Here is a 288,358-nt window from a genome sequence, read left to right as displayed (position 1 = left end):
CATGAATTTTTTTAATTCTTCTTTAATTTCCTGGTTGACCCATTCATTCTTTAGTAGGATGCTGTTTAGCCTCCATGTATTGGAGTTCTTTCCGACTTTCCTCTTGTGATTGAGTTCTAGTTTCAAAGCATTGTGGTCTGAAAATATGCAGGGAATAATCCCAATCTTTTGGTACCAGTTGAGACCTGATTTGTGACCTAGGATGTGATCAATTCTGGAGAATGTTCCATGGGCACTAGAGAAGAATGTGTATTCCATTGCTTTGGGATGGAATGTTCTGAATATGTCTGTGAAGTCCATTTGGTCCAGTGTGTCATTTAAAGTCTTTATTTCCTTGTTGATCTTTTGCTTAGATGATCTGTCCATTTCAGTCAGGGGGGTGTTAAAGTCCCTCACTATTATTGTATTGTTGTCAATGTGTTTCTTTGCTTTTGTTATTAATTGCCTTATATAATTGGCTGCTCCCATGTTCGGGGCATAGATATTTACAATTGTTAGATCTTCTTGTTGGATAGACACTTTAAGTAGGATACAGTGTCCTTCCTCATCTCTTATTACATTCTTTGGTTTAAAATCTAATTTGTCTGATATAAGGATTGCCACCCCAGCTTTCTTTTGGTGTCCATTAGCATGGTCAATGGTTTTCCACCCCCTCACTTTCAATCTGGGGGTGTCTTTGGGTCTAAAATGAGTCTCTTGCAGACAGCTATCGATGGGTCTTGTTTTTTAATCCAATCTGATAGCCTGTGTCTTTTGATTGGGGCATTGAGCCCATTTACATTCAGGGTAACTACTGAAAGGTATGAATTTAGTGCCATTGTATGGCCTGTAAGGTGACTATTACTGTATATTGTCTGTGTTCCTTTCTGATCTATGCTGCTTTTAGGCTCTCTCTTTGCTTAGAGGATCCCTTCCACTATTTCTTGGAGGGCTGGTTTCGTGTTTGCAAATTCCTTTAGTTTTTGTTTGTCCTGGAAGCTTTTTATCTCTCCTATTTTCAATGACAGCCTAGCTGGATATAGTACCCTTGGCTGCATATTTTTCTCATTTAGTGCTCTGAAGATATCTTGCCAGTCCTTTCTGGCCTGCCAGGTCTCTGTGGATAGGTCTGTTGCCAATCTAATATTTCTACCATTGTAGGTTACAGATCTCTTCTCCTGAGCTGCTTTCAGGATTTTCTCTTTGTCTCTGAGACTCATAAGTTTTACTATTAGATGTCGGAGTGTTGACCTATTTTTATTGATTTTGAGAGGGGTTCTCTGTGCCTCCTGGATTTCGATGCCTGTTTCCTTCCTCACATTAGGGAAGTTCTCTGCTATAATTTGCTTCAATATACCTTCTGCCCCCCTCTCTCTTTCTTCTTCTTCTGGGATCCCAATTATTCTAATGTTGTTTTGTCTTATCATATCACTTATCTCTCGAATTCTGCCCTCATGATCCTGTAGTTGTTTCTCTCTCTTTTTCTCAGCCTCTTTATTTTCCATCATTTGGTCTTCTATATCACTGATTCTCTCTTCTGCCTCATTTATCCTAGCAGTTAGTGCCCCATTTTTGTTTGCACCTCATCAATAGCCTTTTTGATTTCCACTTGGTTAGATTTTAGTTCTTTTATTTCTCCAGAAAGGGTTTCTCTAATAACTTCCACGCTTTTTTCAAGCCCAGCTAGTCTCTTTAAAGTCGTGATTCTGAACTCTAGGTCTGACATTGTACTAATGTCCGTATTGAGTAGGTCCCTGGCCGACGGTACTACCTCTTGTTCTTTTTGCTGAGGGGATTTTTTTTGTCTTGTCATTTTGTCCAGAGGAGAATAGATGAATGAGAGAACAAAATGCTAACAGGTTAACAACGTCCCCAGCAAATATACTGTATACAAATCAGAAAAGACCTGAAACCAGGGGAAAAGAAAGGGAAAGAAAGAAAAAAGAAAGAGAAGAAAAAAAGAAAAAAAAAGATAAAAACAAAAACAGAACAATATAAAAAAAGCAGAATATGATCAAATATGATCAGGCTAGTGCATAGATCAGTGCCACACACTAGATTTTGGGCGTATTTTGTTCTGTAAGAAAAAAGTGCCTCCTAAAATTTTAAAGGAAGAAAAACATATATGTACAAAATAAGGGTTGATACAATGAAGGGATGGAAGATGACTGTAAAGATGAAAATTATAAAAGATTTTATTAAAGGAATTGATAAGTTGTTTGAAAAAAGAATGAAGAAGATTTAAAAAAAAAAAAAGAAAAAAGGGAGAGAATGTGATCAGGCAGGAGACTAGAACAAAACCATATACTAGTGATTTAGGGTATATTTTTATCTGTTAGAAGAAACTGTATCTCAAAATTTTAAAGAGAGAACAACTTATATATATATGCCAAAAATAAGGGTAACTACTATGAAGGGATAAAATATGATTCTAAAAATGAAAAATAAAAAATGTTTTTTTTTAAAAAGGGATTGATAAGATGTTGGTTGAAAAAGGGAAAAAGAAAAATTAAAAAAAAAACAGTTAAAAAAATTAACTTTGATGAACTAATGAATCATGGTAAAAAAAAAAAGCCATGAATTCTATGTGCAGTATTCCCCTACCCCTGGAGTTCTCCCGTTCTCCTTGATCGGTAAACTTGGTCTTGGCTTGCTGGCTGTTTGTGCTGATCTTCTGGGGGAGGGGCCTGTTGCCGTGGTTCCCAAATGTCTTTGCCGGAGGCTGAATTGCCCCACCCTTGTCGGTCCGGGCTAAGCAAGCTGCTCGGGTTTGCTCTCAGGAGCTTTTGTTCCCTGCAAGCTCTCGGTACAACTTTGGAGGACCAGGGTGAAAATGGTGGCCTCCCAATCTCCACCCAGAGGAGCTGAGAACTCGGGGCCCCACTCCTCAGTGAGCCCCCAGAGAAAAGCAGTCCATCACTCCCGTCTCCCTGGTCTCCGGCTGCACTCCGTGCTCACCCGGCCTGTGACCGAGTGTTGCTATCTCTGGCACCCGACCCCGTATGGAGTCTCCAAACCCAGCAGATCCCTGTGGTGCACTCCTGCACCGCTCCTCCCGCGGGAGGAAGGGGAGTCTTCCCGGATCTGCCGCTTGTTGGGTCCCTGCTGGAGGAGCAGTGGCCCGACTGGGCCGCGGATCACAGTTTATGGCAACCCCGAGCTGAGAGCCTGCACCTTGGCTCCGTCTCTGCAGCCGGCTTCCCCGCTCCGACACCTGGGAGCTCTGCTGCACTCAGGCACCCCCAGTCTTTCTGTGACCCCAAGGGTCCTGAGACCACACTGTCCAGGGAGGATTCCACCCCCTGCTTAGCCACTGCAGCGACGTCCCTCAGCAGAGCGGACTTCTAAAAGTTCCGATTTTGTGCTCCGCGGCTCTATCACTTGCCAGAAGCAGCCGACGGAGGCCCCTCCCCCGCCGTCTATCCTCCCGACTATCGCCTCGGATTCACTTCTCCGCACGTCCTACCTTCCAGTAAGTGGTTGCTTCTCTGTTCAGAGAGCTGTTGCTACTCTCCTCTTCGGTCTCCTGTTGAGTTCGTAGGTGTTCAGAATGGTTTGGTCCCTACCCCGCTGAAGCCCTGCCACCAGGCGAAATCCAGGTCTCCCACGCCTCCGCCATCTTGCTTTGCCCCCTCCCTCCGAGATGTTCAAGTCCGGTCCTATTCTGAATGTTCCCTCTTCGGCTCCCATACTTTCTCACTTCCACCCCAACGTTCTCTCTTCTTGCACAGCCAAGCTTTTAAAAAAGCACAGTTTTCACTCACCAGCACCCACTTCCCCACCTCCCAGCTACTCCCAACCCAGCTCACCTGGCTTCTCAGCCCAAGGCGTCACAGAAAGCGCTCTTCCTGGGAGCACTTCTCAGTTTTCATTCACTTCAGGACTTCACAACGAATGGTGCTTCTCCCAAAACCATCTCTTCCCTCAGTTTCCAGAACCACACTCTCCTGGTTCACCTGTTACTTCAACTGACCACTGTCTTAAGTCTCCTTTCAGGCTCCCCTTCTCCCGCCAGGCTTTTTAAATATTGCCGGTCCCTACCGTCTCCTAATAATCTTTAAACTCACTTAAGCGTGCCCAGCGCCTCAATGACTGCTCTTAATATGGGTGACTCCCAAAACTAAATCCCCAGCCTACACCCCTTACCTGATGTATGAACTGAATTTCAGTTTTCTACATATCCCCAAAAGAACATCCCACAGTCTCTGCAAATTCTCTATGTTCGAAGTAGAATTCATGATCTTCTCCCCACTGTCATAGGATTCTAAGGCCAAAAGGAACCGCAGAGGCTGCCTGGTTCAACCTCTAACCCCACAGCTTCGAGAATCTACAAATACAAGCATTACTGCACAAGAGCTGCCTTGCGGTTCATTCAACTCAATGCCATCCCGGGAAGAGCCCTTCTGGAAAGTACTCCCCAAACTGGTCCCCTCCCAGATTCCCTGTCTTAGAATATGACACCAAATTCACCCAGTTGCAAAAGGCAAAAAAAAAAAAAAAAAAAATATGAGGTCCTGCTAGTTGTACCCTTCTCTCTTAATTCCACATTCAGGCACTCACCAAATCCTGTTAATTCCACCTCTCAAAGTTCTCTTAATATTCACCCTCTTCAGTTGTTTCATTTAAAAATATTTCTTGAACATCTATTATGTTCCAGGCACTATTCTAACTCTGGGAACACGGTGGTAAATAAGGAGGTCCATCTTGCCCTGACCATCTATCTTCATACTCAGGATCGGTCAGAGTTCAGTCAGAAAAGAGAACCGCTCAGAGTGAGGAGCCCTATTCTAGGGATTTGACTGAGTGCAATTTTGGGGAACTGGTTAAGGGGTTTATGTACAGCTGTCACTTCTTCATTTGGTGCTGGCCCGAAGTCAGCAGGGCAGGCGGCTGGTAAGGAAAGGTGGACAGGAAGTGGGGGAGAGCAAGGACAAACTGGAACCCACAAGGGTAGGCTGGAGCCCAAGAGGACCAGCTGAAACTCTCCTCATCTCCCAGCACCTCTAAGCTTTCATCCTTTAGCCAGAATCTAAACCACAGCTGGCCCAGAGGCGGAGGAGCTAAAAGAGGAGATCAATGAGAGTTGGACTAGATGCAGGCCCAGCTGCTGCCTGGAGCCAAGAATGTGAACCAGCAGATTCCCACCCATGCATGAGCTGCAACAGCGCCCAATCCTATGTCCACTTTTCATTTAAACATTGCTGCTGCTCGCCTCTTCCCCTTCCAAATCCCGTGAAATTTCTCTTGAAGCCAGTCCTAACCAACGGGGAAGGGAAGTTTAATTCCAGTTTAGCTCGTTTGACCCAGTACAAAGCCACTGCATCACCCTCGAGTGGCTCTACCCAACGCTCATGTGTCCCACTATAGCCCATCCTTCACAGTGTCCTCAGGAGATGGTTGTCGTACGCGACTCTGGCGATGATGCTGTTCTCAATTGCCGCAATTCCCCATCAAATTTCCCACTACCTCTCCATCAGCAGCAGCACAAAATCTAAACTCCTTTGTTAGGATTAGGTATGTTTGCAAGAGACAGAAAACTCAAAGTACTAGTTGGTTAAACAAAATAGAAATGTTTTTCTCTCTCTCAGGTAGAAATCTGCGTAGGTGGTCTGGAGCTGTAAGGTTACCCATGGCATCAATGACCCAGGCTTTGTATCTTTGTCCGCAGGGTTGACATTATTTGCTTTCCAGAATCTAGACGGAGAAAGGGACAAAGACAAAACAAACAAAAGGATGCTCTCATGCTCACTGTCTTTAAGGGCCTAAGGGCGGACTCCCTGGGCCTGCCTTGCGATCTTCTATTTATGGAACTTAGCCACCAGGCAGGCCACCCCTAGCTTCAAGGAAGTTTGGAAAACGTAGTCTTCAGTCTGAGCTGCTATGCGCCCAGCTAGCATGTCTATGGCTAACTGAAGAAGGGAGAAAACAAATACTGGAGGAAAATTGATAGTCTCTCCCACATGTGACATATGAGACCCCTCATCACCTGCCCCTCACTACTCCTCTAACCTCATTTCCTGCCCATCCACTTTCATATTTTAATAACAAAACTAGAATACTCGATGTTTCACCCAACACTTCACGAACTATCACAATTTCATGACTTTGCACATGCTGTTCCTTTGCCTGGACTCTCCTCATCCCCTCATCTGCTGGGCAAACACCTATCTATCCTCCAAGAAAAGCTCATTGGCTCTTTGTCTGAGGTGTTCCATTTCCTTTCACACCTCCTGCCCTTTGAACAAATATCCGTTAAATAATTATAGCATCATATGATAACTACTTGCTGCCATGTTTGCCTTCCTTATGTGAGTTCCTTAAGGGTGGGGACTGTCTTTTCAGCCTTGAATCTCAACATTTGGCCAGGCATCCAGTGCATAATGCATAGGAAATGTCTGCAGATCGAAGAATTGCAGAGTACAAAGGGATTGGCATTTTATTCTGTCCATATGCTGCATTTCTATTAATGCGTTCTAAAGTTGCTGGGGTAGCAGCCAGCCACAGGCTTCAAGGGTGGTGGAATTGCTACATCGTCTCTACTCTTTACTAAGGAGAGATCAAGGCAGAAGCTTCCTGACAGAGAATGAGCTTGCCTGAGGAGAAAAGTAATTGTTTCTTTATCTCTTAAACACAGTACTGAGGGCAAGCACAGATGATTCCCTAACTCTCCCTGTGCCTTCAGAGAAAAAGACAAAAACGTCACAAGTCTAGAGCCAACATGCTACAGGGTGCATAAGAAGGTTAGACGAAGGTCCCAGGGGACAAACTAATAGCCAAAATGCCAAACATCACACATTATTAGGACATAGTATTCTTCTTAATGCTACAGTCTGATGGGGGAGGTAGCCAGCTCCATCCCCACCAGGAAATACTTCCTGACCTCTCTAGGCACCTCCCCAAGAACAGGAAAGCCTTTGAGATGCAACTTTGTCCCCACCCTCACCCCACCATATTTGCTGTTCTTTTGGAAGGACATAAAGGCTCTTCTTTTGACACACAAATACTCAGAGCATTAGGGAAAACCCTTCCTGGCAATTATTAGTATTACAGCTGTCATTATGTTTTGCTGAAAAGCAAATATTAAAGATATATTCAATAAAAGATATTTTGAGAGAGAGCAGTTAACTGTACTATCTAGTTTGTTATTCAGGGGCTTGGAAGTAGCTGTTGTTATGTGAACAATTCTAAGCTTTGATTGCATTCTCTTATGGACCATTTAAAAGAAAAGCCCTAAGAGAATGTCTTCCAAATTATTTCCTATGACTACCGACAGCCCTTTGCAAAGTCCCATATGCTTCTGGTGTTGGAGTACACTGGAGTGCCCTTTTACTCAGCAAATCCCACTTCTAGGAAATTATCCCAAGGAAATAATCAGTGGTGTACCCAAAGATGTTTGTAAAAGGATATTTATCTCATCACTATTCAAGATAGTGAAAAAACTGGAAATATATGTCTCAAATTGTTATAGCAAGATGTTCATGAAGTTAAGTAAAAACATGAAGGTCATAAAAGAGAATATTTGGTGTGATCCAAATTTTGTTTTTAAATCAAATTATTATGTCATATATTACAAGATACTTGGGCTGGCCATGTTTTGGCCCAGACTCAGGACCATGGCAGATTTGCATAATGCCCCTCCTAATATATCCATTTGTGTTAAAGCTTAACAATTACTGAGAGTCTGACCACAATCTTTATGTACCCATAAATTAATAGAGGGAGTAAAGACTTCTGGAAGACCCCAAATCCTTCCCTTTGAGATTCAAAGTTTTTGTAAATTGTCTGATGGGTTAGAAATGAGAGGGTCTGAGTTTGAACTTTAAGGAAGAATAGTGAGAATCCTAAAAGGAACTTACCATATAGGTGGGAGGAATCAAGAGCAGCGGGCTGGTCTTGGCACCAAGGGCTAAGGATTAGGATAGTAGTATCTGTCTCAGAACTCCCCCCAACTCAGCTACCCTGGAGGTGGACTTGTATTAGAAGAGTTTTAACCCTTGGGGCCCAGGCATATTTCTGTGGGACACAAAAGGTAAGGCAGAGAGAGGACAAGTTGTCCCTCATCCAGGGAGATACCACTGCAGTCATCCGTCCCACTGGTGGGTGGATGACAGAGGTGGGCAGTGAGGACAGCATGAGTAGGGAGTCCAGTTAGCCAGACCCATACAGGTCCGCCAGGGTCTCCACAAAACTGGCAGTGACCACCCAGCCTGTCCCAGTGGTAGGGTTAAGAGCTACAGAAACAAGATGCCTTGGGGCATAAACAACCTTGCTTATAGCCTCCCCTCCCCCACCACCTGATTCTCATTTAATTGAGCCTATCATAGAAACTTTCCCTATGACAGTGCTATCTGGCTCCCTCTATTAGTAGGCAACACCAACATTTTTGGTCCTGCCAACTTCAGAGCAAGCTATTCTCAGTTGGTGGTGGACTCTCTGGAGAACCAGCCCCATGGCCAACAGTGTCCTCAAGGTGGCATCCAAGTTCCTATACTACCTGTAAGTAGCAGAAGGATCAGGACAATTTTTAGGAACAAATAAGCTCCCACAGTAATTCCAGAAATACCAGGCAAGAAAACGGCTGGGAAAAGCTGGGCTTTTGCTAATTTGGCCAATGGGATCTGGGAGTCATTATCACTTGAGGTATCAATGTAAGGATGACGGTAGGGAAAGGGGACAGGGCACTGTCCTGAATGATAATGGACCTTTGCCCAGTATATACTTACCCCACAGACTAATTATCTAAAACAAGAATTATGTGATGTTGGGAAAAATTGTATGTACTTTTAAGTGTGCAGGAAAAAGTATGGACTCTCAGAGGTGACTGGTAGACCCCAGTGAAAATGAAATTTAAGGAATATTACTGACTTTCAAAGGTTTACTTATAAGAGGTTCAAGGAAAAACAAGGATGAAAGTTAGCCCTATTAGAAAAAGAGGGGATTTAGTACTCTAGAGGGCTCAATTGCAACAAATGACCATAATTTTGAAATCATCCTGATGACCACCTAAGCCCTTCCTGTTGCAAGCATTGTGTGGATTGGGACTCCACGGCCAAGTCCAAATACCTACTTCAGGTGTGTAAAGTGGAATCTCCTCAAGAAGGGGTGGGGATTAAGGGGCTATGGTTACATGCCTGGATTGGGGATGGGATGGTTCACAAACAAAGTACAACCCCAGCCCACCTGAAGTACTTGCTCAGTACTATAGGTGAGAGGCTGGGGAGCTTCTGGATATTCCCATCCTTGTCTTAAGTGCAAATTCTGCCAAAAGACAGAAACCGCTTCTTTTCCTGAAGCTTTCACAACTGAGACACCTTGTTTAAATCTTGAAAACTTTTGATTTAAAGACTCTTCAATCCCCATACTGTGGAAGAAAAGACAGGAGGAAGATACAAATAAGGAGTAAGGTTATGTCCTTCCTGAGTGTAATAGAATCTGCATTCAGAGTAACAGCATAAAACAGAGATATAAGAAACTTGACCCTGAAAATAACACCATAAAAAGAGTGCTCTGCCTTAAGTTAACATCTGGTTAGAGCCAGCAATTAATGACATCATCTCAAGGGTGATCATACTTTATTATCTAAATAAGAATAACTTGAGCATGAAAGGAGACCCTATTAATGTTTACACCCAAATAATAGGCATAAAACCAGGGCTGTCTTAGAACAACCAGAATGTATGGTCATCTAATTGTTTCTAAGTCCTATCGTCCTTATGTTTCTATTGGGTTATTACAGAAAATCAAGGCAAAACTTGAGATAAATATGAACTACTGCATTCTGAATGCACCAGAATAGATCTGTGTACCAAAGCCACAAGACCAGAAAACTCTGGACAAAATGCTAGAAGCCAGGGGCACCTGGGTGGCTCAGATGGTTGGGCATCTGCCTTCGGCTCGGGTCATGATCCCAGGGTCCTGGGATGGAGTCCCACATCAGATTCCCTGCTCAGTGGGGAGCCTGCTTCTCCCTCTGCCTCTCTCTCTGTCTCTTATGAATAAATAAATAAAATCTTTAAAAAAATGCTAGGAAGCCAGTTGTTTTCAAAAATTGTTTGAAGAAGTAGGTATTATCAAATGCATAGGACTAACCAGGATAAAGAAAAGATAGTATTCTTCTGTCCCATAAGAGTCCAATTTAAAACGATGGCCCAAGGGATCTTGGAATAACTGTTATTTTCTAGAAATTGATGGTAAAATGATTAGTGACATAAATTATATGAAAGTTTATTTGTATGACCTAATTTTATTTAGCAAAACCTTGGAGGATCATGAACATAATCAGTCTCCATCTGGGAGACACAGGCTTACAGTTACACCTTGACAAAGACCAACCCTCCTGGGTCCTTAGTTTAAAAACATGTAAGACATATAGAATTGCAGCAGTGATAAAAATATCTCTGCCATCACTGTCAGCCTAGGTCCATCAATGATAGAAAAGGAAAAGCCTTCTTCAAGTTCAAGGGTCTGAGTCAAAGTGATCAGATCCGAACCATGGCAATATTGCAGAAAGGTGGGCAAAAGCAACAGCCCAAGGAATTTCTAGAAGCCTACTTACTGCCCTAGTCCTCCTGGAAGAAGCACTGTGGGGAAATATCTGTGAGCATGCATTCAAGTCTGTGGCCAACTTCTAAATCTGAGTACATCTTTTATTTTACACCCTCATACTACCTCTGAGGTTTAGGAGCTGTGTTTTGTCCAGATAATTCAAAGGAAAAGAAGTCCAAGGTTTCTGTCAACAAATCTTTCCAAGACTGAAACTCAATACGCTCATCACAGATTAACCTTCCTGCTGCCAAAGTGCAAGTACAGCTGAGAATCAGGAATATGTTGATGGAGTGCTTCTCTGGACGTGGAATGATAATAGTCCCCTACTTATTACCAGTGTCAAACTAGATAGTACTGCAAGATGGCAGAACACACTTCAGGTAAAAGGTGAAAATCTGTTTTCATAAACACAAAGGGAAAGTGGAGTCTGAAAACTGCTTCAGGACTCAGCTAAGAATGTATGATGCCACAGTCAGGGAAGGGATTCTCTCCACCTCCCATTAGACTAGATGGACTGTTGCCTCATGGACACGTGAAGGGCCTTAGCACAACAACGCTTGGGCATGAGAAGCAAGACGACCGCAGGAGACCATAGCACCGCAGCAGGGAAGTACCTGGCCAAGGCTTGCTGCTCACCTGCAGCCTAGGCAGCAGATCCAGACCCTTCCCAGACCCTCAGAAGCCAGATCCCAAGCAGAAGAAGAAAATGGCCTAAGGGATTCTATAGGCTAAATGTTGTCCTCCCCAAATTCATACATTGAAACCCAATCCCCAATATGATGGAATTTGAGGGTGGGGCCTTTGGGAGGTGATTGGGTCACTTTAAAGGGTAGATCCTCATGAATGGGATTGGTGCCCCTATAAAAGAGACCCCAGGGGCACCTGGGTGGCTCAGTCCATTGAGCATCTGACTCCTGATCTCAGCTCAGGTCTTGATCTCAGGGTTGTGAGTTCAAGCCCCACCTTGGGCTACACACTAGGTGTGGAGCCTACTTTAAAAAAAGAGAGAGGGAGAGACCCCAGAGAGCTCTCTTGTCCCTACTGCCATGTTAAAACACTACAAAAAGACAACTATCTATGAACCAGAAATTGGGTTCTCACCAAACACCAAGTTGGGCAGCTCCTTGATCTTGGACTTCCAAGCCTCCAGAACTTTGAGAAACAAAATTTCTGTTTATAAGCCATCCGGTCTGTGGTAAGTTGTTACAGCAGTTCAAACAGACTAAGACAGGGGACATGGCTGCTGAGCTTGCTGGGTTCCCAAACACCTATGACATGTCCCAAGGACTCCAAAAACAGATGTAACCTTCTTTCAAACAATGGAAATCCTGAAAGAGCAAGAGGGGTAAGTTTTAAAATGTTGTGCTGATGTGGCTTGCTAAATATAGGTTCCACAAATAAGACACTCTGTCTGTTTTCTTTCATTTTTCTTCAACTTGTGTGATTTTTATGAATGATGTTTTTAGTTACAGTTAGATTCAAAAGAATTCTGTTTTGATTATGGTGCTTGTTATTTTACCTCTTATTGCCAAAACAAAGACAGAATACAAAACACTATGTGCACTGTTATTACAACTGTCTAAAAATATGCAAGTATAAGGGCAAAGACCAAAAGGTAAGATACAGAGAAAGAAAAAATTGCTTTTTAAAACTTAGAGACATGATAATAAAACCAAAATTTGTTGTCAATACATATATTTCTAGTTATAATAATTCTTAGTTACTGATATTTCAGAACAAGTTTTACTCAAAAATCTCTTATCAAAACAGTTTAGAAATAAATAAGATCACTTTTGCCATAAAAATGTCAGGTTTGGCAATTAATTATATACTAATATTTCAGTGAGTCCTCCCCATTTTCTAAGTGTTGGATGCTAGCTTAAAATGTGTTAGGAAATAAGATATGCATCTGAGTGAAGAAGCAATGGTTCTTAAAGGAAAAGATGAGGCACCTGGCTGGCTCAGTCAGTAGAATGTGCAACTCTCGATTTCAAGGTTGTGAATTCAAGCCCCACATTGGGTGTAGAGATTACTTAAAAATGAAATCTTTTAGGGGCGCCTGAGTGGCTCAGTTGGTTAAGCATCCAACTCATGGTTTTGGCTTAGGTCGTGATCCCAGGGTGGTAGGCTCAAGCCCTGCATTGGCCTCCTCACTCAGCAGGGAGTCTGCTTGAGATTCTCTCTCTCTTCCTCTGCCCCTCCTGAGCTCACTCTCTCTCTTTCTCTAAAATAAACAAATCTTTTAAAAAATGAAATCTTTAAAAAAATTTTAATAAAGGAAAAAGAATCCTCTCTCTTAGAATGTTATCAGCTTAATATTGATAGTTAGAAAAGTTCTCTCTAGAAATTGGTCTTTAAAATGTGACTCCAAGTCCATTGATTATTAAGTGAAAGGGCAAAGCTATAACTCTGGTCCCCTATCTCCTTGCCCAGCATCATTCCAAACCCCTTCACTGCTTTGAAACATAGCTAAACTCCCTGTTCTCGTGCTATCAGAGCAGGAATATCCTTATTTCAAAAGATGTATACATTCCTCATTGGACCGTGCCAAACTTGAAAGCCAAATAGTACACAGGAAGTTCTTGTGCCTTCAACAATGAGAGGCTTCTAGAAACAAAACATATCCATTCAGCTCTAGTAGACTAACTCCGATGAGAATGGATGGACAATTTTGGATATTAGCATATTTAGATGTATAGGAATTCTCCAGAGATGGTGAAATGGCAAAAGACTTTTCTAGGAAATACATCTGTTTATAACATTAGGAATCCAGGGCACTGACCTCATGAGAAGCACCTTATACCTCTTCTCACTTTAGCAAATAGCAAGGCCCAAAGGTTGGGTCAACAAGTGGGACTCCAAGAAATTGTTTTACATCCATGCAAGGTCAAGGCCTGAAGACAGCAAGCAAGAGCTGGATGTTGCACTTGGAAGTGCAGTATGTAAGCCAGCATGAGTTCCAATTCCCTTGCCAAATAATACTACATGCTCCTTCCCTGATAGTCGGGGTTCCTCTGTATCTGTTTGAATATCCGATTCAGGAAATTCCCCAAAAAATCAAAAATTTAAGACAAAATAATAGATAAATGAACTGTATTTCATTGTGTTCAATGCACAAACACAAAACCTTAAAGAAATGAGAAATGCAAAATTGGAATCAAAGTTGTTTTCAGGGATAGTGAGTGTCAAGGCCCACCCTCCCTTCATTAGATAAGTGAGCAATGACCCAGAAAGGCAGCTGGAAGGATGGGGGAGGGAAAATATTTTTATGTTTATGTATAAATTAATCCTAAACCTCCTCTCTACCTGAATTCCCTCTCCTTTTACTTTCACCATCCACCAATATAAAAAGGGACAGTGGAAGGAAGTTAAGAAGTAATCTTTATTATACACCTATTAAGTGCCAGAAATTCTAATAACTGCTCCATTCATTCACTCAAAAATATTATAAAGCATGTTCTGAATGTGAAGCATGATACAAAGGACACAACCATGAATGAGACACAACCAATGGCCTCAAGAAGATTACAGTGGAAATTGGTTAGGAAGTAAATAGGCAATTACAACACAATTAACGGTTGCTCTTTTGGAGGTATATACAAACCATGGTGGAAGCATAGGGAAGGGAGTACCTGAACTCTAATAATAATTAAAAGCAAAATCAATTATAAAACACCTAGAAATAAATTTTAGAAGATAGGTACATAATGTTTAGTAGAAAATAAAAACATAAAATTTTGCTAAAAAATATAAAGGAAGACCCAAATAAGTGGAGATTCAAGCCATGCTCTTGGTTAGAGAGCTGTGATATCATAACAAGATCAATTACCCCCAAATTCATCTGTAAATTTAATGTAATTCCATCAAAATCCCAGTGGGATAAAAGAGGTTGTGTAGAGACACTAGTTTTCTACCCCAACACGTGTTTTTTAAGGTCTCTTTCTTAGTAATAAATCTTCCAAATTTAGGCTGAGCACCTGACCGTACAGAACAAAGAATAAATTTCCAGGCTTTGCGACCATTAGGTACAGCTATGGGGCCAAGTTTTGCCAGTAAGATATAAACATAAATGCCGTATTGCAGTTACTAGGAAACCCCTTCAAAGACAGTTAGCATGCCACTTTGCCTCTTCATCCTCACTTGCCTCTTCCCCCACATGTTATGGTAGGAACTTGAGCAGTCATTTTAGAACATGAGGTCAAAGCCAAATATTGAGGATAGTGAAACAACAGGATGGAAAATACTGATATCCTATTAATCATGTACCCACCATAGTGTCCCTGGACTAAGTTTTGTTTGATAGAGAAATACACTTTCATCTAGTTTAAACCACTGTTGGTTTTAAGTTTTCAGCTGAATCTGGTCCTAATCAGTAGCATGACCAAGAGTGAATGAACAAGAACAGCCAGAAAAACTTTGACAAAGATGAATGAAAGACTTGTCACCTCAGATGTAAAATATACTCCAAAGCTCTAGTAATTAGACAGGGTGACATTGGCACAGGAATAGACAAAAGCTCAATGGGACAGATTTTAGAGCCCAGAAATGGACTTGTGTGTGTGTGTGTGTGTGTGTGTGTGTGTGTGTGTGTGTGTATGACAAAGTAAACATCTCCAAACAGTGGGGGAGAAAAAATAATCCAATACAAAAATAATAAATAAATAATCACTAAATCCCCATCTCACATCATACAAAAGATTTATTCCTGATGGTTGAAAAAAAAATCCCTAAGTATAAAAATAAATGATTATAAGAAAATATAGAACATTTTAAATTGTGAGACAGAAAAGCGCTCTTTCAACAAAACATTAAACTCAGAAGTCATAAAAAATAAATAGATATCACAGGATAATTTTTTAAATTCTATATAGCAAAAGATGCTATAAACAAAGTCACTAGACAAATGACAGACTGGACATAAGGATTTGGCATATGTTTAATAGAGAGTTCATATCTACACTATATAAGAGTTTCTGTAAGGTAATAAGGAATGGTTCAGTAGAAAAGTGTACACAGTATTTAAAAAGGAAATTTATGCTAAATAATGGTGGCCAATAAATATTTGAAAAGATAATCCCTCTTACTAATGAGACAACTTTATAACTGAATGTGATATTTTTTGCCCTTCATGTCGGCAAATATTTTTTAAAGATTGACAGTAATCCGGAGAAATTAGTGCTTACACACTATTGGTAGTAGTGTGAATTGATAACCTTTTTTTGGTTTTTCCTTTTAAAATGTTCATATTTTACTCTTATGAATTTATGTGTCAGAAATACTCCCACAACTGCCCAAAAATATACACTTGAAACTCTTCTTTACACCACTATTTATAATTACAAAATTTGGAAGCCATGCGAATATTCATCAGCATGGAAATGATTAAATACACTTGAGTTCACCCACACCATGAGCCATGTGTTCTAATGTGGAAAGATGCCTGGGGAATATTACTTAATTTAAAAAAGCAAGCTACAGAAAAATATATACATAGCATAATTATTATAATATGTTTAGAAAATGTGTATAGAAATTATATGTATAGAAAATAATTGGAGGAATGTAGGCTAAAATGTTGACCATGGTTATTTCTGGGATTGGGTTTCTTGAGATTTACTTGGCTATTTTGCTAATGTTCGAATATTGCCTATGTACTGTATTTGTAATCAGAGAAAAAACAAATGTCGCAGCTTAGGAAACTCTTCATGATCTGGAAACTTTCTCCAATTATCTTCACTTCTCCCTACCCGTGAATTTATGCTCTAGGTCACACGGAATTATATACAACTTGTTTCTTACCTCCTTGCCTTAGTTGATGCAATAATTCCCACTCCCTGAGCAACAAAAGACTCAGACATGAAAACATACCCAGTTCTTATTCATCACTTCATACTCAGCTGAGCTGTCTCCATCTCTAGAAACCCTCCCTTTGACCTCCACTCTCCAGTCTGGCCGGCTTGGGTGCTCCTTGTCAAAGATATCACAGCACGTACTTCTTTCCTATAGTCAACATTGTATTGTAATTATCACTTAACATGTCAATCTCCCCCATTAGACTGGGAGATCTTGAAGGTAGGGATTTACTCAGTGCTCAGGGCTCTTAGGTTATAAATTCTATGAAGGCATGGGACATGGCACCATTATTCACTAACCCAGTATCTGATAGATAGTGGGCACATTGACGAATGAATAATGAATCATGAATGAATTAACCATCCACCTACCTGACTGTACCTTTGTAGTCATCTCTTCAGTTGGCCTGAGTCAATGCCCAGCCCCTATTCAAGAACTTGAGTTTCAGGAATTTATGTCATAGACTTAATTCAGCAGAGGTGAAAAAAATGGATGCACAGTTGTTCACAGCAATATTTTAAATAGAGAGGGAAAGTGCAGGTAACCAGACAACCGAAGTGTCTAACTTTAAACATGGGTCTTAACCAAGGAAACATTAACCAAGTATCTACTCTCTAGTAAAAGAAAAATGAGATTTAGTCCCTGCTATGGGTTGAATTATACTCTCTAAAAAGATATGTTGAAGTTCTAAACCCTAGTACCTCAGAATGTGACCTTATTTCGTATGAGGGTGGTTGCAGATGTAATTAGTTAAGATGAGATCATTGGGAGGATCCTTAATCCCGTATGATTGGTGTCCTCAGAAGAAGAGAGAGAGACACACACAGAGAAGGCCATGTAATCCCAAAGGCAGAGATTGGAGTGCAACAGATGTGAACCCAGAACACCAAGGACTGGCAGCCACCAGAAATGAGGAAGAAGCAAGGAAGGATTGCCCTACAGCTCTCAGAGGGAACATGGTTCTGCTGACACCTGGATTTCAGACTGCTAGCTCCAGAACTGCAAGACAATCCATTTCTGTTCTTTTCAAGCCACCCAGTTTGTAGTACCTTTTTATTGCAGCCCTAGGAAACTAATACAGTGTCTATCTTCAAAAACCATAATAAGAGACACACATACAAAGAAATATTTATACCATAGAATGATAAGACAAAAAAAATTATGTACAACATTCAAATGTAGTAACAAGTAGTGGTTAACTCTGCTAGGGATCTAGGTGGGGAGGGGGAATCTCATGGAAGGCTGCACAGACACAGTGATGTGGTTTTGGGATGTGAATGATGGCTACAGGAAAGCAAGGTGAGGATGGGGAATGGAGGATGTTCTTCCAGACATAGGGACCACCCTGTGCAAAGCCTATGAATTGTGAAATGGCATCGTGGGTCCAAGAATTGCAAGTAATTCATTACTGCTATAGTGCAAGTAGAATGACAAAAGAAAATACTGACCAAAGAAAACATTGCAAGAAGCAAGGACCAGATCATGCATCACCTTGTATACCTCGTCAAGGAAACTGAAATTTATCCATTCCATGATGGGAAGCACTAAAGTTTTGAAGGGAAAAACAGGGTGAGATTAGAAAGGTCACTCCATGGAGCAAAATGAAGGAATTGGGCAGAATATGGAAAGTCACAAGCCCAGCAGAAAGACAAATTGGTAGGGGACTTTTTTTCTATCCCTCATGATGCCTTCTCTTTCCCCTTACAGCTTCCACCTCTTACCCACTGACAGTCCTGAGTGACCATCATACAACAGGTTTTAATGTGGAAAGGAGATTACTCATTTTTCTCAGTGGCTCCAGGTCACAATGAAGACTAATTGGTGTACATGTAACAAAATAGAAAAATGTAAATTTTTACAAAATTACAAAATACAAATTTACAAAAATACAAATTTCTCTCATTATAAAGAGCTTTATAAATAGTGCGGCATTTTCCAAATATGTCTTCAGATCACTTCTATGAAGAGGTATAAGTTCCATGGCCAAATGTGTGGAAAATTTTGGTTTAAACAAAATCGTTTTCTCCCCTCCTGATCTTTGCAGAGCTCCTGTTACCCTAATTTATATGATGGCTCTCCAACAGGGGGCAATTCTGTAAAACATTTTCCTAATAATGCATTTGACCTCAGAACCTTTTTCTGCAAATTATCACTTTCCAAAATGGAACACATTTTGGGAAACATTGAGTTAGAATTTTCTAGTGAGGTGGCAGTCCCTGCTTGGCTACGTTTTTTTATGAGAGATCAGCCCTCTTAAGGATGATGTAAAAGGAGATTTCTCCACTGAGTGGAACGTTAGATTAAACTACTTCTGAAGTCACTTTCAACTCAACATGCCATTATTCTGTGGCTATTGATGATTTCCTCATGCCTGAAATCTGATTTGTTCTATCTTCAAGACTTCATTGTATTATTGATTTTTTTAAAAGGGGAGGAAATTTCACCCATTAATTAAATGGTAAACATAACTGGGCAATGAAGATTGGATTTTTTTCCCTGCATAAGGTCACTTACTCCCAGGATCAGACCACAAGAGCTTCCTTAGTGAAGAAACCCAATGCTTTCCGCCCCAGAGAGCCACCCAGCTCCAACACCATGCCCAATTGTGTGGCTTCCTTTCAGACATGCACCTCCAAGACTCTTAGTAACTTAAGCTATTCTTGATTTTTCCCAGGGAAAATGAGATTTAAATACTTGACTGCTTCAAAGGAATGTTGTCATGAATAATTTGAGGAAAGCTGAAAAGAAACAAAGAGAGCCACTGTCTAAGGGCATGCTGGCAGGAGATACCTGCTGCCACCAGAATAACCAGACAGGCTATGTGGAGTGGAACTGAGGATGACAGGCAGGAAGAAAGGAATGAAGAAATCAAGGAGGAAAAATAATTTCTTTGCTGACTGAAGAAGCTGCTGCTCTATCACAATCCCGGTCAGCCCAGGGGAGGTTTCAGACACTGACCCTTTTCCCACTTAACTCAGTTCTAAGTTACAAGTGCATCTGATTGGCAGAACCTTAAAGAAGCCTTAAAAATGTGATTTCTAGCTTTGTAGCCTCTGAGGTACAGGAGGACATTCTAGAAAGACATTAAGACGGACAGGGAGAAGGCCACAGAAACCCCAGCATGTGCCACACAATAGATAGATATAACAATACTCAGAGAAAGCAGGTATTTTTGAAAGAAAACAAAACACAAAATAGAGTCAGGTGAGATTCGATGATGAGTCATAATCTACTTCAGGAAGCTCCTGGTGATCCACTTACCCTCCCAGTCACTAATAGTCACATATAAGTTGAGTCTGAGTAAGGATGGAACATGTATAGCAAACATCCTTCCACTTTCCCTTTCTAATCCTGTGGCAGACATTAATAATCAATCAAATCACTTTTGTGGTAAATCTAGACTCAATGTCAGATTCCTTTTCAGAGGAATGCATCAGGCAACTGGTAACATCAATCAGGACAAACAGGCAACTTGGAAATTGTCATCCTTCACTCAGAGTCTTACCTTTAAAAATGGTCTGTCTGCTGATCTGTCAGCTATTGCCACAAAAATTATATGCAAAAATGAAACAAAACAAACAAATATAAAACAACTCCCCAAAATTCAGTGGTTTTATTATTGCTAATGCATCTGCCATGTTGGCTGACCTAGATTAGGCATGGCTCTACCTGTCCTTCATCCTCCCTGGACCAATGGGCTAGTCCAGGCATGCTCTTCTTGTGAGATGACCAGTGCACAAGAGGGGCTATAGAAACGCACAGCTCAGGTTTGGAACTGGCACACTGTCATTTCTATGCACAGGTCACTATCAAGAACAAGTCACAAAGTTGGGCCCAAAGTTAAGGGCAAGGAGATAGAGTTCAGTCTCTATAAGGCCCCAGCAAGGGTGCAGAAGCAAGGGGCAACAGGGAATTGGGTACAATAAAGCAATCTACCACAGGCCCTTGTCAAAGGTCATTGTCAGCTCACAAAAAAATTGAGTGTAATCTCTAAGTTTCATTGCCAACAACCTTGAGAAATTCTGCCTTACTTTGTAAGACATTAGATCTTGTCAACTAAGAAAATTGATCCACATCAGAGGCCCATGGCAACAGCACTGTCATCTAAAGGCATCAATTTTCCATCCGTTACTCAGTGCTATTTATGAAGAAGGTTAATACATTTAAATTTGTGATTTTGATAGTCTCAGAAAACAAATATAGCCCGATGGTAATAATAAGTCCTAGAGTATATAGGGTGCTATAAATTTTTGGTTTATTGATGCTGTGACTAAACAAATTGCTAACAAAATATGTTTTAACTATAATATTATGAAAACATGCCATTTAACTATGAATCTTCACAACATGAAAAACAACTATGTAATCTGGTGTTACATATTGCACTCATAATCACTTTTTTGGCACTAGGTAGAAGAAAACTATGAATACATTTACTGAATCCACCGATGCTATAAATGCCTTTGGATAATTTTTCTACCAAGAAAGCTACATTTCAGAACACTTTGTGTTCCTGATTCCTTTTAACACAGCTTAGTCTTAGTACTTGCATTAAAGATTTTCTTTCCTCTTTCTCCCTTCATGCTCAAATCTACAATCACCAATGATCATGCAAGGTGGGGAAAAGGGAAGGAAAAGATGTTGGTTTAAAAAACTAAGTGAGAGAATACTTTTAAGAGAAAATTATCTTTCCTTTATAACATCTTGATTGGCCTGTTGTTGTAGAAAGATATCCCTTAAGATTATGCAGGATGGTCCAGGAGTGAAGAAAAGAGAATTAAATTGTTCTATGCAAGAAGTAAGAAGTTTTTGTGGAAGTGGGGCGGGGGAAGGTGGTGTCTGAGAACATAGTAGAAACTGGGGGAAGAGATAAAAGAGTTTGAAGAGAGAAAGAGGTTCAAGGCAGGAGATGAGAGAACAGATGGTTATGCAGAAATCCGAAGTTGTGGGCATAGCTATTGATCTTAAAGAAAAGGGGTAGTTAATATTCTATTTTAAATTGCTTGCTGGGCTCTGCTGCAATATCACACAAACCTGACATCAACCTCCAAGTCACTGGTAAAAGTCTACAGTATATTTCATAGAAATCAGAAAAAAACTCTTCCCTTCAAGTTAACCAAAATCAGAGAGAAGGGAATATCCACAAAAGATGAAACAAAGAAGAAGCAGAATTTGGTGGAAGCAGAAAACGTGAGCAAGAGGTGACCAGATGAGGGGTGCTTGGGTGGCTCAGTCGTTAGGCTTCTGCCTTCAGCTCAGGTCATGATCCTGAGGTCCTGGGATCAAGCCCCTCATCGAGCCCCACATCGGGCTCCCTGCTCGGCAGGAAGCCTGCTTCTCCCTCTCCCACTCCCCCTGCTTGTGTTCCCTCTCTCACTGTGTCTTTCTCTGTCGAATAAATAAATAAATAATCTTAAAAAAAAAAAAAATAAGAGGTGACCAGATGAAATGAAAGCAGGGCTGCCAGATAGAATAAAGGACACCCACTTAAATTTTAATTTATGATAACAAACTTTTTTGCAATAAGTATATCTCAAATATTGCTGGGACATACTAATACTTAAAACAATTAGTATTATTATTTACTAAATCTAGCACCCCTGAATGCAAGCCTCTTCCAGTGAAAAATCCTTAGCCAGCTTGTGTTTCTCTTTCTAACTTGCGATGGGGTTTCAGATCAGTTTTATTTAAATTCATTAAACAAAATTCCCCACCTTCCAGCAGACAGGAGGACCTGAGGAATTCCAGACAAGTGAATAATACTAAACTTATCAATTTACCTTGTTACTAGCTATTAATCTGTATTAACCTAGTCATCTATTTCCTATGTCTTTTTGGTATGGTCATAGCACTTTGAAATGGGGACTACCCTCCCAGTGAATTTTGCCTCCTATGCTACAGAAAGAATAAAAAGTAAACACCAGAAGTAGGCTGCTTTTTCTGGCATTATAGACGATTAGATACTCTGAACAACCCTTGCAACTGAATCAACTGAAACACAGGGTAAAATGTTTCTTAAAATATTTTAAATGCATCACTGAGCTGTCACAAAGGAATCTTACAGAATCCAAAAATGAAATGAGAGCAGGAACTCTAGGTGGTAAGCAAATATGAAACTCTGCATGGAGAGTTTGTACTAAATCCTAGAGACACGTTTAATAAAACTGCAGAGTGCACGGCTGGTGGGGGGTGGTGGAGCGTGTAAATCCTAGCTACTACCCAAGGTAAGGCATCAAATGGAAGACCCTGCACAAAGCTGAGATCATACAGGCCAACACCCTCAGAAAAAGTAATAAAAAACAAACCCCTCCATGCTGAAAGTGATAGTCCACCTCTATCTTGACACTAGGTGGAAAAGGAAAAAATATTCTCCTTGAAATCTCATAACCATTGTGTTCTCACAGGTTCACAGTCTCAATTCACATCAACACTGTGGTCCAAACACCCAAGCAGAGAATTTAAAGTGGTCCCAGCGGACTTCTGAAAAAGAACAATGACAGCAGTGTGAAATTGTTGAATCTCCCCCCAAACTCATCCTGAAACCTAACCAAACAAAAAAGCCTGGCAAAAGCTCACCACCAGAAGAAGACGCATCCAAGTAGAAATCTGGGGGCAGGTGTGAGGGCCACCTGGTGAAGCTGAGAGGAGCCCTCCCAGGCTTCAAGTCTCGGTGCAAGTACTAACAGTGGGGATGGGAGAGGACCAACACTGCTACAGTGGTCTCAGCTATCTCAGATTCCTTTCAGAATCTCAGAAATACTCCGTTCTTCCTCCCCCACACCCCAGTGCCTTCCACTGGCACACCCGTGAGAAGCCAGCTGATATGGGAAGCTGTGTCAGCTTCCTACACTACAGAGCAAAGCAGGGAGGGATGAAGAATGGGGCCACGGGCCATCAGGCAAGCCACCCCTTTCCCTGCAGCTGTGGGGCAACACTTGTCAAAGAGTGACTGTGAGGGGCAGAGCCTCTGACGACTACATTGAACTCATCAGGTTTGAGGTCATTTGGTACTGCAGCACAGCCTTGGCAGGCACAGAAATTGGTATGAGAAGGGGAACTCTGCTAATAAGAAAAATACCCTCAATGGGTGGCCCTGGCTTTGTGCTCAGTTGGTCAGCAGGAGAGGCTAGAATGGCAAATCCATTTTATACATAAGGGAGCCTTTGGTGGAGCTGTCACTACAAGAACCTGGAAGGCAGCGCATGTATCTAGTGAATTTATAATCCTAGCAGGAAATTTCAGAGGAAAAAAATGGTAGCTCTATGTTTTGGTTACGATTGGCTGCATTCAATAAGATGCCACAGGGAAGAAAGGAGCTCGGAGATTTGGTTGGCTTTCAGAAAAGGATGAAAGAGAACAGAGTCCGCAAATTCAGGGATCTGTACAGTACAGGAGGCAACCGCCTCTCAACCCCAAGAGTAAAAGGTAACATTGAGCAAGTTTTGGCATAACAAAGGCCTATTAAAGCTCAGCTTTGGGTCAAACGTCTGGCCAAGTTATGGACATCTAAATTCAGAGATCAAATCCTTCAAAATGATAATGGTGGCAGGGAGTAGAGGTTGAATTAGCAGTGTGGTAATCAATAAACACTTTCATTGGAACATTGGCTCAGGGAAAAGGTATTGTGCCTATCTGGGATTTGGGGTTGTTTTTTTAAACACAGATACTAAGATCAGAAGATGGTGACCAATTTTTTGTAAATTTGAAAAACATGAAACATATCAATCCCTGGGGGAGGGGAAAGTCCTTACCAACAATAACTGAAGAAATAGAAAATCTGAATATTCCTATAACCATTATATAAACTTAATTAATATTTTAAAACCTCCCCCAAAAGAAAAGTAGGCCCTGAGAGCTTCAGAGACAAATTCTACCAAATATTCAAGTAAAAAATAACTCTAATCTTTCATAAACTCTTCTAGAAAACATAAAAAGAAATGTTACCCAGTTCATATTCTAAAGCTGCCATAATTCCATACCCAACCCAGACAAAGACAGCACAAGAAAGAAATCAATTACCCAGGTCGGGGTAAACTCATGAACAAAAATGTAAATATTCTAAGGAAAATATTATAACTCTGAATCCCAAAATGTGTAAAATGATCATGTAACATGACCAAGTTGGTTTTCCTTCTCAGGAATGAAAGGTTGTCTTAAAATTAAACATCAAGTAATCTAAATGATCATTCCAATAGATATAAGAAAAGCATTCAATAATATTCAATATCCACTCATGATTTTAAAAAGAAAAACTAAAGAAACTGGAAATTGAAAGTCTCTAACTTATCAAAGGATATCTAAAAATAACTGACAGCAAAGCATATTAGGACTCTCTCTGCCCCTCCCCACTGTTCGTGTGCTCTCTCTCTCTCTAAAATAAATAAAAGAAATAAATCTTTTAAGAAAAGTATAATTATAAAGGCAGGCATTAGAATAAAATATATTAAAAACTATAATTTTTAAAATAATAGCCTCCACATTGAAAATTTATCTAAATATAACATTCATATGTACATTTTGCTTGGTATCTCCCCCGCCCCTTCCCCCCCTTCTCGGGGACTCTGCTAAATGTAGTGCTTTCCAGCATTTTACTGTCATGCACTCTCTGGTACAAGACATGGATGGCTATTTAATACGGCATCTATTTAACATTGCACTAGAGATTTTAGCCTGGAAAGTAAGACAAGAAAAATATACCAAAAACGGATTTGAAGGGAATAAATACGTCAGTACTTGCATCTCCTATGATTGTCTACATAGAAATCCAAAACAGCAGCAAATTATTAGTAACAGAGTTTAACAGTTCCTTTTTACAAAGCCCATATGAAAATGCCAATTGCGTTGCTCTACACCCTTATCAATCAGTCAAGAAATCATAATTTTTTAAGATACTTTTTTTTTAAAAAAGATTCATTTAGCTAGGGAAAATAACAAAAGATGTAAAATGTTTTACTGAAAAAAAAATATAAAACTTTACTGCAAGACTGTGAGAGACCTAAACGAATGGAGAGATAGGCAAGATTCTTGGATAGAAAGATTTAATACCATAATGAAGTTAATTCTCACCAAAATGATCTTTAGAGTCACTTATATACTTTTCAGAGCCCCAAAATATTGTTCAGAGAAACATGCAAAAGGAAAACAACTAGGAAGAGGAAAGTTAACACAAATGTCAGGGTAGTTTCCTTTGGGTGGGGCTGAGAATTAAATTCAGAAGGGGTTCATAGGAGGCTTCTGAGATCTTAGTTTCTGTTCCTTAAACCGAGACACAGCTACACAGGTCTTTATTATTTTTCATTAAACTTTACATTTACATTTTGTACACTTTTGTGTATATGTTTCCAAATTGAGATTTTAAAAATAATATTAGTAAATAATTTGCCCAAATTGTCTACCAGCCTATAGTTCCCCAAAAATTCCTGGTAATGTTAACCTATTAGACTTGGTAAGTACCAAAAGGGTCAACACTTCTTGTTCTTCATCCTATTTTCCATTGTCTAGTATAGTACCTGGGATGGAAAAATAGCTCCATAAATATTTTTTTAATGAGTGAATAAACAAAGCCTCATTAATCCTCTATACTGGCATGCATCCATGCCAAAGCCAATTATTCTCATCCTTAGAACTATGCTTCGTATTCATGTATCTCTAAGCCCTGCTGGTGTTCCTATTATTTCCTGCCCACTGTCTACTGGATTTCCTCTCTGCTGAAATGCTTGACTCACTTCCTCATATATGTTTAATGAAGCTGTCAGCAAAACACTTTTTCATCAGACAGCCAGGCTTAAGTTTTACTTAAGCATGCTTTATTAGCATGCCTAATTCTACTTCCAGAAAACACAGTTAATTAAACTACCAAATCTGTGAGTGTGGCCTGTAATCACTTTTGGCATTTAGTAGCATTTACACACCAAGGGAAATTGGGGAACCCAACTCCTCTGCTGGGACTTGAGTAGCATGGCAAGAGCTGGGGTTTATCCATGAAGAAGGAGCTGAGGCAGTAGTTGGACCACTGTAGGAGCTTGGGCTCAGACACCAGCAGCAACAGTGACTGGAGCCCATTCACTGTAGCCTCTGGCAACAAACACCTGAGGCTCTGGGCTCTGGGCTCTGGGCTCAGTCCCCACGAAAAGCTACCATTGGATTGTATTTCTCCCTAGGAAGTTAGTGCATTTTTTAAAAAGAGAGTCATGGTACCCTCCATACTTCCCAGGGGCTCATGTTCATGAGTGGCTTTGGGATGGGGTGTCTTCTGATAACCTTGACAGAGTACATCAAGCAAGTTGGGGATTTCTAGGCCTTTTGGGGAGAAACTGGGAGTCTGGGGCAGATGTGGCAAAGTTGACACATATCCAGACTAGCCCACTCTCAGACAGCCACAGAGATCGGAGTCTATGAGGTTTCTCCTCCTACCATTCCTCCCCAAGCTTCCCTCCAGGTTCCAAGGCTACATATGTAAATTGAGTTTCCGTAGTAGGGCCCAAAACTCCCTAAGGAAGATATGCAGATTAATCTCTAAATATAGTTCTGGGCTAATTAGATACAGAAACATAACAAATTCAGAGTAGGAAAGTAAACTTCAGAGAATTCTAGTTCTTGGGTCTCAATTGCTTCCCAAGGTGGTTTACGCCAGAATCATGACGTTGAGGCCCCTTCTTGCCTCCAACAAAATGTCTTCCAAACAGCACCAGCAGTTTATGACCCTGGTGATGGAATTCAGGTGGTACCCCTTTGCCTGACAATCCACGCTGCTCTTGCCCCTAAAGATGTGTAGCTTTGACTATGGTCATGCAACCCCTCTTAGCCTCTCTTTTCTCATTTGTAAAATGGGGATCACAAGGCCCTCCTTGTAGGGTTGTTGAGAGGGTTAAGGATATGACATATATGAGATGAGTTGCACAGAGTAGGTACCCAATAAACAGGAGGTATCTCTATTAATATTATCCTTATTATTCCATTACCCTTTTACATTGCTTTCTGGCCTTGCAGAGATGATCTCTCCCTTCCTTCCCATAAGGAAGGAGGAGACTTAATGAGATATAATGAGACTTAAGCATTGACTTGACCCTGAAATCAGAATATTCTGGGTTCCAATTATGATTCTACCAATTAAGAGGGCTGTGACCTTAAGCAAATCTTCTTGAAATCCATTGGAATAATAATAGTCCCAGCCTCAAAAAATCCTTATCAGCTAATTCATGGAATCAGTTTGCTAGATTTTCTGAAAACAATAATAATTATTATTATTCCCTTAATTCCTCAACTCTAATTCCTAGTATCCCAATGCAGATATTTATACTAAGAAACAAATTATTAACAGATTGAACCCTAAGAATTAGGGTTATTTGTAAACCAAGAGAAAGTTCTTGTTAGTGGGAACACCAGAAAGATACTTTTGAACAGGAGGCTCTCCTGGCCTCATGGGTCCCTCTCTCCATACCCACATGCTTGAGAGCACAGCTTCAGAACTGCTTCTGATGTCCAGGAGGAGCCTGACACCTGCTCTGGACACTTAGAGACCAAAAAGACTGTTCCTGCTCATATTCTTAGACGAGTACAACAGGGGTTATTAAGCAATTATATCCTTGATATGATCCTCTCTTCAACTTTTTTTTTTGACAGTTGTTCCCTCTTCTCTTAATTTGGCAATTTAACATCTCTAATTAAAGATACTTCTGTACCCCAGAACCATTGTGAGTGTATCTTGCATATCTACCCTGGGGACACATAGGGTATTGCCAAGGCTCACTTTGTGCAGTGCCCCTGTGCCTTGTGGGAGAGATGTTGCAGGGGGTTTGGCGGTGTCTTTGAGGCTGTTTGAGGGCAGGCTGATCTGCCTGAGCAACAACATGGACTCCTTTTTTTTTTAAGAGTTTATTTATTTATTTATTTATTTGACACAGAGAGAGAGCACAAGTAGGCAGAGTGGCAGGCAGAGGGACAGGGAGAAGCAGGCTAAGCAGGGAGTCCAATGTGGGACTCCATCCCAGAACCCTGGGATCATGACCTGAGCAGGAGGCAGATGCTTAACTGACAGAGCCACCCATGCGCCCCAACAACAGTGATTCTTACAGCACTTTTCTTTCACAGTAAAATTCCTTAACATTTGTAATAAACTAATTTGGAGACCATCTATTTATTGACTATACACACACACACACACACACACACACACACACACACACACACAATGGATATCGCCTCCATGATGCTGGATTTAGTCACCACAACATGCCCAGCACCTAGCACCATACTGCCCACCAAGTATGTACTTAATAAATATCTACTGAATAAATGAGCAAACAAAGTTTCCAATGGAAGGAGGTTCTTTATGTCCCTCTTTCTTTATGTTTCCTCTTTCCTCTTTTAGGATTTTAAGGGCCAATAATTCAGAACTATTGAAAAAGAGGGAAAGAAAAGGAATCAGGCAGCTTTATTACTTACATAACTGGATTGAAGCATGTGGCCTAGATGTAAAACTACAATGACTTACCGCACCCACCCCTCATCCCCAGCTGAGCCATCAGAGGCCTCCCTGACTGGGTCAGGGTAAACGGTATATAGCAGAAAGCAGATCAAAATAAGTCTGTTCTATAAACAGGTGGCTCCAAAAGACACTGAAAAGTGGAGGGTGGCTGGCAGAGCCACAGGTATGAGTGCCTCCCAAAGGCAATCAATAATTGCCTCCTCCCACCACCCCCGCCCCCCACGCATGGGGAGAAATGACTGGAGTGATGGATTAAGAACAACGCCAGATGCATCATTCCAAATTGGAAAGACCTTCCTCCATCAGATCAGCAAGCTGTCAGCATGGGTCCAGTGAGCCCCAGACTGTGGTCATGATGCTGAGCCTACAAAGGGCCAGCGAACTCATTGTGACAGGTAATCAAGAGAGGATCGTCCAAAAGAAGATGGGACCTGGGCTGTCCCATCAGAAGACAAGGAGGATGAGGCTTTCATGCTGTGAGTCCTCAGTGCCATCAGAGACGGAAACACACACACACACACACACACACACACACACACACACACACAGCACTATCACTTTTCTTAGAACCCTGCCTAGCCAGCTTGGAAAGTGTCCCCAGGTTTCCATGTAAATAGCACTGGAGCAGTTGAGAGAATGGCCCCATCCTGAAGGTCAAATGACAGCTTAGGCTTATCTGGAAATGGGACTCTTATCAAACATCCCTGAGGGGTGGGGAGGGAGCAGGGCAGGTCCTACATACTGTCCAGAAGCTTTCCTCAGCCCCCGTTCCCTGTACCTCTCTCTCATTTCCTTCCCTCCCTTCTGGCACAAGGTCCCCCCCACAAAGTTCCCAGTACTCTCATTTTCTCTAGCTTCCCAGAGCCCACTCAGATCTGCTCTCCCTGAAGTGTCCCCCAAATCACAAAATTAGCTCTCCCTTTTTCCCATCATTATTCTCATCCCCAAAACTCAGTCTCCCTCAGGAAAGCTAAACTGGGTATTGAGATGAAGACCTCTCATTGAATTAACTCACACAAAAGCTCCCCCCTTTTTTTTTTTTTGTCCAAAACACAACTAAGTAGAATTTTGCCAAAGGTGTGTCCCTTTTTTGGCTCTGCACATAGTCACCTCTGAACGTAATTTCTGGAATGCTGTCGCAAGTAGCAATCTCATGGGAAACTAGCCTTGGCGGATGCTGAAACTAGCCTTGGGCTGAAGCTGATACAGAAGACCCCAGAAAAGAAGATGAAAGGAATCTGGGTCCTAGAGGACACAACTGAGCTGTTGATTATAACATGCCTGGAGCCTGCCCTTTTCTTCCTATAGATTTCTCCTTATGTAATATAGGAATTTCTTATTGTTTAAAGGTCAGGATTAGGAGAAAGTGAGTAAACCAAGCAAGTGCAAGATCAAATTCTGTTCTCATTTAAAATTTTGATATTTTGTTCATCATGGATTTTTTTCATTAAAGCTGATATTTTAAAACACTACATTAAAATGGTATAAATCTTGTATTACTGTTTTTTGGTGCCCCCCTCCCAAATGTGCACCCAAAGCAAGTCCCTCAGCTGCCCCCCTCAAGTCCTGACCGTGCTACTTTAAATTGTAATTTTTGTTACTTGCAGCCAAAATCACCTTCAAAGTGGAAAAAAAAATGAAGAGTTTGATAAAAAGCTGTCAGGGATATTGGTTATCCATATGGGATAAATGTTTGAGTGAGATGCTACCTTCAGACAGACCCCAGGAAAAGCCCATATGCCAGCACTGCATTGAGGGAGAGAGGAAGAGCAAATGCATGGAGGGGAGTTACTGAGCTGGCCACAGCTTTGCAACCAACACAGCTCATTGCTGGGTCTCACAGGATGCTCCAAAAAGGCCATATGAAACCACTGGATCTTGGAACACCATGGGAGGAGGACAGACAAGCAACCTAAGGCTGCCTTTCCTCTTCCCCTCTTCTCTTTCTTGACAGAAGTCCACCTGCTAGGGCTTTTACTCTCTTACACTTCCTGGTTATGCCCCCTCCAGGCAGCCACTGGAGAAATCTGAGCCTCCACAGACCCCTGGAAAATGGCCTCTGTCACATGGCCAGTGATCTAGCGCTTCCATATACCCTAGAATGCCCCAACTCCACGTCCCAGCTCAGTCCCGTCTTTCACAGGCATTTCTAGCTCCATTTAAGCCTTACAGGTTGCCAGGGCTAGAGGGACAAAAAGATGGAAATGTGTTATCCTGTATTAGAGTCTCTGGTATCTGTGTGCTTAATCTTTCATATTTTCAATTAAATCATGAGGAAATAATTATGCAAACCAAATTTCACCATCCATAGGGAAATGATTAGTTTATTATCCTTGAGAGGTTTGTACCAGGGCATCTAAATCTTTAGATAAGGAGCTAATTTAATTTTGGTCCCCCTTCTGCTAAGATTTCATACTCTGGGGTAATATATCAAAAAAAAGAGAGAGAGAGAGACAGAGAGACACAGAGAGAGAACATGTGAGATCTCTGGGTCAAGAAAATTAGCATGATTATTAATAAACAGAAAGTTGACCGTTTTTACCTCAAGAGTCTACAAAGTTCTTTCTCACATACATTTACTCTTAAAGAACACACATTTATTCTTAAAGGTAATACAAAGCAAAAATTCCAAAAACCAAACACCTAAGTTATACTTGAGGCCAACTGTTTTAGGAAAGGTCTTTATTTTTATATGTTTATATTACCAAATTTATAACACCTTGCATCATAGAGTTTTCAGGCTGAAAGAGACCAGTGCACAGAACTTCACTCATTTCAGAGGTGACATGAAAGCTCCACACAGAGCTTGGTGAAGCCCACTCAGCTGGTTAGTAGCCCAGCCGGGGCGAGAACCCGGGTTTTCTATTTTAATCCAGCATTCTCTCCGTTACAGTATACTGTCTCCATTCCCGACATCTAGTCATTTAAAAATTAATTTTAATTAACTTAGATTCTAGGGGCGCCTGGGTGGCTCAGTTGGTTAAGTGTCTGACTCCTGATCTCAGTTCCGGTCGTGGTCTCAGAGTGAGTTCGAGCCCCACATTGGGCTCCACACTGGGTGTGGAGCCTACTTAAAAAAAAAAAAAATAGATTCTAGCACTTCCCACGTTATATGGATTTTTTTTAAAGATGCTATTTATTTATTTGTCAGAGAGAGCACAAGCAGGGGGAGCGGCAGGCAGAGGGAGAAGCGGGTTTCCTGCTGAGCAGGAAGCCCGATTCAGGACTCCATCCCAGGACCCTGAGATCATGACCTGAGCCGAAGGCAGACGCTTAACTGACTGAGCCACCCAGGAGTCCCATGTTATATGGAAATTTTCATATTCTTTTTTTCATGTCTGTCTTTATAACAGACTGCGAGCTCTGAGAAGTACATATTATTTATTTTTTTATATATGCCTAATGCCTAGCAAAGGCTCTTTGATGTATTTAGCACACAACAAAAACTTGCTGAATTGATTGCTCAGTTCTCAGTGATACCATGAATACTTGCTGCTGGTGCTTCCCATCAACATCTAGTATGTTCTGGGTTGATTTTATGTCTTTACAATTGTCTACGTCTCACAACTTCTTTTTGTTCTCTTTATGTACTTCAAGAGGAAAAGGCAAAACCTGACCTCTTTTCTTATCCCCCAGGCTCCTCTTCTTTATTAAGCTGAAATCAAAAATATTAAACCACAAAAAGACTTTTGGTTCACACCCCTCCTCCTGTAGATAGCAATGAGGACAGATGTTCTTTCACTGGATTTGATTAATTCTTTCATAATGGAATAAAAATTAACTTCACAGAAACAGTACATACAGCCAGAGGTAATTCAATGCCTAATGAATGAAATATTACATAACCAAACAGCTTAAGTGGCTATTCTTGATTCAAAAGGCACAGCCTATTTTACAACATTTAATTTCCTTTCATTCTTTCCAATTTTGTCATTGTGTAGTAATTACTACTCTTTGAAAACCATGCCTTCCGCTCATCGCATTCCTGCCCTTGTAAACGAACCGTGCCCACCCACGCTAGACTTCGCTGGGCTTGATTTGAAAAGTCATGGCACAAAAAAGCAGGTCATCACTCCGTCTCCAGGATGCTCCTAGGCCCTCTCCTGCTTGCCCATCCCATGATTTCTCCCACTCAGTTTCCAGGTTCCTCCACACCCTGACATTTGAGGTTGGTGCCATGGCCTCATACTTTCTTAGTAATGTGGACGGATGATTCAGTTTGGACTTGCTGTCCCTCCAGGATGGAATTTCTCAGCTCTGCCTTCTTACTCCCCTCTGTGACAGCCAGCAAGCAGAACTCTGCCTCTGGCCACAGCACCCCTGGGCACACAAGCTCCAAAGAGCCCCCACCTGACAGGGGAGGGACACTGGCAGGCATCAACACTGCTCACATTCCTACTTCTGCTCATCATCTTCCCATATCTTAAATTCTCCCCCTCATCAGCTTCCCTAAAACCTTAGCCTAGAAAGCTCTGTAACCCCACACCCTGCCTCTCCCATCCTTCCCTCTCCTTGGAGAGCCTACCTCTCCCATGAGGACACCCCTGGCCCTCTGAAGGGTGGAGGGGGTGGATATGGGTGCTCCTCACTGATCTCTTCAACTTCGAGACCATTGTCCACATGCACCCTCTCATTAAAGGCCTGCTCCACCAAGGTCCTGCCTTTTGATCACTCATTCCCCTTGTCATCAACATTTTTTCCTACTTCCTGGTTACTCCCTCTCATTCATTGAAGACTTTAAGTAGCTAGATCACTAGAAATTGTTCTCACCCCACTCTGTTTCTCTGTCAGAGCTATAACTCAAAATCTCAATCTGGCCCAAGCTCTCTCCTCCCAGGTTATCTGCAATCATTCCCACTACCTCTGTTCTTCAGATCCTGTAGGACCTGTGGGCCATCAACCCATACCCTTCTCTATGCAACAGTCTCCCCTCCCGCTATGCTACTTTGATTCCCAAGTCCTAAGGGATCGCCACCTTCCCTTCCTCTCGGTGCTCTCATACCCTTGAGATACTCTGTTGAACCCTCGATGAATCGAGCTATCTGATGTTAAATACTGCTGGAGAAAATCTGGTGTGGTGTGGTAGGATTTGCTAGGCTGTCACGCACCTCTCTTCCTCTCCTTCCTCTGGCCACCTCCATGGAGTGGAAGCCAAGGGTCCGTTCTCAGTCTTCGCCTTACCTAACGTGACCTCCAACGCACCCCACATTCTGGCTTTCCTCCTACCTCACCACTGCTGCCTCCTCATCACTCTGACCTCTCACTGGAAGCTGCACCAGGCCTTGGTCTTCAGCCCGTATCTCCTCCCCCTTACCTACATGTACTGCTTAGATAACCATCCGATCTCTTGGCTTTAAATGCCATCTCCATGCTGAAGACTCCAAGATGTGTATGTCAAACCTGGATTCCAGAACTGCCCTCTTGAATTTTTGCCTAGGCTACCTCATAGGCATCTCAAATTTCATATGTCCCAAACCCAGTTCTCCACCTCCCCACCCGGCCCCACCTTTTCTGGGATTCATGCAGTCTCCCCATTTCAATAAAAGGCAGCTTCATCATTCTATCTCTCTTGGTTCAGAAACGTGACTCAACAATTTCTGTTAAACCTCTAACTCATCTGTCAGCTAATGCTGTCAGCTCTCCTTCCCAGTCTCCTCTCCATAGGAGGGCACTGGAGAGCATCACCCTCTTGATATGATATCCTTTCATCTCAACCATTCATAAGATCATTTATATGGAAACCAGTTTGCAGTGGTTCTCAGCCTTGGCTGTACATTGGAATCATCTGGGTTGTCAGCGCCTTTAAAAATTCTGGTGTCCACATCCCACCCCCAGAGATTCTTATTTAAATGGTCTGGAGTATGGCCTGAGACTTTTAAAAGCCACTCCTGGGAGAAGGCTGGGGGATGGGCTAAATGGGTGGTGTGTATTAAGGAGGGCACTTGTGATGAGCACTGGGAAAAAAACAACGTGTAAGGGAAAAAAACAATATTACACTATATGTTAAACTAGAATTTAAATAAAAATTTGGGGGAAAAAACATAAAAAATCAATAAATAAAATCCATTCCTGGCCCCCACCCACGTGGTTTTATTGTGCTGCTAAGTTTTCTAGCCACTGTGTTAGGGCTTTAAAAAGAGAGACCGGGTGAAAACCATTAGTATTAACCAGTGTTTATCAAGTAGATTTCAGAATCAGTATCACACACTAAAAATCATATCCCCAATTCAAAATAAACAATAATAAGAATTAAAACTAACCTGCTTCCCAGTACATCACTATGCTCTATTCTCGTGAACAAGCCTTATAATCTCAATCTTTACTTTCATTTTCTTTCTCATTTTTATAAGAATCTTTTTTATTCGTTTTAAATAGTGATCATTTGATGAGAAAATCTTACCACTGGCTAAAAAATTGGCCAGAATATCACCAGGTCTCAGCTCTGGATCCTCTGTGTCTTCTTTTCGAGGACAGACCTTTTTCTGCGAAATTTGAGGGAAATCAAGCTCATCACAGTTATAGGCCGGGTTGAAGGAGTTTAACAATTTAACAAGGCCAGTTTCATCACCTTGACTTTCTTTTTCAATTTTTGCTCACTTTTCTTGCAAAGTTATACAGGCCGTGGTACGCAGGCTTGACCCATCTGCAGTTTTTTTTAATGCTAAGTTAACAAGAGGAAAGAGATAATTGGGAAGTAAAGAAGAATTGCTTAAAAACACTCTAGGAGTGGTGTGGGGGAGGAAGGAGAAAGGAAGAAGCAAAGGAGGCCAGGGCCTGGCACCTTTTCTCAGTTCCCATTAGGCGGCGGGGTGGGGGGAGCAGGTAAACATCTGGTAGACTCTGTTGGGAGGGGGTACCCACATCACAACTGAATCTAACAGTTCTCTTCCCCACCCTAATTTCTATTTTCCTCTGATCGAAATTTGTAAATATTTCCACCTGTTTAATGGAATTCATGAATACTCCAGATTAACCCAAAAATACAGATTGAGTTGCCTGATTTTCTTATTAAATTCTTCTTCTGATGCTCATTGTTCCAGGGATACACCAGAGCGTGTTTATCTCAATCTGAAACCTAAATTGTGTTTCTTTCAAAACATGTCAACCAGAGTGTAAGGAAAAAAACAAACCAACATTGATTGAAACATTGAAAATTCAACACGAATCAATGAAAACAACTTCTTTAAAAAATAAAAAAAACCTAAAAGAGAATGGAGCAAACTCAATTTTGTGGTGCATTTTGCTTGTTTGTTTTATTTTATTTTTACACTTATTTTACTGCCCTTGCACTTCAAGCTGGAATTACGAGTACACTTCTCAAATTATTTTAAGCAAATGAAAAAAGATTCAACACCCTATGAAAACAAGTATCTCAAAATATCTCCTATGGTCACAACGTTCATATCTGAACATTTAACTATAATCTTACATAGGACCGGTAATACTTGTGTTTGTTTGTTTGTTTTTCCAATCGTTTGTGATTTGACTTGAAAAACATGGAATTTTTCAATTTTGTCTAAAAAAATAAGAACAAGCCTTTCTCTCCTGTGCTACAGATAAAGGACCTTCTTTGTCACCTTCTCTTCTGGAATCCCAACAGACCGACCCTACCTTCACTCCTCTAACCAAGGTAATGATGGTTTGTGCTGGAAATCTAAATCTGGCCCCAGACAGCCCAGTGATTTTCCAGGTGGACGCAAAGGGAGAAAGCGCGAAGACAGGCTGTGCCCCTCTCCCGCGCGCCTGCGGCCGGCAGAACTGGGAGAAGTCTGCCACCTAGTGGAGGATATAGGCCAAGGCTGGTTACTTGAAATCGTTTTGTGCCAGGGTTTTGTGGCTGTCAAGAACCGCTTCTATAAATGGAGTCCTGGAGCCATGCTGTACCCTTTCCTGGCTTCCTTCCCTGTCTCATCTTACTTCCCCATCCTGCCCAGGAACCCTTACCTCGTGGTCTGCTTTGGAGACCAAACCAAAACAGTCCACCACCAATAGATCCGGACACAGCAGCAAACACATTTTATTTCGAGATTATGGAGGAACATAGCAGAAGAAGCATCTAACAGATCGACAAGTAGTTACTTCTAGGGAACAGGACTAGAGTAGGAAGGGGTAGAACAGAGGACTGATGTTTTCAAATAGGTACCTGTCCATGTGCTATTTTATTTATTTTTTGACAGGAAGTAGGATTTATTGGTGGGCATGAATAGGGAGGGGACAGTGCCGAGGTTCTCATGAGTGCAGAGCCCTCCATTTGTCCAAGGGGCCACGATTAGGGATGTATTTGACCCCACAGCCATCTGGGATGAGCCACTTTTCAGCCACCATGTCTTCAAATTCGTCCACATTAAACTTAGTAAAGCCCCACTTCTTGGAGATATGGATCTTCTGGCGGCCAGGGAACTTGAACTTGGCCCTGCATAGGGCCTCAGTCACATGCTCCTTGTTCTGCAGCTTGGTACGGATGGACATGATGACTTGGCCAATGTGGACCCTGGCCACTGTGCCCTGGGGTGTTCCAAAGGCACCCCGCATACTTGTCTGCAGCCTAGATTGGAGATAGCATGAGGTCAGACCTCAGTGTCCACTGGAAAGGGCTATCTCCAAGGTCCCTTTGGGTAACCCATACAATCAACAGGCTGCACACACTTCCAAGGAGGCTACTGTTTGCAGCCATGGCACACTGGGCCCCCATGGAGAAAGAGCACAGTCGGCTTAATTGGCTGCAGACATGTGCTTTTATATAAATTTAAAACAAGCATTTAAAACATAAAGCAAACTAGAATACTGTGACAAATGGAATCAAAAGAAGAGAGCACAAACATATCTGCATAGCCTGGCCTGGGATCCAGCTTCCAATCCCTTAACTTTATTTGAACATGTCAATCATTTTTGAGTGGCAGCCATAAACTGGGATCAATTATTGCATGGGTATGAAGAGCTGAAAAATGCTCTCTGTGCAGAAAATTCACAAGTACAACTTTAATCATAATAATGGGGGATAAGTATACTTCACGCCTTGTGTTTTCACCGTGTAGGAAAAGACACACAGAATACACTGGTAATCACTGTGGCAATGGGATTTGTTAAGTAAAAACGCTCAGTACTTCATGAGGCACTACTTGATGAAGAGGTTTTATGTAGGGCGCCACTGTATAGTTTTCATTTATAGGAAGGAACGTTTTGTGTCTGGGGTTTGGCATATTGTTTGTAGCTGGGGCTAGGTAGTCTCTGGATAGTACACCATGTCCCTAATGGAACATGGCTCCAGGACTCCATTTATAGAAGCGGTTCTTGACAGCCTGAGCCACTCAGGCACCCCAGTTTATGCCTTTTAAATGGTGGTCACCAGGCTGCTGTGGGAAAAATTCCCATGACCAGCACCTTCAAAGCCCTGCTGTTGTAAGCCTGGTGTCATTATTTTACTGGTCCTGTGTTATTGTCACAACAGGCAAAAAAACAGCCTTCCTATTTCATTTTGCATTGGATAATAGAAACTAGAGTTTTGTAAGTCCTCTGTTTGAAGTCAGTAAAGCAAAGGGTAGACTATGGCAAGAAATCCTTGGAAAATACAACCTCTGGGCTGAGGCTCTTGGCCATTTGTCATGTGACTATCCATCCATCCAGGAAGGGATGAGCTTGATTGTATTAGCGTTCCCAAAGCCGGTGCTGTTTATTTCCAAAGAGATAATTTATACAGTTCAACAAACGAAGGCATGAAATAGGCTGCAAAAGTCATAAATCTATTTTCCCTCTCCCCTCTCTCTCTCTCTCTCTCGGAAATTATGCATGCTTGATACTTGCAATGCCTGTATTAGAGAACCATATTTATGGTCTTTGGTGCCCCAAATAGGCAAATCTATAATTGAGTAACATCATAAGCAATTATCAGTTATAAACAAGGATGTCAGTTCACTTCTTAGCCTAAGGGCCTGTCCACAGAGTTGTACCGAATCAACCTCTCATGCGTCTTCTGCCCAGGCCTCCTGACCCAGGGGAACTCCACTGTGGGGAATTCTGAAAAGGGGAGGGAATACCTCACCAGCAGTTACCACCTGATTGTACCATGAAAAAAAAAAAATAGGGGGCACCTGGGTGGCTCAGTTGGTTAAGCAACTGCCTTCGGCTCAGGTCATGATCCTGGAGTCCCGGGATCGAGTCTCGAATCGGGCTCCCTGCTCAGCGGGGAGCCTGCTTCTCCCTCTGACCCTCTTCCCTCTCGTGCTTTCTATCTCTCATTCTCTCTCTCTCTCTCTCTCAAATAAATAAAATCTTTAAAAAAAAAAAGCCCCACCCCTAGAGGAGAGACATTTGAGTCTTGTCCTGGCATCCTGGAGACTGAGAAACGGAGGAAGGCTCAGCTGATATGCTTCCTGCGGTAGCATTGCTCACACACTTCCCCCCCCGCTTGCCAGCCCCGCGCCACTCCAGCCAAACGCAGGGCCTGTACCTGCATCTCCTCTGCCTGAAATGCCCTCTCCAGACATTAGTATGGCCCATTCCTGTACGTCCTTTGGGTCTTTACTCAAATAGCACCTTCACAGCCAGGCCTTCTCCATCTCAAATTACAGCCTGAACCCCAGCACTGCCTTCTGCACTTACCCCCATTTACGATAGCACATATTTTACTCATTGTGTGTCTTCTCTGTCTCTTACCTCTAGGGAATCTCCATGAGGAAAGGTACTGTGTCTTTTGTTCAATGCTGTCCTCAGCCCCTAAAAGTGTCTGACACCAAGTAGGTGTTTAATAAATACCTTACTGAAATGAAAAATGAGCATATACATTCTTATGGAATAAATGGGTACTTCTGTTTTCACAGCAAACAGTGCTGCAGTGGCTGTGGCCAAGCAGCCGAGTATATGGCCAGGGGCCCACTGACAACCTGGGAACATGCACATTTGGTAAAAAAAAAAAATCAAAGTCAAAAAAACACAAAAAACAAAACTCACAAAGAACAAAAAACCATGTCCAACACCAGCCACAGGACTGTGAATGGGCATCTTCAATCACACTGGGGCCAGAAGGCAGCAGTGGGTCCAGGCTGGGGCAGCTTGGACTTCAGCTCAGCTCTGTCCTGCACGGGACAGAGAAAGCAGGTGGAACATGACAGGGCACACTCTCCCCGACAGCAGGCTAAATGAGCTCAATCCACTCCATGCTTCTCCCAACAAGGGCATACGGCAAAGCAGGGAGAGGAGGGTTGCTGCCTGCTCCTCTCCACAAATACCCACCCTCCTGTGGTGCACATCTCAACCACCACCACCAATTCCACGATAATAAAAGGGCTGGAAACATTCCTATCGGGGGAGAGGGAAACCACACCACACTTTTATACATACGCCCTGATGTACAGCTCAAAGAACAAAAGAGCACAGTATACGATCCCTGTTTGCCTGAAGATTATTCTCTTGGTGTGGATACAAGACTGAGAAATAAACCCAGCAGCATTTTGCTAACAAAGGGTCCCGGAGAGCATGATGATTGTTTCTTCCTGGCATCGGGTGGGCATTTGAGCTGGCATGCAGAAATTTCTTTGCAGTCTTACTTTCCTTATTTTTATTTTTTAAACCAGATTTTGTATTTAATTGTAATCTGCAGTGTAAAAAAAAAAAAAATGTCCAAACACTTACCAGTAAACTTACTCAGCTTTGCTTCCCACAGCTTCCAGACAAACCGATACTCCACCAAGTTGTGTCAAGAAATCCCTGGATTTGAATTCTCCCTGACACTGTGAACCCCTGGGGGTGTAAACCTAACTAGTAAATGTGGAATTTGGACATCAGGAGAAACATTATCTTATGCCAAAATGTATGACAGAGACAACTGCTGTCGCTGTTCAGGAGTCAGATGTGAAAATGATTATTCAAACTGCTGCCAGGGATAGAAACTGTACGATACAGTTGTTTTGGTTGGTTTTGTTTTTTTTTTTTTTTTTGTGGCCTATTTTTTTTCAAATGAGGAAACAAGTCATTTTTAAAACAAATATATAGCTTTTTTAATATAAATGTAAAGTACATATGCAGTATGACTGGAAATAAACATCTTCAACTCTGGGCTCTTTTCGAAAGACACAAGATGATTTTTTCAAAAATACATTCAAAAGATACAAGATGCATGGATAAGTCACATTCATACCTTATAATGTTAAAGAGCAAACAATTTAAATTCATAATGAACAGTGACTGCTTTTCAGTAGCTTGAAACTCTAGTCATTCATCCCATAATTCTTATGAGTAAGAAAAGAAAAAGCTAATCATGTACCTTAATATGGTCATTTCTGGATTACTCAAAAGTATAAACCACCCTGAAGAAAAAAATAGAGTCCCATGTTTATCACAGGTATTATAAAAATACCAAGACATTTATCAGGCATAACTAATGTATCAAAAACTATATTTTAGAATAATGTTTCACAAACACAAATTCAACATTTCTCTTTGGTTCAGAAAATATAAGAGGTAGGTTCAAATAAAGTAAGTGCCTATTACATCACTGGATTTTCACTAAAATGTTGGCAATTTGTAACAGAAATCACTAGAAATCAAACGTGAGTTTAGGAACTAAATTAAAAAGCTACAGAACAACAACTAATAAATATCTAAGTCCTAATCACACAAATCAAAACAAGATGGTTGACTACAAAAACGTTTTAGTAAAATGAAAAATATGTTAACAGTATTATAAATGTTCTGTATTGTAACATGTTCCTAAAACTTGGGGCAAGGGAGAATATGAACGTATATGTTTATGACTTAGGCCCTTCATTTAAACGTAGGTACCTACTACACAATATTAATACATACCACTATTAAAATGCACTAATCTCCTAGGTTTGTGCTGTCCAAATTGAGAACTGCAGGTTCAAACAAATTCAACAGTGTGGGGGAAATGAAAATGTCACTCACCCATGATCAACCTACTTCATGTAATTAAGAAATGTCAGATTACCAAGATTGCTCCCTAGAAGCTTTCCTGATTAAAACAGAATCTGATCCAAGTAGGAAACAAAGGACAAAGACAAGAGAAGAAGCTGATATAAGAGGGTTTTTTTCTCGGTGCTTTTCAAAGCAATGACAGAATAAATAGAAGCTTTCAAATAAGTTGCCTTGTGTTGATAATTTAACAGTAATATACTGACAATCGGTGTGCCATTCCAGGAGCCAAGTAACAGTGCAAGGAAAATGGAAAAAGGCCCACTGAAACAAATATTATTTCATCACTCCTCCTTATACAAAAATACAAATGGACTAGAGTATTTGCATGCCCTAGAATTCTGCCACTTAAGTTCATTCTCATTCAGCTTCAAGAAAGATAAGGGTAGAAGCCATATACTTATTTGGCTGCTGTAAGATATGTTTTCATGCAATGATTTTCCATTAATGGTTCTACAAGGAAATTTTAACAAGTCTATAAAGACATTCAAAATACATAAAACAACACAAGTTTCAAGTTTTTCTCATCATTTTGTTTTGTAGAAAAAGACATTTATGTATTAAGGAACTGGCGTAAACTTGAACCAACCAAAATAAAGATTAATGATTTCTAATTACCACACAAAACATATTTAATTCGAGCAATACATTTTTTCAGATTTAGGACTCAGGGCATAGATGCGTAGAAAGGTACTAATAAGAAAAGATAAAATACAATTTTTGCGGCCTTTTCAAAATTGTATGAGCTTATCAAAACTATGATTTTTGACATTTCTGTATATATAAAATTGAGCCCAAATGTTTGAAGTAATCATTGATATGCTCTTCCTTTTTTTGTGAGAAATATAGGACTTCTTTTGCCACAGGCTTGTAATTCTAGGAGAAAAAGTCATTCCAGAGATTGTTGAAAACTTCAATAATCATGCTAAAGCAAAAAATTCAACATGTCATTTCTGGGATACTCCTAAAGTTTGCTTCATATTTTCATAAACCACATAACTGATGCCCACAGCGGGGAGCACCTTCATGAAGTTTGGAGTGATGCCTCTGTAAAGTCCTGGGATTCCTTCTTTAGAAATTATTCGTCGAAAGAGGCTAACCATGTTCATCTGTTTATTTCCTTCTATCATGGCTAGAAAAAAAAAAGAAAAGAAAAGAAACCAAGCTAATTTTTTTTTTTTTCAGATTTTATTTATTTATTTGACAGAGAAACACAGAGAGGGAACACAAGCAGGGGGAGCAGGAGAGGGAGAAGCAGGCCTCCCACGGAGCAGGGAGCCCGATGCAGGACTCAAACCCAGGACCCCGGGATCATGACCTGAGCGGAAGGCAGACGCTTAACGACTGAGCCACCCAGGCACCCCAAAACCAGGCCAATTTAATATTCAAGAATGTTTTGTTATTACTACCATATACAATTACAATCCTGAATGACATTCAAGAATATAATGAAAGGATAATATTTATCCCAAGGGGCCCAAGAAAGTACCCTTTTATGTAATTCTCCCTGCATGGCACTTGATAGTTCCATAATTATAATAACAATGATAACAACAGTTATTTGTTGAGTGATTACTATGTGTTAGATACTGGGCTAATTACTTTATCCACCAATCCTGCGAGGTAAGTATTATACCCATTTTATAAATGAGGCATTGGAAGCTTAGAGAGATGGAGAAACCTGGCCTGGTACACTTAGCCTGTAAGGGGGAGACCTGAGAGCAGTCTTTCTGATTCCAAATTTCACACACTTTCTACCACCAGGCAATGCCACCGCCCCACCTCCTCATTAACTACGCACGGAAAAGAGAGTATAGTTCAATCCTGGGAATTAAGGGGAGCAGGGGGAACACTTTGGGGAACTTGGGAAAATGTAGGGTCCTGGGGCAGTGCAAATGACCTCAGGAGGCAAGAAAGGGGGAATGGGGAAGCCCGTGTTGCTGGCACAACAAAGACAGGGGCGGGAACATGCATGTGCTAGGGGACGCAGCTGACTGCCCACGTGGTCATTACACAGAGGGCCACCCAGCGGCGGGAGGCAGAGAAATAAAGTGGGGCCAGATTACTACAGGCTTTGAAATTCCCACTAAGAACTTGAGATTTTATTCTGAAGACACTGGAGAGTCACAAAGATTTCTGAACAAGCATAAAATGATCAGGCCTTGGCTTTAAAAACAACAGCTCTATGGGCCACGGGAGGACAGAAATGGAGTTGGCAGATGGGAAGGGACGGCTTGCCAGGTGATGCTGTCAATCAGACGGCCTGAGTTTGAAGTCTAGCTCCACTATTTGCCAAATGTAAAAATTTAAGGAAGTTACTTAATCTCTTTTTTGCCCCAGTTACTCATCTGTAAAATGCAGATGATATTAGTATCAATGCCAAAGATGGCTGTGATGGATAATGAGAGAATACTTTTGAAATACTTAGTTACTAACTTTGCATTTTTCTCTCCAGCCACATGATCATTCAGTGCCTCAAACAGTCCCCATTTCTCCTGCCTCAGTGCCTTCACATATATTTTTCCTCAGGCTAGAATGCTCTTTATTTTTCCAGCCCACCCATCTTTGTCCAGCTAACTCCCACCTGTCTTTCCAGGTTGAGCTTAAATAACAATGTTCTCAGGCTCCCAAAGTAAGGTTAGAGCTCCTTGCTCTGTGCTCCCCTAACAAAGGGGAGGTGGTGTAACAAGACTGTTTACTTGTTGACCGTTTGTCTTCTCCACTCAACAATGGCAGGGACCACATCTGACTTGTGGACCGCTCTAACCCTAGCATCTGGCAGAGTTTCCAGCACCTGACCATTGGGGCTCTGGAAGTATTCGTTAAGTAATGAGTGACGGCTTGGTTGGGGGTGGGGTGGTGGTCAGTACTTGGAAGAGAGACTGGAGATAGAGCTGTAGATACCCAAGGGGCACTATTTAAAGAAATGACAGTGGGTGAGTGAGACTGGCCAGCAAAAGAGCCAAAAAGAAAAGAAAGGCACAGGCTACATACTCTAAATAGCAATAAAAGCCAGCAAGTCTTAAGAAAAGAGACTAATCAATGAGCTGGGAGAAAAGCCAGGACACAGTGTAATCAAAGCCAAGGGAGGGGCACCTGGGTGGCTCAGTCTGGTAAGCGTCCGACTCTTGATTTCGGCTCTGGTCATGATCTCAGGGTCGTGAGGTCAAGCCCCACATCAGGCTCCCTGCTCAGTGCAGAGTCGGCTTGGGTTTTTCTCTCTCCCTCTGCCCCTCCTCCCACTGCTGCATGCTCTCTCTCGAAAATAAATAAATAAATCTTTTTTAAAAACAAAAAACCAAAAAAACCACAAAACCCACCTTGAGCCTGCATGCGTGTTCTCACCAAAGCCAAGGGGTAGCTGGCCAGCTGACCACAGGTGCTGGATAAGGCACCACATCCCAGCAACACCATGACTCCAGGGTTTACAGAGTCTTTGGCATAATTATCAAGCCAATGGGACTTCAGGAGCTGCCGGAGAAACAGAAAAGAAGAGAAACGGTGAACAACTACCTCGACAACTGCTTTCACTCAGCATGAACGTTTCCTTAGCCACTCTTGTCCTTACGAGAGACGGGCCACACTGCTGCAAGATCAAGTGGCCCATTCCCAGGAGCAGAAGGCACTGTAGGAGGCGGCAGCTCTGCAGAGAGCGGGCAGGTGGTGGGGAGCCCGTGGGGACTCAGAACACATGAGGTTTGCACTGGTTGCTCATTTTCTTCTAAACAAATGTTAAGATCAACAGCACTCCCAATGCAGTATCTCAAGAATATTTCCTACGGTGAGTTTAATAAAAACAATATAATTCTGCTAATTGCATCTAATTTTGTACTTTACACATATGTTATATTTCATTTAGTCCTTTCCCTGAGGTGGAGCTATTCTTCCAATTTTAGAAATGAGGAAAATGAGTCTCAGTGGATTTTTTTTTTTAACAAGGGTGCAGAATCAAGTGTACTGATCCCCAGGCTGTGCCTTTCCCCCTATTATCCTACATCCTTGTATTTCCATTAGAAGGCAATGACGGAAAATAATTGTATAAAATTGTATAAATGCATATGCTAATCTACTTTTTAAATATATAATATTTTCAGTATAAGAATCTATGCTAATATGTGGGGGAAATTATTGTTATTGGTTAGCGCAAGCATAGTAATATACTACCTAAAGCAATCTATGGATTCAATGCAGTTTCTACTCAAATCCCCATGGCAATTTTTAAAGAAAAAGAGAAAACCACCCTAAAATTCATATGGAATCTCAAGGGACCCCAGTGAGCCAAAATAATCTTAGGAAAGAAGAATAAACTTGGAGGCCTCATACTCCCTGATTTCCATAGATCCTACAAAGCAACAGTAATCAGACAGGGTGGTATTGCCATAAAGACAGATACACAGATCAATGGAACAAAAGAGAGTCCATAAATAAACTCGAATATATGGCCAAATGATCAACAAGGATGCCAAGACTACACACTGGAGAAAGAACAGTCTGCCACAAATGGTGTGGGGAAAATTGAACATCCACATGCAAAAGGATAAAGTCGGACCCTTACCTTACACCATATACAAAAATTAACTCAAAATAGATTAAAGACCTAAACAGAAGACCTAATACTTTACAACTTCTAGGAGAAAACATAGCATAAAAGTTTCAGGGCGGGCGCCTGGGTGGCTCAGTTGGTTAAGCCACTGCCTTCGGCTCAGGTCATGATCCTGGAGTCCCGGGATTGAGTCCCGCATCGGGCTCCCTGCTCGGCAGGGAGTCTGCTTCTCCCTCTGACCCTCTCCCCTCTCATGTGCTCTCTCTCTCTCATTCTTTCTCTCAAATAAATAAATAAAATCTTTAAAAAAAAAAGTTTCAGGGCACTGAATTCGGCAATGATTTCTTGGACATCAAAAGCACAGGCAACAAAAGCAAAAAGAGATAAAAGAACTTCACCAACTTAAAAACTATGCAGCAAAGGAAACAATCAGCAGGGTGAAAAGGCAATCTATGGAACAGGAGAATATATTTGCAAACCACACATCTGATAAGGGGTTAATACCCAAAATACATAAAGAACTCCGATAACAATTTAAAAAATTAAAAATGGGCAAAGGCAACAGATATATGAAAAGACGCTCATTAACAGAACATAATAAAAAAAAGATGCTCAACATCACTAATCATCAGGGAAATGCAAATCAAAACCATAATGATATATCACCTTACACCTGTTAGAATGACTAGAATCAAAGAGACAAGAAATAGGGGCTCCTGGGTGGCTCAGTTGGATAAGCATCTGACTCTTGATTTGGCTCAAGTCATGATCTCAGGGTTGTGAGATGGAGCCCCGCATCGGGCTCCATGCTTGGCGTGGAACAAGATTCTCTCTCTCCTTTTCCCTCTGCCCTTCTGCCTACCCCCATGGCTCACACGAGAAGAGGAGAGAAGAGAAAAAAGAAAAGGAAAGGAGAGGAAAGGAAAGGAAAGAGCAAGTGTTGGAGAATATGTGGCACAAAAATTCACAAAAATTCCCACATTGTGAATATAATTAACATCCCTGAGTTGTACCCTTAAATATGTGCACTGTTGGTGGGAATACAAATTGGTGCAGCCGCTGTGGAAAACAGTGCAGAGGTTTTTCAAAAAATCAAAAGTGGAACTACCATACAATCCAGCAATTCCACTACTGGGTATTTACCCAAAGAAAACGAAAACACTAATTTATAGCCCTATGTTTACTGCAGCATTATTTATAATAGCTAAGATATGGAAGCAACCTAAATGTCCATGGATAAATGAATGGATAAAGATATGGGGGGGATGTGCGCACGCGCGCGTGCACACACACACACACACACACACACACACACACACAGGAATATTACTCAGCCATAAAAAATAAGATCTTGCCATTTGCAACAACATGAATGGACCTAGAGAGTATTATGAGGGTATTAAGTGGAATAAGTCCGAAAGAGAAAGACACGCACCATATGATTTCATTTATATGTGGAATCTTTTAAACAAAACAATGAACAAACAAACCAAAAAAAAGTAGAAACAAACTCTTAAATACAGAGAACAAACTGATAGTTGTCAGAGGGGAGAAGGAGGGAGGGGAGAGGCAAAATGGGTGAAGGGGAGTACAGGCTTCCAGTTATGGAAGGAGTAAGTCATGGGCATGAAAGGCACAGCATAGGAAATACAGTCAATGGCATTGTAATTGAGTTGTATGGTGACAGATCACAGCTACACTTGTGGTGAGCAGAGCATAACATATTGAGTTGTTGAGTCACTATGTTGTGCCCCTAAAACTAACATAACATTGTGTGTCAACTATACTTCAACAAAAAAAATGGGCAAAAAATTTTGACATTTCTCCAAAAAAGATATATAAATGAACAAAAGCATATGAAAAGATGCTCAACCTCACATATTATCAGAGAAATGCAAATCAAAGGCATAATGAGACATTGCCTCACATCTATCAGGATGGTCACTATGAAAAAAAAAACAACACAGAAACAGAAGCTACCAAGTGTTAGCAAGGATGTAGAGAAATTAGAATTCTTGTGTACTGTTGGTAGGAATGAAATAGGGTACAGCTACCAAGGAAACCAGTTTGACAGGTCCTCAAAAATGGGCAAAAGAGGGGCATCTGGGTGGATCAGTCATTAAGCGTCGGCCTTCGGCTCAGGTCATGATCCCAGGGTCCTGGGATCGAGCCCCGCATCAGGCTCCCTGCTCGGCGGGAAGCCTGCTTCTCCCTCTCCCACTCCCCCTGCTTGGGTTCCCTCTCTTGCTGTCTCTCTCTCTGTCAAATAAATAAATAAAAATCTTAAAAAAAAAAAAAAAAGGGAAAGAAGCCAGACAAAAAAGGACAAATATTATATGATTCTACTTGAAAGAAATAACTGGAATGGACGAATTCATAGAGATAGAAAGTAGATTAGAGGTTACCAGGTGCTGAGGGTGGGGGGAGAGTGGAGAATTATTTCAAAACAGTAACAGAATTTATGTTTGGAATCATGAAAAAGTATTGGAAATAGATAGTGGGGATGGGTCACGACATTGTGAATATAATTAACATCCCTGAGTTGTACCCTTAAAAATGGCTAAAATGGCAAATATTGTGTTACATACATTTTACCACAATTTTTAAATTAAATTTTAAATTAAATTCCAAAGGCCATTGAATTGTAAACTTTAAATGAATGAAATGTATGGTGTGTAAATTGTATCCTAATAAAGCTGTTTAGAAAGAAAGGTATGGTCCTCTAAGAAAACTTGCATTCCACATTCCATATCTCCCCTCTGCTACAGGCTTACTCCTATCACAGCAAAACTCCCCACCCTGAGCCTTAGCAGTTGGCTTGTCTCTCTCCCCGACCAGAACTACAGTTTTTTCAAAGCAAAAACCAAGATTGTTTGTCAGATTCGTAAATTATTAAATGGTTTAAATGGCAGAGTTGATCCAAGATTTGTGGTCTAAGTTGTCTTTTCAGTGCCAGGGATGAATCTGTGTCATCCATATCAGTCTCTTGGCTTTATGATGGTAGATTTTAACAAATCAAAGAAAATGTGCCCTCTTTGATTATTTCCTATTCCCTCAAAAAAAATCCCTCGTACCATCGTCTAAGCTGAAAAATTATTACATTATAATTCTATAACAATTATCTTATATAACGTGAGTTTGTGCTCTTTATTTATTAAAATAATTCACAGGGAAATCTGATACAAAGATGACCACAGGCATATGGGGTCTCACATTCAAGGTACTGGAAAAAAAATGATCAAACAATGCACCCCTGAATCTACTTTTAATCACAAACTATTTCCTGGTATATATGTGCTTCTTTACATAAAATCAAATTCTAACAATAAGAACTATTTAACTACATTTTCAGATTCAAAATATTGCTACAGACTCACCTCATACACAGCAAGATCTATACCTGCATAAGGTATGATGCCTAATAAGTTGGGAACATAACCTTTGTAAAAAGCTCCCATGCCTTCATGTTTCAAAATCTTCTTGGCACAATCGAATATTCCAGAATATTGCCCAGTTTTGCCTACAGCCAGCCTGGTTTTCATAACCTAGTTATAAAAGAATGTAACAGATTATCATTTATATGAATTCTGTCATCATAGAATTCAAAGGAAGTAATTTTACAGACAACAAATACCTGGCACATATTGTCTCTCAAATGACTGCCCAATCTGTTGATGTGTTATCCCTCACATATAACGTCTACTGAAGGGCTAACACCAGAGCCAAGAAGACCTACTTATTGTAAAGAGGATCTGAATGAGGGCAGAGGAAATAGAAAATAATTCACAGATGCCTTAAAATTGACTTGTGACCAATTAGATACGGAAGGTGAGGGAAATGGTAGCGTAGAGGGTGACCCCAGTGTTTCTAGCTTGGAACACAGGAGGGGGACAGCAGGGAGGTGGGAAGGTTATGTTATTAACTGAGAGGGAGGATATACGAGGAAGACTGTGTATTCAGTTAGGATATTTTTTGAAGGGTGTGAGGAATATGAACAACCATATTAAGATACTTGTAAGGAAAGCTACATTAATATGCATACCACAAAGGTGAAGATTAAGGGTATATTTTGCTTAAATCTTACTAGTTGTTGAAAAACCCTTTGTCATATCAATAAAGATAGCCACATCTACAATATTATTTTTGCTCTAAAGCAAGAATTGACAAGCTTTTCCTGCAAAGGCAACATAGTAAGTATTTCAGTCTTTGCAGGCCTAAAACTTCAGGTCTGTTGCATATTTTTAAAATCCTTTTAACCAACTTTTCAAAATGTATAAAGCCATTCTTAGCTCAAGGGCTGTATGAAGTACTCCCCAGTCTCATGGTTTGCCAACCGTCTAATGGTAGGATGTCTAGTGAGCACTGCCATCATCACCTCATCAAATCTACTATTAAACTTATGGTACAGAAACTCTTTGGAGAAGAATGGGTGCTGTCATTCTTATCAACATTGTGGCAGCCAGCCTCTAAGAGGGCCCCCAACTATCCCTGCCGCCTGGTGTTCACACCGTTGTGTGGTCCCCTCCCACACTCTCCCGGGGGTGGTCTGTGTGACCAAGAGAAGACAGCAGAAATGACAAAAGACTGCAGCTTCCATCTTGAGTGCTGGCTAACAATTCTCTCTCTCTCTCATATTACCGACTTGGGAAAAATAGCTATCGTGTTGTGGGGGTACTCAAAATAGCCAATGGAGAGACCCCTGAGATAAGGAACTGACACCTCCAGCTGTAATAGCCAAGGAGGCTCAGCAACAAACACGTGAGAGAGCTTGCAAGCAGACCCGTCCCCAGTTGAACCTTGCAGTGACTGCAGCCCTGACCCACACCTTGACTCCAGGCTCAGAGGAACCCTGAGCCAGGGGCACCCCGCTAAGCTACTCCCAGATTCCTGACCCACAGAAACCGTGAGATAATAAATGCCTGTGTTAAACTGCTAGTTTGGGGATAACCTGTTGCCCAGCGATCGATAATGAAACGAACACCACCAACACAGTCAGACTTCGCAATGGTACTTACCTCCATGGGATAAATAATAGTCTGTGCAGTTGCTCCGGCCAGGGAACCAGAGATAAACCTCTCAAAGGTTCCTACTTTTTGTCCTTCCTCAGTAAGCAACTTCTTGTACTGTATAAATACATTTAAAAATGTAAATTAGTACCTGCTATAGACTGAGTCACGTCTCCCCCTCCCAACAAATTCTTAGGTTGAAGCTGTAACCCCCCACTGTGATGATATTTGGAGATGGGGCCTCTAGGAGATAATCAGAGTTAGATGAGGCCATGAGGGTGGGGCCCTCGAAAGGCTTAGTGTCCTTAAAAGAGACACCAGAGAGTTTTCTCTTCCCCGCTCCCTCCCTCTCTTTCTCTTTCCATACACACATGTACTAAAGAAAGGCCATATGAGCACACAGCAAGAGGGTAGCCGTGTGCAAGCTGGGAAGAGAGCCCTCCCCAGCAGCCAAATTGGTCAGCACCTTGGTCTTGGATGCCCCACCTCCAGGACTGTGAGAAAGTAATTTCTGTTGCTTAAACAACTAATAAGGTATTTTGTTATGGCAGTCCCAGCTAAATAAATACCAAAATACAAATCAACTCCTCGTAATCAATTAATTGACAATATGATGGTGTTTTTCCAAATGCATACGCTGCATTAACAATACCCAGAAGAAAAGCAAAGCTTAGATGCTAAAACATTCGGTTTACCGGACAGTGGTTGTTAAGTTCGATTTCCCCAGAACATAGATGTTCCACAGATGGGACCAGTCACTCCTATGCTAAAACACAATAATAGCATTCTTTCCCAGAAAATATAGGGTTGATAAAGTGTTCACAATTTTTATATGTTTTCCTCATAGATTTTCTTTCCTTTTTTTAAGATTTATTCATCTGACAGAGATGGAGAGATCGAGAGAGAGAGAGAGAGAGAGACAGAGCACAAGTCCGGAAGCGGCAGGCAGAGGGAGAAGCAGACTCCCCGCTGAGCAGGGACCTGATGTGGGGCTCAATCTCAGGACCCTGGGATCATGACCTAAGCCGAAGGCAGACGCTTAACTGACTGAGCCCCTCAGGTGCCCCTAGCTTTTCTTTAAGACGAGTTTATTTTCATCAGTATAATTAAGTGACACATATTAACAAAACAACTGAGAAAGACATTTCTGTGGGTAACACATATATGTGTTACATATATACACTACCACATCAACCCCAGAGTAAACGTTATTCCTATTACCATTCTCTTCCTACAACTTGGAAAAAAAGGCTCTGCCCAAACACAGACTGGTCGCAAACCAGATTCCTTGTTTTAGAGAGGTGAGGTGAGTCTACAGAGGTAATTAACCACTGACCCAGGAGGGAGAAGTGGATAAATCAAAAGAGAGAAGCGGGAGGCTAATGGGGCTCCCAAAGCCACCCTAAAATCCTTTTGTCTGTCCTTTTCTTTTCCATTTGTTACAACACCTATTTAAATGTTTCCATTCTCTCCCAGCTTCCAATACCACTTCCTCCCTTATTCTCAGGAAATGTCCTTTCTTGGGAACTCAAGGAAGAACAGAGGCCACCAAGCAAGAATATTCCTGCCCACCCTCCACAGAATGATCCACAGCCACATACATTTTCTTTCTTCCCAAGGTGACAGAAGAAGAGTTCCCATGCCACCAAAGCCAATCCTTCCCAGGGCCTTGGATGGCACCCATGTCTCCCCGGCCCTTCCATCCCCACACATACTTCCTGTGAACACTTGCTGCATTCACCAGCCTCTCCCTTCTATACTTTTAACATGCTTCCTTCAGCCAGCGGCACATTAAAATAAAACTTATCAAAACCCTCCCTCTGCCCACCATCTTTCTTATCTATCACTTTCCCTCATTTCTTCTCCTTCCCTTCACTCAACTCAAACTCCCCAAAAATGTGCCTACACTGTGCAATTTTCGTCAGCCCCTGGTTTACTTTCACTCATTTCAGAATGGTTTCTCATCTCTTCACTTCCCTGGAACCTCTATACCAAGCTCTCCTATCTCTGGATTGACAAATCCTTTTTTATCCTCTCACTTCTAGGCCATCAGTCTCTGCATTTCCTCCATCCCTCTGGCTATTCCTTCTCAATCCCCTCTACAAGGGGCTCCTTCTTCTTCTCTTGGGGCATATTCCCAGAATTCTTCCATTCTATAAGTCTTCCTCAGTGATCCATTCCAATGGCTTCAACTCAAAAACCACCTGTCCATCAGAGATCAAAAGTCCTACTGGACAGCTACCTATTCATGTTGCAGAGATGCCTCAAACTCAGCATGTCCAAAATGGAACCCGTCATTGTACCCCAAAATCTATTCCCCTTACTGTATTCTCCATGTACGTAGTTGCCCAAAGTAGGCCCCAGAGTATCATCCTTGATTCCTCTTTCTTTCTCGCTTCCATATCCACTCAGTCAGTGAGTCCTGTTGATTCTATTTCCAAAATATTTTTCAGTTCATTTCCTTCTTCTTCAGTTTCTCCAGCCACCACCTTATCCTGGTGCTCATCATTTCTTACCTGGCTGATAGGAATATCCTTAAATAGCATCCCTGCCTCCAGTCTGGCCTCACTCTCCTCTAATACATCCTCCATTTTTTTTCCATGTTGATCTTTCTTAAATGTAAATATACTCATTTCACTTCTCTATAGAAGATGCTTCAATAGGTCGCTCACCCTCTTCAGGATAAAATCAAGACTCCTATTATACTTGGCTTCTGCCTACCTGTCCAGCCTGCTTTTGTCATTCTCTTCCCAGAAACACACTCTGCTACACACTGGAGCCAAATGAACCACCTTCAATTTCCTTAGTGAGCAATGTTCCCCTGTGCCTGCATTTCTGTCCACACGCCACTGCTTCTGTTCGAAATACATATCTTTCCCTTCACCTTAGTGGACCTGAGATTCAGGCAGGCTTGGGCTCAAACTCCAGCTCAGGGACTTCTGTGTTTTCAGTCCTTCAGTAAGGACTCGCTGGCACTGGGCAAAGTCGGGGAATACAAACCTGAAAACCAGTATTGCCTAAGGAAGCTCACAGTTTTATTAAGGAGAGAGATAAGTACTGAGATAATCAGAATTTAATGTGAAAGTGCTATAACAGAGGGAGACAAAAAGAACTGTGACAATGAAGAAGGTTTCCTGGAGGAAGTAACTCCTGAGTCAAGTCTTGCAGGATGTTCGCTACTATCTGACATTCATTCAAAAAACACTTACTGAGCAATTATCACATGCCAGGCTCCAAGCGCTGGAGTCCATGGAGAAGCAGGCAAGCCCCTGCCTTCAAGGAGCTTTCACTCTAAATTCAATTCAACTTCATGGCAATGTCATATTACACACAGGAATTCAACTTAAAAGTTTTCCTTCCAGATGTCAGACTGGGATGCTTTCATAAAACTTAGGTTAGCATGCAGCTTCTACTCTGAATTCAAAATGAATAAGCAAAAATGCTCTATTTCCTTTAAGAGCTACTATGAAAAGAATACAGAAGTCTTTTTTAAAGTAAATAAAATGAACTTAAGAATTCTAAAGTTTGGTCATAAAGAATCTGAGTTCATGTAGTTCTAATCTCCTGGAAGAGAAATTCCTCCTGGAGTACACATGGAAAATTATTATAGAGTAAAACAAGAACCCAAAAAGCACTATATGTTCATTGCTATTGAATCAGTTTATTAACTCCTCTTTGTTAATAAATTCCAGAGGTGACAACAATTACCTGTTCATATGCCCAGAACTTAACAGCTGTCTCAGGAGCAATTTTAATGACATTTGTGCCATTTCCTCTCCAAAGGGAGCGGACACCTCCTTCTCTCACCATCTGTCGAAAGCCATTGTATATGTTCATTTTGCCTGATTTTGAACCATGGACCTAAAAATAAAAGCAAAAGGATACAAAACATTGGTGGCATGTTACTGTTACTATTTCTAAAGTAACTGTACAAACCACCCTCTTTATTTCAATACTATTTATTACTGCAAGAAGATGTATTTAAAAACAGAATATAGAAAGTTTGGATAATGTATAATGCTAGGAAGAATTACTACCAGCATTTTAGAGGCCTGACTCTAAATCTAAAACTAAGAAAAATCAGTATCCTCAGTGTGGGAAAGCAGAGAGGACACGATCTAAATTAAAATTATTATGAACAACATTCATAAGATAACATGAACCAAATTATATATTAGGCTATGGAACACCCCTTGGAATGCAAACAAGTTCAGTTTAAGAAAACTTTTAAAAATATACTGCAGGTAATATACTATCTCTCCCCCCACCAGAAGTAATACCAATATGAAATATAAATGGGTCTGAAAACAATTTTGTATTATGTGTATCAGAGCCACAGACACTGGAATGCACATAGCCTGGCACCAAAAATAAAAATTGTACCTTCTATGGCTTATCTCAAAGCCTCTCTAGGCAATAAATTCATGGCAACATGAATGCCTCACCCTGTGAATACCTGGTTTAGACTACAGATGTGATCACTGTTTAAAAAACACTAGACCTTATAACTGCCTCCATGTAAAAACAATTAAATCCAATAAGCCAAAAACGCATAAAGAAATCAGCTCTCTTCTGACTGTTTTGGCTCACACAAAATGAGTGACTACTGTAAAAAAATAGAAAAACAAGATGTGAGGGGCTGAAGACTAAAAGTCAGTCACGTGGGCAATGTGTGGTTGATCCGCAATAAAGACTCTGGAGGGGTGCCTGGGTGGCTCCGTCATTAAGCGTCTGCCTTCAGCTCAGGTCATGATCCCAGGGTCCTGGGATCGAGTCCTGCATCGGGCTCCCTGCTCAGTGGGGAGCCTGCATCTCCCTCTCCTTTCTGTTCATGCTCTATCTCTGTCGCTATCTCTGTCTCTCTCAAATAAATAAAATTTTCAAAAAAAAACAAAATAAGTATGTAGCTAAAACCTGAGAATTAAAAAAAAAAAAGACTCTGGACATCAAAGACGTGGGTGAACTTTCTTGGTCGGTTTGCAACACTGTGCATACACTGTCACACCTCAGTGTCAGGAAAGTAACACATCATGACTTCCCCCAAGAGAAGATAATAAAAGCTCTGCATTTGGCACCGTCCCGAACTTGTCCCAATACGCTTCTTTCTTTCGCCGATTTTAATCTGTAACTTTGCCTTGTCATAAAACACAACCAGGAGTACAAAAGCTTCTAGTGTGTTCTGTGAGCCCTACTGAATTACTGAACCTGAAGGTAGTTTTGAAAGACCCCACCCAGTCACCCCACGGGTCTTGCAAGAAATAAAGTCCAGAGATATTTGTTTTATTTTAAATAAACGTCACAATAAAATACAACAAAGAAAAAGAGGAATGCTTATACAAGCTCTCTCAAAGTCAATGTGCTATCATTCCTAAAGAAAAACACAAGCGCCAATTCCTTCTCCTTTTTCTTTAAAGCACTATTTTTACCCCTAAATATATTTTGAGATTTAGGCACATTCTGAATGGATGCTTGCTTAAAATATCGTCAGAAATCTCTTTATACGTAAATCTGAGGACAGGTATAAAAAGTGTTGACCATAGGTGTGACAACACAACTTCTAAAACTACTATATTCCAGTGGGGTGTTCCAGTGTATCCGGCATTTTTACATACTTTACATCATTTAATTCTTCCAACCAGCCTTGTTAGATATTCTTAATCCCACTGCAGGATGAAGGAAAATGAGACCTTGGGGGTTTCATGCAGTGTGAGAACCACAAGGTCTAGAGTCAAAGATACTTCCTTCCTCATCTAATTGTTGTAAAGGAAAAGTTATTTACTTCTCTGAGCCTCAGGTTCTCCACAGATAATGTGAGGATGAAATACTCACCTCACTGGGTTGCTAAATGGGTTACCATAATGAGCACCAAGTAAATATCAATTCCTTTCCTTTCTCTCTTTCTTTCCACTCTGAGCAGCCAAGACCACATCTTGCTAGTAAATAGCAAAGTCAGTCTATAAATCCAGGTCTTTTCTGCTAACCTCATCTTTAGAATGTTTTTAAAAATTATATCCTTGTTCCAAGATTCTAAACTTTGGAAATATCTCACTTTTGAGAAAATACATAAAACAGAAGGAAAATATTATCTCCTAAAATAACGGTTAGAGACCTTTTATTTATTATTAAAATATAATGTATTATTTGTTTCAGGCGTACAGGCCTGTGATTCATCAGTCTTATATAATACCCAATGCTCATTACAACACATACCCTCCCCAATGTCCATCACCCAACCACCTCATCCCTTCCACCCCCCTCCCCTCCAGCAACCCTCAATTTGTTTCCTGAGATTAAGAGTCTCCTAGGGTTTGTCTCCCTCTCTGGTTTTGTCTTGTTTCATTTTTCCCTCCCTTCCCCTATGATCTTCTGCCTTGTTTCTCAAATACCTCATATCAGTGAGATCATATGATACTTGTCTTTCTTTGATTGACTTATTTCACTTAGCATAATACCCTCTAGGTCCATCCACGTCATTGCAAATGGCAAGATTTCATTTTTTGATGGCTGCATAATATTCCATTGTATGTATATACCACATCTTCTTTATCCATACAGACTTTTTTTTTTTTTAATAAACATTTGAAAAGTCATGGAATGCCAGAGATTAAAAGTCCATCACACACATGGACCCATAATTTAAGGTTTGGTGAAATACTCATAGGGACTGAATTCAGAATTAGTAACAATAGAGATTTCATACCTATCTTTTAAATGTAGAAAGGAAGATTATGGAGAAATTTTAAAACTTCTTTCTCAAAGCGGCACATTTCTCATCGTTTTAGCATATGTGGGAGATGCTGAGACACAAGATCACAAGGCTCACCTGCATCATGACTTTCAGACGGTCCAAAGGGGCCGTGCTTGTCCGAGAGACAGCACCCGCGATACCTCCTGCCAAGAGCTGCCTCCACCACTGCCCAGACTTCTTCTCATCTTCTGTGAATTCGTCTGGAATAGTTAAACTATCTCCAATGTCAATACCCTGTTAAGATGGAAAAAAGATCGCCATGCTCCCTCCGTTAAAAATAGATAACTCCAGAAGGTTCGCTGTAGAGAATCATGTGTTATTTTACAGTGAAGATCACCTTTATTCCTTAGAAAGTATACTACACCAATCTGAGCATACAGATGATTTTAAATAGCCTCCTCACACTAAATGAAGTGCAGGATCAGTTCACAAGAAATGAAAGTTGACCGTAATTACAAAGTTACAAAACCAACAATTACAACTTTCTTTCTTAAATAGATTCAGAGTAACTTTTCTCCTCTTGGTCTAAGTCAGAATGAAAGGTCAGTGGTTTATCAGGTGGGAATCCTTCTTAGCTAGGGAAAGAAATTAGTTTGTCAATTCTTCAAAGATACTCCCTTTATCTCAAAATTCTATCCATGTTATTCTTTATACCATGATACATGCTTTACTTAGACCTGTAAATAAAAATTAAATTAAAGCTATATATGTGAACACCCCAAAACTCATCTCCTATGTAGACTGCCTATAAATATTTTTATAGACTTGTCATTTAAAACATGCAACAGGTTCTTCAGGCGCCTGGGTGGCTCAGTCATTAAGCGGCTGCCTTCGGCTCAGGTCGTGATCCCAGGGTCCTGGGATCGAGCCCCGCATCAGGGTCCGTGCCCCACGGGAAGCCTCCTTCTCCCTCTCCCACTCCCCCTGCTTGTGTTCCCTCTCTCGCTGTGTCTCTCTGTCAAATAAATAAATAAAATCTTTAAAAAAATAAATAAATAAAAAATAAAAAATAAATAAAACATGCAACAGGTTCTTTATAAAATTTAGCTAACAGGGAGGTACTGTTTAAAAATAATCCTTCCTCCAATCTATTTAATAAGCATTACCATAGATTACAAATATAACTTGAGATAAATGGAGTTCTAAAATGACAGTATTTTTACGAGTTTATTATCTAAATGATTCTGCTGTAAAGGATTTTATAGGTAGGAGTGTAGGGGTAAGAGGCTATATGCTATAGTAGTAACCTCCTCTTTCTTCACTTTAATATCAATAAAATGAATACACGATTGTTAACTACTATCTCCAAAGGTACAGCGAGAGTCTGATTATGTAAATATAAATTCACATAAGTGGAAAATGTATCTAGGCAACTGAACGTACAGTATATTATTCTATACTCATAGAAGAGGCATTCATCACCATAATTTTACAATGATCTATTTAAGTTTAGGCATTGTTACTAGGGGCAATGTGAACTCCAGGCTTCATTTATTATGTATAAAACTTATTGAAATCCATGAATAAGCATAGCAGACAAGCCCACTAGGAAAATTAAAATTCCCTCCAAGAATTCCCACTGGTTTCGGGAGCAGATTGCACAATAAACTGACCTTTAGTTATACCAATATATGTTAGCAGAATATTAATGAAATTTCATTAAAATTTGAAAGTTTTGAGAAATGCAGACAGGTGTGAACTGTTAAACAAAAGAGCCAAACGTGGTTTAACCTTCAATTATTGTTATTATAAGTACCTTATCCCAGAGATAAATCTATACAGGTGACAAAACAAGCAAAAGTTTCAGAAGTCATGTCTGGCCCATCATTCACGGCCAAGGAAATAGAATCTCAGCAATCATGAGGTTCTGAGATCATTTAAACAATGTATATCTATAAAAAGTAAAAACCTCTGACTTTCACACTTCTCTTGGCAAAATACTTAAATGCAATAAAAGCTGGGCCGCTCAACTTCATAAGATTTTTGGAAGGCAGTATCTCCTCCAAGTATTGAGAATGGCAAAAATGGGTACCACATTTACGATGTTTATGCAGCCTCAGGGTTTTTTTTTTTATGATATTCTGAATATATACCTAATAGAATAAGCAGAACTCTACAAGTTAGGGAGCTACTGGGAATTGGGCACCCTGGCCTGTAAGCATTACAGAGTGTTCTCATGTAATAAATAACTATGGCTTACAAATAAGTATAATCTAATACACACAGCATACTTACAGTAGAATGTTTCCAGAAACGGATAATTTCCTCAATGTCTGTAACAGGATTAAATAAGAAATAGTCCCTCCATTCGTTCCAGTCTACTGTCATTGTCCCATCAGCATCAATACTGAAAATAAAAAGAAGCTACTTAAAAAACAAAATAAAATTTATAAGTAAAACATTATTGGCCATTTTGCAGAATGCTAGTTTCTTCTCCAACTCAATATTCTTATGAAAAGATCCCAATTCACAGTAATAGGTGGAAATGGCAGCAAGCTTTTGATGTTCTATTAGTTTTAATCATTTAGGTGAAGAAGGACCCCAAAGTCACAGAGAGATCTCACTAAAGACTACTTTTGGCACTGTGTCAAACTCTAATCAATGAGCTATCAAACACTAAAGCTGGAAGATTAAATGCTGGTAGGTAGTAATGAATGGATTTATGACCCATTTTTTCTTGCATTGGCTCAGGAAGATATTTCTTAATGTTCTAACATTTGGATGTGATTTTGGAACATACTCAAAATATTCTATCAATTTCCTTCTCCAACCTCCTCAAAGCTAAGAAAATTAGCAGTAATTGTAAAAAAAAAAAAAAAAATCTAACTTGGTGACTGGGCCTTTTGAGTCTTAAGAAATCCTGGTACCTCATCTTCAACATTTAACATTAATATACTCTAGCCTTAGATATTTTTCATTAACTTTTTGCCTAATTTACAAGTTTCTTGGCAGTGTGCTATTTGACCAGTTTTTTCCCAAGATCAACTCTGAACTCTGCCAGGATTTTGATTGTTTTGTTCACTATCTATACCCAGGATCTAAAGTGGCTGGCGCAAAGAAGGTGTTCACTTATTTGTTGAATTAATGACTGTCCCTGAAAAAAAAGTCTGGGTGTCTCCTTCAAACCTTGTATTTATCAATAATTTGTATGAAAATGATACATTAAGATGGCATTCAAATCAAATGCAATTTTCAGGTATTGATATTATGTTTTCTGGTGCCAATTTTAATTTTGATCTGCATATTTGTGAAATTACACAAACATTAATTTGTCTTAGCACATGGGTACTAACATCTCACATGAGAGCCCTAGTTACAACATTATTCTAGGTTACAATATTTAGAGCTCTATTTTTATCACTGTTTTCTATTTTAATGCAATTGTTTATCATCTGACCCTACCCCTCAATCTCCCATATATGGATTCATGAGCATCTTCCACAGGGCAAGGATTTTTGTTGATTTTGATCACTGAGATGACCCAAGTTTTTAGAACAGTGCCTGGCAGGGAGAATATTTACTGAATGAATAAATGAATTCTAAATTCCATAGCGTAAAGCCACAGAACACTCACAAACTTCTTAAATAAAATAGTCTGTGGGTTTAAATTGTATTTCTCTTCAAATCACCAATGAGGTTTAACATCCCTTATCATATTCACTTGCTATTCATGTTTCCCCTTGTGTGAAATGCCTATTTGTGTCTTTTGCCCATTTTTTTAATGGGTTGGGTATCTTATTCTTTTCTATGTACAGTTCTTTACATAGCTGATTCTAGTACTTCAAGTTATAAATTAGCAAATACCTTCTCTTTGTCTTTTTACCTTGTTTACGCTATCTGTGAATAGATTCTCTTCATTTTAATACAGCTGAATGTGTCGATCTTTTGTTACTACCTTTCATGTCTTTTTTTTTTTCAAACATTTCCTTCCCTACACTGAGGTAAAGACATTTCCTTTTCTTCCCCTACAAGTATTATAGTTTAACTTTCACATTTAGGTTGATTTTTATGTATGGTGTGAGGTAGGTACCCAGTTTCATTGCTGTCTGCATGGATAACCAGAGGTACTAGCACCATGTACTGCAGAGTCTCTCCTTTTCTGCAAAGTGATCTGCAAAGCTACTTCTCTTGTGTGACAAACCCCAAATATGGATGGGTCTGTTTCTGGGATATTATGTTCCATTTGTCGACTTATCTATATATGTACCACTACCCCATCTTAATTATGGCTTAATAACAACTCTCGATAAATGATAGAGCAGGTCCCCTGCTTCCCATGGCTCTTCAAGAATGTCTAGGTTATTCTTGGGTTCTTTGATATTAATTTGAGACTCAGCTTAACAAGTTTCTCAAAAAAAAAAAAAACTACTTTTTTTTCAATGCCATTGAATCATTATCAATTTGGAGAAAAGGCACATCTTTTCTGTACTTTGTAATCTAACAAAATGTTTTAAGTTGCCCTTTTAAAGTACTGATTGTGGTATATTATGCTTTCTATATACAGCTAATGTTTTTTAAAAGATTTTATTTATTTACTTGACAGAGAGAGACCCAGCGAGGGAGGGAACACAAGCAGGGGGAGTGGGAGAGGGAGAATCAGGCTTCCCACAGAGCAGGGAGCCCGATGTGGGGCTCGATCCCAGGACCCTGGGATCATGACCTGAGCGAAAGGCAGACGCTTAATGATTGAGCCACCCAGGTACCCCTATATACAGCTAACTTCTTTTTCTATAGAGCTAACAGATCATTAATATTTTCTCTAAAATATTTACATCTAGGGGCACCTGAGTAGCTAAGTTGTTTGGGCATCAGACTCTTGGTTTCAGCTCAGGTCTCTCATGGTTATGAGATGGAGCTCAGCATCAGGCTCTGCACTCAAAGGACTCTCTCCCTATCCCTCCCCCCACTCACATACTCTCTCTCTCTCAAATAAATAAATCTGTAAAATGTATATATATATAAAAAGTAACATATATATATCTATGTCATAAATGATGTCGGCCTATAATTCCCTTCTCTCACTAGTTGTCCGCCTTTGCTGTTATGCTTAGCACGGCCTCACAGCGTGGATCGGATAGTGCACTTCTACACTCTCCATATATTTGTAGACCTGTTCTTTAACAGTTTGTAAGAACCATCTGGGGCTAAAGTTTTCTTCATGGGAAAATTTTTAATTACTGATGCGATGTGTTTGTTTAGGTACTATTGGCTATTTCTTCTTGATTTAGTTTTGGTAAATTATATCTGTCTGGAAATTCTTCTATTTCATGTTTTCAAATTTATTGGCATAAAATTATTTGTGACATTATCTTTGAAAAATTTCTGATGTGTCTTTGCAATCATTTATTATTTCCATTTATTATTATTTCCATCTCACTTTTTTTTAAGATTTATAAAATTTATTTATTTGACAGAGGGAGACACAGAGAGGGGGGGAACACAAGTAGGGGGAGTGGGAGAGGGAGAAGCAGGCTTCCCGCCGAGCAGGGAGCCCGATGCGGGGCTTGATCCCAGGACCCTGGGACCATGACCTGAGCCAAAGGCAGACTGAGCCACCCAGGCGTCCCCTCATTTCTCTTTTTTCTTCATCAGTCTCTCCAGAAGTTTGTCTTTTCCAATAACCGATGTTTGACTTTGTTGATCCTGTTACCGTATCTCTGCATTCTATTTCCACTGCGCTTCCTTAATTACCTCCTTCTTTCTACCTTCTTTGAAATTATTCTGATTTCTCCCTTTAAATTAGCACATTAATGCTCAGCCTTAATTCCTTTCTTTTCTTTTTAATTTACTTCTGTTTACTTCCCTTTCAGGTGTCAGACCAAGTAAAAAAGACGGAGGAATGGAGAGAGGAACACAGCTGGCCTGGGATGGGAGTGGCATGGAAGTGGGGGAGGGACCCTGTTCATATCACATCCACAAAGAACTCACTGGGTGTCCCCATGACCATGTGGAAGGACTGTCTGCTGGCGGTCAGGCTGGGGACATGTAGGCCAGGTCTCATCCTGGAGGGGCTCCTGGGGGCCCCATGGCCACAGGTGGTGGAGGCACCATCAGCATGGGGGGACCACAGAAAGAAGGCGCACCGTGGGGGCTGTAGCTCAGATGGATGCGGGGGCTGCAAAGGCTGCTGGTCATTGAGTGGTGGCTGCGGTGGCTATGCTTGCTGGGCACTGGCTCCCATGGCCCCGCAGGCTACTGCGGGTTGTGTGGTCCCACTCATTGCTGTTGCCACTCAACTTCAAGTCCCTGGCCTTCAGGTCCTTCCCCTTCTGCCAGTCACTGCCACTACAGATGGAGCCTCTGCTCCAGCCGCCTTCACTGTACTGACTGCAGCCACTGCCCCCGCCAGAGCTGTACGCCAGCTCTGGGAAGCCCAGGTGCAGGTTGTAGGGGTGTGGGGGCAGCAGGTAATGGTAAGGGAAAGCCTTGGACCAAGGGGTGGCCCCCAGTGTGGCAAAGGGGCCAGTATGTCCTGGTAGAGGTGCCATGGAAGCCATCGTGATCATGGAGGGACACGTTAGCCATGTTGCCACAAAGGTCTCTGAAGATATAGAAGCACTGCTCAGAGAAGGTGACCTTCTTGATAGTGGATGAAGCTGCTTCCAGAAGGCTGCTAGCATACTTACTGGCCTCCTGCCAATCAGTGAAGCCTTCCACATTGTGGTACAGCAAGTCCACCACATCCAAGCCAATGAAAACACTGGGGATGGTAACCTTGAGTCACATGCGGCCACCGACCTCCAGCGCAGATTCAGAGGAGGCCATGTCTTTGATGGTGGTGGCCACGTCAGTGTGGAAGGACAGGTATAAGTCATCCAGGCACTCTGTGTCATGGATGGAGCTGGTGATGGAAGAGCCAGTGGAGGTGATGGTGCTCAGGACAGGGCTCATGCCATAAGCTGCAGGGTGGGTGACCCAGGATTCAGGGTCAGTAGGCCAGAAGGGCTCACTCCTGGACAGTGTAAAACAGCCAGGTGGACTTGGGTCCCAGCCCCCTGGCTGCAGTCAGGGTGATGACCCCAGTCTGTGCACAGTCTCATGCAAAACCCATACCACACCATCATTACTCATGTTCTCACAGCTCACCTAGCTTGCCTGTAACAGTGCATCTTCTAGATCTACGCCTCCATAGCAGTCACGGCCCCAGCCTTCATGATAGAGACAATGCAGATGCCTCCATCACCATGCTCTTTGCCTTGGCCTACAGTGAGATGCACAGAAAGTTGTACTTTTCCATGAGAGTGACCATGATGATGTTGAGTGACACGGTGGAGTCCATGGTGCTGCTGAAGGACCAGGACCACTAAGGCTGTGAAACCTCCTGCTTCTGATGCCGCTTATCTTCTCATCAGGTGTAAGGGGCTGCTCTGCTCTGTGGAGCTGCTGAACCTGAGGATGCAGTCACCCTCATCCAAATTGAAGAAGCTGGTGGTCTCCAACTCGCTGCTCATAAAGGCCAAGCTGGCTCTCACCACCGTTCCACCTTTGCAGTTCCATTTCACCAGGTACCATGTCTCCTGCCCATCCAGGTGGTAGATGATCTTGGTCTCACTCATGGCTCTGGCCTAGCACCCTGTGCACCCCTTAATTCTTCTCTAATACAAGCTTCAAAGCCATAAAATTCCCCCTACATACCACTTTAGTTATATCTCAAAAGCTTTCATGTGTGATATTCTTTCAAGTCAAAGTATCCTTGAATGTCTACTATGATTTCCTCTTTGACCCAAAACTTATTGAGAAGTGTATATCATATCCAAAACCAACGTATTTTTAGAACTTACTTCCACTATTAACTTCTAAATTAATATATATGGTCAAAGAAAATGGTCTCTGTGATACCAATTATTTAAAATGTGTTAAGCCTGGCTTTATGGTCTACTATAAAATCAATTTTTATACATGCTATAAGTACATGAGAAAAAAATTTTTCTGGTTTTTTGGTACAAGGTTCCATTGTATGCCCATTAAGTCAAGCTTATTTATTTCTCTTCCATCTTGACTAAACTTTTTCCTCGGCTTGATCTAACAAGTATAGGAAGATATATGTTAAAATTTCTCACTACTATAAAAAATTTGTCAATTTATCCCTGGAATTCTATCAACCAGCTTAAAAATTTTATGTCTTTGGGGTGACTTTTAAGATTTTATTTATTTTTTTAAGATTATTTATTTATTTGTTTGAGAGAGAGAGAGAGAGACAGCAAGAGAGGGAACACAAGCAGGGAGAGCGGGAGAGGGAGAAGCAGACTCCCCGCTGAGCAGGGAGCCCGATGCGGGGCTTGATCCCAGGACCCCAGGATCATGAGCTGAGCTGTAGGCAGGCACTTAACAGACTGAGCCACCAAGGCATCTCTTTGTGGTGAATTTTAAATGTGGTGACACTTTATTTCCCATGAATGTTTTTTACCTTATAATTTTATCCAATATTAATTAGCTACTTCAGCTTGCTTTTAGTTTGTAGGATTTTGTTTTCCTTTTTCTTTCATCTCTCTGTTATAGCAAATCTTGTTTTTATTTTGAGATACATTAAAAGTCCACTATAAGTAGGGATCATAAAAAAAGTAATATAGTTTCACACCACTGTGAGGTTAATATTTTTCTTCTTTCCCTTTTTCATTGTTAATAATATTTTTCAATTAGTATATTCTGTCACAATACTATGAAAATATTGAAATTCTTTGTCCCCATCAGATTGTACACCAAACTGAGAAAATCCTGGCTGACCAGAAGCAATAACCTCCTAACTTAACTCTTCTCTCCCACCCCGCCACCCCCAAAAACTAATAACTTTATTTAACCTGCCCCATTTGGGAATGGAGGTGAAAGGAAAACAGGACCTAACATTATTTCAGGGCACATCTTGGTGGGGTTTTATTGTACTTAAAACTTATTTCTCCCATCCTATCTTCTGCTTTCTATTTGTCTCATTTTTTTCTTTGAATTGTTTTCCTCCTTTCTTTACTTTGTTGGAATGCCTGAATTTCGTGCTTGTTGATTTTCTTATTCCATTTTTCCCCTTACTGGTTTAGAAGTTATATACTCAATTCCTAGACTCTCAGCGGTTTACCCTGAAATTCTGCCATGTACACATAACAACAAAATCTAAAGTTATTATTTTACCTCCCTCTCCTGAATAAGAATCTTAGGACAGTGTGAAACAAATTATTCTCTCCTGACTCACTCTTCTTGTCTATTATTTCAGCTGTCCTTTTTCTTAAATCCTACAAATTGGTCATTATTATTACATTTACGGCTGTCTCCAATGGACCACTCAAACAGCTCATGGACCACCAGCTAAGAGACAGACCACCAGTGGTCTAGAGAGCATTCTGAGAAACACTGCCTGACCCATTGCCCGAATGTGCCCTTCACAACATGCTTCCACGTCTGAACATGTCTTTCCCTCTATCTAGAACGTCCTGCCCCTCACACTTTTTCACTAGGATAACTTCTACTCATTCTTCAACACATTCTTCAATATTTTCTGAGGGCACATGATTACAGGGTGCTGATTATGTAACAGTTAACAGGACAGAAGTGGTCTGTGCCCTCGAAGCTTAGTGTAGTAGGAAAAACAGGCACTAAACAATAGCAGCTAATAGCTAATATTCACTGAGCCTTTGCTAGGCATTGTTCTAAGCACTTCGCAAGCAAATTTATTTAATCCTGAAAACAATCCTATATACTTTCTATTGTCTCCATTTTATACACAGAGAGAGGCTAAGTATTTTGTCCTGGGTCACAGGCCTGGTAAGTGGAGTAGAATTAAGTATTTCATTTCAACCCAGGCATTCTAACTTCAGAAACTATATTTCTAACCACTAGGCTATAGAAATAAGCTCATGGTTACCACCTGTAAGAACCACAGAGCAGAGAAACAGGTTGCACAAATAAAGAAAACCGCTGTAGGGTGGGAGGGGGCAGATTTAGACAGCATAGCTCTCTCTGAGGTGAAAACTGAAGGCTTATAAAGGATAGGGGAGGGGAGAGGTTTAGTCCCTTAAGCACTAAGAACTGCAAGCGCTCCAAAGTTGGAAATGACTCTTAGAGAATTCACAGAACTGAAAGAAACATGGTGGGAGCATTGTCCACAGATTTTGCCCATGCCTAGCTCTTCATCATATCCTTTAATAAACTGGAAAGTGTAAGTAAATATTTCCGAGTTCTGTAAGCCACTTTCACTAAGCAAGAGACGCTAGGGCTTCATCCAGCCAAAGAGGTCGAAGTGGTTCTGGAAACTTTGGTGGTGGTCGTGGAGGTGGTTTTGGTGGGAATGACAACTTTGGTGGTGGAGGGAACCTCAGTGGGCGAGGTGGCTTTGGCGGCGGTCGAGGTGGTGGTGGACATGGTGGCCGTGGGGATGGCTGTAACGGATTTGGTCATGATGGAAGCAGCTCTGGAGGTGGCGGAAGCTATGATTTTGGCAATTACAACAATCAATCCTCAAATTTTGGATCCAGGAAAGGAGGAAATTTTGGAGGCAGAAGCTCTGGCCCCTATGGTGGTGGAGGCCAATACTTTGCCAAACCACGAAACTAAGGTGGCTATGGTGGTTCCAGCAGCAGCAGTGGCTATGGCAGTGGCAGGTTTTAATTACGGCCAGGAAACAGAGCTGAGCAGGAGAGAAGAGACAGGGAAGTGACAGGGAAGCCACAGGTTACAACAGATTTGTGAACTCAGCCAAGCCCAGTGGGGGCAGGGCCTAGCTGCTACAAAGAAGACATGTTTTAGACAATACTCATGTGTATGGGCAAACAACTCGAGGACTGTATTGTGACTAATTGTATAACAGGTTATTTTAGTTTCTGTTCCGTGGAAAGTGTAAAGCATTCCAACAAAGGGTTTTAATGTAGATTTTTTTTTTGCATCCATGCTGTTGATTGCTAAATGTAATATCTGATCATGACACTGAATAAATGTGTCTTCAAAAAAAAAAAAAAATATTCAGTCCCCCACTCCGATTTCTCCAGAGAGGGGAGAGAGGCTTACAATAGAGTTAATAATTGAACATGCCTATATGAGGAAGCCCCCATAAAATCCCCCAAAGTGTGGGTTCAGAGAACTTTCACATTGGTGAACACATCCATACCAGGAGGGTAACACAGCCCAACTCCACAGGGACAGAAGCTCACGTGCTTGCGACCCTCACAGACCTCACCTTATGTATCTCTTCATCTGGCTGTTCATCTGTATCCTTCATCATATCCTTTAATAAACTGGAAGATGTAAGGAAATATTTCCCTGCGTTCTGAAAGCTGCTCTGAGGAAGGAGGTCTTGGGAACCTCCAATGTGTAGCCAAGCCGGACAAAAACTGAGGGTAACATGGGGACCTACTACTTGTGACTGGCATCGAACTGAGGAGGAGTCTTGTGGGACTGAGCCCTTAACCTATGGGATCTGACACTATCTCCGGGCAGATAGTATTAGAATTAAGTTAAATTGTAAGGTACCAGGGCTGATGTCACAGATAATTGCCTGTTGTGGGGTGGGCGGGGGTGGGGGAATCCACACATTTGGTGGCCAGAAGTGTCAGAAGTGAAGTGTTTCCTGTGTTGATAAAGAAGACACACAGAGAAAGGAAAAGGGAGGTTTTTCCAGTATAAACATATTCTAGTATTTTTGCTGAAGCAGCACAAATGCTAATAATAATAATAACCCAAAAGTATAAAAGAATATACAATTTATTAGCCATCAGGGAAATACAAATCAAAATAATAACGAGATACATTATACCCACGTAGATGGTAAAAAGCAAAAGACAACAAATAACAAGTGTGGGGAGGATGTGGAGAAACTAAAACCCTCATACATGGCTGTTGGAATTATAAAATGATGCAGTCACTTTCAAAAACAGTCTGGCAGTTCCTCAAAATGTTAAACATAGAGTTATCATAGAATCGAGTCATTCCACCTCTAGGCATATACCCAACAGAACTGAAAACGTATGTTCACACAAAAACTTGTACATGAATTATTCATAATAGCCAAAAAATGGAAACAACCAAACGCCTATCTACAGATGAATGGATAAACAAAGTGTGATATATCCTTACAATGGAATGTGACTTGGTCTAAAAAAGGAATGAAGTACTGATACATGCTACAAATGCATGAACTTTGAAGATATCATGCTAAGTGAAAAAGGCCAGACACAAAAGGCCACATGCTGTAGGATTCCATTTTTTTGTGAAATGTCCAGAACAGACAAATCAAAAGAGACAAAATGTAGGTCAGTGATTGCTGGGGGCTTGCAGAGGAGGAATAAGGAGTGACTGCTAATGGGTACTGGGTTACTTTTTGGGGGTGATGAAAATGCTCCAAAATTAAGTAGTGGTGATAGTTACACAAGTCCGTGAATATATTAAAAGCCACTGACTTATTTCACTTAGTATAATCTCCTCCAGTCCCACCCATGTTGATGCAAAAGTTGGTATTCATCCTTTCTGATGGCTGAGTAATATTCCATTGTATATACGGACCACATCTTCTTTATCCATCCGTCTGTTGAAGGGCATCTCAGCTCTTCCCACAGTTTGGCTATTGTGGACATTGCTGCTATGAACACTGGGGTGCATATGGCCCTTCTTTTCACTACATCTGTGTCTTTGGGATAAATACCCAGGAGTGCAATTGCTGGGTCATAGGGTAGCTCTATTTTTAATTTTTTGAGGAACCTCCACACTGTTTTCCAAAGCGGCTGCACCAACTTGCATTCCCACCAACAGTGTAGGAGGGTTCCCCTTTCTCCACAACCTCTCCAACATTTGTTGTTCTTGCCTTGTCAATTTTTGCTATTTTAACTGGTGTAAAGTGGTATCTCAGTGTGGTGTTTTGTTTTTTTTTAAGATTTTATTTATTTATTTGACAGAGAGAAAGAGTGAGAGAGGGAACACAAGCAGGGGGAGTGAGAGAGGGAGAAGCAGGCTCTCCGCTGAGCAGGGAGCCCGATGCGGGGCTCGATCCCAGGACCCTGGGATCACGACCTGAGCCAAAGGCCGGCGCTCAACCGACTGTGCCACCCAGGCACCCCTCAGTGTGGTTTTGATTTGAATTTCCCTGATGGCTAATGTATGTCTTCTTTTGAGAAGTATCTGTTCATGTCTTCTGCCCATTTTTTGACTTGATTATTTGTTTCACTTTGTGGAACATGAGGAACAGCATGGAGGACATTAGGAGAAGGAAGGGAAAAATGAAGGGGGGGGGAATCGGAGGGAGAGATGAACCATGAGAGACTATGGACTCCGAGAAACTGAGGGCTTTAGAGGTGAGGGGGGTGGGAGGATGGGGTAGCCCAATGATGTGTATTAAGGAGGGCACGTATTACATGGAGCACTGGGCGTTATATGCAAACAATGAATCATGGAACACTACATCAAAAACTAATGATGTACTATATGGTGACTAACATAATAAAATAAAATTAAAAAAAAAAACAACCTTCAATTCCCTGGAAGAATGACTTCAGCAACAGAATATTACATGCCCCATACCCCACTGTCAAAATCTGGTTTACCCCTTTTCATTTTTTTAGTTTTTCATTTCCTCAGGAAAGCCTTCCTCATCCAATGTTAACAATAGCAACATCGTGCCCAAGCTCTGAGACTTGGACCCTCCTGTTGAGCGGCTGCTTTTTTTAAAAGAAATTCTGAACAGAAAGAAAGGAGGAAAATGCTACTGGTACAGATATAAAAGGAGATAAACTCAACAATAAAGACATTTAGCAGAAACTTTTTAGATAATGTCAAAAACTGAAAGCATTCACAGGAATATAATATAAGCACCCTTTTCTGTTTTCCATTATCACAAAAAAAAATTAATTAGTCCTTTTAGTTGTTTGTAATAGAAGAACCTTCAAGGGCACTGAAACTTTAAGAGATTATTGCTCTATCCTGTGAAATAAAACATTAAGGCTGTAAAGGTTTGACGCACTAAACAGCTGAATTGATTACCCTGGGCAATAATGTTCAAACTGGCATCTCCATTTTCTGAGAGTTTAAATCGGTATTCCTTTGTGAACCTTTGGAATTTCCCACTTATCCAGTGACATGTAGGTTAAATAATGTGATGAATCTGCTAAACATCTTATCCTGGAACAATGAGTTCCATTATCACCTTAGAAACCAAATGGGAAAAGTGGCAGCACGAAAATGCTTAGGTTCCTTCTCTATGGGTTGAACACCTCACTGCCATTCCACTGCCCCAGGGGCCTTCCTTGCAAGAGAGAATCCAATCTGAGCTTATACTTCCCACTCCTACACCTTAAATATGTACATACAAAACAAAAAGGAAGACAGATACTGAACACACATAATGAGGAATGGTTAAGGTGTAGAGAGTTTTCAGCTATACTTAAAATGAAGATCTTGAATACGAGATATGAAAATTAATGTCAAAGAAAGCCCACGACTGCCAGTAAGATAAAGAGCTTACCTTTGAAGAATCAACTCTGCTTGCTGTTCAGAAATAGTTAGACCTAGTATCTGGAGAGACTGGACAATTTCGGAAGCCTCAATTACTCCTTTAAAAAATGAAAAAGAGCATAAATTCAGACTCAGAATGGATAAGGATCTTAGAAATTCTGAATTTCAAATCTCTCATTTTTGTAAGGGAAAGCCTTGGACTCATTAAGGCAAAATTATGACTCTAGGTGAGTTACAGATTTGCTTAAATACATACTGCAACACCAACTCAAAGTTCAACAAATACACTAAACAAGTACACAGATGTTATCTCATTCAGAAATCATGAAGTCTCATCGGTAAATAATAAGAATCCATCTGAAGAAGAAGGGACTGAGAGCTTATGTGGCCTTACCGAGTAACAACATTAAGCAGCAGGACTGAGATTCAAATCAAGACACTCTGACTCCGAAGTAAATTCCATTAGGCTAGGACCTATTAATTTCACACATATGCATTTCTACATTTTAATAAATGACTAGGCAATTTTCATACGTGTAAAGATGTGTTGCGCGGGGTTAAAAGGAAGTAGAAAATGACTAAAAGAAGCCAAAGAGTGGGGACTATTCTTTTGAGAAATCTGGCAATAAAAATAAAGAAAGTGGGGATGGTAGGACAATGGAAGAGGGAAGGTTATTATTATTACTAGGGAAATTAGTGCATGTTTGTAGATAGAACGAGACAAAACAGAAGAGAGGAAGAAAGAGAAAATAGAAGCAATAAATGGGAGTGATAAATACTGCATTTCCCTCAAGCAGCTCAGAGACTCATGACCCCACGACCAATATGCACGAAACAGGAGGAAACCAAACAAAGCACGAGAGGGTCTGCTGCCTAACAGTACTAACAGCGAAGTTCTCCAGAAAAAGAGGCGGACAAAAATTACTGTTAGTGGTGAAAGCAAAGACTTCATTTAAGAGACGGACTCTGAAGAAATCCCAGGATTTGGAAAGAATTTTCCTGGGGAGAGGAAAAGAGAAACATGAGATTCTGCATAATGTAAAAAACTGTTAGAGGGATCAATTTGTTTAGCAATGAAATTCCTTAAATGCCATTCTGAACATTCTCCGTTATAATTGCACTCTTAAAGAAATACAGTCAATTCTCATTATTCTTGGTAATTATGTTCTACAAGGTCACTATGAACCCTGAATTATTGAACCACTGTTCTTATGGGAAATACAGGGTTAGGTTCCTTGAACCTCCGGTCACAACGTATTCATCGACCAATCAATATAAAACCTTGTTGGTAAAAAATCTTGTTATAGGTGTGTATAAATACTATACAATACCATATTATAGTGTTGATTCTATAACAGTGGAACTCATGGCCAATAATACTACAACTCATGCCTGAATGAGGTATATCTTCTTGCATTTAGGAATGCTAGACAGCACTTCAGCACTATGCTTGGGAGCCATTGTGAACAGCAAAACCACCAACAAAAAGCACAAAAATGCAAGAAACATGGCACTAAGTGGACTGAAGAAGGACACTTGTTTACAGTATTAGAGCTCAAACAAGAAAGCAGAGCATCATTTACTTCTATCTCAGCGAGAAATGTGCTCGCCAAGCAAATGAAGTCAAGTCCATGAAGGACTGCCAAAATGCCGGAAGCACTGATTTTGGAGTTACTTTTGGGGTTAAATTTTAGCAAGTAGGCAAATTCTCAAATACACAATCCACAAATATGCTTTGCTTGAAGAAGTCTGATACACAAAAATATGAACTTAAAATGAGAAACTCTTTGAAAATCTACAAACAAGATAAACTAAGTAAAAACTGTTTTAATTTACTACAAATGTATCACAAAATTTCACCTTCAATTATTTCCTCTGGTTCATGTAGAATTTTCTGAAATGGACAACTGATACGGGCACAATTTAAGTACCAGGATGACCCACCTCTGCTTATCTGGCAGATGCCCCTGAGGTGGCTCCATCTCCCAGCTACTGCCTGCCTCCACACTACACAGTCCTACCTACATGACTGAGCTTTAGTGGGCTCAAGATAGGATGAAAGTTTGCAGAAAAGCAAAGCTGGTTATAAGAACTGCCTTTTATGGGGCGCCTGGGTGGCTCAGTCGTTAAGCATCCGCCTTCGGCTCAGGTCATGATCCCATGATCCCAGGGTCCTGGGATCGAGCCCCACATCAGGCTCCCTGCACAGCAGTAAGCCTGCTTCCCCCTCTCCCAATCCCCCTGCTTGTGTTCCCTCTCTCGCTGTCTCTCTCTGTCAAATAAATAAATAAAATCTTTAAAAAAAAAAAATTGCATTTTGCTAGAAGATTGGACTAAGGCTAAACTTGGAGGCATGTAGTGTAAGGCTTCTAGGAGGTAACAAATGTTTGAATAGCACTACTTTCCACTACAAACTCAACTTCCTGGATGAGTATCACAGACTGGAAGCATCATCAAATCCATTCAAAGGGTTTAGTTGTTTGAAGAAATTTGCTTTATACCTAACTAAAGTTAAAGTTCTTTATTCAGTATAAACAAGGGGCCAACAAACTATGACCTACTGGCCAAATAAGGCCTGTTGCCTGCTTTTATAAATAAAGTTTTATTGGCACGCAGCCATGTTTATTCATGTACATACTGTTTATGGCTGTTTTTGCACTATGATAGCAGAGATGAGTAGCTACAACTGAGATCACATGGCCCACAAAGCTAAAATATTTACTATCTGGCCTTTTACAAAAAAATTTGCCCACCCCAGGTATGAACCATATTTTTTCCTCAATCCATTTGTTTGTTTCTTGAATACCAAGTCTGCGAATGGAACAGCCCTGACTGTTCATATATAGGGAGGGATTTGAGGATGCATTTTAGTTTTTTTTATTAAGTTTATCTTTTTATTAAGTTTTGTAAGCGTTATAATTTTTAAAAATAAATTCCCACTTCCTATCAAAGTCTACCTCTAGTGATAAGGGTTTCATGACTCCTCCCTTTCTCCTACTGTGGCACCTGCTTTTTGCTCTACACAATGGGACTCTAACTTTAAACTATTAATCTAAATCATGAAACCATAATCCCAATCAGAAGATACATATTTGGGGTACCTGACTGGCTCAGTTAGTAGAGCATGTGACTCTTGATCTCAGGGTGGTAAGTTCAATCCCCACATTGGGGGTAGAGTTTACTTAATTAAAAAAAAAAAGTATTAAATTACTTTAAATACTTTTTAAAAAAAAGTATTAATTAAGTATTAATTAAAAAAAAAAATATCCCCACATTGGGGGTAGAGTTTACTTAATTAAAAAAAAAAGTATTAAATTACTTTAAATACTTTTTAAAAAAAAGTATCAATTAAGTATTAATTAAAAAAAAAAAATCATACATATTTGAAATGTTTATCTTTTTCTCCCAATTTTCATGATCAGAGAGTACTTGCCCTAAAGTAATTCTTTCAAAAAGATTATTAAATCTAAGATAATCTGAAAGTTTTTTAAATTTTACATTGTGCCTATATATGAACAAAAATAAATATCTCTTGCCCAGAGAACAAGGAAACATAGTTATTATTTTTAACCTATAAGTCAAATCAGTACAATATTCTATAGTGAACATATACACACAGCCCTATTCACAGATTTTAATTCAGTAGACAAGGCTATGCATAAGTTTTCTTCACTAAAAACAAATTCTACAGAAAAATCACATTACTATGAAAAACAAGTACTAAAACTATAATAATTATTTTCCAGAAAAAGAGAGACTAAATACATATTGTTTTATACTTTTGGAAATATGAGAGGTGCTTCTTCATGGCTGGTGATGAATACAAAATAAAGACATACCATCATTATTTTTGTCCAAACTCTTAAACGCCAATTTCATTTTTTTCTCATGGTCTTTAAGGTACTTCATAAATTCTTCAAAATCCAGCTTCCCATCTTTGTTGATATCACCAGTAGTAAAGATTTTCTATAAAAAAGAAAAGAGATTTTTAAAAATTATTTAAATGGATTATTATTTTTTAAACTACTAAATTATTTGGACATACTTATACTTTGAGCAGCCTGATTGGCTGTTCTCCTGTAAGACATGCATTTTATAAACTCCAAGATAAAAAACATACCCTTGACCTAGCATGGGATTTAGATGTGTAAAACAATATATTTCCTGAGGCTCCTGGATAGCTCAGTCAGTTAATCCTTGATTTTGGCTCAGGTCATGATCACAGGGCCATGAGATCAAGTCCTGCATGGGGCTCAGCAATGGGCAGGGAGCCTGTTCAAGATTCTCTCTCTGCCTCTCCTTCAGCCACTACCCCCTCCCGCAACCCAGTCACATTCTCTCTCTACCAAAAAAATAAATAAATAAATAAAAGCAGATACATTTATATTGTCACTGAAAAATAATTACTGTTATTTAATTACTTTCACAAATTAGATTGAGGATCATATTCACCTGAAAATTACATCCTGATTACTCAACATATACCGAGATGTGCATAATCCAAGAGAAAATGGCACAGCTTTCTGGGGCCCCGTTTATGTACTAAAGTTTCATCTAAGAAGTTTATATTTCGGTCAATGGAAATATCAGGGAACAACTATCATTTTGGAAATTGCAAGTTAAAAGACATCTCTGACCCTATCTTTGAACAGCTTGATTTTTTAACCTTCTTATGGTAAATAAGGACTCTAACCTACAATAATATGAAAGACTAGGGTTTCCCTTTTGAATGTTCTTTTGTATTCCTCTGTAGAAATAAATGAAGACCAATCAAATGAGAAAAGCAAAGGCTATTTGTTCTGAGCTTACTCTATAGCAAGGCAGTCAGCGTGGTCAGTTCTGGCTGAGACTCAAAGGCAGGCAGACAAAAGGGTGAGCAAGCTTTATAGTAGGGAAAAGGGAGGCTTCAGGTGTGCCCTGATTGGCGGCTCTTGGCTGTAGGCAGGCTAATGAGAAGTGGGGCATCCTGTGTTTGGTTAGGGGTAGGTACTTCCCTCTCTCTAGTTGGTCCTAAGTTGAAGGGGGGATAAAAATCAGGGAAACTGTCAGGTATCAATCAATTTCTGGCCACTTGGGGCTGACTGTTACAGAAATTATTTTGCTTCGTGGATTGTCTCTAGAGATGGCAATCTGGACTCCTGTTAAGCCTGATTTATGGCAGGTTGGTTCCCTGGGTTGTTTACTATAGAAAAGGGGTTGGCTTCCTGAGCAGGTTACCCTAAGTTGTGGGTCAAAGTTCAATTTTAAATATGAGCAAACCATTGTCCATACTTGTATACTCAGTCTCTCACCCCCTACCGTAAAAAGCCAAATAAAACGTCATTCAAAAAACCTGTTATCAGAATTAAAAAGTTGTATCTTTTCTTTCTTATCATTACAAAATATAAGTACCATTTCTATTTTTTTTAACTGATGAATTCTTTATTTATATAAATAATTTTCTACTAGGGAAGCTGAAGACATGTGGGAGAAAATTCACATTAGAACCCCCTAAAGATGTCACTGTCACCTGAGGAAAAGCCACATCAGTATTCCCCTGAAATGTAAGGTTCTGTTTGGTTGATGAAAGTTTTAATATGTAAGCCCTCAGTCACCACTGGGTATACAAAGCCTTTATATGGCTCACACCACCTCTTAAAAAACAAAAGACAGATTTGCAACAAATTGTTTTGATGTTTGTTTGATAAATTGCTTTGAAATGCGTTTCAAAGAACTGAACTTGTTTATGGCATAAACCAGAATTTCTTTTGAAAGTTTAGTTTGTATCAAATAAAATACAAGTCACACTTGGAAATCTAAGTACAAGAATAGGTACATTTAAATAAACATAAAGTGGGGCGCCTGGGCGGCTCAGTTAGTTAAGGGTCTGACTCTTGTTTTCGGCTCAGGTCATGATCTCAGGGTCCTGAGATCGAACCCCACATCGGGCTCCCCGCTCGGTGGGGAGTCTGCTTGTCTCCCTCTCGCTCTGCTCACTCTGTCTCTCTCTCTCAAATGAATAAATAAATCTTTAAAAAGTAATAAATAATAAGCATAAGGGATATTTAGCTTTAAAAAGAAAAACGCTTCAAAAAAATTAAAAAAGAAAAAAGAAAAAGAAAACCACTTCCATTTTTGTTCTAGGAATTACAGAAACAAGTGAACTTTACAGAGATAACATTTTGGAATGGCCTGGTCCACAGACAACACCCAGTCCAGGCCTCTGATACCACAAATGAGAAAACTGAGCTGCAGCCCTTGGCATATAGAACATTCCCAAAACCCAGCTGCCCAATCACTGGATGGATGATGCAAGTAAAGACTCCCAAAGTTCCCACAGCCAGTAAGAAGAGTTTTACTTAATCTTAACATGACAGAGCTCAGCCAAGAGATTCCTGAGCACAAAGTACCGATGATCTGAAATGCATTCAACAGTCTTTGCTCTCCCGAATCTCCCACCCAGTCTGCTGCTGTAAACATCCAAAGAGCAAATATAATTGGAAAGTAATTATATTAAGAATTTCCAAACAGAAAATAACTTGGAAATACAGTGATAGAAATATGCATCAGGCATTACACGCTGAGACTCATTCTGTGATCTAGGCTGGGAAAAATAGGGATTCCCAGAGGATAAAATGCCGAGCTCAGTCTTTACAAGTGTGCTGATGAAGGCATGCTTGGAGGAAAGGTCAGAACTGGCGAGACCCCCAGGGTACAAGCCACCAGACTGAATGCCCTCCTTCCAGGAACAGAAACCAAAAGATAATATTAGACCATTTCCAACTACAACCCCCCCCCCAACTCCCAAACACATAACACATATAGTGATTATCCCAGTTCCCCAAAGTGGGGAGGGAGCTTCATTGGCCTAGATGCCCATCCAGGCTACTAATAACAGGTGAGTACATTGAACAAGGTGACCCCCCAAAACAAGGTGGTAGCCAACATGTTCAGCACAATTTGAATTTGGGAGTTTTATGAGAGCCAGGGGAAATAAGAAAAATGCTTGAGAAAAGTATTAGCTGTGTTGTTATTCTTCAAATGGTAAAATGTTGGTAACCAACCTGAAAGCTAGTAGGTCCCCAGGGGAAGCTGGGTAAGGTGTCAATTTGGCTTTCCCCATCTCTGCCCAAGGCGTCTTCGGGGCTCCCAGCCCCCACATCTCTCCTACCACAGCCCCACTGAGGCCCACCTGCCCTTCCTCCAGGAATTCAAGGACCCCTGTATCCTGCAGGCCTTCCTGAAACTCAAGGATATCCAGGGTCCCATCCTCATTATGGTCCAGGTGCCAAAAGAGTTCTTCATAGAGGACATCCATTTGGGATGTCTCTGGCAGCAGGGGTGATCCACGCTGTGGCCCCCAGGAGCCTCCCAGAGGTGGAAGTGAGAGGGAGGAAGGCGACCCTGCCCACCACACATCCAGTTAGCAGGGACCTACGATAGCAATGTCCCCCCCAACCCCCAGGCTCCTTCTGCGAGATAAAGCACAGGAAGGGGAGGGACCATCGCAATGTCTCCAGCACAGAGGCACGAGGTGCATCCGTGCGCCACGAGGGCCTGGCCTCTGCCCAGAGCCTCGGTTGCGACCACTGAGGGCCTGACCCAGACATGGAGGCCTCAGCGCTTGGGCTGCACTCCTGCGCCAGCGGATGAGACGCCCAGGCTTTCACCCCACTCCAGGAGGAACCTAGAGGGGACAACTCCTGTCCTTCCCCCAAAACTTCCAGAAAGACCTTTGCACAGGACTGTCTCTAAAGGTAGAGCTTCTTTTTAGAGACAAGTGGGTGGGAGAGTGTTGGGACACGGACTGTGGGGCCATATTGACTGGTGGTGAAGTCCAACGTTTTAGTCGTTTTATCACACCTTCCTAGAAGCCTTCTTCTAAGGTTTAAGTACTTAATAGTGTGGAGGTTAGGAATTAGGGACCTAATAAAAATCTGCCCACTTGGACCTCTCCTTCTGTGATTCTACCCACCCCCAACTCCCACACCCATTTCCTTATCTTCACCCAGCATCTGTGGTCACTCCAGAGCAAGGCTACTCTAACCACCAGGGTCCCAGCTCAGTCCTTACAGATGTTGGCAGCACACTCAGGAGGATAATCTCAAAATGGGCAGAAGTTAAGTCAGCTAGGATCACAGAGAGAAATCAGGAGGTATTCATAAACAATGTCTGTAGCTTCTTCTTAATCCCACTCTCCAAAGCCACTGAGGGCTCTGGCCTCCCTCTACACATACCTACGGTCCCTCACCTGCTCCACTGAAAATGTGTTAAGTGTAGTTTCACAGTAAAAATTCCACTTTTTCTGTAATTTCTTTTCCTAAACGTGTACTCTTTAAAAAGTTGAATATTAAACTTCATGTGGAACAATGGGAACTCTCATTCATTGCTGGTGGGAATGCACTATGGCACAGCCACATTGGAAGACAGTTGGGCAGTTTCTTATGAAACTAAATACACCCTTACCGTACGATCCAGCAACCATGTTCCCTGGTGTCCACCCAAAAGAGCTGAAAACTTATGTCCACACAAAATCCTCCACACAGATGTTTAGAGCAGCTTTTTTCATAATTGCCAAAGCTTGGAAACAACCAAGATGGCCTTCGGTAGCTGATGGATAAGTAAACTGCGGCACATCCAGATAATGGAATATTATTCAGTGCTAAAAAGAAATGAAGTATCAAGCCATGAAAAGACAGAGGAAACTTAAATGTATATTATATATTACTAAGTGAAAGAAGTTAATCTGAAAAGGCTACATACTATATGATTCTAGCCATATGACATTCTGGAAAAGGCAAAATTACGAACACATTAAAAAAGATCAGTGGTTGCCAGGGAGTTGGGGGGAGAGGGTGGAAGAATGGACAGGAAGAGCACAGGGGATTTTTTTAGGGCAGTGAAAATACTCTGTATGATACTATAAAGATGCATACATGTCATTATACATTTGTCCAAACCCAGAGAACACCACCAAAAGTGAACCCTATAGTGAGCTTTGGACTTTGGGAGATGATGATATGTCACTGTAGGTTTATCAATTGTAACAAATGTACCACTCTGGTGGGGGATGCTGAAAATGGGGGAGGCTATTCATGTGTGGGAGCAGGGAGTCTATGGGAAATCTCTGTAACTTCCTCTTCATTTTGCTGTGAACCTAAAATTGCTCCAAGAAAATAAATTATTTTTTAAAAATTCACAAAGAAAATTTAATCGGGCCATTATCTGTTAGCTCTTGCTCTATTCACTCAACCTGTCAAGCACTGACAACATACAGAGGCCTGTCACATGTCTGTGAAATACCCACAGGTTTGCCTTTAGAAGGAGGTTGCACCACAGTTAGTACTTAGTACCACTAAGTACCACTGTTTGCAATAAACACTTCCCCCCACCCCAGAGCAATTGAGCAGTGGCAGACATCTAATGATGTTTCACAAGATGTGCTGTGTCCCAATCAAGAATGAATTCTCCCATACAAGAGAACTGTACAATCCACAGGGGCCCTGTGCACTGCAGAGAAGGCATGTAGCCACAAAGAGTCATCCAGACAGGGCACAAGAGTCCAGTGGCTCAAGGAGAGAAAACAGAAGTCATGGCCATAGTAATAAGGAAAACAGACAGAATTTTACACAAGGGATATGAAGGGCAAAACAGAGTCGATAGTCTCATCTAATAAAAAGGCAACTATTTTTGTTGTATTCAACAATTCTTTTCCACTTTTAAAAATTATCCTGTTCCTTACTTGCTTATAATTACCCCCACCTACCCATCCAACACAAACAGACCTCCTCTACAGAAAGTTGTGAGGACACAGTTGAGGGACCCTATCTGTCTTGTTCACTACTATATCCCCAGTTCATTGAACAGTGTCTGGAACTATTCAAAAATATTAACTGAATGAATTTAATATTTGTACTACTGTGTAGCTCTTACCATTCCTAGGTTACATTTGAGGTTTCCAAGCATTAAATAGTTCACTCAAAGTCACAAGTGTAGCAAATGGTGAAAACATTTGTACCCTGGTCTGAGTCCACAGCTCATGAGAATAACCACTACACACATTGCAGCAATGAATGAAGTAGAAACGATGGTCTACATTTCAGAGTGAGGCATCAAACTTTCTCAGCAAATCCTCTTGTTGTTTTCATAGATCCTCATAGACTTCTCAGTGGATGCTACGTGACCCTTAAAAAGATAGCATATTTTAACTCAGACTGGTCAAAAGGAGTCAAGCAGCACCCTTACAGTATGTTGCCTTGTGGGAGCTTATTTATTTCTAAACATCTTAACTGGAATGTTGATTAAAAAAAATAATTCTGACTGTGCTAGGGTAAAGGCTGAAGGTTTAAGGCTGAAGCCTTAAACAAATGGGTAATAACTGACCAGGCAGAAAAGAAGGAGTGAGAGCAATGCCAAGCAGAGAAAAGAAAATAAAGAGACAAATGTCTATGGCTGTGGCCCAGATGGGGAAACAGAATGTTGGGATTTCGGAAGGAGACTAACAGGTAGGTGAAAAGGGTATTTTATGCCTTACAAAAGAACTCTTCCATTTTTTTCATTCTTTCCAAAATAAAAAGTCTCAAAGAAGGATAACATCAGATTTTAGAATATAAGGAGAAAACACAAAAGGTACAGATGTTATATATTTTAGAACATTTGACATAAATGTATTTGGAATTCATTGTTTTTCTTATACCATAATCTCCCTGCTATGATGCCTTAAAATGTACCTCTATGACTTCTCTATCGCATTTCCTTTAGTAATAAAGTTTCTAACAACGAAAATGCTAATAAAATAAATCCCTCCTGTTAACAGAGGAATTATGCTATGGAGTGAAACCCTGAAAAGAAATTCCATTCAAAGCAATACACATTTGCTAAGCTACTGTTTTGTGTATTTTTCTTTTAGATTTTATTTATTTATTTGAAAGAGAGAGAAAGAAAGCATGAGCAGGGAAAGGGGCAAAGGGAGGGGCAGAGGGAGAAGCGGGCTCCCTGATGTGCGGCTCGATCCCAGGACCCTGGGATCATGACCTGAGCCGAAGGCAGACGCTTAACCGAATGAGCCACCCCGGTGCCCCTAAGCTACTGTTTTTGTATGTGACCCTATTCCATCTGTAGTTGCAAATAGAAAACTTAAAGACAGAGAATCAAAACAGCCGTAGAATATCAGAGGTGGAGGAGCCCTCAAATCAGGTTGTCCAGTCCAACCACTTGTCAGACATTACCTAATCGTTCAGCATACACTCAATATCGATGGGGACAGACGGTCCTCAAGGAGCCCATCATCTAGTAACTGTGACATCACATTTTAAAGCCTTTTTTACATCAACTTTCATATCCAGTCACATGGGGTCTTGATAAAAGCTCTGTCCAGGAGTCATGGAAGATACATGCATTTTAAGAATAAGGGAAGTAAACCAAAGTTTAAATGACTTGACTCAGGCTACACAGTCACACCAAGTATGGAACTCATTGGCCAAGATGCTTCCCTTTTTGCTCTCAGCAATCCTCTGTTTTCAGAGTCCTGGGCCCCTTATGATGATAAATCTCTCCTAAGAAAGTTACAGTAAGAGTTTGTGCACATGACAGATATGGCAAACAGCTTAGTTTTAAAACTGCCTGTAATCTACCAGGCTAACTGAACACATTTGTCAAGTCAGCCAGCGCTGAACTCGGACACAGGAATACCTTCATGCTCTACAAAACCTGTCCCCCTTTCTCCTCCACATACTAATAAAAGAGGCGCAACTAAAATGATGCCAAGATTGGAGAAGGAAAAAAATATCTGTAAAAGCCTACTGGGCAAGATCCACTTTTTTCATTTTACTGCCTTAATTCTACATCTGGGAAATTTTTTGTTTTTTGGTTTTTGGGTTTTTTTGGCCTTCGCTGTTCCAAATTCTTCCAAGCCTAAATTGAAACAAAATAAGCATACTTCCAGCTAAAACTGTTGACTCTTCATCAGTTTATTTTCCTCACAATTTTCATTTGAGTAAATTAAAATTCAGGTTATTTCCTCTATTCTTTAATGTTCTAAAACCTGTTCCTTAGAGTACCTCAAATGACTGTCTTTGAGAATGTTTTAATGTGGCCTTTGACAAAAAACAAACATTAAGGAGGAGGAGGAGGGTGAACATAAAATAGAAAATACTCTAAAAAGCAGAACTTGCTTTGAAGTCTTTTCCCTGGGTAGTCTTGGAACACTTAATAATGGTTAGCTATTGTATCCCTTATGCCCGTTTTCTACACTCCACTTTTATGTTCCATATTCTTTCCATTTAAGGTCTGAAGGAACTTAAATGGACATCTGCCCTCTTCTCAATGCTAAATTCATTACAAAAGCTTGGAAACATGGAAAGGAGATAAAATCAGATGGAAATTTAGAAGGATTTCTCTTCAAGCTGGGTATCTGTCTTACATGCAAACTATTATCTTGAAACTTTCCCTTGAAGAGTCACCTCATAGTTCTCATTTCTAGGTACTCAGGTAGACAATCTCCCTAATCCTTGACATTATGCAAACCCTTGACCTATGCCTCTGAAATTTTCCCCCATGAAGACTGACCACGTAATCCTAATTCCAAGTATTTGGTTGGCTACTGTTACCCAGGCTTGCCTCATAGCCCTTTCTTCCTCCATCTATTTCCCATACAGCCACCAGAGTGATCTTCCCAAAACTTAAGTCTGCCTGTGTCCCTCTCTTACTTAAAACTTCTCAAGGCTCCCATTACTCATATGAAATCCAAACCACTCAGTGGGCCCAAAATGTCTTTCATGACCTGGCCCCTGTCTGCCCCCGATATGACACTATTCTTCAAGAAGACCAACCAGTCACTAGGTGAAAAGTCGGTTATGTTGAGGCCTCCTATTTGGTAAGGGGCACTGGCTCACCCCCACAGGAATAGATACCTCTTCTAGGTAGGGGTTTCCCTTTCCTGCCCACAAAGGCTTAGACAGCACCACTATCTGGGGGCTAATGGAATGCCTGATCCACGGGCATGAAATCCCCACACAACATAGCATCTGACCAGGGAGTCTGCTTCATAGTAAAAGGTGTGGAAGTGGGCCCATGACCAAGAGATCCACTGGCCATACCATACACCATACCATCCAGAAGCAGCCATCCTCACAGGATGCTAGAATGGCCTACAGAAACCATAACAGAAGCACCACCAAGGAAACAATATTTGGCAAAAATGAATTGCCGGCCTTCAGGATGCAGTATATGCACTAAATGAGAGACCTCTGTAGAGTTCCCCCAGCAGGAAGAATACATGAGTCCAGGAACCAAGAGGCAGAAGCAGGAGCGGTCCCACTTACTAGCCTTCCGAGTGACCCACTGGGACTTTTTGCTTCCTACTCCCACAACTCTGGGCTCTGTAGGGCTAGTCTGTGGTCCCCAAACAGGACATACTCTTGCCAGGGAATACAGCAAGGGTCCCAGTGAACTACAAGCTATAACTGCCACCTGGACACTTGGAATTCCTTGTGTCCAGGGACCAACAGGCAAGAAGTCTCCGTCTTAGTAGGTATACGCTGACCTCGATCAGCAGGAGACAGGGCTGCTTTTACGCAATGGAGACAGAGAGGAATAGGAATGGACTCAGGGGACCCATGTGGACACCGCACATGCTGTCTGCACAGTTATCACTGCGAACGGGCACACGCAACAACACTGGCTTGCAAAGCTCTGACCCCTCACAAATGAAGGTTTGGGGCACACCACCAGAAGTCACGAGGACCTGCAGAGATTACAGCGGAGTTTGAGTGGAATTTAAAGCAGACAGCCCAAAAGGGAAATTAGGAGTACCAGCGGTGACTAACTGAAGCAATGGGGACAGTAGTTTGTCCCTCTGGCCTCCCTGAGAAAGAGAGGCAGAGCACAATGAGGAAGCACTCCCCAAGCTGATAGAGAGACACAGATCTGTGTTGCACGAGGGAGAGGTGGCTAGGTCAGAAGGCCCTTTGAGAGAACCTGCTGTGGGAGCCGGGCCAAACGACAGGCTGCCTGCGGCGGCACACCTTTGTGCCCGCAGCACTCACACCAAGTCCATGCTTGTCCTGGGCTGTTCCAGCCAACGACTAGTCGCAGCAGGGTACCAGCACGGGGCAGCCAACGACATAGGACTCCACTAACTGATAACATTTCCCCCAGGGACCCCCCCCATTGGCTTAGTTGAGACTTTCTAAGAACTGCGCTTTGGTCTGAGGTTCTTCCCAAATCATTCCTTCTTGAACTCTTCTAACAGGGGTTAAATCTGTATCATGGTCTTAAGACCTCAACTCACTCCTTTTTTCCCTCTCCCTTACCCTTCACAAGCATCTCTCCCAATAAATCTTTTGCACCCCCAATCCCATCTTGGTTTCTGCCCCTCAGAAGACCAGAACTGACAGTACCAAGAGTGGTCCAACGCAAGAGGTGGTAACATGTGGGGCGCCTGGGTGTCTCAGTTGGTTAAGCGACTGCCTTCGGCTCAGGTCATGATCCTGGAGTCCCAGGATCGAGTCCCGCATCAGGCTCCCTGCTCAGCGGGGAGTCTGCTTCTCCCTCTGACTCTGCCCCTCTCATTCGCTCTCTCTCTCTCATTCTTTCTCTCTCAAATAAATAAATAAAATCTTTAAAAAAAAAGAGGTGGTAACATGGGATTTGGAAGCTGGCTCACTCACCACCCAACTTGCAAAGAGTTCTTTATTAGGTTACCAGGCATTTTTCTAAGTACTTTACATATTTTAATTCATTTATTCTCCACAATAACCCTCTGAGACAGGTACTAGTGTTGCCTCTGCCACCGATGAGGAAACTGGGGCTAGAGAGATTAAGAAAATTGTGCAGAGAGGGGTGGGGATACAGGCAAAACGAGTGACGGGAGTGGGAGGTACAGGCTTCCAGTTATGGAATGAATAAGTCACAGGGATAAAAGGCCCAGCACAGGGAATACAGTCAAAGGTATTATAACAGCGTTGTATGGTGACAGATGGGACCTACACTCGTGGTGAGCAGAGCAGAACCTACAGGGATGTTGAATCACTATGTTGTACACCTGAAACGAATGTGATGCTGTGTGTCAACTATGCTTCAGTTAAAAAAAGAGAGTAAAAGAAAATTGTCCAGAGTTAACTAGTAAGCAGCAGAACCAAGATTTAAACCCAGACAGTTTGATTAGCTTTTTCTTATTATGCATGTAAAAAGATGTTTTATCTGGCAAAACTATGGAGCCAATAAAAAGATCAGCAGTGGGAGCAGGGATGAATAGGCAGAGCACAGGATTTTTAGGGCAGTGAAAATCTTCTGTATGATATTATAATGATGGATACATGTCATTACATATTTGTCCAAACCCAGAGAATATACAACATCACGAGTGAATCCTCAGGTAAACTATGGGCTTTGGGTGATAATGATGTGTCAGTGTAGGTTCACCCTTGGTTTAAAAAAAGTACCATTTGGTTGAGTGATGTTGACAGTAGGGAAGGCTGTGTACGTGATATGCAAGGGCAGACAGTATATGGGAAATCTCTGTACCTTCTTCTCAAACTTAAAATTGCTCTTAAAAAAAAGTTTTCATTAAAAAATGCTTATCTTATTTTATCCAGCATTTCTTGATATCTTGCAGTAGGAGGATTTTTGGTCATCTTGTCCTATACATGCTGGAAATACAAGCACTAATAACTGCTTTACAATTAAATTTTATCTCTTTTTTCCTATAATTATCTCAAACGAGCCACTGCCTTATTTAGGCTGTTTCAAATCACAGCCCTAAATCTTTTTGTACTACTGTGCTTAAATGACTAAGACATGACGCTCATCTTCGAGATGCTTGGTCTTAGTGGAGGGCACAGTCAATAAAAATAACACCTTCTGAAAATTGTAATAGTAGTGACATGTGAGACCAAGGACCTACACATAGTAGGGTGTGATCAACTCTTCCACAGAGGGTGGTCTGGAAAGACTCATCTCAGAGGAGGTGATATTTATAAAAACAAAACAAAAATGAAAACAAAAACCTCTTTTTTCCCCTAATCATAATAATATACAATTATTTTTAAAAATTGAAATAATACAAAAATTGTAAAGAAGTAAAAAAGTAATTTAACTCCTACCATCCATAAATAACCATTAGTAACCTTTTACTGAAGAAGGTACCAGTCAGGAGTGCTGGGATTAGTTAATAACATCTAACAAAAGCACAGGAAGTGATATTATATATGTATATATGTATGTATAAAATACATTTTATGCTTATGTATAAAATACATATATATGACAGTGATAAATATATGCCATCCTATGGTATGTTTGCATACACATGATTTTATACAACTTACTTTATGATTTGTTCACATATAAATTTTGGAAAATTAAACACATTTTTTATTCCTGATTTTGAGTTCGTATTTTCTTAATCAACCTTGCCAGAGGCTTGTGTATTTTATTCATATATTCAAAGAACCAACTGAAAAAGGAAGTCTTTGGAAATTTAAAGGACACATTTAAATAATTCCTGAGTCAAAGATGAAATCACATTGGAAATTAGAAAATACTTGGAACTAAACGAAAATACAAACTTGTGGGATGCAGCTAAAGAAACGATTAAAGGGGGGAGGTAAGTGGGGAATGGGTAACTGGGTGATGGGAATTAAGGAGGGCACGTGATGTGATAAGCACTGTGTGTTATATGCAACTAATGAATCACTGAACACCATAACAAAAACTAATGATGTTGGCTAATTGAATTTAAAGAAAAAAAGTGATTAAAGGGATATTGTAGCTCAAAATTAAGGAAGCAAGCATTCAACTAAAAAAATTAGAAAAAGAGCAAATGAGTAAACCCAAAATAAAAGGAAATACACAGAAATTAATAAGAAAAAACTGAAAAGAGACCATCAGCAAAAAGTAGCAAAAGTTGATTCTTTCAACGTATAAATAAAATAGACAAATCTTTGGCAAGATTGAAGTGGGGGGATGGAGCTCGATATCAGAAATGAAAGGGCATATAGTCAGAACTTTTTAAAAAATCCTAAGTGAATATTATGAACCTTGGTCAAAATAGACAGTTTTCTAAAAATTGTAACTTACTAAATCTGACTAAATAAGACATAGTAAATAAACTAAAGGGACCTGTAACTACTAAAGGCATTGAATGAGCAGCTTAAAATATAACTGTGAAACAGTTGCTGGCTCTTAAGAGTTTAATCACCTTCCCTTTCAGGATAGGAACCTCTTATGTTTCAGAGGGGTTGGAGAGGTTCCAAGTATCTCCACCCTGCCAAAGGGGCTGAACTTCTGAGACACAATTAAAAATGACTCAGAGAAATTGGAACTGCTCAGCGACCCGCCAACCCTTTAGATCAATTTATGTACTTAGGACATTAAGGAAGGTCTTAAACCATGGAATGTTGCCTCTCCTCAACAGGAAGTTGGAGGAAACATACACAGGATTGGTTTTCAAAAGTTCTGAAACACTAGACAAAACTAGCTGGTGTATAACAAAGCAGCTCCTAAGAGATGCAAAGTGTGAGCCTTTTTAAGAACGTGGGGCCCACTTAAGTCTGAGAGCTTAAAACAAAACAAAACAAAGCCGAACAAACAAAACCTTGATTAAATGCTTGCAAAAGCTGAGAGCTAAACAAAAATTTTTTTGATTAAATTTTGCAAAAAGGCAGGTGAAGGACCCGGGATGCATTCAAACCAAAGGTACTATGGAACAGCGTTTTTTAAGTTGTTACAGTGGGTCACCGTGTTCACCGCACTAATTTCATTCGGAAAAATACCAGTAGGCTATCAGGTGTTGACGCGCATCCGCTCCGGAGGTAACTGGCCTCGCTCCCCATTCCCGAGCTTCGGAACCCCTTCGCGGGCTGGAAGCCACAGCTCCGCCTTCCTGCAGCCGGCGCCCAGAATCTCCGCAGCCCTCCCGGCCCTCCAGCCGCGCCCCGCAGCGACCCACCTCCTCGGCGTCCTGCCCCAGGGGGATGCCCAGGCTCTTGAGCCCCTCCTGCAGCTCGCCGATGTCCACCACGCCGTCCTTGTTGTGGTCCAGCCTCTGGAAGAGGGTCTCGTAGCGCGTCCGCGGCTCCGCGTCCTGGCAGGCCGCCGCGGGCGGCATGAAGCCCCGCAGCCAGCGTAGCATGGTCCCGGAGGCGCGGGGCGGCGCAGCCCAGGGGAGTCACGGGGACGAAGACTGCCGGGCGCGTCGAGGACCCGCGCGACGGCCACCGCCTGGCTTCGAGGGGCCCGCGGCGTGCAGGGAGAAAGAGCAGAGACCCCGGCCCAGCCCGGCTTGGCGGTCAGGGAGTGGCCGCTCCCGCTGCTACTCGGGGAGGAGCTCGCCGGGCGACGGCCTCCCCGGGAGGCGTGGTGGGGCGGGCCTGGCGCCGCCTGGAACGCGCAGGAAGTGAAAGGGCCGCGGGTGGGTGTCGGGAGGAGCGGTGGGACCCGGGGAATCGAGTTCTGCTCGTTCCCCGTCGAACTGTCAGAGGCGCAGGGTCAAGGAGCAAGCCCCCCAGAGGCCTTGGGTTTGGGCATTCGCTGGTTAAGTTTTGGGGAATGGGGGAGAGGACAGTTCGAAGCTCAGGTTACTCAACTTCAGGGCCCCTTTCCCTGACAGCTTGGAGTCTTTGCAAACTGCCCACAGGTAGTCAGTTCTCGCAGCACGGAAATTGGGACATGTCGGGCGACACAGATCTCGGACTTTTTCCTGAGGCTCCACAGATATTACACATCTCTGGGCCTGTTTTCTATTGACAAAAATGAGGAAGTTGAGTGCGCACCTGGGCTGGGAGTTCTGCTTTAAGAAGCAGAGGAGTTAAATCTGAAAGCAATTTAAAAAACAAAAGGAACGCCTAAAACTAATACAATATTACATGTCAATTATGCCTCAATAAAACTGGGGGTAAAAGAAAGAGAAACTCACGCCAGAAACTTTTCTGGCAGTTTTAAAGATCGAGGTTCATCCAGGTAGGAGGTGGTAAAAAGTGGGACTACTTTGCTCTACCGCTTAGTGCGATCTGATAAATCACAGCATTTGCCAGGAGCACTTGCCAGCAAAACCTCAGGCCCCTCTCTCTCAGGATGGATGCAGTTACAAGCTTAGGGCTTACTTCATAACGTGGAATAAGATAAGGGACATTGGAAGTCGAAAATGCCAGGGTCCTAATCCTTCCGCTCTGTAAACTTGGAAATGTGACAGAGCCTCTCTGAGTAGCTTCTTATCAGTAAGATGAGAGTAGGAATATCTGCCTCATAACGAGGTTGTATATTGTATACGAAAGGTCTTATTACTCACAAGTGCCAAATGAGATATCATTAACTGTAATAATTCTGTTCATTCACTGCTGCTTAATAGAAACTGTCATTGTATTCCTTTATCTACAGGAGATACAACTGGGTACTTGTAAGGCTCTCCCCACATCTTCTGAATCACTAAACAAACACTAGTTCTTCCAACAAAGCCCAGGAACTCAAACCCTGAGTTTACTTCCCCTCATACCGTTTTATATATTTAAGACATATGTGAATCTAGAGTTTGTAAATTGAGGACTGTTCAGTTAAATCACTGTGAGGCCAATTTATTTCTTTATATTACTTCTGATTTCCAGTCTTAAGAATTATCCTCTTCCTTGGGAAAAGCCTTCCAACGTTATCAAATTTTATATCCTTAAAAACCTCTTTTAACCTCCACTGTGGATACTCTGTACTCAAGAGAGGCTGCTTGAAATAGTCATCCCACACTTGAATGTTTTTTTGGGGTTGTTTGTTTGTTTGGGTAGTAATTACAGGAATTGCCTGTCGAAATTTTGACTGAGAAAACTTATGTTCACACAAAAACTTGTACAAGAAAGATTATAGCAGTTTTATTCATGATCACCAAAACCCAAGCAAAACATCCTTAAATGGGTGAATGGATAAGCAACCTGCGTTACATTCATACAATGGACCACCACTCAGTGATAAAAAGGAATAAACTACTATACAATACACTACATGACATTCTGGAAAAGGCAAAACTATAGGGACAGAAAACAAAACAGCCCAGGGGTTGCCAGGGGCTGTGGGATGGCAGGTGTTGACTATGTAAGAGCATTAGAGAGCTTTGGGGAGTGATGGAACGGTTTAGGTTTTGATTATGGTGGTGGTTAGACAACTATGACTTTGTTAAAATGCACACCACTGTACACTAAAAAAGTTAAATTTTACTCTGTGGAAATTATACCTCAATAAATCCGACTTTAATTAGTACCTGACTTAAACATGAGTAAAATAGCATAAGAATTCTTAGTTCAAAGTATCAGTGTGAAAATCAAAACAGTTTATGACGTGTTACACTAAACTATGGTTGCAGACCAGCTGCATCAGTATCACTTGGGAGCTTTTTAGGAAGTAGTCTCAGGACCACCCCAGAGTTGCACTTACGCAAGAGCCCCAGGTGATCCTTTCCTACATTAAAGTTTGAGACACTCTGTTAGTAGAAAGTAATACCACTCAAAAGTGTGGTTTGCACGCTAGTGCCAGACTGCAAGCCGTTACTTGTTCACAACAAGCTAAATCAAAGATTTAGAAGCATTTAGAAACTTTATAGCAGTTTTGATGGAGTTCTTTTGTTTGTTGAATCTGATGATAACTCATGGATTGTCTTTTTAATTTCACTTTTCCAATAAATCATTTTTACTGTATTTCACAATAGTAAAATGTCCACAATGGATTAAGAAAACACTGTTACCATACAGAATAAAAGTAAAATCAACAACAGAAACGTCCTGCATGAGAGAATAAAACTTTACATAGACATTTAAACATCTGCATGAGAGAAGGCATCCCTATTCAATGTTAATAATTCCCAAAGACCAGTGGTTCCTACAGAGATCAAGAGGAGGAACCCTGAACTCACTCAGATTTCCTTAACCCAGTTCATTTCTGTGGTCAGGACAGAAGTTAAGGTTCAGCCCAGTTCAGCTTGCATCTATTTTTCCCAGCTTCCAGCCGTTTTAAGTAGTACCATCTTCCATTGGGACAACTTTCAGACTTTATCAATTCCATCTATATTGGTCTTCAAAGACCTCTTTCAGCATTTACTTTGAACACCTTGTTGTTAGAAAGAATCCACTTAAATGATCATTCTAGATGTTCACAAGTTTACCTTTTCTTATCTACTGGACCCTGTAGTTATTGTGTGGTGCTACTAAGACCAAAGTCTCAGCCTCTCCACAAGGACCAACTATATGTCAAAATCCTGGTCACTGCTTTCTCAAATTTAAGCAATTACAAAGGGGGCTATGTGAAAGAATTTGACTGACTTGATATAAAGCCATCACCATCACTAGAAAGATAGTTTTATCATACAATGAATTTTAAACTTGAATATCCTAGTAGTCTTTAGAAAGACAATGATCATTTTAAGTTTTGACTCTATCACATTAAGCTAAGTGAATATTCTCCCCAGATTTTCTAAGTCATTTAGGAGACAGAAGTCCAGATAACAAGGTGAATTCTGTCTCTTGCTCAGCCTATCCACTACTCTTAATCCCCCCAAAAGTAAATGTAGACAGCTCAGTCATAAAAATATGGCACTTAATTACTGAAAGTTTGTCTTTATTACTAAATCCTGTAAATACTTCCCATTCCAAAACAGTTGTGTCAAGTTCAAATTGGCTTCAAAACCACATGCCTCACCACTTTGGAAATAATTATATCAAAGACTGTTAAAATGTCTTCAGTTGGGACAACTAGGTGGCTCACTAGGTTAAGCATCTGCCTTAGACTCAGGTCTGGATACCAGGACCCTGGTATGGAGCCCCATGTCAGGCTCCCTGCTCAGCGGAGAGTCTGCTTCTCCGTCTCCCTCTGCCCCTCCGCCATTGCTCGTGCTCTCTCTCAAATAAAATCTTTTTTTTTTTAGTTTAAAGATTTTAATTTATTTATTAGACAGAGCGAGACAGTGAGAGAGGGAACCCAAGCAGGGGGAGTGGGAGAGGGAGAAGCAGGCTTCCCACGGAGCAGGGAGCTCGATGCGGGGCTTGATTCCAGGACCCTGGGATCATGACCTGAGCCGAAGGCAGATGCTAAATGACTGAGCCACCCAGGTGCTCCTCAAATAAAATCTTTATATAAAAAAAAAAAATGTCTTGTTTGTGAAAATTTGTGTAAATTTTGTTCTGAAGCCTGATAACTTTAAAATGAAAAAAGTTTGCACATTTATTGAAGAATCAATAATCATGAAAATTGGGTCAAAATCCTATACCTATATTTTTGCTTGTAAAGCCTACATCCATCTCTCTCCCCTCTCTCCCTTGCATTCTCCCTTCCTTCCTTCATCACCAGTCAAAAGCCATTAGGCCGGCTTGAGGAAAGCTGCCCACCATGGGTTAAAGCTCAGAGAAAAAAATTGGCTGAGCAGGGCAGCAGCCTAATGGGTTGGGAGGTTGGTTACATACAAGGGGCTTGAGCAAATAAATATGTTGAGGATAAAGAGAGCTAGGCTTCTTGCTGTCAGAGAAATGAGTTACTAAGATGCGATGGGGAAAACTAGAATGAACTCTAGAGTGTTGCTTTTGAATTAGTGGTATTGGTGTGAATGCATGGTTTTAAATATTTTTGAATATAGAAATATAAAGGGGTCTTTGTTCTCATGGAGCATACAATTTAGTCAAAGGAGAGAGAATATAACTGAATCATACCTCCAGGATTGTGTAGCTAGAAGTTTGGGTTGTATAAATAAGAATAAAATTAATAATCTATAAAACAAGAAAAAAAAATTTTTAAGTATCTATAAAATAAGAAAACATCCCTTTTTAAAGTTATGCTGTGCAGAAAGAAATTTACAATGCAAATTTTCCCATTTTAAGGTGTTCATCACTCATTTTTTTAATTTAGATTCAATTAGCCAACATAGAGTACATCATTAGTTTCAGGTGTTCAGTAATTCATCAGTTGCGTATAACACCCAGTGCTCATCACTACATGTGCCCTCCATAACACCCATCCACTCAGTTACCCTTTCCCCCCACCCCCTTCCCTTCTGTAGCCCTCAGTTTGTTTCCCAGAGTCAAGAGTCTCTCTCTCATGGTTCATCTCTCCCTCCGATTTCCCCCTCTTCATTTTTCCCTTCCTTCTCTTAATGTCCTCCATGCTGTTCCTTATGTTCTACAAATAAGTGAAACCATATGATAATTGACTTTCTCTTCTTGACTTATTTCACTTAGCATAATCCCCTCCAGTTCCATCCATGTCGATGTAAATGGCAGGTATCCATCCTTTCTGATGGCTGAGTAATATTCCATTGTATATATGGACCACATCTTCTTTATCCATTCATCTATCGATGGACATCTTGGCTCTTTCTACAGTTTGGCTATTGTGTTCATCACTCATTTTAAAACAGAAGTTTTTGCTGTTTTTTTTTCTTTCATGCCTTTTTGCTACATATATTCAAATTTTGAATGTCTTTTACGTTAAAATATGTCTGCTTATGTCTTTGCAGTGTCTTCGAACTTACCCTCACTTGTTTCTTTGTAGTAATGGCGCTGTACCTGCAGAAAGTACTTGCAGAAAGTTCATCTCTTCAGTACATTTTTAAAGTATTATTCTCCTTCTGAAGGAAAAGCAGCCACTATTGGGGAAAATGGCCACAATGCAATGTTGCTAACAACTCACTAGAGGGTACTGTAACCTAAAGATAAAGGGTGATCAGTGCCAACTAAAAGCTGGGAGGGGAGAGTGCAGGCAGGAGGGGATCAAAAGAAAGAAGATACGTGGGTCTTTATTCTTTAGTCATCAATATAGTTATGGATCCCTAAACTACACTAACAAAAGATACAAACTAAAATATTATTTAAAACTGGGGTGTAACAGCAAACTTTTTCTCCACTTAAAACATATTCTGTCCATATTCATTCATGGTGCAATCTAACAAAACTAAAGTACATCAACAGAAGAAAAGTAATACATTTATCCTTGAGAGTTGTTTTATATATTGCAAAAACAATGCATCACAGCACACTTCCATCAATAACAAAATCAACGTTTCTTCCAAATCAGGAACTTCATAATCCCTGTGAATGACTGCTCAGTGACTCAGTCATCTATTTAGGCCCTGAAGTAAATAATGTAACTTTGTGCTCCAAAAAAGGCGATGAGATGGTTAAAGTTCTTTTTGTAACCCTTGAAACCTTCTATTGTCAAAGTTGTGTCATTTTTTAAGGTTGTTATAGTCCTGATTCTTGCTACTGTTGTCGATTTTAATTAACCCACCCTCCTTTAAATGTCTACACAGCTTCAAACATCTTCTAGATGTTGACTCTGCATAAGGCACTATATTACGTGTGTGTGTGTGCAGTAAATTTGTAGTCATATTAAAATCTAATTTTTATATTTTGTTTAAAAAAAAATTTTTTTTTTAAGAAACCTTAGTGGGCTATCAGGAGATAGCATTTCAGGAGCCCAAAGGCCAGAAATCCAATTTGATTTAACTAATGCAGAAAGAGAAGGACTGCATCTGGAACTTGGGTGAAACAAGAGCCATGAACTGGAAGAGCCTCAAGGTTCTCTCTCATGTCTCTGCTCCTATCCGTGCTCCTGTTTTCAAATTTTCCCACAGTGCACAGTTTTCTAGGCATGGTAGAAAGCTCTCGGTTTTATGTCATACTACCTCAGGCACCAGAGAGAGCCTTTCTCAACACTCTTTCTGGTACTAAACTCTCCAAATCTTCATGAGGGACTCCTCGTGAGGTTAGGTGCTCACCTCTGGGACAATCCATGAGCCCAGGATTCTGTCAATGCCCTGTAGTTCCCAGTGAGTCCACATAAAAGGAAAGGGGAGAAGGGCATTTTCTGGAAGAGGATGTAGACATACAGATAGATTTTTTTATCAAACTTAACTTGGGTTTCAGTATATCAGATTCTTTGTCAAATGTCCAAAAGTCAGTTCCACTTGAAAACAAGTCAGATAAAAACAATAAAGCATCTCAGAAATTTTTATTAAAGTCAATGGAAAGATGAGATCCAATTAACAAAAACTAAATTTATAAGCAACATATAGGAACACAAATTTTATATAAAGTAATGCAAAATTAACAGGCAGTTAAATAGAAGTTTAGATTAAGATACCAAAACAGCACATAACCTATTCCAAAATGATACGCAAGACCATAATGCAGAATTTTCCAAGGATGTGGTGGTGGAAAGTCAGTTTTGTGACCTTGAAGCCCTCACCCACACCGAGGGTCAAAGGGGCTGGATTAGAAGAGGGTATCTGGAGAGAGCTGCTGCCACACTGAGCCCCCCTGTCTACCCAACCTCACCTTCCACCTAGGGAAAGGGGTCTGCACCCCTTCACTTCCAGCTTAGAGCAAGGAGCCTCAGTGAGACTACCTGGAAATTCGACATAAGTCTATGCGTTTTGAGGCCTGGTGGACTGTGCTGGACACAGTGGGCCGGGTACCTGATTAGGGTTACACAGTGTTTGCTAACTGTTCTCACCACTAAAGTGAAAGAGGGGTTGCTGCCTTAGGCCAGCTACACAGTCTGTTGAAACAAAGAATGTCTGAATGTTTCTCCTGTACCAGATGTGCGCTGTGCAAGACACCGCGGGGCACGACCATGTTGTCTCGGGTCCCGACTAAAAGGGCTGAAGGGCTGTCTGAATTCAGAGATGAACTTCAGCAGGGAAGAAAGGTGGAGGTACCATCAGTTGTGTAGAGATGGAAGAAGGAAACATAAGTGACCAGCCAGGGAGAATGCACGACACCCAACAAGAAACTACAGAAGAGAGTTTCCTAGTGACTGCCTGAGGTGGGGAGTCTCCCCGTTAGAGAAAGATAGCAGGGCAGAGAACTCAGTGCAGCTCCTATCAGTATGTTAGTCACGTAAGAACCAACCTCCTGGCACTTTCCTCTCCCTTCTATTCTGTGGTGACTCTGATGGGGCTCAGGGGCTAGAGAAAGAAAAATCCTAGAAGGGGAAAAGAGGGAAGAAACTAACCAGGCCCAGCCTGGCCATCACAGCATGCCCGAGCAAAGGGAGAAGGAGAAGTTATTGACCTTTAAATCGAGACTGAAGTTGTGATGACCACACTACACCAAACATAGCAATTACTTTATTGAAGAACATTTTGTTAACTGAAAGCAATCAGAAAAGTTGTAGGACTTGCCCTAAATTTCATCTAGAGCATGGGAAGAACCAGTCCCACACAAAACAAAGTCAAAGTGACTATGGGAAACACAGTTTAAAATGGCCTAGCAATTCCATCCTGTAAGTTGTGCTTCATACTTAAAATAGCTGCAAGGGTCTCAGTGAATATAGAGATATTTAAGAGAAATGAATGGAGACAGCTGTTAGAGAAACATCCTAAATTCTACATAATCTACATATATTATTCTCATTTAAGTCTCATAACAATCCTCCAAAACAGGAATTAATACCCCTTTCTTACTTATGCAAAAACTATCAGCAAGACTGCGTGACTTTCCCAAATGATGGTCAGGATTCATATTCATATATATCTGGCCCCAAAAACCATGTCCTTTCTAAACACCACCTTAGTTCCCATGTTCTTAGACATTTTTAATTTCCAGCAAACTTGCCTAAAATCTCTGAGCTCCAGTTTCTTCACGGAAAAGACCGGATTAATAATACCTGCTCTGCCTTTCTCCAAGGGATGGTGGAAGAATCATGAGATAGTACACTATAAAGCACTTCATTAATTCCAAAATCTTGTTATTGGAGGAGAGGAGCAATACCTTATTGTTCCTTCTTCTGCAGACAGAAGAATTATATTGGAGGCAATCATATTTTGTTTGGGACCATACATCATCATCATAAATTGTTTGGGACACACTACAGCACGAAAAGCCATTATATCTTCTCTGAAAAAACTCAAACCAGAAATGCTTGCTTAAAAATTAAGTTTACTGGTCTAAAAACCCAACACTGCCACCAATAAAACTAGAAGTAGAAAATGGAGACCATTCTTTTTCATTTTATCATTGAATTAAAAACCTGTATTTGGATGATACAAATCATTACCAATCTAAGAATGACTTGGCTACAGTAATCCAGAGTGTACATGAATGAATGGATAAGGCTGGCCACAATGTGCACCTGTTTGAATTTTCTTTAACCAAATGTATTTGTTAAATCTCAGAAGAACTTCCTGCTGCCCACATAACATCCTGCACAGGCTTCCTGGTAGCCTTTTGTGACCTAACAGGGTGAATAAATATACAATATTATGAACCCTTCAGCTTCCCTTGAGTTATTACCATCCTCTTCCTAGGAGAACAGAGGTTATTTATAAGAGAGACATGATGACTAAGAATCAATTATTATAAAATTACTAAGTTTTAAAAAACGGAGTATGGGTGCCTGGGTGGCTCAGTCGGTTAAGTGCCCAACTCTTGATTTCCGCCCAGGTCATGATCTCAGGGTTGTGAGATCAAGCCCCGTATCGGGCTCTTCACGGGGTGTGGAGCCTGCCTAAGATTCTCTCTCCCTCTCCGTCTGCCCTACCCCTCTAAAAAGATTAGAATAATAAATAAATAAATAAATAAATGTCTATTTTATTCTTCATTTTTATTCCATTTAAATGATGTTTAAGGCATTTAATCTTAAAAACAAGGGAGTTTCATTAGCCAACTGTGTTACATTAGAATTTTTTCAGCCACCTTAAAATTCTCTCCTTTATAGGGACACCTGGCTGGCTCAGTTGGTACAGTGTGCAACTCTTGATCTCAGGGTTGTAGGTTCAAGCCCCACACTGGATGCAGAGATTACTTAAAAAAAAAATAAAATCTTTAAAGAAAAAATTCTCTCCTTTATAATTTCTTTCACTATTTTTAAGTGACCTTTATAATTTCATTTCTGATGACAAAACTGATACATATTTATTGTATGAAAAATATAGAAAATCACAGAGAACAAAATACTCATGAGCTCATTGTCCAGAAGTTTAATTTAGATATAGTAAAGTCTCTCTCTCTCCCACCCCATCAAACCTTCTTTATAAGTCTGCTTTATTGCATATTTCTTCTTGATTAAAATAATCTCAAATTATATATAATATTTTGAGCACTGCTTTTCCTAATTGATTTAATATAAACATTTTCCCATGTCATTAATATTCTCCTATATCAACATTTCAAAAAACTGCTTAATATTGTACTGTGTGAAGGGGTGCCTGGGTGGTGCAGTTGGTTAAGCATCTGCCTTCAGCTCAGGTCATGATCCCAGGGTCCTGGGATGAAACCCTGGATCTGGCTCCCTGCTCAGCAGGGCGTCTGCCTCTCCCTCTCCCCCCTGCTCAGGTTCTCTCTAGCTCTCTCTCTCAAATAAATAAAAATAAAATCTTTTAAAAAACATATTGTACTGTGTTAGATTTAAACTAATATTTGGTGTTAAACAGATTTATTACAATTCTTTGGTATTATAAACAATGGAAAATATAAACACTCCAGTAGATACATCTTTTTTAATAAGTATGTCAAATTGCCCTCCAGTAAGTTTGGATTAATTCCCACTTCCATAGGTAGTATATGAGAGTGCTTTATTTAATTAAAAAAATGCAAATACTGGGTATCAGAATATTATAAACTTTCTCAATATGAGAGGTGAAAATGGTGTCTCACTTAAATATGCAACACTTTGAATAGTAGTGTTGCACTTTTACATTAAGGTATGATCTATTTCAGAGGCCCCTGGGTGGCTCAGTCAGTTAAGCCAGGTTTCAGCTCAGGTCATGATCACCTGGGTCTTGAGATCGGGCCCCAACTTGGGCATCACACTCAGCGGTAAGTCTGCTTGAACATTCTCTCCCTCTGTCCTTCCCTGACACATGTTCACTTGCTCTCTCTCTCTCTCTCTCTCCAAAATAAATAAATGAATCTTAAAAAAAAAAAAAGGTATGATCTATTTCGGCTAACTTTTTCTGTATTGTGTCAGGTAGGAGGATTGAAGTTCATATTATTCCATATGGATATCCAGTTGTCTCAGAGCCATTTGTTGAAAAGATTATCTTTTTCCCCTTCAGATTATCTTGGCACTTTTAACAAAATTCAATTGACCACATATACATGGGTCTATTCCTGGGCTCTCCAATTTGATTCATTAATCTCAATGGCTATCCTTATGCCAATACCACCCTGTCATGTTACTGTAGCTTTAGTCTTAAAATCAAGAAGTATGAATCCTCAAACTTTTTCTTCTTCAAAATTATTATATTATATTAACAATGGGGTGAAATTTCTAATTTCACTGCACTGAAACCAGAGAACAATATTATGTATGATTTTAATTCTTTTAAATTTATTGAGATTATTTTATGACTTTGTATATGTCTATTATGGAGAATGTTTCATGTGTACTTCAGAAGAAAGTATGAGTCTCCTATTGCTAGGTAGAGTATTCTATGGATATTAGGTCTAGTTTGTGTATGGTGTTGTTCAAGTGTTTTATTTCCTTGTTTGTCTTCTGCTTAGTTGTTATGTCCTTTACTGAAAATTACTTTACTGCAAGTCTAAAATTATTCTAAAGCTAAATTTTTATTTAAAAATTGTTTTAAAATGCCCCCATGAATTTCCAAATTGCTCCCTAGGACATGGTATTATTTTCCTTGAGAACCTACTGAGCTAGTCCCATACTTTAAGCTCTGATGTCTTACTTCTCTACTCACTTAGAAAAATTGAAGGTAAGGTGGAATACACACACTTTTTAGGAATAGATAAGGACATTGTTTCACTTGCCATGGGGTTTGTGTGAAATATTTTCACTAGGTAATTTGATTTGATGCCTAATTCATAATTGTAATATGATGATGATATTAATTATATTAATAATATTGATGATAGTCATATTGATAATAAACTTCAGGGAGATGGGTTTCTTGTTAAATTCTAGTATACATGTATAGTGGGTTCAGAATTGTTAACCTGTACCCCTATGGGAAACAACTTTTATAACTAGAGTATAGTATTCACATGCAATTCCTTTTGCCTTTAGTCTTACAGATTTGTGGGAACACTTTTGATGTTCATAATTCCATTTATGCAAGTAAAATGTGTTTATTATCTGTTTTGCACTGTTTTAATTTTCATGAAACTTTTCAAGAACTATTATGCAAATCAAGGGGAAATTATACTTCTTTTGTTCAGAATGCTACAAAGAAATGTTTACCATTTTGGAAAATAATGTCACTGATGGTAACACTACTTGGTGGTGTTTGAGCTACCAAAGCAACATTCCTGTGTTACTCTGCATCTGTTGTCACTTTGTTGTAATTCTGTGTGTGTGTGTGTGTATACAAATATGCTTATTTAGCTCTTTCAAAATCTCAATTACAAAGAAAAATATCTAAATATTCAGTTGGATATATTTTGTCTTACTTGGGTTCCATTGGAATGAGGTAGAAACTGGATTTTGAATCACGCTACTTTTTCTAGAAACCAGAGAAATAGGGGAAGGAAAGAAGATTACCTCAAACTACATTTAAGTGAAAATAGAAGACAGGGAAAATCTGAAAACTCAAAATTGGGCATGAGCACTACCAAAGGTAGGGGTGCTAAGAAACCTGCATAGGAGTTTGTGACACATGTCTTAGAGAAGAACAGAGAGCCCAGCAGTGGGAGATCCCAGAGATTTCCACAAATGTTGCATTCTATAAGGATAGGACCCCATGTGGAAAAGAAACCATTGTGAGCAAAACTGAAGTTTGATGGGACATCAGTGGAAAAAGGCAAAGAGAAGAAAATGCCCAGAAAATGCTGGAAGATAGACCCCTGAAGGGGCAGATTTCACAAAGTTCCCACAAACTTCTAAAAGTAAGTGCATCATCTTGGAAGGTGATTGCTATGTTTTTCTCAGTAATGGTAACCTACAAAGAATCTGTGGATGTCCAGGGGCCCTAAACTAGACTGGGTTCTGAGGGCCACAGGAGATAGGACTATACAAAGGTAGCTATTTTAGGTTGTTTCCTTCCCTGAGCTATGAAGCTTGGAAAGCTATCCTGGCTTCCCAACCAACTCCACTGGAACTTCTAATTCTAATCCAGAAATTTCCATCTCATTCAACTATGATTAACAAAAATGAATATGCTCAGCATCTAGACTAAGGTAGTATAAGGAAAAAACGGAGTACCAACTTTCCTATAAATAAAAACTCCCATACACACAAATTCCTACTGCAGGTAGATGAAAATTATAAGCTAATATTCCTATGTATATTTTTTAAAAAGAAAAAATATAATGGAGCAATTACAACTGTGAAGGAAGATGTAAAACAGACATAGAAAAATGGAAAACAGATAGCCAAACAATAGAAGGTTATGACTAGATAACATGAAAATGCGAAGTGGGAAATGACGTAACTCAAGAAAGCAACAAAAGAAAATTTTAAACCAGTTTGGAGTTTTAATTCGAATGCAGTATTAAATCAACAAAGAGTTTTCTGAATGCTTTCAAGATTTTTTTATCTTTGGTTTTTGGTGATTTTGCTTTTATGTGCTCAGGTATGGTTTGTATTTATCTTGCTTAAAGTTCACCGACCTTCACTCTACCTCTGTCTTTCACCAAGCTGGGGACATTTTTGACCATTATTCCTTCCTTCAAATATTTTTTACATCCCATTTTCTCTCTCCTCTTCTTCTGAGCTCTAACTACATGCACGTTAGATCTTTCAATATCATGTCACAGACCACTGAAGCTCATTTGTCCCCCAATATTTTTTCTGTTCTTCAAAGTAGATCATAGCTATTGATCTATCTTTAAGTTCATTAGCTCTTTCTTCAGTCATCTCTAATTTGCTGTTCACTGTATCCAGTTCTTTTTTTTTTTTCAGATATTTTTCAGGACTATTATTTCCATTTAGTTCTTTTATAGTTTTCATTTTTCTGCCAAAATTCCCCATCTGTGATCCATCCTGTCCAGTTTTTCCTTAATCCTTTAGCCTATTTATAGTGGCTGTCCTTCTCTGCTAATTCCAACATTTAGATTATCTGTGAGTCTGTTTCTATAAAGAGGTTTTTCTCTTGATTTCCTTCTTTCCTTCTTCACTTGCAGTTTTTTTGTTTTGTTTTCTTTTTTTGTATACTGGCCATTAATGATAATACACTGATGCAACTCTGGATTTTTCTGTAGTCACAAAAAAATGTTTGAGTTTGAGTCTGATAAGGATTTAAAATAATTGGAAGACCACCTTGATCCTATGAGGGTTAGCCTTAGGTTTTGTTAGGGCAGGTTTATTTTAGCCCTTACTCCTAAGTCCTAGACATACTTTTAAGGCATGGCTCTTTTCAGGTTTTGATCAGAAATCCAAGGAGTTTATCCAAACCCTGCTAACTTGGCAAGATTTGAACTTCAAACTCCTAGACTTCCTTCAAACTTTGTAGACTTCCAGACTGGAATTTTTATATACAAAAATTTGTCTTGGAACAAATGATAAGCTTCATTTGGTCTCATGTAGTATTGGTCTAAGAGGTTGAGACAGTCCCCTAGGACTTATGTAAGATCATTATACTACTGTGGAAAGAACATTCGTTTTGTACGAACAGAACTCAATTTGAATTACTAACTATGTTACGTTGGATAAATTACTTATCTCTCTGAGTCTGCCTTATATGTAAAACAGTGGTGATGTATTATATAGAATTTTTTAGAGAATTAAATGAGACAGAATATGTAAAAAACCCAGTGGGGTTGCAATAAATTGCAATTACCTTGTAGTTTACAAAGAAGCAAAGATTACCAAAAACAAACAAACAAACCAGGTTTGCTCTATTTAGAGTCAAAACTTATTTATTTGTGATAAGTGAGCTTAGGCTAACAATTTATTTCCCTCAGTCTTTGGGACATTTTAGGCACTCTGTCAAACTAACTGCTCTTTTGATACTTGAGAAGAAACAGAAGAGACACAGGGTGCCTAAGCCCATGACTTAGACTACAGGTGGAAAGAACCCTGCAGAAGCTGAAAGATTGAAAGGTCAGGCTTGAATATTCTGCCTGCAGAGTGGTCCTTATGAAGCTGGGACCCTCAAAGTGCTCCAACTCCAGTACAATTCTCCCCTGGAAATAGTTGGCTCCTTCCTTGAAGGACAATAGCACACCAGGCAGAGATCACCTTTGTACATTACTTAAGTGATCTGGATCATAACCAACATTAGAGTTGCCAATTTTTGAAGTCTAAGCATATCTTACAAAAGTCCACATGTATTCTCTCCATACTGAATGGATTAATAAACTAAGGCTTATAATGGCTGTTCATATATTATGAAACAGTTTCATATCCCTTATCTCATTTGGTTCTGAAAACAATCTGGTCAATAAGGTTTTTAAAAAGGCAATATTAAATTGTCCCCACTTAAAAAATATGGAAAATGAGACTCAAAGATTAACTGACTCTCCAAACTTCAAAGGCAGTGAATGATAAAGTGTCTCCAGATCACTTCTACTATGGTCCTTCTTTATCTTTAATTCATTTTACTAAGTATTTTCTATAACCCACTCCTTAACCTATCCAAACCTCTTAGTTATATCATATAACATGCTGCTAACCCTCCAGAACCATGAGACAGAATTTCACTAATTTGTATCACAATTCATGGGGCACCTGGGTGACTCAGTCGGTTAAGCATCTGCCTTTGGCTCAAGTCATGAGGGCCCTGGGTTCAAGCTCCACATTGGGGCTCCCTGTTCAGGGGGAGTCTGCTTCTCCCTCTCCCCCTGCCCCTGCATAAACTATCTCTCCCCTCTTCTAGCGCATACTCTCTCTCTAATAAATAAATAAAATCTTTAAAAAAATAATTTGTGTCACAGTTCTGCAAGGTAACCCAGGCTTATCTTTAAATTCTAATGGTATCTGAAAAACTATGCAGAGGGTGTCTCAGTGTTAAATTGAACTTCTAACACCATAGATCTTATAATATTGTCCAGTTATTTTCTTCTGTGGCATTCAGACAAGATCTCTGATGTTTCTTCAAGATTAACTCCAACTCCGAGGTTTCAGTGTCCAAGTTACACTGTGATAACCATTTTTACATAAAGGTTACCCTTTGGACATCTCAGTACCTAAGAGCAGGCTTATACTACATCTCAGAGAATTGAGAAGCTGTACCCTACAGACAGTGAGCTAAATCATCACTTTAAGGCATTTTAAAAAATATCCATGCCATCTCCAAGTAACTGGCTCACAATAGGCCTTCATATAGAATACAGGCCTGGAAGGTGAGGGATGGACACAATCCTTAATGAGAGAGAAAGTGTTAGGAGATCTGTTCAAGGCACTTATCTCTATAAACTTAGTTTCCTCATTTGGAAATTACGATAATCTCAGCCTTCTAACTCCAAATAGCCAAAACAATCTTGAGAAAGAAGAACAAAGCTGGAAGCATCACACTCCCTGATTTCAAACTATATTACAAAGCTTTTATAATTAAAACACAATGGTATTGGCATAAAAACAGACACATAATAGAACAGAAGAGAAAGCCTGGAAATAAGCCCATGCATATATGGTCAGTTAATTTACAATGAAGAAGTCAGGAATATACAATGGGGAAAGGACAGTCTGTTGGAAAAATTGGACATCAATATGCAAAAGAATGAAACTGGACCACTACCTTACAACATACACAAAAATTAATTCAAATTGGATTCAAGACTTGAATAAGACCAGAGACCATAACAGAAACAGTAAGCTCCTTGACAGAGGTCTTGGTGATGATATTTTTTTAATCTGACACCAAAAGCAAAAGCAACAAAAGCAAAAATAAACAAGTGAGACTATACCAAACTAAAAGTTTCTACACAGACAAATGAAAAAGATGCTCAACATCACTTATCATCAGAGAAATGCAAATCAAAATTACAATGAGATATCACCTCACATCTATCAGAATGACTAAAATCAACAAGAAACAACAGGTGTTAGTGAGGATGTGGAGAAAGAGGAACCCTCTTGCACTGTTGGTGGGAATGCAAACTGGTGTAGTCACTGTGGAAAACAGTACGGAGGCTCCTCAAAAAGTTAAAAATAGAGCTACCCCACAACCCAGCAATTGAACTACTAGGTATTTACCCAAAGAATACAAAAGTGCTAATTAAAAGGGATACATGGATCCCAATGTTTATAGCAGCATTATCAACAATAGCCAAATTATGGAAACAGCCCAAGTGCCCACTGATTGATGAATGGATAAAGAAGATTGTGGTATATACATACAATGAAATATTATTCAGCTGTTAAAAAAAGAATGAAATGTTGCCATTTACAACAACATGGATGGAGCTAGAGAGTATTATCCTAAGTGAAATAAGTCAGTCAGAAAAAGACAAACACCTTATGATTTCACTCATATGTGGAATTTAAGAAACAAATGAGCAAAGGGAAAGAGAGAGAGAGAGAGAGAGAAAGACTAAGAAACAGACTCTTAACTATAGAGAACAAACTGATGGTTACCAGAAGGGAGGTGGGTGGGATGGGTGAAATAGGTGAGGGGGATTAAGGAGGGCACTTGTTATGATGAGCACCAGGTGTTGTATAGAAGTGCTGAATCACTAAATTGTACACCTGAAACTAATATTATACTGTATATTACCCAACTGGAATTTAAATAAAAATTTAAAAAAAATTTTTAAGTTTCTGCACAACAAAGGAAATCATCGACAAATGAAAAGACAACCTATTTAATGTGAAAAAATAATTGTAAACCATATGTCTGGTAAGGGGTTAATATCCAAAATATATAAAGAAGCCATACAATTCAATAGGGGAAAAAAGGTTCAATTAAAAAGGGAGCAGAAGATGTGGCGCCTGCATGGCTCAGTCAGTTAAGTGTCTGACTCTTGGTTTTGGCCCAAGTCATGATCTCATGGGTCTTGAGATCAAGCCCAGCATCAGGCTCCATGCTCAATGGCGAGTCTGCTTGAGATTCTCTCCCTCTCCCTCTGCCCCTCCCCACTAGTTGTGCTCACTCTCTCTCTCTAAAATAAATAAATATTTAAAAAGGGGAGAGGGAGAATATCTGAATAGATATTTTCCCAAAGAAGACGTGTAGATGTCCAAAAGGTATGTGAAAGATGCTCAGCATCATCAATCATCAGGGAAATGCAAATCAAAACCACCATAAGATATCACCTCACACCTATCAGAATGGCTAGCATCAAAAAGACAAGAAATAAGTTTTGTTGAGGTTTGGAGAAGAGGGAACTTTTGTGCACTGTTAGTGGGAACGTAGGCCCAGGATCATAGGGGAAGAGAGGAAAAAATGAAACAAGACGAAACCAGAGAGTAAGACAAACCATAAGAGACTTCTTACCATATGATCTCACTGATATGAGGAATTCTTAATCTCAGGAAACAAACCGAGGGTTGCTGGAGTGGTGGGGGGTGGGAAGGATGGGGTGGCTCAGTGATGGACATTGGGGAGGGTATGTGCTGTGGTGAGTGCTGTGTGTTGTCTAAGACTGATGAATCACAGACCTGTACCCCTGAAATAAATAATACATCATATGTTAATAATAAAAAAAGATAAAATAATCATAATAATCTCAACTTTCTGTTAGAATGAAGCAAGAGAATCTTTAAAAGTGTCTTGAAATAATTACTGGCACATAGCAAGAACTTAATAAAATAAATTGGATTTTGACTTCTGATACAATAATTGGATCTACCTACTCTAAAGAGAAGCCCTTACTCAGAAGCCAGCATTTTATATTACAACTATGGAAATAACACCCTAACTGGTCTTGCTGGCTCTACTGTCTCCTCTGTCAATGGCTTTCTTCTGTCATCAGTTATCTTCTTACACCAGAGCATGTCATTAGCACATGTAACTCACAGCTCTCCATGACCTGGCACCAATCTATAGCAGTACCCTCATATCTCACTGTTTCTTCCTCTACACCATACATTTTTAAATGACCAGGATACTTGTCATTTCCCTAATGCTCCACAAATCACCCCTCCACTCTGGGTCCCCACCCCCCATTTCCGTGTTAGTACTCAAGTGATCTCATCAATTTGGAATGCATTGTGAAAGTCTATCCAAACAACTACCACCATTACTCGTTTCCTTTTTTTTTTTTTAAGATTTTATTTATTTGACAGAGAGAGAGACAGCAAGAGAGGGAACACAAGTAGGGGGAGTGGGAGAGGGAGAAGCAGGCTTCCCGCCGAGCAAGCAGCCTGACGCGGGGCTCCACACCAGGCCTCTGGGATCATGACCTGAACCAAAGGCAGATGCTTAACAACTGAGCCACCCAGGCGCCCCAATTACTCAAGATTTTTACACACCTACTCCTGGACTTCACATGAGATTTGCCTTCCTCCCCTCTGGTGATCTGTGGCTTAGTTTAGCTAACGTTCCACAATCCTCTCCTCTCTTACATCTCACGCCTCAACTACTCTTCCTTGTACACAAGGTTCCACTTATTCCCACCTTAACTGGGTCTGAGTAAAACATTCCTCTCTTTGTCCTAATTCCACATCAATCTTCTCATGACTTATTTGGTTTCCCAGGTACCCTGATACCAGCAAACAGTGTGCCCTGGAGAAGGAATGAAAGTATTCTGGTGAGTGGCAAGTATTAAGCTCCACTATAAATTAATAACTTTGCATTGTGATATGTATCTCAATCTTGTAATTTTAATTAATCTATAACCAAGAAACTGATCATCTTGAGGAAATTAATAAAGTCAAATTTTGGAATCAGCAAGGCCAAGACTCAAAGCCTGCACTTGAGTCAGTTTAGTGAGGCAGTTCATTTGAAGTCTGTTGGTGGCCAACTCAACCCATTACCATCACCTCCCCACACTCTCGTTTAATTCCAGCAGAGAACAGGATTCATTTTTTCCTAAGAGTGCGGAGAAATATTTAGGACTTCCAAGGGCTGACTCAATCAATTCGTAAGCTGAAATAAGAATTCCTTCCACAGAGGCGTGAGATGGCGGAGGAGTGGGGGACTCCGTTTCAACCAGTCCCCTGAAGTTAGCTAGATATCTACCAAGCCATTCTGAATACCCACGAAATCAGCCTGAGATGTAAGATTATACGTCTGGATCTCTACCGGGGCAGGGGATCATCATTTGAGAGGTACAAAGGCCACTGGAAACTAATACTCCAATGCAAAAGCGTTGTGTGCCTGGGGACCAGCGATAGCTTGCAGAGCGTTGTGGGCTGGACTGGAAGAGCTTGATAACAGCACTCCAACAGAACACAGGGGCTTAAGGGGGGAAAGCCTAGACCCAGGCATCCCCTCACACGGACCTGAGCCTGCAGACCTGGGGGCCCCACCGCCACCACTGCCCGCACCAGTGCCCGCCCAGATCCGGATCGCTCGCGGTTTTGGAGGCACAGGGGGCAGAGACAAGCAGGGGCCTGGGTCCACTGCTGGGGGGATCGCTGGGGGCGTGCACCACCTGTGGGAGGCTGCGGTTTTCAGGGGCGCTTACAGAGGAGGAGACTGTGTGTTCTGGAGGATTCAGAGAGGAGCTGACTGTGGCTTCTCTCCTTTGGGGCGGAGGTCTGGGTACAGACATCTTCCTTTGCTCTGACCCTCCCAAAAGGCGGAAAAGCCGCCAGAGAACCAAAGCCCAAAACACCAGTTTCCACGGAGTCAGCCCCTTGATAAGGGGGCAGGGCAACTCCGCCCCAGCAGGATTGGCTGAAAAACAACGTGGCAGGCCCCTCCCCCAGAAGACAAGCTGGAAGAACAAGAGGAGAACAACCCGAGGGTCCCCATAAAACTGTAAAACCCCCACACCAGGGGAAAGAGTATATTGAGCTCCTGGTGTTGCCTCATGGCCTGTATATTTCTTAGATACAACTTTTTTTTTATTCTTTCTCATGTTTCTTCTCTGTTTTTTCTTTTTACCTACTTATTTCAACTAGATGTTTAGTACAACATATTCCATCGTAACTTTTTAACTTGTATTTTTTCACACATACATTTTTTTTCTTTTTATATACATATATAGAGATATACGCTTTAATGCAGGCCTTTTTTCCCTATTCAATACTACCTTTATATATATACCAGTTTTAATCTCCCTGTAACTCTGGGAAGTAGTGCTCTCTAACAAAGAAAACAAAATATACCTAGGAAGAACTGAAACACCCTACCTTGCCCACATTGAGAGATTATAGCCCTACCTTCCTCCCTGCCCCCCTTTTTTGAACTTTATAAATCTTATTCTTGGGTTTCATTTTGGCTGGGTTTTTTTGGTGGTGGCTTCTGATAGCTCCACACTTTCCAGGGTGCACCTTGCCTGGATTGTGGTTGATATTTTCGACTCTGTACACCCCCTCAACAACCACTCAACAGAATGACTAGGAGGAGGAACTCCCAACAAAGAAAAGAACCAGAGGCAATGGCTTCTCCCGCAGACCTAATGGATATGGATATAAGCAAGATGTCTGAAACAGACTTCAGGGTAACAATCATGAAGACAATAGCTAGGCTTGAGAAAACCATTATCAGCAACATAGAATCTCTAAGGGCAGAAATGAGAGCTAATCAGGCTGAACTTAAAAATGCTATGAAAGAGCTGCAGTCTAAATTAGATACTCTAACAGCTAGGATAAATGAGGCAGAAGAACGAATTAGTGATCTAGAATATAAACTGATAGAAAGGAAAGAACAAACAGGAGGAAGCCTGGAACAAACAGCTTAGAATCCATGAGAACAGACTTAGAGAAATCAACAATGCTATGAAACTTTCCAATGTCAGAATTATTGGGATCCCTGAGGGGGTGGAGAAAGAGAGAGGACTAGAAGATATATTTGAGCAAATTGCAGCTGAGAACTTCCCTAATCTGGGGAATGGAACAAGCATTTGTGTCCTAGAGGCAGAGAGGACCCCTCCCAAGATCATGGGGAACAGACCAACGCCTTGGCATGTAATAGTAAAACTCACAAATCTTAGAACCAAGGAAACTATCCTAAGGGCAGGTAGGGGGAAGAGATTCCTTAAGTACAGAGGGAGGAACATCAGAATAACATCAGACCTGTCCACAGAGACCTGACAAGCCAGGAAGGGCTTAGGGTACTAAATGAGAAGAACATGCAGTCAAGAATACTTTACCCGCCAAGGCTGTCATTCAGAACAGATGGACAGATAAAGATAAAGAGCTTCCAGGACTGGCAGAAACTGAAAGAATATGTGACTACCAAGCTGGCCCTGCAATAAATACTAAGGGGGATTCTATAAAAGAAGAAAGACCCCAAGAGTTATATGGACCAGAAATTTACAGAGACAAACCATAGAAACAGGGACTGTACAGACAATAGGATAGCAAGAAACACATGTCTTTCAGTAGTAACCCTCAATGTGAATAGCCCAAATGCCCCCATGAAATGGCACAGGGTTGCAGATTGGATACAAAGACATGACCCATCCATATGCTGTCTATAAGAGACTCATTTTGAACCTAAAGACACCTCCAGACTGAAAGTGAGGGCATTTTTTTCATGCCAATGGACTTCAAAAGAAAGCTGGGGTAGCAATTCTTATATCAGACAAACTAGAATTTAACCCAAAGACTGTAATAACAGATCAAGAGGGACACTATATCATTCTTAAAGGGTCTATCCAACAAGAAAAATCTAACAATTGTAAATATCTATGCCCCCAACATGGGAGAAGCCAACTACATAGGCTGGCTGTTAACCAAAATAAAGCATCAGATCAACAATAATACATTAATAGTAGGAGATTTTAACACTCCACTCTCAGCACTGGACAGATCATCCAAACAGGAGATCAACAAAGAAACAAGAGCTCTGAATGACACATTGGACCAGATGGACTTCGTAGATATACACAGAAAATTCCATGCTAAAACAACAGAATACTCATTCTTCTCAAATGCACATGGAGCTTTCCCCAAAATAGATGACATACTGGGTCATAAATCAGGTCTCAGCCAATGCCAAAAGATTGAGATTATTCCCTGCATGATATCAGACCACAATGCCTTAAAACTGAAACTCAATCACAAGAAATATTTGGAAGGAATTCAAACATTTGGAAGTTAAAGAGCATCCTGCTGAAGAATGAATGGGTCAACCAGGAAATTAAAGAAGAACTTAAACAATTCATGGAAACCAATGAGAACAAAAACACATCAGTCCAAAACCTATACTGCAAAGGCAATCCTAAGGGGGAAATACATAGCCATCCAAGCCTCTCTCAAAAAATTAGAAAAATCCCAAATGCACAAGCTAACCCTACACCTAAAGGAGCTGGAGAAAGAACAGCAAATAAAACCTAAACCAAGCAGGAGAAGAGAAATAATAAATATTAGAGCAGAGATCAATGAAATAGAAACCAGAAAAACAGCAGAACAGATCAATGAAACTAGAAGCTGGTTCTTTGAAAGAATTAATAAGATCAATAAACCACTGGCCAAACTTATCCAAAAGAAAAGAGAAAGGACCTAAATTAATAAAATCATGAATGAAAGGGGAGAGATCACGACTAACACCAAGGAAATAGAAACAATTGTTAGAAATTATTACCAGCAACTGTATGACAACAAATTAAGCAACCTGGAAGAAATGGATGTCTTCCTGGAAACTTCCAAACTACCAAGACTAAAACAGCAAGAAAGAGACAATCTGAATAGACCAATAACCAGTAATGAAATTGAAGCAGTAAACAAAAATCTCACAAAAAACAAAAGTCCAGGGCCAGATGGCTTCCCAGGGGAATTCTACTAAACATTTAAAGAAGAAATAATACCAGTGAGGGTGAGATGTGCATCGGTCCTGGGCATCAGGAATAAAACTTGCTGCTGAAAAGAACATTTTGGAAGCTTTGTTGACTGGAAGAGGTGTCTCTGGGATTCCCATTCCTAGATCTTTGTTTAGGGCCATGAGGACACAGAAGGTCACAGTGCCTCTGATCTTTGCCATCTCCATTGCTACAATAGGCTCTTTCCAGTTTGGCTACAACACCGGAGTCATCAATGCTCCTGAGATTATCATAAAGGACTTTCTCAATTACACCCAGGAAGAGACGTTGAATGACCGTCCCACTGAGGTGTTACTCACTTCCCTTGGGTCCTTGTCTGTGGCCATCTTCTCCATTGGTGGTATGATTGGCTCCTTCTCCGTTGGACTCTTTGTCAACCGCTTTGGCAGGCGCAATTCAATGCTCATTGTCAACCTCTTGGCTGTCGCTGGTGGCTGCCTTATGGGGTTCTACAAAATAGCCCAGTCGGTTGGAATGCTGATCCTGGGCCGGTTGGTTATTGGCCTCTTCTGTGGCCTTTGCACAGGTTTTGTGCCCACATACACTGACGAGGTCTCTCCCACTGTCCTACGGGGGGCCTTTGGCACTCTCAACCAGCTGGGCATCGTCATCGGGATCCTGGTGGCTCAGATCTTTGGTCTGAAAGTCATCATGGGGACTGAAGAGCTTTGGTCCCTGCTTTTGGGTTTCACCATCATTCCAGCTGTCCGGCAAAGCGCAGCTCTTCCGTTTTGCCCCGAGAGTCCTAGATTTTTGCTCATCAACAGAAAGGAAGAGGAGAGTGCTAGGGAGATCCTCCAGCAATTGTGGGGCACCCAGGACGTGACTCAGGACATCCAGGAGATGAAAGATGAGAGCACGAGGATGGCATAAGAGAAGCAAGCCACAGTACTGGAACTCTTCAGATCACGCAGCTACCAGCAGCCCATTATGATTTCCATCATGCTCCAGCTGTTCCAGCAGCTGTCTGGAATCAATTCTGTGTTCTATTATTCAACAGGAATCTTCAAAGATGCAGGTGTTCAGGAGCCAATCTGTGCCACCATCAGCGAGGGTGTAGTTAATACCATCTTCACTGTTGTCTCTCTGTTTCTGGTAGAAAGGGCAGGGAGGAGGACTCTACATATGACTGGCCTTGGAGGGATGGCTGTTTGTTCCATCTTTATGACCATCTCATTGTTAGTAAAGGATGGCTATAATTGGATGAGCTTTGTTTGTATCGGGGCTATCTCGGTCTTTGTGGCCTTCTTTGAAATTGGCCCAGGCCCCATTCCCTGGTTTATCGTGGCCAAACTCTTCAGCCAAGGACCCCCGCCCTGCTGCAATGGCAGTGGCTGGTTGTTGCAACTGGACCTCCAACTTCCTGGTTGGGTTCCTCTTCCCTTCAGCTGCATTCTATTTAGGAGCCTATATTTTTATCATATTCATTGGCTTCCTCATTCTCTTCTTGGTCTTCACCTTCTTCAAAGTCCGGGACTCGTGGCAGGACTTTTGAGGAAATCACATGAGCCTTCGAGGGGCAGGCTTGGGAGGGAGGCTAACAGAGCTGAGAAAGGCCCCATCGTGGAGATGAACAGCATCCAGCCCATGAAGGAAACTGCCACCGTCTAAGCCATGCCTCCTTCCCGCCTCCCTTCCAACATGGAAAAGCAACCTCTCCCCAGATGAGGGAGAGACCTCATCAGCTTGTAACCCAGGACTGTTTCTGAATGCTGCTACTTGATTCCTTTCTCTTCCCACACACTCCATGAGCACTCAGAGGAACCCAGTGCAGGAGTTAGTTGTATCTTCAATGGCTTTTGAAAAATTTCATTTCTTGGACATTCTCTTCCGTTTAGGAGAGACCAAGCAAACCTACCTTCATTTCAGGAGGAATTGGCCACTTGCCATCTGACAGCATTGTCATCTCTTCCTCCCTTGGGTTCTAATAGGGCCTCACCAGGGCCAATACGGGAGGGGAGTAAGAGTGAGGTGCAGTTTCCCTGACCCCAGACTTCCCAGGAAGCAGATCTATATGAGTGTGGAGGGCAGAGAGGGATTAAATAAGAGCACTGTCCTCGCTTCCATACAGCTCTGCAGAGCAAATTAACTTGAGTTTTATTTATTTTATCTTCTGGTTTTATTGCATAAATATTTATTTTTTTAAGTGTAAAATAATTTTACCAAGTAATGAAAACAGAAGGAAATTGAGGATAGAGGGAGGCGCTTGAAGAGAGGTTCTAGGGTAGAAGATTTGATACTGGAGAGGTCGAGGTGCAATAAGGGGAAGATTCAGGGAGAAGTATAATGTGTTCTCAGAGGGTACATGATGGGGTGTGTGAACTTTGCACATTGCCTCTTAACCTTCAGGTGGAAACTCTCAAGTTTAATTTCTCAGAAAAGTGATGTGCCTGTATTAAGAAGCTACTGGTTACCTTTAGAACTTTTTTCTTTGTTTAAAATTATATGTAGTGTTACTTGAAATCTAGGGTTATTAAGATGGGCATTATAGCTAATGGTGGTGGATGGGTTCTAATTTTGGTTGGAGTCCAGAGAAGGGAAGGTTATTTCTAGATATCCTTTCTCCCCTCACTGGACAAAACAACTTCTTCCCCTTATAGTAGACTCACTGCAGGGGGTGGGGGTTAAAGTATTCCTAATACCCGCCTGGTGGGAGAGCCTTCCAAATGAGAAACGCAAAATAGTGGTTCTTGGTAGAGGTTCTGTATTTTTCCATTTTGTTCTTTAGGAGATTTTAGTTGTTGATATTTTGTTTTAAGCCATAGCTTTAAAAGAATTCAAAGGAGAATGTTCATAAACTAACTTGGAATTTGTAACCTCAGCTCTGGGAGAGGATTTTTCCTGAACGATTATTATCTAGTTGAAGTATGTTGTTGCTAAAGGTCATCACATGCTTGTTCTGTTGCCATATTTGCATAGTATGATGTCAAGTGCCCTTAGGGGACCATACATTTGGAATAATATGAGTAAATGTGCAGGGTAGCCCACACTTGAGAGAGTATGAATGTATGTGCACTGTCACTTTGCTCTGGTGGAAGTAGATGGCTGGTAACTTGTGTCCTTTATGTACCTACAGCCCCCTTTTGAATAGAATGTGTTCAAACTCATCTCTCTATATATAAAGAACACTGCCTCTGCTGGGTGGAATTTGCATCTGTTTCATTCCAGACTTCAGAGTTCAGACGCATCTGGCTACCTTTCCCTGTTGGACAACTGGGGGGAGAACTCCTTAAATCGTGAGATTGAGGGTGGAGGACTCTGCTTCCCCCTAGACCCAGACAATGGCAGTATGAAAGGAAAATGTGAGATCAGAACATGTGGCCTCTTGGAGGGAAGTCGTAGGGGAGAAGGAGCCTTTCTTTTAAGGGGTGAGAAACAAACTGAAGACTTCTAACTCTGGAGCATTTTAGAGAGCCAGATGAGGTGGAGGGATGTACACTTGCCCCAGGTCATGGACACCTGTACAATCATCTAGTTTCCCAGTATTTTTATAAATGGAGATTGGGCCCCATGACATCTACTCTGTCTTCCTTCCTTCATATGTTGCTTGATCACCCTTTCTCTCCTTGGTGCTTACATACTTCAGAACTTTTAGCCAAACCCTTGCCTATGACAATATTTTAGTCACCAGTTGTCACTGTTCCCCCGGTCATTGAGCGTTTTGGGGGAAAAAACAGCTTATATGGAATGGGGCTTGGTTCAACAGGTGACTTTAACTGCACCTCTACTTCTGGTTCCTCAAAACCAGTGGGTTGGCAGTAATGCTGTGTGGAAGTTTTCCCATTTCTCAGTGACCAGATTGTGAATATTTCCAAATGGGTTTTCTATTATTAATGTTACTGTGATTCTTTGTTTTGAAATAAAAATTCTGAATGTACATATGAAAAAAGAAAAAATATACATATGAAAAAAGAAAGAAAAAGAAATAATACCTATTCTACCAAAGCTGTTCCAAAAAATAGAAACAGAAGGAAAACTTCCAAACTCCTTCTATGAGGTCAGCATTACCCTGTTCCCAAAACCAGGCAAATCCCATCAAAAAGGAGAATTACAGACCAATATTCCTGATGAACATGGATACCAAAATACTCAACAAGATCCTAGCTGATAGGATCCAACAGTACATTAAAAGGATTATTCACCACGACCAAGTGGGTTTTATGCCTGGGATGCAAGGGTGGTCCAACATTCATAAATCAATCAATGTGGTAGAGCACATCAATAAAAGAAAAGCCGAGAACCATATGATCCTCTCAATTGATGCAGAAAAAGCATTTGACAAAATACAACATCTGTCCCCGATTAAAACTCTTCAGACTATAAGGATAGAGGGAACATTCCTTGATATCATAAAAACCATCTATGAAAAGCCCACAATGAATATCATTATCAATGGGGAAAAGCTCTCCTTTTCCCTTAAGATCAGGAACATGACCGGGATGCCCATTCTCACCACTATTGTTTGACATAGTACTAGAAGTCCTAGCCTCAGCAATCAGACAATAAAAAGAAATAAAAGGCATTCAAATTGGCAAAGAAGAAGTCAAACTCTCCCTCTTCACTGATGACATGATACTTTATGTGGAAAACCCAAAAGACTCCACCCCCAAATTACTATAACTCATACAGCAATTCAGTAATGTGGCAGGATACAAAAGCAATGCACAGAAATCAGTTGCTTTTCTATACACTAACAACGTAACTGTAGAAAGAGAAATTAAGGAATCAATTCTATTCACAATAGCAACAAAAACCATTAAGATACCTAGAAATAAGCATAACTAAAGAGGTAAAGCATCTATATTCTAGGAACTACAGAACATTTATGAAAGAAATTGAGGAAGACACAAAAAGATGGAAAAATATTCCATGCTCAAGGATTGGAAGAATAAACCTGGTTAAAATGTCTATCCTGCCCAGAGCAATTTACACTTTCAATTATATCCCTATTAAAATACCATTGGCATTTTTCAAAGAGCTGAAACAAAAAATCCTAAAATTTGTATGGAACCAGAAAAGACCCCGAATCACCAAGGGAATGATGAAAAAGAAAAACAAAGCTGGGGCATCACATTGCCTAACTTCAAGCTATATTACAAAGCTGTGATCACCAAGACAGCATGGTATTGGCACAAAAACAGACACATAGACTAATGGAACAGAATAGAGACTCCAGAAATAGACCCTCAACTCTATGGTCAACTAATCTTTGACAAATCAGGAAAAAATATCCAGTGGAAAAAAGACAGTCTCTTCAATAAGTGATGCTGGGAAAATTGGACAGCTACATATAGATAAATGAAGCTGGACCATTCCCTTACACCATACACAAAGATAAACTCAAAATGGATGAAAGACCTCAATGTGAGACAGGACTCCATCAAAATCCTAGAGGAAGACATAGGCAGTAACCTCTTTGACATTGGCCACAGGAACTTCTTTTAAGACACGTCTCCAAAGGCAAGTAAAACAAAAGCAAAACTGAACTTTTGGGACTTCGTCAAGATAAAAAGCTTCTGCACAGCAAAGAAAACAGTCAACAAAACTAAGAGGCAGCCCACGAAATAGAAGATATTTGCAAATGACATTACAGATAAAGGGCTGATATCCAAGATCTATAAAGAACTTCTCAAACTCAACACTCAAAAAACTAATAACCCAGTCAAAAAATGGGCAGAAGACATGAACAGACACTTCTCCAAAAAAGACATACAAATGGCTAACAGGCACATGAAAAAATGCTCAACATCACTAGCCATCTGGAAAATACAAATCAGAACCACAATGAGATACCACCATACACCAGTTAGAATGGCAAAAATTAACAAAACAGGAAACAACAAGTGTTGGCGAGGATGTGGAGAAAGGGTACCCTCTTACACTGTTGGTGGGAATGCAAGCTGGTACAGCCACTCTGGAAAACAGTGTGAACGTTCCTCAAGATGTTAAGAATAGAGCTACAACCTACAACCCAGCAATTGCACTACTAGGTATTTACTCCAAAGATACAAACCTAGTGAAAAGAAGGGACACGTGAACCCCAATGTTCATAGCAGCAATGTCCACATTAGCCAAACTGTGGAAGGAACCGAGATGCCCTTCAACAGATGAATGGATAAAGAAGATGTGGTACATATACACAATGGAGTATTATTCAGCCATCAGAAACAAAATACCCACCATTTGCATTGACATGGATAGAACTGGAGGGGATTATGTTAAGTTAAGTAAGTCAAGCAGAGAAAGACAATTATCATCTGGTTTCACTCATATGTGGAACATAAGCAGTAGCACAGAGGACCATAGGGGAAGGGAGGGAAATCCAAAGGGGAAGAAATCAGAGAGGGAGATGAACCATGACAGACTATGGACACTGGAGAAACAATCTGGGGGTTTCAGAGGGGAGGGGGGTGGGGAGGGGATGACAGGGTGATAGGTACTGAGGAGGGCACGTGCTGTGATGAGCACTGGGTGTTACACTTAACTAATGAATCACTGAACACTACATCAAAAACTAATTATGTACTATACAGTGGCTAACTGAACATAAAAAAAGAATTGCTTTGACAAGTATGAAATAATGGATTTAATCTTTAAAATTCTTCCTCTCAAATGTTTTCAATCAGAAGATAAAAAGAAAATTTGTCCAGTGCTGATTTGTTCTTAGTACTGACTTCCTTATCACAGCCAAAAATATCAAGAATAAAAATGAACCAACAATGTTTATGTTTACAAATAAAGTAGCCAGAGAAGAAATAGGTTATCATGCTATCATTATTCCATCCAGAATCTGATAGAAGGAACTATGAAGAAATTAGGAAACCAACGTTCCATTTTGCTTAAAAAAGAGAAACTGTGATCATTTGCTGTAACAGTGATTTTAAATGCAGTGATTTTTGTTTTAGTGTATAAAACATTTTCAAGCTCAGCTTTTCAAAAAATTATTTAAATAGAAAAAGGTTAACACAAGCAGCTACAACTGGCCAAATGTTTTATAATGTTACCATGGTATATCCAAACCCAATAAAAAGAAGTTTCAAGTTAAGATTCAAGGGAGAGTAGTGGGAAATGTAAATGGAATTCTGTGGATATTAAGGATTTTAAATTATTAAAGAACTTTACCAAAATGATTATTTAACTTATAAATTTTGTAATAGATAAAGAAAAAATGTTTTAACAATTATTTGATATGTCTTTCCTTTTAGGAAAAGACAAATTTCTCTTTACAAGCCAGGTATTATCTTACAATTAAGTGATTTTGGTAATGATAACAATTTGATATTTCACTTTTAAATTAATCCCAAATGTTATCCCACTATTTCATAAACTACACAGCTGATGCCTACTGCGGGAAGCACCTTTATGATGTTTGGGGTAAGACCCCTGAAAAATCCCCTTTTTCCTTCGTTGTTAAATATCTCTTGAATGAGATGAAACATAGAAGTTGTTGTTCCTTTTTCTTCCAGTGCTATAAATTGAAAAAAAATCAGTGTAATTCAATATTTAATCTTTGTACATTAAGACAGTCCAATGATTAATGAGAATTACAGAGGCTAAAATTACTTTAGAATATTCCTCTCTCCCTACTTATAGAATGGTCTTGTGCTGTCCAATATAGTAGCCACTAGACACTTGTATCTATTTAAATTTAAAATAAGTAAAATTAAGTAAAACTAAAAATTCAGTTTCTTAGTTGAATTAGCCACATTTCAAGTGTCTGATAGCCATGTGTCACTATTGGCTACCATACTAGACAACACAGATATAAAATATTTCCATCATTGTAAATTCTACTGGACAATACTTGAAAGTCTTTCATAAGGGACCTCAAAGGAGTATTTGGAATTGGGTATGACACAAATACTTTGATAGGGCAATTAATGGGTGATGGGATAGATACAGAGATGCCCCACCTGGATTGCAATATAAATTAAATCTGAAAATCTTACTAAAAAGAGGAGAAAATGTAAAAGAATATCACCACATGACTCCTTAAATAATTTACTGAGGAAGATAATAATAGAATTATGTAAGGTTTTTTTTCCTCTTCTTGAAAAGTGATAAAGGGGGGCGCCTGAGTGGCTCAGTCGGTTAAGTGTCTGCCTTCGGCTCAGGTCATGATCCCGGCGTCCTGGGATTGAGCTCCGCGTTGGGCTCCCGGCTCTGCGGGAAGCCTGCTTCTCCCTCCCTCTCCCACTTCCCCTGCTTGTGTTCCCTCTCTCGCTGTGTCTCTCTGTCAAATAAATAAATAAAATCTTTAAAAAAAAAAAAGAAAAAGAAAAAGTGATAAAGGTATTTTATTTCTAACATTTCACTTGAGAGAACAAAACAGATACCCTCCCTTCTGCTTAATATCTCCTTGCTAGGGGGATTGCAATACAAATCCAATTCCACAAATGTATTAAGTTCCTGAGGCAGGATATAACAACAAGAGCAGAACTAGGGGGCGAAACTGCATGTTCATACTGAGTAACTGTTGACTTAATTTGAAGAAAGCAAAATCTTTTCTATTGCTCGTCATGGTACTTCCTAATTATAAACTCCTTAAAGAGATCATTAGTAACTGAAGGAAATGTGGAAAGTCCCAAACAGAACTTTGGAGAAGAATAAAATCTAAAATTAACAAAAGGCTCTATAATAAAACAATAAATTCAAGATGCATGCCTTAAAAATCAGAGTCTGCTTTTGATTTATCAATTCTCCAGTTTTTCTGGTTTTTTTTTTACATCCTTAATTTCTACTTATTTAAAACAATCTAGTTATTTTAAAATGTTTTTAACTTAATTTTTATTAGTACTTCATTAAAGTTATTCTTAATCACTTTTTAACTGATTACTTCATTTAAAAAATAAAATAAAAAAACTCACCTTGAACCTGAATGCGAGTTCTGATAAGGGTCAGTGGGAAGGTGGCTATCTGAGCACATGTGTGAGACAATGTACTACATCCCAGCAAAATTATTATCCCAGGGTCTATAGACTCTGCCACGTGATGTTCTAGCCAATAATTCTTCAACAGCTGGCAGAGAAGATAGTAGTAAGTATCCTTTAAACACTATGCAAGTCTAAGTAGACTGAAGTTCACTGCTCATTCAATTTCAATAAACATATTGAGTAGCTTCTTGATTCAAGAATTACACTGAGCATTGTCATAGACGTTCTCTCACTTAATCCCTACAGAAACTTCACAAATCCATACTGTCATCTCCACTTTATAAATTTTATAAATGAGGAACTAATTCAGAGAAACTAAGTTATCAAGTCACAACGCTGATAAATAAGAGTCAAGCTTAATGGCTTGGTTTTAGTAACTGTTCTTTCCAAAATCTTTACGGAGGATTGGTCCTACTCCATGTACAGAGGAGGTTATCTGCCTACTGTCCTATCAGGGACAGGGCACACAGATGTTTTCTCCAAAAAATGTATTCAGACGGGGCACCTGGGTGGCTCAGTCGTTAAGCATCTGCCTTTGGCTCAGGTCATGGTTCCAGGGTCCTGGGATCAAGTCCTGCATCGCCCTGCACCGAGCTCCCTGCTCAGTGGGGAGACTGCTTCTCCCTCTCACACTCCCCCTACTTGTGCTCTCTCTCTCTCACTGTGTCTCTCTCTGTCAAATAAATAAATAAAATCTTTAAAAAAAAATGTATTCAGACAACCTCAGTTTGAGTTCTCCTATGTTTTGCATCTCTTGGTGTGCTTTTGTTTAGTTTGGTTTTGTTTGTTCTGTTTTGCCTAGTTGTTTTGGTTTGTAATGACATTCAAAGACCCAAGCAAAATTCTGGAGATTCTCAAAGGGATTAACAGAATAATGTAGAGAAGACTCCATAATCCACTCTAGGTTAATAAAACCACATTTTCTGAACTTTTAAGAGAGAGTCATCTTTCCAAATTTGCTTTTCCTTGAATAAAAGTGGCTAGAGGAAATTATTTTAAAATAGTGGGTTTAAAAGATCACTAAGTGCTTTTAGAACTGTTCATTTATCAAAGGATACAGCTTTACCATTATATATTGAGGTAATTACTGTGAAATATATAATTTGATGCTTTTGAAAAAATATATTTCAAAATGTCTTTACTCAGTGCACTTATTAGTCATGCAACAAAAAAAAGAGAAATGTGTAACGTCACTCTTACTCTGGTAAGAAAGCAAAAGATACTGAACTGCAGAAATAAAAGAATGGAGGGAGCCCAACATAAACAGCAGCAATGAATTTATTTTAATAAGACCACAGAAGCAGGCAAAAAAGGAGAAAAGAAATACATACTATATTGTTCAATACTTTAAACATCTATAAAAGATATATGCATTTTTAGTGCTAAACAAAATTGGCTATCTTTCCTAGGATTGTGGTACCACTTGCCAAAAATACCATTGGACCTGTGGCTGGAGAGCTGTCCTTCTTGCACTGAGAATGAGTTTAAGTGATACTAGTCACATACTCTCACCTGGTTCTTTATGACCAAATGGTATATATTGTTACAATAGTCTGCCTAAAACATATGTATGATCATAAAAATGAAATGATTGGCGAGAAGGGGAATAACTTGGAATCCTGCCTGATCAACAAGCACTACACTATTAGGATATTTGCCCTATCTCCATGCTGCCTCTCCCCCAGTAGCCCCCAAGGACTCCTCCAGCCAATTCTCATTTTCACAACTGGGCCATAACATCTCAGCTTTCTCAATCTTAACTGTACATCAGATTTTTCTAGAGAGTAAAAAACCTAAATCCCAGGCCTCCTCCCAGAATAATCAAATCAGAATATCTTGGTTGTATCCCAAGAATCTCTCTCTTTTTTAAATTTATTTATTTATTATTTGAGAGAGAGAGAGAAAGAGTGAGCATGCATGCGGGGGGGCGGGGGGAAGAGGGAGAGGTAGCCCAAGAGTCTTATTTTTTAAAGATCTACATACAGGTGATTCTGATATCCATCCAAAGTTGAGAACCACTATATCAGCATATAAGTTTATAAATATTATCAGTAAAACCTAATTCACAAAAAACACCAAACAAAAAGTTATTATTAGAATACTAGACAACTAACATATAAAATGAAAAGCCAAATAAAACCATTCAACTCAACCAAACTTCTTGATCAGAAACTACTTCATGTAAAATCATTTACAACTAGATTTTTAGAATGAAGACTATTATTATACCAAATTTTCAAATCTAACACATAATGTCATATTATGAGAATAAACTCACCTCATAAACAGCAAAATCTATGCCTGCATAAGGTAGAATACCTAGCAAGTTAGGAATATAACCTTTGAAAAAGGTTCTAACACCTTCTTGTTTCAGAAGCTTCTGGCCACAATCAATGAACCCTGAATACTCTCCAGTTTTACCTAGAGCCAGTCTGGTCTTTAGAACCTAAATGTGAAGAATATTATAAAAATATATTGATCAGATTCACTCAACTCATCTAGGAATACACTAAACTCCATTATATACAATGCTTACTAATTATCATAGAAATCAAAAAAGAAAGCAATCTTAAATATAATTTTAGCTTCTCTCTAATTGGCTTTTAACTATGAACAGCTAACACAGTACAGTTTTTACAAATTATTTAAACAAGAAAATGTAATTAATCACTGTGGTTTTGACTGATAACATCTGCTCAAACTCATTTAATGTGCTATAAGGCAACATATTCTAAAACAAACTCATTTGAAATAACATTATTGCTTCAAAATAAAGCAACTACAGCCAAATTCCAAGTTAAAAAAAAAATATATATATATATACATATGGTCATGTTAAAGTGAACAAGCAATATGAAAAATAACATTCAGTATATACTAAAATACATACTGTGGGAACTATTGTAACAGTGAGGCAGAATAACTATAATCATTTAATATGATGAAACATGCTCTTAAAATAGTAACATAACAGGAGCTATGAAGGCAATAGTAGACTTCAGTAGTCTGTCTGTGATCAACATTCCTGTGCAATTCTCCTAATCTTGGTAAAGATTATATTTCAGGTTCCAAAGTGTTTAATGGCTTCTTATTTTTTTAAGAAATTGAAATTATATTTCTTACACTGCATTCAAGAGCCTTTCTGATCTGGCCCCAACTCATTATCCATGGTATTATCCAGTCCAAACCTAAATATCTGCTCTTTTGCCTCCATTCCTTTGCTTAAGTCATTATTTCCACCTAAAATGCCTTTCTTCATTATCTCTAAATGTCCAAAATCTAAGCCAAACTCACATATTCTATTCATGTCTTTCATGAAACCCCTAACTGGCAATAATTTCTCCCCTCTGAATTTCCATAGCACTTCATATTGACCTCTCTTCTAGAATTCATATTTTCTATTTTAGATCATCATTATTGATGTACATGTTTTATCTCCCCATCTGAACTATAAGTTTCATGACCAAAATGCCTATCTGATTTGCCTCTGCATCTAAAAAATACCTTAAACTTAGTGGTTGTACAATACAGATTTGATTTGATTAATGATTAAGTGATTCTATCAATTAAGCAAGCAAGCAATGATTTTTTTTATCTTCTTGATACATCTACAATACTACTTTGATCCTAAACAAACAAACAAACAAAAGAAAACATTTACTAGGGCAAATAACTCTTGGTATAAGATTTAAATCCTGTAGCTATAAAGCTGTTTATTGTACAAAATCCTGATCTCCTTTCATTTACTTTAAAAGTTATAATTTGTGGGGCACCTGGGTGGCTCAGTAAGTTGGGCATCCAGCTCTTGATTTTGGCTCAGGTCATGATCTCAGAGTTGTGAGATTGAGCCCAGAGTGAAGTCCAGATCAGCAGGGAATCTGCTTCTCTCCTTCTCCCTCTCCCTCTGCCCTTCCCCCTGCTACCCCTCACCCTGGCTTGCACACACACACTCTCTCACTCTCTCTCAAATAAATAAGTATTTTTACAAAGTTATACTTTGTATTGAAAGCATTACTTTACTTAAAATTTTATAATAATACATACCTCCATGGGATAAATACAGGTCTGGGCAGTTGCACCAGCAAATGAGCCAGATATAAATCTCTCAATAATTCCTACATTAGCACCATCAAAACTAAGCCATTTCTTACACTGTACAAATAAAAGTATTGAAATGTATAATATTACTGAAATAGAATATTTTTAGAAAAATATTATTTTTTTCTCAGTTTATAACATTAATTAGTAGTATAACATTATTTGAAAAAGTATTCCAGATACCTGACATTAACATCTAGAGGAATACTTGATTTTAATTTTTATGCAATTAGTTGTCTAAGATAGTAAGACTTCTCTATTCGGCCTCCTCTTTCCTTTTTCTCCCCCGCCCTCCCCAGAATGAGTTAGCAACATTAAATCACTTAAGCATACTCATGAATGTACTATTTCATAAAAAGCATGCAAATGACAAAAAGAAGGCAGGGATTGTGTCTGCTATCTCTTTTTCACGCCCTGCCTTACATAAGCACAGTATTTAAAATTATTTGGTTACAGGATAATCAAGAACTTAATATATTTGTTTACAAGATAATCAAGAATAGTAAAAATGTGAGAGGCTCTTTCCCTTATAAGGAACAAGGGGTTACTCTGGTTAGCTTAAGTAGCAGGGAGGTTATTGTAATAACACATGTAGAAATAAGGAAACAAATATCAGCATAAAGGTCAGGCTTCACAGGAACTAAAGTAAGTCAAGTTTCATGGAGATTGAAATTGGAAACTCACTTAGGATCCAAGACAGCCTTAGCAAACTGATTATCTTGTTACCTCCTAGGCAAGATGTTTTCCTGTTTGCCTTTTCTAGAGGCCTATCACCAATATAATTCAGCTATTCTCTATAAACTAACTCTAGTTCTCAAATCAGTAATTCCCCATCAAAAAGTGTGATTGATTCAGTTAATATGAGAGACTGCTATATGTTCATGTACCCACTATCTTCTTCCTTTTAGTATCAGAGCTGACACAGCTGCAAACCACATTTCCCTCTTCTTTCTCGCAGCTAGGTTGTGTGGCTAAGTGACTAATTTTGGCCAATGAGATATGAAGGGAAGTTGAGTATGCAAATTCTGACATCTCCTTAAAGAGGCCTGTCTCGGACTCCTCTTTCCTCCATCTGAGGAATGGCAATGATGGAAGCAACCTCTGAAGCCATGTAGCTGTACCACTAGCCCTAGACCACTGGCCTCTATCTCATTTAAGCTACTGTATTTTGGAATCTGTTTAACAGCTTAGGGTGAACCCCAACAAGAACAGGAAGTCATTACTAGATGTAGAGTACTACAAACTAAAACCTAAAATATGTGACACTGGCTTTATTGTTAGGACACAGATATTGCAGTCTGAGAAGATGATGATCTTTTCAATGTTTTGTGAAAATGCTTGATAAAACTGCCTGCTGTGATAATTTGGAAGGTAGATCATGTGCTTTCTGAGCCTGAAGTTCTAGGAAAACTGATTGTAAAATCTCAAAATGTTGGTCAGTGTTGCCCACTCCTTGCTGCTTTTAGCAAGATCTATTAACACATGACCTAATGCATCTCTCAGCTTTTCAGCCTTAGGGCCTTCTCCAAAGCCAATTTGCAAGCAGAAATGGATGGAAATGGAGCTCTGCTAAGGGAGTTTTCTTAGCCTGGTTTGGTAGTCAAGAATGGCGGGCTTCCAAGTAGGAAAAGCCACCTGTTCTGTACCCCAAAAGAAGGAAATTAGATGTCCTAAAGAGCTTGCCTAGCTGCCAAAATCAGATGTTGTCATCCAATTTCAGCCTATTGTTTCATTTGACATCAATGTAGCCCACTATAGAAATGAGAGAGAAGGGGAATGACTAAGCACAGGAACTGGAAAATAAAACAACAGAGAAGAGATTTTTAGATATGGTTACTCCACATGGTATTGACTGGAAACAGAGAAGAAGTGTAAGAAGTTTTGGAAAGAATTGTATGCTAGAAAACTCAAAAGCAAAGCCTACAAAACACTATGTTCCATTGATCTCTAAAGCAACTCTCAGGCTCTAAATCTAAGCAGGCTTTCTCTGGCCATGGCAGACCCTTCCAGAGCCCCACATCACATCTGGGCAGTTCTGTGCAGACTCACAGACTCACTTCACTGACAGAAACCCATCAAAAGCAAAAGCCTCTCATCTCTCTGCTTTTCTGCCTCAGGGCCTTCTCTGAAGCTGTGGGAGCCTGTCCACCCCAGAAGTCTGGGGAAGTTAAAGTCCTAAGAGCAATCTTCATACAATATGGGACAGAAACTGGTAGATAAGTAGCTCAGCTCTCTTCCTTCAGACAGATAATTCTGGGAACTATTGTGTACACTTCCTAGAAGTTCCCTCAGAATCACGCCCCTACTGCATATAGCTGAAACCCCACTTATGTACCCCTGTATTGGCTTTTCTTTCTTCTGTGTCTCACTGTCCCTGCTTCCTCACTCCTGCTTCTTCACAAATAAACTTTGGGGGGAATCCAAAGCAAAACTATTGGTATTACTTCAAAAGTGGTTCTATGCACCAATTAAAAGCCAGAGGTTGTCACAGTGGCTCAAAAAACAACACTCAACTATACGTTATTTATAAGAAACCCACTTTAGATACTAAGACATGTATAGATTAAATGTAAATGACTGGAGAAAAATATATCACATTAACACCAATCAAAAGAAAGTGTGAGTAGCTATATTAAATTCAGACAGAGCAGACTTCAGACCAAGGAAAGTTACCAGGGATAAAGAAGGCATTACATACTGATAAAGGGGTTAATTATCTAAGAAGATATAACAATCCTTAGCACATACGTGCCTTACAACAGAGCATCAAACTACATGAGGCCAAAACTGATAGAAGTACAAAGAGAAATAGATGAATCCAGGGGCACCTGGGTGGCTCAGTCCATTAAGTGTCTGCCTTCGGCTCAGCTCATGAACCAGAAGTCCCAGGATCAAGACCAGCAATTGGGCTCCCCTCTCAGCAGAGAATCTGCTTCTCCCTCTGCCCCTCACCCCACTTGTGCTCTCTTTCTTTCACTCTCTCTCTCTCAAATATATAAATAAAATCTTAAAAAGAAATGGATGAATCCACTATCATAGCTGGAGATTTCAGCATCCTCTATTAGAAATGGACAGATACAGCAAAAAAAAAAAAAAAAAAAAAAATCAGTAATGACATAGCTGAACTCAACACCACCATCAATCAACTGTATATAACTGACATCCACAGACTATTTCATACAACAATAGCAGAGTACACATTCTTCTCAAGCTCACATGGAACATTCCCCAAGAAAAACCACATTCTGGGCCATAACACATCTTAACAAAGTTAAAGGAATGGAAAGCATACAATGGGTGCTCTGAGACCACAATGGAATAAAATTAGAAATCAATAACAGAAAGATAATCTTTTAAAATACCAAAATATGTGGAGATTTAAAAACACACTTCTAAATGTCAAAGAAGAAATCTCAAGAGAAATTTAAAAATATTTTGAGCTAAATGAAAATGAAGACACAATTTATCAAAAGGAGTGGGAAGTAGTACTTAGAAGGAAATATATAGCACTGAATACATATATCTAAAAAGAAGAAAGATCTAAAAATAGTAATCTGTTTCTACCTCAGAAAACTAGAAAAAGAAGAGCAAATTAAATCCAAAGTAGCAGAAGAAAAGATATAACAAGAATTAGAACAGAAATCAATGAAATTAAAAATAGGAAATCAATAGAGAAAATCAACAAAATCAAAAGCTGGTTCTTTGAAAAGTGGTCCTAGAAAGTAGGCCTGCTGATGTTGTTAGAACTGGATCACTCACCAGTCACTTGACAACAATGGGATCTTTGTTGGTAAATGGGATGATGAAAATCTATGGTATGTTATGGAATTACAATTACTAAGATTCATAGGCATAGTGGCTTGGGATAAAGTACTGGTAGACAGGAAAGCATTACATTATGCAGTTGCCCTAATACTTAAACAGCATGGGGACAATTATAAGGATTGTGGAGTTGGCTGATTCTAATTCACTATCTTAGAAACTTGGAAGGAAGACAATGTCAAGGTTAAGTCATCTAACTATCACCTTAAAGCATATTAAGAACACTATGATGCCTTCATAGCAGCATTTAGAGATCCTCATAGACTGTTAAAAATCAGGCCCACGATAGAAATGTAAAGGTAACAGAGTCACTAAGGAAACAACATAGAGCCTCAAAAGGTCTCCTATGCTAAAGTGAGGCCCCTCACTGGGAAGGAGTAGGATCCTGACACATGGGATGGGAACATTTGGGTGTATATGCCTGAGAAATCTGAGCCCTTAAATTCACAAGCACCCTCCAATTTGGCAAAAAGTTGTCCCCTTCCCACTGCTAGAGCAGAGCAGCTTCTCTTTGCACCGAGGCCATGCACATAAAGGCCTCAAAGAGGCAGATGCCTACCAAGAGGATGTTTGCTCTCCTCACAACCTGCCTACCCATCACCTCCTCTGACTGCCTCCCAGCCAATAATTTATATAGGGTCAGTCCTCAGATAGCCCAAGGACCTGGCTATTATGGACAGGAAGGAATCGGGGGAACAGTGTGAGAGTGGGTCACAAGAGTACTAATGGTGGCGATCTGAGGGATGGAATATAATGCTGGATAGGGAAGACTTTATTGATGTGGAGCACTTTCCCATGATACAGGACTCCCAAAACCTATCCTAATATGCTGCAGGAATTGCTCTTTAAAGCTTGGACACAACTCTGGCTGATAGCAAGCAAGGTGGTAATGCCAAAGTCTTGACAGATTGTTGAGGAAGGGATAAGCAGACTCAGGAAGGTGGAAACACTACAATGGAGTTTATCATGAGGAGAACCTTCTAGTAGACTATGTTTCTAAGATAAGAAGGGAGTCCTTGTTGAAGGACCCAAAGATGACTGTTCTTAGGGTTGACAGCAGGGGTCGTTGCCATGGAACTACAGCTACCATAGATACCTCTGAGGAATCTGCACAAAGTAAATTGAAAACCTTTGGGAAAGGATTCACCATTCTAGATGTCATTAAGAACATTCATGATTCGTGGGAAGAGGTCAAAATATCAACATTAACAAGAGTTGGGAAGAAGGGGTTCCAGACTTCAGTGGAGACAGTTGCTGCAGGTGTCATGGAAACAGTAAGAGAACTAGAATTAGAAGTGGAGCCTGAAGATGGGACAGCGTTGCTGCAATCTCATGATAAAACTTCAATGGATAAAGAGTTTCTTCTGATAGATGAGCAAAAACAAGCGGTTTCTTGAGATGGAATCTAATTTTGGTGAAGATGCTGTGAAGACTGTTGAAATGACAACAAAGGATTTAGACTATTACATACACTTAGTTGATAAAGCAGTGGCAGCATTTGAGAGGACTGACTCCAATTTTGAAAGAAGTTCTGCTGTGGGTAAAGTGCTAACAAACAGCATCACATGCTATGGAGAAATTGTTTGTGAAAGGAAGAGTTAACCAATGAGGCAAATTTCATTGTTGTCTTATTTCAAGAAATTGCCAGAGCCACTCCAGCTCTCAGCAACTGCCACCCTGCTCAGTCAGCAATCCTCAACATCCAGGCAAGACCCTACACCAGCAAAAAGATTACAACTCACTGAAAGCTCAGATGATGCTTAGCATTTTTAGCAATAAAGCATTTTTAATTAGAGTATATATATAGTTTTTTTAGACATAACGCTATCACACACTGAATAGACTACAGTATAGCGTAAACATAACTTTTATATGCACTGGGAAACCAAAAATTCATTTGACTCACTTTATCGTGCTGATAAAGTGCAATGAACCAAACCCACTATATCTTCCCGGTATGCCTGTATTTACAATGGTATCTATTGTTGTACACATTCCAGTTTTCTCTCTCATTAAAGTCCAAATTTTTTAAATAAAATTTAAAATCTGAGCTTTATCATAAAATTCCATAGGCCCCAATCTTGAGAGCTGTCTCAGGTGCAATTTTAAAAACATTTACACCATTTCCCCACCAAAGAGAATGAATTCCTCCTTCTTTTAACATCTGCTCAAATCCACCAATCAATCTCATTCTCCTTGACTTTAAACTATGAACCTAGAAATGTACAGGAAATTTATTTTTAAATTTTTTGCTCATAATATAGCATTGATGTTATTATTGCTAATAAAATAATGATACATAAATGTAGAAATCTATGAACTTCAACACCATTTTCACTGTCCTTTAGAGACATATAAAATTGATGTATTAGTTTTTTGTTGTCCCCAAATACATACGTTAATCTCATACATCAAAGAGAGCAACTTAAAGAAAACAGGAATGACTTATCAGAGAATTTTTGCATACAAAAAATGTGTTGTTGCTGCTAGATTATTACAGAGTACACTGAAATATGCACTGAAAAAGGAATGCGTGAAAATATATCAAACTTTCAGTAGCGGATACTTCTGGGTAGCAAGGTGTTATGGGTTGAAATTGGTCTCCCCAAAATTTATATGTTGAAGTCTTAATGCCTCAGAATGTGACCTTATTTGAAGATAGGGTCTTTATAGAGATAATCAAGTTAAAGTAAGGTCTTAAAGTGTCCCTAAAAACTAATATAATTAGTGTCCTTATAAAAAGGGGAAATTTGGACACAGAGACATGTACAGACGGAAGACAACATGAAGAGACACAGAGAAAAGACAGCCATCTACAAGCCAAGGAGAGAGACCTGGAACAGATCCTTTCCTCACTGCTCTCAGAAGGAACGAACCACACAGACACCTTGATGTCAGACTTCTAGACTTCAAAACTGTGAGACAATAAACTTCTGTTGTGTAGGCCAGTCAGTTTGTGATATTTTGTTGTAACATCCTTGGCAAACTAATACACAAGGATTACAGGTCATTTTAATGTCTTCCATTCTACTTTTCTGCATCATCCCATTTTTCTAATGTATTATTTTATAATAAGAATATGTCCTTTTTAAGAAAGTGAAAATTAGAACATTAGTAAAATACCCTCCTGTCTATAATGTAACAGGATAATAATGGGAGAGCAAGGTGAAATGGGCATTTTCATCTCCTGTGGGAAGAAAAACTCTGGAAAAGAATTTAACAGTATACACACATGCACACACACACACACACACATACACACACACAAAGCCTTAAAAATGCTCATATCATTACTTAACTTCTAGGAAATCTTTCTAAATAAATAATCCTAAATATGAAAAAAACTCATAATCAATGATATCGATCATTATGAACTATTATGAATTATAATTTTAAAAGAGTTTTAAAAACCACCTACATGTCCAAGAATAGGAAAAAATAATTTAAAAAATTAATATGACACATCCACTTGAAATAATAGTCATTAAAACCTGTTTTTGAAGAATACACAAATAATTGAAATATTTGAAAAATATTTGAAATAACATGAAAACATGCTATACTGTTAATCACAAAACCAAAAAACAATATATAAATTATTCATAAAGTGAGAACTGCTACTGAGTATGGGGCATTGCTTCTATAGATACAGGAGATCTGGAGAAAGAAAGCCCAAATCTGTTCAGGGTTGCATTGTGGATGCAGACCTGAGTGTTCACAACTTGGTAATTATAAAAAAGCAGGAGAAAGATATTCCTAGGCTGATCCTATTGTGCCTCAGCACCTGGTGCCCACAAGAGCTAGCAGGGTCTGCAAACTTTTCAATCTCTCTGCAGAAGATTATGCCCACAGATACATTGTCAGAAAACCTGTAAACAAGGAGGGCACGACACCCAGGACCCAAGTGCCCAGCATTCAGCATCTCATTGCTCCATGTGCTCTACAACACAAACAATGCCTATGAAGAAACAGCATACTAAGAAAAATAAGCAAGAGTCCACAGAACATGCTAAACTTTGGCCAAGAGAAGGAAGGAAGCCAAAGGAGAAAATCAGGAACAGATTGTCAAGAGATGGAGACTATCACCTCTGAGAGCTCCTACTTCTACATCTGAGTCTGTCAGAAGTAAGATTTTTTAAGAGTAACAAATAAATAAGATCAGACAACAACCAAAAAAACTATTAATAATCCATTACCAAGGGGCGCCTGGGTGGCTCAGTCAGTTAAGCGGCTGCCCTTGGCTCAGGTCATGATCCCAGGGTCCGGGGATCGAGCCCCGCATGGGGCTCCCTGCTCAGCAGAAAGCCTGCTTCTCCCTCTCCCTCTGTTTGCCGCTCTGCCTACTTGTGCTCTCTCTCTCTGTTAAATAAATAAATAAAAATATTTTTAAAAAAATTTAAAAAAATCCATTACCAAATGTCACCAATGTTACCAAAAAAAAAAAAGAGAATAAAACACCTCCGTATATAAGTTTAATTATAAATCTAAACTCACTAGATTGTGAATTATTAATTTTTGTATCTTTGTGAAGAAAGTATTCAGCAAATATTAAATTTTAATTATGACAGTTAACAGATTAAACTATGCACTATTGAAACTACTATTAACAATCCATCACTTAGAAGAATAAAGATAATTAGACACCAATACTTCTAGTGAGGTATCAATCAATAGCACACTCTAAGTAACTTATTTGCCAATTCTTAGAAATATGGCTTAATACTTAAATAGTACAATAGAACCATGCTATTATGTAGGTGCCAGGGTCTAGAGATAATCAATAAATAAGACTAATGGTGTCTTACCACTTCTTTGATATTTTTAGTTCTATTTCTGAAAAAACTTCTAATAGAGTGTCCTATTATTATTATTTCAAATAAAAATTAATTTAAATAGCACACAAGCATCTTTAAGAAAATTTAAAAATCTTAATATTGAAAATAAGAAAATTTGCATTTTCAGAAAAATGTGAAATTATAATGAGAAATAGTATGAAAGGTGCCAAAACACTTCTTTTTGAAAATTGTCAAGGGTTTTTCAAGTGACTTTAAGGAGTCAAGTGTGCAAACTACCTGCATCATGACTTTCAAGTGGTCAAAAGATGCTGTGCATGTCCTTGCAACTGCCCCAGCTATACCTCCTGCCACCAAACGCCTCCACCAATCTCCAGAATGCTTTTCTTCTTCAGTAAATTCATCTGGGATAGATATACTCTCCCCTATGTCAATTATCTGATAAAAATGTAAAAATGAATTACACAATAAAGTATACATACTTGATAAATTAAAAGGATAATTTTTTACAAAGACGAAAAACCCAAAGTATTTTTTTGTATCTCACCTGTTAATGAATACTGACAATTTTCTCAGCACTTGTACTAGACCAAATGATTTTTAATAATACATTCACATACAGATTTAAAATCTATAAAAATCAATTCCTATTAAATTAAAGTTATTAATTTTAAATTCTCAAGCTATTTAGATTAATCTCTTCCATGGAAAATGTAAATATTCGGGTGCCTGGGTGGCTCAGTTGGTTAAGCGACTGCTTTCAGCTCAGGTCATGATCCTGGAGTCCCAGGATCGAGTCCCGCATCGGGCTCCCTGCTCAGCGGGGAGTCTGCTTCTCCCTCTGACCCTCCCCCCTCTCATGCTCTCTCTATCTCATTCTCTCTCTCAAATAAATAAATAAAATATTTTAAAAAAAGAAAATGTAAATATTCAATGCAGGGATAATATCCTAGTCACATACCACAATGCCTGTCACACAATGCTTAAGTTTCTCTACTTCATTTCAAAATCTCTCGAATTCCAGTGTGTACTTACCTAATCTGTCAGAATTCAAAAGTAGTATTTTATACTCTTAGACTTCTTTCTCTATTATTTACATTGACTTTTTTCTCTAATGACAATTTTCTTTTTAAAACTTTGAACTTTAACAAGTTTTGCATTTCACTTTATTTTCAGTAATCATACATGCTTTTGCTGAGATTATCCATTTCTGCTAAATGTTGAGGCAATGTGACTCACTGAAAAGAGTGCCACATTGGACACAGGGGATCTAGGTTCCATTACTTGTCAATCATGGCAGACAAGTCACTTCTCTGCTTCTTAGTTTTCCCACCTTTATTTATGCATTCATTGAGTGCCCCCTTTCCAGGTGCCATTCCACCTCAGAACTTTGTACTTGATTTTCCCTCTAGTAGGACCTTTCTCCTTGGCTCTTTCCATAGATTCCTCTTTAATACTTAGCCCAATCTTTATTAGTTCATTTCTATCTGTTGCTTGCTTCCTCCTTTAGAAAATAAGTCTGATAAGAGCAGCAACCTGTTTTATTTTACGCACTGGGATAGATATACTATCTATCCTGGTCTTACTTAAGTACCTAAATACTTAAAAGGTCTATTTAAGTATTTAAATCCTGTGCTATTCAAGTATTTAAAAAAGACCTAACCTGGTCTTTTTTATGCACTGTTGTAAACCTTGCACTTTGGTCAGTGGAGATAAGTATGCTCAATAAATATTTGTTGAACTAATAAATTAACACACCAGGTGCTGGGTTGTGTATTCATAATACAGGGCAGAAATTAAGTTTCTTCCCTCAGGGAGTTGACAGTATAATACAAAAGAAAGGAAAGGAAACAAGCAATTATAATATAAAGGAATAAGTACAATAACAAGGGTAGCATAAAAAAAGTGTCTAAGAACACAGTATCGAGACATTTAATGGAGTGTAGAATTTTATTTTTGTTGGGGGGAGATGAGTGGAACTGTCAAGGAACATTTTTCACGTAAAGTAACTTAGAAGTAGCAAAGCAATATGAATCCAGGTATTCTGACCTCAAAGTTTACCTTCTTGTCCATCACACTGTACCATCTCCCTGTAGAAGTAGGAATTAGCCAAGGGAATGTTCTAGGCAAAGAAAATAATTTGTTCAAAGACATTAGATATTCTAAGAACTGCAAGACTATATAGGGATGGAAGGAGGGTAAAGGAAAGCTCAAGACCTTGGAATAATGTTGACATTTATGGCTTGGGCAATTAGGAAGATGATGACACCATTCAGTGAAATGGTAAAAGAAGATCTAGAGGACAAATGATGTGGTGTGTGTGTTTGAGGTGTCCCAACTGATATCCAATAAATGCTTGCACATGCAGAAGGAAGGTGTGCTCTAGAGACATAAGACGTGGAGCAATCACTAGGCCTATATCTGGTAGTTCAACGTGGGAGAGTAAATAGGATTGCCTAGAAAAAAAATATACAGGGTGAGAGGCAAAGAAAGTTGAAACTGGAACATAGAAGAAAGCTAATATATAAGAGACAGACTGAGAAAGAAGAGCCTCAAGAGAGACAGAAAAGTAATGACAGAGAGGTGGGAAGAAAACCAGGAGAATGCAGTGTCAAGGAAGCCAGCTGAAGAGAACATGTAAAAAAAGAGAGTGGTAAGATCTAGAAAATATCCACTGAACTAACAGTGGATAGAAACTGGAGAGAGACTGGCTTAGTAAAAGAATTTCTACAAAGTGGTGAAAGCAAAGCCAGTTAGCTGAGAAGTGAATGGGTGTATAGCCATGAAGAGAGAAAAAGGATAAGGTAGCTAAGATGGGACTTCAGTAGGATTACATTTTTTTGTAAAAGGTACTGGCTTAAATATGTTAAATGTTGTATTTAAATGCAGGATATTTAAATACAAAACATAAAGGAGATAATAGAGAGAATAAGGCCCCTGAATGGGTCAAAGATGAAATCAAAGGGGAAATAAAAAAAAATCTTAAGACAAATGGAAACACAATATACCAAAACTTATGGCATGCAGCAAACGCAGTTCTTAGAGGGAAGTTCATAGCAATACAGGCCTACCTCAAGAAACAAGAAAAACCTCAATCTAAATTTAAACCTTAAGGAGCTAGTATTATGCTAAGTGAAATAAGTCAGTCAGAAAAAGACAAATACCATATGATTTCACTCAAATGTGGAATTTAAGAAACAAAACAGAAGAACATAGGGGACAGGGAGGAAAAATAAAATAAGATGAAAACAGAGAGGGAGGCAAACTCTTAATTCTAGGAAACAGAGGGTTGCTGGAGGGGGGGTGGGGGATGGGGTAACTGGGTGATGGGAATTAAGGACACACTTGATGTAATAAGTACTGGGTGTGATATGCAACTGATGAATCATTAAATTCTACCCCTGAAACTAATAAATAATAATAATAATAATAAATAAATAAACCTTAGGGAGTTAGAAAAAGAAAAACTAAGACCAAAGTTAGCAGAAGGAAGGAAATAATAAAGATCAGAGCAGAAATAAGTGAAGTAGAGACCGGAAACAAAAACAAACAAAAAACAAAAGATCACCAAAACTAAGTGCTGGGTTTTTTTTAAAAGATAAACAAAATTGGCAAACATTTAGCTAGACTAACTAAAGAGAGAAGACTCAAATAAATAAAAGCAGAAACAAAAGAGGAGACATTACAACTGATACCACAAAACTACAATGGGTCATAAGACATTACTCTGAACAATTATACACCAATAAATTGCATAACCTAGAAGAAATGTATAAATTCCTAGGTACATACAACCTACTGAGACTGAATCATGAAGAAAGAGAAAATCTGAACAGACCAATAATGAGAAAGCAAATTGAATCACTAATTAAAAAAATCTCCCAACAAAGAAAAGCCCAGGACCAGATGGTCTCCCTGGTGAATTCTACCAAAATTTAAAGAAGAATTAATGCCAATCATTCTCAAACTCTACTAAACAACTGAAGAGAATTGAACCCTTCCAAACTCATTTTTATAATACTAGCATTACCCCGATACAAAAGTCAGACAAGGACACTACAAGAAAACTACAAACCAATAGCCTTAATGAACATAAATGCAAAAATCCTCCACAAAATATTAGCAAATACAATTCAATGGCACATTAAAAGGATCATGATAAATGGGATTTATCCCTGGGATGCAAAGATGGTTCAACATACACAAATCAAAAAGTGTGATATATCACGTTGACAGAATTAAGGATAAAAATCATATGATCATTTCAATAAATGCAGAAAAAGCATTTGACAAAATTCAACATCCTTTCAAGATTAAAACTATCAAAAAGTTGGGTAAAGAATGAATATAACCCAACATATTAAAGGCCATATATTACAAGCCCATAGGTAACATAATACTCAATGGTTAAAGGTTAAAAGCCTTTCATTGAAGATCAGAAACAAGACAACGGTGACAATTCTTCTCACCAACCCTATACAGCATAGTACTGAAAGTCCTAGCCTCAGCAAGAAAGAGAAATAAAAGGCATCCAGGGGTGCCTGGATGTCTCAGTTGGTTAAGCCTCTGACTCTTGATTTCAGTTCAGGTCATGATCTCAGGGTCATTAGATCAAGCCCCACATCAGGCTCCATACCAAGTGTGGAGCCTGCTTAAGATTCTCTCACTCCTTCTCCCTCTGCCCCTCCCTGATCAATCTCTCTCTCTTTCTCTCTGAAAAAAAAAAAAGGCATCCAAATCAGAACGATAGAAGTAAAATTGTCTCTGTTGCAAATGACATGATCTTATATATAAGAAATCCTAAAGACTCCACCAAAAAAACTGTTAGAACTAATCAATGGAATCAGCAAAGTTGCAAGATACAAAATCAATATATAAAAACCAGTTTCATTTCTATACACTAACAACAAAATATCTGAAAAAGAAATATAGAAAACAATCTCATTCATAATAGCATCAAAAACAATAAAATAGTTATGAATAAATTTAACCAAGGAGGTAAGAGACTTGCACACTGAAAACTGGATAACATTGATGAAAGAAATTGAATATGACACAAATAAATGGAAAGATATACCATGCTCATGGACTGAATTAATATTGTTAAATGTCCACATACCCAAAGCCGTCTATAGATTCAATGCAAGCCCTATCAAAATACCAATGGCATTTTTCAGAGAAATAGAGAAAAAAAATCCTAGGATGCATATGGAAACACAAAACTCAAATAGTGAAAGCAATCCTGAGAGAGAACGAAGCTGGAGGCATTATACTCCTTGATTTCAAGCTATAGTAATGAAAACAGTATGACACTGGCACAAAAACAGACACATAAACCAATGGAACAGAATTGAGAGCCCAGAAATAAACCCTCACATATATGGTAAACTCATATTTGACAAAGGAGCCAAGAATATTCAATGGGCAAAGAATAGTCTTTTAAAAGAATGATGTTGGGAAAACTGGATAATCACATGCAGCAGAATAAAATTGGACCCCTACCTTAAACCACTCAGAAAAATTAACTCAAAATGGATTAAAAACTTAAACCTAAGGTCTGAACCTGTAAAACTCCTTAAAGAAAACAAGGAAAAAGCTGCTTGATATGGGTCTTGGCAATGACCTTTTGGGTATGACGCCAAGAGCATAATTAGCAAGAGCAAAAAGTTTTTGTAAGCATCCAACTCTTGATTTCAGCTCAAGTCATGATCTCAGGGTCATGAGATGGAGCCCCAAATCGGGGCTCCACACTGAGCGTGGAGCCTGCTTAAGATTTTCTCTCTCCCCCTGCCCTTGCCCCACCTCTTGCTCTCTCTATCTCTTTCTAAAAAGAAAACAAAAGCAAAAATTAATAAGTGGGTCTACATCAACCTTAAAAGCTTCTATACAGTAAAAGAAACAATCAGCAACATGAAAAAAGGCAACCTACAGAATAGCAGAAAATACCTACAAACCATATATCTGATTTGGGGTTAATATCCAAAATATATAAGGGTCTCATACAACTCAATAACAACAAAAAAAACCAATCTAATGAAAAAAATGGGCAGAACAACAAAATAGATATTTCTCAAAAAAAAAAGACATACAAATGGCCAACATGTATATGAAAAGATGGTCCACATTACTAATCAACAGGGAATGCAAATCAAAATCACAATGATATTACCTCTTGTTAGAATGGCTACTACCTACAAAACAAGAGATAACAAGTGTTAGTAAGGATGGAGAGAGAAGGTAAGGAACCCTTCTGCATTGTTGGTGGGAATTTAACTGGTATAGCCACTGTGGAAATCAGTATGAAGTTCCTCAAAATATTAAAAAAGAACTGTCATATCCAGAAATTCCACTTATTGGTATAAAGCCAAAGGAAATGAAATCAGAATCTCAGGGGCGCCTGGATGGCTCAGTTGGTTAAGCGTCTGACTCTTGATTTCTGCTCAAGTCGTGATCTCAAGGTCCTGGGATTGAGCCCAAAGTCAGGCTCCCTGCTCAGCATGGAATCTGCTTGTTTCCCTCTCCCTCTGCCCCTCACCCTGTTTGCGTAAGTGTGCTCTCTCTCTCTCTCTCTCTCTCTCATTCTCCCTCCCTCGAATAAAGCATTAAAAAAAAGAAATCGGGATCTCAAAAAGATATCTGTACCTCCATGTTCATTGCAGCATTATTCACAAAAACCAAGCTATGGAAACAATCTAAGTGTCCACCTGTGGATGAATAAATAAAGAAGATGCAGTATATATACACAATGGATTATTATTTAGCCATTAGAGAGAAGAAAATCCTGGGCACCTAGGTGGCTCAGTTGGTTAAGCGACTGCCTTCAGCTCAGGTCATGATCCTGGAGTCCCAGGATCGAGTCCCGCATTGGGCTCCCTGCTCAGCAGGGAGTCTGCTTCTCCCTCTGACCCTCTTCCCTCTCGTGCTCTCTATCTCTCATTCTCTCTCTCAAATAAATAAATAAAATCTTTAAAAGAAAAAAAAGAAGAAAATCCTGCTATTTGCAACAATATGGATGGACTTCAAGGACATTATGCTAAATGAAATAAGTCAAACAGAGAAAGAAAAATACTGTACAGCATCACTTAAATATGGAATCTAAAAAAAGGCAAATTCATAGAAGCAGAGTAGAATGGTGGTTGCCAAGAGCTGGGAAATGAGGGAAATGGGAAGATGTTGGTCTAAGGAGAAAAACCTCTGGTTATGAGGTGAATAAGTTCTGGGGACCAAATGTACAGCATGGTGATTACAGTTAATAGTGTATTATATACTTGAAAGTTGCTAAGAGAGTAAATCTTAAATGTTCTCACCACAAAAAAGAAATGGTAATTATGCAAGGGTTATGGAGGGAAATGTGACAATCATTTCACAATACATAAGTATATCAGATATCATGTTGTACACCTTAACTTACACAATGTTGTATGTCAATTCTGTCTCAAAAAATCCTGAAAAAATAGACAATTTGTAGAAAAGAACATGTGAATCTCTAGTATTTCTATGAAGACATGTTAGAAATGCACATTAAGACAAGATACCACTCTATACCCAACAGAGTGGAAAATATTAGAAAATTGGATAATACCAAGCAATATTCATGCATTGCTGGTGGGAATGTAAGCTGGCATAGAAAGTCATTTGGGAAATAACATGGCTATCTTTCATAGAATTAAGACTAGGATAACCTCTGTAAAATTGCAAATGCATATTCTTTTTGACTCAGAAATCCAGGTGAAATTCTCCAAGGTACAAAAGAGGAAAGATTTTTTTGTTTTTTGGATGAAGTTGCAGAAGATCTAGATGTCTGTTACTAGGGAAATGGATAAAGAAGATGTGTTAAATGCATACTATTGTAGTGGTTAGAAGCAATAAACTAGATGAATGCATAACAACAAGGACAAATCTTAAAATCATAACACCGAGTGAACAAAGCAAGAAATCAGTTGTGGACTTCAGCAGAATACTACCTATGTAAATTAAATACACACACACATGAAAAACTACATGATTCCTAAGATAATATACATATCCAAGACACAGACTACACATATTAACATAAGTGCCTATCATAATAAGTAACATTTATTGAAGACATATATTACCTGCCCAGCCCTTTTCTAAATTCACTAACTAATGTATTAATTTAATTCTCAAAACTCTTACCATTATTATCCCCAGTACATAACTGAGAAAACTGAGGCACAGAGGGATTATAAAGCTAGTGGGTGGCAGAAGTGAAATTCAACCCTAGACCCTAGACATCTGACTCTGAAGCCTATGCTCTTTGTCCTCCCCTATATTGTTCTATGAAGAGGAGGATGCAAACAGTATGCCATGAATAAATGATTAACTTAACCCCCTGCATCGAGATCTAAAAAAGAAAAAACAAGTTTTCGATTAAAAAGCCTCATTTGTTCCTCACAACTCTGAGTCAAGTGCTTACATAAAAAGAACAGGTAGATTATATTTTTGATCCTTTCTGATTCTGAAATTTTGAATCTTAATCTTTGACTTTACATTTCCCATGACAGAAAGCTGAGTATATCATCTCTGATATACTCTGTGAAAAAAGAAAAGTATATTATTTTTCCACTTTCCTAGGACAGTTAACTATATTAGATTAATTTATTCTCAACACAAAGTAGGCCCTTTCAGTGGATGAGTATATACTTTAAGTTCTAGGTTTTAGTAAACAAAGAAATTGTAGTAGCTATGTTTGTACATTTAATACTAACACTCATTGCTCAATTAGTAGAACATTATAAGGAGAGAATACTGTTATTTTAGTCACTGAGGCTGGAAGTATTATAGAGGTTACATAATCATAATAACAGCTATGACATTTGCGGCAAAATAAAAATAGAGTAGAATCCAAAGCAATCTTACAGTAGAATGCTTCCAGAAATGAGCAGTTTCATCAATATTTGTTGCAGGATGAAGTAAAAAGTAGTACTTCCATTCATCCCAGTCTACTGTCATCGTTCCATCACTATCAATGCTAAAATTTAAAACAAAAATAGTGCTTATAACATTTATAACAAATACTCTAAGAATAAGTACTAAGAATACTCTGTTGAATATTTTAAAAGTTGCTAAGACAGTAGATCTTATGTTAATTGTTCTTACATGGAGACAACCTAAGGGTCTACCAGTGGATGAATGGATAAAGAAAATGTGGTATGTGTGTGTGTATACAGACACACACACACACACAATGTGTATGTGTGCACAGTGGAATATTATTCAGCCATAACAAAAGGAAATCTAGACATTTGAGACAACATAGATGGATCTTGAGGGCATTTTGCTAAGTGAAACAAGTCAGAGAGAGAAAGACAAATACCACATGATTGCACCTATAAGTGAAATCTTTAAAAAAAACAAAGAGCTCATAGATAGAACAGATTGGTGGGTGGTTGCCAGAGGTGGAGGTTTAGGGGATGAGTGAAATGGGTGAAAGAGGTTGAAAGGTACAAACTTCAGTGATAAAATAAGTCATGGGAATGTAATGTACAGCATGGTAACTATAGTTAATAATACCGTGCTGCATATTTTTGAAAGCTGATGAGAGTAAATCTTAAAAGTTCTCATCACAAGAAAAAAAAATTTAATTACATATGGTGACAGATGTTAACTAGACTTATTGTGATGATCATTTCACAATATATACAAATATCAGAACATTACATTGTACACCTGAAACTAATGTTATATGTCAATTATACCTCAATAAAAAAGAAATAAATTTAAGTTTTAACTACAAAAAAGTATTCTTATCACAAAAAAATAATAGTTATAAATAAGGCAGTGGGAGGAAACTTTTGGAAGAGATGGATAGGTTTATGGCCTAGATTGTGGTAATGGTTTCCTAGATGTAAAATTACCTCCAAACTCATCAAGTTGCATATGTCAGTTTTGTACAGATTTTTGTTATGTTAAAAAAATTAAAAATTAAATTTTTTAAATCAATTGCTTAAGAGAATTATATCTATTCTTTAAACTAAAGCAGGCAGAATTTTATTCTAGGGACTTTGTAACGTGTGAACAATTTATGATTTAGTCAATAGCATTCTCACAATTCAATAAATCTCTTAGGGATCTTTCTTATAACACTGTCAATAAAAGCTAATGTTATCAAACCTAAAAAGAAAGGCAGGCATGCAGGAAAGGAGGGAGGGAGGCAGGCAGGGAGAAGGGGCTACAACTATAGCAATTAATTTCTACCTTGGAATATTAAATAAAAATAAAAACTATCAATAATAAGAAAAAGGGCTGACCTTTGTAGAATTTTTTTTGCCTGAGCTTCAGAAATATTTATGCCCAGTGATTTCAAAGCAGCAATTATTTCTGAAGTTTCTATTATTCCTTTAAAAAGTGAAAAAAAGTCAAATTAAATTATCTGAAAAGATAACAAGGCAAAATATTCTTAGAATGCAATAGTCTTTAAAAAGCCCATGTTTTTTAGACCTATAATCCCATATTCACAACACAAAGGCTAAAAGCTCTGAAAACTAAAAGACTTTTTGTAAATTTGGCACCAAAACTCATTTGGTAGCCAATTACTTATCTGATTTTGTGTGATTATTCATTTGTTTCACTGAAGAAATATTCACATTTACAATTGCATGGTAATGCCCCAAACCCCACCTGGAGTATTACATAATATATCATACACGCATTCTGTTGCTTTTCTAAAACCCAAATTCCAAATTTCTAAACACATTTTACCCTAAGGGTTTCCAATAAGAGATTTTAGATCTACAACAGATCTAGATTATTGTACCTACTTGGAAAAAATTAAAAAGCTAACTCTGAAGATCTGATTCAGGGGCATGAAAATAAGGCCACTCAACATTTTATAAGGTAAGTTTTTAAAGAAATAACATACTTAAAATATAATAGAACACAAACTTTTTAATACAACCATATCCTGTGTTAAATAACTCAAGTCAACTGATATATTTAATACAAGCCTACTATGCATCTCAATCGCAAAGTGCTGAATGTTGTGAAGGAGAAATTAAGTATTCCATATGCTCCTCAAACTCTAAAATGTTTAACTCATCATGCTGCTCTCCAAGTCCAAAAAATCTTTGATTTCACCCCCACCCCCACCACCATGTAAAACAAAGAGTTGAGGCTACTCATCTTTTAAAATATGAGGACATTTTCATGTTAAAAAAAAATCAACTTAATGTCACCTAGCTGTAAAATCTATAACATCAAAAAACTACTATAAATTCAGTCACATCTTTATTTCATATTTTATGAACTACAGCTGCATCTGCATACATTTATAAATAGCATACATATGTATGAGACATATTTATTTACCCTATAGACAAAGCCCAGTATTCACACACAGAATATGTGGAAATGGTATTCTACTTTTACCTACAGTCTTTATGATTTAAGGGTTTGTGACAAAGTACACCTTTCCTCTGTAAATCAGCATGGATATTTATCACAACACTATGTATAAGAGTACAAATTTGGAAACATCCCAAATGTCTTAAAATACAGGAATGACTAGATAAGTCTACTCATAAATGGAATATTTCAGAGTCATTAAAGACTATGTGAAGAATATTAAATGAAATGCAAATGCTTACATTATAACATTAAAAGAAAAAAGTAGGGCATCAAACTATATGTAGTGTGACTACAATTTCATTTAAAGAGAGAAAGAAGGACGCCTGGGTGGCTCAGTAGGTTAAGCATCTGCCTTAGGCTCAGGTCATGATCCCAGAGTCCTGGGATCGAGCCCCACGTGGGGCTCCTTGCTCGGCGGGGAGCCTGCTTCTCCCTCTCCCTCTGCCTGCCACTCCCCCTGCTTGTGCTCTCTCTCTCTCTCTTTCTCTGATTAATAAATAAAATCTTTTTTTAAAAAGTGTATGCTTAAAAAAAAAGAGAGAGAAAGAGAAACCAAGAAAGAAAGAAATAAAAAGTCTAGAAGAAACTATAAAAATATATTAAAATGTTAAACCTGATCTCCAGACAGCAGGGTTACAAGTAACTTTTACTTTCTTTTAAGGTCTTTGTGTTATCTAACTTTCCTGCAACCAAAATATTTTCAAAATCAGCAAGTAAACAATGGCATTTTTTTAAATTACCATGATACTTTCAGCTCATACATTACAAAAGAGTGGAGAGGCCTACTCCCTAAGCCAAGAAGCTTTAAATTCAGAGGACAAATTACTTTATTTAAAAAATAGTAACCAGGGGTGCCTGGGTGACTCAGTCAGTTAAGCATCTGTCTTCAGCATGGGTCGTGATCCTGAGGTCCTGGGATGGAGCCCTGCATCAGGCTCCCTGCTCAGTGGGGAGTCTGCTTCTCTTCTCCCTCTGCCCCTCCCCCTGTTTGTGCTCTCTCTCTCTCTCAAATAAATGAATTAAATCTTTAAAAATATAGTAGCCACACAAAAATTATAACAATAATAAATATAGTTTATATAATACTCTCCTACTAGACATGCAATAGAAATAACTGAATCTCTGATGGTACGAGGAAGTTAAAGGCTGATAAAACAATGTCCTTTAGTACTGACTATTATTCATGTTAAGCTAATTGTAATAAAACACAAACACACACCATCACTATTTTTGTCCAGACTATTAAATGCCAGCCTCATTTTTTTCTCGTGGTCTTTAAGGTACTGCAAAAATTCTCCAAAGTCCAATCTTGAATCCTCATTGGTATCTCCAGCTTTAAAAATGTCCTACAAGAGGGCGCCTGTGTGGCTCAGTTGGTTAGGTGACTGCCTTCAGCTCAGGTCATGATCCTGGAGTCCCGGGATCGAGTCCCACATCGGGCTCCCTGCTCAGCAGGGAGTCTGCTTCTCCCTCTGACCCTCTTCCCTCTTGTGCTCTCTATCTCTCATTCTCTCTCTCTCATATAAATAAATAAAATCTTTAAAAAAAATGTCCTACAAGAAAGAAGAAACTCATTGCAGAAACATATTGCAAGTAAACCCACTGTAGCATGCTAACGTTGGCACATTTCACACATATTACTTATTGTCTTAGTTTTTCAGTCACAGATACAAGGCTAAGAACATTTGTGATTTTTTTTAATTTGTGCAATACTAGAGTCAATAGCCACCATGTCATTCCAAATAATTCTGAATTTATAAGTAGGTATTTATCAGAGGTAAACAATGAATGCCTAGTGCCTTGAGAGAAGAAAGATACTAAGATACATAATCTTTGCCATCAGAAACCTCACATTCTATTAACTAAATGAGAGAAAATACTTAAATTTCTAGGAGGACTTAAGATGGTGGAGTTGTAGGGGTACCCTGGGCTTCCTCCTCCCTGGAACACAGCTAGCTCAACATCAAATCATTTTGAACACCTAGGAAATCAATCTGAGGATTAAGAAAACAATCTGCACAATTGGAGGGAGAGGACATGGCAGATGTGAGTTTCAGAGCCATGAATTGGGGGAGAAAAAAGCTGCGGTGCCACAGAGAAGAGGGAGCACTTTTCTTGGAACAAAGTTGGGAAGGGAGGGAGAGAGTAGCGGGAGGGTCTTTGCAAAACGTCGTGGTGTGCGAATCCCCTGGGTGGCACTGGGAGAGAAAGCTCCCCTTCCCAGAGTACATTTGGAAGAGGGCTTTTTTTTTAAGATTTTTTTTATTCATTTGAGAGAGAGACAGAAAGCCAAAGAGCAGGAGCAGGGAGGAGAGGGAGAAGCAGGCTCCCCACGGAGCAGGGAGCCCGATGTGGGGCTGGATCCCAGGACCCCAGAATCACAACCCGAGCCGAAGGCAGACGCTAACTGACTGAGCCACCCAGGGGCCCCTGGAAGAGGGCTTTTGCCTCTCTAAGGACAAAAGGCCCACCAGGCGCCACAGACAGCAGTTCAACAGCAGGGGACAGAGGTGCGGGCAGAGGGCTGATAAACTGGTCATAGCTTTTCCCTGTGCATCACCATAGACTCCAGGCATCTGTGCAGCCTAGGCAACTGCTCTTCTGGGACAGAACAGTGCTGGGCACAATGCTGTGAGGCTCTTCTCCAGGGGAGGGAACAGGTCCACACCTTGCCATGCCCTTTAAGATATGGAGTTTTAAAACCCATCCATGGGCCAAAGATAAAACATAGAACTGTGGTGCCAGGCGTGCCCATGACCGGACACAGACAGATTGAGGGCATGGATCTGATGAAAGCCTGGGGCAGAGGAAAGGAGATTGTTCTCTTTTCTGTGAGGGCTGCCTAAACAGGGAGGCTGTGAGTACCCCTCCCTGGAGATGAGAGGGCGGGGTGACACCATCTTCCACCCCCCAAAGACACACCCTGTCAGACTTCAGAGGGAAACACAGCACCTCCAGTGGAGGCTGGAGTCCCTTACACCTAACCCTGGCCCCCTACGCCTGGCAAGGGCATCTTTACAAGGGCAGTTCTGACTGTGAGACAGAGCAGCGGGCCCCTCCCTCAGAAGACCAACACAGCCCCCCCTCATGTACCAGGTCTACCAATCACAGAGTGCCCCAAAGTCTTAGCTTCAGTTCTGGTGGAACTGGTTTTTTATTTTTTCTTTTCCTTTTTTCTTTTTCTCTTTGGAATCAGGCTCATAGTTTTTTGTTCATTTGTTGGTTTGTTTATTTGTTTCCTTTTCTCATTTTTTGGATCAGGCTTCTTTCCTTTTTTCCTTCTTTCTTTTTCTTTGGACTCAGGCTTACACTTTTTTGTTTGTCTGTTTGTTGTCCCTTTTCCTTTTCTCTTTTCTTGGATCAGGCCTTCCCCCCCCCCCTTTTTTTAGATATATCTTAACAAAAAATCAAAGCACACCTAGTTAAAAGTCCAAACACTCCCCACTGCAAGGAAGGAGGACCTCTGCAGAGGACCGACATGTGGAAAAGAGCAGCCAAAACACAATAGCAGAGTGCACACAGCATATACCAGAAACACTTCCTGAAATGCCTGGCCCTGGACAGTGTATGACCCCTTCTTTTTTTTTTTTTCCATTCAAGATTTGCCCTCTTTAATACCCATCACCAGGCTAACTCATCCCCCCATCACCCTCCCCTCTAGAACCCTCAGTTTGTTTCTCAGAGTCCATAGTCTCTCATGGTTCATATATGACCCCCTCTTAATACAGTATTACTCTCAGGAGTAGGAAACATAACAAACTTTCATAACATGTGAAAGACAGAAACCTAGACATAATGACAAGATGGAGGAATTCTCCCCAAAAGAAAGATCAAGAAGAAAGCACAGCCAGGGATTTACCCAAAACAGATATAAACAATATATCTTAACAATAATTTAGAAAACAGTCATAAAAATACTAGCTGGGCTTGAAAGAAGCATAGAAGACACCAGAGAAACACTGGCTGCAGAGATAAAAGACCTAAAAACTAGTCAGGCCGAAATAAAAAAATGCTAAAACTGAGATGCAAAACCAACTGGATGTAATCACAATGATGATGGAAGAGGCAGAGGATCGAATAGGTGATACAAAAGATAAAATTATGGAAAATAATGAAGCTGAAAAGAAGAGGGAAAGACAATTATTAGATCATGAATATAGACTTAGGGAATTCAGCAATTCCACAAAATGCAATTAATATCCATATCATAGGAATCCCAGAAGAAGAGCAGGAAAAAGGGGCAGAAGGTTTATTTGAACAAATTATAGCTGAGAACTTCCCTAATCTGCGGAAGGCAACAGGCATTCAAGTCCAAGAGGCACAGAGAACTCCCCTCAAAATCAACAACAAAAAAAGTCAACACCAAGACATATCATAGTGAAACTTGCAAAGTACAAAGATAAAGAAAGAATTCTGAAAGCAGCCAGGGACAAAAAGTCGTTAAACTATAAGGGTAGCTACATAAGGTTAACAGCAGACCTGACCACAGAAATTGGGGTAGGCCAGAAGAGAGTGGCATGATATATTCAAAGTGCTGAATGGGAAAAATATGCAGCCAAAACTACTATATCCACCAAGACTGTCAATCAGAATAGAAGGAAAGATAAAGAGTTTCCAAGACAAGCAAAGACTAAATGAGTTCGTGAACACAAAACAAGCTCCGCAAGAAATATTAAAGGGGACACCTTTTTTAAAAAAGATTTTATTTATTTGAGAGAGAAAGAACGAGACAGAGAGAGCATGAGAGGGGGGAGGGTCAGAGGGAGAAGCAAACTCCCTGCTGAGCAGAGAGCCTGATGCAGGACTCAATCCTAGGACTCCAGGATCATGACCTGAGCCGAAGGCAGTCACTTAACTAACTGAGCCACCCAGGCAGCCCTAAAGGGGACACTTTGTGCGGGAAAGAGACAGCAAAAGCAACAAAGACTAGAAAGGAACAATCTACAGGATCAGTGACTTTATAGGTAATACAATGGTGCTAAATTCATATCTATCAATAATCACTGTGAATGTAAATGGGCTAAAAAATCCAATCAAAAGATATAGGGTAAAGACCCATCAACAATATGCTGCTTACAAGAGGCTCATTTAGGGGTACCTGGGTGGCTCAGTTGGTTAATCATCTGCCTTCAGCTCAGGTCATGATCCTCGGGTTCTGAGATTGAGTCCTGAGTCAGTTTCCCTGCTCAGCAGGAAGTCTGCTTCCCCCTCTCCCTTTGCCCCTGCCCCCTGCTCATGCTCTCTCTCTCTCTCTCAAATAAATAAATAAAATATTTTTTTAAAAAAAGACTCAGACCCAAAGACACCTCCAGACTGAGAATGAGGGGGTGGAGAACAATCTATCATGGCTAATGGACATCAAAAGAAAGCTGGAGTAGCCATACTTATATCAAACTAGATTTTAAACCAATGTCTGTAATAAGAGATGAAGAAGGGCACTATTTCATAATAAAGGGGTCTATCCAACAAGAGAATCTAACAATTATAAATATTTATGCCCCAACTTGGGAGCAGCCATATATAAATCAATTACTAACAAACTTAAAGAAACTCATTGATAATAATACAATAATAGTAAAGGCCTTTAACACTCCACTTACAACAATGGAGAGATCTTCTAAGCAGAAGATCAACAAGGAAACATGGCTTTGAATGACACACTGGACCAGATGGACTTTACAGACACATTCAAAACATTTCATCCTAAAGCAGCAGAATACACATTCTTGTCGAGTGCCCATGGAACATTCTCCAGAAAAGATCACATACTGGTTCACAGATCAGGCCTCAACCAGTACAAAAAGATAATACCATGCATATTTTCAGACCACAATGCTATGAAACTTGAAGAACACAATTTGGAAAGAACAAAGAACACAAGAACAAGAACACACAATAACAAATTTGGAAAGACCACAAATACTTAGGGGTTAAAGAGCATCCCCACTAAAGAATGAATGGGTTAACCAGAAAATTAAAGAAGAAATTTAAAAGTACAAGGAAACAAATGAAAATGAAAACACAAGAGTCCAAACCTTTGGGATGCAGCAAAGGCAGTCATAAGAGGTAAGTATATAGAAATACAGGCATTCCTCAAGAAGCAAGAAAAGTCTCAAATCACAATCTAACCTTACACCTAAAGGAGCTGAAAAAAAGAACAGCAAATAAGGACTAGAACCAGCAAAAAAAAGGGAAATAAGATTAGAGCAGAGATAAATGATATAGAAATCAAAAAACCTGTAGAACAGATCAATGATACCAAGAGCTGGTTCTTTGAAAGAATTAACCAGATTGATAAAGCCCTGGCCAGACTTATCAAAAAGTAAAGAGAAAGGACCCAAATAAATAAAATCATGAATGAGAGTGGAGAGATCACAACCAACACCACAGAAATACAATTATAAGAGAATATTTGTATGCTAACCAATTGGGCAATCTGGAAGAAATGGATAAATTCCTAGAAACATATGAACTACCAAAACGGAAACAGGAGAAATATAAAATTTGAGCAGACCCATAACCAGCAAAGAAATCAAATCAGTTATCGGGCGCCTGGGTGGCTCAGTTGTTAAGCGTCTGCCTTCAGCTCAGGTCATGATCCCAGGGTCCTGGGATCGAGTCCCACATGGGGCTCCGTGCTCTGTGGGAAGACTGCTTCTCCCTCTCCCACTCCCCCTGCTTGTGTTCCTGCTCTCGCTATGTCTCTCTCTGTCAAATAAATAAATAAAATATTTTTTAAAAAAAGGAAATTAAATCAGTTATCAAAAATCTCTCAACAAACAAGAGTCCAGGGCTAGATGGCTTCCCAGGGGAATTCTGCCAAACATTTAAAGAAGAATTAATACCTACTCTTCTGAGGCTGTTCCAAAAAATAGAAATGGAAGGAAAACTTCCAAACTCATTCTATGAGGCCAGCATTACCTTGATTCCAAAACCAGACAAAGACCCCACTAAAAAGGAGAATTACAGACCAATATCCCTGATGAACATGGATGCAAAAATTCTCAACAAGACACTAGCTAATCAAATCCAACAATACATTAAAAGGATTATTCACCATGAACAAGTGGGATTTATTTCTAGGCTGTAGGGGTGGTTCAAAAGCTGCAAATCAATGTGATCTACCACATTAATAAAAGAAAGGATAGAACCATATGATCCTCTCAATACATGCAGAAAAGGCATTTGACAAAATACATCATCTTTTCTTGATAGAAACCCTCAAGAGAGTAGGGATAGAAGGAACATACCTCAAACCTCAACATCATAAAGGCCATATATGAAAGGCCCACAGCTAATATCATTCTCAATGGGCAAAAACTGAGAGCTTTTTTTCCCCAGAGGTCAGGAATAGGGATGTCCACTCCTACCACTGTTGTTCCACGTTGTACTAGAAGTCCTAGCCTCAGCAATCAGACAACAAAAGGAAATAAAAGGATTCCAAAGCAGCAAGGAAGAAGTCAAATCTTCACTTTTCACAGATGACATGCTACTCCAAGTAGAAAACCTGAAAGACTCCACCAAAAAATTGCTAGAACTGATACAGGAATTCAGCAGGATATGAAATCAATGTACAGAAATCTGTTGCATATCTATACACTAATAATGAAGCAGCAGAAAGAGAAATCAAGGAGTCAATCCCATTTATGGTTGCATCAAAAACCGTGAGATACCTAGGAATAAACCTAACCAAAGAGGCAAAAGATCCCTACTCAGAAAACTATAGAACACTTATGAAAGAAACCGAAGAAGACACAAAGAAATGGAAAAACATTCCATGCTCATGGATTGGAAGAACAAATATTGTTAAAATGTTAAACTGGATAGAAACATGCAGAAGAATGAAACCGGACCACTTTCTTACACCATACAAAAAGTAAGTTCAAAATGGATGAAAGACCTAAATATAAGACAGGAAACCATCAAAATCCTAGAGGAGAAAACGGGCAGCAACATCTTTGACATCAGCCAGAGCAACTTCTTACCAGACACATCTCTGGAGGCAAGGGAAACAAAAGCAAAAATGAACAATTGGGACTTCATCAAAATAAAAGGCTTCTCTACAGTGACGGAAACAATCAACAAAACTAAAATGCAATTGACAGAATGGGAGAAGATATCTGCAAATGACATATCATATAAAGGGTTAATGTCTAGAATCTATAAAGAACTCATCAAAATCAACACACACAAAATAAATAATCCAGTTAAGAAATGGGGAGAAGACATGAACAGACATTTCTCCAAAGAAGACATATAAATGACTAGCAGACTCATGAAAAAAAGCTCAGCATCACTCGGCGTTAGGGAAATACAAATAAAAACCACAATGCAATATCACCTCACACCTGTCAGAATGGCCAAAATTAACAACTCAGGAAACAACAGATATTGGCAAGGATGTGGAGAAAAGGGAACCCTTTTGCACTGTTTGTGGGAATGCAAACTGGTGCAGCCACTCTGGAAAACAGTATGGAGGTTCCTCAAAAAATTAAAAAGAGAACTACCTTACAATCCAGGAATCACACTACTGGGCATTGGTTTGTCTCTCTCTCTCTTTTTTTCTTTGCTTGTTTGTTTCTTAAATTCCATATATAAATGAGATCTTATGGTATTTGTCTTTGACTTATTTCGCTTAGCATTACACTTTCTATCTCCATCCATGTCATTGCAAATGGCAAGATTTCATTCTTTTTTTCCCCCACAAACTAGTTATTTTTAAGAGTGTGAGGCACCAAATACTACACCAAAATACTAATTCAAAGGGATACTTGCATCCCTATACTTATTGCAGCATTATTTAAAATAGCCAAATTATGGAAGCAGCCCAAGTGTCCATCAATAGATGAATAGATAAAGATGTGGTATATTCATACAATGGAATATTATTCAGCCATCAAAAAGAATGAAATCTTGTTATTTGCAACAACATGAATGGAGCTAGAAAGTATTATTAAGAAAGTGAAATTAAGTCAGAGAAAGACAAATACCATATGATTTCACTCATATGTGGAATTTAAGGAACAAACAAATGAGCAAAGGGGGGAGAGAGAGAAGCAAATCAAGAAACAGACTCTTAACTCTAGAGAACAAACTGATAGTTAGGTGGGGGGTATCTGTGGGCAGGAGGGGAATGGGGTTTTCTTGTGTACTTGTTACGATAAGCACCAGGTGATGTATGGAATTGTTGATTCACTATATTGTACACCTGAAACTAATATTACACTGCATGTTAACTAACTGAAATTTAAATAAAAACTTTAAAGAAACAAAACAGGGGCGCCTGGGTGGCTCAGTCGGTTAAGCATCTGATTTTTGATTTCGGCTCAGGTTATGATTTCAGGGTCTTGAGATGGAGCCCCCTGTGGGGCTCTCCACTCAGCAGGGAGTCCACTTGAGATTCTCTTCCTCTCCCTCTCTCTCTCAAATAAATAAATAAAATCTTTAAAAACAACAAAAAAGAGACCAGCAAACAAAAAGTTAAAGAATGAAGATGAGGTCCTTCTATAGCTACAATCACTTGTGTGATTTGAAATGTGACATTGGATGATCAATTAAAATTCTTTTTAAAAGCCTTCCTTTTTTAAAAGATTTTATTTATTTATTTGACAGAGAGAGAGAGAGAGCACACAAGCATGGGGAGTGGTAGGCAGAGGGAGAGGGAGAAGCAGGCTCCCCGCTGAAAAGGGAGCCCAACACAGGGCTTGATCCCAGGACCCTGGGGTCATGACCTGAGCTGAAGGCAGACGCTTAACCAACTGAGCCACCCAGGCACCCCTAAAAAGGCTTCTTTATAAAAGAGAAAAAAACTCTATGAATGAGTAGGGATTAGTCCCTTCTTCAGGATCACCAGTGCATTGGACTTCACCTTGTGAAGACAAGTTCTCCAGTATCCTAAGTGTCTTTCAAGGTATGATTTATTACCTCCAATAATGCTTAAATATAGCATGAAATTACCCATCACTTTTCAAATAAACTTGTCAGGAAAGTATAAATCATATCTCAGTGAGAGACAAGGAAACTCACAATATCCTGCTCTGTATCCATTCAGAGTATGAATTAATCAATCATGCTCAGAATGAAGTGAACAATTTAGGTACCTCATGCAAGTGAACAACTTATGTGCCTCACATTCTTAAAAATAACTCTAGTTTGCGGGGGGGGGGGGAAGAATGAAATCTTGCCAATTGCAATGACATGGATGGAGATAGAAAGTGTAATGCTAAGCAAAATAAGTCAGTCAAAGACAAATACCATATGATCCCATTCATATATGGAATTTAAGAAACAAACGAGCAAAGAAAAAAAGAGAGAGGCAAACCAAGAAACAGACTCTTACCTATACAGAACAAACTGATGGTTACCAGAAGGGAGGTGGGGGCGGGGGGAAGGATGAGGATTAAAGAGTAATGTATCATGATGAAAATAAAACAAAATAAAGTGAAGTAAAATAAAATGAAAAAAAAGGAAGAAAAGCAAACACAGCTAACACTTTCAGAAACGGAAATGGACAATGCTGAAGACTATCCAGTGTGTTTGTGTTCAATAACCCAAACATCAAAGGAATGTATGGCTGTGAAGAAAGCTTTAACATTCGACTTCCTGTACCTACTCTGGCTATAAGCTCCAGAGAAGCTTGTGGAAGTCCTGAGCTTACTGAAGAAATCATGTGACTATCACATGCTTAAGGTTTATAATTTACAGCTGCATTTGAGGAAAATAAAATGATTCATTTTGAAAATGAAGCCAGTGTGTTAGATTCCAGAAGAGGGGATATGTTTATAAATGAAAAGCCACTGGCCTTTCGGTCATTTTTCTATTCTGTAAAGAAAAATCCCACGCTGCACTTAAATCTCTTGCATCCTTTCTATTAGAACGAGTTTCATTCATGTTGACTTCCTGGGAAGATTTCAGGAAACTTACTCTTTCCAATTTTAGTATATGTGCTGCCGCAGCAAACACCTGGAAACATCTTAATTAGCATGCACTCATTTGATCTTGTTGAATGGTCTGAATGTGCATCTCCTGACCAGGTAGATGGCTGTTAAAATTCAGAGGCAGTAAGTCCTGACTGCTGGTGTGACGTGTGGTGTGTTGTTTTTCTGCCCAAACTTGGAAGGGCCTCTATTTTATTAAAAAATCTTTGCCAAATGCTTTGATCTAATGACTGGTACTGCTAAGGGGTAAGCAAATAAAGCATCAGACAATGAAATTTTTTTAAAGATTTATTTATTTGAGAGCGAGAGAAAGTGGGGAGAGGGGCAGAGGGGGAAAGAATCTTAAGCAGGCCCCAAGCCCATTACAGAGACTGACGTGGGGCTCGATCTCACAACCCTGAGATCATGACCTGAGCTGCAATCAGACTGAGCCACCTAGGCACCCCACTTCACCCACCATTTTTAATCCATTTTCTTTTGCCACCCTAAATGTCTGCTCAAAGGTGGGGCTCTCAAGCTGACCCAGACCATTTAGTTGAAAGATCTCTTAGTTGAAAGATGGCTTTTCATCTAGCCTGCTCCCCTCAATTCTATAACTGAGGAAACAAAAACCCAGGAAAGCTGAGGGCTTTTGTCCACCCCACGCTATAGGATAGGTGGAGGCAGAGCCAGGATTCTGCTCACATCTCCCCTTCCTTGTACGTGACATGCCAGCTCGGCACTCTGAGGAAGCCAGTAAAGGCAACAGGGTGGTCTGGCTTCTGTGTCTGGTCAGCATTCTGATAAGATTTCTCTCTAATTTGATAGAAGTCATATTTAATTATATTACAAACCCCATCCATTTATGTGAATTACCATTTAGTTTCTTTAGAATTATGAAACAGTGGTTTATATTAGCAGGGAAGACATTGTAACAATGCAGAATTACTCTTCCGGGATACAGTAGTAATCAGGAAGAACATGGAATCTTTTCCTAGAATTCCCAATATGCATACACTTTTTGGATCCTGAGTCAAATTGCTAAAATTTTTAAACCTAATATTTTTTATCACCAACTTTTCTTTAACAGTATTCTTTTTGTCATTTGGTTACTGATTTTCCTGGGTGTGATATAGGTCCTATGAGATGATATACATACTTTTTTTGGAAGCTGAGTCTCATGAATTGAAGTAGCTGAGGTCCTTCATGCTTGTCATATTTACTAAAGTAGTTGGCACAAAATGCACCAAAGCCTAGAGCAATAGCTTTACGTAAATGCTCTGAGAGCCTGCCTAGTATGTGTTTGGAAACATCAAAAACGCCAAGGTTGCTGAAACTATTACAGCTCACTGTAATACAGTGAGTGAAGGAGAGAGGGGGTGAGAAAGGGGAGAAAACAGGAGATGAGGCCAGAGAGGAATATGTAATTAGGGAGTATTATAAATTATATAATTATATAATTATATATAAATTATCTTGTTTATCTGTTTAATGCACCAAGAAATAAAGACTTTGTCTAGTTCATCACCACACCCCAAAAACAGAACAGTTTCTGACATACAATGGATAATCAATAACTGCTGAACAAAGCCTAAAAATGTGGAGAAATAATATAAAGAAAATATATTTTGTGGATTTTATTTAATCATTCTTTGGCTTACTTAAGAATGGTTCACCACTTAAGTTGTTCCCAAATTTTCACTATTGTTACAAGACACACTAAAATGAATATTCTTGTGAGATTATAATCTTTGAATTGCAATTGTTTGTAACATAGATTCCTGGAAAGAAAATTGCCAAATTATCATCCAAAAAGGGAATGTCAAAAAACTATGACTGTAAAAAAAAGGAAGGGAGGAGGGAAAGTAACGTCAAAAAGCTGATAGCTTTTCTTCTAAGATCAAAAACAAAACAAGGATGTCCACTCTTGCCACTTTTATTCAACATAGTACTGGAAAGTCCTAGCTACGGCAATCACACAAGAAAAAGAAATAAAAAGCATCCATATTGGTAAGGAAGAAATTAAACTGTCATTATTTACAGATGACATGATACTATACATAGAAAATTCCAAAGGCTCCACAAAAAAAAAAAAAATTATAAGTAATAAATGAATTCAGTAAAGTTGCAGGATACCAAATTAACACCCAGAAATTGGTTGTTTTTCTATCACTAATAATGAAGTAGCAGAAAGAGAAATTAAGAAAACAATCCCATTTATTCATTTATAGTTGCAAAAAAAAAAGAATAAAATACCTAAGAATAAACTTACCTAAGGAGGTACAACACTTGTACTCTAAAAACTATAAAACAATGATAAAAGAAAAAAAAAACAATGATGAAAGAGATTGAGGACAACACAAATGAAAAGATATTCTATGCTCATGGATTGTTAAAATTAATATTGTTAGAATATCCACACTACTCAAAGCAATCTATAGACTCAATGCAATCCCTACCAAAATAACAACAGTATTTTTCACAGAACTAGAACAAATAATCCTAAAGATTCTGTGGAACCACAAAAGACCCTGAAGAGCCAAAGCAATCCTGAGAAAGAAGAACAAAGCTGGAGATATCACAATTCCAGATTTCAAGATATACTAGAAAGCTGTAGTAATCAAAACAGTATGGTACTGGCACAAAAATACACACATAGATCAGTGGAACATAAGAGAGTCCAGAAATAAACCCACAAGACTGAAAAATCTCTTCCAGGGGCACCTGGATGGCTCAGTCAGTTGAGCAATGGACTCTCGACTTCTGCTCAGGTCATGATCTCAAGGTCATAAGATTGAGCCCCGCCTTGGGCTCTGCACTAAGCAAGGAGCCTGCTTAAGATTCTCTCTATCCCTTTAGGTGCCTGGGTGGCAGAGGGGGTTAAGCATCTTGGTTTCGGCTCAAGTCATCATCTCAGGGTTGTGAGATGGAGCCCCTCATCGGGCTCACACTCATCACAGGGTCCGCTTGGGATGCCCTCTCCCTCTCCCTCTGCCCCTCCTGCTCATGTTTGCTCTCGCTCTCTCTCTCTGTCTCTAAAAATAAATAAATCTTAAAAAAAAAAAGATTCTCTCCCTCTATCTCTGCCCCTTCCCCACATGCATGCACTTTCTTTCTCTCTTTCAAATAAAAAAAAAGAAAAATCTCCTCCCTTCATTTGTTCATTTTCCTGAAATAGCTAGTCCTTCTCTACCAATTTCATTTATTCCTCTTTCATTCCCTTTGCTAGACAAGTGTTCCAAAGCAATTTATAATTTTCTATTGTAATGTTTGTTTAATGAAGCTCCAAGATGTATATTTTTTTTTCCTTTGGAAAGAAGGTCAACTTGCAGTATTCCTAAGATGCTATCCTGTGTACACCATGGAGTTTAAAAGGGCATAGAGGTTACTGGGAGTAAGATAGATCAGAAAAAAGTTTTCTTCTCCTTGGAAAATTTTTTTTATTTTTTATTGTTATGTTAATCACCATACATTACATCATTAGTTTTTGATGTAGTGTTCCATGATTCATTGTTTGTGCATAACACCCAGTGCTCCACGTAGAATGTGCCCTCTTTAACACCCATCACCAGGCTAACCCATCCCCCCACCCTCCTCCCCTCTAGAACCCTCAGTTTGCTTTTAAGAGTCCATCGTCTCTCATGTTTTGTCTCCCCCTCTGACTTACTCCCCTTCATTCTTCCCCTCCTGCTATCTTCTTCTTTTTCTTTTTTCTTAACATATGTTGCATTATTTGTTTCAGAAGTACAGATCTGTGATTCAACAGTCTTACACAATTCACAGCGCTCACCATAGCACATACACTCCCCAATGTCTATCACCCAGCCACCCCATCCCTCCCACCCCCCACCACTCCAGCAACACTCAGTTTGTTTCCTGAGATTAAGAATTCCTCATATCAGTGAGGTCATGTGATACATGTCTTTCTCTGATTGACTTATTTCACTCAGCATAACACCCTCCAGTTCCATCCACGTTGTTGCAAATGGCAAGATCTCATTCCTTTTTATGGCTGCATAATATTCCATTGTGTATATATACCACTTCTTCTTTATCCATTCGTCTGTCGATGGACATCTTGGCTCTTTCCACAGTTTGGCTATTGTGGACATTGCTGCTATAAACATTGGAGTGCACGTACCCCTTTGGATACCTACATTTGCATCTTTGTGGTAAATACCCAGTAGTGCAATTGCTGGATCGTATGGTAGTTCCATCAACTGTTTGAGGAACCTCCATACTGTTTTCGAGAGTGGTTGCACCAGCTTGCATTCCCACCAACAGTGTAGGAGGGTTCCCCTTTCTCCGCATCCCCGCCAACATCTCTTCTTTCCTGACTTGTTAACTTTAGCCATTCTGACTGGTGTGAGGTGGTATCTCATTGAGGTTTTGATTTGGATTTCCCTGATGCTGAGCGATGTTAAGCACTTTTTCATGTGTCTGTTGGCCATTTGGATGTCTTCTTTGGAAAAATGTCTGTTCATGTCCTCTGCCCATTTCTTGATTGGATTATTTGTTCTTTGGGTGTTGAGTTTGGTAAGTTCTTTATAGATTTTGGATACTAGCCCTTTATCTGATATGTCATTTGCAAATATTCTCTCCCGTTCTGTCAGTTGTCTTTTGGTTTTGGGGACTGTTTCTTTTGCTGTGCAAAAACTTTTTATCTTGATGAAATCCCAATAGTTCATTTTTGCCCTTGCTTCCCTTGCCTTTGGCGATGTTTCTAGGAAGAAGTTGCTGCGGCTGAGGTCAAAGAGGTTGCTGCCTATGTTCTCCTTTAGGATTTTGATGGACTCCTGTCTCATGTTTAGGTCTTTCAACCATTTGCAGTCAATTTTTGTGTGTGGTGTAAGGAAATGGTCCAGTTTCATTCTTCTGCATGTGGCTGTCCAAATTTCCTAACACCATCTGTTGAAGAGACTTTTTTCCATTGGACATTCTTCCCTGCTTTGTCAAAGATTATTTGACCATAGAATTGAGGGTCTATTTCTGGACTCTCTATTCTGTTCCATTGATCGATGTGTCTGTTTTTGTGCCGGCACCATACTGTCTTGATGATGACAGTTTTGTAATAGAGCTGGAAGTCCGAAATTGTGATGCCGCCAGCTTTGCTTTTCTTTTTCAACATTCCTCTGGCTATTCGGGGTCTCTTCTGGTTCCATACAAATTTTAGGATTATTTGTTCCATTTCTTTGAAAAAAGTGGATGGTATTTTGATGGGAATTGCATTGAATGTGTAGATTGCTCTAGGTAGCATTGACATCTTCACAATGTTTGTTCTTCCAATCCATGAGCGTGGAAAGTTTTTCCATTTCTTTGTGTCTTCCTCAATTTCTTTCATGAGTATTTTATAGTTTTCTGAGTACATCCTTTGCCTCCTTGGTTAAATTTATTCCTAGGTATCTTATGGTCTTGGGTGCAATTGTAAATGGGATCGACTCCTTGATTTGTCTCTCTTCTGTCTTGTTGTTGGTGTATAGGAATGCCACTGATTTCTGTGCATTGATTTTATATCCGGCTACTTTACTGAATTCCTGTATGAGTTCTAGCAGTTTTGGGGTGGAGTCTTTTGGGTTTTCCACATACAGTATCATATCATCTGCAAAGAGTGAAGAGTTTGACCCCCTCTTTGCCGATTTGGATGCCTTTGATTTCTTTTTGTTGTCTGATTGCTGTGGCTAGGACTTCTAATACTATGTTGAATAGCAGTGGTGATAGTGGACATCCCTGCCGTGTTCCTGACCTTAGGGGAAAAGCTTTCAGCTTTTCCCCATTGAGAATGATATTCGCTGTAGGTTTTTCATAGATGGCTTTTATGATATTGAGGTATGTACCCTCTATCCCTATACTCTGAAGAGTTTTGATCAAGAAAGGATGCTGTACTTTGTCAAATGCTTTTTCTGCATCTATTGAGAGGATCATATGATTCTTGTTCTTTCTTTTGTTAATGTATTGTATCACGTTGATTTGCGGATGTTGAACCAACCTTGGAGCCCAGGGATACATCCCACTTGGTTGTGGTGAATAATTCTTTTAATGTACTGTTGGATCCTATTGGCTAGTATTTTGGGAGAATTTTTGCATCCAAGTACATCAAGGATATTGGTCTGTAATTCTCCTTTTTGATGGGGTCTTTGTCTGGTTTTGGGATCAAGGTCATCGTGGCCTCATAAAATGAGTTTGGAAGTTTTCCTTCCATTTCTATTTTTTGGAAGAGTTTCAGGAGACTAGGTATTAATTCTTCTTTAAATGTCTGATAGAATTCCCCTGGGAAGCCATCTGGTCCTGGGCTTTTGTTTGTTGGGAGATTTTTGATGACTGCTTCAATTTCCTTAGTGGTTATAGGTCTGTTCAGGTTTTCTGTTTCTTCCTGGTTCAATTTTGGTAGTTGATACATCTCTAAGAATGCACCCATTTCTTCCAGGTTATCTAATTTGCTGGCATAGAGTTGCTCATATTATGTTCTTAAAATTGTTTGTATTTCTTTGGTGTTGGTTGTGATCTCTCCTCTTTCATTCATGATTTTGTTGATTTGGATCATTTCTCTTTTCTTTTTGATAAGTCTGGCCAGGGGTTTATCAATCTTGTTAATTCTTTCAAAGAACCAACTCCTGGTTTCGTTGATCTGTTCTACTGTTCTTTTGGTTTCTATTTCATTGATTTCTGCTCTGATCTTTATGATTTCTCTTCTCCTGCTGGGTTTAGGCTTTATTTGCTGTTCTTTCTCCAGCTCCTTTAGGTGTAGGGTGAGGTTGTGTATTTGAGACCTTTCTTGTTTCTTGAGAAAGGCTTGTATTGCTATATACTTTCCTCTCAGGACTGCCTTTGCTGTATCCCAAAGATTTTGAACAGTTGTGTTTTCATTTTCATTGGTTTCCATGAATTTTTTTAATTCTTCTTTAATTTCCTGGTTGACCCATTCATTCTTTAGTAGGTTGCTCTTTCGCCTCCATGTATTTGAGTTCTTTCTGACTTTCCTCTTGTGATTGAGTTCTAGTTTCAAAGCATTGTGGTCTGAAAATATGCAGGGAATAATGTCAACCTTTTTGTACCGGTTGAGACCTGATTTGTGACCTAGCATATGATCTATTCTGGAGAATGTTCCATGGGCACTAGAGAAGAATGTGTATCCCATTGCTTTGGGATGGAATGTTCTGAATATGTCTGTGAAGTCCATTTGGTCCAGTGTGTCATTTAAAGTCTTTATTTCCTTGTTGATCTTTTGCTTAGATGATCTGTCCATTTCAGTCAGGGGGGTGTTAAAGTCCCCCACTACTATTGTATTGTTGTCAATGTGTTTCTTTGCTTTTGTTATTAATTGCCTTATAAAATTGGCTGCTCCCATGTTAGGGGCATAGATATTTACAATTGTTAGATCTTCTTGTTGGATAGACCCTTTAAGTAGGATATAGTGTCCTTCTTCATCTCTGATTACAATCTTTGTTTTAAAATCCAATTTGTCTGATATAAGGATTGCCACCCCAGCTTTCTTTTGGTGTCCATTAGCATGGTCAATGGTTTTCCACCCCCTCACTTTCAATCTGGGGGTGTCTTTGGGTCTAAAATGAATCTCCTGCAGACAGCATATTGATGGGTCTTGTTTTTTAATCCAATCTGATAGCCTGTGTCTTTTGATTGGGGCATTGAGCCCATTTACATTCAGGGTAACTATTTAAAGGTATGAATTTAGTGCCATTGTATTGCCTGTAGGTGACTGTTACTGTATATTGTCTGTGTTCCTTTCTGATCTATGCTGCTTTTAGGCTCTCTCTTTGCTTAGAGGACCCCTTTCAATATTTCTTGGAGGGCTGGTTTCGTGTTTGCAAATTCCTAGTTTTTGTTTGTCCTGGAAGCTTTTTATCTCTCCTTCTATTTTCAATGAGAGCCTAGCTGGATATAGTATTCTTGGCTGCATATTTTTCTTGTTTAGTGCTCTGAAGATCTCATGCCAGTCCTTTCTGGCCTGCCAGGTCTCTGTGGATAGGTCTGTTGCCAATCTAATATTTCTACCATTGTAGGTTACATATCTCTTCTCCTGAGCTGCTTTCAGGATTTTCTCTTTGTCTCTGAGACTCGTAAGTTTTACTATTAGATGTCGGAGTGTTGACCTATTTTTATTGATTTTGAGAGGGGTTCTCTGTGCCTCCTGGATTTTGATGCCTGTTTCCTTCCTCACATTAGGGAAGTTCTCTGCTATTATTTGCTCCAATATACCTTCTGCCCCTCTCTCTCTTTCTTCTTCTTCTGGGATCCCAATTATTCTAATGTTGTTTCATCTTATCGTATCGCTTATCTCTCGAATTCTGCCCTCGTGATCCTGTAGTTGTTTCTCTCTCTTTTTCTCAGCCTCTTTATTTTCCATCATTTGGTCTTCTATATCACTGATTCTCTCTTCTGCCTCATTTATCCTAGCAGTTAGTGCCCCCATTTTTTATTGCACCTCATCAGTAGCCTTTTTGATTTCGACTTGGTTAGATTTTAGTTCTTTTATTTCTCCAGAAAGGGTTTCTCGAATAACTTCCACGCTTTTTTCAAGCCCAGCTAGTATCTTTAAAGTCATGATTCTGAACTCTAGGTCCGACATCGTACTAATGTCCGTATTGAGTAGGTCCCTGGCTGACAGTACTGCCTCTTGTTCTTTTTGCTGAGGTGATTTTTTTCATCTTGTCATTTTGTCCTGAGGCGAATAGATGAATGAGAGAACAAAATGCTAACAGGTTAACAATGTCCCCAGCAAATAGACTCTATACAAATCAGAAAAGACCTGAAACCAGGGGAAAAGAAAGGGAAAGAAAGAAAAAAGAAAGAGAAAGAAAAAAAAACAAAAAGATAAAAACAAAAACAGAACAATACAAGAAAAACAGAATATGATCAAATATGATCAGGCTAGTGCATAGATCAGTGCCACACACTAGATTTTGGGCGTATTTTGGTCTGTTAGAAGAAAGTTCCTCCTAAAATTTTAAAGAAAGAAAGACTTATATATGTACAAAATAAGGGTTGATACAATGAAGAGATGGAAGATGAATGTAAAGATGAAAATTATAAAAGATTTTATAAAAGGAATTTAAGATAAGAAGTTGTTTGAAAAAAGAAAGAAGATTTAAAAAAAAAAGAAAAAAAAGGGAGAGAATGTGATCAGGAAGGAGACTAGAACAAAGCCATATACTAGTGATTTAGGGTATATTTTGATCTGTTAGAAGAAACTGTATCTTAAAATTTTAAAGAGAGAACAACTTATATATATATATCCAAAAATAAGGGTAACTACTATGAAGGGATAAAATATGATTCTAAAAATGAAAAATAAAAAATGTTTTTTTTTAAAAAAAGGGATTGATAAGGTGTTGGTTGAAAAAGGGAAAAAGAAAAATTAAAAAAAACAGTTAAAAAATTAACTTTGAAAAACTATGAATCATTGTAAAAAAAGCCATGAATTCTATGTGCAGTATTCCCCTAGCGCTGGAGTTCTCCCGTTCTCCTTGATCGGTAAACTTGGTCTTGGCTTGCTGGCTGTTCGTGCTGATCTTCTGGGGGAGGGGCCTGTTGCCGTGGTTCCCAAATGTCTTTGCCGGAGGTGGAATCGCTCCGCCCTTGTCGGTCAGGGCTACGTAAGCTGCTCGGGTTTGCTCTCAGGGGCTTTTGTTCCCTGCAAGCTCTCGGTACAGCTTTGGAGGACCAGGGTGAAAATGGTGGCCTCCCAAGCTCCACCCGGAGGAGCCGAGAACTCGGGGCCCTGCTCTTCAGTGCGCCCCCAGGGAAAAGCAGTCACTCCCGTCTCCCTGGCCTCTGGCCGCACTCCGTACTCACCCAGCCTGTGACCGAGAGTTTCTATCTCTGGCACCCGACCCCGTGTGGAGTCTCCAAACTCAGCAGATCCCTGCAGTGCACTCCCATGCCGCTCCTCCCTGGGGAGGAAGGGGAGTCTCCCCAGCTCTGCCGCTTGTTGGGTCCCTGCTGTAGGAGCAGTGGCCCGACTAGGCCGCGGATCACAGTTTATGGCAACCCCGAGCTGAGAGCCCGCGCCTCGGCTCCGTCTCTGCAGCCGGCTTCCCCGCTCCGATACCTGGGAGCTCTGCTGCACTCAGGCACCCCCGGTTTTTCTGTGACCCCCAAGGGTCCTGAGACCACACTGTCCCGCCAGGTTTCCACCCCCCGCTTAGCCACTGGAGCAACGTCCCTCAGCAGAGCCGACTTCTAAAATTCCGATTTTGTGCTCCGCGGCTCTATCACTTGCCAGAAGCGGCCAAAGGAGGCCCCCTCCCCCGCCGTCTATCCTCCCGAATATCGCCTCGGATTCACTTCTCCGCACGTCCTACCTTCCAGAAAGTGGTCGCTTCTCTGTTCAGAGAGTTGTTGCTACTCTCTTCTTCGATCTCCTGTTGAGTTCGTAGGTGTTCAGAATGGTTTGATCCCTATTCAGCTGAATTCCTGAGACCAGATGAAATCCAAGTCTCCTACTCCTCCGCCATCTTGCTCCGCCCCCTCCTTGGAACCTTTTAAAAACTTTTATGTCAGAATCATTAAGTAGCATTTTCTACCAACTGGCTTGAATGGCTAATTCTTCCTCCTTTGCCAAGAAATACATTTTTATTCTACTACAGTTAAATTTCTGGAAATTATTCTAATAATGGATGATTTTTTTGCCATAGTTCATTTACATCCCATGATTAATCACATCTGCTCATTCAATACATATTTATTGTAGATTAAATTTGACTTAAAGTCATATACCAATTCTAAGAATACATGTAGGAACCACATGCTTTCCTATGCATTACATTTGCTAGTAAGTCACACAACAAATAGAGGCTAAAATGAAGAAAGCTTTTTGAAGTAGTACAAGGAAATTTTATAGTGAAGGACAATAGTTTTATTTTTATAAGGCATATAAAAATGCAGAAGTATAATTTTTTTAAAAATAAGAGCTTGCACAGGGTGCCTGGGTGGCTTAGTCAGTTAAGCGTTCGACTCTTGATTTCAGCTCAGGTCATGATCTCAGGGTTGTGGGTTCAAGCCCCATGTTGGGTTCCTGGCTCAGCGGGGAGTCTGCTTCTCTCCCTTTCCCTCTGCCCCTTGCACTTGCTATCTCTCTAAAATAAATAAATAAATCTTTAAAAAAAAAGCTTTCTCATTTTCTCAAGGATCAATGGGGTTCATTTCTCCAGGTGATTTACATTATCAAGAGAATTCAAATTAGAATTTTGAAACTTAGAATTCTTGTTTTTTATACATGAGAAAACAGATTTAGAATGAAATGGAAAAATGTAAACTACCTAAGACAGTACCTAACACATGGCAAATGATCAATAAATGTTAAGAAGAGTTCTGTCACTCTTCTGCTTGCCTTGTCAATGGTCAAATGACTAGCCAGAGGCTTATCTGCACAGTTTATAACATTATTGGACAAGAGGCCAGCCTAATTCAAAATTGTGTATTATGTATGCCATTTCATAAAGTTATGGGTGAACTTTTCAACTCACCTAGTTTTAATTAAAGTTGGTGTATATCTATCTAAGCCCACCTGCGGGTTCAGCTGAGACTGCTGTCGAGGAGGGAGCTGCTCACACCACTGGGCCTTCTCAGACCCTCCCCAGCCACACTCCCATTCTAGTGTTTCAGAATCTCCCACATTCCTGGTAAAATCTGTAGAAGTGGAAATCTTTTTGCCCTATTTCAACCACCCTCCAACCCTATAGATATAAATTAGTGCAATAATAACAGCTAACATTTACTAAGTGATGATTATTATGTGTCCTCACTGTGCTAAAATAAAGCCTTACCTCGTTTAATTGTAACAACTACTCTATAAGGTGGGTTCCAGTTTTATTAGGGAAATTTACCCAAGTGGAGCCATGAGATTAAGATGCTGAAATGGTGTGGAGGTGAAGGTCATTGGACATACACAGTCAAGGAATTAGGAAGCCTGGGTGTGGCATGGTTCATATGTAGAAGTGGATGTGGAAGTCACCCAGGACAATGGAAGGATCTAGAGTGGAGATGAAGACTGTAAGCAGGTGCCAAATCTTCAGTGACCAAGAGGTTTATACAGAAGGTCAGGGAGTAGCAAAGAACAAAATGGTTAGGTCAGATGGCAGATGGCATGGGCTTCAGTGAAGCCGGTGGTTGGAAAGGAGAAAGGAAAAAGAGGAGGAGGGGCTCCAATGCGGAGAGGGCTGCAAGACGGCTCCTTGGAGGAGAGCTGCTTCAGTAAGACATGCAGGGGAAGGCAAGGCTCTGTGAAGAGGTTTAGGTGCTGAGAGGCTGTTAACCACAAAAAAAAAATTCCAGGGGTCACAGAAAGATTTGGGTGGAAATGAGGGAAGGAAACTTTCTTCCTGCTACTTCCTTATTCTTCCTTAAGGAATTAGAGCACTGATAATAGATCAAAAACAATTAGGCCCACTGCTAAAACAGGAGAGTTTTACTGGGAGGAGCAAAAGGATTATAAATAGAACCCTAACAAGTGCACATTTCTTTCTGCTTACTAAGCTCTAAACTGGTTTTCTAGGCCCTGTCCCCGACCCCTCCCCTCAGAAGGTCCTATAGGAAACAGGGTAGAGCCCAAGAGGAAAAGAGGGCACTGGCAGCTTAAATTTGCCTATAATCTAGGTGTTTCTCAGCCTGAAATCCACAGACCCTTCAGGGTCTGAGTGTTTTCTATGGAAATTTTCTAATTTTGTGTTTTCTTTCTGAAGATAATCTGAAGGCAAATAGCATAAGCAACCAGATAACCACTTTATAACTAAGGCTTAATATTGACTTCATTGCCCCCGTGTATTTCTGTTCACACACAAGCTACTTTCAAATAATACCCCTTTCTTGAGGGCTAATGAAAAAAGAACAGGGGTTCACCTCATTGGCAATAATGCATTTTTTTGCCAAGTAAAATTCAGTGACATCAGAGCCCACTATATGAATGACAGTTTTCACAGTATTCAAAAAAAAAAAGAAAGTGGAGGAGAACAGAGCACACATAATTTCAGAATGCTTAACTCAAATTTAGCAATCAATAGAATATTCATAAGAAAGTAGAAATTTAGTTTTAGCCAAATGTTATTAGCTATCCTATTAAATAAATGTTATTAATTAGAATTTCAGTGGTTTTTATAGTCTTGTGTTTAATTTGTATATCTGTTAGGATTTATGTTTATATAAGAGCTATAAGCATAATGATTTTATGCTTTTTATGTTTATATATATATATCTAAGTAACATGATAAAAATGATTTAACTCGGGGCACCTGGTGGCTCAGTTGGTTAAGCGTCTGCCTTTGGCTCAGGTCATGATCCCAGGGTCCTGGGATTGAGTCCTGCATCGGGGGTCCCTGCTCAGCAGGGAGGCTGCTTCTCCCTCTCCTTCTGCCCCTCCCCTCCACTTGTGCTCTCTCTCATGCTCTCTTTCTCTCAAATCAATAAATGAAATCTTTAAAAAAATGATTTAACTCGATCCTTGGTACAAGGATCGTTTTGTACAACTGTACAAGAACAGTTTTTCTTTAGAAGTTAATATGTAGGCATATATATTCAAGTTTGGAGACCCACTAGCCTAGACTGTGTTCAGAAGTCAAGAACTTCCAGTAGTCCAGCACAACTTCCCTCTTCGCAGACAGGAATAACATGGAGATCTGGGACCAAAGCCCCAGCTCAGAGTGTCCTCCATGTTGTACACCCCCCTTGACTTTAACACATATCACTAGCATAGGAAGGTGGTCAGGCAGCCAGGAATTCAGAATCCTAGCCCTCTCACTTACTGCAGAGACACAACCAACAACAAGGTACACACATGCATGAAATTACTCAAGGTTAGACACTTCCTCCATCTTGACAAACCCCACAGTTAAATTCAGTCTTCATCTTACAAGACCTCTCAGCAGACTTCTCAGTTCTATATATAACTCCCTCCTTGAAATACTTGACTCACATGGTCTCCCAAGAGACCATACTCTCCTGATTTCCCTCCGACTTCATTAAATGCTTTTCAGTCTCTTGTGTTGGCTCTTCCTGTACCTGACCTTGAAATGTTGCAATGATCCAGGACTCAGTCCTCAGAGCAGCTCTTATATACCCTCTACCTGGGGGATCTCAGCCTATAAAAAGCTTTAAATATATTATGCTGATGATGTACATCTCTACCCTGACATCTCCTCATGATTTACAAAACTACTACTTGCTATATCTACCTGGTTGTTTAAAAGAGACCTCAAATGTCCAAACCAAGAACTGTTGATTAATCACTCACCCTACTTGACTACTCTCCAATTCTGCCTGATCTTGGCAAATGGCACCACCATTCATTTGGTTGCTCAAACCAAAATTCCTGGAGTCATTCTTGAGTTCTTCCTTTACCTCACACTCCAAATCCAATTAATCAACTAGTTCCATCAACACAATTTTCCAAATGTATCTCTGTAATAGATTCTGTGGTGCACTGCTCACATCTCCCTCAGGACTGAGAGTAGCTAGGAGTACTGGTGACTGACAGCTCTTAATTGAGCCCTTCCCTTTGTGTTGCCCTAGGCAGAAAAGACTCACCTTGCTTGAAGTCACACCCTGGAGGCAGCCAACTTCAGTAAGTGGGGGAGGAGGCGGGGGGGGGGGGCAGCGGGTAATAAAGGCCTGGCCTGTTGCCTCAAAGAGGGACAACTCTAAAGAACTATCCCAGATCCACAGTTCCTTGAAATGTCTGAAGCCTCTGTTGCAACTCCATCACAGCTCATCTTCCCCCTCTGTCCAATCCTGCTTCCTCAGCTCTCACAGGTATTATCCCTAGGAGTACTCCCCAGTAAAATTTCTGCACACGAATCTTGAGTATTAGAGGCAGCTTTCATGGAACACAACCTATGACAGCTGGTACCAGAAATGGTCTTAGAAAGCGGATTCCACATGATACACACAGTCACTGGTGGTAGATGGTGAACTGTGATGGGAAGAGAATGCATTGGCTGATGCAGTACCTCAGTTTTTGATAACTTTGGAAGAAATACCAATTATAAGTACTATGGAATTGGATGGATGTTACTGCAGGCCATCAATGCATTGGAAAAAAGGCTGAGAATAATACAGCACCAAAAATGTGGCATAAATATACAAAGGAGTATTATTCAGGCTTAAAAAGGAAAGATTCTGATATCTGCTATAACAGGGATGAACTCTGAGGATATTATGCTAAGTTAAATAAGCCAGAAACAAAAAGACAGATCCTGCATGATTTCACTTACATGAAATACTTAGAGTAGTCAAAATCATAGACAGAAAGTAGAAAGATGGTTGCCAGGGGCTGGGGGGAGGGAGGAATGGGGAGTTATTTTTTAATGGGCATAAAGTTTTCATTTTACCAGATGAAAAGAGTTAAGGAGATAGATGGTTGCACAACATTCTGAATCTGCTTAATACCAATGAACTCTATACTTAAAAATGGTTAAAAGGGTAAGTATTATGTGTATTTTATCACAATAAAATAATTGGGAAAAAAATCACAGCCCAAAATAAATAGCACAGATTAGTACTTACAGACGTACTAAGGAATTCAAACGTGGAGATGTCCATCATTTAATTCACCATTCTGAGTCCTACAAAAGCTAGATGGATCACAGTGGAGGATGACAGTGAACATCTGCTCAACCAAGCAGCAGAGGAGTCAATTGCAGCTATGGATCCAGAGGTGTTATCTTTACTAGAGCAGATTAACACAGCCTCAGGGACATAGAATATGGCCATTGATCTGGTGAATGCGTTGTTTTCCATTACCAAGAAGGAGAACCAGAAACAGTTGGCATTCCCATGGCATAGACAATAATATACATTTAAACCTCCTGCCTTCTGTCACAGAAGGACCTGGTCCATCTACACATTTACTATATTGATGATATCATGTTAATTAAACTAGATGAACAAGAAGTAGCAATGAGGGTGTGCATGGGGGGCACAATCTGTTAAGTGTCCGACTCTTGGTTTCGGCTCAGGTTGTGATCTCAGGATCCTGAGATCGAGCCCTGCGTTGTGCTCTGTGCTCAGTGGAGGGACTGCTTGGGACTCTCTCTCCCTCTTCCTCTGCTCCTCAACCTCCACTCTAAAAATAAATAAATAAATCTTTAAAGAATAATAATAATTCTCTTATTAAGAAAAAAAAAAAGAAGTAGCAATAGGTTGGAGGCCTTGGTAAGGTAAGGTACATACACTCCAAAAAGTGGGGGATTAAAATAGAGTAAATGAAGATTCAGGGATCTACCACATCAATTAAGTATTTCCAGGACCAGTCTGAAGCATGTCAGGTCAGGACATATCCCTACCACCACCAAAATAAAGGACAAATGATTGCATCTCATACCACCTAAGAAGGAAACACACACCTGAGGCCTCTTTGAGTTCTGGAGGTAATATATGTCAAAATTAAGAAAAATTCTGTGACCCATTTCTGAGGAACAAGAAAGGTTAACAGCTTTCAATGGGGACCATAGTTGGAAAGAGCTCTTCAGCAGATCCAAGTCATGCAGCAAACAGCCCTGCCTCTTGGGCCACCTGTCCCAATAGACTCTGTGGTATCACAAGCATCAGAGGTAGGAAAAGATGCTGTGTGGGGTTTACAGTGAGCTCCAAAAGGAGAATCTATAGCAGAACTCTCTAACAGTTCCTGGTATGCTATGGGGCCCGGGTAGAAACAGAGTGCTTAAATATGGGACATCAAATGATATACAGCCAGAGTTGCCTATCTTGAGTTGTATTCTGTCAGACTCACCAAGTCATAAGTTTTGGTGATTCCAGCAGCAAACCATATGATGGAACAGTATATCTGAAATCAAGCCCAAGCAGAATCAGAGCACAAGCAAGCCCCACACACAAAGAGCGATGCAGATTTTCACACCCCATCACTGTTATACCATTACCACTCCCTAAACCCACACTTGTAACTACATGGAGATTCAGTATGACCAGCTGACACAGGACTAAAAAGGATGAGCTCAATTCACAGATGCATTTCTTAGTGAGTGCAAATTGAAAAAGGCCAGTTATGCACTACTCAGCACTACTCAGGAATAATCTGAAAGACAGCAATGAGAGGAAATCTGTCCAGTGAAAAGAACTTCAAGTAGTGTACCTGATCATTCATTTTATGTAAAAAGAGAAGTGGCCAGAGAACAATAAATATAGACTCGTGGACAGTGGTAAATAACTTGGTTAGATGGTCAGTGGCCTGGAAGCAAAAAAGATTGGAAAATCAGAGACAAAGAGGTCTGGGGAATATGTACAAAGATGGAAGTGGACACAAAGTAAAAATATGTTTATATTGTATGGTCACTCCCATGGAAGAGGTATGAAACAACCAAGTAGACAGAATGACCCAGCCAGATAAAGTCAACCAGACTCTGTCAGCTGACACAATGAACACCAGTGACAACACAGTGGTATCGTAATGGAGTGGTCATGGCGGTGGAGATAGATCAATGGGCCAAACAGCACGGGCTCCCACTCACCAAGTCTAATATAGCTACTGCTACTGCCAAATGCCCAACCTACCAGCATCAGAGACTAATACTGAGCCACTGACATAACATCATCCCTTCAGAAAACCCACCAACCACTAAGCAGCAGGTTGATTACTCTGGAACTATTCCACCCTGAAAGGTGCAGTGTTTCATCCAGACACATATTTTAGGTACATATTTGCCTTGCTTGCCTGAGGAGCCTCAGCCAGTAGGATAATCCAATGATTAAAGAGTGTGTGATCTTTTCACATAAAATTACACATTACATTGCATTGGGCCGAAGGTCTTATTATACAGCAAAGGCGCTGTATAATGACTATAAGATCCACTAGTTCTATCACATACAGGAATCTCCGGACCATGGGAATATTTTGGACTTCTAACACATGCCTCTCACCGGTAGAGAGCTGAAACAAGTGGGGTGACATCTGAGGATTGTTTAGCACTGATGGAGGGGAAATAGAATAATTTGTTTTCTCTTGAGATCCTGAAATTTTCACCTAACAGTTTTTAAATAATCAAGTCGAGACCAGAGAAAGAAGACATCCCTAATTTAGGCAAAGTACTAAATCAATCAGCTGATCCATGTCAACCCATGGATCAAGGTCTGATCCCCCCTAGACCTTTGGTGTCGATGTCAGAAAGAGAGCAGCTCTGGGGACCTATCTGTACCTGTCTTTTGTACAAGACCCTGAAGCATGAACCTAGACTGTGCACAACCTGAGAAAAGAGAAGGTCTCTTACTCATGAATTCACAAAGGCTAACCTGGCCCCTGAAATTCTGAACGGGTTCAGTAAATGCTGAGTCAACAGAAACCTACTCAGTATCTCCCCAAAAGCCCAGGAGAAGCCTCTGGTCATTGTGGAATGTGTTCTAAGAGGGCTGAGAACGTGTTTCGCTGGGCTGCATTATTCTGCGCTGCGGGGACTCCCGCAAGCGAACCCCACCCTCACAACACCGGTCTGTGAAAGCAGCTCTGCAAAGAGCAAGTATGGCTTCACTCTCTACCCAACAACTGCCCCACGCTCTCGGTGCCACATTCCCTTGGTCACTCACATTCTCAGAGTTCAGACCAAATGAGGAGCCCCAGTTTTTCAGTCCCTCCTGGAGCTCCACGATGTCCACCAACCCGTTCCCGCCGCGGTCCAGGTCTTGGAAGAGGATCTTGTAGCTGAGGTAGTCATCGTCTTCCTGGCAGGCCACCGCGGGCAGCACGAAGCCCCGGAGCCAGCGCAGCATGGCCCGTCCCCCCCCCCCCCCCCCCGCCTCCCCCGGCCGCGGCGGCGTGGCAGCTCGGCCGCCTCTTCTCTGGGTCCCGGCGACGGCGTCCCGCCCCTCCGGCTGCGCCACCTGCCGCCGCCCCGACGACGACGCCGGGCAGCTCGAGGCTGCAGGTGGCCCAGGCAACAAACCGACGGAGCCTCGGGGACGGTTGGAGCCGCGCCGCTGGGCTACGGGGCGCCGCTGGGAGAAACGCCGCAGGCCCGCCTCGTGGGAAACCGGGCCCAGGCCCCTCCGGAGGGGCGGCGCGCACCGGAAGTTGGAAGTTGAGGCGCCAAACGCGGCGGCAACCTGCATCCAGGACGGTCCCTGGCTTACCCGTTCTCCAGGGGGCGTCGGAAGAGCATCCGCGTGTTTCCCAGGGCAAACTGAGCGGCTGCGACAGGTGAGTTGCTCTGACCTGCGCCTCAGACGGGAGCATCCCGTGCCCCGGTGCCACCCCTCCTCTCGGGGGACGTCTGAAGAGGGCTCCAGTCTCTCCCCTACCGGCCCTCTCCCAGGGACCTTGGGGTTGTTTCCAGGAGTCCCCCTCTTCCTCACCTCCCACTTTCAACCAGACCCACTGCAGCCTCGCCACTGCCCCCACTAGCCACCTTACAGAACTCTTTTGTCACAAAATCCAAAGGACACTTTAATATCTTTGTCTTATTTAATGCTGGTCCCGTTTAGACACTGCTGACCACACCTTTTTCCTTTGTCTTGTGGGACACCAGACATTGCTGCCAGGCCTCAGCCTCTTTTACAGGCTCCCACAAAGGAGCCTGAAACCTTCTAAAATTGAGGGTAGACAGGGTTAAGGGATTATGTAAAAACCTAGTTCTGTAATTTGTTGCACTGAAACTTTGTGTCCTCAATCTCTGGTCACATCTTTTGAAAGTCAGAGGCACAGTCTAATGACAGGCCCAGACCGGTGTTTTAAAAAATATTTTTTCTTGGAAAATTCCAAGTCTTGGACCACAGAATAAAATTAGCTTATTTCTTTTTTTTTAAGATTTTATTTATTTATTTGAGAGAGAGAATGAGATAGAGAGAGAGCATGAGAGGGGAGAAGGTCAGAGGGAGAAGCAGACTCCCTGCTGAGCAGGGAGCCCTAATGCAGGACTCGATCCCGGGACTCCAGGATCATGACCTGAGCCGAAGGCAGTCGCTTAACCAACTGAGCCACCCAAGCGCCCAAATTAGCTTATTTCTTAAAATATTAGGTATACTTTAAGATGTAATTTATTTCTTATTAATTTTATACTTCATTTTGTTAAATGCTAGATAAAAATAAGAACATTAAACCTACTCATATAGAAGCTCACCATCTAGTGTGCTCTGGTTCTATAAACAAATAAAACTCAAACTTAATTGCTATAATAAAGATGTGATCAAATGTCATAAAATATGTATTTTTAAATGAATGAGTTTTAGGAATTAATAAACAGAAAGCTATTAATAAAACTTTTAGAAAATATTGCAAGTACTGAGCATTTATAAATATAAAAGACTTTTCTTTAAAAGAAATAACTTTCAAAAGCAAATATAGTAACATATTGTGAAGCTTATAACATAGAAGTAAAATGTATAACAGCAGTAGTAAAAAAGATGGGAGAGAGGACATGAAGTCTGCTAAAAGATTCTTGCATTATATGTGAAGTAGTATACATTTTAAAATGTATGCAGGAAACACTAGAGCAACCATTAAAAAAAACAACATGGAATTGTAGCTAATAAAACAATAAAAAGAGATAAAATAGAGTACTAAAAAATATTGTATTGACTCAAAAGAATGTAAGAGAAAAAAAGGAAAAAGAACAGGACAAACAAAACAAATAAGATGGTAGACTTAAGGTTAACCAGATAGAAAATTACATTAAACATAATATTCTATGCAGTCCAATTAAAACGCAGAACAAGGAAGACCTAACTGTATACTTTCTACAAAAGTGAAATATAAAGATATATAGGTTGAAAGTGAAAGAGTGGGTACGGAAATACCATGTAAACACTAATTATGAGGAATCTGGGGTAGCTATATTAATAATCAGCCAAGGAAGACTTCAAGACAAGGAAGACATTTTATATGTTAGGAGGGTTGATTCAACCAGATGGCATAACAACCATAATGTGTATGCACCTAATAACAAAGCTTTAAAATATATGAAGCAAAAATGGATAGACTGTGTGCAAAGAGAAATAAATAGATCCACAACTGGAGTCAGAGATGTCCATATCTTTCTCACAGCAATTGATAAAATAAGGAAACAAAGTCTGTAAGGATATAAAGACTTCAATGACATGATCAACTAATTGACATTAATAGAACAGTATACCCATCAACAGAAGAATACCCATTATTTTTACCTGCACATGTAAAATTCACTAACAAAGATCATATCCTGGGCCACAAAACAAGTCAATAAACTTTAAATGCCTGAAATCAGACAGATTATGTTCTCTGACCACAGGACAATTAAATTGGAAATCAATCAGCAAAAGATGGTGGGAAGTACCTAAATACTTGGAAATTAAACAATATATTTTTAAATAACGCATGAATCAAGAAATCACAGGGAAATTGGAAAATGTAGAATGCAGCTAAAATAGTGCCTAGAATTAACTTTAGATGTTTGTATCAGAAAACAAGAAAATTTAAAATCCATGATCTAAGGTTTTACCTTAAGAAACTAGAAAAAGAAGAGCAAATTAATGCCAAATAAGTAGAAAGAAGGATTTTAAGTAGGCTTGAAATCAAAGAAATAAAAGACAATAAAGAAAATTAGTAAAACCAAAAGTTTTTTCTTTGAAAAATTTAATTATATTCATAAACCTATAACTAGACCAATCATGAAAAAAGAAAATACAAACTACCAATATCAAGGAGACATCACTACGAATTCTACACATGCTAAAATAATAATAAGAGAACATTATGGACACTTTTATGTCAAAAGCTTTGACAACTTAGATAAAGTCTTTTCCCTGAAAGACTTATTATCAAAGCTGACAAAAGAATAAACAGTTTATCTATGTAAAACTAACATGAACATTCATACTTCGTGGTGAAAGACTAAATGTTTTCTCCCACTAAGATGGGAAATAAGGCAGGAATGTCTCTTCTCACTCCTTCTATTGAGTATTATACCAGATGTCCTAGCCAGTGCAATAAGATAAGAAAAGAAAAAGGGAAAGGCATACATACTGGCAAGAGTTCAACTTGCAAGTTGCAACTTGCAACTGGCAAGAGTTCAACTCAAGTTGCAACTTGCAAGAGTTCATACTGGCAAGAGTTCAACTTGCAAGTTGCAACTTGCAACTGGCAAGAGTTCAACTCAAAATAAGTTCAACTTTATTTATTCTTAGATGACATGATCATTTACATAAAAAATCCTAAGGAATCTACAAAAAAGCTACTTGAATTGATAAGTGAATTTAGCAAGGTGGCCAGAGATAAGGTCAATATAAAAATTAGTTTATTTCTATATATTAATAATAATTGGAAAATAAAATTTAATACCATTTATAATAGCATCAAAAACTGAAATACCTAATGATAATTATATATGTGCAATATCTGACACTAAAAAGTGAAAATATTGTTGAAGGAAATTAAAGACAACTTAAATAAATGGAGAGCTATGTCATCTTAATAGATTGGAACTCAATATTGTTAAGAGTCCATTCTCTTCAATTTGATCTAAAGATGAAATGTAATCCCAATCTAAGTGCTAGCAGACGTTTTCATACAAACTGACAAGCTGATTCTAAAATTTATATGGAGGGGCACCTGGGTGACTCAGTCAGTTAAGCATCCAACTCTTGATTTTGGCTCAGGTCATAATCTCAGGGTCGTGAAATTGAGCCCCAGGCTCCATGCTTAAGACTCTCTCTCCCTCTCCCTCTGCCCCTCCCTGCCCTCACTCACATGTACACACACTCTCTCTGTCTCTCTCTAAAAATAAATGAATAAACAAATAAAATTTATATGGAAATGCAAAAGATGTTGAGTAGCTAAAACAATTTTGAAAAAAGGTAAGCTTCAGAGTCGAGATAAATAAACCGACACAATTGATTTTCAACAATGTCAGTGTAATTCAATAGAGAAAAGATAGTCTTTTCAACAAACAATGCTGGAACAACAGGCTATCCATAAGAAAAAAATGTGAAACTTTGTGTCTTGAAAAGACACTGTTAAGAAAATAGGCAAGAAGGGGTGCTGGGTGGCTCAGTTGGTTAAGTGTCTGCCTTCAGTTCAGATCATGATCTCCAGCTCCTAGGATTGAGCCCCACATGCCCCCCCCCACTCAGCAGGGAGTCAGCTTCTCTCTCTCCCTCTGCCCCTTCCCCCTACTCATTCTCTCTCTCTCTCAAATAAATACATAAAATCTTTTTTTAAAAAAGGAAAATAGGCAAGAGAAAGTCTGAGAGGAAAATGTTTTAGTACATAACTCTGACAAGGACTTGTATCCACAATACTAAAGAACACTTAAAATGTCACAAAGACAACGCAATTTTTAAAAAATGGGCAAAAGAGGGGCACCTGGGTGGCTCAGTCGTTAATCATCTGCCTTTGGCTCAGGTCATGATCCCAGGGTCCTGGGATCGAGCCCCGCATCAGGCTCCCTGCTCAGCGGGAAGCCTGCTTCTCCCTCCCCCACTCCCCCTGCTTGTGTTCCCTCTCTCGCTGTCTCTCTGTCAAATAAATAAATAAAATCTTAAAAAAAAAAATGGGCAAAAGATCTGAACAGACATTTCACAAAAGAAAATATCTGAGCGACCAATAAGCCCATGAAAAGTTGCTCAAAGGGGCACCTGGGTGGCTCAGTTGGTTGAGCAACTGCCTTTAGCTCAGGTCATGGTCCTGGAGTCCTGGGATTGAGCCCCACGTCGGGTTCCCTGCTTGGCGGGGAGTCTGCTGCTCCCTCTGACCCTACCCTCTCTTGTGCTCTCTTTCTCATTCTCTCTCTCTCAAATAAATAAATAAAATCTTTTTAAAATTTAAAAAAAAAATAGGGGACTGAAAATATACTTAAAAAAAAAGTTGCTCAAAATCTTTACTTATTACAGAAATGTGAATTAAAACCACAAGATACCCCTGCATGGCCTCTAGGATGGATAAATTTAAAATACTTACAATGTCAGGTGGTGCAGAAGGTACAGAACAACTAAAACTAATATATTGCTGATGTAGGAATGTAGAGTAGTATAATCAGAAAACAGTTTAGTAGTTTCTCATAAATTAAACATAAACCAGCAATTCTATCTCTAGGTTTTTACCTTAAAGAAATGAAAATATGTGTCCAAAAAAAAGAACAATATTCATAGCAGCTTTATTTTTAATAACCAAAAACTAGAAGCAAACATTCTTCAACAGGTAGGTGGATAACCAAATGATGGTATATACATGCAATGGAATAATACTTAGCAATTAAAAGGAATGAAGTCCTGATGCACACAACATGGATAAAACTCAAAAACATTACGGGAAAGAATAGAAGTCAGAATGTGATAATAGTTATATAAATGTATACTTTCATCAAAATTCATCACACTGAACACTTAAAATGAGTGCATTTTATTAAATATAAATATGCCTCAATAAAGCTGAATTTTAAAAGTTAAGCAACTAGCTATTACTATCTAAATATTGTAGAATATTTTCCCATACATACAGTATTCTTTTTGGGGGGAGGGGTTCTTTTTTTTTAATTTAAATTCAATTAATTAACATATGTGTATTATTAGTTTCAGAGGTAGAGTTTAGTGATTCATCAGTCTTATATAACACCCAGTGCTCATTACATCACATGTCCTCCTTAATGCCCATTACCCGGTTACCCCATCCCCCCACTCTCCTCCCCTCCAGGAACCCTCAGTTTGTTTCCTGTCAAGGGTCTCTTATGGTTTGTCTCCCTCTCTGATTTCGTCTTGTTTTATTTTTCCTGGGTTTGTTTCTTTTAGTAACCAGAATCATGCTGTGTATTGTTCTTTGATGTGTTTGTTGGAGATGTTCTCAGCCTAGCACATTCCTTTTATCCACTAATTTAGTGTCACTCTTTGGGTTGCTTCATCCTGCTATTATAATTATGCCCCCTTTTGTGCATAAACTTGAGCACTGGGGCTGGAATTGGAGGGGAAGAGTGTCATTTTGAGCCCTTGTCAATCTGAGGTGAAGGTGTGTTGACTTGGCATTGAGCAGGTGGCAGGCTGTGCATGCTGACTTGGGCAGGAGGGCAGCTGGACTGTGAATTTGGGACCCACAGGCCAATGGCATCATGGGGATGTGTCTGGTTTTGCTCCTGGTCAGGAATTCCTTTAACCTTTGTTTTTCTGGGAAACTCTCTCTCTCCTGCTATTCTGAGTGAAAGCCTTGCTGGATAGAGTATTCTTGGCTGTAGATTTTTTCCTTTTAGCACTTTGAATATATCATGCCGCTTTCATCTGGCCTGCAAAGTTTCTGCTGAAAAGCACACTGATAGCCTTATGGGGTTTCCCTTGTATGTAACTGCTTTCCTTTCTCTAGCTGCTTTTAAAATTCTCTCTTTATCACTACTTTTGGCCATCTTATTTACTTTGTGTCTTGGTGTAGACCTCTTTGGGTTGGTTTTGTTGGGGGCTTTCTGTGCCTTCTGGATCTGGATTTCTCTTTCCTTCCCCAGATTCAGGAAGTTTACAGCTATTATTTCTTCAAATAAATCTTCTGCCCCATTTTTCTCATTCTTCTCCTTCTGGGATCCCTATCATGCGACTGTTATGCTTGACAGTGTTGCTGAGTTCCCTGGGTCTATTCTAATTTTGAATATTTTTTCCCCCTCTCATCTGCTCAGCTTGATTACTTTCCATTACTCTGTCCTCCAGGTTGTTGATCTGTTCTTCTGCTTCCTCTTGTTTGCTATTTATTCCAGGTGGTCTACTTTTATTTTCATTTAGTGAGTTCAAGTTCTCTAATTGGTTCTTTTTTAGGTCTCCTATCTCTTGGTGGAGGGTCTCATGGAGGTCCTGCACTCCTTTCTCAATTCTAGCAAGTATCTTTATGAGCATTACTTTAAATTTGCTATCAGACATATATAACTTATCTCCATTTGGTTTAGGTCTCCTGCTGTGATTTTGTTCTGCTCTTTCATTTGGGACATATTCCTCGGTCTCTTCATTTTGCCTATTGCTGTGTCTGTTCCTATGTGTTAGGAAAGTCAGCTACATCTGCCCTACTTGGGGTAGTGGCTTTAGTGCTTCAGGGGTGTCTCTTATGTGTGTTGCTACAGGGGTGTCCTACCATTGTGGAAGAGCTGTGTTTGCCTTCAGTCCAATCTGTGATGGCTCTTTGCCTGTTGTGGGCAGAGTCTGGTGCCTGTGTTGTTAGTGGGCTGGTCCAGGGCTGCCTTGGGCTTGAGTTGAGTAAGACCAGGTGTTTGCTAGAGATAAAGTAGCACCAAACTGCAGGGCACTTTCCCTGTGTTGTGCCCTGAGCAGCTTTCATTGGTGGGTGGGACCTGCAGTCAGACCAGCTGCCTGGCCCCAGCCACTTCTGGAGCTGCAGTCAGACTGGTGTATGTGGTTATCTTCCCCTCTCCCTGGAGCAGGACTCACTCTGGAGTGGTGTTGGCTCTTGTCTGGGCTGCTTGCTCACTACCAGGCTTGTGACCTGCTTTGATGGGATCTTACCAAGAGCAGTCAGAAGGGGTGGATCTGCTTCACTGTGGCCTTGTTTCTACATCCAGCTACACAGAGTCTGTTCTGCCAATCTTTGGGTCACTTTCTGGGTTATTTATGCTGATGGGGATGTTCTCTAGGTGGCCATGTGGCAAGAGGTGAGCCCAGGGTCCTCCTACTCCACCATCTTCCAGCAGCCTCTGCTCTATATACAGTATTCTTTACAGTTTGGGTTCATTATAGATAAAAAGGGAAAGTATAGTTGGAATGTAATCAAATTGCTCACCAGAAAAAAAAAATTGCATTTATTGTATTTTGGCCATTTATGTTTGTCTCACTACTTAAAGCCAAGAACAGAGCATTATTCAATTTCCCCAGCATTTAGCAGAGTTCCAGAAAGAAAAAAAAATTCAGTACTTAAAGTGTAGAGTTATTAAATCTGAACAAGATTAGACTCTCCAGAGGGATCTTAATCCATTTGACCCATAAACCTTCTTCTAGGATTTAGAGTGTGTTTTGTAAGGGGAGAAACTTAGAATTTCTCCATACTTTTGTTTTGTTTTGTTTTGTTTTGTATTTTTCATCTCTCCATCCCATTCTTCACCAAACCATAACATTAAACATAGAATTAAAAATACTAGGTGTTTACTCAGACACACTTGATCTTGAATCCCAGCTCTACCACATACCAATTATGCAACCTCAGACAAATTACTTTTCTAAAACTCAATTTTCTCATTTGTAAAATGAGTTTAATAATTATACCTACCTTGTAGGATCATTATTAAAGTTAAAAAAAAGGATGTAAAGTGCTTACAACTGGACTACTGTAAGCATTTGAAAGTTTGCTATTACTACTTTATTAGGAAGTCACATCCTTATGTTACAGACAAAGCTTTATTGGGGCTCATACTTGAGACAAGGGAGACAGCACAAAGGAAAGTGTCCTCAGGCTAGCTCTTTAAGGAGAGGTCAGGGACAGTTTTAAAGAGACTGGGGTGGGGGGGAAGGGTGACATTTAAGCATGTAGAGATGGGGACTTATCAGTGCCTACTCACTTAAAGATCATGTTTTGTCATACATGCATGTCTGGTTAGCATACTAAATCTCTACCTCCCAGGCATGAATTTTTTTAAAGATTTTACTTATTTATTTTTTGAGGGAGAGATCACAGAGGGAGAGGGAGAAGCAGACTCACCGCTGACCAGAGAGTCCGACTCGGGTCTTGATCCCAGGACTCCGAGATCATGACCTGAGCTGAAGGCAGGTGCTTAACCGACTGAGCAACACAGGTGCCCCACCTGGCATGATTTTTAACATTATAATGAGGGGGAAAGTCAGTGAAAGGTCAGTGCTGGGGTCCATTGTAGGTCAGACTGGTCTGGTCTGGTTCTCCCAGGAGCAAACTGGTGGTAAGCTGGGCCGTGGGGCTTGATTCGTACTTGTGGCTTCTGGCTTCCTGATGGCAAGCAGTACCTGTTAACTGGGCTAGAGAACTGGGCTACTGTGGTTTTTTTACGAGAGTTTCTGGATGAGGAGCTTGAGCCCGGTCCCTGCTCTGTCTCACAGCAAGTATATGGAAAATTTCTTTTTTTGTATTTTGTATTTTGTATTTTGAAAATTTCTTTATTTGTATTTTGTAAAATACAAAATAGTGGGCTATTTTGGTGTAATAGTATCAATTGTTTAAAAAAAATCACTTGGGAGCTGTGGCAGATACTTTGGACTGGTACTTCCAACCTTCATTCTGCATTTGTGTTTGGAGACCACAGAGTGCTCAAAACTGTATTTCTAAACTCCTCTGAAGCTAGCGTTCTGCAAGAAAATTAGATTCCCTCCAAAAACCTTACATAGAATTTGGAAAGAGGAAGTAGGACAGCTTCCTTTTGCTGTTTTAGTCAGCATGCAGGGTCATGAATATTAGTGTTTAGACCAGTTTTTGTGCCTGGACTCAGCATTCCAATGCTTATTCACCAATTTCATGCATATCTTGAAGCAAATCTGACAGTGGTGGTGGTAGCTATAGCAACTTTCTGATCTCTGAATTGCAGCTCTGTTCAACTCATCAATCTAGTTCAGGAATCATCTTTATTTTTTCTACAAAGGGCCAGACAGTAAATATTTTAGGCTTTGTAGATCACATATGGTCTCTGTTTGTTATTTTTTGTTTGTTTTTACTACACTAACCATGAAATGAAAATTTAGAAATTGGACCTCATCAACATTTAAAACATCTGTTCATCAAAAAACACAGTTAAGATAGTTGATGTTCAAGTCCCAGACTGAAAAAGAGATATTCATAATACATATAGCTAACAAATGACTCCTATACAGAATTTTTAAGACTCCTACAAATCAATAAGAAAAAGGCAAACAACCCAATTAAAAATTTAGCAATTAGAGAAGACTTGAACAGGCACTTCACAAGAAAGAATATCCAATGGCTTCTTAATTTATGTGTAACAAAGGTGTTTTTTAAGTTAACTGGATTCCAGAGGCTGTTGTATGTTTTTAACTTTTGAAAGTCTGCAGTTTTGATAAATCTTAAATAAGACTTTATTGCTTTAATAATAATAGTTAAATTGACTTCTCTGTTTTCTGAAATGTAAAAGTACTTGTTCAAGCTTCTTTGTTCCTTTAATAATTCAGAAGAAACCTTTGGAATTTCCTCCATCCTCTGTTCATAAATATATAAGAACTTCTAACATGGTTGAATATTTATTAAAATAGTTTAAGACATCAAGCCACAGGAAAAAAATTAAAAAATAAAATAATTTAAGAATCTATTTCTAATTTGAATTAACAAAAGTGCCCATCAGATTAGATAAATCTGTGTATGTATATGGTGGAAAACCATATAGGAGTAAACATGAATGAAATAAATTTATGTAGATTAACAATATTGAGTGAAAAAGCAAGTTTTACAAGATATAGATAATATATAGTTATGAAAAATACTTATGAATACACTCATACAAAACAAAATTTTAAATGTGCATAGGAATGAAACACACCAACTTCAAGATAAGGATTACTTTTCAGGAGGGGAGAGAAGGAAAGGTAACGTTTGAAGCAAAAAGGTAATGTTTGAAGTCAAATAGTATTGTGAATACATGACTGATTTATCATTTTCTTTGTGAAATGCTACATATTTAATTTTAAAATATATATATTTAACGGGGCGCCTGGGTGGCTCAGTCGTTAAGCATCTGCCCTCAGCTCAGGTCATGATCCCAGGGTCCTGGGATGGAGTCCCACATCGGGCTCCCTGCTCGGCGGGGAGTGTGCTTCTCCCTCTCCCACTCCCCCTGCTTGTGTTCCTTCTCTCGCTGTGTCTCTCTCTGTCAAATAAATAAAATCTTAAAATATATATATAATGATATATATATAAAGACAGAACCAGTTTACTCTTTTTTTAGTCAGACTGGCAAAAACTGGTCATGGAAGCATTTAATAAATGACAGATTAATTCAATAATAATTGTTCCCTTTCCAAATATCAATGATTTGATGATATTACTTTCAGAAATAGTCCACATTTATTTTTTTTAAGATTTTATTTATTTATTTATTTGAGAGAGAGAGAGAGAGCACAAGCAGGGGGAGAGGTAGGGAGAGGGAGAAGCAGGCTTGGCGCTGAGCGTGGAGCCCAGCCTGGGGCTCAATCTCATGTCCCTGAGATCATGACCTGAGCGGAAGTGAAAAGTCGGCCACTTAACCGACTGAGCCACCCAGGTGCCCCCAGAAATAGTCCATAATTTAAAATGATGTTTGAATACATGTATCCGGGACAATGAAAGTAAGCCAAAATTCTATTTAACATAGACCTAGTCCTAAAAATCAAGGAGATGCATAGACACAAGTCAAGATTTCTGAGAGAATTTATAGCTGTGGTGTTCTTTAATTAAATGACAGGTTTGGAACTGTTTCTAATTTATCTTATTAGTAATAAGAGAAAGAGGAGTACTTTGTCTTCTATATATTAAATAGGAAGACAGCATATGTATATATAATACCTATCACATTGTGGGTACCTAAATATTAAACTACAATCAACATTTTACATCTTTACCCCGCTCTGTCAACTTTGATGCTTAAAAAAATTGTGATTATACGTGTGCATATATGTATGTGTGTGTATCCTTTTATATGTGTGTATCATTTTGTGTGTGTGTGTGTATAGCATATTGGTATATACATACACATATACATATAAATATTTATTGTCTTACTTTATGGTTAACTGGAATAAAACACCTGACTGCCTATAGAGCATTTATTGTGCATAGAGGAGAGTTTAGATTTTACTTCCCTCACTCCCTTAGCTTATTAGAAGCCAATTCAAAGATTTGTTGAACCCTTGGAAAGGTAGATCCACCCATCTAATTCACAGAGACTCTTCTCCACTACTGCTTCTTCCCTCCACAGACAACTTTGCGGGATCAAACCTATCTGGGCCACCCTGGGATTAGACTTTTCATGTCCATATATAAACTTCTATATATTAATTGAATTGTATGCAGAAATACTTCTGTCTTTATTAATAAACAAAATAATGGGAAAATATATAAGCTCCAAGGTTAGAGTCAGAACATCTCTCCAAATCTAGGTACGGAAATGACATAACAATTCCAATTTATATGCCACATTGCTATTTGCAAGTTGTATTCTAAAAAATAGAGAAAAAAATAAATGGCAAAATACTTTAAATGAGTTCAGTGGATCTGATCCACTGGCAAAATGTTTCAGATCCCCTGAAGGATAAGTACTTCACCAGTATGTAGTTACTTTACGTCAATACCTGATCTTGATAGTCTGTAGTTATTGAGGGGTCCAGTTTGCCATTTACCCCTCTCTGTTGTAGAGTAAAAGCTCTCATAAAAAATTTAATTTCTAATTGTTTTTAATAATGAAATATGGTAACATACTAATTTCACTTGAGGCATTTGATTTATTTTAATCTCTTTTTATGTGAATTTTAGAAGCTGAGTTATAAATTAATTAGAATCCTTCTATTAATAAATCCTACTAAGAAAAATTGGGAATCCAACTAGAAAATTGACTTGGTTTTGTCACTCAACCTTATGTTAGTTGTATATTCATATTAATTTTAATTTTTAGGAAATCTAATTTAACAATTTAATTCCATCATTAATAGTTTATTAAGTACCCTATCCCAAGGATCCTCTCCTCATCCTATCCTAAGAAAATTAAATTCATCTAATTTCACAGCAAATTAAATCATGCCACTTAACAAGAGAGAAAAAGACTATATGAATTATTCTTTTGAGTTTCAACACTCTTTGTAGTGAGAGCAGATTTTAACTAAATTTTAATAACCTTGATAAGACCTAACTCCAAATATTAGAGTAACTGAAAAATCCATAATCTATAAAATGACAGAAATATTTCGTCCTAAAAAACACTGAAAAGAGAGGTAGTCCAATCCAGTTACTAGTTGTTGGCTATAATATAAATTGTATAATTTATTTTTTTTACATTTTCAAACCGGTTTATCGTCTCATATCTCCATTTTTTATTAAACAATTAATAAAATTTTATTGAGATGTAATTTACATATTATATAAGTTAAAGGTATACACTTGATTTGATACATTTATATATTGCAATATGATTACCACTGTAACATTAGTTACCACCTCTATGGCATCATATAATTATCATTTCTTTTTTGTGGTGAGTACCAGTAAGATCTAGTCTCTTAGCAACTTTGAAGTCTATAATACAATATTGTTGACTATAATCTCTATGCTGTGCATTAAGTCTTCAGGATAAATTATATAATTTATATTTCTATCTCATTAAATCACAATTTTGGAGCCAATACAATTTTTAAAATGTAGCTATATATACCTACAATCTTAAATATCTTTGGCCTATTCTCTCTCAACATAGATTGAAAAGATAGAGCAAATTTGCAACAACATGGATGGACCTAGAGGGTATTGTAAGTAAAATAAATCAGACAGAGAAAGACAAATACCATCTGATTTCTCTATATGTAGAATCTAAAAGACAAATGAATAACCAAATAAAAAGCAGAAACAGACCCATAAATACAGAGAATAAACTGATGGCTGCCAGGAGGGATGGGCAAAATGGGTGAAGGGAGATACATGGGAATAAAAGGTACAGCGTAGAGAATATAGTTAATGATATTGTAGTAGCATTGTATGATGACAAATGACAGCTACACTTGTGGCAAGCATAACGTTAACAGTGTATGTCAACTATACTTCAACAAAAAAAATAATTACATTTTTTAAAAATAGAGGCAAAAGACAAAACAAAACCTCCAAAGGGCAAAGAAGAATAGTACTTATTCTTCTACTTATTCTTCATATAAGTTTAAGATTTCAAAGGGGAGTTCTAGCCAGTCCTTATTCTTAAAGAATGGAGTTTAAAAGCACAGTATAAAAGATAGAAAAAAATGTATATGAACTCATTAATATAAGAGTAAAAAATATGAACCTTTTATTTTAACACAGTTTTAAGAACAAGGGTTCTCAATTTTTTCTGATTTAATTTGTTCACATTGGTGACTTTCTTGTAATTTTTAACAATATTAAGAACTAAGAGTAAGTTAAAAATGTCTGTATCCACAAATAAGTGTTCAGGAAGGGAGCAATAAGTCACCAGTATTCCATTAACAAAACCAGTAGAAGACTGAGGTGTTCTGATGCCATGTAATTCTGTTTAAGACAGAACTATTTTGTTTTGTTTAGTTTACAGAAAGAAAAGGGGTTCGGGGTGCCTGGGTGGCTCAGTCGGTAAGTGTCTGCCTTCGGCTCAGGTCATGATCCCAGGGTCCTGGGATTGAGCCCCATGTCAGGCTCTCCACTCAGCGGGAAGGCTGCTACTCCCTCTCCCACTCCCCTTGTTTGTGTTCCCTCACTCTCTGTCTCTCTATCAAAATAAATAAATAAAATCTTAAAAAAAGAAAAAAGAAAAGGGGTTCAAAAACACCACTGTTTTCCTCTTAATTATAATTTTAAATGCATAGGTTTTCTTTTAATGCTTTCAAACAGATTTAAAATATGCATACAAAACAATGTTAGGTTTTTAAAATAGAAAACAGAAAATGCTGAAAAACTTCAAAAATTCCAATTTTCCCTAACATAAAAATATATTAGGTTAATAATATAATTAGGTAATATTAGGTAATATAAATTACATCTTAATCCATTTAAATGCAAATTTCTGGTGAGTATTCATTAAAATTTGGAGAAGGTTAAATAGACTTTCTGAATATTAAAGATGTCAATTCATAATGAATTTATAAACTATAATTCTGGCTTACAAAATATTAAAATTCAGTATTTAATTCTGATTTGTATGTTTATCTTTTTGGAGGATGGATATAACATCTTTTCATGCAATCCTCTAGAAATTTAAGAAGAAAGCCAAGACAATTCTATGCTTATAAATAAATGTATATAAAATGGCAGTTCACAATTTCATTTCTACACTATTTCTAAGAGTGGTTTTATTGACTCATAAACCATACAATTTATGCATACTGAAGGAAGCAACTTTAAGAAATTTGGAGTCATGCCGCTGAGAAACCTTATCACTCCGCTGCTTTTATAAATTTGACAAAAGACGCTGATCATATTTAGCTGTGGGACTCCCATTATGCCTAGAAAATGAAAGGGAAGGAAAAAGCCTAATTAATTTGATATTTTAGCTTTTTTCAAACACTAATGAAGGTAAAACACATGTTAAAACAGAAATTTATATATATATATATATATATATATATATAAAATTACTTAAATTCTTTCACAAGAAGTTCCAAGGGAACATCTCTGGTTCATCATATTATATAATCAGAGACCCTAATGGAACTATTTGATGCTCATCTCTTTGTACTTTTCTTTCCTTTAGGAACAAATTCTGTCCACTGGTGGTGAAATTTACTTATAGTTATTGTAGACATAATTTTTAAAACTAGCTAGACACACAGAGGTACCTTTATTCAACATCTTATTTCTTAGGAACAACTCAAACTCTGAAAAAACTCAAATATGTTTCTCATTCACTACTTCTTTTCTCAGGGAGTGGCTCCACCATTCATCTAGCTGTTGAAACTGGAAACCTGAAAGGCATCCATAATGTTTCCTTCATCTTACATATCCAAACAGTTACCCATCAGTTTTACTCTCCAAATAGCTCTCAAATCTATGCATTTCCCTACAGGTCCACTGCCATGTCTCCAAACTACCATCATCTCTTGCCTAGTCTTTTACCATAATCACCTCTTTCATTTTTTTCTCCATACTTTAACCAAAGAGATCTTTTAATAATGCAACTCTGAAACTCTGATTATGTTACTCTGCTGCTTCAGTAATTCCCCATTATACTTAAATCCAGTAGGGTCTAGCCTGTTTCCTCCTCCCACCTCACTTGTACCACTCCCTTGCTTTCTGCACTTTAGCCATAGAGGCCACTTTCAGTTTCTCAGATGTCCCCAAATCTTCCCTCTTAAGGCTAGTTGCACATGCTTTTCCCTTTGCCTGAAAGCAACCCCCCTAACTTTGGCTATTAACCCTGTCTCAGCCTTCAGTTCTCAGCCCAAGCAACACTTCCCCAAGAAAGTCTTCCAGAACTGCCTCAGCTCCCCCCATGGTAGTATTTAGAGAACTCCACTTTTCCTTTGTAGCTCTCATCACAGTTTATGCATTTTGTGTCCATATTTAATTAATAACTATCTTCCCTGATGGACTATCAATTCCACGAGAGTAGGGACCAATGTCTTTTTGCTTACTCAAACCCCACATGCCTGGCACATTACATAGTACTGGGAAATATTATCAGATTCTTTAGCTAGCATTTTTCTCCTGAATCATTATACCATGTTCCCAAAATTGACATAGCTAAGTTAAGTAAAAAGTTTGTCTGTTGCTATTTGTTTTCATCTAAACATTTCCTCCCTCCATCCTTTCCCACCCAAAATAAAATAATTCCTTTGAAATCTAGAGAAAGTCCCTTGAAATTTTAGAAAATACTTACTCACCATGGATTTCTTGGAGAATGTTCTATTACTACATTCATTTTGGGCCTTTTATTTTTTAGTAGAAGCTAATAATATTGCTTTCAATTTCTATAATTTTGTAAAAGAATATGGAACAGGCTTACTTTTTTTCTGATGTTCCCCATTGATTTACCCCATCTCATTATTGTGAAAATTGTAAACTACAGAAAGAATAGTACAATGAACATTTGTATACTCACCACCTAGTTTCAAAATTTGACATTTTGCTGTACTTATTGTCTCTTTCTCTTTTCTCTATACACATGTGTGTATATATGTGTGTGAATGTATGCACTCTGAAGGTAGTTACAAACACCATGAACATTGCAACCTTAAAAACTTCAACATATCCTAAAAACAAAGACATTAATCTACATAACCCAAATCATAATTATGCCTTAGAAAATTAAAAATAATTCTTTATCTCACCTTGTTAAATAAAGGTGAATACCTTTATCTAATATCTCCTTATTAAAATTTTCCCAGTTGTCCCAAAAACGTCACTTAGAGCTGGGTTTGTTTTTTCCAAACTAAAATCTAAACAAAATTCACTCATCACACTGGTTATGTTTCTTTAGTTTCCTAATCAAGACTAGTACCAGTCATTCCCTCGCAACCACCACTTTTTCTGTAAAAATGGCTCTTTGAATAACCTAGGCCAACTGTCTTATAGAATATCCTACATTCTAGATTTGTCTGATTCATTCTTAATAGTATCATTTAACTTATCTCTTGATCCCCTGTATTTCCTTTAGGTCTAAAAGCATTGCCAGATGTCAGTAAAATATTTTGGGCAAGAGTACTTCATAGCAGATGCTATGCTATGTAATATGCACTTCATATTACATTACATTAAGAGGCACATTATGTCAGAGGTTTTTTTATTTTACTGTTGCCAATGCTGGTTGCCAAGTTGGTCAATTGATTATAATGATGACCACCCATTCTCTCCATTGTAAAGGTAGGTTTTCCTCCTTGCAATTAGCAATAACTCTGATAGATGATACTGTGGCATCATCATGTGAATATACTATTCCCTAACTCCCTTTAAATTAATAGCTTCAATATCAGCTGATGATCCTAGGACTGAGATACCGATTTTAAAATATCACTTCCCTATGCACTAAAAGGAAGAATAGCTGATTACAGATTTGAGGGCAGGTACAAGTGACCATGAGACATCATTAAAAAAAAAAACCGAAGAGCTCAGAAATAAATATAGAGATGTCAAAAGAACAAAGGAGGATTTTCAGTTCTAGTTATGACAAAGTAGTTTGTTTCAGACTAACCCTACAAATAAAAATAAATATTAAAATATGAACAAAGTACATGAAATCATTGTTTGAGAGTAATCAATGCAAACAAGACTAGGGTCCGTGAGAGGACATAAGCACTAATTTCACTCTGGTTTTGTTTTTGTTTTGTTTTTTTACCTTAGGTCATTTGACAATTTTCAGCATGAGAGAATAGGGTCCACATCGAAAAAATGAGTGTTATTGAACGGAGGACAAAAGATGGAGTTCAAGGATGCCAATGTGCCAGATACTTGAGGAACAAAATCTGAAATGGAGCTAATACTAGTGAAGTGAGTCCAAAAGTCTCTGTGCAGTTTTTCCTTGAGGCATTGCCAACTCTAAAATTGCACTAAGTAAGATTACAAGAAAACCACAGAAAAGACCAGGTAGAAAGCTAAAGATGTAGGAAAAGACTTTAACAGTAACACAATGCTAGATCATAAAGGTTGGAGTTCAAGTCCAAAAGGTAAGGTGAGGCACTTTGGTAACCACTCTAAGCTTTCAGATAAGACCCACAAAAATTACTGTCTAGGGGTAAGGACCATACTCTAAGGATAAGTATCTTGCAGAAAGATCAGAGCTGAAATAAATTATCTCTAACAAATCTAAAACCAACCTTCAACAGATTTAGGTTGATCTGCCTATACAATAGCTACCTACCAGAAGAAAGGTCAGTCCTATTTGGAGAAAAAAAACATCATCCAGAGTTTACAATTTTTCATACAAAATGCTCATCATTCAATCTAAAATAATGAGGCATGATTTTTTAAAAAAAAGATCAAATAACTGAAAACCTAGAGAGAGAAACAGACAACAAAACAAGTATTAATATATTAAATTTAAAATAATTGTGATTAATATGTTTAAGAAATTAGAGAAAAAGATGGAGACTCACACAACACCTAGTATCTTTTTTTTTTTTAAGAATAAAAATGTAAAGGGGTGCCTGGGTGGCTCAGTCAGTGAAGCATCTGCCTTCAGCTCAGGTTATGATCCCGAGGTCCTGGGATCAAGCCCCACATCGGGCTTCCTGCTCAGCGGGGACCCTGCTTCTCCCTCTCCCTCTGCCATCCCCCCCCCACTTGTGCTCTCTGGCTGTCTTTGTCAAATAAATAAATAAAATCTTTTAAAAAAAGAATAAAAATGTAAATTTTTCAGTTTGAAAAATATACTAAAGTTAAGACATCAATGTACTGGGTTCAACAGCAAATTAGACAAAGCAAAACATAAGATTAGTGAACTTTAGAAGACAGGTGCAGTAAGAAAAAACCATACCGATTGAAGTGCAGAGAGGGGGGAAAGGGGAATATAAAATACAGAAAAGAACATAATAGGTAAATAGGACATGAAGAAAAGATCTAACATACATGTAATTAGATGTTAGAAGAAGAGAGAGACAACAGGATAGAGCAATATTTGAAGAAATTTTGACTGGGAATTCTCTCAAGACTGACAAAAGTCATCAAACCACAGATTTTAAGAACAGGAGGAAGAAAAGCAGAAAACAAACTGCATTTTAGGCACATATTCAAACTGCTGAAAAATAGAGACAGAAGGAAAAATCTTAAAAAGCATGGGGTGGGGGAGACAGTACATTAAAACAGCAATGATAAAACTGTTGGCTAACTTTTCAACAAAAAGTATGGAACTCATAAGACATCGGAATAATAGCTTTTACTGTGCCATAAAAAGAAACAAACAAAAGCTGAGAAAATCTGTTGCTAATAGACCTTCCACTGAATAAAGAATTCTAAAGGGAATTCTTTAACTAGAAAAATAATGATCCCAGGTGGAAGCAAGAAAATTCTGGAAGTAAAATAGTCAAAAGAGAATAAAATATAAATTAACATTGATTTTTAAAACAATAATGTGTTGTGGGGTTTAAAATATATACTGAAGTAAAATATATGGCAATAGTAGCACAAAAGGGTGTGCAGTGTGAATGAAGTAAAACTATTGTATTAGAAACTGGTAAAAAAAGAAGGAAGGAAGGAAGGAAGGAAAAAGAAAAGAAAAAGATATTGGTAAAAAATACTAATTTAAGGTAGGCTGTAATTAACAAAGGATTTACCTTGGAATCTCTAGGGTAACAGAAGAAAAAAGAATATATAACTAACAAGCTAATAGAGGAGAAATATTGAAATAATGAATATACTTAATTAATTCAAAAGGAGACCCAAAAAGAGAGCTAAAGGAAAATGAAAAATGGAATCAATAAGAAGTAGCACTTTAATATGTAGTCTCCACTTAAAATGCAACTCTAACACTGCTTTAAAATATAAATGTACTAAATGTTAATTAAAAGACAAAATAATCAGACTGGTTGTTTTTTTTTTTAAGATCTAACCATACACTTTTCAGAATGGACACACTATATATAAGGACACAAAGAGATTGAAAGTAAAAAGATGCTCTAAAAATTATACTAAGCAAACATTAACCAAAGGAAAGCTACTGTAACTACATTAATATCAGACAAAGTAGACTTTTTAAGGCAAAAGCAAATATTACTAGCAATAAAGAGGACACATTTTATAATAAGGAGAGGGTCAATACTAAATTTTAATATACATAATAATATAGCTTCAAATATAGAAAGCAAAAGTAGACCAAATTAAAGGAGAGATGAAGAAATCCACAATTCTGGTTAGAGATTTAAACACACCTCTGTCAGTAACCAATAGAAAAAGCAGATTTAAAAAATCAGTAAGGATATAAAACATTAACATTTTAACTAATTTGTTTTATAGAACACATATATAGAACACAAAATACAACTTCAAAATTCTCTTTCTTTTCAAGTATACAGTGAACATTTACCAAAATTGACCATATCTAGGCCAGTAAGACAGGTCTCAGTAAATTTCAAAGAATAGAAATCATATAGAGTACATTCTCTTTCTGCAGTGCAATTAAACTACAAGTTCAATATCAGAAAGTTCATTGGAAAAATCCCCAAATGTTTGTAAATTAAGCAGTATATTTCTAAATAACCAATGAGTCAAAAAGAAACCACAATGGAAATTTGGATGATATTTTGAAATGAATAATAATGAGGGGCGCCTGGGTGGCTCAGTCGTTAAGCGTCTGCCTTCGGCTCAGGTTATGATCCCAGGGTCCTGGGATCAAGTCCCACATCGGGCTCCCTGCTCAGTGGGAAGCCTGCTTCTCCCTCTCCCACTCCCCCTGCTTGTGTTCCTGCTCTCACTGTCTCTCTCTGTCAAATAAATAAATAAAATCTTTTTAAAAAAATGAATAATAATGAAAATAGTATCAGTTTATGGGATATAAGTAAAGCAGTACTTAGAGAAATATTCAGAAACTGGAATTGGTATATTAAAAAAGAAAAAAGATTTGAAATCAATTATCTCAACCAGGGATCAGCAAACTTTTGCTGTAACAGGCCAGATAGTAAATATTTTAGGCTTTGTGGGCCACATGGTCTCTAGCAACTACTCAAGTCTACCACTGTAGCACAAAAGTAGCCATAGACAGTACATAAATAAATAGCAGGGACTGTGTTCCAATTACATTTTACTTACACATATGGGTGGTGGGTAAGATTTGGCCTGCAAGCCATAGTTTGCCAACCCCTGATCTAAACTTCAACCTAAGAAACTAAACAAAAAGCAAACAAGCAAATGGGCACCTGGGTGGCTCAGTCGTTAAGTGTCTCCCTTCAGCTCAGGTCATGATCCCAGAGTCCTGGGATCGAGTCCCACATCGGGCTCCCTGCTCAGCGGGAAGCCTGCTTCTCCCTCTTCCACTCCCCCTGTTTGTGTTCCCTCTCTCACTGTCTCTCTCTCTGTTGAAAAATAAATAAAAATCTTAAAAAAAAAAAACAAGCAAAAGAGAATACAAATAATACAAATAGAACAGAAAACAATGAAATAGAACACAAATGTACAATAGAGAAAAATCAACAAAATCAAAAGAAGAATAAAATTGATAAACCCCAAAGAAACTGATTAAGAAAAAGAAAAATAACAAATTGCTAATATCAGAAAATAAAAAGGAGACATCACTGTAAAACCTACAGTCATTATTAAAAGTCATTATTAAAGGCATATTAAAAGGACACTATCAATGACCTTATGCTATTAAGTTTAAATATTTAGATGAAATGGACAATTCTTTGAAAAACACAATACCTCAAAACTGATAGAAGAAGAAATAGGAAACCTGAACAATCCATACCTTTTAAAGAACTCGAATCTGTTATTAAAATACAGAAAGAAAGAAAAAAAACCTTCCACCAAAAATATCCAGGCAAAATTGGCTTTACTGGTGAGTTCTCCCAAATATTTAAGGAAAAAATAATTCTAGATGTACACAAATTCTTCTGAAGACTAGAGAAAGAGGGAATATTTTCTAACTATCTTTATGGGGCCAATGTAACGTTAATACAAAAACCTGACAAGAACATTATAGGAAGGAAAATTACAACCAAAAATTCTCATGAATATAATATAAAAATCCTACTCAAAATAGTATCAATCAAATCCAGTCTTATATAAAATGGTAACACAACATGACCAAGTGAAGTTTATTCCATGATTTCAAGGTGGTTTTAACATTTCAAAGTCACTCATTCATAGAAAAAAAGGAGAAAATAATAATATTATTATGATGCAGAAAAAAGGCACTTAATAAAATTCAACACCTATTCATGATTTAAAAAACACTTTCCACAAACTAGAACAGAAGAGAACTTCCTTAATCTCACAAAGGGTACATTCCAAAAACCTAAAGCAACATCATACTCAATGGTAAAATATTGGAATAATTTTCTTCTGAGTAGGAATGAGATAAAGATGTCCACTCTTACCATTATCATTATAGCATTGTACTGGAGCTCCTAAAAAGTGACATGAGACAAGTAAAGGAGGTAAAAAGTATAAAAGCTGGAAAGGAAGAAACCAAACTTTTGTTATTCACAGAAGCCATGGCTGTGTACGTATCAAATCAAAAAAAAAAAAAAAAAATGGGGCTCCTGGGTGGCTCATCAGTTGAGCATCTAACTTTTGACTTCAGCTCCGGTCATTATCTCAGGGTTGGAGATTGAGCCTGATGTTAGGCTCTGCACTCAGCACGGAGTCTGCTTGGGATTCTCTCTCCCTCTCTCTTTCTGCCCCTCCCCCAACTCATCCTCTCTCTTTTTCTCTCTCTAAAATAAATAAATCAAATCTTTAAAATAAGCATTAAGCCACAGCAACTTCTTGCTAGACACGTCTCCAAAGACAAGGGAAACAAAGGCAAAAATGAACCATTGGGACTTCGTCAAGGTAAAAAGCTTTTGCACAGCAAAGGAAATAATCAACAAAACAAAAGACAAAAAAAGACAACCGACAGAATGGGAAAAGGTATTTGCAAATGACGTATCAGATAAAGGGCTAGTATCCAAAATCTATAAAGAACTTATCAAACTCAACACCCAAAGAACAAATAATCCAATCAAGAAATGGGCAGAAGACGTGAACAGACATTTCTCCAAAGAAGACATCCAGATGGCCAACAGACACATGAAAAAGTGCTCAACATCACTTGGCATCAAGGAAATCCAAATCAAAACCACAATGAAATACCACCTCATACCAGTCAGAATGCCTAAAATGAACGTCAGAAATGACAGATGTTGGCAAGGATACGGAGAAAAGGGAACCTTCCTACACTCTTGGTGGGAATGCAAGCTGGTGCAGGCACCCTGGAAAACAGTATGGAGGTTCCTCAAAAAGTTGAAAATAGAGCTACCCTACAACCCAGCAATTGCAGTACTAGGTATCTACCCCAAAATACAAATGTAGTGATCCAAAGGGGCACCTGCACCCCAATGTTTATAACAGCAATGTCCACAATAGCCAAACTATAGAAAGAGCCCAGATGTCCATCAACAGATGAATGATAAAGAAGATGTACTGTATATATATATATATATATATATATATATATATACATATATATATATATATATATATATAATGGAATATTACACAGCCATCAGAAAATGAAATCTTGCCATTTGCAACGACATGGATGAAACTAGAGGGTATTATACTAAGCGAAGTAAGTCAATCAGAGAAAGATAATTATCATATGATCTCACTGATATGTGGAATTTAAGAAACAAAGCAGAGGATCATAGGAGAAGAGAGGGAAAAATTAAACAAGACGAAACCAGAGAGGGAGACAAACCATAAGAGACACTTAATCTTAGGAAACAAACTGAGGGTTGCTGGAGGGGAGAGGGGTGGGGGGATGGGGCACTGGGTGAAGGACATTGGGGAGGGTATGTGTTAGCACTGGGTATTATATAAGACTGATGAATCACAAACTTGTATCCCTGAAACAATACATTGTATGTTAATTAATTGAATTTAAATTTAAAAAATAACAGAAGTCTGTAACATCAAATCTCAGTTTAGTAGGGATACTTGTTAGATCTTGAAATAAATGTGTCATTAAAAAAATAAAATTAAAAATAAAATGATAAGCATTAAAGGTATTCAATATTATTAGTCATTTAGAAATGTAAATTAAAGCCACAGTGAGATTTTATTGCACAACTATCAGAATATCTAAATTAAAAGACTGACAATAACAAGTGTTAACAAAGATGTAGATCAACTGGAACTCATACATTGCTCTTATAGTTTAAACTGAAATAAACACTATGGAAAACCAATTTGGCAGTATCTACTAAAACTGAATATTTACCCTATAACCTAAAAATTCTTCTCCTGGTATGTGTGTTTCTATATATATAGATATCTATCTATCTATCTATATATATCTATATATATATATCTGAGAGAAATAAGTGTTTATGTTTTCCATAGTATAATGGATAACTATACTTATTGTGGTGAGCATTTTATAATGGATATAAATGTAAAATCACTATGTTGTGCACCTGAAACTAATATAATAATGCATGTCAACTATACTTCAATTTAAAAAATAAAATAAACTTTAACATATTATAATGGATTAAGTGGGGTATTCACATGAGCAAAGAAAATAATTATATGCAGTAAACAAAGATGACTCTCCAAATAGTACATAGTTTTCAAGAATAGTCAAACCAGGGACACCTTAGTGGCTCAGTCGGTTAAGTGTCCAACTCTTGATTTCAGTTCAGGTCATGATCTCAGGGTCATGAGATTGAGCCCCACCTGGGGCTCTGCACTGAGAGTTAAGCCTGCTTAAGATTCTCTCTCTCTCTCTCCCTCTGGCCTTCCCCCCTGCCCACATGATCTCTCGCTCTCTCTAAAAAAAAAAAAGAAAGAAAAGAAAAGAAACTAATAAATGGTTAAAGTCAGAATAATATTTACCTTGGGGTGAGGGTGTTTATTGATTGGGAAGGGTATGAAGGAGCCTTCTGGGGTGCTGGAAATGTACTGTCTTGATATAATTGGTAGTTTCATGGGTGTATATATGTGTAAATAAATTGAAAGAATCTTTCTTTTCTAAATTCAACAATAATTTTTCCTAATGATCAGCAGGTATTTTATTGAGTTATTTTTAAGTGAAACAGAATCACTGCATCTCAGCTTGCAAAAGACTTTTAACAGTCATTTAGATAGGTATCTAAATTTTGAATCCTTAGTTATCACAGTCTTATGAACGAACTCTAGGTCACAAAGATGGCCCCCTTTAGTGTGAAAACATTCATTCTACCACCCAAGGCAGTAAATAAATAGCACCATTCCCATTCATATAAGAAGAATTTCCTAATTTTGCCTTTTTAAAAGAAGCAGCACTGAATGATGGAAATGAGGAGGATTCTTAGACATTCTTCAGAAGAGAAAGTTAAAAAAAAAAAAAGTTCCTAAATCCATAGAGCTTTTTACACTGCCATCCTTCTCACAAAAACTCACCTTGAACCTGCGAGTTCTCACTAGGTGCAGGGGGTAGCTGCAAAACTGACCACAAAAGTTAGAGAAGGCATTACAACCCATCAAAGTCAGCAACCCAGGGTCTTCTGTATCAGTGTTTAGCCAACAAGTCTTCAAAAGCTGGCAGAGAACAAAGTAATAATATATTTTAATAACTATTAAGAAAAAAACAAAATAACAAAATGCTAGTATCTTTTCTTGCTATAGGCATACACTCCTTTCTATCTTTTTTGTTACATTATAGCAAAGAAGATAAAATGCAGAATGCAGTAATCCAGGACAAAGTAATAAGAGCCATAGGACATTTTTGAACTGCCAATTTTTAGTGTAATTTAATGCAGTTAAAGTTAATAAAGCCCTCCCCCCAATATTTCCAGGGCTCAAATTATCTAAATATTACCTCCTTACCTAAGCACCATCCTAGCAATTAGAATTATTCAGAGGTGTACAAACAACCAGCGATCAGAGAACCTTCGTGATGGGAACTCACTATCCACTCAACTATGAGAGCTCTGATTGCCTAATCTTTAGGGAAGCTTACTGTGTCAAACTGCATTTCCTCTAACAGCAATATCTTTGTTTCAGGACTCCTTTACACTCTTAAGAGTTATTGAGAACACCAAAAAGTTTTGTTTCTATAGGTTATATCTATCAATATTATTTATTGTGTTAGATATTAAAACAGAAAAATTATAAACAAAAGAATACATTAAATAGCCATAAGAGCAATAATGTCATCACAAATCATATAGCCTTTGGAAAATTTTCTACTTACAGAGAATAAGAGTGGTAAGGGTAAATGGTGATTTCATGTTATGAAAATAATTCAGAATATAGCTAGACATGGCTGAGAAAACACACACCTATGCTGATTGGTCTCATTTCAAATTCATGATCATAAAATCTTAAGTGGACCTTTAATTTTTCCCTCAAATGATACCATATTTTCCTTGACCATATACTCTCCAAACATACCAACATCATTATTTCAGGGGAACAACTACATTCTCCATTGTCCTAAAACTTCTGACACTAGCTGATCTTAAAATTCATATGAAAATGTAAGGGGACCCAGAATAGCCAAAATAATGCTTAGAAAAGAAGAACAAAGTTAGATAATTAACATTTTCTGGTTTCAAAAATTACTACAGAGCTCCAACAACCAAGCCAGTGTGTACATAAGGATAGATATACAGATCAATGGAGTAAAAGTCAGGAGTCCAGAAATAAACACTTTCATTTATGGGCAATTGATTCAACAAGGGTGCCAAGACAATCCATTGGGGAAAATAGTTTTTTCAACAAATTAAAAGTTTTCAGTTGGCTCTCTTCCAGTTAACTGGATATCCACATCCAAAAAGAATGTAGTTGGACCCCTGCCTAACACCAGATACAAAAATTAAAAATATATCATAGACCTAATTATAAGAACTAAAACTACAAAACTCTTAGAAGAAAACATAGGAGTAAATTTTCCATGATCTTGTATTAGGTGATGGTTTCTTAGATATGACACCAAATGCACAAATGACAAAAGACAAAAATAAATAAATTAGATTAATCAAAATTAAAAATTTTTGTGTTTCAATGGACACCATAAAGAAAATAAAAGACAACCCATGGAATGGAAGAAAATATTTCCAAACTGTATATCTGATAAGGGACTTATTATATCCAATATATAAAAAGAACTCCTACAAGTCAACAATAAAAAAAAACAAACCAGTTAAAAATGGGCAACACTACCACTTCATATCCACTAAGATGACAATAATAAAAATGATGGATGATAACAAGTGTTGACAAGGATGTGGAGAACTTGGAACCCTCGTTCACTGCTGGTGGAAATGTAAAATGGTCTTACCACTTTAGAAAATAGTTTGGTAGTTCTTCAAAAGATTAAACATAGGGTTAACAAATGTTACAGCAATTCTACTCCTAGATATATACCCAAGAGAATGAAAACATTTGTCCACACGCGAACTTGTACTCAATTTCATACCAGCATTATTCATAATAACCAAAAGGTAGAAACAACCCAAATATCCATCAACTGATGAATGGACAAATAAAAGGTGGCATATCCATATAATGGAATAATGTTCAGCAATAAAAAAGAAGGAAATACTGATACATGCTACAACATGGATGAATCTTGAAAATATTATGGTGACTGAAAAAAGACAATCACAAAAGACCACATTATTGTAAGAGTCCATTTATAAGAAATGTCCTGGTAAGACAAATCTATAGAGACAAAAAGGTTAGTGGTTGCCACGGAGCAGGAGAAATGAGAAAGGGAAGTGAGTGCTAGTAAGTACAGGGTTTCTTTTTGGAGTGATGAAAACGTTCTCAAATTAAACTGTAATGATGGTTACAAAAAGTACCGAACTGTCCTTTAAAATGGTGAATTACATGGTATGTGAATTATATCTCAATAAAGCTGTTATAATAATGAAAAAAAAAACTTGTCAGATATGGCATTCCTCTGCTCAAAACTCTCCAGTGTTTTCCTATTTCATCTAGAATAAAAGTTAAAGTACTTTCGATGGTCTGCAAGGCTCTGCTAAATCTGGCCCCCACTCGTTCTCTGACCTCATCTACTAACCTCTTCTGGTTCACTCCACTCCAGCACATGGACATGCTCCCACCCTAAATGTTCTCCCTGTAGATTTATGCATGGCTCACCCTCTCAATTTCCTCAGATCTTTACTCAAAAGTCACCTTCTCAGAAAGACCTTCCCAGACCTTGATATCGAAAATTTCAGTCCCTAACACTACCTAGTCTCCTTTCCTGTTCTGTTTTTCTCTATAACCCTTATCACTAAGGCATTATATGTTTAAATAGTTTATTGTCTGTCTCCCAGTGAAAGAATGTTGAGCTCCCCAAGAACAGAACTAAAAAAAAAGATTTTATTTATTTATTTGAGAAGAGAGAGACAGAGAGCATGAGTAGTGTGGAGGGGTAGAGAAAGAGGAAGAAGCAGACTCCCCACTGAGTGGGAAGCCTGATGTGGGGCTCAATCCCAGGACCCTGGGCCCACAACTCAAGCCAAAGGCAGATGCCTAACCAACTGAGCCACCCACATCTTTATCCATTCATCCATTCATCAGTCAATGGACATTTGGGCTCTCTCCATAATTTGGCTATTGTTGATAGTGCTGTTTTAACCCATTGGGGTGCATGTGCCCCTTCAAATCAGCAGTTTTATGCCCTTTGGATAAATACCTAGTAGTGCAATTGCTGGGTCATAGGATATTTCTATTTTTAACTTTTTGAGGAAACTCCATACTGTTTTCCAGAGTGGCTGCACCAGTTTGCATTCCCACTAACAGTGCAAAAGGACTCCCCTTTCTCCACATCCTCACCAACATCTATTGTTTCCTCAGTTGTTAATTTTAGCCATTCTAACAGGTGTGAGGTTGTATCTCAGTGTGATTTTGATTTGTATTTCCCTGATGATTGGGGATGTTGAGCATTTTTATTCATGTGTCTGTTAGCCATCTGGATGTCTTCTTTGGAAAAGTGTCTATTCATGTCTTCTGCCCATGTCTTTATCGGATTATTTGGTTTTTTGGGTGTTGAGTTTGATGAGTTCTTTATAGATTCTGGATACTAGCCTTTTATCCGATATGTCATTTGTAAATATCTTCTCCCATTCTGTCAGTTGCCTCTTAGTTTTGTTGATTGTTTCCCTCACCTAACAGAAGCCTTTTATCTTGATGAGATCCCAATAGTTCATTTTTGCTTTTGTTTCCCTTGCCTCCAGAGATGTGTCTAGTAAGAAGCTGCTCTGGCTAATGTCAAAGATGTTGCTGCCTGTTTTCTCCTCTTTTGATGGTTTCCTGTCTTACATTAGGTCTTTCATCCATTTTGAATTTATTTTTGTGTATGGTATAGTTTCATTCTTCTGCATGTCACTGTCCAGTTTTCCAGTACCTTTTATTGAGGAGACTGTCTTTTTTCCACTGGATGTTCTTACTTGCTTTTTTGAAGATTTGTTGACCATAGAGTTGAGGGTCCATTTCTGGACTCTCTATTCTGTTCCATTGATCTATATGTCTGTATTTGTGTCAGTACCATACTGTATTGATGATTATAGCTTTGTAATACAGCTTGAAGTCTGGGATTGTGATGCTTCCTGCTTTCTTTTTCAGCATTACTTTGGCTATGTGGGGTCTTTTCCAGTTTCATACAAATTTTAGAATTGTTTGTTCTACCTCTGTGAAAAATGCTGCCATTATATCAAGAGGGATTGCATTGAATGTGTAGAATGTGTACTTTGGGTAGTATAGACATTTTAAGAATATTTGTTCTTCCAATCCATGAGCATGGAATGTTTTTCCACTTCTTTGTGTCTTCTTCGGTTTCTTTCATAAGTGTTCTATAGTTTTCTGAGTAGGGATCTTTTGCCTCTTTGGTTAGGTTTATTCCTAGGTATCTCACGGTTTTTGATGCAACCATAAATGGGATTGACTCCTTGATTTCTCTCTCTGCTGCTTCATTATTAGTGTATAGATACGCAACAGATTTCTGTACATTGATTTTATATCCTGCTGAATTCCTGTATCAGTTCTAGCAATTTTTTGGTGGAGTCTTTCAGGTTTTCTACTTGGAGTAGCATGTCATCTGTGAAAAGTGAAGATTTGACTTCTTCCTTGCTGCTTTGGAATCCTTTTATTTCTTTTTGTTGTCTGATTGCTGAGGCTAGGACTTCTAGTACTACGTGGAACAACAGTGGTAGGAGTGGACATCCCTATTCCTGACCTTTGGGGGAAAAAAGCTCTCAGTTTTTGCCCATTGAGAATGATATTAGCTGTGGGCCTTTCATATATGACCTTGATGATGTTGAGCTATGTTCCTTCTATCCCTACTTTCTTGAGCATTTTTAATCAAGAAATATTGCTGTATTTTGTCAAATGCTTTTTCTACATCTATTGAGAGGATCATATAGTTCTTATCCTTTCTTTTATTAATGTGGTGTATCACGTTGATTGATTTGTGAGTGTTGAACCACCCCTGTAGCCCAGGAATCAATTCCACTTCATCATGGTGAATAATCCTTTTAATGTACTGTTGGATTTGATTAGCTAGTGTCTTGTTGAGAAATTTTGCATCCATGTTCATCAGGGATATTGGTCTGAAATTCTCCTTTTTAGTGGGGTCGTTGTCTGGTTTTGGAATCAAGGTAATGCTGGCCTCATAGAATGAGTTTGGAAGTTTTCCTTCCATTTCTATTTTCTGGAATAGCTTCAGAAGAATAGGTATTAATTCTTCTTGAGATGTTTGACAGAATTTCCCTGAGAAGCCATCTGGCCCTGGACTCTTGTTTGTTGGGAGATTTTTTATTATTGATTCAATTTCTTTGCTGGTTATAGGTCTGTTCAAATTTTGTATTTCTTCCTGTGTCAGTTGTGGTAGTTTATATGTTTCTAGGCATTTATCCATTTCTTCCAGATTACCCAATTTGTTGGCATATAATTGCTCATAATATTCTCTTATAATTGTTTGTATTTCTGTGGTGTTGGTTGTGATCTCTTCTCTTTCATTTGTGGTTTTATTTATTTGGGTCCTTTCTTTTTTCTTTTTGGTAAGTCTGGCTAGGGGTTTATCAATTTTGTTAATTCTTTCACAGAACCAGCCCCTAGTTTCGTTGATCTGTTCTACTGGTTTTTTTTTTAATTTCTTTATCATTTATTTCTGCTCTAATCTTAATTATTTCCCTTCTTCTGCTGGTCTTAGGCTTTATTTGCTCTTCTTTTTTCCAGCTCCTTTAGGTGTAAGGTTAGGTTATGTACTTGAGACTTTTCTTGCTTCTTGAGGAATGCCTGTATTGCTATATCCTTCCCTCTTATGACCACCTTTGCTACGTCTGAAAGATTTGGACTGTCATGTTTTCATTTTCATTTGCTTCCATGCATTTCTCTATTTCTTCTTTAATTTTCTGGTTGACCCATTCATTTCTTTAGCAGGATGCTCTTTAACCTCCATGTATTTGTGGTCTTTCCAAATTTTTTCTTGTGGTTGACTTCAAGTTTCATAGCATTGTGGTCTGAAAATATGCATGGTATGATCTCAATTTTTTGTACTGGTTGAGGCCTGACTTGTGACCCAGTATGTGATCTAATCTGGAGAATGTTCCATGTGCACTCAAAAAGAATGTGTATTCTGCTGCTTTAGGATATGTTCTGAATATATCTGTGAAGTTCATCTGATCCAGTGTGTCATTCAAAGACATCGTTTCCTTATTGATTTTTCTGCTTAGAGGATCTGTCCATGGCAGTGAGTGGAATTTTAAAGTCCCCTACTATTTGTATTATTATCAATGAGTTTAAGTTTGTTAATAATTGATTTATATATTTGGCTGCTCCCAAGTTGGGGACATAAATATTTACAATTGTTAGACCTTCCTGTTGGATAGACCCCTTTCCTATGATATAGTGCCCTTCATCTCTTACTACGGTCTTTGGTTTAAAATCTAGTTTGTCTGATATTAGTATGGCTACTCCAGCTTTCTTTTGATGTCCATTAGCATGAGATGGTTCTCCACCCCTTCACTTTCAATCTGGAGGTCCTTTGGGTCTAAAATGAGTCTCTTGTAAGCAGCATATCGATGAGTCTTGTTTTTTTTTTTTTTTTAAGATTTAAAGATTATTTATTTATTTATTTGAGAGAGAGAATGAGAGAGAGAGAGAGTATGAGAGGGGGGAGGGTCAGAGGGAGAAGCAGATTCCCTGCTGAGCAGGGAGCCCGATGTGGGACTCGATCCCGGGATTCCAGGATCATGACCTGAGCCGAAGGCAGTCGCTTAACCAACTGAGCCACCCAGGTGCCCGGGTCTTGTTTTTTCTTATCCATTCCGATACCCTATGGTTCTTTAATTAGACTGGGGTGTGTTTGGACGTTTAACTAAGTGTGCTTTGATCTGTTTGTTAAGATAAGCCTGACTTAAAAAAATAAAGAATAAAAAGTCTGATCCAAGAAAAAAGGAAAAGGAACAAAAAAGGAAGGAAACAGACAAACAAAAACCATAAGCCTGATTCCAAGGAATAAGAAAGTAAGAAGGAAAAAAAGAAAAGAAAATAAAAGCCTGATCCAAAAAATGAGAAAAGTAAACAAACAAACCAACAAAGAACAAAAACCTTAAGCCTGATTCCAAGGAAAAAAGAAGAAAAATAAAATAAAATAAATATATTAAAAATAAAAAAGAAAGCCTGATCCTATTTTCACCAGAATTGAAACTGAGACTTTGGAGCACTCTATGATCAGTAGACCTGGTACATGAGGGGAGCCTGTGTTGATCTTCTGAGGGAGAGGCCCGTTGCTCTGTCTCACAGTCAGACAGGCCTTCTTAAAGATGCCCCTGCCAGATGCAGGGGGCGGGGTTTGGTATAAGGGACTCCAGCCTCCACTGGAGGCACTGTGTTTCTTTCTGAAGTCCCACTGTGCTGGTGGGGGCATGTGTGGAAGATGGGGTCACCCTGCCCTCTCATCCCCAGGGAGGGGTACTCATGGCCTTCCAGTGTAGGAGGCCCTCACAGAAAAGCGAACAATCATCTCCTCTCCTGTGTCCCAGGCTTTCATTAGATCCCTGCCCTCAACCTGTCTGTGCCTGAGCTGTTGGCAGGCCAGTTCAGGCGTGTTTTATCTCTGGCGAATAGCTGGGATTCAAAACTCCAAATCTTAAAGGTCCTGGCAAGGCACAGACCGCTCCCCTCCCCCAGAGGAGAGCCTGGCATTGCACCCGGCACCGTGCTGTCCCAAAAAAGCAGTTGAACGGTATGTGCATGTGGCTGGAGTCTATGCTGATGCACAGCAAAAAGCTTCCACCAGGTTATCTGCCCTCTGTGTGCGCCTCTGTCCCCTGCTGCTGAAGAGCTGCTCGAAGGCTCCCAGTGGGCCCTTTGTCCTTGGAGAAGCAAAAACTCTCTTCCAAATGTACTCCAGGAAGGGGGGCTTTCTCTCCCAGTGCCACCCAGGGGATCCCTTCACTGCAACATATTGTGCGAACCCTATGCACTATTCTCTCTCCCGCTCTTTCCCTCTCTCCCTGACTTCACTCTGTGAAAAGAGCTCCCTCCCCTTCATGGCGCAGCAGCTTTTCTCTCCCCCAATTCATGGCTCCGAACTTCACATCTGCCATGTTCTCTCCCTCCAGTTGTGCAGATTGTTTTCTTAATCCTCAGATCAGTTTCCTAGTTGTTCAAAATGATTTGATGTCGATCAAGCTAGGGATAAGGAAAGCTCAGGACCCCCTACTACTCCACCATCTTAACTCCTCCTCCCCCCTTACTATTATTTTTTTGAGAAATCAAGTGACTTTAATTGATTTGGAATAGATAATTATCATTACCAGAAATTATCCACAAGGAAGCCCAGAACAAGAATAACATGAGCCAAATCATATGCCAGAAAAAGTGGAATAAAAAACAGTGTTATGCAATCTCCTTGGTGGTCTGGAGATCAGAAGAGAGGTTAAAAAACAGATCTGCAAGTAAGTGGAAATCCAGCTATATTGAAACCCAGCAATAGATGGAGTCATCGAAGGACAGTGGGTTGTGTGCAAGGAGAGAAGAGGGGAGGTTGAGGTCAATACTCATAGAAAACTACATGTAATCTTGAGGAAGAGGAGCCAGTAAAACAAACTGTAAAAACTGTGTTCTCTACTGACTCTGCCTTAAATGTATAATTTGATAAAAATTTTTAAGTTGTATTATAATTTCAGATCTAATAAATCTGTTTTTAAGTCCATAATGGAAACAAACTCACCTCATAAATAGTAAAATCTATGCCTACATATGGTTTGACAGCCAGAAGACTAGGAACATAGCCTTTGTAAAAGCCAGTAGCTCTTTCAAGCTTCCAGATCTTCCTGGCACAATCCAAAATCCCAGGGTACTGTCCAGTTCTACTCACGGCCAAATTAGTTTTTAAAACCTGAATGTGAAAAAATGTTGTAAGGTCATTGATCAGTTATCTAACCCAGAGCATTACAACAAATTGTAGGCTACAGAGCTCACCCATTATTATGGAATTAAAAAGAGAAAACAATCTTAGGTTATACTGTATTTTTAACAACTGTATATCTATATATTTTCCTATTCTTCCCTGGAATATTTTAGTTTTCCATAGGAATAGCTTACAAATACAGTGTTTAAATGCTTTTACTAAATTTCTTAATTTAACTTCATAGGAAGATAGAGTGTATGAATTCAGCTCTGTTTTCTTTTTGTCTAAATTATAAGATTTTAACCATAGCTATTATACTGTGACTCAGATAAGGAACCCAAAATAAAAAAAGAAGCTCTTACAAACCCCCACCCCCAAATTTAGTGTCCTAAGAAACTGATGTTAGGATTTCACAAACAACTACACATGTGTGTGTGTGTGTGTGTATATATATATATATATACACACAGGGAAAATATAAGAAAAAAGATTGACGGAATTTTGGATGGTATCACCAGGAACTCCAGTATCTATCAAAAATAAGAGTTACAGGAGGGAGACTTCCAGGGAAGATGGAGGAGTAGGAGGAGGATTCTAAGCTCACTTTGTCCCACAAATACAACTGGAAAACACCCACATCAGTGTAAATAACCCAGAAAACACCGGAAGCTGGCAGAATAGGCTCTCCACAAGTAAATGGAGAGAAGGGACTCATCAAAGAGAGTAGGAATGGGGGCGACATGGTTGGGACTTAAATGGACTACAGGACTGTCCAGGGACAAAGGGGCAATGTGACCAGGAGAGGGGAAAAAAACAGAGCCTCAAGCCAGGTACCCCAGGCACAGGAATCCCACATGAGGAAGACAAATTCCTGTAATATTTGGCTTTGAAAATCAAAGGGGCCAAATTTTGTGAGTTCTTACAATCAGCAGGGCCGACCACCTAGAATTTTAAAAAAACAGCGGCTTAGCTCTAGGAGATCCAGGAAAGCCAAAGGAAGCTGAGTCCCTGCCTTTAGAGAGACAACACAACAAACAACGACGTGGAGATACAGCATAGAAGCAGCAGTTTGAAAAACGCCTGGAGTATATGGGAGGGATATTTGTTTACTAAATCAGCGTATGTGCTAGAGGGGCAGGGAATGTTGGGAGACTTCTCCAGGAACAAAGGACCTGGTGAGCACCATTTCGCCCCATCACCCCCCCAGTAAAGACACACAGACACAGGTGGAAACCAGCACAGTGCCAACACCCACTACAGAGTGCTAACTTGCTAACAGTGCCCCCCCCCATGCATTCTCCTGTGAACACATCCCCTCCAGGCAGGCATCAGCTCCAGGTCCCCTACAGAGCAGACCTGTGCAAACCTTGCTAACACTGTGCATCCCACTCCCACAGACTCCTACATATCTGTCCCCATAACCAGGCCTGCCTCAGTCCCCTGAGACTGCAGGTGCCCTCCCACAGTGGATCTGCCCAGACCTTGCTGGAACCACAGTCCCCACCCCCACATTCTTCTGTGGACTTGCCCACTCCAATAGTCCCTTGATCTGAGCCCATTCAAAACAGTGCCATAAGCCTAGCAGTGTGCAAACAGCTCCAAAAGAGGCCAGCACCACTCCAAAGTGACTCATGCCTTGGGGAAAAGGGAAGATAACCACACATATGAAACCAACTACGGCCCCAGCAGTAGGATGGGGGCAGACATCTGGTCTGAATGCAGGCCCTGCCCACCAACAAAAGCTTCTCAGAGGACAACACAGGGAAAGCACCCAGCAGTTCAGTATTACTACATCTCTGGAAAACACCTTGTCTAACTCAACTTAAGCCCAAGGCAGCCCCAGACTGGCCCACAACAACAAAAAGACCAAACCCTGTCTACAACAGGCAAAGACAGCCATTGCAGATGACTAGACTGAAGAAAAAAATGGCTCAGCCATAACAGAAGATCACATGAATTACACATAGCAGACTCCCTTAAGGAATGGTTCTGGCAAAGAGGGAACATTGCACTGCAGGACATTACAGGACATCTTCTTCAGAAGGCCACTACTTTCAAGAGCAGGAGACATAGCTGAATTACTTAACATACAGAAACAGACACAGAAAGTAAGTCAAAATGAGGAGACAGGAATATATCCCAAATGAAAGAATGAGACAAAATCACAGAAAAGAGGTATATGAAATGGAGATAATATGCCTGATAGAGAACTTAAAGAAATGGTCATAAAGATAAGCACTGGACTTGAGAAAAGAGAAGACCTCAGTGAGACTATTAACAAAGAGACAGAAAACATTAAAAAAAGAAGGGATGAAGAACTTAATAACTGAAATTTAAAATACACTAGATAGAATAAACAGTAGATGAGAGGAAGAACAGATCAGCAACCTGAAGGACAAAGTAATGGAAAGGAATCAAGTCAAAAAGGAGAGAGAAAAATAATAATAAAAAATGAAAGTAGACTTAGGGAACTCATCAACACCATCAAGCATAATAACATTCACATTATAAGGATCCCAGAAGAAGAGAGAGAAAGGGGGCAGACATTTTATTTGAAGAAATAATGGCTGAAAACTTCCTGAATCTGGGGAAGGAAACAGAAATACAGATCCAGGAGGCACAGAGAGACCCAAAACAATCAACCAAAGGAGGTCTACATCAAGACACACAGTAATTAAAAGGGGAAAATAGTAATAAAGAAAGAATTTAAAAGCAGCAAGAGAACAGAAAACAGTTACATACAAGGGAAACCCCATAAGGCTATCAGCTAATTTGCCAGCAGAACCTTTGCAGACCAGAAAGGAGCAGTATTATACATTCAAAGTGCTGAAAGAAAAAACCTGCACACAAGAATACTCAATCCAGCAAGGTTATCATTCAGAATAAAAGGAAAGATTAAGAATTTCCCAGACAAACAAAGGTTAAAGAAATTCATCACCACTAAACCAGCCTCACAAGAAATGTTAATGGGACTCTTTGACTGGAAAGGAAAGACCAGAAGCAGGAACATGAAAAGCAGGACAGACAGAAGCAGTAAAAGTAAGTATATCTATAACAATCAGTTAAGGGATTCACAAAAAAAAAAAAAAGATGTTAATTATGACACCATATATCTAAAGCATGAGGGGGAGAGGAGTAAAGAAAGGATGCAATCTCAAGGGACCATCAATTTAATATAGACTGCTATATGCAGAAGATGTTATATACAAACCTAATGGTAACCACAAATCAAAAACCAGTAATAGATATGCAAAAAATAAAAAGAGAGAAAGGAATCCAAATATATCACTAAAGAAACCAAACAAAACCATGAGACAAGAGAGCAAGAAAAGAACTACAAAAACAATCATAAAACAAGTAACAGAATGACAATAAGTTCTTACCTAACAAGTTACTTTGAATGTAAATGGACTAAATGCTTCAATCAAAAAAACACAGGATATGGAATGGATACAAAAGCAAGACCCATCTTTTTGCTGATTACAAGAGACTCTACTCAGACCTAAAGACACATACAGATTGAAAGTGAAGGGATGGAAAAACATTTATCATGCAAATGGAAGTGAAAAGAAAGCCGATAGCAATACTTATACTGGACAAAATAGATGTTAAAACAAGGACTGTAGCAAGGAACAAAGACAGACATTATATAATAATAAGGGGAACAATCCTATAAGAAGATATCACAATTATACATATTTATGCACCCAAATACATAAAGCAGCTAATAACAAACATAAAAGAAGTAATCAGTAGTAATACAATAATATAGGGGACTTTAGCACCCCACTTATATCAATGGATAGATCACCCAAACAGAAAATCAACAAGGAAACAGTGACTTTGAATGACACATTGGACCAGATGGATCTAACAGATATATTCAGAACATTCCATCCTAAAACAGCAGAATTCACATCCTTTTCAAGTGCACATAAAATGTTCTCCAAAATAGATTAGGCCCAAAGCAAGCCTCAACAAATTCAAAAAGATCAAAGATATACCCTACATCTTTTCTGACCACAGTCCTAGTGGTCAGAAACTACATCTAGTTTCAAACTAGAAATCAACCACAAGAAAAAATCTGGAAAGAACATGGTTGTTAAACAACATGTTACAAAACAATGAATGGGTCAACCAAGACGTCAAGGAGGAAATAAAATACATGAAGACAAGTGAAAATGAACATACATTGGTCCAAAATCTTTGGGATGCAGCAAAAGCTCTTCTAAGAGGGAATTTTATAAATATACAGGCTTACCTCAATAAGCAAGAAAAATCTCAAATAAACAACCTAACCTTACACCTACAGGTGCTAGAAAAAGAATAACAAACAAAACCTAAAACCAGTAGTAGGAAGGAAATAATAAAGAAATAAAAACTAAAGTAGAAATAAACAAAATCAAAACTAAAGAAATAATGGAACAGGTCAATGAAACCAGGAGCTGGTTCTTTGAAAAGATCAACAGAATTGATAAACCTTTAGCCAGACTCATCAAAAAAAAAAAAAAAAAATGGAGAAGAACACTCAAAAATATCAGAAATGAAAAAGGAGAAATAAGAACCAACACCACAGAAATACAAACAATTATAAGAGAATATTATGAGTAATTAGATGCCAATAAATTAGACAACCTAGAAGAAATGGATAAATTCCTAGAAACATAAAACCTCGCAAAACTGAATCAAGAAGAAATAGAAAATTTGAATAGACCAATTACCAGCAATGAAATTGAGTCAGTAATCAAAAAGTTCCCAACAAACAGAAGTCCAGGACCAGACGGCTTCACAAGTAAATTCTACCAAACATTTAAAGAAGAATTAATACCTATTCTTCTCAAACTATTCCAAACAATAGAAGAGGAAGGAAAACTTCCAAATTAATTCTGTGAGGCCTACATTACTGCTATGAAAACCAGACAAAGACACTACAAAAAAAGAGAACTACAGGCCAATATCTCTGATGAACATAGATGCAAAATCGTCAACCAAATATTAGCAAACTGAATCCAACAATACATTAAAAAAAAATTCACCATGATCAAGTTGAATTTATTCCAGGGATGAAAACATGGTTCAATATTCATAAATCAATCAATATGATACATCACATCAACAAGAGAAAGGATAAAAAAACCATATTATCATTTCAATAGATGCAGAAAAAGCATTTGACAAAATACAACATCCATTCATGATAAAAACCCTCAACAAAGTAAGTTTAAAGGGAACAAATCTCAACATAACAAAGACTATATATGAAAAATTATATTAAAATTATACTCAATGGTGAAAAACTGAGGGCTTTTCCCCTAAGATTAAGAACAACACAAGGATGTCCACTCTCACCATCTTTATTCAACATAGTATTGGAAATCCCAGTGACAGCAATCAGAGAAGAAAAAGAAATAAAAGTCATCCAAAGTGGTAAGGAAGAAGTAAAACTTTCACTATTTGCAGATGACATGATACTATATACAGAAAACCATAAAGACACCACCAAAAATCTACCAGAACTGATAAATGAATCAGTAAAGTTATAGGACACAAAATCAATAAACAGAAATATGTTGCATTTCTATTCATTAATAATGAAGTAGCTGAAAGAGAAATTAAGAAAACAATCCCATTTACAACTGCACCAAAAATAATAAAATACCCAGGAATAAACTTAACCAAGGAGTTAAAAGACCCATAGTGTTCGAAAACTATAAAACCTTGACGAAAGAAATTGAAGATGACATAAACAAATGGAAAGATATTCCATGCTCATGGATTGGGAGAAAAAAAATTATTAAAATGTCCATACTACACAAAGCAATCAACAGATTTAATGCACACCTTATCAAAATACCAAAAGCATTTTTCACGAACTAGAACAAATAATCTTAAAATTTGTATGGAACCATAACAGACCCTAAATAGCTGAAGCAATCTTGAAAAGGAAGAACAAACCTGGAGGTATCACAATCCCAGATTTCAAGATATATTACAAAGCTCTAGTAATCAAAACAGTATGGTACTGACAAAAAAAAATGGACACATAGATCAATAGAACAGAATAGAAAGCCCATAAATAAACCCACAATTACATGGTCAATTATCTTCAACAAAGGAGGCAAGAATACGCAATGGGAAAAAGGCAGTCTCTTCAACTAATGGTGTTGGGAGAACTGGACAGCTACATGCAAAAGAATGAAATTGGACCACTTTCTTAAACCATACACAAATATAAACTCATAATAGATTAAGGATCTAAATGTGAAACCTAAACCATAAAAATCCTAGAAGAGAGCACTGGCCATAATTTCTCTGACATTGGCCATAGCAATGTTTTTCTAGATATGTCTCCTGAGGCAAGGGAGACAGCAGCAAAAATAAACTGTTGGGACTACATCAAAATAAAAAGCTTCTGCATAGCAAAGGAAACAATCAACAAAACTAAAAGACAACCTACAGAATGGGAGAAGATATTTGCACATGACATGTCCAGTAAAGGGTAAGTATCCAAATATAAAAAGAACATATACATCAACACCAAAAAAGAACATATAAATCAACACACACACACACAAAAAAAAAACAATAATCCAATTTTAAAATGGGCAGAAGACCTGAATGGACATTTCTCCAAAGAAGACATACAGATGCCCAAAAGACACATAAAAAGATTCTCAACATCACTAATCATAAAGGAAATACAAACCAAAACCACAATGAGATATCACCAAACACTGTCAGAATGGCTAAAATCAAAAACACAAGAAACAACAAGTATTGGCAAGAATATGGAGAGAAAGGAACCCTGGTGCAGTATCGGTGGGAATGCAAACTGGTGCGGTCACTGTGGAAAACAGTATGGAGGTTCCTCAAAAAATTAAAAATAGAACTACCATATGATCCAGTAATTCCACTACTGGGTATTAACCCAAAGAATATAAAAACACAAATTTGAAAAGATATATGCACCCCTATGTTTATTGCAGCAGTATTTACAATAGCCAAATTACAGAAGCAGCTCAAGTGTCCATAGATAGATGAATGGATAAAGAAGAAGTGCTATAACTATATGTTAACTAACTAGAATTTAAATTAAAAAATTGAAAAAAAAGAAAAAAAGAAGTGGTATATATACACAATAGAATATTACTCTGCCATAGAAAAGAATGAAATCTTGCCATTTGCAACAACATGGATGAATCTAGAGGGTATAATGCTAAGTGAAATAAATCAGAGAAAGACAAATACCAGATTTCACTCATATGTGGAATTTAAGAAACAAAACAAAGAAACAAAGGAAAAAAAGAGATGAACCAAAAAACAGTCTTCAATATAGAGAACAAGCTGATGGTTATCACAGGAGAAGTGCTTGGGGCAATGGGTGAAATAGGTAATAGGGATTAAGAGTGCACTTAATACGATGAGCATTGCAGTATATAGAATTGTTGAATCTCTCTATTGTACACCTGAAAGTAATATAGCACTGTATGTTAATTATACTGGAATAATTAATTGATTAAAAAAAGTTACAGAAGGAGAGTATAGCAAGATCAAAAAGAAAAATATAATCCTCAGGTGCCTGGGTGGCTCAGTCAGTTAGGTGTCCGACTCTTGATCTCAGCTCAGGTCTTGATCTCAGGGTCTTGAGTTTGAGCCCCATGTTGGGCTCCATGCTGGGCATGGATCCTACTTTAAAAAAAAAAGAAAGAAAAATATAATCCAAAATTTAATAGTAAAAAATTTCCCAGGACCACAAAAATGCCAACTGTTTCATTGAAAAAAAATTAACTAATATGAAGAAAAGAATACAAATTTGTAGATGTCATGGTGAGATTTCAGAAGAACAACGATTAAGAGAAAACCTTAAAAGCTTCCAAATTATTAGAATTAATAAGAGTAATGTAGAGTGGTTGGATAGAAGTTAAAATCCAAGAGTTTTCATATATACTAACAATAAATATTAGCAAAATGTAAAGGAATACATTAATAGTAACAAATATAACAAAGATACAGTACTATAAAAGCCTCATAATGTGTAAGACCGCTATAAGAAAATTATAAACCTTATCAAAGAATATAAAGAAGATTTAAATAGAAAGAGATATCTCCTTCCTGGACAAAAAGATTCAGTATTGCAATTGTCATTTCTTCCCAAAATTCATTCAGTACAGTTACAGTCAAAAATCCCAACTGGTTTTGTTCTTTGTTTTTAAAGAACCTTGGCAAGCCCATTTTAATGTTCATATGGAAGGGAAAATGAAAAAAAAAAATAGAACAGTAATAGAAATGTCAGCTTAGATGTCACAGCTCTGGTGATATTGCCCTGGCAATAAGTTTTCCTTACTCCATGTAATTACTACTAATTGTAAGAGGGTTCTGGCTCATTTGAAAAAAATAGCCATAATTTTCATTAAAATTAGCAATTAAATCATCTTCTTTCACCAGCACTTACCTCTAAGGGGTAAATAAGATTGTGCAGTAGCACCAGCCAAAGAAGCAGAAGTAAATTGCTCAAAAGTTCCTAATTTGACTCCTTCAGAAGTTAAGAGTTTAAAGTTATGTTAATATTCAGAAGTCTCAGAGGGCATACAAACATTTCATATCAATGAACACCTGGACATTTAATCCATAGTTAAAAAACATAATGCACATTACCAAGGACCTAAATATAGTCATGCCCTTTACGTGGGAGGTCCCAACCTTAACAGTAGAGACTTCAGCTTGTATGTCTTTTTGCCTAGAATAAGATTTGGTATCCAGCAGACATCCAACAAGTGTTGATTATAATAAGGAATTATAATGGAATGGAAACCACTGAGATGGAAATAACTAAGCACCTTATGCAGTAAGTTCTGACGGCAACTCTATCCAATTTTAACAAAGCAATGTGACATCACAAACAGACCTAGGACTTGATCTTGGCTAGGTCACTTACTGAGTAATCCAGAACAAATTATCTAACTTCTCTATTACTCAGTTTTTTCATCTGGAAAATGAAGTTACATGCCTTGTCCATACTGGTCACCATTATATTTGCAGTCCCTACTTTGCAGGATTGTTGTGAAGATTAAACACAATAATGCAGATGTGTAACATGCTTGCCACATAGAAACTGAGGGAGCTGTCATTATTACTGCATAATGATAATAAAATTTTCCTTAAGGAATGGATATTCCTTGGCCTTTATTTTGGTCTGTACTTTAGCTTCTTGTTCCAAACCAATCAGTACATTCTATCACTCTGCAATATTGATTAGTTCAAGGATTGATAAATGACACAACCTGGACCAGGGAGACCCAAGGAAGTGTTTTGGGAAGACTTCGCAAAAGAAGCTTCCTTGCTCTTCTGAGAGAACTGCAAGAAGAGTCAGCTCTCTTCCTGCTACACACAAAGAAACCATGAACCCCTGGAAGCCTCAGGCAGTCATCTTTCAATCACAAAAAGAGTAAGTCTTAGGATAAAGAACCCAGTGGAGGTCAGAGAGAAGATGGGTGGGGTGGAAGTTATCTAACCTAGCTTTTTTTGAGGAAATATTAAAAAGAAGGAATTTTCGGGGTGCCTGGGTGGCTCAGTCATTAAGCATCTGCCTTCGGCTTGGGTCATGATCTCAGGGTCCTGGGATCAAGCCCCGCATCAGGCTCCCTGCTCAGCAGGAGGCCTGCTTCTCCCTCTCCCACTCCCCCTGCTTGTGTTCCCTCTCTCAGTGTGTCTCTCTCTGCCAAATAAATAAATAAAATCTAAAAAAAGAAAGGGAATTTTCTTTTAAAAACAGCATAATTTTGGAATAATAATAACAGGGTGCCTGGGTGGCTCAGTTGGTTAAACGTCCAACTCTTGGTTTCAGCTCAGATCATGATCGCAGGGTCATGGAATCCACCCCCATGTCAGGCTCTGCACTCAACATGGATTCTGCTAAAGATTCTCTCCCTTTCCTTCTGCCCCTCCCCCTGCTCATACTCGCTCTCTCTCTCTTAAATAAATAAATAAATAAAATCTAAAAAATAATAATATAACATTAAAATAATGTTCCAATATAAGTAATCGTCTCCCTTTGTTTTGTAATAATCTGAAGCAATTTTTAAAAAATAAAATTAAATAACTTTTCCTTGTAAATAAATGTCATAGGCAGTATGACTTTACCTGTTCATATGACCAGACTTTAATAGCTGTTTCAGGAGCAATCTTGGGAACATTCACACAATTTCCTCTCCATAAAGAAATGACTCCACACTCTTTGACCATCTCTCTTAAACCGTTTATTATCCTCACATTCTTTGCTTCTAAACTCTGAGCCTTGAAAAGGAGAGGAAGAATTTCGAAAATGGACAATATGATTTAAAGAACTTTGAAGTCTGCATATTGTAATTTTTATGCAGTGGGCAGGAAAGAGTTAAAGTTCCCCGGATATTGAAAGTCTCTCTTATTAGGGAAGCAGCAGCTGCTCTGGTGATTAGACAGCTTTGGAAGCATGTTTATTTTGATCCCTGCACTATAGCTTATGAAGGGGGACACTTTACACATGGCACATAGATAAACATGCCATAGACATTGTGGCTTTGTTTCCTATTCCTCCAAAGGATGGGCAAGTGGCTCTCCCATCATGAAAAGAGTGAATCAGATATAAATGTAAACAGAAGAATCAGGGAAATAACATTTCTAAGAAGTTTAAGACCACTGAAACTCAGAGAATTTATTGCTAACAAGGGGCTGTGAGGCCTCTAACAAGTATGATCAGTATGGTCAGTGTGAGCAGAGGAAAACTGGAATCCAACTAAAGATGCAAAAGTGGTTTTAAAATAAGAGGTATTAAAGAAAAACAAATAAATAAAATAAGATGCATTAAAGAGCAATTTGGGGGGCGCCTGGCTGGCTCAGTCAGTGGAGCATGAGACTCTTGATCTCAGGGTTGTGAGTTCAAGCTTCATATTGGGGGGTAGAGGTTATTTAATAAATAAAAGTGTAAAAATACATAAAGAACTATTTGTTTTTAGGGGACCTGGGCAGGCAGCCTTGCAGTATAATAGTTGAATATTTAATAAACATGGAGGGAATCAGCAGGATCCCTGCAATACATACGTGAAGTTTATTTTTTAATTTTGAAAAAGAAGAACCAGAATGAGGTTAATCACCAAGTCAGCTGCAGTTAGAAAACAATTACCAACTCTCTATTGAGGAGAAACAGACATTTAAATTCAAAATGATAGCTGTATTACAGCCACAGTAATAAATATGTTTGCTTTAATTGTACAATAAAGCTGTATAGGAGGCCTGATAGCCAATATATAAAATAAGGAAGTAATTCTGTACTTGACAATTCACAATCACTAAGCTAAGCCCTTGTATACCCACCACCTACAACACCAGTCACTCCGGCTCCAGGGAGTCCCAGGTGGGCTCCACTTTGAAGAGGTACCTGCCCCAGTCTATATACCTGCCTTCTCTTGTGTCATCCCTGGGCCTCTTTGTTAAGAGCAAGTCCAGATCAAGACAGGAAAGACAGCACCACTGTTGATGGCATTTGCACCAACAGGCAAATGCTTAGGTATCCATTTGACCCCAGAGGCTATGACCGTCCACCATCAACCAGTGCACTCCAAAAGTTACCTCACATATCCTCATCTTTATTGGTACTGCAGCCTCTGTGATATTCTTTCATCTATACAGATTGTTAAATATTTTATCACTCCTCCTGTAATTTAAGTCATAATGTAATTTGGATTTTTGCAAATACTCTCCTTTGAGTAACATAAAATGGTGTATCAGTTAACTATTGCTATGTAACAAAACACCCTAAAAAAAAACTCAGTGGCTTGAAACAACAAACATTTCATTTCCTTGTGATTCTATGAATTAGCAATTGAACTGGGCTCAGCAAGTGGTTCTTCTGCTATTCTTCTCTGTGGTTGCTTGTGTAGCTATAGTCATCTAGCAGTTTGACAGGAGCTGGATAGTCCAAGATGGTATCAGGCATATGGCTGGTTGGTTATGAGCCTCTTTCTCCCTCCATGTGGTTTCTTATTTTCAAGTAGATTAGTCCAGACTTCTTTACGGATGGACTTAGGGCACTAAGCAGACATGAGCAAAAGCTGCAAGGCCTCTTGAAGTCTAGGCTTCCAAGTCCTACAACATCCCTGGACAAATTTGGCCCAGATTCAAGGGATGGTGAAATAAACTCCACCTCTTGATGGGAAGAGTAGCAAAGTGATATTGCAAAGGATGGGAAGAATTATGGAATCTATCTTTGCAAACAATCTACCACAAGGAGGTATGGTACTAGATCCATAAAGAAAGAAATACAGTTTTAACACACCAGCTGGCTTTACAACAAATAATATTCATATCATCATAAGAATGTAAATGCTATTTGTTAATTTTAAACATTTAAAATCACCCTATTGACAAAACTTTGAGGATATAAATATGATTGTAAAACAGAATATAATATTAACAACCTTGATAGTTTTCAAAAGGATATACTTCAACTCTCTCCAGTGTTGTCAGAAATGCCATTAGTAAGGTAAAAATATAAGTGACAGGATTCATTCCAGCGTTTAGATCCTTCTGGAAATTCTTGCCAGCAAAATCTTTTATAAAATAATATTACCTGATGTTGGTGAGAATACAGGGAAACAGGTAATAGCACACATTGCTAGGAAAAGTGCAAGTTGGTATTATCTTCCTAGAAGGAAGTATAACAATATATCAGAAACCTTAAAATATTTCTTTAAAGATTTATTTATTTATTTGAGAGCGAGGGGGAGAGGCAGAGGCAGAGGGAGAGGGAGAAGCAGGCTCCCCGCTGAGCTGGGAGCCCGATGCACGACTCGATCCCAGGACCTGGAGATCATGACCTGAGCCGGAGGCAGACGCTTAACCATCTGAGCCACCTAGGCGCCCCTTAAAATATGTTTAGAATTCCATGTGTGGTAATGACAAACTAGTGATTAGGAATGAACTTCCTACTAAGGATAACTGAAAAAAGCTGATGAAATATATGTTTCTTAAAGTTTTCTTAAAGGTATCCATGAGCTAACAAGACAGAAACATATTACAGGGCCAATATGTAGGAGAAAACACAGAAAAGTAAGATTAGCATTAAAGTGTATTCTGAATGCAGAAGAAACAGTTGTGAAATTAAGTTGTTGTTTTGGTGGCCTCACAGGATTAACAAAGAACAAAAGATAAATCCCAGGGCCCACCAAAGGCATAGGTCTCTCACATACCACCTCCACTTTAAATGGGGACATTGCAGGGCTATACCCTCATGGTAAGGGTAAACCAGAAGAAACCAGCTTCTGCAAGGACTTGCAGCATGGCTTTGTTTCACTTGGGTGGTCCAGGGAACTTCAAGACTCGAACTTGAATTAAAGTGATCCCAGATTGACAGCATTCCCAGGCACCTGACAGAAGCAAACGGAAATCTAGGCTGAAGTTGGGTATCATCATCCTTGTCCGCAAGTTACTGCTACAAGTAATATTTTAAAAAACAACAACAAAACTAATGGAGGGAGGAAAAGCAGAATGATTTTTTAAAATACAACAGAAGGCAAGAAAGGAAGGAGGATCTTAAAACAGGCAGGGCCAACAGAAAGCATAAAATAAGATGGTGGGTTTAAATACATTAACTGTAAATGGAATAGATCTTCCAATTAAAAATATAACAAAGCCCAACCATATGCTGTTTTAAGTGGCTTATCTAAACATACAAATACAGAAAGTTCAAAAGTAAAAGGATGACTATGAATATATCACACAAATTCCAAACAGGGGAAGAGAGTGTGGTATATTAATGTCACACAAAATAGAACTAAAAGCATTTATGGAGATCAAGAGGGTCCTTCACCATGATAAAAGGTTCAATTCTCCAAGAGTATACCAACTTTTGACCTCAAGATATAAAGGAAAAGGTGATAGGCCTACAAAGAGAAGGCAAGGCCTGGGAGGGGCTCCTAGTACCCCAGGCTTGATGAGAGAAGTCTGAGGAAGTGTGGTGCAGTGTAGAAGCTTGAGCCTGCCACACATAGACGGAAAGAGCACCTGGCAAAAGAAACAACAAGGCTACAAAAAATGCGGAGTTTTCAAGAAACTGATTTACAGGGAACTTACTTCTTGTGGTCATTGCTTGGTTCTCTTGGTGACAGGGAAAGAATGCAGATAAACAGGATGTGTAAACTCCTTTTATAACAAAAATTCTGAGTTGCTACGGGACTAGATCTTAAATGTTTTCATCACAAAAAAAAAATTGCAACTTGTGGTGATGGATGTTAACTAGACTTACCATGGTGATAGTTTTTCAATATGTACAAATACTGAATCATTATGTTGTACACCTGAAACTAATATATATGTTATCTGTCAATTATATCTAATTTTTTATAAATTCTGTGGGAAAAACATAACTAGAAAACACAACCAACTGCAGAAGAAATCTATACCAGCTACCTAAAATATCCAGTCCTTCATTTTGAATATGGAAGAATAAAGGATCACCGCATATATGGGGAAAGAATGGCAACATAAAAATCTAAAACTAAGATTAATCAAACTAATTCCAGAGAAAATAGTGACAATTCAGGAAGCCACAGTTAACTAAAACAAACAATGTAAAGGACCCTCTAATAGCCTCAGAAAGAATCAAGATGATACTGAATCAATAAAAAATACCACCAAACAAGAAAAAGATACTATGAAAAAGGAACAACTGAAGGGATAAAAAGAGCTCTTAGAAATTTAAAATGTGATTGCCAAAATAAGAAGTTCAAAAGAAGGGTTAGAAAATAAGATGGAAGAAATTTCCCAGAATGTTGAGTAAAATGCCATAGTGATAGAATGTATTTATGAAAAGGTAAGATGTATAGCAGGTCAATCCAGGAGGTACAACATCCCACTAATAAGAATCCCAGAGAAAGAAAATGGAGGAAAGAAAATTAGGAAAGAAATCATAAAATATACCAATGCTTATGGAAGACATAAGTTTACAGTTAGGAAGAGCCCACCAAGCGTCAAACGTACTGGATGATAAAAGAACCTACTTAAAATATTGTACGATTTCAGAATACCCAGGATAGAGGCATGACCAAAAGCTTCCAGAAAGAAAAACAAGATCATCTACAAAAAAATCAGAGTAGCATCGGATTTCTCGAGTTACACTAGATGCTAGAAAATAATAGGGTAATGCCTTAAAAGTTCTGAGGGAAAGCATTTTTAGCCTTGGTGTCAATGCTCAGCCAAACTGCCAATCAAGGGGAAAAGCAAAATAAAATAATATTTAGACATGCAAGAAACTGACTTTCAGTAAAAATGGTAGATCAACTGGGTGTTATACGAAAACAATGAATCGTGGATCACTACATCAAAAACCAATGGTGTATTGTATGGTGACTAACATAACATAATAAAATAAAAATTTTTTTAAAAATGGTAGCTCGACCACACGCTTATTTCCTCCTTCTCCAAAACCAAAATGATAGTAAAGTAAAAAAGAAGGCAGTAACTAGGATGGCCATATATCATACTTTGCCCAAAACTTGTCCCTCCATGATTATTAAGCACCACCTCTCACTTTTAAAAGTGTCTTGGTTCTGGGATGCCTGGGTAGCTCAGTCGGTTAAGCGTCTACCTTCAGCTCAGGTCATGATCCCAGCGTCCTGGGATCAAGTCCCGCAAGGGGCTCCTTGCTCAGCAGGGAGCCTGCCTTTCTCTCTCTCTCTCTCTCTCTCTTTCTCCCTGACAAATAAATAAAATCTTTAAAAAAAAAAAAGTGTCTTGGTTCAAATGAAAATTATATTGTCACCCCAAGGGAAAAGTATACTAGTGATTCAGCAGATTCAGAAGAGGTGGAAAGCAAAGGGAAAAGTGATAACTGATTTGGCAGAGTAAAAGTTACAATTTAAGTGTTTATGGAAGAGAATGCATAGAGAAGTCAATTTGTCCTTTAAAGCCCCTGAGGCTTTATTCTCTGGAGAAAGTGAAGCAGCTCTTGATTCAGAAATATAGAATTCAAGAATTCAGGAAGGCTTAGGACTGAAAAAACAGATGAACAATAGGCAAGAGGCCTTCTGCCCCTTTCCCCTGCCTTAAACCCAGAACACTAGCGGCCAGGTAGGGCTCCTTGCTCTGTATATTTTATATAAAAATTACGGAGAAATTTGTTAGTTGGTGACCCAGGATAGGTAAAAGGAGATAGTGACTGAATGTCGTCATAGGTTCCTAATTTCTGCCCTGAGTAGAACTATGAGAAGAGTGGAAACCCTTTTCCTCTCTGTTTCAGTTGTGCCGCCAAAACCACAGAGCCTTGGCCGCCAGGCTCAGCCAATCCCTCCATGGCCTGATCAACTTCAAGGAGACCACAACAGCTCTAGGACCCCAAACTTCGCAGACAATTGAAGAATTCCACCTACAGAGCCCCGTATCTGCTAAGGAATAAAGAAGGAGAACAACTCTTTGACTAGCCTCTGATTCTTGGTGTCACAACTTCTAACCCATGGAGAGAATCAGAGTATTGTCTCTCCTTTTCCCCTACTCCACAGAAAAAGGAGACTTCCCGAATTTTTGCCCTCCCTAGAATACTAGTGCTAGATTATTAGATTGTATTTAGTTATTCATTTACATATCTGCTTCCATCACCAAAGTCCAAAATGCATATGGTTGAGAAGGGTGTACTATTTGTTTTTTGCACCCTCAATTTGAGTTGAGGCAGCCTATTGAATAAACAAGCCTAGATTACTGGCAATGAAGTAATTTGCACATGAGAATATCAAGGAATCATGTTAAGACCTCTGAAACCCCTCTTTTGAAAAGCGTCAAATATTATTCACATTACTCAGAAATACGCACATGAACTATGTAACACACCTGCACTAGGGTTTTGAGATGCTCTAATGGTGCTGTGCATGTTCAAGCACAAGTACCATCTATGCCTCCAGCCAACAGATATTTCCCTAACAAGCCAGAGCTTCTCTCTTCATCAGTTAAATCATGAAAAGTCTATTTTCTCCCATATCAGTTCCCTATTAAAACAAAATAAACAAACAAACAATTATAATTAGATCTCAAATGAGTATGCTCTTCCTCATAAGATCTAAATAATGTTTTATATATCTCAGCTCCACAGTAAATTAATATCAGCCTTCGCTAGAATTTTGTGCTTCACCAACCAGTGTATTTTAAGTTACTCATAAATTAGCTTGAAATACTATCAGTTATAAACAAATAATATTTTGGGGCAACTCTTTCAGGTGCCCTCCCTCCTTGGGAGCTTTGTACTATCACTTTGCTATCGCTCAATAAAACTTGCTTTGCCACCCACCAAAAATAAATAAATGAATAAATAAATAAACTAATAATATTTTTATCATGTTTAAGATAATCTTTACATTTACCATTTTAAAATCTATTACCATTTTCAATTCAAAATTATTTGTTTAAGATTGAATACAAAAAGAACAACCCGGGTGCCTGGGTGGCTCAGTTGGTTAAGCGACTGCCTTCGGCTCAGGTCATGATCCTGGAGTCCCGGGATCGAGTCCCGCATCGGACTCCCTGCTCAGCAGGGAGCCTGCTTCTCCCTCTGACCCTCTCCCCTCTCATGCTGTTTCTCTCTCTCTCTCTCACAAATAAATAAATAAAATATTTAAAAAAAAGAACAACCCATCAGTTTCTACCAAATATTTGTAGCTGTGGTGAAATACAGACTAATAAACTACTAGTGAGATAACTATTTAACTGAAAATAACATAAATGTATCTCTAGTGTTCAAGATCTAGTGGATCTCCACGTTATGTTCAGTCAGACTCTTTACCTCTAACAAAACAAATATGAAATATAAGCACACATTTGGAAGCAGTTTCCGTTTATATCTTTACCTACAGTAGAATTGGCAAAACAAAAAACAAACAAAAAAAAAAACCTGGACCTTCCCATGTAATGCCCAGAGCAGCAGATAATAAGCTCTGCTGTACATGTATCATAAGCAGGATTTTTTTTTGAGGGCCTATGAATGTGAAAAAAACCAGAATCTTAGCGCTCTTTCAAAAGAATTCCAGTTATAGTTTATTCATTTATCCAACAAATATTTATTGGGAATGTACTATGTGACACAGCAATGAGCAATTCACAGTCCCTACTTTCAGGCAAGAAAATAAGCAACTATAATACAGAATAATGGTGCCGTGTAGGAGCAATTAACTGTTAAGTGCATAATTATTCCCAACAAATGGGTACCTTTTGCAGGTTGAAACTTTGGTTGAAGTAAATATTCTTTTTTTTTTAAAGATTTTATTTATTTATTTGACAGAGAGAGACACAGCGAGAGAGGGAACACAAGCAGGGGGAGTGGGAGAGGGAGAAGCAGGCTTTCCACCGAGCAGGGAGCCTGATGCAGGGCTCGATGTGGGGCTCGATGCTGGGCTCGATCCCAGGATCCTGGGATCATGACCTGAGCCAAAGGCAGACGCTTAACGACTGAGCCCCCAGGCGCCCCTGGTTGAAGTAAATATTCTATGTCACTTCAGATATTTCACATTATACAAATTTGTACGGAAATAACATTCTATATCATCACTTGTTTAATCAAGAAAACCTCACTAGCTAATATTCTGGCCCCATAATTTTCTAACAGTTTATAATGCATTACATTTTATGCCCATGACTCAGGGTATAAAATACACAAATATTAAAGAAGAGACCACTTACAGTAAAATAGTTCCAGTGATGGGCAACTTCCTTAACATTTCTTGCAGGTTTAAATAAAAAAAACTTCCTCCATTCATCCCAGTCCACTTTCACTGACCCATCAGTATCCATGCTGTATATTTTTTAAAAAGAATATGCTCAAATATAAATTATGATTCATAAATTTCAAACAGCATTATCAAAATGATATCTTATATTCTTAAAGTCAGAATATCTGGGTTATAGTTGAGCTCTGGCCACTGTTACTTTTGTGAGGTAGAGTGCATCCTACACCTCTAAACTTCAGTTTCTATGGGAATAATCCTATAACATAGAGCTTTAGAGTATTTTTTTCAAAGATTTTATTTTTAAGTAATCTCTACACCCATTGTGGGGCTCCAACTCACAACCCTGAGATCAAGAGTTGCACGCTCCCCCAACTGAGCCAGCTAGATACCCTTATTATATGGGATTATATATATAATGGCCTTGTAACCTATAAAGAACTATAAAACTATAAGCGAGTATTCCTGCATCCCAATCTTCTCCCATTTCTTCTTAAACATTTTCCCTTCTTTCCATCTGATAAACCTCATAACTTTTCTAGCAACAAAATGATGACCAAAAATTACCTTTTTGGTAATTCAGCTCTTAAAAGACAATTTCCACTTTCTATGGATATGAAATTTGGATATAAAAAATACCATAATAAACCCAAATACCCACGGAAATATAACTTGCATTAATATGGAATAATATAATTAAGTCAATTTTAAGAATTTTAAAGAATTCTCATTAGAGAATTTCTCAAATCCCTGAATGAAATTCAGAATTTGAAGAAAGATAGTGAAATATATTGCTAAGTGTGAACTTCCCAAAATTTCCACATTTTGAGTCAGTCAGCTCCCTTTCTCAGCTTCTACTGTTGCTAAATTTCAAATATCTCCTCAAGCCACCAAATCATTTCCAGACACTCAATCTCAGGACATTGTCATCCCATTTCTCCCCAAAACATGAGTATTCACACCTTCTCATCTTTAAAAAAAAAAAAAATCTGTTGACCTTACTTTCCCCACTATCACCACCTTTTATCTCTCTTTGCCTTTGCAGTAACACTTTTTTTTAATTATTTAAATTCAATTAGCCAACATATAGTACATCATTAGTTTTTGATGTAGTATTCAATGATTCATTAGTCGTATATAACATCCAGTGGTCATCACATTGCAGTAATACTTTAAGATTTTATTTATTTATTTGTCAGAGAGAAAGAGCATGCGTGCGCAAGCAGGGGGAGGGGCAAAGGGAGAATTAGGCTCCCTGCTGAGCAAGGAGCCCGATGCGGGACTCGATCCCAGGACCCCAGGATCATGACCTGAGCTGAAGGCAGATGCTTAACCAACTGAGCCACCCAGGGTCCCACATCGCAGTGATACTTCTTTTTTTATTATTATTATGTTATATTAATCACCATACATCATTAGTTTTTGATGTAGTGTTCCATGATTTATTGTTTGCGTATAACACCCAGTGCTCCATTCAGCACGCGCCCTCTTCAATATCCATCACCAGGCTAACCCATCCCCCCACCCCCCTCCCCTCTAGAACCCTCAGTTTGTTTCTCAGAGTCCATCGTCTCTCATGGTTCATCTCCCCCTCCGATTTCCCCCCCTTCATTCTTCCCCTCCTGCTATCTTCTTCTTCTTTTTTTTTCTTTTTTTTTTTAAAGATTTTATTTATTTATTTGAGAGAGACTGAGAGATAGAGAGCACGAGAGGGAAGAGGGTCAGAGGGAGAAGCAGACTCCCTGCTGAGCAGGGAGCCCGATGTGGGACTCGATCCCAGGACTCCAGGATCATGACCTGAGCCGAAGGCAGTCGCTTAACCAACTGAGCCACCCAGGCGCCCCTTCTTTTTTTTTTCTTATCATACATTGCATTATTTGTTTCAGAGGTACAGATCTGTGATTCAACAGTCTTGCACAATTCACAGCGCCCACCATAGCACATGCCCTCCCCCATGTCTATCACCCAGCCACCCCGTCCCTCCCACCCCCCACCACTCCAGCAGTGATACTTCTTATAGAGTTGTCTATCTTCTGTCTCCAATTTCTCCTTCTCGTTCTCTTTTAAACCCACTCCCATCAGGCTCTCACCACCATTACTCCACCAATGGCCTCTGCAGTGGAAATCAATGGTCTGGTCTCCGTCCTCACCTTACTTAGCCTATCAGCAGTATTTGAAAAAGACAGCTGCCTCCTCCTCACATTTTCTCCATTTGGCTTCCAGAACAAAGTATTCTCCTGGTTCTTGTCCTATTTCTCTAGCTGCTCCTTCTCACTCTCCTTTACTGGTTTCCCCTCAATACCCTGCCTCTTAACTTTAAAGAATATCAGGACTCAGAGTATATTCTCTCCCTGGTCATCTCTTTCAGTCTCATGGCTTTAAATATCATCTATAAGCCCACGACTCCCAAATCTCTGCCAGAGTGTTCCTCTGAACACTAGACTCCTGTTTCAAGCTGCCTACCTGGCATCGCTACTTGTATGTCTGATTAGCATCTAGAAGAGAACAAGAACAAACCTGTACTCTGATAACCACCCCATCCCAAACTTGCTTTTTTCAGTCTTATCCATCTCAATGCATAGCCACTCCATTATTTAGATGCTCAGGCCAAAAGCCCTGGCATTAACCTTAACTATTTTCTTTCCTTTTTACCCCACATGTGCTCCAGAAGTAGATCAAGTCAACATTTCAAAATATATCCAGAATCCAACCTCCTCCATCCTGGTACAAGCCACCCTCAAATTTTGTCTGTATTATTGCAAAACTGTCCTGGTTGGTCTACCTGATTTCGACCTATCTGCCTACAAACTATTTTCAACGCATAAGACAGAATGAGACTGCAAAACCTAAGTTAAATCATGGCACACCTCTGTTTAAAACCATCCAGTGACTTACAGAGTAAAAGCCAAAGTCCTTATAATTTCCCTCTCAAGATCTGATATGATCTGACCCCTGTAAAAATCTCCTACCACCCTCTTTCTCATTCACTCTATTCTGAACACACTAGTCCCCTCTCAGTGCCCTAGCCATATAAATACACTGCCCAACTTGGGCCTTTGCTTTTGCTGTTTCCTTTACCTGGAAGGCTTTTCCCCCCAAAAATTATCATGGCTCCTTCTCTCACTTTCTTCAGATCTCTACTCAAACTTCACCTTCAAGATCTTCCCTACTCACCATGTCTAAAACCGCAGCCCCTTGTATCACTCACGCACACAGACTGTTTCCCTTCCCTGCTCTATATTTCCCCTTATTGCTAATCACCATCTAACACAGATTGTTTATCTAGCTTACTGTTTTCTTCTCTTGTTTATTCTGAGTTACATAAGAGCAAGGATTTTTGCCTGTTTCCTTCACTACTACATCCTTAGCATCTAGATGAATGTCAAGCACTCAATAAATATTGGTTGAGTAAATGAATAAATTTCTCCCTACCCACTTTCATCCTTACCTCCTGTGCTCTAGACCTAGAGGGTGAAATGTCGACTCCTACTGAAGGACTCTCTGTCTCTCTGTCTCTGTCTCCATCTCCGTCTCTCTCTCTCTCTTTCTCAAGTCATTGGTCCCATTCCCTCCCAATCACTTTTCTCCTCTCTCTACAACATATCTAACAGTTCCCTCTCTGATCGTTACATCTCCTCAAATCTCTCCTATCCTTAAAAAAAATAATAAAAATAAAGGCTTGCCTAACTGTCTTCTTCTTATCCAAATATCCCAAATCAGTAAACCACTTTCACAGTCCCCATATCCTCACCTTCCATTCACTCAATAACAATCTGACCCAACTCTTTAGCTCCCTACTGAAAATGTTTTCACTAAGATCCCCAGAAATCTCCCAAATTTCAGATCCAACGGATGGTTTTTCAGTATTTATGTTGCTGACTCATTCTGTTAAATATGACATGCTCCACTCTTGGCTCTTGTGACACCATTAAATCAATAAGAAAACATGTATTGATCTGCTAGTATGTGCCAGACACTATGGTAGGCACTGACTACAGAACAATGGATAATAATATACTCTGTCCCTGTTTCACGAAGCTTACAGTCTACTGGCAACAGGGAGTATGACAAGCAAGCCTCTGTAAAGCTGCTGTAAAAGCAAACACCAGGGGTGCCTGGGTGGCTCAGTTGGTTAAGCAACTGCCTTCGCCTCAGGTCATGATCCTGGAGTCCCAGGATCGAGTCCCACATCGGGCTCCCTGCTGAGCAGGGAGTCTGCTTCTCCCTTTGAACCTCTTCCCTCTCATGCTGTCTCTCATTCTCTCTCTCTCAAATAAATAAATAAAATCTTTAAAAAAAAAAAAAAAAAGCAAACACCAGGAAGATAAAGAAGTTTCAGTGGTTAAAGTCACATCTAAACTGAGACCTAAGGAGTAAGTGGGAGATATTCAAGTGAAGGAGTTGGAAAGGGTCTTCCAGCCAGAAAGAGTACAAGGTCTGGAGGAAAGAAAGACCATGGTTTTTTAAAAGTTGAAAGAAGCCCAGTCAGCCTAGAGCACAGAGTAGAAGGAAAGTTGTAGAGATGATGCAGCTAGAGAGGCAGACAGGTTCCAGATCACAGAAAGGATTCCATGTCCCATCTCAGCTGTCGGTATAGCATCACTATTAATATGGACACAAATGGTCTAATGAAGTGAAAACAACTCAAATTCAGCTGTACACTTATAAAAGCCACAAAAACCATAGTTGGATATAAATCCAGCTGAAGTTATACAAAACCATTTTAGAGAATGTATACAACTTTATTAAAAGACAGAAAAGAGGATTTAAATCAATAAAGACATATATAATATTCATGGAACAGTTAACATTTAACATCATAAGTATATCAATTTTCTCCTTAATTTATAAATTCAATGCAATTCCTATTAACATTCCAAAAGGAGTGCGTATGTGCACACATGTGTATGTAACTAAATAAGTCAATTCTAAAATTAATATAGAAGAGCAAAGGGCCAAAAGGAGCACTTACACTGTTGAAGATGAGGAAAGTCAAGACATCAAGATAGATTCTAAGGTGATAGTAAGGGGCACCTGGGTGGTTCATTCAGTTAAGCATCCAACTCTTGATTTCAGCTCAGGTCATAATCTCAGGGTCTTGAGTTTGAGCCCTGCATTGGGCTCCATGCTCAGTGTGGAGCCTGCTTAAGATTCTCTGCCCCTCTCCCCCTGCCTCCGCACCACCCACCCCACCCCCCGGCTCTCTCTCTCTCTCTCTCTCAAAAAAAAACAAAAAAACAAACCACACACACATATTGACCAAAAAATAAGTATATAAAATGATAGTAATTAAGACATGGTAATGATGTATAATAGACACCAATGTAATAGAATAAAGAGACCAGAAACACAGCCATACACAAATGGAAATTTGATATATGACAGAGGTAAGCATTTAAAATCTGTGGGAAAATGTAAAAATACATTTTTAGTAGGAAGCTAAATTGGTACAACCACTTTGAAGAACAATTTGGTATATGTAACTAAAGTTAAATGTCAGCATACCCTATAATCAAGCAACTCTACTGTAAGTAATAAACAATGACAGAACCAACTGTGAGAAAGAAAGAATGAAAGAAAGAGAGAAAGAGAAAGAGAGAGGGAGGTAGGGAGGGAGGGAGGGAAGGAGGAAGGAAAGAAGGAGGGAAGGAAGGAAAGAAGGAAGGAAGTGGATCCTTCACACCATACACAAATATCAATTACAGATGAATTAAAGAACTAAATGTAAGATACAACATTTTTTAATGAGATATAGATTAATATCTTGGGGTGCTTGGGTGCCTCAGTGGGTTAAACATCTGACTTGGTTTCAGCTGAGGTCATGATCTCATGGGTCGTTAGATAGAGCCCCACATCCCGGGCTCCGGGCTCAGTGGGGAGTCTATTTGAGATTCTCTCCTTCTGCCTCTTCCCACCATGCACACACGCAGGCATGTGCATGCTCTCTCTAAAATAAATAAATAAATCTTTTTTAAAAAAAGAAAAAGAAATAGAGATTAATATCTTTATGTCCCAGGGCAAGGAAGAATTTCTCAAGATGTGAAAAGCATATCCGTAAGGGAAAAAATGGAGAAATAAGACTACATTAAAATATTAAACTGCAGAATGACAAAAAAAACCCGCCTAAATATGAATTTAAAAGTAAGCAACAAGGTAGGAAAAGATATTTGCAATGCATATAATCAACATAGGATTAATCTCCAGGATTTAGAAAAAACACCTGCCAGCCATTAAGAAAAAGACAATCAATCTAGCTGAAAAATAGGCAAAAGACATGAGTAGGTAATTCACAGAAGAGGAATATCCAGATGGCCAACAAATACATGAAAAGATACTCAGACTCACTAGTAATGAGGAATATAGTTAAACTGAATCAAATTAAATTAAAACAACAGGACAATATTTCGGACTCATTGGCTTGGAAAATATTAAAATATCAGAAGCCTACAGTATCAAATATTTGAAAAGAAATACATTTTGAGTAGGAAGCTAAATTGTTACAACCACTTTGAAGAACAATTTGGTATATGTAATTAAAGTTAAATGTTAGCATACCCTATAATCAAGCAACTCTACTGTAAGTACTATACAAGAAGATGTATACAAGAACATTCACTGTGGCATTGTTTTGTATTAGTAACAAAACAAAAAAATTTTAAACCTAAATGACCATCATCAGGAGAATTCATAAGTAAATTTAATTATAGTTATTAAACAGGACCCTTACTGTGGCTAAAATGATTAACTAGAGCTATATGCACCAGCAGCAACAAATCTCAAAAATAGAAGGCCTAGAAAAAAGTAATTTTAAAAAATATGTGGTATGCCACCACTTAAATAAGGTCTTAAAAACATGAGAAACAATGCTATATATTTTAAGAGTATGCCTACAGTAAAATAGAGAGATAAAAATCTGAATGAAGAGTACATTCAGGATAATAGTTACTTCTGGCAGCAGGGAAGAGAATGAGTATTAAGAATACATTGAAAACTTCAACTATGTGTAATATTTTATTTATTCAAAAAAATTTGAGCCAAATATGGCAAAAATGTTAACTATGATAAATCCAGTGATGGCATGGTTGTTAAATGTTTACCTTTATCTTCCTATACATTTTCCTGTATGAAATAGTTCATAACAAGTTAGCCTTATCCCAGGAATATTTAATGGCAGAAAATCTACCACTAGAATTTATTATATATTGGGACGCCTGGGTGGCTCAGTCGGTTAGGCGTCTGCCTTCGGCTCAGGTCATGATCCCAGGATCCTGGGATCGAGTCCCGCATCGGGCTGTCTGCTCTGCGGCAAGCCTGCTTTTCCCTCTGCCTCTGTCTCTCATGAATGAATGAATGAATGAATGAATGAATGAATAAAAGAATTTATCATATAAATAGGTCAAATGAAAACAGCTTGAAATATGAAAATAGTTTGATAAAGTTTAGTATTTTTTATTGATAAAAGATACCTTTCTTTGTTGTTTTCCTATATATTCCTATCATAACCTTTGCCACAGTACAACTGCCTACCCACTGTTTGCACTCCCCACCCCCATGGACCTATAGCTCTGTCAGGGTGGGCACCAGAAGCATCCTATTTACCACTGACTCCTCATTGACTACTATGTGCCTGGCAAAATGTACCAAACAATATTCAGTTGATAGCTAACTTGATTGGTTGACTGACTAATAATATATAAGGCTTACAAAAAGCAATAGATATATGCACTAAAATTATATCAGTGAGTTAATATTTGGGTGGTAGATTATGTTGACATTGGGCAAATTACTTAACCTCACTATTCAAAAATTTCCTAATCTGTGCAATGAGGAAAATAATACTTTGAGTATAAAGTCTTATAAGGGGGCGCCTGGGCGGCTCAGTCATTAAGCGTCTGCCTTCAGCTCAGGTCATGATCCCAGGGTCCTGGGATCGAGCCCCACATCTGGCTCCCTGTTCAGTGGGAAGTCTGCTCATCCCTCTCCCACTCCCTCTGCTTGTGTTGCCTCTCTCACTGTGTCTCTCTCTGTCAAAATAAATAAATAAAATCTTTTTAAAAAAATTAAAAAATAAAGTGGCTACTAAATAGGGAAGCCACTCATCCTTCCCTAAAGTTTCCATTGTTGTCATTATTACAATGAAAAGGGTTTTTAAAGTAAATAAAAAATAATTTTAAAAACATATACACACAGGACACCTGGGTGGCTCAGTCGGTTAAGCGTCCGCCTTAGGCTCAGGTCATGATCCCAGGGTCCTGGGATCGAGTCCCACATCGGGCTCCCTGCTCCGCAGGGAACCTGCTTCTCCCTCTGCCTCTGCCTCTCTCTCTCTCATGAATAAATAAATAAAATCTTTAAAAAAAAATGTATACACACATATAAGGGCTGACCCTTCAAGAATCTTCACTGCCTCTTTTTCAGAAATCTGTATACCTATTAAGTCGAGAGCATCAATAATTTCTGAAGTATCACTCACTCCTGTAAAGGAACAAAGAAAATAAGGATTAATTGGAAGTTCTGGAAAGATACAGAGGCAGAGTTAAGCAATATTCACTGCATTGTTGCAACATTTCATAAGACATTAATATCCCAATTATTTCTTTTACTTGCCAAGATAAAAAGAAGAGACTAGAGAGCCCATATATTTCCTGTATCAATAAATAATACTACCACCCTCCAATGTTGCTCAAACCAATTGTTCTTGCCTCTCACCTTTCCTTCACCAATTTCAATCACCAAATGTGATCTGTTCTATGTGTAAACATCTCCCAAATTATTTATTCCCATCACCACTAATCCTATGTAAGCTTAGACACCAATCAATACTCCACACAAATACGATGGTGCTACTCCTCCTACTGAAAACTCTTCAGTGCCCGCCCCCCACCTTGTTCCCCCAGGGATCAAGTCCAGAAACTTTTACAGGCCTCAAGGACCTCCATGATCCTGCCCAGGCCTGCTTCTTAGCCTCATCTCTGAAACTTCCCCTTGCTCTCAGCCTCGACCTCACTGGTCTTCCCCCAGTTCCTCAGACATGACCTGCTCTCCTACTGTGACCAGTCTCCCAGCAAACCATTTTTCCTACCTGGAACACTTTCCCACTCCTCACTAAGCTAACTTTCACTCATCTTCCCAGATTTGGCTTACCCACCATTGCTACATGGAGCTTCATGTAAAAACCTTATCAAAATGTTATAAATATCTTTTAGATATTTATATTGTTCCAGGGAAAAAGCATATTGTTCAAAGGGTACAGGCTTTTTTGTTGATGGTTGTTATTTTTGAAAGATAGTATGCAAATAAAGATTACATTGTTTAAAAATATTCCTTAGAAGTAATAACAGTCAAACAAATGACAGGATTAAATAAATGAATTTTTAATAACCTTTCATGGAAGCCAAATATCAAATAATAAACCTCTACTAAAACATGGCTAATTCTTGGCTACATGTTTGCTCACTGTATAGAGACATACCATCATTATTTGTGTCCAAACTCTTAAAAGTCAACCTCATTATCTTCTCATTATCTTTAAGGTACTGCATAAATGTGTTAAGCTTCAACAGATTGCATGCATCAATATCAACAGATTTTAATAGTATCTATAAGAGAGAAAAAGTTATATTACAGACATGAGATTCAGACAAGGTAGATTACAAGTTATAGTGTTTAAATGTGTACATTTATCTTATATAAATTAGATATCCTGCCATAGATTATTGGTACCTTAGTCTTAGAGTAAAATTTTTAACACTAAGAACATAGAATCTTTGAGTGTTGGAACTTTAAAGAAGTTTAGCAACTGACTAATCTACTCTTCTACTCAACAATCATGCATGTCTTCACTCATTCAGTAAATGCTTGAGAAAAAGAAATGAATCAGACATAGCCTCTGCCCTCAAGAAGTTTACAGGTTAACAGGGAAGACACCAGAGCCACTATGATAGAAAATGTTCAAGGTTCAATAGCCAAATTATGGAAGCAACCCAAGTTTCCTTTGATAGATGAATGGATGAAGAAGTGACATATATATATTACTCATCCATAAGAAAGAATGAAATCTTGCCCTTTGCCACAACATGGATGGATCTAGAGATTAGAATGCTAAGTGAAATAGGTCAGAGAAAGACAAATATCATATGATTTCACTCATATGTGGAATTTAAGAAACCAAACAAACAAACGAGAAAAAAGAAAACTCTTAACTATAGAGAACAGAGGTGAAGTGGGTGGGGGGATGGGTGAAATAAGTGAAGGGGATTAAGAATACAGTTATCTTGATGAGCGCTGAGAATGTATAGAATTGTCAAAGCACTATATTGCACACCTGAAAATAATACAACGCTGTACATTAAAAAAAACTAGAACTCTTGGGAAATATGTCTACATATTTTATGAAATTCTTATAATGATAAACGTTTTACTGAAGAACAGCTAATTACATCATAAACTAAAATATATCCAAAGGAAAAAAAAGAAAATGTTCAAGGTTCAGTGGGGAATAAAGACATGAAGGAAATCATCATAGAAGTGGCTCCACCTGAATATATTAAAAATGAGTAGTAAAAGGTGAACAAAGATACAAGAGTGTAAGGGATGTAGCAGAGATCACTAGCTGTCCACCAAAATTCCTTCTTGCCTTCTTTGGGCACACTGCTAGATTACATTTCTCAGTCTCCCTTGCCGTTAAATATGGTCATGTGAGCAAGGTCTCACCGATGAAGAGGGAAGGTACCTCTCTAGGCCTAGCTAACAAAATCCTACATGCTCATTCCACTTTCACCAGCTGAATGCAGATAATGATGAGAGACCCTTGAGGATGGTAGAGCCACAAGAAGAAAGGAATCCAGATCTTTGAATAACTATAAGATGGAGAATTGCGTCACCAGCCTCAACACCTACCAAGAAATCATCTTATATACCATGCTCAGAAGCTTGGACTTTTCCCACTGACATTGTCGAGACCCTGAAGAATTTTCAGCAGGGTCGTGATACAATCAGATGTACCTTTTAGAAGGGTCATCTGGTGGCAATGTGGGGGAAGAAATGGTGGCAATGTGGGGGAAGAAATGGTGAGAGGAAAGGCAAGAAGACTGGTTATAAGACTGGTTACAGTGACTTAGGTGAGAGATGGTGGTGGCCTGGGCTTACCAGGAGCAATAGGTAGGAGAGGAAGGGAACTGGTTACGAGATATACTGAGGAATTACATAGGACCGTGTGATGAACTCCATGTTGGGGTAAGGGAAAAGGAGGAATATAGAATGACTTGGTGGTGGAACACTTAACCAAGACTATGATCACAGGGGGAAGTGGAGAGACTCAGAAGCTGGGGCTAGCTATCCATTTGTGCATCACCCACACTAGGATGACAGTTGGAAGCTTGGAAAAGTAATCTTGAAGCCCACCTGTCTGAGGGGTGAGCCAAAAGAGTGTCCATAAAGGGATCTGAAAAGCAATAGCCAGGGAACTGAGACAAAGTGCCAAAGGAGAAAATAAAGGAGCCATCATCAGTGTTCCATGCCGCAGAATAGAGCCCAAGAGCCAAAGTGCCAATGCAGAAGCCCTCAGTGACCTTTCACAGAGGAAAAGAATGGAGACTGAAGCCTCACCACAGAGAAGAGAAGGCAGGGAGCATAGACATAGCTTTGTCAAAGACCAGACTACATACAGAGGAAAATGAAAGGACAATTGCTGGGCGGGGAGCCACAGCCATGGGATGATCATTGTTATTAGAGGGGAAAAGTTTGAAAATACAGGAGGAAGAAAGGGAATAACAGAAGTTGTACTTTTCCTATTTTAAAGGAGACGAAGAGGACCTGAAATCAACAATGTAACTGGAAGAACCAAATTTGAAAAGAAGAAACACCTCATTCCTTGAGACTAGTGGAAACAAACTGAGCATAGATGTAAATAAAGGTAAGATTATAGTCCGTGTATCAAATTTATTGAGGCTTACTAACTGCTTTAAGCTTAAAAAATAATTTTAGGCATTTTTCATTTATTTGCTCCTTAATCATCATAACAACCCTATGAGCTAGGCACTATTATCCCCATTTTACAGCTGAGGTAATTTTACAAGAGGGCCAGAAATCTGAAGGAATTCACTGCAGTTCACCTCTATTCACTCAGTGAAGTAAAGGGCAAGTTCAACTACTGGAAGAGGGGTGCAGGGAATGGCAAGGGGTTTGGCTCGGGTAAGTTAGAGTTTTTCAACCTCAACACTACTGATATTTGGGACCAGATCATCTTTTGTTTTCCTGTGCACTGTAGGATGTTTAGCAACATCCCTGGCCTTCATTCCCTAGCTGCTAGTATCACACACACACACACATATCCCCAGCTGTCATGACCATCAAAAATGTCAAAAATGCCAAATGTCCCTGAGGGGCATAATCACTCCTAGTTGAGAACCACTGGGATAAATGGAATGAAAATAGAGCAGACTCTGGACAGTCTGATGAAACCTAGATCTTTATTAGAAGGGAAATGGAATATTAAAATTATGGGGATAATTCAGAAGGAAGGCACAAAGTCATGTTTGTTTTCTGGATAATGCAAAGTGAACATAGCAGAAAGCCTTGGACACAGAGAACCCAGTGAAATCAATATATACTGTATATAACTAAGACTGGCATCTGTGGTTGGGTAGGCCTCAGGGAACAAATCATCAATGTCTATAACAAAATGTGACACAGCATTATCCAGGGTATGTAGTTATCACCCCATTTCTCTGGCATGCACTTTATAAATCCCAAGAATTATGGACTTAACAGTAAATGCTACTGCCCTGATTGTCTGGACTCCATGTTGTGTGACCTCACTTCCATTATTCAATTCAAGCCTACCAGATGGAAACATTAAATATTGTTATTTTCTCTTACTGAATTTAATTAAGTCTCCTCACAAGAAAAAGATTTCCAGAAAACCTGGTGACCCCTTCCCCTTTTCAAACACTCCCATGCTGCTGCTGGGCCTCGTAGTCTCTTAGAGAAGCTTAATAAAACACTTTATTTTTTTAACTCGAGATGGTCAGCTGGTTAAATGTACAGCTGTGGAAGTGGGGCTTCTCTGAAAACACAGCAGTCAGTATTGATATCGTCATTTGTTAAGCTAAATGATAATTCTATACTATAGTGTATGGCATATTGTTGCAGTGTAATATAAATACTTCAACGGTGTTAGGTTAAACTGAAAATACGTGGTTGTAATTAATGTGTTAGGATCAGAACATCTCCAGTTCCCTGCCTGCGGAGTAGCCAGTGCACAACAGGAATGTCCCCAAAGGGCATGATGCAGCCCTGAGGCAGGAGCATTCTGGAGCAAACGGCTGTGCTGGCTGCATCGCCCAAGCTATGGGATGCCCTTGCAGGTTGAGCCATCACAGGCTGTCAGGACAGACCCTTGGAGTTCCCAAAAGCTAACGGAATTTGAACACAGGCCATAGGCATTTAGCTCACTAGAGACGTTTGGTTAACGTTGTGATGGTGCAAGCGGGCCTTTTAAGAGTTTCAATGGCTTGGACCCCATCGAGGCAAGATGGGATCCAACACATTTTCCCGTGTCAGGTCACTATTAGGAGAGAAACTTATGGAAAGTGTTCCAACACCGAGGCAGTTTTAAGTGAAGCAACTCACACGGAAAGAATTTCTGAGCCTGGAGAGCTCAGGAAGGGCTGAGGGGTCTTCTCAGTCCCCACCCCCAGTCCCAGCCCCCCCTCCTAATGGTCCCAGTGGTCCTGCAAACTCCCACACTCTGTGCAGCCTGAACGCACGACTGCCCACCTCCTAGTCCTGGCCCATATCTTCCAGTTCTTTCTGCAGTTCTGTGATGTCCGCCATGCCGTTCTCGCGGTGGTCCAGCTTCCGGAAGAGCTCTTCAAAAAAGCGGTCGGATTCGTCTTCCTGGCCAGCCACTGTGGGCAACAGGAAGCCCCATATTCGGCGCAGCATGGTCACAGAGCGGTAAGGCTCTCCGGAAAAGTGGGAAAGCCCCACCATCAGACGGAGCTGCCACCGCCCGGGATCGGGCGCTGGGAGCCTGCGAGGAAGCAGTAATGGGGGTAGCTGCTTGGCTGCCCGCAGCGCAGCAACTCGCCCTGGAACGCATGCGCTCCCAAGCCTCTGGGTTCCGAGCCCGCCGGCCGGTGGGTTCCCGCCTGTTGGGCAACAGTCCTGATTCTGGATTTGCTTCTGCCAGTCTTGGCGGGGGGCAAAGCTGCTTGGGACCACCGTTTTTGTTGTTGTTGTTGTTGTTGTTCAAATTAATGTTTGGCCAGGGATTCCCAGACAGCACATTTCTTTTTTTTTTTTTACACTGAAAGATGCATTCCTTTATTTTGATCTTTGTATAGTGTGGAGACAATCATATGCCACCCCCCCAAATGATCTTTCCTATTCATTAGTTTATGTTAAATTATTTTTTACATTTTTTAAATAATTTATTTTTTTTGATGTAGTGTTCCATGATTCATTGTTTGCGTATAACACCCAGTGCTCCATTCAATACGTGCCCTCTTTAATACCCATCACCAGGCTAACCCATCCCCCCACCCCCCTCCTCTAGAACCCTCAGTTTGTTTCTCAGAGTCCATAGTCTCTCATGGCTCGCGTCTCCCTCCAATTTCCCCCCCCTTCATTTTTCCCTTCCTACTATCTTCTTTTTTTTTTTAACATATAATGTATTATTTGTTTCAGAGGTACAGGTCTGTAATTCATCAGTCTTACACAACTCACAGCACTCACCATAGCACATACCCTCCCCAGTGTCTATCACCCAGCCACCCCCTCCCTCCCACCCCCCACCACGCCAGCAACCCTCAGTTTATTTCCTGAGATTAAGAATTCCTCATATCAGTGAGGTCATATGATACATGTCTTTCTCTGATTGACTTATTTTGCTTGGCATAATACCCTCTAGTTCTATCCACGTCGTTGCAAATGACAAGATTTCTTTTTTTGATGGCTGCATAATATTCCATTGTATATATACACCACATCTTCTTTATCCATTCATCTGTTGATGGACATCTTGGCTCTTTCCACAGTTTGGCTATTGTGGACATTGCTGCTATAAACATCGGGGTGCACATACCCCTTCGGATACCTACATTTGTATCTTTGGGGTAAATACCCAGTAGTGCAATTGCTGGATCATATGGTAGCTCTATTTTCAACTTTTTGAGGAACGTCCATACTGTTTTCCAGAGTGGTTGCACCAGCTTGCATTCCCACCAACAGTGTAGGAGGGTTCCCCTTTCTCCGCATCTTCGCCAACATCTGTCATTTCCTGACTCATTAATTTTAGCCATTCTGACGGGTGTGAGGTGGTATCTCATTGAGGTTTTGATTTGGATTTCCCTGATGCCGAGCAATGTTGAGCACTTTTTCATGTGTCTGTTGGCCATTTGGATGTCTTCTTTGGAAAAATCAGACAGCATATTCTTAATTCAAACTCCAAACTGATAGAGGGTAGCCCCATCATTATGAGTTATTAGGGGAGGATTTTGTTTGTTTGTTTGTTTGTTCAGTTTTGCGCTCAGAGCCAAGGATGATAGATCAGCCTCCATGGGGCCATCCTGGGCCAATTCTCTCTCTTCCTCTTATTAGGCCAAGGCTTCATCTCTCATTCCCATACGTTATTGAAATCCAAACCCCTTAGGAACCAAGGGAGAAAATACTAAGACTTCTTTTTATACTTATAAAAGCAAGGGGAAAGTAAGCTTTCTAATATTTAACATGAATTGACAACTGCATGTATATATAATACTTAAATAAGTGTACACCAATTGTGGGTGGATGAACAAAGAAATTTGGAACCCACTGCTCTTGTGTAATGGGATTGATCACCTGGTCAGTGGGTTAAATGAAAGATTTGATAAGAAATTCAGGAGTCTGTAATCAGTAGCCACTAAGGATTGCCACCAGAAGCACTGCTCAAGTCAAGAGAACAGACCAGCCACAGCAGTGGAGCAATGGAGACCAGCACTGAATACTTAAAGGACCAACTGATGCCAACCAGCATGCCAAGGATCTAAACGGGCACTTTGGCCCTTAGCCCCAGTGCCACAGAAGTCACAAGTAAACCACATTAGGACCTCAGACACCCAGATTCTCTCCTTGGGAGAAAATTAGTGAACAAACACATTTTATCCAAAAGAAAGTAAATACTATCTAAAGGGGCTAATCAGTTACCAGACTGATCTCAGGTCATGATATCAGCGTTGTGAGATCGAGCCCTGCGTCGGGCTCCCCACTCAGTGGAAAGTCCACTTGAGATTCTCCCTCTCCCTCTGCCCCTACCCCCTAGTCGAATGCCCTCTCTCTCCCTTTCTCTCTCTAAAATACATAAATCTTTAAAAAAAATTAAAAAAAAAAAACCTAAGGATGGCAGAGCAGAAGGATGGAAAGGGCCTAAGCTCTTGATTGCGTTGCTGAGCCAGTGAACCAACTCTGGAACCAGTTTCCACTGGACCTGTTTGGACAAGAAAGGAGTCAGACCTTTGTTATTTAAGCCACTTTCTTCTGGGTATTCTGTCACAGCTGAAAACATACTCATAGAAAATCACAATTCACAGAATAATTACAAACTGAGGTGAGTGTAATGAAGGAGAATTGCACTCATCTCAGTTTGTAATTACTCTATGAGAACATAACAGGGACCATAATATATACTGGAGAATGAAGGAAGTCCTCCTGATGTTTAGGTGATATTTAAGCCAAGACCTGAAAGATAAGTAGGGGTTTGCCCATTATGAGTGAGGAAAATAGCATTCCTTGTATTTTTAACATGCCTGAGAAGAAAAGAAATTAGAAAGTTCAAAGAACTAAAAGAAAGCCACTATCACTGGAAAATAATAAACAACAGAAAGAATGGCACAAGCTGAGGTTAAAAACACAGGCCACATTAAAGATCCTGGCTTTTATCCCAAGAATAATATAGAATTATATCAGCGGGGATAAGCCAGGTTATGCGGTGATAACAAACAACTTCAGAATCTCAGTGACCTACAGGGTGAATATTTCATTTGTACATATACCCATCATAGGTCAGCAGTAGGTTCTGCTCCTGGGATGTCATTGTCTTCTGGGACTGAGGCAGCCACTATCTGGAACATCATTGGTAGCCGTGGCAAAGGGAAAAAGGAGCATGAAAAAGCAGTCTGTGGATCTTAAAGCCTCTGCCTGTAGGTGACATATTCAATTTCTCTGTTTTTTTTATTGGCCAAAACAAGTGACATGCTTTCCTGACTTCAGATCCTCTCACAGGGAAGAATGCTGAATATTGGTGAGAAATATTATAGCCTACACCAGGAACCATTTATGCATTTTTGGCAGCAGAATAACATGGTTTAATTTAACAGTATGTAAAGATCCTGCTAGCTACTGTGAGGAGAATGAGGAAAAAAAAGTCAGGAACCCGTGCAGCGAGGTCAGTTAGCAGTGGTTAGCTTGAGGGACACCTAGGTGGCTCAGCTGGCTAAGCGTCTGCCTTCAGCACAGGTTATGACTGATCCCTGCATCCTTGGATCCAGTCTCATTTTGGGCTCCCTTCTCAGCAGGAAGCCTGCTTCTCTCTCTCTCTCTCTCCCTCTGCTGCGCACGCTCTCTCACTCTCTTTCTCAAATAAATAAATAAAATCTTAAAAAAAAAAAGGAGTGGTCAGTGGTGGCAGTGGAGGGGAAGAGAAGCAGACAGATCATGATCATTTTAGAGGTAGAACTGAAAGAACTTTATGAAGGATTGCAGGATATGAGGGAGAAAATGATACCTGCTATAGACTGAATGTTTATGTCCTTCCAAAATTAATATTGTAATCCTAACCCCCAATGTGATGGAATTAGGAGGTGGGACTTCAGGGAGGTATTTAGTTCATGAAGAGAACACCTCCCAATGGGATTAAGTGCCCTGATAAAAGACACTCAAGAGCTCTCTTGCCCCTTCTGCCATGTGAGGACACAGCAAGAAGGCATCTAGGAACCAGGAAGCAGGCCCTTTACCAGACACCGAATCTACTGGTGCCTTGCTCTTGGACTTCCAGCCTTCAGAACTGAGAGAAATGAATTTCTGTGGTTTATAAGCCACCCAGTCTATGGTATTCTGTTACAGCAGCATGAAGGGACTAAGACAGTATCAAAAATAACTTTTAGGTTTCCGGGCATAGGCACCATGTAGATGGAGTTGTCAGTCCCTGAGGTGCAGGAGATTGGAATTAAGATCAAGAGTTCAAATTTAGACTTGTTAAGATGCCAAAGAGTCATGCAGGTGGCAAAATTGCATGCACAGCTCAGGAAAGAGGTCCAAGCTAGAAATATAAATTTGTAAGTCATTGGCATACAGATAGCTTTTAACCCTATAGGAGAGAAGAATATCACTTAGAAAGGATAGAGTAGGAAGAGGGCCCTAGACCAAGCTCTGGAAAACTCTAAAATGTACATTTCAAATGCAGGCAACAGAGCCAGCATGGCATAGTGGTAAAGAGCTCGGGCTCAAATTCAAACTGCCTGCAATTGAATGATCTTGGGCACATGACATAATTTCTAGAAACCTCAGTTTCCTCATCAGTACCAGTTCTGTCTCAACATCTGTTGTGAGGGTTAAGTAAAAAAAATACTTATTATGAGGCCTGGCACATAGGAAGTACTTCATAAGTGGTCGTTATTGTTAATGTTATTTTTATTAAAGGATGACTGAGAAAGCCTTCACAGAAGTAGGAGAAAACAGGAGAGTGAACTATTAAAGAAAGCATGAGAAGAGGCTGTTTTTAGAAAAAAAAGAAAAAAGAGTCAAATGCTGCTAAAAGTGTCAGGCACCTGGATGGCTCAGATGGTTAAGCGTCTGCCTTCGGCTCAGATCATGATCCCAGGGTCCTGGGATCGAGTCCTGCATCGGATTCCCTGCTCCTTAGGAGCCTGCTTCTCCCTCTGCCTCTCTGTCTCTCATGAATGAATAAATAAAATCTTAAAATTTTTTTTTAAAAAATGCTGCTAAAAGTGTCAAATGCTGAGTAAAATTAAAAGCTAGGACTGTAAAGTGTCTTTTGGATTTGGCAAGGAATGCATCAGCATTTTCGGTGAATTGGTGGAGCAGAAATCAGACTGGGAAGAGTAAAAGACTGATCCCTACTTAATACCATGCACAAAAATAAACTCCAGGTGAAATAGAGACCTAAAAGTAAAACGTGAAGTCTTAAAATGTTATGAAGAAAATGTAGAAGAATATGTTTGTGATCTCAGTGTAGAGAAGGAGTTCTAAAATAAGACATTAAAAAAGCATAAACCAGAGAATACAAATTTGATAAAATTGAAAATATCTGTGCATCAAGATACATCATTTAAGAGGTGAAAAAGAGTCACAGATAGAAAACCCAACCTTACAACTTCCATAGAATAGTGTTGAGAATATATAAGGAATCCTAAATCAGTAAGAAAAAGACAATTGACCTAAGAAACAAGCAAGTAATATGAACAGGGATGTCACCAGGACCTACAATCTATTAATGTTTCTGTATTGTCACTGTCCTCATTTCATTGCGCCCTCATTTGTCTCTTTCCTTCCGCTTACATTCCATAATCCATCATCTTAATCATTACCTTCCATATCCCTCTACATATGTGCTCCCTCTTTCTTTGCCTTATTCATTTTGCAAAACCATAACCTTGAGGAAATCCAACTCTCCATATTCTCTGCAACTTCACCTCTCCCTCTCCCTCATATCCTTCATCCAGTACTTCATAAAGTTCTTTCAGTTTTGTCTCTAAAATACATTGTGATCTGTCTGCTTTACTTCCCCTCCATTGTCAACACTCTAGCTCAAGCTGACCGCTCCAAGAATTTCCTAATTGATCTTACTGCACAGGCTGACTACAGCTGTAGATGCCCTTCCTCCAATGCAACGGAAAAATGGATGCAAAGTCTGTTGAGAGTTTGTAGGTACAATAGTGGAAAGATGAAGGGGACCCATGCAATGGCTTCCATTCCTTCAGTGAAAAATGAAGAACTGGTGAAAATGAGGATGTTAAATGTGAGGGAGGGAAAATCAGAAAAAGAGCATGTGAGGGCCAGAAATTTGAAGAAATGGGAGAAAGTATAGCATAGTTATTGTGGAGAATGGAAAAGCTATGCTATAAGAGAAACTGGGCAAGATTTGGGGGCACCACGAGTACCCATTTGTGGTCATGAATTTATAGAATATCAATTTGTGAAACTTATTGTGTATCATGTAGCCCAGAATTGAGCACACCAAACTCATCTAGTTGCAATGGGCCAAGCTCATCACATCAGCACCCTTGGTCAGAACTACCAATACGCCAAATTTCACGGTGCTATGACATGGACTTTATTCTAGTCTACTCTCTGAAAGGCTCTGCACCTATTTATTCCGCTCAGCATATACAGCTTACGCATAGAGAAGCACTAAGACAGAAAGAACCAGCATCCTGATGACTACAGAGCCATCATTTCAGCCTCTGGACTACATTTATATGAAACAGAAATAAACACAGACAATAAGCCACCATTATTTCTGGTCTCCTGGCAAAATGTTTTTGGTCTTCAAAAAAGAAATCCACTTTGGCTGGGGGAAAAAGCTAAATGTAATTTGGCCCACTGATCAGTAGAGGGTGATAGAACATCAGAATGACTGACAGCTTAAGCATGCTTTTATGAGCCATATGTAAGCATTTTTCTATAATTCATTCAGTTAATATTTTCCCCAACTCATTGACATATTTAACTATGAATATACAAAGTATATAAATCCATTCTGAATAAAATGCATGGTTCATCACCTGGAAACATTTGGTGAGAAAAATAACAATTCTCATTATTCCTCTTTTATTTATTACTTTTTTCTCTATGCTCTACAATATCATGAAAGTTCATCAGTTAAGGAAATATGTCACATCATTTTTTTCCTATAAGTGTTGCAAATATAGTCTATTTGTTTTATCAATATCTTTCCAAGAGTGGTCAAGTTAATGAAACCCAGTGTAACGGGTGCAGCAAACCACCTGTGGCTGTTAACAAAAGGTAAATGATAAAATCTTTATGTTATTTGTGGGTAGCATTCTGAAACATGAAATTTGATCCCCTTCATTTATGTCAGTTTCTATGGCTATGATTCATATTATGTAATATTAATGAGATAATACTTTTCAAAATGCAATTATAGTAAAGCATTTTATATGATACCATAGTGTGTTTTGGAAAGAAAGAAAAAAAGAAAGAAAGAAAGAAAGAAAGAAAGAAAGAAAGAAAGAAAGAAAGAAAGGAGGCTTTCCTTCATCAGAATGTGTTTTATCTAAAATTATTGTAGAAGTGCCACTCTTATTCAGATTATTATAGGCTTAATTAATTCTCCCTTATGAAGGATATCAATTGGCAGTTATTTATGGAGCACCTACTAGATGCTCAATTTATATTTTAAATAATTAACAAATTACCAAAAAGCGGGTTGCTTAACACAACAGAAATTTATTCTCTCACAATTCAGGTCAAAAGTCTGAAATCAACACACCGTGTTTGGGGTGATCCGTGGTGGACGTTTTGAGGGCAGCTGTCCTGCAGCTTGCGCGCCCCGGACCGCCTCCTGTGGAAGCCTGAGCCGGCTGTGTAGCTTTCTCCCTTTGTCTCATAACCATGTCCACCAACGAGAATGCTAATTCACCAGCTGCTCGCCTTAACAGATTCAAGAACAAGGGGAAAGACAGTACAGAAATGAGGCGGCGCTGAATAGAAGTTAATGTGGAGCTAAGGAAAGCTAAGAAGGATGACCAGAGGCTGAAAAGGAGAAACGTAAGCTCGTTCCCTGATGATGCTACCTCTCCACTGCAGGAAAACCGCAACAACCAGGGCACTGTAAATTGGTCTGTTGATGACATTGTCAAAGGCATAAATAGCAACAATTTGGAAAGCCAGCTCCAGGCTACTCAAGCTGCTAGGAAACTGCTTTCTAGGGAAAAACAGCCCCCCATAGACAACATAATCCGGGCTGGTTTGATTCCAAAATTTGTGTCCTTCTTGGGCAGAACTGATTGTAGTCCCATTCAGTTTGAATCTGCTTGGGCTCTCACTAACATTGCTTCTGGGACGTCAGAACAGACCAAGGCTGTGGTGGATGGAGGTGCTATCCCAGCATTCATTTCTCTGTTGGCATTTTCCCATGCCCACATCAGTGAACAAGCTGTATGGGCTCTAGGAAACATTGCAGGTGATGGTTCACTTTTTTGAGACTTGGTTATCAACTATGGTGCAGTTGACCCACTATTGGCTCTCCTTGCAGTTCCTGATATGTCATCTTTAGCATGTGGTTACTTACGTAACCTTACTTGGACACTTTCAAACCTTTGTCGCAACAAGAATCCTGCACCCCTGTTAGATGCTGTTGAGCAGATTCTTCCTACCTTAGTTCGTCTCCTGCATCATGATGATCCAGAAGTATTGGCAGATACCTGCTGTGCCATTTCCTACCTTAGTGATGGTCCAAATGAACGGATTGAAATGGGTGTGAAAACAGGAGTTGTGCCCCAGCTTGTGAAGCTTCTAGGAGCTGTTGAATTGCCCATTGTGACTCCTGCACTAAGAGCCATAGGAAATATCGTGGCTGGGACAGATGAACAGACTCAGGTTGTAATAGATGCAGGAGCACTTGCTGTTTTTCCCAGCCTCCTAACGAACCCCAAAACTAATATTCAGAAGGAAGCTACGTGGACAATGTCAAACATTACAGCTGGTCGCCAGGACCAGATACAGCAAGTTGTGAATCATGGATTAGTCCCATTCCTCGTTGGTGTTCTCTCTAAGGCAGACTTTAAGACACAAAAGGAAGCTGTCTGGGCTGTGACCAACTATACAAGTGGTGGGACAGTTGAACAGATTGTATACCTCGTTCATTGTGGCATAATAGAACCATTGATGAACCTCTTAACTGCAAAAGACACCAAAATTATTCTGGTTCTGGTTATTCTGGATGCCATTTCAAACATCTTTCAGGCTGCTGAGAAACTAGGTGAAACTGAGAAACTTAGTATAACGATTGAAGAATGTGGAGGTTTGGACAAAATTGAAGCTCTACAAAACCATGAAAATGAGTCTGTGTACAAAGCTTCATTAAACTTGATTGAGAAGTATTTCTCTGTAGAGGAAGAGGAAGATCAGAATGTTGTGCCAGAAACTACCTCTGAAGGCTATACGTTCCAAGTTCAGGATGGCACTCCCGGGACTTTTAACTTTTAGATTGTACAGCTGAGGCAGAAAGTTGTTTGTTGTGTACTCTGTTTGGTAGAAGTTTGTCTTACTGTTTCTCCACTAAGAACTCTTTTTAAATGTGTTTTGTTATTGTAGCACTTTTTACAACAAAACTCTACTTGACCAGTTCCAAACTGTACAACCTGTATGAAGCTCCTCCTCAGTGGGTTTCTTATTTCTATGTAGAATCTCCTCTCTTGCAGTGTCCTGTAAATAAAGATTAAATTTAAAAAAAAAAAAAGTCTGAAATCAAGATGTAAACAAGGTCACCTTCTTCTGGAGGCTCTAAAGGGGAATCTTTTCCTTGTCTCTTTCCCAGTATCTAGTGGTTGCCAGCAACCCTTGACTTCTAGCTGCATCATTTCAATCTCTGCTTCCATCCTCACATGGCCTTTATGTGTCTCTCTATGTCTTTACATGGTCTTCTCAAAAGGACACCAGTCATTGGATTTAGAGCCAACTAGTACAAGCCCTACTATGACCTCATCTTAACCAATTACATCTGTAAAGACCCTACTTCCAAATAAGATCACATTCTGAGGTTCTGGGTGGCCATGAATTTTGAAGGAAACACTACCCTGTACAAGTAGTAGTGATATTTTGTATATCTTGAAAGAAATCTTAAAAGAGAAAAAATAAGATGGTTCTCCTTTATGGAACAAACATGGAAACTGAATATATTATATTCAGAATAGACAAATACCAAAGTAAATTCAACTGAGTCTTTTTATTCTACTTTATTTCACAACCATGTGTATATACCTTACCTTGTTCTATAATGGTTTTGAGGTATCTTACAATAAAAACACTTAGTAATATGCACAATATAAAATGTATGTGGCTCACTGTCAATAAATAGTGTATACTTTTTGTTGAGACCCAGTAGAATTAGAGACTTTGTAATAAATGAAGATAAAACCCTCTCTATAAATGCAATCCCCAAAATTCCATCACATAAAATTCATAGTTGCATTATTGCAATGTTAAAGAAAGCAACCCTTTTCAATTAATCTTCCAGTTACTATGTGTTTTAATTTATTTGCTTTCATTTATTAAATGTGTAAGAAATAGACCAATTATTATTGAGAAAGCCCCAAATAATCATAAAGTCATTTTCTGACACTTTACCCTGCAGACGATAATAACTTTAACTGGTCCTTAGTTGAGAATTGCAGCCAGGTGGAGGATGGGAGCCAATTGCCAACTGAGTTCTATCTGAATTCATAGTATGTCAAAGACATTATCACAATTTTTAGAGTAGAAAGTCAAGACCAGAGAATGCTAAACTATAGATGATATGGAAACATGGTCAGCACAATTCTTATTACCAGACAGAAGAGAACACATCATCAGCTCCTTGGGAGAACCAAAATTTTATGTAGCAATGAGTTGCTTAAAAAATGTCTCATTGAGTGATGAAAGAAGATAATATCCTTCAAAAATTCCCAAAGAAATTGCAATAACAGGAAAGGCTGCTTCTTGTCAACAGTTTTGTTAAAGTGGAGACCATAATGCTAAGACACAACTCAGCCAAGGCAGTTTTGGGAATGGCCAAGATAACACAACCCTAATAATTGTGTCAGCTTATTCAAGGACAGAAGTGAGGAAAGTAAGCTATTGCAGATGATGGACAGAAGGAAAAAGTGGCTCAGCCACAACAGCAAGACATACACAATACACATGGGAGACACCCCTGAAGCACCAGGTTCTGGTGAACAGGGGACATTGCATTGCAGGGCACTATAGCTCCTCTTCTTCATAAGGCCACTACTTTCAAGAGCAGGAGAAGTAGCTGATGTTCCTAATACATATAGACATAGAGAGACAAAATGAGGGGACAGAGGACTGTGTCCCAAATGAATTAACAAGACAAAATCACACCAAGAGGCCTAAATGAAATGGAGATAAGTAATATGCCTGATAGAGAATACAAAGTAATGTCCACAAAGGTACTCACTGGACTTGAGAAAAGAGTGTAGGACATCAGTGAGACCATTAAAAAGATGTAGAAAACATAAAAAAAGAACCAATCAGAGATGAAGAACTCAATTAAAACTACACTAAATGGAAAAATAGTAGACTAGAAGAAGCAGAAGAACAGATCAGCAACCTGAAGGGACAGAGTAATAGAAAGTAATCAAGCTAAACAGGAGAAAGAAAAATAATAATAATAAATGAAAATAGACTAAGAAAATTCAGTAACACCATAAAGCATAATAACATTCACATTATAGGGATCCCAGAAGGCAAAGAGAGAGAGAGGGGTAGAAAAATTTCTTGAAGAAATAATAGCTGAAAACATCCTGAATCTGGGGAAGGAAAGAAATCTAGATCCAGTAGGCAGGACCCCTGAATAAAATCATCCAAGGAGGCCATACCAAGACACACAGTAATTAAAACAGCAAAAAGTGATAAAGAGAGAATTTTAAAAGGAGCAAGGGACCAGAAAACGGTTAAATACAAGGGAAACCCCATAAGGTTATCAGCTGATTTTTCAGCAGAAATTTTGCAGGCCAGAAGAAAGTGGCATGATATACTCAAAGTCCTGAAACAAAAAAAATCTGCAGGGGCACCTGGGTGGCTCAGGGTTGAGCATCTGACCCTTGATTTTGGCTCAGGTTGTGATCTTGGAGTCGTGGGCTTAAGCCCGTGTTGGGCTCCATGTTCGGTGCTGAGTCTGCTGTCCCTCTCACTCCTCCTCCCCCCACTCATGCTCTCTCCCTCTCTCTTTCAAATAAATAAATAAATAAAATCCTTAAAAGAAAAAGAAAAAGAGGAAAACCTGCAGCCAATAACACTCTCTCCAGCAAAGCTAACATTCAGAATAGAAGGAGAGATGAAGAGTTTCTCAGACAAACAAAAGTTAAGGAATTTATCACCACTGAACCAGCCCTACAAGAAATGTTAAAAGGGACTCTGAATAGAAAGGAAAGGACATAAGTAGGAGTAAGAAAGATAGGAAGCACAAAAGCAGTAAAATTAAGTATAGCTATAAAAATCAGTCAAGAGATTCACAAAATCAAAGGATGTAATGTATGACACCATATACCTAAAATACTTGGGGGGGGACAGGAATAAACAATGGATTCAAATTTAAGCAACCATCAACTAGATATAGACTGCTATATGCAGAAGATGTTATATAAAAACCTAATGGTAACCACAAATCAAAAACCAGTAATAGATATGCAAAAAATAAAGAGAAAGGAATCCAAGTATATCACGAAAGAAAATCAGCAGATCATGAGGGAAAAGAGCATGAGAAGAAAAGAACAGAGAAGAACTACAAAAACAATCATAAAACAAATAACAAAATGACAATAAGTTCTCACCTATCAGTAATTACTTTGAACATAAATGGACATCAATGAGACCATTAAAAAGGGGTAGAAAACATAAAAAAAGAACCAATCAGAAACGAAGAACTCAAAACTACACTAAATGGAAAAATAGTAGACTAAACGCTCCAATCAAAAGACATAAGATAATGGAATAGATTAAAAAAGCAAGACTCATCTATAAGCTGCCTACAAGAGACACTTTTTAGACCTAAAGACACATGCAGATTGAAGGGATGGAAAAACATTTATCATACAAATGGAACTGAAAAGAAAGCCAATAGCAATACTTATATTAGGCAAATAGATGTTAAAACAAGGACTGTAGCAAGGGACAAAGATGGACATTATATAATAATAAGGGGAACAATCTTACAAGAAGGTATCACAATTGTACATATTTATACACCCAACATGGGAGCACCCAAATACACAAAGCAGCTAATAACAAACATAAAGGAAGCAATCGATAGTAATACAATAATAGTAGGGGACTTTAGTACCCCACTTACATCAATGGATATATCATCCAAACAGAAAATCAACAAGGAAATAGTGGCTTTGAATGACACTTTGAACCAGATGGATTTAACACATATATTCAGAATATTCCATCCTAAAACAGCAGAATACACACCTTTTCAAGTGCACATGAAACGTTCTCCAAAATAGATTAGGCCCAAAACATGGCTCAACAAATTCAAAAAGATCAAAGACATACCCTACATCTTTTCCAACCACAGCAATATGAAACTAGAAATCAACCACAAGAAAAAAATCTGGAAAGAACATAAATACATGGAGTTTAAACAACATGCTACTAAACAATGAACGGGTCAACCAAGAAATCAAGGAAGAAATAAAAAAATACATGGAGGTGGGGCGCGGGGTCAGGGCCCCAGAAATGTCCCGGGCCAGCTACCTGAGACACGTGCTCCTCTCCTCCTGGCTCAGCTAGTATCTGCACAGCCTGAGGCTCGCCGGGTTCTGAAATGGCCAAGCAGTCAGACCATACTGTCAAGTACTGCACCCTACAAGAGATCCAGAAGCACAACCACAGCAAGAGCACCTGGTTGATTCTGCACTACAAGGTGTAAAATTTGACCAAGTTTTTGGAGGACCATCCTGGTTGGGAAGAAGTGTTAAGGGAACAAGCTGGAGGGGATGCTACTGAAAGTTTTGAGAATGTGGGACACTCTACAGATGCTAGAGAGTTGTCCAAAATGTACATCATTGAGGAACTTCATCCGGAAGACAGAGCAAGCCTTTGGAAACTCTCATTACTACTGTTGACTCTAATTGCAGCTAGTGGACCAACTGGGTGATCCCAGCCATTTCAGCACTGGTGGTAACCCTGATGTATCACCTCTACACAGTGGAAGGTTAAACACATTCTCAGAAGCCATTGAAAGAAAAGACTGCTTTGGATCAGGGAGAAAGAAGCCAATGTTAACTGCTTCAACTGACAGAAACCTTCACCTGAAAAATAATTTTAATACACCTGTTTCCCTTTTCTCCTACTTTGAACCAAACCAAAAAGAACTCTTCTGTTCTTTCTACTCCTGAACTCTTAAAATGTGCCTGTTGTTCATCAACTTTTTTTTGATGTTCCATCACTACATAATCTACTCATTGTAGGCATGATCTTTAAAAATAGATCTGGCTTTTAAAATTAAAAAAAAAATACATGGAGGCAAATGAAAACACAGGGGAGCCTGTGGTTCAGTCGTTAAGTGTCTGCCTTCGGCTCAGGTCATGGTCGCAGCGTCCTGGGATTGAGCCCCATGTTGGGCTCCCTGCTCGGCAGGAAGCCTGCTTCTCCCTCCCCCACTCCCCCTGCTTGTGTTCCCTCTCTCACTGTGTCTCTCTCTGTCAAGTAAATAAAATCTTTTAAAAAAAGAAAATGAAAACACAATGGCCCAAAATCTTTGGGATGGAGCAAAAGCTGTTCTAAGAGGGAATTTTTATAAGTTTACAGGCCTACCTCAACAAACAAGAAAAATCTCAAATAAACAACCTAACTCTACATCCACAAGAGCTAGAAAAAGAATAACAAACAAAACCCAAAACCAGTAGTAAGAAGGAAATAATAAAGATTCGAGCAGAAATAAACAAAATAAAAACGAAAGAAATAATGGAACAGGTCAATGAAATCAGGAGCTGGTTCTTTGAAAAGATCAACAGAATTGATAAACCTTTAGCCAGACTCATCAAAAAAAAAAAATAATTATAATAATAGAGAGAGAGAGAGAACTCAAATAAAATATCAGAAATGAAAGAAGAGAAATAAGAACCAACACCACAGAAACACAATTATAAAAGAATACTATGAGCAGTTATATGCCAAAAAATTAGACAACCTAGAAGAAATGGATAAATTCCTAGATATATATAACCTCCCAAAACCGAATCAAGAAGAAATAGAAATTTGAACAGACCAATTACCAGTAATGAAATTGAGTCAGTAATCAAAAAATTTCCAAGAAGTAGAAGTCTGGGACCAGATAGCTTCACAAGTGAATTCTACCAAACATTTAAAGAAGAATTAATATCTATTCTTCTCAAACTATTCCAAACAATAGAAGAGGAAGGAAAACTTCCAAATTAATTCTGAGGCTTACATTACTGCTATGAAAACCAGACAAAGACACTACAAAAAAGAGAACTACAGGCCAATACTCTGATGAACATAAATGCAAAATCATCAACCAATTATTAGCAAACTGAATCCAACAATACATAAAAAAAAAATTCACCACGATCAAGTGGAATTTATTCCAGGGATGCAAACATGGCTCAATATTCATAAATCAATCAATATGATACATTGCATCAACAAAAGAAAGGATTAAAAAACATATTATCATTCAATAGATGCAGAAAAAGTATTTGACCAAATACAACATCCATTCATGATAAAAAAAACCCTCATAAGTTTAGAGGGAACATATTTCAACTTAACAAAGGCCATATATGAAAAATTATACTAAAATTATACTCAATGGTGAAAAACTGAGGGCTTTTCCCTTAAGATCAAGAACAACAGAAGGATGCCACTCTCACCATTTTTATTCAACATCGTATTGGAAGCCCTAGCCACAGCAATCAGATAAGAAAAGGAAATAAAAGGGGTGCCTGGGTGACCCAGGCAGTTAAGGGTCCAACTCTTGGTTTCAGCTCAGATTGTGATCTCAGGGTCCTGAGATCAAGCCCCACATTGGATTCAGTACTCAGCAGGAGTCTGCTTGGGTTTCTCTCTCCCTCTCCCTCCGCCCCTCCGCCACCACTCGCACTCACTCATGCTGTCTCTAAAATAAACAAATCTTAAGGAAGGAAGGAAGGAAGGAAGGATGGAAGGAAAGAAAGAAGGAAAGAAAGAAAGAGAGAGAGAGAGAGAGAGAGAGAAAGAAAGAAAGAAAGAAAGAAAGAAAGAAAGAAAGAAAGAAAGAAAGAAAGAAAAGAAAGAAAGAGAAAGAAAGAAAGAAAGAAAGAAAGAAAGAAAGAAAGAAAGAAAGAAAGAAAGAAAAAGGAAGGAAGGGAGGAAGGAAGGAAGGAAGGAAAGAAAGAAAGAAAGAAAGAAAGAAAGAAAGAAAGAAAGAAAGAAAGAAAGAAAGAGAAAGAAAGAAAGAAAGAAAGAAAGAAAGAAAGAAAGAAAGAAAGAAAGAAAAAGAAAGAAAGAAAGAAAGAAAGAAAGAAAGAAAGAAAGAAAGAAAGAAAGAAAGAAGGAAGGAAGGAAGGAAGGAAGGAAGGAAGGAAAAAGAAAAGGTATCAAAATTGGTAAGGAAGAAGCAAAATTGTCACTGTTTGCAGATGGCATAATACTATGTATAGAAAACCCTAAAGATGCCACCAAAAAACTACTAGATACAGAAATCAATATACAGAAATCTGTTGCATTTCTATACACTAATAATGAAGCAGCAGAAAGAGAAATTAAGAAAACAATCCCCTTTAAAATTGCACCCAAAATAATAAAATACTTAGGAATAAACTTAACCAAGGAGGTGAAAGACCTGTACTCTGAAAACTATAAAACACTATTGAAAGAAATTGAAGATGATACAAACAAATGGAAAGATATCCCATGCTCATGGATTGAGAGAAAAAAATATTGCTAAGATGTCCATACTACATAAAGCAATCATCAAATTTAATGCAATCCCTATCAAAATAGCAACAGCACTTTTCAAAGAACTAGAATGAATAATCCTAAAATTTGTATGGAACCACAAAAGACACTGAATAGCCAAAGTAATCTTGAAAAGAACAAAACTAGAGATATCACAATCCCAGATATCAAGATATAGTATAAAGCTGTAGTAATCAAAATAGTATGGTACTGGCACAAAAATAGACAAATCAATGGAACAGAATAGAGAGCCCAGAAATAAATCCATGATTATATGGTCAATTAATATTTAACAAAAGAGGTAAGATTATACAATGGGAAAAAGATAGTCTCTTCAACTGATGGTGTTGGGAAAATTGGACAGCTACATGTAAAAGAATGAAACTGGACTACTTTCTCACACCATACAAAAAATAAACTCAAAAATGGATTAAAGACCTAAATGTGAGACCTGAAACCATAAAAATCCTAGAAGAAAGCATAGGCAGTAAGTAATTTCTCTGACCTCAATTGTAGTAACATTTTTCTAGATACGTCTCCTGAGGCAAAGGAAACCAAAGCAAAACTAAACTATTGGGATTACATCAAAATAAAAAGGTTTTGCCCAGCAAAGGAAACAATCAACAAAACTAAAAGACAACCTACTGAATGGGAGAAGATATTTGCACATGACATATCCAATAAAGGGTTAGTACCAAAAGGGTTAGTTCTTGTATATAAAGAACATATACAAATCAACACACACACACACACACAAATTATCCAATTAAAAACTGGGCAGAAGACATGAACATACATCCCCTCAAAGAAGACATACAGATGGCCAAAAGACACATGAAAAATGCTCAACATCATCATCATCAGGGAAATGCAAATCAAAACTACAATGAGAGGGGTGCCTGGCTGGCTCAGTCAGAAGAGCGTGTGACTCTTGATCTTGGGGTTCTAAGTTTGAGCCCCACATTGGGGCTAGAGATTACTTAAATAAGTAAATATCTTTAAAAATCTACAATGAGATATCATCTCACACCTGTCAGAATGGCTAAGATCAAAAACACAAGAAACAAGCATTGGCAAGGATGAGGAGAAAAAGGAACCCTCATGCACTATTGGTGGGAAAGCAAATTGGTACAGTCGCTGTGCAAAACAGTAGAGAAGTTCCTCAAACAATTAAAAATAGAACTACCATATGATCCAGTAATTCCACTCCTGGGTATTTACCCAAAGAATACAAAAACACTAATTCAAAAAGATATATGCATTCCTATGTTTATTGCAGCATTATTTACAATAGCCAAATTATGGAAGCAGTCCAAGTGTTCATAGATAGATGAATGGATAAAGAAGTATACACACACACACACACACACAATAATGTTACTCAGCCATAAAAAAGAATGAAATCTTGCCATTTGCATACCATATGATTTCACTCGTATGTGGAATTTAGGAAATAAAACAAACGAACAAAGGGAAAAAAAGAGACAAACCAAGAAACAGACTCTTAACTACAGAGAACAAACTGGTGGTTATCAGAGGGGAGATGGGTGGGGGAAATGGGTGAAATAGGTGATGGGGGTAAAAAGTGAACTTATCATGTTGATAATGTATAGAATTATTGAATCACTATACTGTACACCTGAAATTAATATAACACTATGTTAACTATGCTGAAATTAAAATAAAAACAACTAAGCAGAGAGTAAAGTTATATATTTTTTTTAAAGATTTTATTTATTTATTTGAAAGAGAGAGAATGAGAGAGAGAGAGAGAGAGAGAGTACATGAGAGGGGGGAGGGTCAGAAGGAGAAGCAGACTCCCTGCTGAGCAGGCAGCCCAGTGCCGGACACGATCCCGGGACTCCAGGATCGTGACCCGAGCCGAAGGCAGTTGCCCAGCCAACTGAGCCACCCAGGCGCCCCTAAAGTTATATTTTTAAGAAAATTAAAGAATGTAGAGATGCCTGGGTGGCTCAGTCAGTTAAGCATCTGACTTGATTTTGGCTCAGGTCATGATCTCGGGGTTGTGAGGTAGAGCCCTGAGTTGGGCTCCACGCTGGGCATGGAACCTGCTTAAGATTCTCTCTCTCCCTCCCTCTGCTCCTCCACACCTCCCTCTCTCCATTCTCTCTCTCAAAAAAAAAAAAAAAAAGAATGTAAATAGAACTCTGGACAAATACTCAAATGGTTCCTGTAAGAAAACTCAGGATTTTCCTCAAGAAATAGTTCTGGGGCCTCAAGTTCAAAACAATAAATCCAAGGGAAAAAAGCTTTGTCTTCCCTAGCTTCCTATCTTCTGAGACCTAAAGAAAACACAGGAATAAACCCAGAACAATAGAGAGAACAGAAGTGGATGAGAGATTAAAGCCAATATGTGGAAAATGGAAAGAGGCTAAAAACCTGTGGTTAGATAATAGAGAACAGGCAGTCCAGAATATACAGGAAGGAAATTCAGTGTAGGAGAGGGTCAATCTCCTGGCAGAAACCCACAGAAGCTCCAGACAGCGTCGGCAGGTGCATCAGAGGGCAGGAGTCAGAGGGGAGGCTAAAACAGAGGGACTGGTTGAAATTGTGTCTGATACATGACTGCACCACACACCAACCAACACTCCCCACCCTCCTCTCCCATTTCTAATACATGGAATACCAACTAGCATTTGACTCCTGCTCCCCCCAGCCTCCCCCCAAAAAAGGTTTTTTGTCATTAAAAAACTGCATAAACTGAGGAGAATTAGGAATGCTCAGGCTGGATGCCAGTGCCCCAAGTAAAGCTCTCTCTAGTCTTGCATTTTGGAGTGCCAAATCTCCTCCCTAAAAATCTAAAAGCTTCCAGAATTCTACCCTAAAATGAAGACAACCAGTGGTTAAGTCTATTTATAGAAACACCAAGAACTTGTGCTTCTCATTCTTCGGTGTGATATACTTCTTCTGGGAAATGGGTGCACAGCCAGGGACTTGATTTCCCAGTCTCTCCTGCACCCAGGTGTAGTCATCTAACTAGTAGACTGTGAGTAGAAGGGAAGCATGTCACTTCCAGCCAGGGATTTTGAGAAAGTAGGTGTGCCTTTTCTTGTTTACCCTTCTGGCAGCTGGAAACAGAAGGCACCAATGTTCAAGGAGATGTTAAGGGAAATAATTCTGGGCCTCTGAATTATCACATGCAAGAAAGCCACCTGCCAAACAGGGGCATTTGCACTGTACTATGACCCAGATGAGAAGTAAATCTATTGTGTAAAGTTATTGCAATCTGGAGGTTTATCTGAGTAACTGGCATTCCCATAATCAGTGATTCCCCCTCTCCATGTACACAGAGCCATCCCACAGGTAGACAGACCTATGTATACAACAGTCAGAAACTCCTAAAAGCTGTCTAAAACAGTCCCATTCTTAAACATGTTGGGCAACTCAAGATCTCAAGAGAGAAAACAAGCAGCATAAAAGAGGAAGACTGAGATACATAGTACATGCCCTTATCTTAGGAAAAAGTAGAGATTATGGGAAGAGAAAAATTAGCTTTAAAATTTTTTAATTAGCATTATCAGATAAATTTGAAAAGATATTGCTTCCACAAAGTTCAAACTGGATGCTCCTACCTCTCATCTTGACCTCCCCAACACATACCAAAATAAAAATCCAAAAGAAGACTTCTTAGAAATTAAAACATATAATTGCTGAAATTTTTTAAAAAATCAGTGGAAGAGTTAAAAAAACAAATTCTAGAACCACTCCTAAGACATAAAGCAAAAGATAAAATGAGAGAAAACTTTAGAAAAAAGATCAAATAAATCCCAAAGTTTCAATATCCAGCAAATATAAGTTCCAAAAAATAAAAACATGGAAGAAAGAAATACCATTCTTGTAAACATGTATGTTTCCATAAATATGTAAACATACATATTTATGTTTATGTATATTTATATATTATATTGTTATTATTTTATTTTTTCCTAGAAGCAATGGATGATTAATTCTCATATAGTAAATTAAAGGAGGTTTTAAGTCACTAAATGAATTCATCAAAATGTTTGCTGAGTAATGTTAAAATGGTACACCAATATTCTCAGAAAAATCGCACTTAAGCTGAGTAGCTTGATTTGGACCCCAAATGGCAGAAAAAGATATACAAGTGGAAAAATTATATAAATTCAGTTAAATCTAATATATGGCTTAAGGGAAACCCTCATAGCATTTTTCAAAATGACTTACAGATTTTATTTTAGTAAGACATAGTGGAGAGGAAATGATTTAAAATATGTCATCAATTTCTTAACTAAGCACTGCCCTTCATTTTGAAGGAAATGATACAATTTCAAATCAGAACTTCCTTCTCAAGAAGTGGTATGAGGACATAACATTTATTCAACATGCAATCTTCAACAAAAATAAAATTTACACAACTCACTGGAAAACAAAATGCATGTGGAATTTATCATGTTAATCAATGTCATTCTCCCTGGGTCACAAATGTTATAGCTAAGAACAAAACAACATAATGAAAAGTAGAATAAACCAGTCAAGTTTATAGTTACCCTGATTTTTTAATTCACAAATAAAATATAACTTTCCAAACAAATTCATTCAATAATCATGATCACACTAGATTTCATTCTAATTTATCAAAAATGGTTAAACAATCACATATCAAGAGTCTTCCACACAGTGAATTCCATTTTGTTAAGGAAAAAAAAAGAAAACAAGTAGTCCTTAAATTTTCTTAGCTTTCTATAATATATGCCTAAAATTAAAGCTTTCCATATAAATGGAAACTTCCATAAAGTTTGACATATATAGATCATTCCTTAACTCTGGAGGAAGTGTATATATATATATATATATACACACACACAGGAAGATATGTACATATACAGGAGGATATACATATCCTCCAGAGGATATATACATATACAGGAGGATATATATATATATCCTCCAGAGTTAAGGAATGACATAAGTATTCCTAGTAAAGGAGACAAATGAGTGCCAAGCAAAATGAATGAAAAAAGATCATCTAGACATAACATCACAAAATTTTAAAATGCCAAATATTAAGACTTTTTTAATTAATTTTTTTATTGTGGTAAGAACACATAACATGAGATCCACTTTCTTAGCAAATTTTTAAATGAACAATAGACTATAGGCTTGTTAACTATAAGCATAATCTTGTTCAGCAGATCTCTAGAATTTATTCTCTAGAATGTATTCATCTTGCATAATTAGAATTTTATACCTGTGGGACATCAACTCCCACTTTTTCCCTCCTTCCGGCCTCTGGTAACCACCATTCTCTCTGCTTCTATAAATTTGACTACTTTAGATACCATGCAGTGTCTGTCCTTCTGTGACTGGCTTACTTCCCTTAGCATAATGTCCTCAGCATTCACCCATGTTGTCACATGTGTCAGGATTTCCCTCTTTCTTATGGCTGAATAATGTTCCATTGTATGTTTTTTGGGTTTTTTTAGGTTTTTCTTAATCCATTCATCCATCAGTGGACATTTAGGTTGTTTCCACATCTTGGCTATTGTGAAAAATGCCGCAGTGAAAATGAGAAGAGAAAATCTTTTAAAGCCTTTAGAGAAGAGCAAAAAAGTTCACTTACCGAGGAACAGTAAACTACCATCAAACTGCTTGTCAGTAATTCTCATGCTTAGAAGATAGTGGAACCAAACCTTCACAGTTCTGAGGACAATAAAATGTTTGAATACAGAATTCTGTGCTCTGCCAAACTATAAATCAATGTAAGGGCATACTAAAGACATGTTCAGATTTACAGGTACTCAGAAATTTCATCTCCCATCTGTGTTTTCTGATGAAAATTTGTTGTTTTTTCAAAATATTTTATTTATTTATTTATTTATTTGAGATAGAGAGATCAAGAGTGAGTGAACAAGAGAGACTGAGAGTGAGCAAACGAGAGAGCATGAGTGGGGGAGGGAGAGGGAGAGGGAGAAGCAGGCTCCTCGCTGAGCAAGGAGCCTGATGTGGGGCTCAGTCCCAGGACCCTGAGATCATGACCTGAGCTGAAGGCAGACGCTTAACTGACTGAGCCACCCAGGCACCCCAAAAATATGTTTAATATATTCCAGAGAAATGAGGTAGAAACCAACAAAGAGGGAGATATGGAATATAAAAAAGGTGGAACTAACCCAGGAGTCTAATGCAAAACAATTCCAGGGTGAAGCTGTGCATAGGATTTACAATCTAAATCGGAAGAGGAAGTCAGTGGGTCTCGAGTGCAATGTCTTCAAGAAGAAAAATGAAATGTAGTCTGTGCAAAAGATACAATGACTATAGAAATGGATGGTATCAGTAATATGGTAAAGAAAACATGTATTTTTTTTTCTCAACAAGATACAAAGACAACTGGAAATTCCAGGCTACCCTGGAAACAATTAGAATTACATTTTTAAAAATTTGTGATAGGGGCACCTGGGTGGCTCAGTCAGTTAATCATCCAACTCTTGATTTTGGCCCAGATCGTGATCTCAGGGTTGTGAGTCTGAGCTCCACATCGGGCTCTGTGCTGGGCATGGAGTCTGCTTAAGATACTCTCTCTCCCTCTCCCGCTGCCCCTTGCCCCTGTCCTCTGCTGGGGCACATGCAAGTGTGTGCTCTCTCTCTCCCTTCTCCCTCTCTCTAAAAAAAAAAAAAAAAAAAGGAAGACAGCTAAAATGTGGCATAACTTTAAGCAATTTCTGAAATTATAAAAGAAAATGCATTTACTGTGGACACTAAAACATTCTTCTTCAAGGAGCCCAGAGGTCATGACCTTGGACCTATTTTTGTTTAAATGTAATTTTTGCACATTATTTGGCTATACAATTTTAAATAATTAATTAATTAATTAATAATTAAGTAGGAAACTGTTGATTGTTGACTTTCAGGATCGACCTATCAACAGCACATGAAAGCTAGGTTGCAATAAAGAATGAGCTTGGCATTAACCTTGAAAACATAAAAACAAGATTATGGATGGCAGAATATGGTAGGTAGAAGAAACGGGAGAAGAGCTGAGAGTTTCATCAAAGTATATCTAGAATGTGACAACTTCTCACCAACTCTACAAGTAGCCCCTGCTCAGAACTACCTTTATCTCTGTCTGGGTTACTGCGATAGCCTCCCAATCCAGCCCCTGCTTCCACCAATGCCTTCCTATACATATTCTCAACATGGCAGCTCTACGAAATATTTCCTTTTTTTCACGATTTTATTTATTTATTTATTAGAGAGAGAGCAGGGGGAGGAGCCGAGGGAGAAGGATAAGTATTCTGAGCTGAGTGTGGAACCAGAAGCAGGACTCAGTCTCCTGACTCTGAGATCACGACCTGAGTTGAAATCAAGAGTCAGATGCTTAGCCAACTGAGCCACCCAGGCGCCGCCCCCTGGAAGCTATATAAATCCTTCTAAATACAAGTCAGACCATGTTATTCTCTGCTCAGAACCTTTCAATGGCTTGCCATTGCACCCACAGCAAAAGTGAAAAATCCTTATATTGGTCCCTATGGCCCTATGTCAACTCACCCTCTGTTATCTCTCTGACCTCGTCATCCACCATAGGGCCCTTGGCTCACTCCATTCCAGCCATACTAGCCTCCTTGCTGATCCCCTGAATGTGCCAGGCACACTCCTGCTTTGAGGCCTTTGCTCTTGCCTCTGCCTGAACTCTCTTCCCTAAGATATTCACATGGATAACTCCCTCCCTGCCTTTAAGTCTTTACTCAAACATTACTTTTCATTGAGGCCAAATCTGACCACCATTTAAAATTGTTACTCCCACCTCCCTGATTCCTGATTCCTCCTACACTTATTCTACTTTTTTTTTTCTCATTAAACATGTCAATGTCTACTATATAATTTATGTGTCTCAACATCCCTTCTCCCACTAGAATGTACAGGCCAATGAGGCTGGGATCTTTGTTTTGATCATTGAGGACTTAGAATAGTGCCTACCATCATAGCAGATATTCAGTAAATAATCGTTAAATGAATAAATATAAGAATAAATATAAGAATCAAGAGATATTATATAAGGCTATTGAGATAAAACCTAGAGGTTTAAATATATTATTTAGAAATATAAAAGCAAACGATAATAAAACTATAATATCTATCAAAATTCAAGAAAGGACAGTTGAATCTTTGTTTTTATTACAGGCAGTGAATAGATAATGTTTTTTAAATTGAGAGGTCATGAAGTGGCAGCAACAGCATATAACTGGAAGTTGAGTGGTTATTCATGGACTACTCAAAAGAAAAGGTTATTAAAAGTAGATGGTGCCTCCATGTGTGTATATATGTTTGTTATAAGCATAGAAACAAAGACTTGAAGGATACAGACCAGATTACGTGCAGTTATAACTTCTTAGGAGATAGTTTAAAGGAATAAAATCAGTAATTAGTAAAAATAATTTTAATCTTTTTATCAAATAAAGGAAGGTTATTTATTTGCCTCTGGAAAGGAAGACTAAAAAGTACGGACAGAGAGCTGTTGTTTTTCAGTATAAATTCCTCAGTTCTGTTTTATTTTTGTCATGTACATGTACAACTTTGATAAAAATTGGAGGGAAATAAATTAAAAAGAAGAAAAAGAATAAACAGATCTAGTTTTCCTCTAGCACGAAACAAATATCCAGTAGGTTCCCAAAGCACCATCTCATTAAGGCCAAGATGTTGTTGACCTTGGGAATTTTCACAGCAGGTGCTTCCAGTTGATCACAATGGCTATAAAAAGTAAAATGGGTCGCCTGGGTAGCTCAGTCTGTTAAGTGACTGACTCTTGGTTTCAGCTTAGGTCAGGATCTTGCAGTTGTGGGATTGAGCCCCCTGCCCAGCTCTGCACTCAGCACAGAGTCTGCTTCAGATTCTCTCTCTCTTCTCTCTCTCTCTCTCAAATAAATAAATAAAATCTTTAAAAAAATAAAATGAGATGAAATAACATTAAACATTTGGATTTAAGCACTTTAACTTCCTATATACCTGTATGATTTCAAAGTGTCCCTCTATTACCTAAAATAGTCTCTATTTGAAAGCAAAGGCCTCCTCTCATATCAACCTGCTAAAGAATTAGTCTAGTATTTTAGCATTTGACTTCATTTTCTCCTTTCTAGATCATGTGAGTTGGCTTTGCCTCTTTATGAGTTTGCCAAAAGGAAAAGTAAAATGCCAAACCAAACATCTGTCACTAAACAGGAGATTTAGTACTTTTACCTAAAAGAATGTTTGTTACAACAGGAATGCTGTAATCATTAAACCAAGATGAGGCCTCAGCCCAGGCCAATGGTGTAACCTTAGACACCAAGGACTCAGGGAACAACCTGCTTCTTCTCACAGAATCTTCTTTTGCAGTGCTGTCAAGAACTGGGAGGAAAGTTCTGATAATGAGGGGCTATGCTTATCTACACAGGGTTCTACAAAACGCAAAGGCTAGATTACCCTAATACCTGAATAGGACTGCAAAATTAGCTAACATGGTACGTTAAGAGGAGAGAAAAGAGTGGCTAACTTATATCCATCATTTATCTTTACCTTGTTAGAGCTCTATTCAAAACATTAGAGCATAAATATACAAAATGTTCATAATGATTTAACTCATAAAATAAAAATCAACGCTTAAAAAAAACCCAAAAAATAAAAACAAACAAACAAACAAACAAAAAAAAAACACAAAGGCTGGGACTAAAAGCCCTTAGCCACTCATTGGTCAGCCCTGGCATCTGATAGCAATGTTCTTCCAATTCCTAGCAAGGCTGCAGAGGTTGATAAAGACACTATCAGCAAGACCTCAGGCAGAAGAGAAATTCTGGTTCTCAACACTGATCTTATCACCACAGGGTGGAAAAGAACACAGTACCAGTTAATACCAAAGAACAAAAGTTTCCTTTATCTCCACAGTATATCACTAGGATGGGAAAGCCGTTACCCCGCTTATAAAGATTACCTACAGCAAAGGTAGGTGACAAACCATTAAAGTCACTTAAACCAGTAAGTGCTAAAATTTTATCTGTGCATTTGTGTGTGTGCTTTTGAAAAAGAAGATCTGAAAACTATATTGCAGCCCCTACTAGATAAGTTTATTATGTAGTTTATTGAGTTTATTAAACAGAACAATTAAATTTTGGAGGACATCTATCAGAGATAACAATGCTAGTTTTAGAATTGTTAATATTATGCCATTTTTTCTGACATTTATTTTACAAAGATTGATTGCCTGTTGAGGTCATTCTTGGTTCTTGAAAGAAAAACCGTGTTATCACACAATTACCTACCCACCCAGCCCCATTTTCTAAAATGGTGGGGCAAGGGTCAGAAGGTGATTTTGTTTTAGAGCATTTTCAATTTCAGAAAAACTACCGTGGTGCCCAAATCTTTCAGTGCTATTAAAATGCAGACTTTAAAAAGCATCAGCAACCAGAATCTTTATTAAGCGTGTATACAATTCCTGTCCTTCTCAATCTCAATAATCTCAATTCCTTGCAGATGTCCAAGTTGGAAACTTGCGAGTGATTCTTGCCCTCTCCCTCTACTTTTTTCTCCATATCCAATCATCCCCTACAAAGTCCTATTGACTATAATTTTAAAATATATCATGGGCACCTGGGTGGCTCGGTTGGTTATGGATCTGCTTTCAGTTCAGGTCGTGATCCCAAGGTCCTGGGATCAAGCTCTGAGTCCGGCTCCTTGCTCAGCGGGGAATCTGCTTCTCCCTCTCCCTCTGCCCCTGCCCCTGCTTGTGCTCTCTCTCTCCCTCTCTCTAATAAATAAATAAAATCTTTTAAAAAATAAAATAAAATATATCATAAACCTTTCATGCTCTCTAGTTAAAGATTTTCCAAGTCATTGATATCTCTCATTTGGGCTGCTACAACAATAATTAAGGTAAAAATAGCAACAAATACTTCCTAATATTTACTTTGGGTCAAGCACTCCTCTAAACACTTTAATGTTAGCTCATTGATTCCTCTTGACAACCCCGTTAGGTGTTCTGGTACCTTACCACTCTAAGATGGGGAAACTGATGCACAGAAGAGTTCAGTGACTTGCCCAAAGTCCCACAACTAAGGAGGTGGAGAAGCCAGCAATCACCTCTTAACTCGCCCTCTGCAGTCACACCTGTCAGCCTCTGGTCTGATATCCACTCAGCAGCCAGTGTGATTATTCAAAACAAGTAACCTTTACCCAGGACCAGAAACTTTCTTAAGGGGAGAACAGAAAACAGCTTTCTTCTTTTCTTCCCAAAAGCCTGATCAAATCAGCTCTGCAGGAAGTTTCTTTCCTAATGCCTAGGGAAAGTCCCTTACTTTTTTGGTATGCTCAGTTAATCAAAATTCTTATTAGTCACAAAGTAGTCTCAGTTCAATAATAAAAATGCTCAGTCCAGTGTCTTAGTTAAAACTCTGAACTATATTGCAGTTAATGCTTCCTCCTACTACCCCCCCAAACTGCTCAGGCTTGAGGCCTTTGCAGTGGGGATCAGCAAAATTTCATTCTCTCAGCAGGCCTTTGGTCAGCCGGGGGTGGAGGGGCCAGAGAGGAAGAGAGATAAGGGGTAGGTCTTGTTTGACAGGCACACATGTAATCTAGCTATGGTATACTCTGGCCATGGCAGGTGTTTAAAGTTGACTCTGGCTCTCAGGGTTGGTTTTATGAGCACCTTGGATATCCTCCTGTGAGTTCCCTTGACTACAGCTTCCTTGAAGTAGGCAAAACCTCTACCTGAACTGGACACTTATGCAGGAACCCCAGCCCCAGCCTCACCTTCAGTGTCTGATGGCACAACTGTGGCCTCTTTCTGCTAAGGTTGTCTGGTTTAGGCAGAAGGCCTCCTGGACATGATCCCATTTTAAATAACCCAGGCACATACTTCTACCAAGTGCTTCATACCTTTAAGATGCCAATGAAAGGATTATAGTTACTTTCCAAATGCAGTTCTTTATTCTGATGCCAGTAAACTATTTTCCAAGTATTTCTGTGTTCCATGGAATCCAGGGGATCCAAGTCAAACTCTCCATCTTGTCCACTAAAGCCTTCCTCACTAAGCCTGAGGTGAAGTAAAAACACCTGTACTACCAGTCTCGATGGGTGTAGAGAAGACTCACAACACATTGAAAAATTTTTCCATGGGAAACTTCTAAATCTCAACTAGCTTCTCAGCCCCTTCGGTTTTAGCCCTTTTATACCCCTAAGATAGGCAGGGGAGTAAGGATCCACAGAACTAGTTTTTAGCACCTTCTCTGTAATCCTGCCATGAATGATCTGACTCTTAACACTTCACTTTGGAATGTGGGGGTCATTGAAAGAGTCAGCTGAGTCTGAGTCAGCAAGAGTCCTGTTTTAACATCCTATTAGAAATATTAAAATACCATGTCTTTCCACTGCTATTAAGATTAAATACTAACTCTTTAATATGTTCTATGGTGTGCTGCATGTTCTTTCCTCTACCACTCTTTGTCTTCTCATTTCTCAGCTCTCAGTTTAAATATTATCTCATTATTACAAAGGACTTTCCTGAAATCTCTCCCCACCTTTACTCCATTATTCTCACTCATACATACTATTTTATTTTACAGCATTTATCACAAGTTATATAATCCCACAAAGCAACCTCCTATCTTTTCTTAGCTAGGATTCTGAAGCGTGCCAAACAAGTTACTAGTTTGTAGTCATATGGCCAGAGACTGCTTAGCTATTTACCAAAGCATTTCCATTTTCCTCCTAGGTATACAACTGGACTACATTTCCCAGCCTCCCTTGCAGTTAGGGGCCACCATGTGGCTAAGGTCTAGCTAATGGGATATAGACAGAAAATGGGATATAGGCAGACCACTTCCATAAAGCCTTCCACGTTTGACTCAGTTACAGTTGTGGACCTCATTTAGGAAACCCAGATATAAGGGGATTCTAGCACTTACTGATTGTATAACCTTGAGAGAGTTCCATAATCTCCATGTGTTTCAGTTTCTTCATCTGTAAAACAAAAGAATAATATCTACCTCACTGAATGGTGAGATTTGAACAAATGAATACGTGAAGGTGACAAAACTAGAACAATGCCTACTACATAGTAAGTGCTCAATGTATGCTGATATTGTTACTGTTATTATGGATAATAATACCAGCAAACATATGGAAGAACAGAAATACAGATTTGCAAAGTTCAAACTGATATGGTAGAAGAAACAGACATTTTTCACTAATAAAGGAATTTAAAAATCATAACCAATAAACGTGTGTTAGGATTAACAAAGCAGGGTTTGACTACATGAGAGGTAAGAAATCTCAGAGAAATTTAGAATTAAAGTCTTAGAAACCTCTGCCAATTAAAGATCAATCAGAAATGAAAGTAAAAGAATTCTGAAAATACAGCATAGACATTCATATTTGATTAACAACAACAAAAGAATCAGCTTATACACAATTTTACAAGAACACACCTACAGTGTTAAGTCAAAGCACATCTGTATCCTTCAATACAAAATGTCACTCTAATCAACAAGGACAGATGGGATACATTTCCTCGTGCCCTTGTCCCTTCTGGACCACATAACCTCAATATTCCCCTTTTACTAATAACTATCTGGGAGGCAGCAACATCCCTCTTGCTCTAGCCCCGGCTTATCACATTAGTGCAAGGCCGAAACAAAGATTTCCACAAATGAACATGTGTGATTAAGTAAAATACATGCTAAGAAATCAAGTCTGCACTAAAAATAAAGCCAAAAAATTGAAGCAAATCACTGAATAATTTTGATAAAACGTGCTTTTAAATTCATTTATGCATTTACCTCAGTTTTCTTTCCTACATGTCACTGGAAGAATTTATTTTATTTTATTTTATTTATCATCACATTATTTTGCTTTTCTTTTTGCTTCGTAGTAAAAACAACAGGATGAGATTATGCTACAGTCTTCTTTGGCCAAACTGATTTGCCAAGCATGTAGCAGTCTTCTTGTTCCCACAAAGCAACCTCCTATCTTTTCTTAGCTAGGATGCTGAAGCGTGCCAAACAGAGGAAATGATACTGGGTGTCTCAGCGTACCTTTAGTCTTGGCCTTCCTCTCCCTCAAACAACAACAACAAAAATAGCTTTTTATAAAGATAGCTCTTAAGATTCGAAGGAGAATGTAAAACGTGTGAAGTTAAATATGGCATTAAAGGTATCAGAATAAATAGTAAGCTTACTGCATAGTCCTACTATAATTCTTTTCACACTGAAAATTAAAAACCACAGATATGGAGGAAGGTCCTGCTTAGAACATTTTGTGTTATAAATGGACTCACTTTAACAGATCATCCTTATCTACCTAGTTAGAAAGTACTCTATCTAGTAAAGCAATTATTTAATCCTTTAAAAAAAAAAAAACCTTTTTATCTTAACCAGTTCTACTGAAACCTGAATATTGTTTCTTAGAAAAATTATACAAATAAGGCTCCTGGGTGGCTCAGTTGGTTAAGCGACTGCCTTCGGCTCAGGTCATGATCCTGGAGTCCCGGGATCGAGTCCCGCATCAGTCTCCCTGCTCAGCGGGGAGTCTGCTTCTCCCTCTGACCCTCTCCCCTCTCATGCTATCTCATTCTCTCTCTCAAATAAATAAATAAAATCTTTTTAAAAAAAAGAAAAATTATACAAATAAAAATTATGCTTTCCAACTGGGAAATTATATTTGATTGCATTAGTCATGATAATGACAGTACCTGTCCTTGGGCTGTTTATTTGAACTATATTAACCACACCAGATTTAATCTAGAAAGCCCCTGAGTTTAAGTATTCAAAGAACATGTAAGCTAAAAGCTTAAGTCAAGCCCATCCATGGATGGGCACTTTCGTTGTTGTTGTTAAAGATAAAGATCTTTTGTGTTATTTTAAGAATCTCCTTTGTTAAAGATTTTGAATGCAGTAAAAAAAATCTATATACCTCAGACACTTGGCTAACCAAGAAGGTCAGGTTAAGGTTATAAGAGGCATTTGTCCAATTTTTCAGTCTGAGAACATAAATATACTTAAATAATGAACGAGGGAACATTGAATATAAATAATCTGGAAACTCATTATTATCACAGAGCAAAATTCAAGATGTCCCCTAGTGCACTTCCCATTTTCATCACTGGCTTCAGTTCAATCTTCAATTGAATATATATATATATTTCCAGAATATAGTATAAATATATTTCTTCCTTACAAGAGCATATTTTCTACAACAGTCTTAATCTGTTTCTCCTCCTGCATTCCCTAAATTAGCTTGAAGTACCACCATCCTCTTTGTCATAGAGACCCATAATACTGGAGTAATTTTTTTTTACTTGCTCCCCTTATTCCAACACCATATGCAATAGATTTCCAAGACCTATTGATTCTAGTTTTACAATAACATCTCCTGAGTCCTCTCTCTCTAATGCCCCTGCTGATATCCCAATTCAGAGCCTATGGTCTGCACTGCTATAGTAACTAACCTTCTGACTGGCCCCTCCATAAGCTTCTCCCTAGCCCAATGTATAATCTTAAATACTCCTGTCAGGACAATGTTCCTAATGAACATCTCTGATTTTTTATTCCCTTGCTCAAGTCTTCACAATCTACAAAATAAAGTCTAGACTACCCAGCCTAGCATCTAAAACCAGGTTCTGGCCACAATCTATGATTCCAGCCTGGTTTTCCTCTACTCCTTTTCCTAGCTATTTTTTCCCTTTGTTTCAACTCTGACTTCTCTCCCTAACTTCATGTTTTCCTGCCTCTCTGCCCTGGCTCAAGACGGAAGTGGCCTTTCCTTCCTTCTCTGCATTGGCAGAACCTACGCTTCCTTCAAGGCTCAAGGTCTAGCTCAATACCATATCCTCCACAAAACCTTCTCTTAATGTCTCATCTGGAAGTAATTGCTTCCCCCACTGAAGTAGTCTGGTAGTTATGTAAATACCTCTTTTTCAACTTTCTCCTGTTTTATTTTCCCTACCCTCAATTCCTTTAGAAGATTCAACGCTTGGGGCACCTGCGTGGCTCAGTCAGTTAGGCATCCGAATCTTGATTTTGGCTCAGGTTGTGATCTCAGGGTTCTGGGGTGGTGCCTTGCATGGGGCTCTGCACTCCGCGGGGAGGGGGCGTCTGCTTGAGATTCTCTCTCTCCCTCTGCCCCTCCCCCCACTTTCTCTAAAATAAATAAATACATCTTAAAAGAAAAAGAAAAGGGGCGCCTGGGTGGCTCAGTCATTAAGCATCTGCCTTCAGCTTAGGTCATGATCCCAGGGTCCTGGAATCAAACCCCGCATTGGGCTCCCTTCTCGGCAGAAGCCTGCTTCTCCCTCTCCCACTCCCCCTGCTTGTGTTCCCTTTCTCGCTGTGTCTTTCTCTGTCAAATAATTAAATAAAATCTTTAAAAAATAATAAAAAAGAAAAAGAAGATTGAATTCTTACTTGCTTTTGTATCCCTTTAATTGAATAATTGCATACTGGTCAACTAAATAAATAATAGTTAAATAAATGGGTACATATCCAATAACTAAGAGGCATTTAAAGCAAGTAAAAGTTTTATGTAAAGAAGACATAATCTAATGCATAGAAAAATACTGAACTTGATACTGTAGCTAGATAGCAATAAAAAGAAAAAAGAACATTGGAAAGGAATGAATGTTTGTATTTAGATAACAATATAAAATAATCTTTATTTTTCTTCCAAGATTTTATTTAAATTCAAGTTAGTTAACATATAGTATAGTATTAGTTTCAGGAGTAGAATTTAGTGATTCATCCCTTATATATAACACCCAGTGCTTATCCCAACAAGTGCCCTCCTTAATACCCATCACCCATTTAACCCATTCCCCCATCCACCAACCCTCCAGCAACCCTTAGTTTGTTCTCTGTAGTTAAGAGTTTCTTATGGTTTGCCTCCCTGTCTTTATCTTATTTTATTTTTCCTTCACTTCCCCTATATTCATCTGTTTTGTTTCTTAAATTCCACATATGAGTGAAATCATATGGTATTTGTCTTTCTAGGACTGATTTATTTCACTTAGCATAATACACTCTAGCTGCATCCACGTAGTTGCAAATGGCAAAACTTCATTTTTTTTGATGGCTAAGTAATATTACATTGTATATATACCACATCTTCACCCATTCATCAGTCAATGGACATTTGGGCTCTTTCCATAGTTTAGCTATTGTTGATAATGCTGCTATAAACATGGGGTACATGTGCCCCTTCGAATCAGTATTTTTTTATCTTTTGGATAAATACCTAGTAGTGCAATTGCTGGGTCATGGGGTAGCTCTATTTTTAACTTTCTGATGAACCCCCATAATGTTTTCTGGAGTGGTTGTACCAGTTTGCATTCCCACCAACAGTGTAAGAGGCTTCCCCTTTCTCCACATCCTCACCAACATCTGTTGTTTCTTGTTTTGTTAATTTTAGCCATTCTGACTGGTGTGAGGTGGTATCTCATTGTGATTTTGATTTGTATTTCCCTGGTGATGAATGATGTTGAGAATTTTTTCATGTGTCTGTTCACCATAAAATAATCTTTTCAAAGGAGTATCTCCTCAAAGTATTTATTCTGATATATTCTATTGCAAAACTTATTTGTAGTTTTTAATGGACAAACATGCCTACTTCTTTCATTTCCACCTTTTTTATTAGTAATACTAGCCAATGCTGCTGACTTATCTCTAAGTAGTTGAAGTAACATTTAAAACACTATCAATTCAAAATATGACCTCAGGGGCGCCTGGGTGGCTCAGTCGTTAGGCGTCTGCCTTCGGCTCAGGTCATGATCCCAGGGTCCTGGGCTCGAGTCCCGCATCAGGCTCCCTGCTCGGCAGAAGGCCTGCTTCTCTCTCCCACTCCCCCTGCTTGTGTTCCCTCTCTCGCTGTCTCTCTCTCTGTCAAATAAATAAATTAAATCTTAAAATATATATATATATATATGACCTGAGAGGTGATTTGAGATCACCTTTAAAATGTCATCGAATTCATTTTTTTCATACATGTCTAGCAAAGTGCTTGGTACATAAAGAAACACTCCTAAATATTGAATAAATGGATCTAAAAAATAAGAGTGCTGATAGTATTCATTAGCTACTATCTCTGAGTGGAAATGCTGTACTCAGAAATCAAGCCAAGAATGAGCCAGACAGAAAATAGGTGCTCAGTAAATATTTGTTGAGTTTAATTCTTATAATTTTAGAACTAGAGAGGATCTTAAAGATGATTCACCTTCTGGTAATTACTCTCTCTTCTATGCTTTTTGCCTATGTTTATTAAAGCACATGAATTAGCAAGTATTTATTTATCTTTTCTCCATGTTAACCCCTTGGATGCAAAGACATTGAGATGACTCACATGTAGCCAGATGCTTGGCAAATTGTAGGTACTCAAATGTTTGCTGAGTGAGAGTGAGACTAGGACTCTGCTGTCCAATATGGTAGCCATTAACAACATGTGACTATTTAAATTAATTAGAATGAAATATAATTTAAAATTCAATTCTTTAATCATACAAACCACATCTGAAGTGTTCAATAGCCACATGTGGCTAGTGACTACACTATTGAACAGAGCAGAGACTATTTTCATCAGTGCAGAAAGTTCTATTGGACAGTGCTGGTCTAGACTATTTCCTTCATTTTGCCGAAGAATATGAGCTCAGGGGAGGTGTCACCTGCTCAGAACCAAATCAGCAAAAGCAGAACTGGGATTAAAACCTGGAACTCCTAAATCAACATTCATTGTTGTTAAATCGTAACTGATTCATTTCAGAGCTCAAATTGTATGTAGCTCTAACTTAGAGCTGGTGATATTATGGAAGGCATGGTCTTTGTCTTATGATTGCCATAGAAGGTATTTTATTTTTCTATTGCAATTGATCAGTTTACATGTTTTATAAACAGGAAAAATATGACAGATAAAAAAATATGCCTAGAAGCTCTGTACCTCCACTGTAAAAGTAGAAAATAATGCTAATTTTAAAAGTGTTTTCCAGGGGCACCTGGATGACTCAGCCCTTAAGCGTCTGCCTTTGGCTCAGGTCATGATCCTGGAGTCCCAGGCTCAAGTCCCACATCAGGCTCCCTGCTCAGTGGAGATCTGCTTCTCCCTCTGACCCTCACCCTGCTTGTGCTGTCTCTCTCTCTCAAACAAATAAACAAAAACTTTTAAATAAAAAATGTTTTCCAGGTGCCTAGCTAAACAAAATATTATAGTATCCTGGACTTCTGCCAATTTAATTAGAAAATGCATGAAATAGGTTCCGATTTAATGGTTGCTTTTTTAGTTTGGTTTCTTTAAAGCATTCCTCTTTGGTTTACTAAATTGAAAAAAATATTTGAATCAAAATCAACAAATTAATAAGGTTTGTTCAGATTTGGGATTCAAGATTGATTTGGTGTGAATTCTTAAAAGATTTTCTCAGCTTTTTTTTTTTTTTGGAGAGCATCAGTAATTTCTAAAACTCTCTTAGAGAAAGAGCCTTATTTTCTACTACTTCCATAATGTATTTAGTTATGAAATTATTACTTACTGTTCTCTGGAAAGAGAAATCTAGTTCTGCCTGATAAGAATAATTATAAAGAGATGAAGAAGTAATCATTCCTATAGCTACCTTAATATTGGATTATGAATGAGGCAAGGGAAGAAAGGACCAAATCAGGGTTTAAGGATCCCCCAAATGCTATCAGTCTAGGGCATTTAGGCTATAACACTTGCTCAACGAAAGAACCTGTCTTAATCCACTGTAGTTATGTCCCGACTGGAAAGTTGTTGACTAAATGTTGTGGTTTCAGATAGAAAAGTGTACAATTTAGTGTGTGTTTTTAAGAGCCACAAAGGCAATTTGCCATCTTTCCACAGAAATTTGAAAAAAGGTAAAAAGAAAGTGATGAAAGAAATCAAGTTTTAGAGTTAATGAAGGCACCTCAGAAAGTAATCTAGTTCTTTCTTTGAAAGCCTTCATTCTTCCATCAGGCAAACTAGTATTTAAGACAACTAAATGTCAGTACTTAGGTATCAGTGATGTCCTTATTTAACCACAGGACCAAAGAAAGAGGGCATGTTTTTACTACCATATTTCCTTTGATGTGAAGTTAAACAGATTTTGCTTGGCTAGGATTGTTATTATTCAAACTCCTATGTTATTCTCCTATAATCATTCCTTAATAACTCTAGTTTTGTTTTGGGCAATGGAAAATTAAGGCAAGTATTTGACTTAACAGTTTTAGAATATATGCTTTTTCCAAACAACACAGTATAGCAATATTTCCCCCAAATGAACAATGTATAGGGAAAAAAATGTTATGGATTCCCAAAGTTAATTTAAATTATTATAATTACAAGGTTTCTTAAATCTATATTAAACATAAAATTAGAGATCCTATAACTATAAAACAACATGAATTTACAAATTAAATATAACATAATGTCCTAAACAAATGTTTCAAGTTAATGACAATAATTGAATGTTCATTTATTCAGCAAACGTTTATTTGAGGATCTACTCTGTTCTAGCCACAGAGTTATGTAATTATAGCTGGTACAATAAACACATCCCAAATTTCAGTGGCTTTAAAAATTAAATGCTTAAGCAAAATAAGCCACTCACAGAATGATAGGTATTATATGATTCCATTCATATGAGATACCAAGAGATACCACATTCATAGAGATAGAAAATAGAATGGTGGTGTCCAGGGTCTGGGGGGAGTGGGAAATCAGGAGTTATAGTTTAATGCATAAAGAGTTTCAGTGGATGATAAAAAAAGTCCTACAGATGGATGATGGTGATGGTTGCACAACAATGTGAATAAACTTCGTACCACTGAATTGCACACTTAAAAATGATTAAATGGTGCAAATGGTGGGTAGTAATCCTTTCTGATGGCTGAGTAATATTCCGTTGTATATATGAACCACATTTTCTTTATCCATTCATCTGTTGAAGGACATCTCGGCTCTTTCCACAGTTTGGCTATTGTGGACACTGTTGCTATGAACACTGGGGTGCACGTACCCCTTCTTTTCACTACATCTTTATCTTTGGTGTAAACACCTAGTAGTATAATTGCTGGGTTGCGCAGAGGACCACAGGGGAAGGGAGGGAAAACTGAATGGGAAGAAATCAGAGAGGGAGACAAACCATGAGAGACTCTGGACTCAGGGAAACAAACTGAGGGTTACAGAAGGGAGGGGGTAAGGGGATGGGGTAACCAGGTGATGGGTATTAAGGAGGGCATGTGTGGTGATTAGCACTGGGTGTTATACACAACTAATGAATTGTTGAACAATACATCAAAAACTAATGATGTACTATATGTTGGCTAATTGAACATAATAATAAAAAATTAAAAATAAATAAAAATATGGTTAAATGTTTGTTTTTTTCTAAAGATTTTTTATTTTTTATTTGACAGAGAGAGTACAAGCAGGGGGAAGTGGCAGGCAGAGGCAGAGGGAGAAGCAGGCTTCCCGCTGAGCAGGGAGCCCGATGCAGGGCTCGATCCCAGGACCCCAGGATCATGACCCAAGCCGAAGGCAGACGCTTAACCATCTGAGCCACCCAGGCGCCCAGGTTAAGTGGTAAGTTTTATATGTATTTTACCATAATCTTTAAAAGTAATTTATAAAAATCATACCCACAAAATTAATGCTAATTTCTCAGTCATCTCACAGACCAATATTCTGGTCAGGAGGTTGGGAGAATGGTTGAGGGGCTCTGCTATAAGCAGCTGATAGAAAGACCCAGGCTGATGGAGGCTTTCTCATCTTCAGCACCCAGCTTCTAAGGCCAAATTGACATCAACATCCAGACATTAGATGAGGAAAGAATGAAAGAAGCATGTGCAGGAGGTTTTACGGAACAGGCCTGGAAGTTGCACACATTCAATCGGCTGGAACTCAGTCATGCAAAAGAGACTGGAAAATATAATCTGTGTACTCAGGAAGAAGAGAAAACCTGTTTGGTGATGACCTAGCACTCTATGCCATAGTCCATCCATTTGGTCATCAAGTATCTATTTTACCTGGGGTGCCTGGCTGACTCAGTCAAAAAGAGCATGAGACCTTTTTTTTTTTTTAATTTAAGAGAGAGAGGTGGGAGGAGCAGAGGGTGAAGGACAAGCAGACTCCAAGGTGAGCGTGATGAGGGGTTCAATCCCAGGACCCTGAGATCAGCACCTGAGCTGAAATAAAGAGTTGGACATGTAACTGACTGAGCCACCCAGACACCCCAGAAGTGCATGAGACTCTAGATCTCAGGGTAATGAATTCAAGCCCCACATTGGATGTAGAGATTACCAAAAAAAACTAAATAAACATATATATATATATATATATATGTTCACCCTTCTTCTGAAATGGTGTGCTCTCTCCCTCTCCAAGGGAAATAACCTAAGATCTCACTCAGTCACTTCATCAGGTTGAAAATACAGGATCTCCAGTAACTACACAAGCTTCTCCATCAGATCTGGATACAACTCCGTATTATCTTGTGATCTGGTGATTCTCAACCAAGGGTGACTTTGTCCCCTAGGGAATATTAGGCAAGGTCTGGAGGTGTTTTTTTATTGTCACAACTGGGAAGGAGGGGGCATCTAGGAGTTTGAGGCCAGGGATGCTGCCAAACATTGTACAAAGCACAGGACAGCCCCCACAACAAAGAATTGTCTGGTTCAGTGTGTCAGTAGTCCCAAGGGTGAGAAACTCACTGTGACTTATAATCTAATAAGATACCTTCCCCAATCATGCCCAGTATATAATTATGGAGCAAATGTATTGCAGCAAATACTTGCAGGTGGTAAGGAGGAAAAAGGGAAACACTGGCCCACTGCAAAGATGCCATGCTGCCTGGAGACATCGTGATGCTCCTGAACTGGCAGTGGGGGAGGGTCCCAAGCTAAACCTTGCTTCTACATTATTCAATATTGTTCTCTGTGGTCACCGGCTCTACCCTCTGAAAGCTTTTCCTCTAAGCCCTCATGTGAAGTAGGTGTGGGGAAACATGAATTCCTTGTAAAGAGTACAGCTTTTAATACAGGCAAATGGTTTCTTTAGCCATACAGTCCCTCAAAAACTGAAAGACTTCTGATCTGTTTGCATCCGGTCAGTTCCCTAGGCCAGTAACACTAAAGTTCTTTCCTAGAGATAATTCTCAACCCTAATTTATTTCTTTGCTTTTTCACCCCAACAATTCTCCCCCTCTCAAAGGGCTAGCAGACTTAAATGTGAAGGCCACACCCTAAATCTAATCTTTGTGGCATGGCTGAATTTTAATGGGGCCTTGTTGCTCAAAAGCTCTTTCAATCTTATTTCCTATTCTTTGAAGTATAGAGCAGTCAGTTTTTCCAATCCCTTGGGGCTCCACGTTTTTGTACTCTCTCTATTCCTTTTCATTTTTGTTTGCATACCTGCTTATTATTGCATGAGCTCATCTCATCTTTCTAATATCTTGCTAAATGTAGCCAGTAAACTTAACCTACTAACATTTCCTTTTCCAACCCCTTCTAGAGCTATGGGCTTTGTAGTCACCTTATTTGCCTTCTGAAATACTGCACGGAACTTTTTTACCAAATGTCTTGCCATGGGTTTCCATTTTCCAGCTCCTAATAATAGTTTCCTTGTTGTCTACTGCCTGCCTAATTTTAGATTTGCATGATAGCACCCTATTCTGTAACAATTTCTGTAGTAAGGTAATGCTAGCTATTGGGGCAAACATACCTCAAAAAGACCCAGTAAAATTTGTTTCTTGCTCACCTAACAGTCCAGTATAAGTGTTCCTGGTCAGGGGTGGAGGAGCGAGGGAATAACCCTTTGCCATACGGTCACCTATGGACCCAGGCTTCTAGGAGGCTCTGTCATCTTCAACAAGTAACTTCAAAAGCTTCCCCTGACATCAAATTCCAACCAGCAGAGACCAGAAGAGAGGGAAGATCATGGGTCAGAAGTTTCTGTGAGCCAGGCCTGGAATTAGTGCCATTATTTCTGTTCACATTCCACTGGCCAATAGATTTTAAGTAAAAGTAGACTTTGCATCTTTCAGGAAGTGTTCTTGAAGGGAGGGAGTATACCTTTCTTCCTTCCAGCTTCTTCCTGGCTGGAAGTGAGAAATGGTGCTGGAGCTTAAGCAGCCATCTTAGACCACAGGGTGAAAGGCACATGTTAAGGATGATGGAAAAACGGAGCTGAGGTCCCCGATAATCATGGAGCTCTCCTACCAGCTTTGCACTGCTTACCTCCTGACTTTAATTAAGAGAGAAATAAGCTTCTGTCATATTTAAGCCACTGTTGTTTGAGTTTTCTTTTATTTGTAGCTTAACCTAACTTTAACTTATATAATTATTCTCTAATTGTTTGGTATGGTTACTTTTTATTTTGCCCACTCCTTTTAGTTGAAGACCTTTAATACTTTCTTCTCGTAGTAGAGGAGACTGTAAGAACTACCAAATCTCTGACACAAGTAATCTTAGCTCATGTCTAGCACCTTCAGATCATTTCAAGAAACATTTATTGAACACCCACTAATACCAGGTACTGGTTGAGCCCATCTTCTATGAACTGCATCTTCCAGGTTCCTCTGCCATCTGGCTTTGGATCATGGGAGGTACCAGCAGGAGGCAAGAAGTGAGAGAGGTCAGGATACTTATCCTCCCTCCTTTCAGCTCCCCAGCAGACTGTGGGTCCCTTACCCTGCCCTCAGTAGAGTCCTTTCATTGAACTTTCCTCATTTAAACACTTTGAGTTTGATGTCTGTTTCTTGTCTGGGCTTTTAATTCATTCAAACCATGGATCAACAAGAGAGTATTAGACTCCCTTCCTCCAGCTGGAGATCTTAAAAAAAATGCAAATCAGGCCCCTTCACAATTCCTCTGTGTTAAAACGTCAATGGCTGCCTATTGTATCCCTGTCACCACACCCCACTGTAAGTTGCAGCCAGACTGAACAACTTTCAGTTCCTCCTGCAGCATGGTCTCTCTTCCTCTGAGCTTTTGCACATGCAGTACCTTCTTCCTGGAAACTGCTCCCTACCCCCCACTCTCATCATTCAGACATCAGTGCAAATGTCACTTACCCCAGGAACTCTTCCATAAACCTACTTATCCTAGTTAGAGGTTAGTATGTGCTCCCAAGGGAGCCTCTAATCACCATCACATACAGATAGAACTCAATGTTACATTGTACTGCCACTGCCTGAATATTTATTTGTGTCCTCTGGTAGACTGTAAGATATAGAACAGGGACTGCAGCTCAGATCTCTAGGACCTATTAAGGTGCTTGGTACATAATAGGCTCTCACTAAATCTTAGAGAGTACCTGAAAAAGCTTGAGCCCTCCTCCTCTAGCTACTGTCCTCTCTTCTCATTCACTGGCAAAAATCATAAAAAATAGTTTTTAGTCACCCACTCCTCATTACTACCTTCCATTTACTTCCCAGACCTTTTTAATCTTACTTTGCCACCACTTTTTATGGGGACTTCTCTTGCCAATAGTACCAATGACCTCCTAGCTCTTCAATGTAATAGATTCTTTTCAGTCCAAATCCCCTAGAAATGCTCTGCAGCACTTTCTGGAAACTCCCTCTGTTGACTGGGGATCATGGATCTGTCTCTCTCTCTCTCATTGATTTGTTTGCATATCTATGCGATCCTCCATTCATTTATAAGCCCCTGTGTGTCTTGTTCATTTCTATCTCTAGCCCCAAGCATAGTGGCATAGTGCCTGGCACACAGTAGGTCTTAATAACTATGAATGTTAAATGATTAAAACTCTTGGTTTCCAGCTCATCTCCTTTTCTTTTTCTTTTTTTTTCTTTTTCTTTCTTTCTTTTCTTTTTTTTCCATCTCTCTTTCTTGATCTCTTTCTCTGACTGTTCTCAGGCACCTTCACAAACTCCTCTTCTTCCATCTACCCATTAAATATTCTTCAGAGTAACTCATTTTTCTCCACCTTTGAGGTTTCAGCCATCAGAGAATACCCTAATTCTCTCATGTTTTTAATCTTAACCTTTCACCTGAGCTAAGGCTGCCCACTCTCCTGGGATATCTCACAGGCAGTTCAAATAACTTTCATTCCCAACCTGCCCTCCTGCTTGCAAAACTCAGCCAGTAGAATTAACAGGCATCTATATGTCCAAGTTATAAACCCCAAACCCCCCTTAACTCTTCCCACTGCCTTTCCTCTCCTGTCCTGGTGGGCAACCAGCTTTATCCACCACCAAACCCCCAAGCCCAACTCCTAAACTCTGCCTCTGGGTCTTCTATTTCTTCCACCTGGAACACCTCAGGCAAATCCTACACATTCTTTGAAATTCAGAACACAGGTTAACTTCACCTAATTGCTTCCTCTTCTAAATTCTAGACAAATTGCTTCTTTATTCTGAACAAACAACTTGATGCTAGATTTAGTTTTTAATGACTGATTTACATATGTCTCTCACTAGATGGTAAAATTCTTGAGGGCAGGTTTTTGTCTTTGTTTTTTTGATCACTGGGTCTAGCCAGTGCTTGACATTCTAAGGTGATTAAAAACTATTTTATAGGAATGAATGCATGAATAAATGAGTGAACTGGGAATGAGAATCTCTGCAATTACGCTTTTTCAGAAATTAGTGGGAGGGAATCTTGAGTTAAAAGGACAATAACTCAGTTTGAAAAAACTAACTTTATGCAACCAAGTAGGCAACATATATTGTAACAACATATACATGCCTATGGGAGGAAAGTAATTGCTATGCATCTTAGGGAGACTTTATTTTCCGGCTTTTCAGTTCTCCGTTACTGACAGCCGTATTTGAAAAGGGAAGGTATTATTTTAACCCCTCCTGTACTCTTATCCTGGGGGACAGAAATTAAAATATAAATAAGAGAAAACGCCTAGAGCAGTGCAGTGCCTGGGCACCTGGCAGGCCCTCAATACATTTTAATCCCTTTCCTTTTTCCTACCTCGTCCTCATTTTATATTAGAAGCCTTGTGAACTTAAGAGTATCTAAAGGAAATCTTAGTTTTAGGATTTCGATTTGACCAAAATAACGTCGTGGAGATTCCGATTAACCCTATTAACCCATGACTCTCAAACCCAAGAGAAAAAAAAAAAATCACTGGAGTGGGAGGGGGAAAAGGAGGCGGGGCAAAAACTGAAACAAGGCTGAGAGGAAGCCATAGAAGGAAGCTCCTTTTTGGTTGGGTTT

General features: G+C 39.1%; 3 protein-coding genes, 1 non-coding gene and 5 pseudogenes across 4 annotated transcripts; 3 read left to right on the top strand and 6 right to left on the bottom strand.

Moving 5' to 3' along the window:
* Positions 1-37,072: 37,072 nt before the first annotated feature.
* On the bottom strand, positions 37,073-37,411 carry LOC148164495 (large ribosomal subunit protein uL16-like). Its single transcript, XM_088022929.1, has one exon. It carries the CDS (start codon positions 37,394-37,396, stop codon positions 37,094-37,096), a length of 303 nt encoding a protein of 100 aa, XP_087879055.1. The 5' UTR covers positions 37,397-37,411; the 3' UTR covers positions 37,073-37,093.
* Positions 37,412-37,456: 45 nt separating this feature from the next.
* Positions 37,457-37,590, bottom strand: LOC114208140 (small nucleolar RNA SNORA70). The gene has a single exon (XR_003608982.1). It is a non-coding gene; the product is annotated as a small nucleolar RNA SNORA70 (small nucleolar RNA).
* Positions 37,591-40,832: 3,242 nt separating this feature from the next.
* LOC114207994 (mitochondrial adenyl nucleotide antiporter SLC25A24) lies at positions 40,833-90,803 on the bottom strand. Its single transcript, XM_028102086.2, has 10 exons — positions 90,442-90,803; positions 76,352-76,478; positions 72,523-72,610; positions 60,327-60,438; positions 58,167-58,325; positions 55,052-55,204; positions 51,353-51,460; positions 49,715-49,882; positions 45,115-45,265; positions 40,833-42,926 (listed from the first exon to the last, which is right to left on the bottom strand). Exons 1-10 carry the CDS (start codon positions 90,622-90,624, stop codon positions 42,742-42,744), a joined length of 1,434 nt encoding a protein of 477 aa, XP_027957887.1. The 5' UTR covers positions 90,625-90,803; the 3' UTR covers positions 40,833-42,741.
* LOC114207993 (segment polarity protein dishevelled homolog DVL-3 pseudogene) lies at positions 63,530-66,212 on the bottom strand (annotated as a pseudogene).
* A 23,481-nt stretch (positions 90,804-114,284) lies between the features above and the next one.
* Positions 114,285-115,992, top strand: LOC114208065 (solute carrier family 2, facilitated glucose transporter member 3 pseudogene; annotated as a pseudogene).
* A 5,538-nt stretch (positions 115,993-121,530) lies between these two features.
* LOC114208025 (mitochondrial adenyl nucleotide antiporter SLC25A24-like) lies at positions 121,531-176,881 on the bottom strand. Its single transcript, XM_088022836.1, has 11 exons — positions 176,596-176,881; positions 169,680-169,801; positions 148,459-148,585; positions 146,144-146,231; positions 144,753-144,864; positions 136,149-136,307; positions 133,146-133,291; positions 127,201-127,315; positions 125,435-125,602; positions 123,091-123,241; positions 121,531-121,691 (listed from the first exon to the last, which is right to left on the bottom strand). The coding sequence occupies exons 1-11, from the start codon at positions 176,879-176,881 to the stop codon at positions 121,531-121,533; spliced, it is 1,635 nt and encodes a 544-aa protein (XP_087878962.1).
* Positions 176,882-177,588: 707 nt separating this feature from the next.
* LOC114208093 (mitochondrial adenyl nucleotide antiporter SLC25A24-like) lies at positions 177,589-243,863 on the bottom strand (annotated as a pseudogene).
* Positions 243,864-252,062: 8,199 nt separating this feature from the next.
* On the top strand, positions 252,063-253,779 carry LOC114203957 (importin subunit alpha-1 pseudogene; annotated as a pseudogene).
* A 4,278-nt stretch (positions 253,780-258,057) lies between these two features.
* LOC114203958 (cytochrome b5 pseudogene) lies at positions 258,058-258,452 on the top strand (annotated as a pseudogene).
* Positions 258,453-288,358: the final 29,906 nt, after the last annotated feature.

Source organism: Eumetopias jubatus, unplaced genomic scaffold (genome assembly GCF_037043125.1).
Source record: "Eumetopias jubatus isolate StellerSeaLion01/CBP00866 unplaced genomic scaffold, mEumJub1_p1.0 scaffold_4, whole genome shotgun sequence".
Classification (NCBI taxonomy): Eukaryota; Metazoa; Chordata; class Mammalia; order Carnivora; family Otariidae; genus Eumetopias; species Eumetopias jubatus.
Note: the sequence above shows the minus strand (reverse complement) of the source record. Positions and strands in the feature narration are given on the sequence as shown.

Bases quoted from the DNA above. Each gene is read 5' to 3' on its own strand.
- LOC114207994 (XM_028102086.2), bottom strand. From the start codon at position 90,624: ATGCTACGCTGGCTGCGGGGCTTCATGCCGCCCGCGGCGGCCTGCCAG. The intron at 58,326-60,326 runs GTAAGTATGCTG...CCATCTTAACAG, and splicing joins GTTTCTGGAAACATTCTACT to GGTATTGACATTGGAGATAG. The intron at 42,927-45,114 runs GTGGGTTTTGTG...TTTTTTTTCTAG, and splicing joins AACACGCATGCAGGCTCAAG to CCATGATAGAAGGAAATAAA.
- LOC148164495 (XM_088022929.1), bottom strand. From the start codon at position 37,396: ATGCGGGGTGCCTTTGGAACACCCCAGGGCACAGTGGCCAGGGTCCAC.
- LOC114208025 (XM_088022836.1), bottom strand. From the start codon at position 176,881: ATGCTGCGCTGGCTCCGGGGCTTCGTGCTGCCCGCGGTGGCCTGCCAG. The intron at 125,603-127,200 runs GTATGTATTATT...CTTCACATTTAG, and splicing joins CCTGTATTTATCCCATGGAG to GTTCTAAAGACCAGACTGGC. The intron at 123,242-125,434 runs GTGAGTTTATTC...CTTCTCTGCCAG, and splicing joins TAGATTTTGCTGTTTATGAG to CTGTTGAAGAATTATTGGCT.